This window comes from Periophthalmus magnuspinnatus, chromosome 8, assembly GCF_009829125.3.
Source record: "Periophthalmus magnuspinnatus isolate fPerMag1 chromosome 8, fPerMag1.2.pri, whole genome shotgun sequence".
NCBI classification, from domain to species: Eukaryota; Metazoa; Chordata; class Actinopteri; order Gobiiformes; family Gobiidae; genus Periophthalmus; species Periophthalmus magnuspinnatus.
In genome coordinates, this window is record NC_047133.1 from 12,595,630 (window position 1) to 12,883,987 (window position 288,358).

The window sequence follows — 288,358 nt, forward strand, 5'->3', positions numbered from 1 at the left end:
ATTTTTTAAGTAAATATTGATGTAAAAGGTCACTTCATCTCATGATTGACTGTAAGGATATTGATTTAGTTAACGTCGCCAGAGGCAGCAAGCAATTCAGATTTGCATCAGTAAACTAAGATATGATGAAAAAAAATATTTACATAGACAATATGTGGCCTTTAATGTTTGGTTGTAGTATTCCCATCACAGTTACAGTACGTAATTAATTAAAGAGCTTGCACCATAGACTGTATATATGCCCTAAGGTCGCTCCTGCTAGATTTATTAAGAGAAGGGCTTTCAGCAATCTCACTCCTAATTGGCTCTTTGGTTGCTATGATACCCATGCTCAGATTTCCAAATATGGTGCTCGGTTGCAGATTAATCGTTATAACTGCTAGTCTTGATGAGCCTCGTTTGCTTGCAACCGAATGTTATGGGTGATGTTACACTCACATAGTCCACTACTGTTATACAATCTATGGCTTGTGGAAAATTGTGTCTTGCCCCAGTACAGAGATATTATAAACCTACTGCCTAATTATAAAGTATTTTATTGTCATAGGAAAGCCATAGGAAAGATGCAAATATATTATTTATACTTTTTTAAACTATTATTATTATTATTATTATTATTATTATTATTATTAATTAATTTATTTATTTTTATGTGTGTATGTATATATGTATGCATATATAGGGATGTATGTGTGTATGTATATATACTTTTTTTCTGTTCCCGTGTTTACCCGGTGCCCAGGGGTGAGGATTGGGAGGGCTGTAAAATGTTAAAATGCAAGGAAAAATATGAATGACAGTGTTTTATTGTTATACAAGCATAACGTACACTGTTAGCATGCTAGTTGTTATCATCATTACCGTGATTGCAAAACAGCCTTTTAAAAGTTAGCTTATAAACTCATCACCGTGAATAATTAGGATGCTCTGAAAGCATTAGGTAATTGAGGAATAACTTTGAACCACTGCAAACCGTCTGAAATGAACTATTGCTGATTCCCACGTTTTTGAAACAGTAAAAAACATCTACAGCGGCTTTTAATATTGTCATTCTCCACATTCAAAGATCTTTCCTGTTAAAAGATCCTTGTTCATTCACCCATATTATGTTAGATTAAATCCACACTAGCAAAATCTGTGGTATTATGTTATCGCCATTGTATTTTCCATAAAAAAGTATTCCTCCTGGCTACGGATTCCTTTCCCTTTAGCGTTTCACATTACACGAGGTGAAAATGAAGTCTCCTACTCCCACCTCAGTAGGATGTATGTCTGTGTAACGTATTGATTCCCAATGCGTTGTCAATCTCTCCTATATGCAATTACATTATGTCCAACGGTATGCGGTATACACGACTCAAAAAATCAATCAAGGTTCTCACTTCAGCTGTTGTCGAATATATCCCCATGTCGATATAAGTAAATGTAATTCCATCTATGGGTTATGGCACATTTTCGGTAGTGTTGGCTTGCTGTTTGTTAGAAGGACAAATAAATATAAAAACAAAAACAAAAAAACAAGGGCATTGGAAAAGTACATGCAGCTATATATCTTGGTTGACATGTTTGAATGATGGGTCCAATCCTGCAAGTTTCAGGGAGGGAGTTGTGTTCTTGCTTGTATGAAAACAAGTTAAAGGGGATATAATCTGAGCTTTTAAATGTTATTTGTCAAAAACATACTGTACGTGGAGTTATATTTTGCTTGTCTGGCAAATCTAGAACGATATCTTTGTATTTTTTATACAGAGTGATATCAGTTTGGTCCCCAACAACCGTTGCTTCTGCGGAAATTCAGCAGATTTTTTAGCTTGTTACGATTTTTTTTTTTTTCCTTTATTTTTTCCAATACAGACAAACTGTGCTAATCCACTTGTCAATCACATCCCCACACCCATTTGAAAACAGAGAGTTAAGTATTGAGGAAGTGTGTATTCTGGATCCCAGGGAAGTAATTTGCTTCATTCACACTTGTTTTATTAATCCTGGTTATGAGGTCTTCTGTTAGCACTCAGTAATCACTTGAATTTTCCCCAGATTGTTGTGCCACAGCTAAATATCCAGTCATCTGTGGAGATTTTAAGTTCAAACTTCATCAGAATTGTTGTGACAGTCTGTCAATAATGTGTATTTGTATATAAAATATAGTCAAAACAAGGGGTATGGGTCAAAATAAATATATATTTACAAACCACACACTGCGAACAGGCGGGAATTGGCATTAGCTAATGCTAATGATTACGCATGATATATTTGATCCACAATTAAGTCAATAGCAGAATAAACCACACTTACCGATCAGGAACAGCATCCAGTCCATCAAATCATCAGGTCCTCTGCTCCTCAGTCCATCATGAGATCTTCACTCGGTTCCACGAACCGCTCCAGGTCCGAGATGCCTCTAGTTTAACTTGTACAAACATCCACAGTGTCCTCGGTCAAGTACTTCCTTTTGTTTTGTCCGTTTCGTCATGTTTAAAACGCAAAACTGCTGCAAAACAGTGCGTAACAGTGCGCCCGAGGACGGGCCGTCGGAACGTTAAGGGGATAAACACTTAGCGTCATTAGCATCATTAGCATCATTAGCATCATTAGCATCATTAGCATCATTAGCATCATTAGTGAGTTTTTACTCCACATCGGCTAAAACTCTGGTAGCGGCTCATGAGGACGCCTGTCAATGACGTAGATAAGCTGCGCAGATACGTCTGTGAATCACATAATTGTCTGGAGCAGCTCGTCCCCGGTCACACTCACTGACTCACATTGAAAAATAGCGCAGAATGAATCGTTGTGTGTTTATTTTATTTTCAACTCCGGTCCGATTTTTTTGTGCTCGGCACAGATTTTCTGTGCGCGGAGACGTGTCAGCAGTGCGCAATTGCGCACGCGCGCAGTTTAGAGGGAACAGTGGGTGCAGGACTTTTAAGTTAGAAAATGTGAAATACAAACGCCAAAGTGACCAAAAGCCTGTTCTTCTCATCTCTCATTGAACCATAAGTTGATGATTTAGTACTTACGGTGATGGACCAAATATTTCAATACTGACAAACTTCGATCAACAAAAGAAATGTGAATGAAATTAAATACAACTTGAATGTTTTTGATGAGGAACAGTGTTAATGTTAAAAGTTCAGAACAGAACAGTCAAACTCGCGTGCCTTGTAAGTTCCTCCCACAATCCTTTGGACTTCCAGGGTTTCTGACACTTGTTACACACACTTGGTGGAGGTTGCCATGGGAACACAGATAAGAAAAAGTCACAGTATATTGCTTGTGGAGTAGACAGGAGCCAGGGGACAGTAGCACTTTTGAACATTACACTGAAGGGGACGTGTGCAGTTCAGTTCAACAGTTCCAGAAATATGGACTGTTAAGTTTTGAAGAATAAATATTAGCTATAAAAATCACAGTAAAGTCAATTTAATTTTGAAGGATTTGCTTCAGGTGGAAATGTTACTTCTTCTATTACAACTACTGCAATAAAACAATATGGGGATAACAATATTGATCTTCCATTAAGTTGTTGGAATGAAATACTCGACTCACTGCATCTAAACTACAGGGTGAGCAGTTTTTTATGCAGAATAAGACAAGGTATGTGTTGTTATGGAGGAAATGATGGTACTTCAAAAACTGCAGCCTTTGAGATTTGTGTTCTCTCAAATTACATTTTTTATTCTATTTCAGTTAATCTTGCAGCTTTACTAAAGTGTAGTACTCAACTCACCTCGGTACCATTGAATGCCTCAACTACTACTACTACTACTACTACTACTACTACTACTACTACTACTACTACTACTACTACTACTACTACTACTACTACTACTACTACTACTACTACTACTACTACTACTACTACATTGATTGTGTGTAAATGAACAAATGGAGGAATCATGAAAATGCTGCAATTGATATCCAAAGAAGAGTTTGCAGTGTGTATAGAGAACAGAGATGATGCCGTACACGTTCTATGTACTTTACAGGCTTGTTGTCATTATTAATTCACTCCACTCTCGATGCCCTGGGGCAGACTGACAAAAGCGAGGCTGCCTGTCTGCTCTTTTGACCAGCACATTTGCACACACGACCTTCGGTTTGGTGGAAAAGTTTTCTAACCACTGAGGCACTGCTGTCCTTGGATGTAGTCGGTTGTAATGTGAAGAGTTGGAACCGGATCTTTTTTTTTTTAAATATAAGAATATAGGGATATCTTTTGTTCTGATTTCTATGCAGGGCCAGTCCTAGCTTTCAGTGGGCTCTAAGCCGAATTTGTCTCTGGGGCCCCCGACAGCAGATGCGTCCTGCTCAGCTATTGGTGATTCACATTTGACAACATTCTGACTCTGCTCCCATCACCTTGACCAGTTGTATTTGTATTTATATGACCAACATCAGACTGAAAACATCCAGAATGTCACAACTACAATAAGTTTTTTACAATTCTAGAGATTTTATCTTCGATTCTGGTGGATTTGAATGTGTTCCAGTTGGCAACAGTGTGCTTACATTTACATTATAAAGGGTCCTTGCACCAGTGTAAACACATAGCTGCCCTCACCTCTGCCCGATTCAAAAATAAATGTAGCAACAGCAGATATTTTGCTACTATGGGTATAAAACAAATGCAATTGTTTTAGAGGGATATTTAGGCTCCAGGAAACACACAAGCCCTGTGCCCAATAAAACTTGATATACTATATTATTTTCAATATAAATGTATGGGCTCTTGGGGGGCCCCTGGTTATACTGTTTTATGCTGAACCAAGAATCAGGACAGAAGCAGAGCAGGCGACACAAGTGAGAGCTTTGTGGAAAAAAGTAAGATTTTGCATTATAATAACAGTTAATAATAATAATAATAAAACTATTATTATTATTATTATTATTATTATTATTATTGTAGCGCAACGTTTTATTTAATTGTGCATCATTTCAAAGGGTAAACACACACTGACTTAGCCTTGGTCATTTCTCTCTGTGATTATTTGTTGTTAAAGTAGAGTTTTCTTATTGATTTGCCATATAAATAAATATTCAAAGAGCGAGTATTTTGAACAGCTCTTTGAAATGAATAATTCCAAAAAATGTGGATCCCGTAAAAAAAGCCAAAAGTCCCATCACTATCTGGATGACAGGCCAAGGTAAGTAAGTAAGTTAATACACTACTTACCTCACTGAGAATAAATCTGTGCTGCCAAACCTCTACTACTATTTTTATCTTATGGAGTGCACCTTTTACAACTGTGCAGGAGACTTGCAGGTTTCAAATCTATCAAAGTAACAATTGCTCTAAAGGGCCTGTTTCCCATGTATTTGAGCTAAATGTGTCTTGCCCCAGTACTTTAATATTGCAAAAGTAGCTCTTGAGGTCAAAATAAGTCTGCTGTGTGCTGTCTGCATCTAATTAGAAAACATTTTATTGTCCGATAATCAGGAAGTGTGTTAGCATCCTAGTTGTTAGCTTTACTGTCAGTGTTAAACTCCACTCCACTATAAATTGTGATGAATAATTCGGATGTTCAGAATGTATAAGGTAAGTGAGGAATAACTTTGGACAACTGCAAACTATTTAAAATGTAGTTCTAGTTCTGTTTTAAGTTTTAAAGAGAGTAAAAATCACATACAGCACAAGACAAATACAAGCTCAGTGGAGTGTTTGTTCACTGATCCGAAGGCTGGCGGTTCGAATCCCACTCTTGATATAAACATCATTGGTTGTGCTCTAGGGCAAGACACTTAACCCACCTCGCCCTTAGTGTTTGTGTACATTGGTGTATGAATGGGTGAGTGGTTCCTTGATGTAAAGCGCTTTGAGGGCCTTGACGGTGGAAAAGTACTATACAAAAATGTGACCAACCTTGTAAGCAGGATTACTGAAACAACCATGCATGAAAAACACAACTCTGGGTATGTTTTTCACGAGGGAACATTATAGATAAAAGCTCCAGAAAGGTCAATTTTGCATGACATGTTTCCTTTAAGTCCTTGTCCTTATGGTAAAGATTTCCTCTCACTTTATGTAGTGTGTGTTTTTAGTGCTGTATTGGATTTGTGCTTGGGAAGTGGCTCTCTGACCTATTGATTGGGGACTATTGTTTTAGCAGAGACTGTTGCGTCACAGCCTCTGCTCTGGTACTTTTATGAAATCAGACAAGACACAACAGAATGAAAAGAGCATCCTCGTCATGTTTGTGTCCTCCGGCTAAACATGTGCAATGTACAAAAGCAAAATCTGACTTTTATTTGTAACAGCCTCAAGGAAAAAAATACATTAAGAAAGGACTGAATGTATTGTACTGGTTATGAAGAAAATATATTAAAGAATGGATATTTCACTTACATGCCTTATTAACTGCAAACATAACATAACTGCATAACATATTTAGATCACTGTGTTGCGTTTTATTGTTTTGAACATGATATATTCACCAAAAACAACGTATTAACATGTTTCATTAGTTTCGCTGTTCATTCACTGCCCCTTCAAAGCACAATCCCAACATAATCAGTGTATATCCCGCTAATGAAATTACTGCATATAGCATCAGGATTGTTAAGTTGCTATGTACAGTTTTTGTATATTTATGGAGAACTGTTGTGTAGGAGCATGGAGGGTGTACGCTTGTGGGCGGAGCATTGGACAGAGTCATACAGCTAACCGTAATAAGGTTTGAATAGAGCCTGGGACTGATCGGTAAATGACTGTAAAATGGATAGATGACATATAAAATAACATGTTTTTTATGAGGAAACGAAATTGTAACATGGTAAAAAGCTCAAAAAAATCTATTTGCATTTTGCATAATACACCCTTGTTAATGAGAGTGGTTAAACAGAAAAAAAAGAACAATTTAAGATGTATTAAAAGTGACAATATCGTCTGCCCTCTCTCCATAACTGCTGCTGTCAGGCTCATCATTTTGGTCTTTAAATGTTTGTATTAACCCTCTACATCAGGGGTGTCCAAACCTTTCTCCTTAAGGGCCACATATAAAACAAAAACAAAGCTGAGGGCCGACTGAGGGCCATAGACTGGTCGTCAACACAGTGAATACTTCAAATCTGTGTTATTATTACAAGTTAGACTGAACCACTCGACCTTTATGCTTACATCCTCAATGGGACACATTAAATACTTGATATAGGCTTGTTAAAGTAGATTTTCAGAAATATACAGTAAAAAGTACTGTTAAGGTAATATGGGCCAATTCACCTGGAAGCTTGAGGGCCAAGAAAAATCGGTCTGAGGGCCGCATATCGCCCCTGGGCCACAGTTTGGACAGGCCTGCTCTACATGATCCTGGTATTTTTATTTTGTTATTTAGTTTGAACATTAATTACAGACCAGTGAGACACCTTCTGTCCCCTAGGTCACTCCCGCTAGCATTAGCAACAAGTTTGATTGACAGCGCTGCTAAGGAAGCCTCACTCCTGATTGGCTCTTTGGTTGCTATGATACTCACAGTCAGAATAACAAATATGGAACTCGGGTCCAAATCAGCCACTATAACTGGAGCCTTCACACACAGCATTCTCCTTAAATATACAAAAACATGATACAAAACTGTACACAGAAGCTTGACTAACCTGAAGTGATGTGCAGTAGTTTCATCAGTGGAATAGTGATCTGAGGGGTGACTTAGCACGGAGAGCAAAGAGAGGGGAGGCTCAGAGTATCAAAAACAAAAGTGATACAAAACATGTTAATATGTTATTTTCTGGGAATATAGCATTTTTAAAACAATAAAAGGTAACATGGTGATCTTAATATAGTTTGTGCTAGGAGTAAATACCCCATAGAAGTAAAATCCGCCCTCTTTAAAGACTAAACATACTTAAAATTACGATGTTTTCCCTCTTTCTCTCCTTTCAATACCACACACAAGCAACTGAGAGAGCTCTAGCCTCTTCTTTTCTACCACCCTGACAATACATTCTATGAACAACCTTGAGACTCCATCTTGCACCTGCCTTATCTGTTCTCTCCATGCACCTGCAGCAAGGTTACCTCCTCCCTGGGCGACTGTGTCCACCTGATACCTCCTCTCCTCCCCCCTCACTCCTCTCCTCTTCTCCCCTCTTATTCAACCCTCCAGGCTCACGCACATGATCATTACTACAACTAATATAGTAGGATAGGAAACAGTCCCATTGAATTACAGCAGATTTGGTTACATTCTGTTTAAATCTCCATGAAAAGACGGGAATCAGAAATATATGACGTCGACGATACAAACTATATGTGACTTTCCTGATGGAGGGTCTGCCACCTGCTTGTCTCCATGGAGATAGGATTGCTTTGCCTAGAAGCTGATGTCATCAATATTCCGAGCGGGGTGAAGCTAACTAAAGGCACGGCTCTGTCTGAAGCCCTCTTACTCAAGTTAGACTCTAATCTGAGCTTTGTTTTAAATCAGACCTATCATGCAAAATCAACTCTCCAGAGGTTTTAATCATGTTATAATTGGGTTGTGTTTGCGCGTCGTGTCGCCATGGTAAGACGATCACGTTTTTAATCATAGCGCACGTGCAGCAGAGGTCAGGCTGGAGGACAGTGGAGATACGAGTGGTTTCACAAATGCGCGGATTTGCATTTTAATGACTTCTCAAAGCGATCTGCTGCTATAATACCGTCCTCATATCTTGTTCTATTGGCCTGAATGAGTGCCATATTAAACGCATACACTCTTTATGGCGTCTAAGCAAACAGCGTGTCATTCTGTACAGTTTATGGGAGACCAGATGGTGAATGGGTTTAACATAGCAGTACAGGAGCGGGATGGGATTGGATGAATGATTTTTCTCTGTTTAAATGACCGATACATTTGATTACAGAACATGGATGGCAGGGTTGTCTCTCTGATCTGAATCATCACCTAAATCCAATCATTATTCAGTGCTAGTGCAGCCTCTACAGCTCAGTGAGTGAATTCTCGAAGTTCTGAGCTTTCACATGAGGCCTGTTTGTATACTGAGAATGAGAAAAAACTTGTATGTGTCCTCTGTCTGCAGGTTAAGGCTCTGGCAACCTTTTTTTACATTACATTCCTTCTTTTAATCCAAGAATATCGTGCATTTCAGAACATGTGTGTAGAGGTTTAAACTACAGGGACACTTAGTTCTAAACTCCAGGGATTTCCGTATGTTGTAATAATAATAATGTTTTACACTTTAATGTGTTTTACAGACTTACCAACACTTTTCAAAGCACTGTACTATAGTCATTATTCACTCACTACACACACAGTGCTGGTAACTACTATTGCAGCCACATCTGCCCTGGGGCGGGCTAAGATCGCCAATCTGTGCCACTGATTCAAGAAAACCGCCATCTTTACTTTTAAAAGCGCAATGTGTAACTTTTCTGGTGGAGGATCTGCTGCCTTCTTGTTTCCATGGAGATGTTTTTTGTTCCTCTATCTTTGTATTCATTCATTTGTTTAGGTGTTTCTATTGCTTGAAAAACATGCATTATTACTGTGAGTGGGGTTGCCTCGCCATAGACCTGATCTGTAACTAGGCCTGGTGATATTACTTGCTTGTCTCCATGGAGATAGATACGTATGCCATACTGTGGAACATTTAAGGCATGGAAAAAAAAAAACCAATAAACATCTTCATAGACAACCAGGGGGCCGATCCTCTTCCAGAAAAGTTACACAGTGCATTTTTAACTAAACTCTTTGATGGATACAGTGGAAAATGAAACAGCAGCTCATCTGTGTCAGACGAGGATAAACTGAAAAAAAATGAAAATGAGATTGAAATAGTGTTCTAAGAAGCCCAGCGTCTGAAGTGGCTCTTAAAGGGAATACTGTCTGCACATGAATAATAAACAACAACAAAAAAAAAGAAGTGTGCACATGTACCAAACTGCATGAGCAGGGCCACTCAGAAGGGTCATTTTAGTCCTGTTTTGTCACTTATTTCAGGTTACATCATATAAACCAGAGTAGACTAGACTAAACCAGATCAGAACCATGAAAGTATATTGACCCAGGTCTAAAACAGGTCTTAACACAGACAGAGGACTACGGTAATACAGACCTTTTTACTTCAACATGTCAAATTCAATGTTTTTTTCAATGGTTCAGTGGTGTCAGTCATTTGTGTCCTTAGGCGAGACACTTCACCCACATTGCGTAGTATGAATGTGGTGTGTGAGTGTTGGTGGTGATGCCTATGGCGCAGATTGGCAGCCTCGCTTTCTTCAGTCTGGCCCAGGGCAGCTGTGACTCAGAGTGTACAGTGAGTGAATAATACACAATTGTAAAGTGACTTGAGCGTCTGGAAAAGCACTATGGCCCCTGCTGACAACCTCTATCACACCTTGTTAGGAAAAAATTACCACATATGACACTGTTTTTGAAAATTAGATCTGACATTTTGCTGGAAAAAAATCCATTAATGGACCAAAAATAAATAAAATGTGTTTTATGTAATCAACCACCACAAACCCTACACACACTAGTGACAACCATTTACCTGTCTGCAAACACAAAATGAATGTGTTTATTTTGTGTCTTGTTAAAATTAATAGGATAGATTGTTAGCACCAGGCTGTGTGCGCAGATGCTCTGAACATGTCACTCCTGGAAGCATCACTTGTATGGCTGAACATGGACATTAGATAAAGGATAAATACAAAAAATAATCACAATATTACAAAAAATAGTATGTTATGATGTAGCTCCATGTCTTTCTATTGGCGCTATTGGTTTACTTTTTAGCGTTTGTAAGTTATTTCAATAAAACCAACAAATTAAATAGCGCTTTTCACAGTTGCTAAAAATAGATTGTGACGTCACATCGCAAAGCATTATGGGATAGCCCTTTCCATAAACAAAAGCAAAGCCGGTATATCCTCCTCCACCAAAACAACCTCCTCATTCTCCAACTCTAACATTCTGTAACATTAAATTCAACAGCTACAAAATGTCCCGTCCCCATTAGTTTGCATGAATGCTTGAATAAAATTTCACAGTACAAACATGGCCGCCGGAAGTGGACATCTGTTACTATAGGTTACCATGACAACGGTTCATCTACCTTTCTTAATGTGCTATTGAACTACTACCCCCTGTCACATCCTATTCTAACACTGTAACATCCTCACTTACCCCAGCTGCCCCCCATATATGCCCCCTCAGCCCCTCCCAGACACAACGACTGACCCGACAACCGTCCCGTCACCACCGGACCCTCCTCACCACCGGACCCTCCTCACCTCCAGAACCCCTCCTCCCCTCTGCTGTAAGAACCAGCCTGTTTTGTTCCAGCAGCTGTGACGCACAACTGTATGTAATGAACAAGGACAAGAGAGACAGGGAGGAGAGAGACGGGGAAAACGGAAGGATGGGGGAATGAGAGGGGAGAGAGAGAGAGGAGGGAGAGAGAAAATAAAAGAAAGGAAGAAAGGGAGAGAGAAATGGAGGGGGGTGATAAAGAGGAGAGACTCAGATGGTGAGAGAGGAAGAGTGATGAGAAGAGAGAAATCAATTGGAGAGAAGGGAGAAAGGGAGGGAAAACAGGCAGAAAAAAGGTGGGGAGATGAAGAGAGAGAGAGGAGAATGAGAGAAAGGATGAGAATGTGAAAAGGAAGAGAAAGAAAGACAGGAGACAGAGAAAAAGAGGAAAAGAGAAAGAGTGTAGAGAGAGAAGAGAGAAAGAGCAAGGTGAAGAGAGGGAGGCAGTGGAGAAATAGAGGAGAGCGGGAGGGAGAGACAGATGAGGAGAGAGGGAGAGACAGATGAAGAGAGAGGGGTAATAGACAGATGGAGGAGAGGGAAAGGAGCAAGAGGGATCAAAAAGAGAGAGAGAAGGAGAGAGAGAGAAGCAGGAAGACAGAGAGAAAGAGGAAGAGAGAGAGAGAGAAAAGGAGGGAGATGGAGCGAGAGAGAAGGGGGAAGAGAGAGAGAAAAGGAGGGAGAAGGAGAGGGAGAGAGAGAGAGAATGAGGAAGAGAGATAAGGAGGAAGGGAGAGAGAAAAAGAGGGAGAAAATGAAGCGCAAGCGAGGAGTGGAGAAGTAGGGATGCTGAGAGAGAACAAGGGAGGGAGGGAGGGAAGGTTCTTATGTCACCGTGACAACGCACAGTGGGACAAACAACACGTAACCCTCCATTACCTTCTAATACCGGTCCAGCTGCTCCTTTTAGAAATATGAGGAAAAGAGCAGAAATAGAAATAATCACAGAATATAATACAAATCGAAGAAGACAGACGAAGAAGAAGATATAAATAAATATTGAAGTAAATATTAATGTGAACTTGCATGTGAGGTCTGGAGAGATAAAGGAGCTGTTAGTACATTTAGTCCAGGTTAGATCACTTTGCTTTTTGTCTGATTGCGAGATAGGGTTGACTGCATCTGCTTTAAAGTGCTTTTGGTCCAAAGCTATTATGCATTATTTTAATCTACTTGTGTAGGTAATTACAGAGTTGGAATTTCATCGATTAACTTTAAAAATATGTATATAAAACAAGTCTAAGTATACAGAAGCTAAAGACATAGTGGCTGAAGTGTCTTGCTCAGTGAAATAGCAACACCTACTGACAACTGGAGCTGCTAATTGTATGTATGTGAGTCACCAGGCTGCTCTTCTTTGAAAATAAATAAATATATAACTCCAAACTAGTTTCACAGAATTAAAATCTAAATAGTTTATATTCATAGTGTATTTAAGGTTGTACACATTTGAAATTATATGAAATATGATTGGAATATGTTCATTAAAGGGGTCATATTACTCTGTTTTCTGGTCTATGTTCTAATGTTGTTTCTTCATCACAAACACACCTGGAGTTGTGTTTTGTTTCATTCGCACATGTTTAACACACAAACTCTGCATATTTAGGCTGAGTTCTTCTCTCCAACAGAAAACACTCTGTTCCACCTTGTGATGTCATCATGTGGTAATACAGGAAGTGCTCCACTGTGTTTTTAAACTCCATACACCTTCACTAGAATCATTTGGATTACTTCAACCCTGGAGCTTCCAAACTCTATGGAACAAAAGGTAAACGGAGCTGTTAACATGAAAACTACCACTTCATGACATCACAAGGTGGAACAGAGCATTTTGAGCTTTGGAGATGTCGACAGACTAATAATAAAGAGCTACTCAAACATGTGTGACTGAAACGAAACACAACTCCTGGTCTGTTTTTGAGAAGGTAACAACATTTTAGCATGGCTTAAAGCTCACCAGAGTCCTTTAAATGTGTGGATTTATTTCAGATCAATTTATTTTCAATCATTGAAACCTGAAAATCTTAGCTAACATTTTGTCAAATCATATAAGGCATTTTCAAAAACAAGACTTCACTATAAAATACAAAGGGGAACACCATGTACTAGATGATTACATAACAGCTGACTGTACTCACACTATATGGGTCTAAACCAGGACTAAGCCAGAGCAAAACCAAGACTAAACCAGGAATCAACCAGAGATAAACCAGGACTAAAGCAGAACTAAACCAGGACAAATCCAGAACTAAAACCAAAATTAAAACAGAACTAAAACAATCATTAAACCAGGACTAAACCAGGACTAAACCAGGACTAAAGTAGACCTAAACTAAGACTACTAAACCAGGACTAAACCAGCCTTAAACCAGAACTAAACCAGTGTCAAACCCGGACTAAACCAGGTGTAGCATCACATCCTGCACATCTCTACTCCTGCACTGCATTAAACACACTGAGTGATCCATATATGGTCGTCTCCCTGTCACCGGAAGCACACGTAGCTGCCTTATAGCATGTGCACCTTTTTTTCCCTTTTTAAAAAAAATGCAGAATCCCCTCGTGTCGTCAGCACGCTCTTTGTGTTTTGGTCTTGTCGTCAACCCACGCGCACATCCTTAAAAGGGGGAAGGAGGGGGAGGTGGACGGGGTTTATTATATGGGGGAGGGGGTTAGGGTGGGTGGGGGGGTTTGTGACGTAATTTTATGGAGATGATGCGAGCTGATCGTCAGTATGGGGAGGATGGAGAGATCTGTGGAGTCATAGTGCCAACTGCTGGACATGAGGAAAAGTATATTTGTTTAAAATCTATATATAGTAACAAAATAAATAGTTAGGCATAAAAATAATAGGTATAAATTGACTCTTGCGCTTTAAGCCATGTTATAATTATGTCACCTCCTCAAAAACATACCTAGAGTTGTGTTTTGTTTCATTCACAGATGTTTGAGTAACACTTTATTATTAGTCTGTCTACATCTCCAAAGCTCAAAATGCTCTGTTCCACGTTGTGATGTCATGAAGAGGTAGTTGTCAAGTTAGCAGCTCCTTTTTACCTTTAGTTCAGTAGAGATCGGCAATTCCAGGGCTGAAATCATCCAAATGATTCTAGTGAAGGTGTGTGGAGTTTAAAAACACAGTGGAGCACTTCCTGTATTATCACATGATGACATCACAAGGTGGAACAGAGAGTTAACATGTGTGAATGAAACAAAACACAAGTCCCGGTCTGTTTGTGATGAGGAAACAACATTAGAACACAGATCTGAAAATAGTGTTATATGGACCCTTTACAAAAAAATACATACAAAAATAATAAATAAATAAATATAAATAAATAAAAAATAATAAATAAATAAATAAAAAATAAAATTAATAAAAATAAAATACAATTAAAAAATAAAATTAATAATAATAATAATAATAATAATAATAATAATAATAAAAATATATAATAAAATAAATAAAGAAATAAAAATAAATAAAATAAATAAATAAATAAAATAAAAGCATGTTGTTTTGTTTTGTTAGTTTTGGTGGTTTTCATTGCACTGAAAAATATAGGAAAAAAATGCATTCTTACTGTGAGTGGGGCTAGCATCTCCACAAACCTGAGTCTCTTCCTGCTTGTTTCCATGGAAATTGTGCTCCTTTGGCTATAATATTCCACAGTACAGTATGAAACTTTCTGCCACCTACTGAAAGTTACACAGTGTACCTTTGAACAGAACATAATACAGATACATATTTAAAATAAACCAATGTATATGATGAAGTAACTCTTCTGTTATTCACTCTGTGCTGTCATATGGGGCTCATATTAGATTCTTTAAACTCAATGTCAGATTTTCTTGGGACTGTGCTTCTATGCAGTGAGGAACATGGCGATGTGAATGAGAGATGCATGTACTGGAGCTGGAACTATGCCTGAGTGAGTCTCCCTATGTGATGCTGCCATCTGGTGGTAACAAATCTCCTAAGACAACTTAGATCACATGGCATCAGTTTTGTAGAGTTTGTAGAGCAGGTCTTCTTTTTTCCCCTACCGATATACATTTCTATTTCACTTTGGCAACTGTTCCATACCAAGGCTTAACATGTTGTTTTTGGATTTTATCTTTGGGCTATTGTTTGTGAAATGTACATAATGAAATGGCCATAGTCACATTTTTTCACCTTTAAAACACTCAAAGCACTTTACATCAAGGAACCACTCACCCAATCACACACACACATTCATACACTGGAGTACGCAGACACTGGTGGAAGGAGGGTTGTTTTTGGCAAATCAATCTAAAACTGACAATCCCCAAATCAAGATTATGAATTAAACACATTTTAACCCCTATAGACATTCATTTTTGGCAGTGTTGTAGCTGGATGTATTATTCAAAAACATCATATTGTAATATCTTTATTTTTTTTTTTACCATTATTAACAATCATGTAAACGTATTGTTGGACTGTTTTGGTCAGAATCGTCTCCTGACATATGTTACGCATGTAGAAAGTTACATTCTGAACCAGACCGAGCCTGGCAACAAGGAAATAAATACTGGAATGGCAAAATTTTACAATAAAAACAAACAAAAACAGGAATTGTGGTTCAAAACATGGACAAAGGAAAAACTTGTAGCCATTTTGAGTCATGTTACAGGATATGCTAAGTTCATAAAGTGTCTGTACATCGATAAAAACATAATACGCTACGCTGCTCATTTTTGTAAAGAATCATTTGTGCTAAAAATAATTACAACCAAAAAGGTGTGATGCTAAAATTCCTTCTTTCAAATGATTCTCAGTAAACAAAAACACAGGGGCGTTTCTAACAAAAGGCTGGCTATGCGCACGGACCCCATTTTGAATTAGGGGGCCCCAAATTGAATAACATTGATAACATTGTCTGTGTATGGTCCAAATTATTTTTATATTGTTGTGATATTTACCACTTTATAACAGTTTGTCATCATCAAGCAGTAATACAAATGATCTTTCACATATTTGAGCGAAAAGTGTCTTGTTACAGTACAGATATTTTGAATAAGCAGCTCCTGAGGTCAAAATCTGTCTGCAGCTAATTATAAACCGTTTTATTGTCCGATAATCAAGAAGTGTGCGGTTAGCATGCAAGTTGTTGTCAGCCTTACAGCAGTTTTTTTTTTTTTTTTTTTTAGCTCTCCCTTTTGTATAGAGCAACTTAATATTTAACATTTTAATATCAGACATTAGCATGATTAGAAATATGTATTATCAATATCAAAGGTTAGCACAGTTTGGAATTATTATTTTTTACACCAGAAATGACACTGATTCTCATTGAATTTAAGCAAATGGAATTTTTGTGCATCATAAGTGGTTCGTAACACCTTAAATATTATCTTTGGCCCCCCAACCAGCATCTTGCACAGGGCCCCCAAATGCTAGAAACAGCCCTGCGACACATGGTTCTTCAAGTTATAAAACAAATACTGAAAACATGATTAAAATAAGTAATGCCAGATTTACAGTTTGAGTTGTCCTATGCTTTGGTTACAGGGCCGACGCGTGTTTAGTAACAAATAACATTAGCACACAGCAGTTAGCATACAATGCCACAGGTTTTGTTCAGAAAACTTCATGTAATTAAGTTTTAAAGTGCCAGTTAGTTTGTTTACAATAGACCAAGACTCACCTCAAAAAAAAAAAAAAAAAAAGTCATATTGAAGATTACTACATACAAATAAAAAATATAAAAGTAGCATATAGCATTTACGCTGCAAAAATAAATATTGAGTGGTTTAAATGACTTGGTAGTAGCTTAAGAAAAATTTTAAACTAGTCTAAAGGCCGTATCAAATTTTTCCCCATGTATTTTAGCTAAATGAGCCAGTACAGATATACTGCCCCAGTACAGATATACTGAGTTGAAATAAGTCAGATGTGTACTGTCTACATCTAAACGTAAAGCATTTTAGTGCCTGATAATCAGAAAGCACACGTTACCATGCTACTTGTTGTTGTTAGCATTAGCGTGACAGCAAAACTCATCTCCTAGAAGTTGTGAACAGTATAAAAACACATCGTGGTGAATAATTAAAATGTTCTGAAGGCATAAGGTAAGTGAGGAATAACTTTGGACCACTGCAAACCGTTTAAAATGAAGTACTTTTGCTTTCCACATATTTAAGAAAGTAAAAATCAGGTGCAGCACGTTTAATCATTTTTCATTTGAAAGAAAATTCCACTCTTGTTCTTGAAATAATGGAAAAGAAAACCATATTTTGTTGGCAGCAAATTTTGCCTTGAAAACAATATCCCAACAAAGTATTCCTCACTTACCTCACAACTTTTTTGCTTTCTTGGTAATGCTAACAACTACTAGCATGCTAAGCGCACATTTCCTGGCTAGCGGACAATAAACTGCTTCATAAATAGATGTAAACAGAACACGGCGGACTTATTTTGACCTCAAGAGCTGCTCATACAATACATCTGTACTGGGGCAAGACGTTTTTCTCAAATACATGTGAAAAAACGCAGTACTAAGTCGACATAAAATTTTAATTAAACTCAATAATTTTAAAGATACTTATTTTTGCAGTGTAGAGGCATCTTTAACCATTTGTTCGTGCAATATACTCTAATATATAAAAAAAACACATAATTATTCAGTCATATCAGGGTTGTCATGGCGATATAGTATGTAGTGGACACTTTAACCCCGGTCTGTGGAAACACACACATGTACGCTCACTTCAGGATTACAAATGTTTCGTTAGTGTGTAATACAAAATATAGCTCCTTTTTCTTTCTCAGGGTCCCTTCTTTTTACACATTTTCAAATTTTGCTTGCGTTTTTTTCATGAGTGCACCTGCTTTTTAACAAGCAACCTATAGCTTCATAAAATACACATACACCGTGAAAACATGAACATCGACATGAGTTAAAATGACTTGAATTCTTCAGTTTAGAATAGTTGATTTGATTTGAGTAGTTTTGACTAGATTTTCTTAAACATTTCTGACATAATCCATATTGCAAAAAATCTATTGCCAATTTACTTACAATCTGAATTTGAAAATATTCTGTAATGCTATAAATTAATTAAATGTATTATATTATATAAAAAAAGTAAAAACATCAAAATTTCTCAAATGCAGATTTTAAAAAACGTGATGAAATATGTAAATTAATGAAAACTTGTCAAAATAATTCAAATCTAGACGATTTTAAATTCATGAAATATTCTAGATCCAACAAGTAAATGAATAAAAACTTGTCAAAATCACAGATCTAGATTTTTTTTTTTTTTTCATCAAGTATCTTTAACTCATGTACAATTTTCATTTCTGCAGTGTACTTCTCCAAATAAAATCAAGGAATCAACTGTACAAAACTAAAAATATATCTTACAAAGTAGTGACTACACAGGCATTAGGGATAAAAGGAGGAGGGCTGAGACGGACATGCACGGGCAGGGTGGAGCGTTGGTAGTTCGTTGGGTGGAGTCAGAAAGAGAGAGAGCTGTATTGCTCATTGGCACGTGGTCAGTGGTGTGCGGATGTGACCTGCCACACGATCAGGTGACTGCGCTCGGACTTGGGAGGAACTGTCTGACCGGGACTCAAGTCTGAAACACCGTCCAGATCACTGCCCTCGTCACCTGCACAGAAAACGACAACAAATGCTCTAGAAGGAGAGGGAGACAAGATGGATGCATTTTAAAGGAGATATATTCTTCAAAATTAACTTTTACATGTTTAAAGGTCCTATATTACACAAAATTGACTCTGGTGAGCTTTAAGCCATGTTATAATGTTGTTACCTCCTCAAAAACGTACCCGGAGTTGTGTTTTGTTTCATTCGCACATGTTTGATTAATCCTTTATGATTAGTCTGTCTACATTTCCAAAACTCAAAATGCTCTGTTCCACTTTGTGATGTCCTGTAGAAGTAGTTTTCACATTAACAGCTACCTTTTATCTTTTCTTTAGGAGATATTGGCAATTCCAGAGCTGAAATTATCCAAATGATTCTAGTGAAGGTGTGTGGGGTTTAAAATCACAACGGAGCACTTCCTGTATTACCACGTGACATTACAAGGTGGAACAGAGTGTTTTCTGTTTGAGATAAAAATATGCAGTTTGTGTGTTAAACAAAACAAAAAACACAAGACAGGTTTTTGACGAGTGTGTGTAATTTTGCGTACGTCTCCTTTAAATATTTCAGGGAAAGTTAGTCACATTTGGTTGTTTCGTAGCTGACTTTTTAAGATGGATGCCCTTCCTGACACTACCAGCCACAAGCACTATAGTAACATAAGGTTAATCTTCTCGTGGTTAGAACATACCCATTCTGAAGTCGATGTAGCCCTCTCCTCCGCTCATCACCAGATATGTTTTAGGCTCAGAAGAGTTTGTGTCTGAGGACTCAGAGGGAGGGTCGTCTGATCCTGAGTCTGCACTGCCAGGAGGGGGCACTGCCTGACCTGGAAACACAACCAACGCAAGTAAGATGCCAACCAAAAACACCATCTGGTCAATACCATTTCATTTAGGGTTTTTTCCCAACAGTTTCTTATACCATCAAATACAAAGGACTTAAACATTACATAAACTCTGAATGAAATGTGAATGTAGAAAGTAAATCACAGACAATAAGGTTGTATATTATTGTGTTTACAAAATTGTGAATATAAAAACCTTAAATATTTTCGTGGACTTGAACAAAAATTGTAAGCTGGATCTATGCAATCTGTTACAAGATCCAAACAAGCTCAAAAGAAAAGTGTTACCGTCACACCGCAGGACATTTTTCTGTATTTTGCTCAAATAATAATACAAAAAAGGTTAACATCACTTCATTCTAAAACTGTGTGTAATTCAATGTACTCAAAATGTACTCTAATACTGTTTTGAGTACATTTGAGTAAAACATTTACTTACATAGAGCAGATACCATGAGATTTGGTAAAATGATATAGTTATACATTTAAGTAGTATGTGATTTTACCTGGCACGGTGACAAAGAACTTGACTGCGTCCCTGTGTCCATGGAAACAGAGTTGGGCGTGTGCCATGGAGCAGTACGGTACAGAGGTGCCAGGCCCCGCCCCGTCTGTGCCCTCCTCACTGTACACGCGCACGGCTGCTCCAGGACGGTTTGGCACTGATATGCTCTGGTTAGCTGAGAGGGAAGCAGAGGTGTAGTCAAGAAAATCATTTACTCATTTTAAGAGCTGACAGTCTGAAGAGAGCAAGTCACAACTCTACTCTGGGTCAATCACAAAGCTGCCAAGACGCCTGCATATTTTAAGGTTTCATTTTTTGGACTTGCTCCAGAGTGGCACTTTGATGTCATAAAAGAGGTGATTTAATTTTTCATTCCTGTTTCATATTAATAGACTCTAATGGCCGTACAGTCAATTGTAATGACAGAAATACACACTGTTAAAGTTTTAAAGTCATTAATGGTGTTAAATATTCTAATGATGAGGGCAACAGTAGCTCAGGTCGTAGTGTTTATTCACTGATCCAAAGGTTGTCAGTTTGAATCCTGCTCTCGACATAAACATCATTGGTCGACTGGTCAGATTCACTGACCCACAGGTTGGTGGTGCAAATCCAGCTCCCACAGATGAATACTATTGTTGTGTCCTTGGGCAAGACACTTAACGCACCTTGCCCCCCATGTCTGTGTACACTGGTGTATGAATGTGTGTGAAGGTAGAAAAGCGCTATATAAATATGTGGCCATTTACTATTTACCATAAAATAGTACCATTTAAATAGTTGCCTCTATTTTGGGCTTCTTTTTGTAGGGCTTGGGTCACTTGTTTTCAGGGTTTTTTTGGTGTTTTTTTTCAGAAGTTTAGTCGCTTGTTACTTTCTTAAAATCTGGCAACCCTGGTCCATTAAGGCTCGATGCATTTCAGAGCATGAGTTTACACTAAAGTTTAACAGCCAATGGCAATCTACTACTTAACACACTAATAATCACTTAATATTCATGTGGGTTTACACCTTTTCACACACAATTCACAGTGTTGAAAATAATGTTCCAGTCAGTACAACACGGCTGATTATTTAACTGAGTCTCAGCAGGTGACACATCAGACTCAGCTCTCTTGTTTCATTCAGAGGAGCTGCAAAGTTTTTCCCTTGCTTTGGGAAGTAAATGAGACCGAAACAAGGGATTAGAGACAAATAGATAATGATTGGCTAAAAAAAGACACTGGCCATAAAGACTTTCCTGGTGTTTCATTGGTTTAGCGCTGGCACATGGTCCAATACTCACTGTTTTTAACACACATGAGATTCTTGTGGATTGTATGGATAAACATTATTACTTGGTGACTCTTTGTGATGGGAGTACAAACAGACACGTGCAGCTGAGTTTACAGATCATTAAAATAATTAGTGATAGTGGACACGGGCCTCTGCTCGCGCTACTAATAACTGCAGCTAATCTAACATCTGTTTGATGGTTACACATGTATCAACGCTGTCATGTGGCGTGCACATGTTTGTAATGCTCTGTTATCTGTGCGTTTGGTAAATGCTGTGTCGGCCGTGTAAAGGGTATAGCGGTTTGTTCTGTGATGTTATGACTTTACAGTTGTTAGTCTGTTTTGGGGATTTTGAGCTCTGTGGTGAATAATATCTTATAATGATGGCTCTGGATGCATTTGGGAATTTGCAAGATAAATAACACTGAATATAACTTCTTTTACTGGTAAAAACTGCTGGATGTATTGAAGGATTGTTTTGTTTTTTTTTGTAAATAAATTGTTTATCTAGTAATTACCGTAAATTTCGGATTATAAGCCGCTACTTTTTTTCCACGCTTTGAACCCTGCGGCTTTTACAGCAGTGCGGCTTATATATGGAATTTTACTGGATAACGACCCCTGGGGGGCGCTCTCTAGCTGTAAACGTAAAAGTGAGACAGACGTGGGGAAAGATTCTGCTCTGAAGAATTCACTAGTTTTGATTTTGAACGATCATTTTGCGCATCATGAAATGGATATGATGCAGTTTTTAAGATAAAGAAACAGAAAGGAAACAGAGCAGGGGTCGGCCTTTAACACGCACGCAAAGAGCCATTTGGACCCACTTTCCACATAAAATAAAACACTGGGAGCCGCAAATACTTTTTGACATCTAAACTGAAGATAACACTGTATAATAACAATAATGTAACGGAATAATGTAGGTTTTACTTTCACGGACAAGCCTTCTACACGTGGCAGATAAATATGGCAAAAACAACTTAAGTGCATTAAAAAAATACAACTCACCAAACCGCTGCATCATGCATCGCGCTGATTATGTGATTATGTCTACTCTACTCCGCAGTTTCTTTAAAAAAACAACAACAAAAAAACTCGTAGCGTATCGTTTAATCCCAGGTGCTTATTCTCCATGTGCCAAAGCAGTTTTGAAGGTTTCATTGCCTTATTTGCTTTTCCCGTATGTTACGCAGAGCGGACTCTGTGCGTGAGTCACCTGTAGCGACAAACCCAGATTTTAAGTAGGCATTGTCTGTTAAATTTATCTTTCTTTTTCTTGGAGGTCGTAGTCTCTTCTTCTGGCTCCTCAGTTGTCCTTTTCCCCTTTGTTAAAAAGATCTCCAAAGACTTTTGTTTTGGCTCATTTTCACTCGCTTGTGGCTCTACTTTTGTGCGTCGTGTCTGATGTGTTATACGTGATACGTCACCGCGGAGACAAGAGCAGATAATATACTTGCTACTACATCAAATAGATTTCTGTGGCGATTTCCAGCAGGATTTTCATGATACATCTACGGACGAGCTTATTAGTGTGTCATTAGGGACGGGCCAAAGTTGCTCCTGACCCCTGTGCGCACAACGTCTCAAAATCAGGGCTCTTTACGCAGGACTGTGAGCTGTGTCTGTGTTAGTTCCCAAGCCACGCAGAGCCGCAGTATGAGGCGGAAAGAGGCGCATGCGGCTCCGGAGCCGCGAGTTGCCGACCCCTGAAATAGAGCCACTGCACGTAAGATCGACATCAATGAATCCAACTTGGTCAATGTAAAAAGACGACAAAAGTTTTCAGAGGAAATAAAAGCAGATTTTCCGTGTTGGTGCAGCTTTATTTTCTAAACCTGCAGATGTGTTCATCCCGTGTTGTTGTCGTGTTGGTGCCAATTTTCAGGCACAGTTTAAAAAAAAGCGTGTCGGTGCACCGTCTTTCTGTGTAAATATCTCATGTTACAATATGAAAACCTGCGGCTTTTATTCAGGTGCGGCTTATATATGTACAAAATTGATTTTCTCTTCAAATTTAGCTGGTGCGGCTTATATCAAGGTGCGCTCTGTAGTCCGAAATTTACGGTAGTTACTTTCACCACACAGTTACCAACGCAATTACTTTGGGGAAAAAGTAACAGGTAACCATAACTAATTACTTTTTTTGAAGGATCTTGCCCAACACTGACCTTTGCTCTAAAAAAGAAGTTGTGTGCCTCTGACATAATGACACTGAAGTAGATTTAACCCCACCCCCTTCCCCTAATATTGGTAATGAATACACTTAATGGGTCATAGAAATTAGTTATGAAGTACTCTACAGCTGAAATCTTACCATAATGCTGAAAAATAGCAAAACATTCTCCAGTAGTCTGAATAAAAAGTATTGATGAAAACTATTGCCCCCCAAAATGTATTGTTCCATCTATCACATATTGAAAGATAAATCATACAAACCTTACAAAGTGAAGTTTAACAGTGCGTACCTTCAGACAGAGGGATGGAGATGATGACTCCGTTTCCTGTGCCCACCCAGAGCCTGCTGCAGGAGACAACCAGAGCTGTGATCCTGACGAAGGAGAAGCCCAGTCTGCCCGTGCCTACAACACATATACACACACGCATACATCATTAAACCAAGGTAAATAACACAGTCAAACTAGTGCAGACCTGGTTAACCTTTAGCCCTGAATTAGACCTGGTTTAGTTTTACATTAGTCCAGTTCGCAGTGAGTGTTACTTGAGTAAAAGTATCACATGGAAAAAAACATAAGTATAAGATTTCAGTACTAATTTAAAATGTACTTAAAGAGTAAAAAGTTAAAGTATTTCACACATATTTTGAGATCTTAAGAAGCGTCAAATGTACAGATTTTGATACAGATTTGTGCTGAATTTTTTATCAACAGAAACAATTAAGTCAGTTGTTTTTTATGGCTGTTGTTATTTGTATATTTTTGTTTGCTCCAATTATTAACGCGTTAGAAATAAACCCTCAGCCTTTTCAGCAGGTCTCAAACAATAATGAAGAATATTTTGCTTTTCAGTCCTGATCAAAAATATAGTGGAGCAGAAAGAACAAATACCTGCTCTCCAATGTAGTGAAGTAAAAGTAAAAGGTATTCCACTTTAAAACCTAAAATTTGTACTTAAGTTCATTACTTTACTACTTTTACTTTATGTTTTGCTACTGCCAGTTTGTAACCCTAAAACTAGTAAAATGTAACCTTGTTTATGTGGAAAAAAAAAAAAATGTACATAATGTTACCAAATCAAAGTATGAGTTAAGAAATTTAGGTTATGTATTTTAGTTTTTTTGCAGTAGAAGCATAGTTATGGTTCAAAGTACAAGTACCTTTGCCCACCATTTCAGAACCAGGTATTCTAATTTCAGATCTAATTATCCACTCTGTTTTTCTTACCTAACATCTTGCTGACATAGGGCTCGATGTCCACGTCCTGCAGGTGCTGGTAGGTGTGTGCGTGGAACAGGCGCAGCGTGGAGTCCAGCCGGATGGAAACCCAGATGCCCTCCCCAACCCAGGCCAGCTGCCGCACCTGGCTCTCCTTTCGCGGGTGTGCGTCGAAACACTTCTACTCAGAACACAGAAGATTAAATATGTGATCTGAATTATAAATGAAGGGGCCTGGACTGTGGCTGTGTACTATGCAAATTTCTGGCTCGTCTCCATGGAGATGTTAGTGTGTTGCCTGGAATATTTCATAGTATGGCATTAAAAGTACTGCATTCTTACAGTGAGCAAGGTTGCTCTGACCAGTAGGTTTGTAGTGTCAGTTGCTTGTCTCCATGGTGATAGATGAGTTAAATGACATACCATGGAGCATTTCAGGCACAGAAGCATCTCCATGGAAACAAGCGGATGGCGGACTCTACAGCTGAAAAGTTGTATGCATTTATTCCAATAGAGGTTATGCACTGACAAAATTGTTCTTGAAAAATGCTCCTCCATATTTTGACTGAGGCACAAAATGTGTTTCTTTGCTTTTTTATCCTCATTTTTGTCCTGGAGCCATTTTTTTTTTAGGCAAAATTAGCTTTATATGGCAAAATGGCAATGAAGTACTTTCTCCATTGTTGCTGTGACTGTGCAGAGCTTAGCTAGTTTGTTAACCAACAATAGAGGGAGATAAAGGACACTTCCAACTTGCCCCACAACAATTAATCTCCTCAACACACGGACTCAGAAACATATTATTTAAGAAAAGAAAGGCTCATCTGCATAACCTCTATGTGGAGTTTTTTATGGGCCAATACCAATATTGATATTTGTCAGTATCGATATATTCATTATTTGTTATTAAACATATATATATGGTGGACCACACATTGCACCACATCACAAAGTTTTATGGTAAAGTTTTGTATTTCTCCTAAAACTGTGTAAAGAAATGCTTGTCAGTACCTCTATCCTCATGGCTTTGGGTTGGATGACGTAGATCTTGTTCCTGTATCCACACCACACTGCGTCATGCACCACACTGATGCAGCGGATGGAGTGATGAGGTCGGCCCAAGTCCAGAAGGTGGTAGTTAGTCAAGTCCCACTGACCGTCAGCTCAAATTTTCGAGAAGAAAATGGATATTAAAAATAAGAGTGTGGTAACAGGAGCAGTTATAATCTTATTACATCATCATGGAGTTTATAGTATTAAATAGGGTGTCACGGTGTACAATGCATTCCTTTGTTGCTCTGGCAGAAAACAATGCAAACTATACAGGCCAAAAACATCGTTGAAATTGTCATCAGTAAAATAATAGGATCTTGTTGTGTTTAATAGCTAACCCTGTAGTTTAGACCTGTGGCAAACGCTTCACAGAAAGTCACACCAACGAAAATATTTGGCTTTCAAGTATATAACAGTACTATTCCAGGTCTAATCCAGGGTTAAAAAACTTCAGTCCTAATCCTTTGAATAAATTACTGCTATTGAAACGCATTTAACAAAAATAATCATAATTTATACATTTTCCATGTCATGAGCTCAATATGTTAATTTGTGTGAAATATTGATAGAGCATTGCACAGTATTGTAGTATTAACGTTGAGTAAATAAAAGTACATACCAATGTTTCTGTGGAAAATGGCTAACGTCCCGTCAGCCAAAGCTACAAGCACTCGTCCTTTAACATGGCTGCAACAAGTTTTTTATGGTATTAAAAAAAATGCTGTAGAATATTTTGAAAACAGTTTGACCAAATACTCACACTATGCCAAGAATGGAGTCCTTTAGTTTGATGGCATGCAGACACTTCCTCCACCGCGCCACTGACGAATGCACGTATAGACTAAAGAGGATACGAAAGTCAGTATACAGCAATAAAGTATGTTTTTTTTAATATAAAATAAAACAAAATATTGTCGATTTTACAACTCAAGATCAGACCAATCATCTGTAAATAATCTCTGTTTCCCTCTTTGGGTGTGTTGGCACCAGTACACTCCATGTTATCCTTGTACTCACCATCCGTTCTGGGCGCCCAGCCACATGGTGGGCAGAGCACTGCTCATCCTCAGCCTCTCTGCATCAGGGGCCTCTGAGGGCTCTGGTAGAGATGTGACCTCTGACCCTGGCTCCCTGTGGAACATAAAGACATTCCAGTGTCATTTTAAGGTGATTCAGGGACTCAGTCTTATGTAATAGATGTGATATGTCTTGTCACCTGCACTCTATTTCTTCTGATTTACATATTTGCAGAATTTTTATTTCATTACGTTACTTGTACTTTTTGCACTGTGCATCTGTACCTTATTTGCCATCAACGCTAATTGTAATAATAATGATAATGAGCCAATTGCATCATTAAATAACTACCACCAGCTTAATTTCTTAATTTTAACTAGGCCTCTAATGATAAGCCCTCCGTCCCACACGAGAGCACACAGCCCCTCCTTCACCTGTGTTCTGGAGCAGTAGGAGCAGCCTCAGACTCCATGCCCAGAGGGTCAGTGAACACATGCTCAGTGTAGATGCCCGGCTGGCTCTGTTCTGCCCCCTGCTGGCCCTCCCCCTCCTCCTCGTCCACCCCCGCATTAGCCTCTGTGGCTTCTGTGGCCTCTTCTGCAGCGTCTTCTGTCGGACTGGTCTCCCTGGAGAGTTCCACTGGGAGGAAAAAATGAGAAACAAAGTGTGCATTCAATCAGGAGGATTAGATTATCGATCTTGTTCCTGCTTCCCGTTACCGTCGGCCAATCGCAGTGAGCTAACTTTGCCTCTGAACGAAACACTTCATACAGTGAGTATGAAGAGTAGTTGCACCTCGAGATGGATAAATCCAGCTATTTCAGTTCTGATACAAATAATTTGGCCAAATTAGTTAGTAATCCTGGTTTATTAGGCTGCCTACATCTCCAAAACTCAAAATGCTATGCTCCACCTTGTGATGTCATGAAGTGAGAAGAGTTTTTAACAGCAACCTTTTACCTTTAGTTCAGTAGAGATGGGCAATTCCAGGGCTGAAATCATCCAAATGAGTCTAGTTAAAGTGTAAGTTTAAAAAGCACGTCCTATATTACCACGACATTACAGGGTGAAAAAGTATTTAAGAACTTAGCCTAAATATGCAGGGTTTGTGTGTTAAACATGTGTGAATGAAACAAAACACCAGGTATGTTTTCAATGAGGAACATTATAGCATAAGTTTACAAATTATCTAAGACTATTCAACTATGACCCTTAAAAAGACTGAGAATTTCTATAATTAAACTGCACAAAAAATATGTATTTTTAGAACTCACCTGAAGCCGAGATGCCGCTGTGTTCTGTGGGCTGCTCGCTCCCCTTTGCCCCTGCTGTCTGTGGTACAGCTGTGGTTCCCTCCGCAGCCAGAGCACCGTCGCTACCTGTGGAGCCGACACTAGCCACGCTGCCCGCTAAGCTAACCCCGTCTCCAGCCTGAGTGCTGTCCACGTCCTGGGGAACCTCCTCTCCAGCAGGAAAGTCTGTCTCCAACACTCCTGGAAGAAACAAATGGGTGAATAAATCTAGTGAATAAAAATGCCTATACTCAATATTTCCCACATATCTAAGCAAAATTTGTCTTGCCCCCTACAGATATTTTGACCTCAAGTGCTCCACTATGTACTATTTTCTGTCTGATAATAAGCATGCTAGTTGTTTACTATGATGACTAAACTCAGCTATGGACTCTGAAAGTTGTGAAAAACAAAAAAAAAAACTCTCTGTGATGAATAACTTTGGACGATTTGCAGTGGTCCAAAGTTATTCCTCATTTTCCTAATACATTCCGAGCATCCTAATTTTCTTTGAAGATAGTGGGATACAGATGTTAGCCAAAGGAGTGGTTAGTGGTTAAGTAGGTGTCCAGACTATGGCTTAGGGACCCTCAGACCAATTTTGGTTGGCCCTCGGCATTCCTGGTGAATTGGCCGAAATGATCATGAATAATACATTTTACAGCAAATGACTGCATCTTAAGCTCAACAGCAATTATTTTGGTGTGAGACAGACCTGTTATTAAAGGTTGTATATTACACACAATGCTTTCTTGTGAGCTTGTGTTTTGTTTCATTCACACAATTTTGAGTAATCCTGGTTAATTAGTGTCTACATCTCCAAAGCTCAAAATTATTTGTTTTTGTGTCATATCAGCACTTTTCACAACTTTCAGAAGCCAGAGCAGAATTTTGTCGCCACGGTAATGTTAACAAAAACTAGCATGCTAATTTAACTAGATGCAGACTGTACACAATTGATCTATTTTGCCCTCAAGAGCTGCTTATACAATATATCTGTACTGGGGTGACACATTTTGTTCAAATAAAACATTTTGTTCAAATAAAACAGATACAGCCACTTTCTCAAACAATATTAACCTTCAACTATCTTCCTTACGATGTTGTTAAGCCTCTATTAACCACCAGGAAGAGCATTTTTGTTGTTTTACATTTTTACTGTGTGCTTAAAGTAGACTTTGCGGCTACTCTCCCCCCACTCTAAATGAACCATGACTTACCAGGCACACTGGCGATGCAGAGCACATGAGTGTTACAGGCGTAGAAGGAGTCCAGGATATCTGCAGGCTGTGTAGCATCCAGGACCATGACTTTGGTGGAGGAGTGAGTGCTAGTGCACACCCACACCCGACTCGACAGCTCATCCTGGGCCAGAAGATCCCTCTCAGCCTCCACCTTTTCTTGGTCCTACAGAGAGAACATCACATACGAAGGACAGGTATATGTTGTTAAAGACTGTGCATTGGTCCCATAAACATGCTTATATCCTTGGTGCTCACCTTGTCGTTGTCCAGCTGGTCTAAACTGCACTGAGAGCCCTTCTTCTGCCTCTGGAGCTCTGCCCTGCCCCCGGACATGTTGACCCCCGCTGCACACCACAACTGTAGAAAGAATAAAATCAATATTCACAGTTTTCAAGAATTCTCCACTTCTTTCAAGACCTCAACTGTTTTTAAAGTCCATACATATTCAGTAGAATAATTTGCAAGCTTTCATCCCTGAATTTGCCAATCTCTACTGAACTAAAGGTAAACGGTGACATGAAAACTAATACTACATAACATCACAAGGTGGAACAGAGCATTTTGTGCTTTGAGTAACCCTTTATTATTGGCTTGTCTACATCTCCAAACATTTACTCAGCGTGTGAATGAAAAAAACACAAGTCCAGGTATGTCTTTAACAGCATTATAACATGGCTTAAAGCTCATAAGAATTTATTTTGTGTAATATAGGACCATATATAAACATTAAAATAAGCACAGGACTAATACAGTATAGATGTAACTGTCCCAGTACCTTCATAGAGGTGTCCTTCTGTTCCAGAGGCCTCAGATAAACGGGGACAGGCAAGTTCATCTTATGCTCATTCTGTCCACCATTAATCTGAAAAAAATATTACAGAAACCATGACACTGACCATCTAAATTTTAAATTCTAACCTGAAAAAAACAAAATAAAATCCTGAGGACATCCCACCTTGCATTTTCCTGGGAGGCTCCAGCCATGGGCAGTGACCCGGCCGTCTTCCTTCTGCATGTGAGCCTTCACCTGTCGATACTGAGCTCTCTTCTGCTCTTTACGGGATGGGGAGCTGCATACCTCCTTCCTGAGGGAGCAGTCATAGTAGCATAAGTTTTAAATTAAAGCTGCTTTTTCAGTCATAAGTGCTTCATTGTGGTCATAATATTACAAAATAGGTTTTCATGTTGCTGGTGACAAGAAAATAAAATAAGAATGCAAAAGGACGGTGGTCATCTAATGGGAGACAAAAAGACATTGATGCAAAAATGTACATCCAACATCCAACATATTATATTTCACTAGGTTATACAAAGCCATATTCCAGAACATTCTCCATGGAGATAGATATGTATTATGCTATACTGTGGAAGATTATAGCCAAAGGAACAACATTTCCATGGAAACAAGCAGGAGGCCACCCTCAACCAGGCCAAATAAGTCAGGGTTGTGGGAATGCAAGCCCACTCACTGTAAGGACACATGTCTTTCAGTGTAATAAAAAATGTTTTTTTTTTGGCAGAACAACTGGTTCAACATTTAAAAAAATGTTGAATCAATCATTAGAAGTGCTATTTATCAGCGGGTAGAAGTGAATAAAGTCACAAACTAAAAATTTAAAACAGCTCACCTTTGGATATTTTCTCCTTTATAGTATTGTTAGACTTTTTGATTTACATAATTTCCTGTTATAGGCATCATTTTGAGGATGTTTAGACCATTAAAAATACTTTCATGACTGCTACAAGCCTATTGCAGACATAGACTCACTCTTCATTGAGGAAATCAAATGTTTTGGACTTCTCGGTTGGGAATTGGGAGAAGGTGCTGCTTCTCTTGACCAGGCTGCCCGGAGCGTTGTACTTGACGTTGGACTGGGTGTCGACCTTCTTGAGGGCGGGGCTACTGCTGCTGCTGCTGCTGGAGGAGGAGCTAAAAAGTCTGCTGAAGCTGCAGGGGTGGAATTATAGAGAAGCCAAAGAGGACAGGGTAAGGAGAGGAGGAGTGCAGGGAGAGAGAGGAGAGCAAGGCACGGGTCACCAACCAAACAAGACAACGTGGAGAATCAGAATGCATGCAGGGAATCAACATAAAATGAACTCACACTACTACCGCCTACGTAGAATTAAATGTTTTTGTAAATTATGTAGCTTGAATGACATTCCTGAAATGCATTTACATTGCAAGTTTGCTATTCCTTTCTTCAGTATAGTTCAACTGCTTTTTACCAGGTCTGTCCATAAAGCTGGTCTATTCAACTTGCACTCTGCCAAATCAGGCCTTCAAAAGATATTAAGATAAAGGATATTTAGTCATGGCTTAGTCCTGATTTAGACCTGGTTGATACTACTCTAGTTTAACTCTGGTTTAGTATTGGTTGACAGAGCAATGTTCGTAAAGCCTTGTATATTTTATGAGAAAAAAGAAAAAAAAAAAAAAAAACAAAAACTTTAAATTATACCACATTTTAGCATAAACAACATTATACACAACTGGTCCATTCTCTCTGCTGGAATGGAATTTCTTTACTACAAAAATGTTATTGCTATCTCAAATAAATCAATACAAATCTATCATCCAGTTTCAATTTCCCCATTAAATTAAACTATTAAAATGCACAATGCAGGTGAAGTCAGGAGAAGCCCAGGAGAATAGAGTTAGACTTGGAAGTTCTACAGTCTACTGCACAGTGTGCTGGGGTCACGGATCATAGGGCCATTTCAGAAATTAAAATATTTTACCTAATACTGATGTTTCATTAGCAGAAAGAGAGATAACAGAAATACTTTGTTTATATATTCAGGTGAATTTGATTGGGATAAAAGTAAAATAACAAAGTTTACAGTAAATGACAGTCAAATATAGATAAACGTACAGTTAAATAAGGTCAAATGTGGAAGTACTTACAACTGCCAGATGCTGGATTTCTTCTTCTCAGTTAAGGTTGGGTTTTCTCTTGAGGCCCTGAAATACACAATCAACAAATCAAGTAGTTTCATTTGGGAAAACTACTACTTACGTAAGAGTGATTTATTAAAATAACGTTAAGGAGACACCTGCTTGTCTCTGTGGTGATCAACGAGCTTAATACCATAATGTTAAATATTCCAGGAAAAGTAATAACATCTCCATAGAGACAAGGAGGTGGCTGACCTTCCACCAGAAAATTTACAGTGTTGTTGACTAAGATTTTTTCACTTTTCTACTTCATCCCTTGAGCCAGTAGTTGTGTACCTGATCATCTCTGTCCAGCGCACGGCTTCCTGCAGCTCCATCAGCCTCTCCTTGTACTGGTTCCTCTCCATGAGCACCCGGGCCATCTCCACCCGGGTGAAGCGCTTCTTCTGGGCCACAGGGATGTCGCTCTGTCATAGCCAAAAATATAGACATAGCAACACAGACCAATCAGAGCTGTCACTGTTTAAATATTAGCGTAGCATTTATGATACTCAAACTCACGTCTTCTTCATCTTGGGTTTTCTGTTTGATCTCCTCCACTTCTTGTCGCACTCTGAAAGACAAAAATATAGCATTTCGTTTTGTTTTTTTTGTCAAAATCTACATATTTAGCTGGATCTTAGTCATTTTTAATCATTCAAATTTTAATAATCAAAGCATTTTAGCATAAATGTGTTATCTCATTAATTCTATAATATATACAATTTTAAAATACAAAAAAAAAGCTCTGGACATGACAAAAATATCTTAAAGTGTACTGTGTAATTTAAAATAGAAAACTTTAACGCTATAATGTGAAACTTTCCAGGCATCACCATGGAGACGAGCAGGTAGAAAAGTTATTAAGTGTACCTTTGAAATGATAATCGCCATTTGTTAGCCTCCATGGAGCTGTTATTGCTTTGCTTGGAATGTTCCACAGTATGTCATTACATTTAGCCGTCTTGCATTTTTTTTTTTTTTAAATACAGGTGTTTTTATTGCTAAACTAAGCTTGAAAAACACGGATTCTTTCTGTGAGTGGGGCTATCTCTCCACAGATCTGACCTGTAACTTGGCCTTGCACAATCAGTTGGGAGATCAAGTTAATGCCGCACTGTGAGACCATCCACTTAAAGCAACACTATATCCCCGTTTCCACCAGCCCTACTTGGCGTGGTTGCGTTACCATTACTCTGTAGAACGTGTATCCATGGAAACTGCTCACAACAAACCAGTATCCACGGAAACTCTGGTGACAATGGATTCGCCAGCCTTCTGACAAACCAGTGATTGCTTGGCCTGGTTCAAACTTGGGTCGAGCAGGTGCAACACAAATCCACGGTGGCGGGTAAGAAGGGCTCGTGGAAACGCTCCAAATTGTGGTAGAGTGGAGTAGGGCCAAGTAGGGCTGGTGGAAACATGCCACATCTCCTTGGGGGCAAGCAAGTGACGCTCCACCAGAAAAGTTACATAGTGCACCTTTTTTATAACAGTGATTTTTAGATTTCCATACTTTTTGAGTTCTTCCTCCAGATCTTTGTTCTTCTCCTCCAGTTTGGTTTTGGCCTGGACCACTGCCTCCAGCTCACCCTGCAGGACCTCCTTCTCACACGTCAGCTCATCCACTTTCAGAATCAAGTCCTTGTTCACTACATTGAGAGCGTTCCTGGAAATAAGTTAAATCGACAAAAGCATGAGTTTAACAGTGTTAAATCACATTATATACTAGTGTGGAGGTTATACAAGATGGTCATTCTTACTTTGTTTCAAGTAGCTGTGAATTTTCCTGAATGAGATTTTCCACTTCACGGCCCATTCCTTTTACCCGAGAGAAAAACACACCATTAGCACAATCATAATATACAGGGAGACGAATGGTTAATCAATCAGGCATAACATTATGACCACTAACAGGACAATTCAGAGAAGAACACACAGGATTTACTTTTTTATACGCATTTGCCAGAATTATTTAATATAATAACTAATGTCTTATTTTGGTCATTCTCTGTACAAAAATCTGCTCGTATAGACTGTATACGCCACTGTATCTGGTCTAGACTAGGCTCTTCACACGGGGATAACAGATCTACACAGGAGCTGTACCTGTATCAGTTTGAAAACAGGCTAAACACTCAAGTCACTGTGGGTTTATTGACGGCTGACGGCTTTAAATTGTTATTAAGTGTCAAGTGATGATATTTTCTTCTGTAAAAGCTCAAAACACATCTAAAATGTGTAAGAGCTGCCACAGTTTAATAACAAATATAAAAGTCTACAGCTCTGCTAAATATTTACTTGGCTCCATTTCACTTTCTATTGAGAAACTGTTGCTCCTCTCTCCATAACTGCTGCTGTCAGACTTGTCATTTTGGTCTTAAAATGTTCATATTAACACGCTCTACATCATCCTGTTATTTTTATTTCACTATTGTATCAAATTTCAAATATAGAAGTCAGCTCCAAAGTTGTCTCTATAACTGCCAACGTCGATGACCTCCATTCAGCTGGAGCCAAACGCTATGGGTGACGTCACATTCCCTTTGTCCACTTCTTTACAGTCTATGGTGCTTTATCTCCCCCTATTGTTAGTTAACAAGCTAGCTAAACTCTACAGCTTAGCTACAGCTATAGTCACAGCAACAATGGAGAAACTACTTTCAGTTTCCATCCATGCATTTTCTTCTACTTATCCGGGGCCGGGTCGTGGGGGCAGCAGTCTAAGCAGGGACTCCCAGACTTCCCTCACCCCAGACAAATCCTCCAGCTCCTCTGGTGGGACTGCAAGGCATTCGCAGGCCAGCCGAGAAACAGTTCCTCCAGCTGTCCTGGGTCTTCCCCGGGGTCTCCTCCCTGTGGGACATGCCCGGAACACCTCCCTAGAGAGGCGTCCAGGAGGTGACCTGAACAGATGCCCGAGCCACCTCAGCTGGCTCCTCTCGTGTAGGAGCAGCGGCTCTACTCCGAGCTCCTCCCATGTGATTGAGCTCTTCACCCTATCTCTAAGGGTGCGCCCGGTCACCCTGCAGAGGAAACCCATTTTGGCCACTTGTATCCACAAGTCCTTGTCCTTTCGGTCATTACCCAGAGCTCATGACCATAGGTGAGGGTGGGAACGTAGATTGACCGGTAAATCGAAAACTTTGACTTTCAGTTTCCATTTTACCATATAAACCTATTTTGAGCTATAACAAAAAAAAAAGGTCCATGGACATAAATTAGGCCGAACAAAGCAAAGAAACACATTTGTCTCTTACGCTACATTCTGTCACTCGCAGGTTACCCCATCAACATTGAAAAAAACGGTCAAATACAGAGGATAGCATGAATAAAGTTATACAATATGAAATACAATCACTGAGTTGTCCATAGGTTGATTATTAACGCTCATATTGTTATGCCTGATTCACGTCAAGTACTAAATCCGCATGCATCTACAGGTGACTACAAACGACTACTAAAAACATCTACAGAGGAAACAGAGCACTGGTGACAGAAGGATGGTAAAGAGGGAGAAGTCTTACCAATCAAACTAAGGTCTGATAAACCATGCAGTAATCCATGTCAGGCAGGAGAACAAAGAGAGAGAGAGAGAGAAGTGTGCAGACAGTTTAGGTGAAATGAACAATTATGAAGGAGCCAGGGTCAGAGCGGAGTCTGGAGAGCCATGAGACATTATCACTGAAATCTACAGACAGAACTTAATAATAGTTTCAATTCCTTTGGTGTATTCTAAATTGAACCAATCACAGCCAGGGGTTTAGCAACACAGACTATACCATTGTTCGCCGTTACCAAATTGTCAGTTTCTTTTTCTAGATATAGTTAAAGATTTAGAATATTTAAAAGTAAATATTAGCCACAGACAGATGTATTAGACAGATGATCAGGTTTGTTTTTAGAAGAAATAATGAGTAGATATAGCTTCCCTCTCCTTTGAATGAACAAGCACTTTTGTTGCGTTACAAAATTAAAATAATGATCAACTTGTGTCCTTCTGGGAAAAAAAGTCAGTTAATATTCAGATAAACTGCTAAGGCTACTAAGGATAAGCTACTATTATGAGAATCACTCATAAAACATTAGCAGTAGCATGTGGCTAGTAACTCCCAGTGAGGCAAATAAACTATAGGCTACATCATTCTCTAAAAAGGTTTAATCTATAGTTGTTAATCCCACATTGTAATGCCATTCAAACACTCAAAAGTGCCATATTATTTTAGGCTAGTCTATTTACTCTATAGACTACAATGAGCATGTGATATGGCTAACCAGGCTATCAAAACTGACCACTGACTCCATTAGCAAAGAGAAACAGGTGTGGCTTGGCTTTCTAGTTATCACTGTTAAACCACAGCAGTGTAAAGAAAAACAGCAGAAAACAGTCTCGCTGTGAAAAGAAGAGTTAGGCAGTCCTAAGATTAGGGCTGAATGATTCTTCAAAATTAAATATAAATCACTATTTCAAAAGGTACGATTATTTAGGAGAACCAAATGTCCCTTTGTCTTCATGTCCCTCAAGTACTAAGTGCTACTAACTACAAATGCATGCGATTCTTGGATTAGTTTTGTAGTTGCCTTAAATGAAGTTTTTAGGATCTCCTTGAAAATGACATGGGAAATTTCAAGGGGCATTCCATGAACAAAAAAATCTCTCAAACAAACAAACAAACAAACAAACAAATAAATAAGTAAATGAATAAATAAATAAATACATACATACATAAAATAGAATTTTATTTGGAATTATAAAGAACTCTATATTGAAAAAAAAATAAAAAATTAATCATTCAGCCCAACCTGAGAAACCGTATTGAATAACCTATGCATGCACAAACTTGAAAAATTGTTGTAGCCATAAAAAGGTCATTCTGGTGCTGCAACAGAAGCTAATAAAGAAGCTATGATTTTGAATGACGATGTGAATGGCATAATGGACAGAGAGAAGAGGAGACGGTTCAGATAATGTAAGTTATACACACCAGAATACTCCACTGCAATGATGGACAGAAGCAGATGATGAGGAGAGAAAGGGAGGGAGAGGGGGAGAGAGAGGTGATGTTAACATGGCGAGATGGTTCAGTAAAACAGGTGAATCGAGAAATAACAACAAACAATTATTCGGGAGACATATTATGCAAATATGGGATATGTGGGCCGGCCTGCACCAACCGAGCTTAAAAGGAACAGTATACATGAGTTTAAATTCTGTAAACAAGACCAATCCATCTCCCCAGACACGAGGCAAACGTGTTCAAATCAAATTACAAACTAATTTTCCAGCGGAGGATCCACCACCTGCTCGTCTCCATGGGGATGTTATTGCTTCCACAGTATTGCATTAAACTTATCTATTTTGGATATATTCAATTGCAATTGTTTTTATTGCTCAAGAACACCTAGAAAAACACATAAATTGTTTATAGGAGCAGGGTCATCAGCTTTGCCAGGTATTATCGGCAAATTGTCATGGATAGATTAAAATATTGTGGAATATTCGAGGTACAGCAATAACATCTTCATGGAGATGTTGATCCTTCCACCAGAAAAATCACATAGTACACCTATAATTTTGTTTAACTTCAGTCTAAGTCATCAAAACATACCTGGAATAATAATTAGTATTTCATATTTAGTTTATGTAAGAGAATTTGCTTAAGATTAATTGTGCTTTGTCTGTTTGGTCACTATTGCCAACAGAGGGCGTCATACACTTCACAGATTATTCTTCATTTCATTTCAATATTGTAAAGCGTGACTTTCCAATGCAAATATTTATCTGTTTTTATTTACCATTGAACTCATAATATGTGTAACATGAATAGAATACTTTCACCTGTGTAAATACTCACCCAGCAGGTCAGCCCCCTCGTCCACATCACCTATGAGCCCTGTGCCAGCAGACGACAGCTCCTCAAACAGAGAGTCCGTGTTCCGGTCAAACGCCTTGTTCTCGATGCCCTTTGTGGGAGTACTGGAAGGATAAAGGAAGAGCGGTCGTCAATTTGTCATAGAAATGTAAAGATTAGCGCAGAACTAAACGAGGATTATGTCCATGTTAACTGTGAGGACTAAATCAGGAGTAAAACAGAGGTCAACAGCAACAAAAGCAGGAATGCTCCAGGCTAAAAACAGACCAGAACTAAAACATATCGAGCACTCCCTAGGTTCAACTCTTGGTTAAGAGGTGACTTTATGCTTTATCATCATTTCATTTTGTTATACATTTTACAAAATTTAAAAGTTAATTTGTAAACTTAACCACAACTAGGATTGTCAAAAGTATCACAAATTGGATGCCAGTTTATACTAAAATCACTATTATTTAAAGCTGAAAATTGCATTTTACTGTCTAAATAAAGAGTGTTTTTTTACTGGCATCATGGCATCAGAATTGGTATGAAGTATCGAGCATATTCCTTAGTATCGAAATAGAGTTTCAAATTTTAGTATCGTGACAACACTAACCAGAACTTTAGCTCAATTTGTTACCTGCCTTGACATGGATGATAAAACATTGATTTTGGCAGTAGCACAAATATGAAATATTGTAAAACTCTGTACTGAACCATCCCTTCACCAGCCCAGTTCAAACCAGGCCTAAACCAACTAAACATAGAGTAATAATGACTACAAGCTGTCTAAACAAGGATTAAGAATGGTAAACCAGAATCAAAAGTGACTTTATCTGACTCATACCTGCAGGGTCTGTAGCCGATGAGGTCCATGTCCAACTCTGGTGTGGACTCGATGATGTCCTGTACGTCTGAGCTCTCCTCATTCTCACCTAAACCTGCACAAACAAAGTCCATGTGTGAGACTATTACCAGCAATACAAAAATATTAAAGCTAGGCAGGGATTTTGATTTTAACACCATTTTTTTTTCTATGTATTTGAGCAAAACTTGTTAACTCAAGTACAGATTTATTGAAAAAGCAGCTCTTGGGGTCAAAATGAGACCACTGTGTACTGTCTGCTGTATAATTATAAAGTGTTTTTATTTTACAAGTGCACTTCACATGTTAGTTAGCACATGAATGTTTGTTAGCATTACCAGGATGACAAAACTACTCTCTCGAAAGTGGTGAAATGTGCTTATAAACTCATCACTGTGAATAATTATCTCAGAATACGAGGAATAACCTTGGACCACTGCAGTTTAAAATGTATCGTTTAAGTTTCTCAGACAGTAAAATGAGCTAGAGCGCCTTGAAGATTGGAAAAGCAGTAGCAAACTCATTTGTGTAGAATGTAAAAGTAAAGCGACACATGGTTTTAGTGTTTAATGTAAAGTGTGGGCTTAGAAGTGGATTATTATGAGTGAAATGTGCGGCTTGTCCATACCCACTGATTTGGAGCTGGTTCCGGGAGCAGCTTGCACCTCCGTACTCCTGGTCCCGTCCTCTTTGCGTGGGGTGGACTGTGAACCAGGCAGGTCTGATAATTCGTCCTATAATAACAAAACGCAGGCATTTAAATCATTATTACTCTGACCTATTAAACCGCATATTCTCAGGGGGGATCTGCTGGGAAAAAATAAAGCTAAAATTTAAAACATCAAAACACAGAGCAACGCAGATCAAGTGCTTCCCAACTATTAGTCTTGCAAAGCTAAAAGCAGAAATGTTTACTGGTTTCACAAAATAAAAAAAATAAATAAAATAATAACCATAATAATAATAATAACTCAAGGCTATATTTTCTTCAGTTTTGTAGATATATTATATAAGTTCATTAACATATAATTCAACAAGATTAAAATGCTTAAAACTAAATTTGGCTTTGTAATAAGTTCTGAATTATTTCACATAGAGGTAAGTAGAGTAGGCAAAAACTCTACTCAAGTACGAGTAATGTTACTTACAAGTACTCAAGTATAAGTACAAAGTAGTGGTCTAAGAAATTACTCAATTAAACGTAAAAAAAAGTATTTGGGAAAACTAAGAGTAAAAGTCTGGTATTTTCAAAGGATACACAAAAATCAGAAAAAACTAATTCATAACACCAAAACTTTTACTCAAGTACTTACTGTTACATTTGCAAATATATTACTCAAGTAGGAGTAAAAGTATGCTACTACAAAAGTATTTGGTGACTCAAGTCAATGTTAATGAGAGTACGACCCATCTCCGCATACACCTAGAGGTCTATGCACCCCAGGTTGGGAAACACTGCATTAATATTGCAAATAAAAATCAGATAATGACACAGCACATTACATGCTTACTATTAGACTAACCTAAACAGAGACATGTGAACTACCAGATGGGTTAGAAAGACTGAACAAGTGTTAAATGCAAAAAGAGATACACATTACAGAAGGCACACTGCAAAAATATACTGAAATCAAATCAATTCAACTGATTAAAAGTGCGAGATAATACTGCGGCATTCATGTAGACACACATCATCAGCTAAACAGATAAGAAATAATGACCACAATTTCAACTGAACAGCACAGATATACTACAAAACACAAGAAAGCTAACACAGACACCAGCTATTTTAAACAAGAGTGGAAAAAACTAAAATGATATTTATGACAAGTGGTGGACCAGAAGGCAGATGTGAGTTCACAAGTATGAAGCAAATATCAACATGAGCTAATGTAATGCTACGTGCAAGAATGTAAAATATGAAGAGTGCTGGATGCAACCATGTTTTTTTTGTTTTTGTTTTGTTTTTTTAACAGAATCATTATGAATTTATAGAACTGACATCCGGATTTTTGGTTTTACAATTGTCAATGAAGACATCACAATATGATTTCACAGCCAAAAATGCACTAAAATAAATAATACTTTGGTGCTACAAATGCACACTAGTAATCTGGTGACAAACATTTATACTCACAGCTGCACCTGCTTTAATATTTTAAATGGACTGAGTCCTCTCATTTTGTTCTCCCTGTATAAAAATAGATGGAGATTTTATATATATATATATATATATATATATATATATATATATATATATATATATATATATATATATATATATATATATATATATATATATATATATATATATATATATATATATATATATATATATATATATGGAGAGGAGAGAGATAAAGATATAGATAAATAGAGCTACAGAAATATATAGCGATAGCTATAGATAGAGATAGATATAGATGTAGATAGAGATATTGATAGACAGACTGACACACACACAAAGTTTGAAATCGTGCAGCAAAATAAAATAAAAAATATATTATTTGTTTGTTTCTTTTTTTATCAATTTTTTTTTTTTCTTAAAAATGTTTACCCAATATCTGACAGTCAATACTTGGGCTGTGTTTATGGGTTTGCTATAAAATAAATTCCATTTTACAGTGCAGAGTTCAACTGCATTGTTTTTAGAGTGGCAGTCTCTGAAAGGTCAAGGACAATGTGAACGAAAAACAGATTTGATTTAATTTTAGTCATGATGTCAGTAATTATGACAATTGTAAAACCTTGCAAAATAATGTTAAAATATTTATACCCCAATACGGTTGCATGAAGCCTGGCCCTGGTTGTGAACACCACAGACCCAGTATACAGCCATGGTGAATAGTGACAGTCTATGAGAGCACAGAATGACACAGCAGCAGTGCGTTTGAACAGAAAAACCAGCACAGTGAATGAGTCTACAGTACACACAGACACCACAGTGCCCGCTACAGGCCACACAGAGGTACTACCCCCTTTCACCTTGCAGGCGTCAGTCAGAGAAGAGCCCCAGGAGGTGGAGTCCTGCGCTGGCTTACCCTCCCTGTCCCTGGGGAGCTCCGTGAAGTCCAGCTGTGCGGAGAGGAGGTAAGGGGAGAGGGACAGTGAGGAAGCCGAGTGAGCACAGGCAGAGATGAGAAGCAGCGCGTGTTATTGGAATGGATGGAGTACAGAAAATATATCGTCATACATAAGTGTTATAGAGGAAAAGGGCTTGTTCTTGAAGCTGTTGGAAATAAGAAAAACAGTCTGTTAAAGGTCCTCTATAAGCTCATCAGAGTCAATTTTGTGTAATAATATTGTTACCTCCTCAAAAACATACCCAGAGTTGTGTTTTGTTTATTGTCCGTCTACATCTCCAAACCAAAATACTCTGTTCCACCTTGTGATGTCATGAAGCAGTAGTTTTTAAGTTAACAGCTTCCTTTTGCCTATTGTTCAGTACCGATGGGCAATTCCAGGGCTGAAATGATCCAAATGATTCTAGTGAAGGTGTATGGAATCTAAAAACACAGTGGAGCACTTCCTGTATTACCACATGACATCACAAAGTGGAACAGAGTGCTTTCTGATAGAGAGACGAACTACGATTTGTGCTAAACATGTGTGAATGAAACAAAACTCAACACAACTCCGGGTATGTTTTGATGATATGTTATGATGAGGAAAACATTATAAACATAGATCAGAACATAGCGTGAAACGGGCCCTTTAATTCTGTTAAATAGATGCTTACTGAATCCTCGTTTAGTCTGGAAATGGGGACAGTCAAACCAGTAGCAGTTCAAGCGCGTAAGACATCTCTTCTTGAAAATTCTCGTATTTTACACAAACAGACCGTGCGATTTCTGACAGCTGGGACTGATTAACTAAACTGAAATCAGGGAGCCAGGATACAGAAGTTCTAGACCCACACGTCTTGAAATAACAGAATGCAACACTTAAGTAGTTAGTTTGAGTCTAAAATGAGTCATGAGTAAAGTTCATAATTCAAATGTCGACAGCTTAAATCTTACCGTAATACCTAAAAATAACCAAAAATCTCCCAATAGTGCAAAGAAAAAAATGCTCATGAGAAACCCTAACAACACTAAGGACTGTACTTTCAAGTTTTGGGGGAATACCTTGATTAAAATTTAACTTTGTCGTGTCAGATATATTATAATCCAGGGATGTTTTTCTTAAATAGACATGATTCATAAAAGTAACATGCATCAAAGTCACTCATCCACTCTGGCCACGACCCTCACTCTATGGCCATGGTGGCAATGATGACGTAAGTACCAATCAAAAAGCAGCTGTCTCTCCTCTGGCCTCTAGCCATACAGCGACTCATCTCCCACAATGCACTGCACCACCGCAAGCCTCTGTCCCAGTTTCAGCATAGAGAAAGAAGAGATAGAGGCATAGAATAATGTGGCATGACCCTTAACGGATTATTTACACACAAAGCAATGTTGAGAAAATAATTGAAGCATATAGTGTTGAAGAATAGTGTCTTCAGTATGGAAATCTACTCAGTGTTTGATGTTTGGGTTAGGAGAAAAAATATATATTAAGATATTTGTTTTGACAATTGAATTCTTGCTTTTTGAAGAGTTTAAAAGCACGAAAGGAGGATAAATAGCTAGGCATAACTATTGGAAAAACTGAAAAAAAAAAATCTAGATACATTTTATTAGGGCTACGCCAATATAGATTTTAATTTTAGACGATATGAGATCAGATATTTTGGCCGATAACTGACAATATTTAGCTTTTAAAATCAATTGCAAGGCCCAGAAATGTACCTGAAGTATAAGTCAAGATCACAAATAAATGTCACTGTAAAATGAATAACTAAATTATTATTTTTTTTCATATATATATGTTTAACCAGTCATGCAGCAAATTATTTTATGTTCCAGGTAGTCATTTAATGCTCTTCTATTTCCATTGTTACTCAAAGAAATATTGGTATTGACTTTAGTTTATTTAATATTAGTCGATACCAACAGACACACACAGAAAAAAACAATACTGATACTGGAACTGACATATTGCCTCCCTATATCCCTATTTTAGAGTCTCGCAAACTATATTTTGGCAAGCTAAAATCCCTTATAATTTGAATTTTTCAGAAAGTCTATGAGGGAAATAAGTGAAAATTTTACTATATTATCATTATCATCATCAAAAATAATCTTGCGTCGATACCATTTCTGCGTTCCTCTGAATCAGTCCCACATCAGTTGTTTTGTGTTGTTTGAGCACATATACTCGGTTTGTAAGGTCACTGCTCATGTATCTTGAGGCTAGCTGCTGCACCTGTCTCTGCGATGGGTACAGGGAGGAGACAGAGACAAAGATGGCCCTGTCAGATCTGCGATAAAACGAGCCTGAGCTCATCCTGGCTTCATCAAAGACGCTATTTTTACAAGCACCGAACACAAACCTGCTTCTGTTACAGCGCCAGGAGGAACTGTCACAGAATAAGACCAAATAACTGCAAGATTTGTTCATTTCAAACCACGGCAGATTGTAACGATTTAAAGTATGCTAACATGTACGTGGCTTTTGTTGATTTTTTGGACCATTAATCATCACTTACTATATATGGCATAATTTGGAAAACCTTACAAAATAGAACATTTCAGCTACAGCTCCATTAAAATCCCACCTTTTTACTGTCTTAATGGGGAAATTGAAAGGAGGCCTTTAAGTTGAGCACAATTTGCTTGCCCCAGGACAGATGTATTGTCTAAGCAGCTCTTGAGGTCAAAATAAGTCCCCTGTGTACTGTCTGTGTCTAATTATGAAGCGTTTTAATGTAATGAGTATCAGGAAGTGCATGTTAGTTGTTGTTAGCAAGACTGTGATGACAAAACTTCGCACTGGTTTCAGAAAGTTGTAAAAAGAGCTTATAAATTCTTCATGGTGATTAATGGTGAATAATGAATAATCCACATAGCTGCAGTCTGATTATGTGCAAGCTTTGGCCTCACAGAAGAAAACCAGAGAACACAGATGAGCCAGAAGGCTGACAATCAAACCTGTTGCTAACGCTAGCGAGAGTGAGCTCGGGGAGAGAACTTTTTAAGGTCAGAATGACAACTTAACAGTAGCAGTTATGGAGAGAGGAGCGAGTGTTTCAATACAAAGTGAATTGAAGTCGATGGAGCCAGAAGCGCGCCCATGCTCACTTCATATTTGGAACCTTGCAGCTAGCAGGTTAGCTATGTACAGTCAATAAATTAGATGCAGACAGCACACAGCAATTTCATTTTGACCCTAACAGCTGCTTTTACAATAGATCTGTATTAGGGCAAGTATATTTTCTTAATTACATGGCAAAAAAATCAGGGACAGGTGTATTTAAACATTGTAGTTAATCAAAAAGCTTATTATTTTAATGTCCTATATTAGGCTAAATAGGCTTTATCAATGTTAGAATTTCCTAATCCATTTAAATACACATTCATCTGACTAATTCGGATCATCAGTGCTAATATTGTCCTCACTAACCCAAAAGTTTCACTCCACAGTGCACCAGCAGATAAAATCCATGCGCCCTCTGCTGAAATTTGGTACAGTAGTTAGCTAGCTACACCACAATCAAACCACGAAATACTCAATAAACATTAGTTATTGTGTTTTGTTTCCCCTTTTCAGTTTTAAACATTATGGACCATATAAAAAAACAAAAAAATGTATTTCATTTTGTGCTCATACCTTGAGGCTGGTGTCGGAGCGGTTATGGGTGCGGTCAGTGAACCTCCAGCCCTCTGTGGCCGGAGTCTCCGCTCTGGCCTTGGTGTCCGGGATGATCAAAGAGGAGCCCCCAGATGACGGGAAGATGCCCAAGGATAGTGGTCGTTCACTGGACACGACAGATGGAGCAAGATCAATATGTAAAAGTACACTTAGCTTAAGAGGGCCGTGCTATGTTGAATTGACTTTTTGTATGCGCCATTTTGCTAGCCATATCAGCTCTGGAGCAGACGGACAGATGTGGTTGCATATGTAGGCATGAGTCCTGAACAAAGACACAACAGCAGTATGAACTAACTAGAAGAAGCAGGATTTGAACCATCAGCCGCCTGGTTATGGGGATGATCACTTTACCAACCAAGCCAGTGTCACCTCAAACCGAAAGCCCAGAAGCTAACGCAAGGACATATTTTCAATTGTTGTGAAAATGAACCTATTAAAACAACGTATTAACATGTTTCATACATTTAATTTTCATTTCTGAGACTCCCCTCTCCTTGCTCTCCACTCCAAGTCACTCCCCCTGCAGAGCGCTATCACCACACAGTCAACATGCTAATGATTGCACATCGCATCAGGTTTGTGACGTTATAGTGTATTGTTTTGTATCATGCTCCTCTATATTCATATGGGAGCATGGGTGATGCAGGCTTGTGGGCTGAACACTGGACAGAATTGTACAGGCAGGTTTGAATAAAGAGACATCACAAGATTATTCAAACATGCATGGATGACATCTAAAACCTCTTCAGGCATGTTTTTGATGAGGGAACAACATTATATCATGGTAATAGAAGTCAGAAATCAGTTGTTACCGGACTCTTGGCACAGCACTGTTTTCGGAGGTCTCGCTGACCTGCTGCAGTTTGACCCTCTCCACGTGCTCCATGTAGTTGTGGATCATCTGTAACACAAAGATAGTTATGAAATATTACGGATATTACAAGAAAAAGTCAAATGTCTGCTTTATTTTACCTCTGTGTGTCTCTGATGGAGGGAGCTGTATTCCTTTTTTAGCTCCAGCTCTCGCTCTTCTAACCTGCTGACTAAAAACAACCAAGAGAGTAATTACATTCGTTTATATGATATACTACAAAATTATAATTCTTGCTATTATCATTCTCTGCAATCTGTCTGTTTAATGAAAATTACCCCATAACAATTAACACAGACAAGTTACCTTCTATTTTTTTATTTTATTTTTTTATTTTTTCCCATTTAAAAGGACTTTCTAACTTATAACGTTTCCTCATCACAAACAGACCTGGAGTTGTGTTTGTTTCATTCACACATGTTTAACACACAAAGCATATTTAGGCCGAGCTCTTCTCTCAGAAAACGCTCTGTTCCACCTTGTGATGTCATGAGGTAATACAGGAAGTGCTCCACTGCGTTTTTAAACTCCACACACCTTCACTAGAATCATTTGAATAATTTCAGCCCTGGAATTGCCGATCTCTACGGAACAAACGTAAAAGTTAGCTGTTGAAAACTACCGCTTCATGACGTCACAGTAGACTAATTATGCAGCGTTACTCAAACATGTGTGAATGAAACAAAAGACAACATGGCTTAAAGCTCACAAGAATCTATTTTGCATTACATAGGACCTTTAAACTAAAACTACACTGAAACAGTAAAAATAATTATTAGACTAAAATCTGAACAAATTTGCTACAGGTCAAATTAAAATTGACTTTCAAACTTTCTTTTAAAACTTTCAGATTGTTTAGTTAAGTAGTTAAGTTTCATTGTAGCTGTCTTTTTAAATGCTGAATGTGGAGTAAGCAGCTTTGGACTCTGTTCTGAACTATGTCAGGTTTTATGAATGATTGACCGACTGGTGTCATGTGCCACGGCTGACACAGGTACAACTGAAAAAACTGTTACTTTAGCAACATTTGTGTTTATTTGAATGGGGAAATATGTGGGAAAAAAATGTTCCTCTATCACTATGTCATAATTTTTTTTTTTTTTTTAATTTGTACCAAAATGACAACATAAAACCTACACCTATCACCGATTAAGACAGAAAACTGAAGTGGGCGTATGCCGGTGAAAGCAGGGATTGATTGACAATATAGAGTCTTGAAAGTATGCTATTAAAGAGAACTTCAAGAGGGTAAATGAGAAAGGGAAAAAACTATAACATGGCTAAAAGCTCTGAAAAGTCGTTTTGCAGAATAGGTCTGATTTTAAGCAACACCATGTAACTTTCTGGAGGTGTTATTTCACCTGCATGATTCCATGGAAATAAAAAGTTAAAACCATACTTTCTCATTCTTCATTCTCTATGGAGATTAATGCCATACTGTGGAAGAGTATAGCCAAAGGAACGACATTGCCATGGAAACAAGCAGGAGGTCCTACTCCAGGCCAAATAAAAGTCAGGTCTGTGGAGATGCAAGCCCACTCTCAATAAGGACACTTTTTTTTCTGATTTTCAGTGCAACAAAAACATCCAAAATAACATGTGGCCAATGTTCATCAGAAAACTAGCATCATTTACCATTACACTGGATTTTGTCATTCCACTCCCACTCAAAAAGCTAAGCAGAAACAAAATGATTACTCATGTTTTTAGCATCTGCAGAGCTAAACAGTCAGTGAGTGTGTACATTTACATGGATAATAAAAATCAGATAACTAGCATGATCATATAACCCAATAATTAGATCTGTTTTTTTGGTTTGTGTTTACAGCACAAGAGAAATGTGGTTATCAAAACACCTGATGACATGTGTAACAGACTTAAAACTGTGAAAAACTAGTTAATTTTAAATAATTTGCAGTAGTCTAAAGTTATTTCTCACTTACCTTATGCATTCAGAGCATCCTAATTATTCACCGCATTGAGTTTATAAGTGCTTTTCATAACTTTCAGAGATCAGAGTGGAGTTTTGCTGTGACGCTGAAGCTGACATCCATTACCATGCTAACACGCACTTCCTGATTATTGTAATTGGAAGCAGATTTATTTTGACCTCAAGAGCCATTTATACAATATCCTTGTACTAGGGAAGCCCAAATACATGGTGAAGGGCCTGTACCTGAATTCTTTCCACTTTCTTTTTTGTCTTTGCTAAATCAGTTTAGCCTTTTTGCATAATTCTTCTTGTCAAAACTTACACAGGCGAGAACTATCAAATAAATCAGATTATTCCCATCAGATGTAATATGTTTACATTTCTATAATCTGATAACTCCAGAAATCAGACAATGGTATGATTTGTGGTGTAAACAAAGCCAGTGTTACAATCCAACTCACTACAAGTTATAAACATTTGTGAATATATATTTTTTCCCACATGTATCAGCCAATGACAGTTGATTTCCTAATCCACCAATAAGAAGGCGGTGGGCTTTGTCGCATTAAAGGGATGGGTTTAACCAAAAGCCTTTAATCCCATTACTGTAACACAAAACTCATCCAAGTATGTCATATGAAGATGACACTGTAGCCCCATTAAACGCACAATTTAGTTAGGACGAACGGGATACAATTAAAATTCTGTCATGATTCATGAGCAACTGGGAGTTTTTAATTGATTTTAAGTAAAAGTAAAGCTTTTGGGATGACAGGGGAAACTGGAGAGGCTGATTTATGCTGACTTAACCCTTTAAGGACTGAGCACACTATAGATCAGTATAGCCTAGACTTTTATACTGTTTTTAGCCATAAATATCATGTTAAAGGAAGTATCAGAATGTACTGCATTTTTTCACACAACTACCTCTATTTTACATATCCATCAGTAGTTTTTCTTTGACGCATTGAATAAGTGACTGGGACAATCCCCGCAGCACCTGTGCTCTGATTAGTCATCTTTGAGGAACAATGGAGGCAGATTACCGTAATGACAGTAAAATATTTAAAGAGCTTTGAGATGCCGTTTGAATTTACATGACAGCACATTTGTTTATGGAGTTACGGTAAAGGAAAGTCCGCAACCACGCTCTATTGGCAATGAAAGCATCCGCCACAATAGGGTTAATGTGAAATGCAGAACTACTTCACATTTAAAGCAGACCTACAATGCTAAATCGACTTTTCACAGCTTTTAACCATGTTATATTTGTTTCCCCTTCTCATTTACCCTCTCAGAGCTGTATTTGGAGTGGTTTATGCATGTCTGAGCAATGTTTAATCGCTTATTTTCAAGACGCCATATTGCAGGTCAACTCTCCTTTTCACAGCCACAGGTGCAGGCCGCTGCTCTGTGCTTACTTTGTTCAATTTTATTTTCTTAATCAGTGATACGAGTAGAATTCAGCAGTGTTAATGTGCAAATTATAATGACATAATGATCCATCGGTGTCATAGATTATACAAGCACAATACGTCTTCTTTAACTGTTTATAGTGGTCCAAAGTTATTCCTCTGTTTTCTAATGGAGTTGTTTGCATTTAAATTATTCATTATAGTATTATCAGCACTTTTCACAACTCTCAAAGACTAGAGTGGAGATTTTCCTTTGTGACAATGCTAACAACAACTAACATGCTAACCACGCACCAACCTCACTTCCTGGTTCATGGAAGACAAAAACATTTTATAATTAGACGTGGTCAACCCACAGTACTTTCATTTTGAGCTGATTTAGTCATTAACTGGAGAAATGACAAAATAGAATGTACTTTATTACATGAACTAAATCTTTATATTATTATTGCCTAAAAAATGTATTTAAAAAAGTGTATTTTTGCCCCTCATCCCTACTTTTTAAACTCATCATGGTGAATAATTAGGATGCTAGGAATGCGTTAGAGGGAGTAAGTTTGGATCACTGCAAACCCTTTAAAATGAGTTCCTTCTGTTTAGCGTGTTTTTAGTCGAGGCTGGTTGGTATGAAGCTCCAGGTTTTGACATTGTGAGCGTATCCTTACTCTGGTCGTTGTAGTTCTTGATCTTGAGCTCGAGCTGGCGTGAGTGGGACTCCATGCGGTCCACGTGGGTCTGCATGTCCTTCTTCTCCTGCTCATGGACATCTTCAAACTCAATGAACTTCTGCTCCACACAAAGACAAGAGAAGACAGTATGTTACAGAGATACACACGAAATGCCAAGTGAGAAGTGAAGGTTGGCAGTTCGAATCCCGCTCTCGTCATGAACATTGGTTGAGCGGTTCAGCTGGAAGTGGTCCAGCTCCCACAGATGAATGCTGTCATTGTGTCCTTGGGCAAGACACTTAACCCACCCTTGTGTCCGCCTACACTGGTGTATGAATGTGTGTGTGGAAAGTGCTTTGAGTGCCTTAAAATGTGGAAAAACGCTATATAAAACATGATAATTTACCAAAAGGCTGATTTAACTGTCCAGTCTAAAAACTCCAGATAACTCACACTCAGGCCTGTCAACATAATTACTATAAAGACTTTTAAATCTGAAACTGGAGACATAAGCTGTTTACAGTTTCAGTGTACTTAGCTCCTCCCTTCAAACAGATATAAGGCAGTGTTCACCAGCAATCTGACCAGAACTGAAGAAGCAGCTTGGATGAGCAACAAAATGTCTTCACTTCCACAACTTTTTGTCCAGTTGACAGATTTAAATTTTGTCGTTTGCTATACACACTTCAGTAAATAATCGATGGAACAATATTTTTCGGGAGTTAATATTCGGTGTGGGTACTTTTTCTTTGTAGTCTAGAACTTCTTGTTATTTTTTTGTATTTCAACAAGAATTGAGCTGCAGACGGAATAAATAACTTCTATGACTCATTATAGCTGCAAATTAAGTATTAAGTATTAAGTGTTTCATTCGGCTATTCATTTTTTGTAGCTTTTGTTTGTAACTATATTGTACGTTTAGAACTGAAAATCCTGCTTTAAAATTGTTGTGTCAGAAGCATAAATTAATTCATATATTATCATTATTGTCACTATTTGCTCTTGTTTAGGAGATTATGCCGACTAGTATACATATATATCTAGCATATGTCCGAAACAACAATTTAGAATATTTAGAATACAAGTCTAAATTGAAACTTCACAAAGATTAAGCCAGGACAAACAGCATCTTTTTTTTCTTTTCATATTGGGAGAGCAGATTTGCGATAACTATTATGTGATATTCTGTAATTGACTTGTTAAACAGGAAGTGCTTTTTTGGTCATGGGGAAACGCCTTTTGTGGGACGGGTGGGAAAGTATGTGTCCACTTCCTGTGCAGCTGAGTCAGACAGACACTCGGGATAGCGTTAGCCTTCTACAAGAAACATGTCTCTTGAAAAAATAAAATCAACCAAACATATTATTTCTGCATTTCTAATGTTAGAAAAAAAAAAAAAAAAAAAAAAAAGAACTATCTGAAGCTATTTTTTCCCTGTAAATCATTCAACCTCAAGTTGAAGTAGGTCTAGTAATGCATTTGGGTTTTTTTTCTCAAACAAATCAAAATTCAAGATGGGGGCTGTGTCTTCACCTGCTACTACTGCTCACACTGACAATAAGTCACATGACCTGAAAGTAATATCTGCCATTCACTCTTAAACATGGAAGTATAATAAGATCTGGAAGATGAACCAAAGATGGTGTTGTGTTGTTTTCAATGGCCTGTGCTCATTGCAACGAAATGCCCAAAAAGTTTTTTTCTTCCACTTTACTTCCTGAAAACTGGTCTAGCGCAGCCCACCGTGTGACAAAGTGATCAGTTCTGACCAATCAGAGTGATAACTACTAGAGCGGAGCTAGCGTGGGGTCAGAGTAGGGCTAAGCTAAATCTTACAAAGCTAACTTTTAGGCACTTTGTAGGAAATTAAACTGTGAAAATACAAAAAAATCCCTACAAAATCTGACCTTTGTGAAAGCTGTGGCCCTGTCAGCCGAACACGGGCGGTTTGATTTCTCCAGAAATGCATTGCACTCTATGGAAGAATTCTTTCTGGGCCGGCGCTCCCGGGAGTTGCAGTACCTATGGGGAGGTCACTAGTGGATCTCACATGGGCACAGTGGGATATCCAGTTCTTATTATAGACTCATGTTATTAAATCGTGACGTGTTCGTTTAAAAATGTTTTTGAAGCACAATATATCAGTATGGTTTCTAATGTTATAATACTAGCTATACAATATTCATACAGCTAAATAAACAAAATGTCTAAAATATCCTAAGTTAAGGCCTTCCATCTGATAGAAATTGACTGTTTTGTCTTTATGTGACTAAAGTTAATTAGTTATTCAATTCTCTGCATATTATGAAAATGAAGCAAACTTAAACTCTACAATGTGAGTTTAAAAAGGTACAGTCTGGAAATATAAAGCCAAAACTATAGAGATACACACTCACGTTACTCATGTTTTCAGTACAATAAACACAACCAGAATGAAAACCGCATGCTTTTACTTTATTACCTAAAAGATACAGTAGTTTTTAAATATTGAATTTTCCCAAATGCCAAATCCCATACTCTATTTTGTGGTCTAGTTTAGTTATGTTTTGGTTGTTATGTGAAAGATGCATAGTGGAGCTACTACAGCTTATATATCCATTATCAGTCATGCACGGTGCAGCTGTTACAAATGCCAAGGGCTACACAGTCACATATGTTTGTATTAACCCACAGTTTTAACTATTCACAAAAGTCACCAAATGAATTAAACGACCAGTTTTATTCCAGCCGTGTTTAAGACTTACAGTAAGATATTTATAGGTCTATACAGTCCTATTTTTAGTCCCTTTAGACTGTCATATGTGACACGTGTGTTACAGTGTTTGAAAAGGCTGAGTCACCACACGTCTTTCTTCTTTATGCACTAACCAAGAAATTCGTATAGTATAGCATAATCCTAGTATGTATAAAACTGTTAAATCAGTTTTGTAACATTAATTTGTTCCGTTCTGGGCTAGGAGGACAGGGGAATTGGTTTCATTTAGTTCCTGGTTTAGTCTTGTCCTGATTTAGGCTAATTTGACAATAATTTGGTACTAAACTCAAATCTAAACATGGACTAGGATTTAACCATGGCTATAGAACAGGATCAATCCATCTTTATAGGAACTTAACTGAACTTAAACCACCAAGCATAAAATCCTGGTTTAGCACAGATTTGCTCATGGTTTGCCCTATAGGCTTAGGTTCTGATTTAGTTGCTGGTTTAGTTTAGACCTGATTTAGTCCTGATTTAGGCTGATTTGACAAAAACTTGGTGCTGAACTCAAATCTAAACATGGGCTAGGATTTAACCATGGCTATAGCACACAATCAAGCCATCTTTATAGGAATTTAAACTGGACTTAAAGCGTAAAATCCTGGTTTAGCACAGATTTGTTAATGGTTTGCCCTAAGCTTAGGTTCTGATATAGTCCTAATTTAGTCATGATAAGCCCTGGTTTAACCGTGGTTTAGCACTGGTTAATACTGGTTTATTACTGGTGAATGCATTTACGGTGCATTCACAATTGCACATAAACCACATCAAACTGGGACTAAACTGGGAATATATTCAGCACTAGTAATCTTGAACTAGAACAGGACCAAATACCAAACAAAGTCTACATCTGGACTAAACTAGACCTGAAAAAGGACATGTATGAACTCACCTGAACCTTAGACTTGACTTAGTCCTGGTTAAATCCTGACCTAATCCTAGTTTAGTACTGGTTTAGCTCTGATTTAGCACTGATTCATAGTTTTATAGTCCTGTTCAGTCCTGATTCATATCCTGGTTAAGTCTTATGCCCCATAGAAAACCACAAATGCCCGGATAGGTCTAACAATGGTCCCTATCCGTACAAAGAGGGCCATGAGGGACTAGTCTGACGTGACGTGCCTGAGCCTACTGTTGTTTACATCCCGCTGAAGATGATGAAGTCGGGATGAAGGCACCCAAACCCACGTGTACAGCGAGTTAATCCACTAGTATAACCACGACGGAGCCTCCAATTACGCACAAGGACCCGCGGCCACGTCCCATATCCATCCTCCTCACCTCCTCGGCGTGCTTCCTGAGCGCCTTCTCCCGCTCGTACTGGGTGATGAGCTGCTCGTTGTCCTCCTTCAAAAGCTCCAGCTCCACCTCGTGCTCCTGGTTCTCCGCAAACACCGAGTCGAGGTTCTCCAGCACGGCCACCACCAGCGGCATCAGCTCTTTCACCACGTCCTCGTCGTACTTCCCGATGAGGCGCTCGAACTCCCGGTAAATGGAGCTGGCCAGGCCCGATACGCGCTCAGACATCATCGCGGACGTCCCCCCGGGGTCGTCCTGGTACACAACCCCGTCCTCCAGCTCCATCTTTTGCGGGCCGACTCCCTTGCGCCGAACGCGGGTGGATGTGGAGGTGTTCCGCGGGTACACAAGACACTCCTGGCCGGTCAGTGGGCGCGTAAAAGCGGGTGCATTTCGGGGGAAGGACCGCGGGACCGTTACGATGCTACGGTGGCTACGTGGTGGTGGATGTCTTCCTCCTTTCTCCCTTTTTTTTCCTTCGCTTGTCTCGTGGTGCGTTCAGGGGTTGCTCCACACAGTCGGTTTGTGCCTGTATTTAACGTTTATACTTTATTTCTAAATATATTGCGGTGCCTTTTGGGTATGGATGAACAGTCAGATAAAAACAATGAATATATATATACAAATATGCTTCACGGTGAATTAAAATGCGTTGAGAATTAATTCAAATCGCTTGTGATATGTTTTGTATCTCTCGTTTCCTTGTGTACAGTGAAGGCGTCATCAGAACAGCTGAGTTGTTGTTGATCGCACTACGTCATGACGCCAGGGAGCGACTTTACGCACGCCCACAGCCTATTTGTTTAGTTTTTATTTAAAACTTAAAACTAACTGCATTTAAAACTGCACTTTGTAAGTTTTCAAGGTGCATGTCTCAATGGGGATGTTAGAGTTTTTGGCTGGAATGTTCCACAATATGGCATTAAAGAAACTGCATGTAATATTTTGATTTGAAATTCCATTAACATTTGTAGCCTAAACACGTTCAAATCAAATATAGCTTTTACTGATAACAATCATAATAATGATTGATTGTTAATTACAAAAAACCCTCTAAAAAGACTCTCTCTGATCTGAATAGTCACTATTTAAACCCCAGCACCTGCAGCCAATAATGAATCAGTGCTAGTGCAGCCTTTGCAGCTCAGTGAGGGAATTCTGGAGGTTCTGAGCTTTCACATGAGGTCTGTCCATATACTGAGAATGAGAAAAACTTGTATGTGTCCACTATCTACAGGTGACTGGCACTGGCAATACAGGTTTAGTTATGATTGTAAATTTCTTTCTTTTTTTCTTTCTTTATTCTTTATTTGTCAGGGACATGTACAAATTCATTAATCTAAGAAAAGAAGAAGAAGAAGAAGAAGAATTGTACCAGATTTAGCTACTGCTACTTTCCATGTGCAGTCCCAGGGCAGGTGAACACACATTAAAATTTCAGTACTATATATATATAAAATTATTTTCTTTTACTGTACGAGTACAGTCTATATACAGTTCCTATAAACGTGTCCGTCCCCATGGAGACGCCACTAGACCCTGCTGTGGGGTGGGGTGGTTCACTGTAAGCATGCATGTTTTGGGGAATTTTTTGGCAATAAAAACAAAATTAATTGAACAAATGAAAGGAAGATATGTTTAATGTCATACTGTGGAACGTTCCACGGAGAGTAATAGCATCACATAAAAGGCAGGCTGGACCATCCACCATAAAAGCTACATATAGAACCCCTTTAAGACCAAGACAATGAACAGAGAAATTATGAAATTTCACCTAAACAATGTGCTGTCATGGCTAGTCATTTGACGCCATCTGCTGGTTTCTACTGACAACTGCAGACAAGTGATAGAGAAATACCCAGCTGCATATGAGGCTAATGGTGCCACAGAGAAGGTCCTTAGGAGTGTCTCCCTCACACCCAAAGACTGCAATTATTAAATTATTATTATTTAATAATTGCAGTCTTTGGGTCTTTAATAATTAATAATTATTATTAAATAAATAAGTAAGTAAATATTAATAATAAAAGTTGAAAGTGGCAATAGCAGCATTTGTGAACCTTGCCTCACCTCTGTCTATAGGCCCTCATCTGCAGTGGGAGAAGAAGTACTCAATTGTGTTACTTAGGTAAAAGTACAGATACCAAAGCCAAAAATAATCAAGTAAAAGTATCCCATGAAAAAGTCTACTTAAGTAAAAGTATTAAAGTATCCATTTAAAAATGTACTTAAAGAGTAAAAAGTAAAAGTATTTCACACAGAGTTTGAGTTCTAATAAAGCTCCCACATTCAGTGTGGAGCTGTGTTCACATTGCCGGCAGTAAGTCAGACCTGTTCCCAGTGCATGTTGGACTCCGCCAGGGCTGCCCTTTGTCACCGGTTCTGTTCATTATATTTATGGACAGAATTTCTAGGTGCAGTCGGGGGCCGGAGGGGGCCTGGTTTGGGAACCACAGGATTTCATCTCTGCTGTTTGCAGATGATGTTGTCCTGATGACTTCATTGAGCCAGGACCTGCAGCACTGGGGCGGTTTGCAGCTGAGTGTGAAGTGGCTGGGATGAGAGTCAGCTCCTCTAAATCCGAGGCCATGGTTCTCAATCAGAAAAAGGTGGTTTGCTCTCTCCGGGTGGGTGGTGAGTCTCTGCCTCAAGTGGAGGAGTTCAAGTGTCTTGGGGTCTTCTTCACGAGTGAGGGAAGGATGGAGCGTGAGATTGACAGGCGGATCAGTGCAGCATCTACAGTGATGCGGTCGCTGTATTGGACGGTTGTGGTAAAGAAGAAGCTGAGTCAAAAGGCAAAGCTCTCGATTTACCAGTCCATGTACGTTCCTACCCTCACCTATGGTCATGAGCTCTGGGTAATGACCGAAAGGACAAGATCGCGGGTTCAAGAGGCCGAAATGGGTTTCCTCCATAGGGTGGCCAGGTGCACCCTTAGAGATCGGGTGAGGAGCTCGGTCACACAGGAGGAGCTCAGAGTAGAGCCGCTGCTCCTACACATCGAGAGGAGCCAGCTGAGGTGGCTCGGGCATCTGTTCAGGTCATCTCCTGGACGCCTCCCTAGGGAAGTGTTGCGGGCATGTCTCACAGGGAAGAGGGCCCAGGGAAGACCCAGGACATGTTGGAGGGACTATGTGTCTTGGCTGGCCTGGGAACGCCTTGGGGTCCTTCTGGAAGAGCTGGAGGATGTGTCCTGGATGAGGGAAGTCTGGGAGTCCCTGCTTAGGCTGCTGCCTCCTATGAACATGATAATAAACCCTTCTGCCTTTTCAGCAGGTCTCGGACAATAATAATAATTAAAAGAAAATTTACTTTAGTGGACTAAAGCCCAGGACAACGTCCACTCTTCTTCGATTTGTGCCCGTCATGGTCTACTACAATTTAAAGTTTTACATAGACTGCATCTGTCAAAGGTGCGACTTTCCAAAATGTTTCCTGGAGTGGACACAACTTGTGAGCGCTGTGGGCAGGGTCAAGCCTCACTGGCTCATACTTTTTGGAGTTGTCCAGAAATGTCCCTCTATTGGACAAAAATATTCCGCATGATGTCTGACGTTTGTCAACTTCAGTTAGATCCTGACCCTGTGCTGGCATTGTTTGGTGTACCCTCAGCTGGTGCAAACCTCCGGAATGAACAAAAAATATTTGTCAAATTTGTGACATTATTGGCTAGGAGACTTATTCTGTTGAACTGGAAACAAAAAAACCCTCCAGCCTATACTAATCTGTTGTATGATATATTGAAACATGTCCAGCTAGAAAAAATTAAATTTGAACTTAGAGGGAAAGTGGACACTTTCCACCTGACATGGGATGGGTTTCTAGAGTACTGTGATAGACAGGATAGACAGGTGAATATGCAGGTATAGAATATGCTACCTGAACCCCGCCCCCTCCCCTGTTTTTATTTTATTATTTTATTATTTTTATTAATTATTTTACTTATTTAATTTTACATTTGTTGTCTCTTTTTATGTATTTACTTTGTACATTGCTTTTGTTTTACATTTGTTTTAAAGAAAAACTCAAATAAAAAGAACTGAAAAAAAAAAAAAAGAAAATTTACTTTTGTGTCCTGTTCAAAAACGTAGCGGAGTAGAAAGTACTGATACCTGCTCTCAAATATAGAAAAAAAAAAAAAAAAAAAGGAAAAATTATCAGTTGCTTTACTAATGCTCAGGGCTTATACCGGTAACAGTCTTTTACAGCACGATACCTTGGTGAGTTCAGCCCATGTTTTGGATTGTGGACGGTAAGAGCGCACTGGCAAGAGGATGTTTTTTTTTTTTTTTGTTTTTTTTTTTATTTATTTGATAGGGACAATGCACATTAATGAACATCTGTTGTAAACAAATGTAAATATGCCGGATTATAGCTACAGAGCTAATTTACATCCGCAGTCCCCAGGCAGGTAAAAAGTACAACAAATACATCACATGTGATGTCAATATACTCCACAAGGTGTCGCTGCTGCACTCTTCTTCTCGACCGTCGAGCGCAGGCTGTGGAACAGAGAGCGCGTAACAGGGGCTGATGGGACCCGCACCCCAAAGAGAGAGAGACAGAGAGGGAGAGAGAGAAAGAGGCGGACAGAGGTGAGGGCAGAGAGTGGACACAGCAGCGGAATACTTTGTCTCCTCACACACAGGACTCAGGCGCGTCAGAGCAGCGTCCTGGAACAGCCCTGGTTCAGTCCTGATTCAGTCCTGGTGCAGTCCCTAGACCAGATACCGGTGCAGTCTGGGAGTTTGACCCGGAGTTAGTGAACACTGAGCGGCCTGACAGGGGCACAGAGCGGAGACAGGTGAAGATGCAGCTGTGGTTAACCCTGCTCACGCTATGCGCGTGCAGCCGGCGCGCGCTCGGGGGCTACGGACTCAGCATGTTCGCGGCCCAGTCCTCTCCCCCGGACCCTTGCTACGATGAGAACGGCAACCCGCGGAGGTGCATCCCGGACTTTGTCAACGCGGCTTTTGGGAAAGATGTGCGCGTGTCCAGCACGTGCGGGAACCCCGTGGCGCGATACTGTGTGGTGAGCGAGAAGGGCGAGGAGCGCACGCGGGACTGCCACACGTGCGACGCCTCTGACCCCAAGAAGTCCCACCCGGCCGCGTACCTCACCGACCTGAACAACCCGCACAACCTGACGTGCTGGCGCTCCGAGACCTACATCCAATCTCCGCAGAACGTGACGCTCACGCTGTCTTTGGGGAAGAAGTTTGAGGTGACATACGTGAGTTTGCAGTTCTGCTCGCCCAGACCCGAGTCTATGGCCATCTACAAGTCCATGGACTACGGAAAGTCCTGGATGCCCTTCCAGTACTACTCCACCCAGTGTAAGAAGATGTACAACCGCCAGAACCGCGCTGTGATCACTAAACAGAACGAGCAGGAGGCGGTGTGCACGGACTCGCACACGGACATGCACCCGCTGAGCGGCGGCCTCATCGCCTTCAGCACTCTGGACGGACGACCCTCCGCGCACGACTTCGACAACTCCCCAGTGCTGCAGGATTGGGTCACGGCCACCGACATAAAGGTCATCTTCAGCCGGCTTCACACGTTTGGGGACGAGAACGAGGATGACTCGGAGCTGGCCCGGGACTCGTACGCGTACGCCGTGTCGGATCTGCAGGTGGGCGGCAGGTGCAAGTGCAACGGACACGCTTCAAAGTGCGTCAAAGACCGCGAGGGCAACCTGGTGTGCGAGTGCAAGCACAACACCGCGGGGCCCGAGTGTGACAGGTGCAAACCCTTCCACTACGACCGGCCCTGGCAGCGGGCCACGGCGCGCGAGGCCAACGAGTGCGTGGGTAAGTGCTCCGCTCCACGCGCACTGTCCATTGTGGGACAAGTGTGTGTCATGTTTTAGAACAAGTTTCACAGTTTCCCACTGACACCGGGGTTTACCGCCGCTTATGAAGCCGCTGGGAATAAAGAAGGAGATGTGCCAGATTAAACGGTGTTTTACGCATTACACTTTTGAGCAGAGACATAATATCTTCTCTGAACAAATGACAACAATGTGACAAGGCGCTGAGAAAGTGTTTAAGAAACGGTTCTGACACACGGATTCAATTTTAGACTTTAAAGGAAGAATCAACTTTGAGCTATAGCCCATGTACTGTATTATAAAAAACTGAACATTTTGGCAGAATTCAGCGAAATGAAAATGAAATGAAATCACTGATAAAACTCGCAGCATGGGTCTATTATTTCCAAGTTAGGATATACTCTATTAATGTTATAATTTACCAAGAAAATCGCCAATTATTCATTTAGCTTTCTCTCCGCACTGGCTTAAATTAGTTGTTTGTGGTGGGAAAAATAGCCTGGTTAAAAAAAAAGATCACAAGACTATGTGAATACATCTGTTCCGTGCGTAATTACGCTTGGCGCCGTTGGACCAAAATGTGAGCAGCAGTGTTCTACTGCACGTGCTTATTAGTAAAGTATTAAGTGTACAAAAATCATTGGAGAGTTTATAGACATTGGAGTCTATGAGAACAATATGCCTCAACTACAGGTCCTTCGTGGTGGATGTGGCGCGTTCATAGTCTTCTCCGCGCGCGCATAACAGACGTGGAGAAGCAACAAGTCCCGACATCTCCGTAAGGGACTGCCCATCCTCAGAACCAAGTGTCGGGGGTTTGAGGAGTCAAAGGCGGCCTGCTGGTGGTATTCATCAGGGTGTCAGTGGGGGGCCACTGGCTGTGGCGCGATTACGCACAAACTTAGACTGATAGGCAGTGATGGGAAGAATACTTTGAAATGTATTTTGGTTCAGAATACTGAATACCTGCATTATATTGTATAGTGTTGTGTATTCCGTTACATGGTCCGATTAGAGTACTGTACTCTGAATACTTAGATTACTTTCACATGAAGTTGCATTGTATTACAGTGTAAAAACTCTCCATAGAAATAGAACAGCTTGTGTTGGTTGTATTTATTTTATCGCTACTATGAGGAGGAAAAATCGTACGACACGCATCACATGAGCAGTGTCTTTATCTTTCTTATTAATACCTCGCAGTTTTAATCTCAAACAGCAGGATAGAATACCGCAATATATGCCTTTGAAAGTACTGTACTCTGATTATCACCAAGTGATAAAGTAACAGTACTTTACTCAAAATTAGTATTCTGAATCTATATTTTCAGTGCATTCAGTTACTTCCCAACACTGCTCACAGGACCGATGTGGACTTGATTACGATGCGCATTATGTTCACTCACTGAAGTTCATAACAAGCTGCTGTTTTTGTGTTGTTGCTGAGTAGAGAAGCTAAAAGTTACTGGTAAAAAAAAAATTATATTACAACAGTGACGGGGGAAAAGCGATCAAGTATGTGTAAGTGTTTATTTATTTATTTATTTATTTTCATAATGTTGTACTGATATAATTGGACAGAACCAAAATATTTCATAAAGGGTCCAATTCTCAACAAAACCATCTAAAAGTAAACTATAAAAATATTGCAAAAATAAAATTAACTATGTACCTCAAATAACATGAGCTGGAAAAAATATGGTGCAAATAAACCAAGGAAAAGGTGTTGGCTTTCAGAGTGATGAAAAATGTGCACAATTACCATAGCAATTAACGATTAAAGCCCCATGCAATGATAAAGGCCCTCGCCACCCGTTGAGACCGTGAGATACATGCTATTGTGAAGATCTTGCCTCTTGTCTCCACACTGCAGTCGCCTCTTCATCGTGACTGCCTCTTCGTCGCAACAGTCTCTTTATCGCGACCGCCCCATACATCGCGACCGCCCCTTTATCGTGACCACCCCTACATCATGACCGCCTGCATTACGAGGCCATAGTTTGTTTAGTCTAAAACATGAATTCTACAACAAAGTACATCTGTCTGAACCCCATGTATTTCAATGGTACATGTTTCACTGTGCCACGTTTCACTTTGCCATGTTTCACTTTGCCATGTTTCACTTTGCCATGTTTCACTTTGCCATGTTTCACTTTGCCATAGTGACATGGTTGCAGATAGAGGTATGTCCTCATTGGCTTTTTTGTTTGTAATGACAAGACAGATGACTGTACCAAATTTCAAATGTCTAGACCAAAGTAATGTTTTTGACCTCTTTTAAAAGTTCAAGGAGGCGACACATATGCGTAACTTGTATATCATTGCGTTCGGTATAAAATGTATATTAATGCCGGGCAATAGGACACTGCATGTCAGAGTTACACAAGATTTAATACTTTTAAAAACAGCCTTGTTTGTTGCAGTTTGGCCACACCCACATTTTAAGATTGATCAAAATTCAAAAAAGTAGTCTGGTCTGTAATTGCACATGGGTCTAGCTCATTTTGACCAATTTCCCAGCCTTTTGAATCCATAATGTAAAAATTAAAGCATGAGAGGTAAAATTTTTCACAAGTCCATGACAAAATAATAATAATAAAAAAAAACAACAACATTTTTAAGAGAGCTATTTTTAGATAGCTTCTTGATTTGTATATCATTGTTTTCAGGTGACCAATCTCCACACTCGCTTTTCCAAAAAAGAAAAAAAAATTGCATTTTTATTGAAATTTCAGATTTTTACGTTGATTTTTTTCTGGGTCAGGCTCACATTGGCGTCATGAAAATCAAACTTTGAGGTGGCACTTCTGAGTCGTCTTTTCTTTTTCTTTTTTTTTTCTCAGGATATTCGCACAAAATTATAGCTCATTAAGTTCTAAGTTTTGATACTGGTTACTGGCATTTTTTGGTCTTGTTTACTACTTGATTTTGGCGATTTTTTGTTTTTAATTAGTCCCTCAGGCCTAATTAAAAGCTAAATATTATAAATGATGAAAAGTGCTTAACATGGTGCCTGGAAAATAATACAATCAGAAGGAAAAAAAATCAGAAAGTTTTAAATTTAAAAGTTAAATTTGAATTGTAATTTGAATTTTTTTTTATTTATTTACTTTTTATTTTAGAATGTTTGTAATTTTCTTTTTCATTATTCTCAAAAAAAAAATAAAATAAAAAAAAATCATTACTTTTCTTTAAGCATTTGAATTTTTATGCAAAATGAAACACCTCACAGAGCTCACTTCTATTTCTACACGCAGACATCATGGCCCAATTTGTGCAAATGAAAAACAATAGTAGGAAGTGATCAAATGTACAGCCTTGTGGACTCAATTTGAAATGTTGGAATCCGAACTCCCTCGTGCTTCCTCTCGACAGGCTCACAAAACCCTCTGGAGACATTTCATCATTCAAATTTGACACATTTTTCTTACTGCTGTCATAACATCTGCTGTCCAGTAATGATTTATTTTTTAAAAAGTGCTCGCAAAGTCCCACTAAGCCGGTAAATGTAAGTACAAAAGTCAAAATATTGAACAATTTACACATACATAAGTACATTTTACACTGGATACTTTTTACTTTTACTTCACTACATTTGAAAGCAGGTATTTTCTACTCAATTTCTTTAAAACGTGGACTGAAAAGTAGTTTTTCTTTATAAAACCTGAGGAAATGGCTGAGGGGTTATTGTTGAGCAGATTCATGGTGACACCCTGCCTGAAGGTTTTAAGTTCAAGTCCTGGCTTTGAGCTTATAAAGTAATTGAGTCTTTCCAGTTGATCAAAAATCAGCACCAGTCTTCGTCAAGTTCATTACATTTGACTGATATTTTCAAAGTCTGTGTGAAATACTTGGGTACTTTACTACTTACTTAAACTTGGGGTAGCTGATTTCACATTGCAGAAGTAGGAACTGGATGTAAATGGCTTAACTCACCCATTTAACTTTTACAAACCCTTTACTACATCTTCAGTATCAACAATCATTTTTTTCAGACAGTAAAGTGAAACTGGGATGGACCAAGCCAAGTGTAGCCAATGAGAGCACTGCTTTTGGCTCCTACTTCAGATTAGACAAAGAATTCAAATACTTTATTGTCACGGATGGGCGATACATCACTTCCAGTATCAGTATCGGTATCGGTCCATGTGATCTGTTTGAATAGACTAATGAGTAAAAATGGAAATGGAAGAGTAAGTTCATTTGTGATCTTTACATCAATTACATCAAGATCGTTTTTGGCTTTACTATGAATTTTAAAAGGTATATTATATTGACATTGGTAAATATCGCTTGTTGGCTACATCAGTAGGACAAATATCGGATATCGGTATCGGCAAAAATAACTAAATAATACAAATCCTTATTATTAGGTGCAGACAGAATGCCATGGTCTCAAAAATGAGGCTTTTTCATTATAATCTTTGGGGAAAATACAACATTTATTCAGTTTTAAGCGCACACACACACACACGCACACACCCACACACACACACCGACACACACACACAAAAACAGGTTTAAAAGTGTTATGTATTTACTTTATTTACTTTTTTCTCCCCCTGTATCTACACATTTATATATGTGTGTATGGGAATCACTGTTGTTAGTCATGCTGGTATTTGGAGTCTGATTATTATTAATTGACTTTAAAAACACAGTGGAGCACTTCCTGGATCGCCGCCTGATGACATCATGAGGTGGGCCAGAGCATTTTGAGCTTTGGGCGGGGGGGAAACACAACTGTAGGTGGATTATTCACAAAAGGTGCGCTACGGAACGTTTCTAGTGGGAGGTTTGCCGTCTGCTTGGACTTTTTTAAATTGCATTTATTAAATTACAGTTGTTTCTATTGGTATAACTTTACAAACATGGATTTACTTACTCTGAGTGGTGTCGCCTCTCCATAGATCTGACCTGTAACTTTGCCAGTTTGGGTCACCTTCTTGTCTTCATGGTGATATATATGTTTAATTAATGACTTTAATTACCTTTTGTTCAGCAGAGACTTAATTCAAGAGCTGAAATCATCCAAATGATTCTGGTGAAGGTGTATGGAGTTTAAAAACACAGTGGAGCACTTCCTGTATTACCACTTGATGACATCACAAGGTGGAACAGAGTGTTTTCAGCCTGAGAAAATTACCTAAATACTCATGGTTTGTGTGTTAAACATGTGTGAATGAAACAAAACCCAACTCCAGGTGTGTTTTTGTTGAGTAAACAACATTATACCAAAGATCAGAAAATGGCGTAATATCGGCCCTTTAAGTAAGAGTAACGCTACTTCAAAACAATATTACTCGAGTACATTTTTTGCTACTCTACACCTCTGAATCCAGTTTCAATTATTGTCTTTTTTAGATCCCACAAACCATAGTCACATACCGTAAAGTTAAACTCAGCAATAAAAAAACAATATAACACATGTGGTGAATGATTTTAGCAGCACACCGTAGCGCCCCTTTAACCAATGGTCCTTGAACGCAACTGTGGGAAACCAATCCCTGCCAACTGGCTCTCCAAAACGTGTCATTTTGCACTTGTCCGATTGGAAATATATTTGTGCTGTCAGCTAGCCATATCTTCTGTTTTATATGTTAGCATGTGGTTTTCCTTTTAGCTAATATGGCAATTTTATATAAGCTTGATAATATCTGGAATTATATACACACTGGGATAAGATCAGAAGGTAAATGTTATAGGACCAAGCTTTCCTGTCATGTGCGAAAGGTTAGGATGAAAAATATTTGGATGGTTTTTATTAAGTGTAATTGTTTCTGTATTGGAGCCAGTATGTTTCAAATGGGGTACTGTAGACACGATCGATTTAGAGTTGGGAGAGAGCCCAGTCAATGCAATATGTAATGCATTTGATGAGTAGTGATTTACGGGTGTAGTACATGGAGGTACTTTTAAAGAGGAGGACGTAAAGTAGCCAGACTTTGTACTTAAAGAGTGGGTATTATGCAAAGTGGACTGTTTGGAGCTTTCTACCATGTTATGTCTTTGTTCCTCTCCCAGACAGTATTCAAACCCCCTTATGGTCAGCAGTACAATTCTGTCCAAAGCACAGCCCATGAGCCTATGTCACCTACCAAAGCCTACAAAACAATGCACTACAACTTCACAAACCTGATGTGTTGTGATAGTGCTCTGAATGAGGAGTGACTTAGTGCGGAGAGCAAAGGGAGGGGTACTGATTCACACCAGTGAGACCTTTTTATGGTGATTATTCATGTACTTTATTATTATTATTATTATTTTTTATTTTTTTTGTATTATGATTTTAATGTTTTTCTTAGGTCGTTTTCACACATGTTAGTGGCTCTGTGGAGTGAACCCAGTGCACACTAGATTTAGTTCTGTTTACTTTATTTTGGGTCAGTCTTGTTCACACACACGTTCATCATTCATGCACCATGAGCCACGTGAGAGTCCATCAGCTGATCAAAGAACTTATTTCTATGACAACGAGCTTCAAGTGGACAGAGCCCCATGAATACGCACTCACGCACTCACTTCCTCTATACGTGGTGGTCTTTTCTTTCGCTTAAATACACTGTGAGAACTGTACATGCTGGTGGAGGAAGAGAAAAAGCTTTTGGAATGACACACAGACAGACCTAGGGTCATCTGCACAGACAGAGGCAGGAGGAGACGTGTCACTGATTGATCCAAATTGATCCAAATTTCCTCGTCAGACGAAGATGTCAAACAGCAGCTCTGCTGTGCCCATTCATACAAATAAATGTGATCCGAGCACTTTTTTCCCCAATTTCAAGCACTTTTACTGTCACAGCAGACTGTGGAGGTCGGCCTGAAATCAACCACGTTCACACCACACTCGCCCCGCTCTCACCCCAGTCCAGAGTGTGGGTGGAGCCGCTCCAAGACAACCTGTTTGGAGCCATTTACTGCGCTCCAGAGTGTGCCTGTTGGGTTTACACTGGCCCAAGCACACGAACGATCAAACACAACAGACTCACAACAACAGAAACAAAAACTTCATCGCAAAACACTCATACAATCTTGTATGTCCAGCTGTGATAACCCAACCTGTAAGAAAACATTCCAGAAAGCCCTCCGCAACCTCAAGTCCACTGAATGACAGTGTAAAGTGCTAAGTCTATACCACTGCCCCCTACAGCTCTTAACTACTCACTACACTTGCACACTCCAACCTACACTGACTTGAACATAACTGAGAAGAGAACACACTCACTTTCATAATCCTGTTCACCATCTGGGTTGTTGTAGAAGGAGGACCTCATGAAGCCAGTGAATTTCTCTTGTGCTGGTGAGCGCCGGGCAGAACTAACAAACTTTGAAAGCCCATTCTGCTGCCCCCTACAGCTCCTAACTAGTCACTGCACTGTGCCTCTCCAACAACAACCCCTAGCACGAGGATGCTCTTCAAAACAAAAGCACCATCCAAACCTCTGGTGGTGTGGCCAAAACTGAGGGTACATTTCCATTTTGGGGTCACTTTCAGTGTCAGTTTCTGTTTGTCTCTCGCTGTATTAACTTTCCCCTGTTTGCAGTTCCTCTGTGTCCTTGTCACTAAGCGGCTCACACTGTGACTCCTTCTCCTTGAGTTTTTCAGAGTTTTTCGGCTAACTCAGAGTCCAGTCAACTACAGTGTCATAAAAGTGATCATGACTTTGGAGTAACATTTTCAAGTATTCTCCTTCTACCATTGGCTCTGCTCCTGCTCCATTTCATCGGCATTTTCCTCATCCTTATTTAGCCACTGGTCTTTTTCTCGCTCTCCCCTGCAGCTCATCGTAGTTTTCTTGACACAGGTCTACCTCTCATCTCTCCTCCTCCAGGCACTTGGTGGTTTGACTTGCAACTTTCTTCCACTTGAGCAACAACAAATTCCTTCCAGCGCATCTGGAAGTCTTTCTCCCTCTGCATTACCTCTAAAATCTTAGAATACAGTCCATACCAACCTACTCTCCTGAAATTGAATTCTACGCCTATTGTCCTCCCCCTGTGGTAACAGACCTCTTTCTGAATCCACTGCGTCCTTGGGGTGTCCGAGTGCCTCTGCCTCTCATTAAAATGGCACAGCTCCTTCACCTGTCACTTGAAGGAATCCTCCTTCTCAAACCAAACCTCCTGACTCTCTGCCCACTCGCAGGCGGCAACTTCATCATTCAAATGTTCCATTTCACTGGAGAGCCAGAGCTGCTGTTTCTCCAGTGGCCTCATGCTCCTTTTCAGCAACCTGTCACCTCTCCAGTAAAACTCATATTTTATAGTTTTGCATTCATCCATTTTATTGTTTTCCATTTTTATGTCAATTGACAAACAACAAGTGTCTGCTGTGGAAGCTTACTCTGTGTTCACATCAGATATGTTGACCTGGTTTATTGTCTATAATTTTTTTTTTTTTTTCACAATATATTTTTTTTTTTTTTTTTTTTTGTCTACTTTATCTCTAACAACATAGGTTAATCTTTCCACTCTTCCAGTCTCCAACTACTGTTTACTCTAGGACTGTTATCCATGAATCTAAAGAGGGTGTTTGGGTAACTATCCATGACTTTGTTATCTGTTTAATGGCAGTTTATCTTAATATATTGATTTGTGATTTATCAACATTGCTTATTTTCTTTCAAGTTTATACCCAGTGTATTTTCTGGTTCCAGGTTACCTCCAATATAATAATATAATATTATAAGTAATAAGCTCAGGTCCTCTACCAGAGGCCTGGGAGCTTGAGGGTTCTGCGCAGTATCTTTGCTGTTCCTAGTACTGCACTTTTCTAGACTGAGATGTCTGATGTTTTTCCTAGGATCTGTAGATGTTGTAGTCACTCCTCCAGTTTGGGGGTCACTGCCCCGAGTGCTCCGATGACCACGGGCACCACTGATACCTTCACCTTCCAGGTCTTCTCCAGCTCTTCTTTGAGCCCCTGTATTTCTCTAGTTTCTCATGTTCCTTTTTTCTGATCGTCCCATCACTGTGGCTTTGCTCTGGTGTTTGTCCATCATCACGATGTCTGGATTTCTTGATATCAGTCACCTCAGTTATGTTCCAGTGGTATATTCCATGTAGGAGTTTGTCCTCCCATGATGGTACCTCCAGCACCTCTTCCTCTGCACTCCACTGTCTGAGACAGTGGCGGCAGCCTATGTCCTCCACTGTCAGGCTTGTTTAATGTGACACGGGAGAGATGGCAGAAGGGTGCGCTGGCGAAGGAACAGCTGCACACCTTTCTTTCTTACATCTCTCTTGCCTGGCACAAACTGGCTCTCCTGCAGCTCTTTGAGGAACTGTCAGGGCCTGACCTTCCCATTTCTTCCTGCTTTGTTTCGTTATTTATTATTCATAAATAAAACCTTCTGATTTGATGAACTGCAGAATAGGCCTTGTTGTGAATAAGTTGTAAAATGACAATACACTAACTCTCATTTTTAGGTGTAATTTAACCATTGAATTGAACATTTTAATTGAATAATAATAATAATATAATAATAAATTTTTATTTATATAGCGCTTTTCAGGACACTCAAAGTCGCTTCACAGTGGATACAATAATAAAATATCACAAAAATTTACAACATAAAATCAAGCATTAAAAGCGATTTTGAACAGATGAGTTTTGAGTTCTTTCTTGAAGGTGGGGAGGTCAGAGCAGTCACGGAGGGGTTTAGGTAGTGAGTTCCAGAGGGGTTCCATTAATTGAAATAAATGATTGAACATAACAGTTGTATATTGGTTCATGCATAGTTTTAAACATATAGAACGAGATGAGCCCATTATTATTGACAAAAAAACTAAAATGCAGCAGAATACAGGAATTTATGTTTTGTTTTTGTTTTTTACAAAGTTGTCCTTGGAGGAGAAACACCCCAAACCCCCTTACACATTTGAGTGATTTATTGAGGCTATTTTTATGTTCTTGTTTTTTTTTTTTTTACAGTCACGCTAGAAACAGTGGTGGCTGAACTGGTGATAGGCCACTGCATTGCAAATGCTGCAGTAGATTCCAGAGCCTTACTCTGCCCCTGGTGTGAGACATTCGCTGAGCACATCACCTGTTGGGGCCTTGTCCCTGATGCCCTGAAGTACTTACGGGTCTTGGATGTTTCATCCTGGACAGTGGCTCTCACACTCACTAGTCCTCGGCCTCCTTCCTTACGGCTCGCGTACAGCCTCAGGATGCTAGATTTGGGATGGTCAGGAGCTTTTGTGTCTTGACATCGGTGGATTGTATCTCCTCCTTTGGCCAATGTATGCTTCCTGCTGGATACCTGATTATTGGCAGGCTGTATTTGTTTATTACACAGTTCTTGTTATTGCCATTGAGCTGACTGAAAAACGCCTCTCTTTATAACTGCTGCCATCAGACCTGTCATTCTGACCTTAACATGTTTCTCTTAACCTGCTCTACACGATCCTGGCATTTTTATTTGGCTATTTTGTCCATAAATCAAGATATAAACATTCATAACAGAAAAATCTGTTGCCTTCATTCTCCAGGGCTGCTCCCACTGGTGCTAGCAACAGGTTTGATTGACAGCGTTGTTAAGTACCCGATTCCTGCTAAACCACTGGAGCCAGCGGGAAGGGGCGTTACCTTCAACTAGCCTCGATGGGCTTCATTTGACTGGAGCTAAACGCTATTGGTGACGTCACACTCACTTAGTGCACTTCTTTATACAAACATGTTTACTTCGTTTCTGGGGACATAAATAGATCATGTTCAAAAATAATTAATCCAAAATCTTGCATACAGCTCCTTGAATTGAGAGGAGTTAAGGTTACGGTATTGATTAAGTAGCTAGTGGTATTAATTAGTTCATTATCAACTAAAGGTAATTAAGGTGTATAGTCATTACCGAAACATGCTGTGTACCTGACTTCAAATCCGAGCAAATTAATACAATTATAATACCTTACTAATCCCATAGGTTGCCAGATTGAGTTGCCAGGTTGAGCAGGTTTCTGGAGTAGACCTGTTCCACATCTGTCTCTCATTTGGGCACATGACTTCTCTCCATCCCATGACGTCACCGAGCACTTGTAATGTTACTGGCAGGCTGCAGTCGTTTGGTTCTGCGTTCCAGAGTTAAGAGGGCACATTTTTTGCTTACAAATATTGCAATTGTGATAATGAAACAGAAATTTAAGGGCCTTTATCCGATTTTCTTTGACGTATTTGAGCAAAATCTGTCTTGTCCCAGTACAGATATATTCTATAAGGTCAAAACAAAGTTAGCAGCATCTAATCATTTTATTGTCTGAGAACCAGGAAGTGAGCAGTTAGCATGCTAGTTGTTTTTAACATTACCGTGATGGCAAAACTCTGATCTGGTCTCTGAAAGTTGTGAAAAGCACTTTTAAAACTCATCAAGATGCATGAGGAATACCAGTGCCATTATGACTGATTTCATGGTGTGCATTTTAAAGATGCATTATGCTGGTCTCTATAGAAATGTTATTGCTTTGCCTGCAATGTTCCACAGCATGGCATTAAACTTAAACTCTTGATTGTGACAGTGACGCCAGCAGGCAAAGGTACAGGTCAGATCTGTGTAAAGGTGATCCCGCTTTCAGTAAGAATGAATGTCAATGTATTTTTTGAGTAAAAATACCTGTACTTGAATAAATACAAAATAAATGTAATGCAATAGTGTGAAACCTTTCAGGTAAAGCAATAACATCTCCATAGAGAAAATATTTGGAAAGAAGATGATTTGAAAGAAGACTTGAAAAGAAATTGGTCAAATAATGATGTTAGTTAGTTACAATATTAGCAAGAAAGTGGCCATGTTCAATGCTGTAATCTGATTATTGTCTGATTTCTGGACCTTTAAGATTATGTAAAAGACATAACCTTTAAAGAGTCACACCACCAACCTGTGGATCAGTGGACAAACGCTCCACCAACTAAGCTACTGTCGCCCAAAAAAAAAATCAATTAAAAAAAAACTAAAATAAAAATAATAATCTTATAACCACAGCCAGTGATTCAAACAAGCAGTTACCTGATATCAGTCAGTCTATATATTAATGTTTTGTAAAATTTGAGTGATTTTGTCTACTATCACCATATGCAATATTTGTTACAAGAATGGTTGTGCATTTTTATATAAGTGTATGTTATATTAAAGATGCACTATGTAACTTTTCTGATCGATGGTCCATCACCTGCTTGTCTCCATGGAGATGTGATTTCATTGCTTGTATTGTCCTGCAGTTTGGTATTAAACTGATATTCAAATTATTCAATCAGATGTGTTTATTGCGCTCCACAGATCTGACCTTGCCCAGTAACATCACCTTGTATCCATGGAGGTAGAGATGTTTAATACCATACTGTGGAATATTCCAGACAGCAGGTGATGGTAATTTCCATATACTCAAGTCAAATGTGTCTTGCCCCAGTACAGATATATTGTATAAGCAGCTCTTGTGGTCAAAATCAGTCCGCTGTGCACTGTCTGCATCAAAAATGAAAGCATTTTATTGTCCGATAATCAGGAAGTGTGCATTAGCATGTTAGTTGTTGTTGCTTTACAGTCATAGCAAAACTCTGCTTTGGATTCTGAAAGTTTTAAATAGCATAGAGCATTTGTCCACTGATTTGAACATTTGCGGTTCGTATCCTGCTCTCGACATAAACATCATTGGCAGAGCAGGCAGATCACAGGTTGGCAGCGCAATTCCAGCTCCCACAGATGAATGCTGCTGTTGTGTCCTTGGGCAAGACACTTAACCCATTGCTACATCTACATTAGTGTATGAATGTGTGTGTGAATTTTTGAGTGGTTCCTTGATGCAAAGTGCCTTGAAGGTGGAAAAATGCTATATACAAATTTGACCATTTTTAAACCATTTTTAAACAATTTTTCATGGTAAATAAATAGGATGCTCATAATATTTACAGTAAATGAGGAATAACTTAGAACCAATGCAAACGGTCTAAAATGAACTATAATGGGTGTTTTGTTTTGTGTCTTTTTTTACCCAAACTGTATTAAACCAAACTAGAATATTGCTAAGGTCTTATTTAATCCCGTCTCCAGCATGACTTCACCTGCTTTAAACCCCTTACACAGTGGCCAGTTCAGCGTGTCCCCTGCATATTATGTGGGACCGTTGGTATGCTCCGGTAGCCGCTAATCATTTCTGCACCATTTGCGGCAAATTGCAGCCAATCCCTTTTTCATTGTGTCATTTCCCTCCATAAATCTCCCTCCATATTAAAACCCGGGTCTAACATCAACTTAATGGCTGGATAATTGTATTTACAGTAAATCTCATGATTAAATGTCGCTAATTCTGCCAAACCAACTTTTAAATTGTTTTTAGCCGTGTTACAAAGTTGTTTCCTTAATAAAATATAGCAGGAGTTATGTACAACGTTTTTTCAAGTATTTACATAGCAACAGAAACAAGAAGCGCTCCTCCATGTTTTTAAAATCCTTTCATCTTGATAAACTCGATGTTCGTTTTTGCGCTTATGGCCTTCATCACAAAGCGTCTTTCTCTTAGCATTGTGTCAGTAATTAGCCTGGTTCGCTATACCTATTGTTTGCCAGAAGAGGGCATCATGTTAACCTAATCCAGGTGGAAGGTCGAAGGAAAAGTGAAAGACAGATTTTCTTCATTAACAGAGATCGTGATTGTTTCATCAGATTTTCAGTTAGTCCAATGGTAAACCAATGGAGATTTTTGGAGAACAGTAACCCAGTTGGTAGCGTTTGTCCTACCAACTCATCCAAAGGTTACTGGTTCAAATCCCACCTTTCTGCAACAATCGTGCTAGTCCGAGGTTTTTAAGTGGAGCAGGTATGTATTGGGTTCTCCAGATGTATTACTGCAGGGGTGTCCAATCTATGGCCCGGGGACCAAATGCGGCCCAGACAAGTTTTTATTGGTCCTCAGGCCTCCTACTGAACCAGCCCAATTGATCATAAGCAGTACTTTTAACAACAAATTAAACTATTTCTACCACTATAGCCTCAAACATCATATTGCATTGTGATACAGACCTAAAATTAATGTGTTTTAAGCCTTATTAATTCACAGTGACTCCGTCAAATTGTGTATAAAGTACCGTTCTGCATTGATCATCAGTCTGTGGCCCTCCGCTTTGAATATGTTTTGTGATGTGGCCCTTGATAAAAAAAAGTTTGGGCACCTCTGCATTACTAGGAACTACCTCAGTCCTACTTCTCAGGTTTAGATATATCTAGACAAATTCGTTTAAATTGGACTAGGCCAGTTATCTTGTATTCTTGGCTTGCATGTAAATGTAGTGAATGCTTTAAAATGTCAAAATAGCATGTAATGGTATTTTGATAGTGCCCCCTAATGAGCAAAGGTGATTTTTTTTAGCACTTCGCCTTGTGTGCTCAGGGGTCTGGGCTAAGGGCCAGGTTGTAAATCATAAAAGCACAGTGACAAACCATCACTTATTGTGCTTTCTTCACTTTCCTCTAAGGGCCAATTTATAACAGCTACAAGCCATGTCAAAGCAGAGCGTACTGTATGTTTTCTGAGCTAGCTAACGATGGTACGCTACACGTGGTTCACCCCTTTAAATCATCCCAGACATTCTTAAATTAGCATGTAAAAATCTAATAATGTGTTAGTCTTATGTTGCGCTTTTCCAGACGCTCAAAGTAGAGTTATAATGTATTCATTCACAAAACTGCATCCATGGCTGCCTATGGGTTGACTGACAGAAGTGAGGCTGACAATATGCACCGTTGGCTCCTTCAACCTCCACCAATCACTCACGTACTACATTTATACTAGGCATGTCGGGTGGAGTGTCTTGCCAAAGGACACAGAAGTAAGACGAGATCACATTATAGCACAAATTAAATATGCATGAAAAATGGATTCTTAATAAGAGAAGCATTTAAGTGCATAAAACAAGATTAGACTACTCATTTCATTAGAACATATTTAACATAAAAAGATAAAAATAGACAAATTAAATTAAGTTCATGTTTTCCTTCCTGGTTGGACATGAGCAGCTGATGGGATATAAGTAATTCCATAACTGTTACCTAGCAACCATTTTGACACGGGTTAAAAGTTGTTTAAATTACACAATAGTTGTCATTGGAAAAATAAAATTAAATGACACATTTATTTTGTTAAATTCTTGTTTCATTTATCAGAAAAATATCTTCCTTGTGCATAAACTGTCCCTGCAATTTGGATGGAATTTTCAGTCTTGACGACACATGTAGATTCTGTTTTAGAATTTACCTCTACTTCCTGTGTTTATGTACTTTCTTCTCAGCTTTTCTTCTCTACATAAACTGCCATTTAACTGATGTAAAACTATGATGAATATTTACCACAGGAACTATCCTACCAAACCATTTAAAAGAGAAAACCCTTACAATGTTGTGATTTCAGTGTTGCAACCTCAAAGTACAAGAACATTGTGGCTTAACAATATAAAAAACAGACTCTAAATTTGTACATGTGCCTAAAAAGGGGGTATTCCACAATTATTATTATTTTTTACCTTGTTATAATGTTGGTTAGCAACTTGACAAACCGAATGCAATGTACAGTAGTTTCATTAGTAGCGCTCTGAAGGGGGAGTGACTTAACACAGCAAGCAAAGGGAAGGGAGTTTCAGAGTCAACAACAAAGCTGAAACTTATAAAACATGTTAATATGTTGTTTTCAGCGAATATAGGCTTTGGAAAATGATAAAAGTTAACATGGTGGTCTAAATATGTTATGTGTTAGCCGTTAATACCAGATAGAAATAAAATAGCCCCTCTTTAAACATTAAATTAAAATTGTGCTTGCAACAGTTGAAGCAGCTCAACTCAATCTATATGTAAAGTAGTTTGTGTTTATGTCATATGCACTTTGATAATAAACACTTCTCTAATCTAAGAATCCATCCTCAGTTTGTGCTAAAATGTGATAAACTATACTTGCCAATGTCTTATCTCGTCTAAAGTCAGAAAGTTTGAATTCATAAAGGTAGTCACATACTAGAGGAACGTGATCTACAATGATTTTACTGTTGTTTGGGTTATCATAAATAATTCTAATCATAACATTAAAATCAATAATCACAATAATTTAAAGGTACAGTGCGTATATTTCTGGAGGCAGCACGTCACCAGCCTGATTCCATGGAAAAAGAAACTTAAAACCGCACTTTGAAGCATTCTCCATAGAGATAAATACGTTTTACGCCATACTGTGGAAAACTGTAACCAAAGGAACAACATTTCCATGGAAACAAACAAGCGGAGGTCAAATACGAGTCAGGTTTGTGGAGGTGCAAGCCTGCTCACAGTAAGAACCCGTGTGTCTGCGTACACTGGTGAGTGGTTTCTTGATGTAATTCGGAAAGTTTGATTTCATAAAGCTGATCACATACTAGAGGAATGTGATCAACAATGAAAAGTAAAAGCAAATAATGAAAAGTAAAAGCAATAATGAAAAGTAAAAGCAAAACCAAATCAAATAATCATGAAACGAAAATGTAATACTGTGACATTACTAGCGTTCGTGCCTGTTTTGGAGAGCTCCATAGATTCAAATTGTAATAGTTAGCATGTCCAGAGGAAGGGAGAGGTCAGTCGCTGAAAGGTGAGGGCCAGTCAAGTGGAAAAGCTGCTCCTGTGAGTGTTGTGTGCTGTGGTCATTGCATTGAGTCTGATTGGTTGCGCATGTGTCATTGTAATGGGTATAATGTGTGGGGTAGTTAGGTGGCATCAGGACACTGGAGCAGGCTCTGAGTGAGGAGGAAAAGGCAGGGCACTTCCTGGAACACTACAGGAACCTGCCGAGTTACACCGGGCATAGCTGTTGGAGATACAATAGGATATGTACAACTGTTAGTCTAAGATGTGAGGAGGGATGCCAAGGCCTTTTATGAATGATTTAAGTTACAATATAATATTTCCTGATTGTCTCATACAAATTTTAAAGTAAAGTTTCATAATTTTGTAGGAAAGCGTTCAGATTTAAGGGAACACGCCAAATTTCTAGGCAGTAACCCGCATCAAAACAAGAGCAAAACAACAGCGGTCTCAACTCCTACAGCCAGTCTCCAAAACAGACCGGTAACTTACGAATAAAAGCTTCACGTTGACTTCAGGTCGGCATAGCAACTAAGTGTCACATACAAACGCAGTTATATTAACAACAACAACAACGCATAAACAGTTACAAGAACAGCAAAAGGTGTCAACTCTGAACCAAACACGAAACAGATAATTACACTATGTTAGGTTATAATTTGGGTTTTATGGCATTATGGGGAACGTTTTTGGCAAAGCAGGATCTTCTTGGAAAATAAACCGCTTTGGACTCGCTAAACCAGTAAAAAAAAATTAAGTGCACTTGTAAGTCATTTTAATTCAAACAGTACTGCGACAAACTATACCGAAATATAAAGTGTGTTTTATCTGTGTGGAGTATTACACTTTTATGACATATTAATTGCTAACGTGTAATATATTTATTCACTTTGTTACCTGTTATTGTTTAGAAAATGTTATATTCGCCAATAACAACACACATTAACATGTTTAATAAATTTCAGTTTCGTTTTTGACACTCCCTTTACTCCCTATGCTACGTGAATCCCGCTAATGACACTACTGCACATCGCGTCAGGTTTGTGAAGTTGTAGTGTATTGTTTTGTACCCTCCTCTTGTATATTTATGGAGAATTGCCGTGAGGAAGCATGGGTGATGTAGGCTTGTGGGCGGAGTTTTAGACAGGATCGTACTGCTAACCATAAGGAGTGTTGGAAAAGAGCCCGAGAGAGATCGCTAGATTCCTCAAACACGCATAGATGGACATTACAAACCTCTTCAGACATATTTTTGATGAGGGAATAACATTGTAAAGCTTTGCACAATACCACCTCTTTAACTAGACAATATGAATGAATGAAAACAAAGGATTTACCTGTAGTTTGGTCACAGTATCCATAATAGTGTATAATTGTAAAAATCATGGTGTTCCTTAGATAGATTTGACTGTTTCACTTCCGTATGAGTTATGAGAAGACATCACTCTCTTGTACCCACCTCGATGCCTCTCGCTGCCCTGTGGAAGGAAGCGAGCGCGAGGCCGAACAGTAGCTCACGACCTGGTCAACCCATGTGCAGCAGATATGAAGATTGCCTCTCTTTGTCTTTCCATGCGGATGAGTCATAGAACACAACAGTGACTCACAAATATCAGCTGGAATGTTTGAGGAGGAGGACCAGGCGATAGATGGATCCCCAAATCCCGAGCAGCTGTGGAAGTTTGGGATATTTACAGCCATGTCGGGATCACTGTCTGGATCTGTGTGCTTCCCTCCTCTATCCGTCCTGCTGAATATCAAAAAGTGCTCCTGTATTTGATCAAAAATATGGGCTGGATTGGCAAGAATATACAATGTAAGGTTGTTTAAAAATTGACAGAGATACTCCATTTAATCTTCCCAAAATAAAAAAACTAACAAAACTTGAAAACAGGAAGCGCTCCTGTGTTTTTAAGGATACGGTGAAGTTACACATTCTTGTCCCTATAGGGAAATTTATCCTCTGCATTTGGCCCATCCTTCAATCCCCTGGAGCAGTCCCATTTCCAGATCTTGAGCTGGTCTTGGTCAGGGCTACTTTTGCTGGAGGATTTTACCTATTGTGCATTCAGACACAGAGTGAAACATGCAAACACTACACAGAGGTCAAACACACAACCATCTTGCTTGATTACTTGCTTTAACTACACAACATCATGACGTGTAGTGAACATGTTTCTTGTAATGTCTCATCAGAATGCCTGGTTAGTGCTTGGATGGGAGACCACTGGAAATACCTGGTGCTGCACTGAGGTGACAGCGGCTCTAGAGGAAACTGTTATTGTGTTCTTAGGCAAGACACATGAATTTGGTGGTACTAGGAGAGCATCACTAAAGCATCACTGTCCAAAAAACACACTAGACTTTATAAATCCAATGCATTTTTAAAAATTACACATATATTCCCTCATTTGTTCCATCCATTTTTATAAAGCTCTTTCTGATTGATTCTGACTGAGCTATCAAGACATAACAACATCTAAATATGATGCACAAAACTAAACAATTTCCCAAGTATGTGTCTGACAAGGAAAGCTGCTTTTTGCCATGAAACATCCAACAGTTATTTTTGCATTGGGCCTTTCTATCGCTTGTTCAAATGAGCTTTAGCAGCATGTTGGAGGTCTAAGGCTAAGCTAAGAAACACGCCCCTTCTCCTTCTTCCATGCCCGGTAATCTCTCCCAGCTTGGCCCGCTCCTCTGCCCCACTCCGGAGCCTCTGAAGGGGCTGGATGCGCTCGCTGTAGGTGGTCCCAGTGGCACCATGGAGGTCCTGTCTGGTTCGCGTCATGCACAAAAGGAGGACCTGCCTGATCCGCGTCGGGCACAATGGGAGGGGTGTTCACATATGGGCCAACATGTGTGGCTGGTGTACGCCCCACTGGTTTACAACGCTCCCAGGGTAGTGCCAGTACAAAGTGTGCCCTCATCTAGCCCCCAAGAACCAAACAGTGTAAATCTGATTGGATGTTTTAGGCAAATTATACCAAAACATACATATTTAGATGTTAAATTTCAGCAGTTTACAATTGTATACTTATTCTTAAAGATGGGATACTACGCTATTGGGTATTAACTGCTAACACATAACATATTTAGGTCACCATGTCACCTTTAATTATTGCATCACATCAGGTTTGTGAAGTTGTAGTGTATTGTTTTGTATCATGTTTTTGTATATTTATCAAAAATTGTTGTGGATGACATAGTCTTGTGGACTGAGCATTGGACAGAATCCCAAAAGAATCACTGTACAAGAAAAATAAAATTGGAGAACATAGTCTGCATGTAGCAGTGGCCGTGTATGGGGGGATAGGGGGGAAATGGGATTTTTCTCAGCAGTGGCACAAAGAATACTCAAACATGAATGAGTCACTCTAAATACAACTTCAGACGTGTACATTAGAGTAAACATAATATTGTTAAAATCTCTTAAAAGTCAATTTTACATATGTCTCATTTAAAGGTGTCTTATAAACGTGAAAAACAGAACTACTTCACTTTAAACAGTTTGCAGTGGTCCAAAGTTATTCCTCACTTACTTTATATATTTGGAGCATCCTAATTATTGGCCAGGATGACTTTATAAGCATTCACAAGTTCAACTAGACTGGAGGAGTTTTGCCATCACAGTAAAGCTAACAACAACTAGCATGCTAACAGTGCACTTCTTGATTACTGGGCAATAAAACACTTACTAATTAGATGCAAACAGTACACAGTAGACTTATTTTGACCTCAAGAGCTGCTTATACAATAAATCTGTACTGGAGAAAAAATCAGGCTCTTTTTTACATAGTATAAATTTAAATCACTAATATTGTTGCTTTTCAAATGCTGGCTGTTATGTTTTAAGACTTCTTGCTGTTATATTGAGACATAATTCATCACAGTCATTACTGATAAATCCATTAATGCTGGCATTCCTGTACACAATATGTCTTTATTAGCTTACTGCACAAGATAATATCAAATAACCGCTACTCACGAAAGATATAGCTGACGCAGATCCGGTAGAGTCACCCTTTGGTCACAGAGCCATGACAGCAGGATGTCTGACGGTTATAGTGTGAGGTTTTAGGCCTGCTGGTTTCCTATGTGCAATCTGAGGAAGTCCACTTTGACAAATCTGCTCCTGTAGAATTTGGCAGTGAGTAGTGGTCAAAACCCCATGGGACACAAGAGGAAGTGAAGGCTTTTTACAACACAGGGAGGGTCAGGTGTGAGAAAAATGAATTTGTAGTGAAGTGGCCATAATATGTAATATGTGAGAGGTCCTATAAATTTTAATAAATCGACCTTTTCAATGCTATATTCTACTGATATTCAACAAGCGCTGGGGGATACTAGTATGACTTGAGGTGTGGTCAAGTGTGTTGAAAAAAAAAAAAAAAATTGCTATTAATTACTAAGTAACAACCTTAGTAAGAACCTTATTACATGTCTTTGTCTTTTTGTCTTTTTTAACCAAGTCCCTGTCATAGTTAAACATCTAGCTTTGGGGAGTTTGAAGCCGTCGGGTCCCTCTGCTGTCTCCATATCACAGAAAAAAAGTAATGGACAGGGTTTTTTTGATGTCACCCATACCACTCAACTCCAGCCAAATGAAGCCAATCGAGACTAGCAGTTATAACGACTAATTTGGAGCTGAGTTCTATGTTTGGAATTTGTGTATCATAGCAACCAAAGATCCAATCAGGAGTGAGGGTGTTGAAGGTAACGCCCTTTCTCTCCTACACTGCTTGTTTGGCATGGGGCAAATGCTTAGCAATGCTGTCAATCAAATCTGTTGCTAACGGGTAACGGCTGGGTTAATACAAATATTTTAAGATCAAAATGACAAGGCTGACAGCAGCAGTTACGGAGAGAGGTTCGACGGTTTTTCAATAGAAAGTGAATTGGAGCCAGCATCGATGGAGCCAATTTGCACCCATGTTAACTTTAGGTAGTGACGATTCAGATCAGAGAGTCCTTTTAGGTTTAAACCAACTGGAGTTTATCAGTAAAAGCTATATTTGAATTTGCATGTTTACCTCATATCTGGGGACACAGATACAGTAGGTCATGTTTATGAATTTAATTTGGTTATTTTTGGGGTCCTGGCTGGTAAATTTTGCGAACTCTTGATCTGAAATGTACTCTTTACACTGAACTTTCATTTTGGCTTCTAACTATCCAGGTTCTTCTCCACCTAAGTCCCATATTACTTGCTACTAAAAACGATGAAATTCCCCAACTCTATACTCACAAAGACTTGCATTCCAGTTAAAGTCCAACCCTGGAACATTCCCAAACTCTGAAACCAAAGGAGCGCTGGTCACTGTGCATTGTCTTCGTGAGAGGGGCGTGTTGTGGTTGGCTCTGGGGTAGGCGTCTGTTCAGAAAAAGACATTAACGCTTGTGCAATTATAGAAGTCTACAGATATCTTTTTCTCATTTGACTTAAGAGGCTGTGTCAGGCTGAAAAACTGCTAATGGCTGGTTCTGTTAGCTACGAAAATGATGTCACTACTCTGAAACTTAAAAAATGTTGCTAAATTGTCTTTTTATGCTAAGCCAAAGTCTTAAGCAATTGAAACACAGCGCTACTTCATTTAAAAAAGTTTGCAGTGGTCCAAAGTTTCTGTTTATTTATATGGGGTCTATGAGTGTCAGTACTAATCCCAGTGTTCAGTATTTTGTAGCGTATTCCATCAAGACTATACATGGCCACGCAGGCTACATTTAAAGGCTACATTAAAAACTAACAAAAGAAAGAAAAAAAAAGCCTGATGAATAGCTTAACTTGTTCATAACTTGTTTATTTAAAAATGTTTGCAGTCATCCAAATGTCTTCCCAACATTCCTAAAGAATACGTAGCATCCAAGTTTATATGCACTTTTCACTTTTCTGCCGTAATGTTAAAGCTAACAACAACTAGCATGCTAACAGAGCTTTCCCGATTCATCAATGATAAAAAAAACAAAACATTTATATCTAGATTTTGGCCTTAACAGCTGCTTTTACAATGTATCTGGACTGGGGATGGACAAAATATGCTTTAGTTGGCTACATGTAAAAATGAGTCATGTAATATTTCGGATAGCATTTTGTCCAAATTTGTAATAATGATTTGCGCTTGTAACACAGTTTTCAGGTTTAATGAAGTCTGTCAAAGTGTCACAAATCTGTCAGTATCCTGGTTTAAGATAGCTACTAATTTTTAGCCAGTATCTGAATGACAATTGCTTACAGCTTTTCTGATCCTAAACTAACTCTCTAGATGTGTGTGTTGTGCTTGGGTTGTATCACGTATCGTCTGAGAAAATGAATAGTAATAGCGGACTGGAGTTGCTTGTGTCATTATAGTTTATACCGTAGCTCAATTGGTGTAATTCCGTTGGTAAAGTAGCTTAGATCCGCTGACCCATAGGTTGGCTGACCCACCTCACTCCTAGGGTCTGCGTGCACTAGTGTATAACTGGGTGTGTGAATGGGTGAGTGTTCCTTAATATAAAGTATTTTGAAGGTGGAAAAGTGTTATATAAAAATATGACTGTTTACCATATATAATGTCTATTCTATGTGATGAGAATGTTCTTATGCAGTACTTCTTTATATGTGCAGTGGCCAGTTTAAAGGACTAATTTCATATTATCACTAGTTTTAAAACAAACAGATTCCAATTACACATATATTGTAAAGTATAAGCAGCTCTTGAAGTAAAAATAAGACTACTGTGTATTGTCTGCATCTAATAATAAAGCGCTTTCTAGTCTGTTAATTAAGTGACGGCAAACCTCCACTCTGGTCTCTGAAAGTTGTGAAAAGAGCATAACAGTCAATAATTAGGATAACTTTGCCACTGTTGTTCGGTTTTTCATGTTTTTAAGACAGTAAAACTAAGGTTGTCTACAGTGGGAAGAGTGCCAAAACAAGAGTTACTTTGCGAAATATATTACTCAAGTAGGTGTAAAAGTATTGAGTCAAACTACACAGAAGTGCAATTTCATCAAAAGGTACTCAAGTAAATGCAAATGAGTACTACCCACCTGTGAAATCGCCCTACATCTTCTGTAGCGAGTAACATTCAGTGAATACACAGTAGTTGTCAGACTGACCAGTGAGACCCATTCCTCTGGCCACATGTTTAGCAGCTAATCTTAAGCGGTAATGCTAAGAGCGTGTAGCGTGAGCTGATGTCAGAGCACATGACTTAATAGCTCCTACTTAACTTTAGCGAGAAACTGCGCCATGCTAGCTCTCCATTCTGGCTCGGGGCTGTTTATGTTGCTTTGGTGCATTCCCCACTCTCCAGGCAACGGGCGTGTTTTATGACCTGCCCGCTGTACAAAGAGCTGGGAAGGCCGATTGCTCCGCTAATTGATCTCCACCGCAGATCAGACGGTGAGCGGCGCCCATAAAGAAAGCAAACGCGCCCATGACATCATGACATGGACTACAAACACATGGGTAAGAAGAGAGTGAATGGATTCTATTAGGGCACTACTACGCTACAGGAGAGAGGGGTACAGAATGTCCTCATTAGACCTTTAGTGTTGGGGAAACGTGACAAAACAGAACAAGCTAATGGTGCTAATGCTAAACAGTGATAGTCGGCCATTTTGTAAATAAGTTTATTGACTGAAAAGTGACTTGGGGTGGAAAAACTGCTGCAAAAACAGGTCTAGCATTTGCAACTAAAACACCAAAAATATTTACTGCACCTGCTTGTCTCCTTGGAGATGTTAGAATATTGTCTGAAATGTTCCATAGTAAATGTTTCTCTCTCTATGGAGACAAGCAGAGGTCATCACCAGATACAGTTCAGGTTTATGGAAAGGCAACCCCGTTCAGAGTAAGAGATCGTGTTTGTTTATATAAAGGTGCACTATGGGATTTCTCTGATGGAGGATGCACCATGTGCTTGTCTCCATGGAGATAGATAAGTTTAATGCCATACTGTGGAACATTTTAGGCAAAGCAATAACCTTTTCATACAGACAAGCAGGTGGCAGACCCTCCATCAGAAAAAAGGTACATATTGTGCCTTTAAATACCCTGTACATGATTTTTATCCCATCTATTTGAGCAAAATGCGTCAAAATGCCCCAGTACAGATATATTTTATAAGCAGCTCTTGAGGTTAAAATAAATCCGCTGTGTGCCGTCTGCATCAAATTATGAAGTGCTTTATTTTTCAAGAAGCAGGAAGAACGTGTTATCATGCTAGTTGTTGTTAGCTCTTGTCTCTGAAAGGTATGAAAAGCACATATAAACCCATCATGGTGAATAATTAGGATGCTCAAAATGCTTAAGGTAAATGTTTAACTGTTTAAATGTCACTGGTTTTCATGTTTTAACTGTATAAATCAGGTACAGTGTCTTTAATGTTTTTTTTTGTTTTTTTTGTGTTTACATTTCAATAAAATTTAGTAAAAGCAAGATAAATAGGTTAATTCAATTTCAATTTCAAAGCAATAACATCTCCATGGAGACAATCATTGGCACAACCCTACCAGACAAGTTACATAGGGCACCTTTAGCTCCAACTTGGTTTCTATATCAACAAGAATTCCTACATAAAACCACAAGTCATATAAGTGTGTTGACTGTCTAACCCTATATTAGCCTGTCACGTAGCACTCATTCACGACGCTAGGAAACTCGTCGAGGGTCAATTTCGGTCCACAGACACAAGAGGGTGCTTAGGCAACCTGAGAGGAGCCTTATGGGGCCGATAACCTTTTCGCTCTCAGGACGTGTAGCATCATTAGGGCCATGCTTAGCCCCTCTCCTCTTATCTGTGAGGGGAGGTGGGACCTGGGGGGGAGAAGAGGGGGGGGCGGCGTGGTAGGTCCTACAGGTGAGAGGTGAAATGGCTGATGGGAGTTGGAGCATCTGTCGTCACAAAGGGAGTGCTGCTGAACTGCTCGTGAAGGCTTCAGAAAGGCTAATTCTGGGATAGTTGTGGTAGTGGAGTGAGAGGTTGGTTCAGATTGGTTTAAAACAAAACAAAAAATTTATCTCATATTGATCGATCCTCATTTTTTAAATTTAACATTCATTTTATCTCTTTAAAACAAATAAAAATGGCTTTCAACGTTAAATAACTGTATTGAATCTTGGTATTGATTAAAATGTGATGAATTGCACAGTCCTAAATGCAAACAAGGCAAGTTCACTATGTATTTGAACTCTCTCTTAGACCTCTAAAATCTACAGAAGAGCTCTTCTGTGTTTTTAAAGTTCACTCATCTTCTCTAGACTCATTCTGATCCAATTCAATCCATGCCATTTAAGCCTAATTTAAGCGGTTTCACTAATCAGTAAGAATAGTTTTTTTTTTTTTTTTTTTTTTTTTTTTTTTTTTTTTTTTTTTAATCTACATTTCTGGTTGATGTAAGGTGGAATATGCTTATTTATTTATTTATTTTTATTTAATTAATTAATTAATTTTTATTTTTATTTATTTATTTATTTTATTTTAATTTTTGTATTTATTTATTTTATCCGTTAGTACAGAACTGTGGGTGTAGGGAGTAAATGAAAACACAAATTTTGTGAGCCTCCGATGCAGGACAATACAAGATTACTCAAACATGCATTAATATATCAAAAATACAGTACTGTTCTAACACTAAACTCTATTAATCTGAGATGAGAGAAATGTAACTTTGTTCAAAATGGCGGCTGATCATTTCACATTTGTCAGTGAAATAAGGAAATCTGATTGCACATCTGTGTTTGAAGCGCAACAGAGGAAGGAGTGATTAAAATACATAATACTACATCTATGGTGTGAAAATCAGATACCCCAGCTTTAACATGTTAATATTTTATCAGGGAAAAATTAAATGAAGATCACAACCAGAGATGGAATGGGCGCCTCTAAACTCCATTTGGCTGCGTTTGAGATCTCAGCCATAACTGTCAGCGTCTCTGTTCTGTGGCCAGTGCACTGCTGCTTTATGTGAGTCCAGCCCTGCGTTCAGCTGAACTCTCAAATATCACCAGCTCTACTTCAGCACAGAAGGACTTTACTGCATGCATCAAAGCTCCACTCCAAATCTTTACTTTCTCACAATATGGCAAATGTGTAGGAGCCCTCGCAGCTCGCCCACGTATTAAACTAACCTTATGTAAGAAGCATTGTATAACTTCTGTTCTGAGGTGTTGAGTTACATTTACTTGAGTAACTTTTTAAAGAAATTGTACTTTTTGGAGTAGTTTTCTGGCAGCATACTTTTACTTACACTTGAGTAATATATGTATTTTTTATTGAAGTACAGTAACAGTACTCTTATTGGTTCCTCTTCCCACTGTTAGTAAGTCTGCAAGTGACAAAAGCTGTATGTTGACAAAATGAAATGATTTGAATGTTTGTGTTTCTTGCGCTGCTCCTTTAGATATAATATTTGTTGCATTTTTGTGTCTATCCATTGAAAATTCCAAATTGTGTGCATTACTTCACATTTAAGTGAACCTTACTAGTACTACTGTATACCTAAATACTTTTTTACTGTTACTTGAGTCATTTCTTGGATAACTACTTTGTACTTCTGGTTAAGTAATATTATTTTGAAGTAACAATACTCAACAATACACTTTCTACCTCTGCTTCTGTTCAAGAGTTGCACCGACGCAACACTTTTTAAGAGCGTTTTGCAGACAAAGTTGATTATTTTCATTTTGAAGTGAGGCCGTACAAACAGGGGTATCACTTTCTGGTTAGCTCACTCTTTGGCAAGCAGTGGTCTTTTTAACGTCGCGTAAGATCAGAGTATATGTCGGGAACGGCTAATTCGCATGGACGTGCATATTGTGCGGTGTGTGGTTAAAGGTCCCATTGCACACAGCCTCAGTAAGATGCTACCCGCTACTTTTCACTTTTCACTAGAGCTGCTAAACTGGGTAGTACCTGTGGACTAAAGAAGAGAGTTGGTGGGGTCTGGAGTTATAAGAAGAGTGTGATTTGTCTTACAGGTATTCGCACTTCAAACTCCGCCCCTTCAGCCAGGTGTTTGTAGTCAGAAACACCTGGCTCTAATCAGGGCAGTGGATTTAGAGTTTAGTTCCACTTTAAACCGTTGAGAGAGCTAAAACATGCAACGTAGGCAAAGTTATTCAAAACACAAATACAGCTGTTTGCAAATATTCTGGCCGTATTACTGGGACACCATCTGCTAGTCTCTATGTGGATGCTTTTGCTTTTGCCTAGAATGTTCAACAGTATAGCGAAGTTTAAAGAACAACTAGTATGTATTACTCGTATTGCTATGGGCCTTTAAACATGGCCTTAAGTACGTTAGCTTTGGGAGTTCATGATTTAACACTTGAAATAATGCCTAATTGAAAAAGAAAAAAAGAAAAAACACATCATTTCACAGCCTGAGTGCACGATATACTCTCTACTGGCAGCAAGGGGAATTACCACAGTGAAAGCAAGTAATATAAGTAATAAGAAACATGCTCGGACATAGTAATGAATACGGTTTAATGGCAAAAATGTTTAAAACAACTCTGGTGATGATTTATACAGCCATGTTTAAATGTATTCCTTCTGTTTGTTAATATAGTAGCTACACCAAAAATATTTACCGAGGAGATTTTTTTTTTTTTTTTTTTTAACCAAACTTTAAAAGTCCTGTACCATTTTTTTTTTTCATGTATTTGAGTTAAATTTGACTTGCCTCTTGACAGCTGCGTCATCTCTACGACAAATTATACAAAAAAAAAAGCAAAACAAAACTGTCTAGTAAAATGGAAAATGTGCCTAGAAATGTTGCCTCTTTTTTTTTTTTTTTTTTCCCTCTACCAATTTTTTTTAAAACAACTCTGGTGATGATTTATAGACTTAAAAACTGAGCAAAGCTGCGATCTGACATCACAATTTCAACAGTTTTTTGTGAGGCTTACAGGCCAATACAACTCTGCATATGTTTTTAATGAGAGAGCAATATCCAAAGATGGTTAAAAGCTCAAACACTAACCACACCAGGTCAAGTTACAGTTCTAATTTATGGGGTGACTCCAATCAAAGTTAAAATCCATGTTTTTCTAGGGTATTTCCAGCAATAAGAACACCTGTATTTAAAATGATGCATGTGTAAGTGCACCTTTGTTATGTATTGATCAATTTGGCCAATATTGTCAATACAGATTTATACCGTCAAGTTTTCTATAATCCTCAAAAAGTCTCCAATAAGTCTACAATAGTACAACATTTCCTACCTGGTGAGAGAGGACTTTTTCCACTCTTTGCACATCAAACATTCTTGATGCTTGTACAAAAACTCCAAACACTTCCCCGCCAAACCAACCCAAGGAGATGTCCTTATCCTGTGGTGACAGACCAACTTTGTGTTACATTTGCCTGGATTATGCACGCTAAGTTTAAAAGGAACCCTAAATAAACAACAATCACCCACAAAGCCTCTCACGGCCGACATCTGAAGAATCTGCACATTCCTCGACATGACGATCATAGGTTACATTAAAAGGCCTGTCATGATAATTAGTATATCAAGTTCAATATATGTTAGATGGGATAGTAATTTTTGAGGGTCAGTGTTTATTGTGGTACTTTTTCGTTGTACTAGTGGGGAGATTTTTATTTTTTGTACTATGATAAGGTTTAATAAATAACTTATGATGACTTATGGTAACAGTAGCTTAGTTAGTGTTTGTCCACTGATCCGAGTAACACCCTAGGGGGGTGCTCCGGGCATGTCCCACTGGGAGGAGGCCCCGGGGAAGACCCAAGACACGCTGGATGGACTATGTTTCTTGGATGGCTTGGGAACGCCTTGGGGCCCCACCAGAGGAGTTGGAGGACATGTCTGGGGTGAGGGAAGTCTGGGAGTCCCTGCTTAGACTGCTGCCCTCGCAACCCAGCCCTGGATAAGCGTAAGAAAATGGATGGATTTTTAAAAATTGCCAAAATTGCACTGCACTTGGGATATATGAATCTGAAAGATGAATAAAGCCATGTTTAAATGTATGGCTTCTATTTGTTGATGAAGTAGCTACACCAAAAATATGTAGATTTTTTTTTATTTTTATTTTGACTAAACTAAACCCCTTGCTGAAAATGTGCCTAAAAATGTTACCTTTTTTTAGCCAAACTTTAAAAGTCCTGTACCAATTTATTTTTATTTTTTTGTATTTAAGTTAAATTTGACTTGTCTCTGAGAGATCTGAAAAGCGCTCAGAAACTCATCACCTTGAATAATTAGGATTCTCAGAGTGCGTACATGAGAAATAACTTTGGACCACTGCAAACTGTTTAACTGTTTTTCACGTTTTTTAAGACAACAATATCCTTTTGTATGACTCCTCAAAATCTAGATAAATATTAGACTGGTAAGTTTGGTGTATGTTGGTGGTACTTTAAGGTGCACTCCTATAGTTTCTAAGGGAGGTTTCTATGAGAACGTTACAATGTCCCATATAGATCTATAAATGAAAGTTGATTAAATGAAATAATAAAACATATCCAAGTGCAGATTGGACAATGTGTATTATGTTAAGAATATAAAAAATGAAGAAAGGGTTTTACCTGTTGTATCTTGACTTAAACTTGTTAACAGCACTGCACTTAAAACCGTAGCCAATCACATTCCATCAGTCTTGATCATGTACAGGCACTGGATGAAAGGTAAAGTGCATTCGAACCGAGTAGGATGTGTCATTTGGATGCACCAGGCTCACCGCTGCAGCCTGGGAGCCTGCTTAGGGGAACACTTCAACTGAAATAGATTGGAAAAGCTGAGCGGCAAGAGGGTTCTTGAAAATAAATGAAAGTACAAAAGCGAGACATCCATACGGCAAAAAGCGCACTAGAGTTAACGTGTTTGCTAAAGTATTATTCAAATGGTATGCTTATGTAGTTTACCGTGGATAAGCAGGGTTGATGGGCAAATGAAATTGCTTAAAAGTATATGCTAAGACGGAGAAAGCTATGCAGATGAAAATTGAAAGTGATTTTAGCGTGGATATTCAAGACTGTTATTTGTCCCTGAAAGATTGCCTGTCAAAGTTCAATTTCAGTTGTGGTCGGAAGCGAGCGTGAAGCAATTTTGAGGCAGCATTCAAATAGATGACTAATAATAGTTGTTAGAATAATGCAGTTTTATTTTCGATGTTTTCTAACTAATGATTGCGGACATGTAAATTTGTCATATACGTAGTCACTTTGCATTAGCGTTGTCACGACACTAAAATTTGAAACCTCATTTTGATACTAAGGAACACACTCCATTCTCAATTCTGATAACACAATAGAATGTAAGTTTCAACATTAAATAATAGTAGTTTTTTATATTACCATGTGACTTTATATCTGTGTAATCCCTCAGTGGTCCAGGTAGGTTCCATAGTGGTCAGTCTAAAGCTATTCAGGAAGGTTCATTTCTGTCCTGTGACTTTTTTATTATCTAGTTTCTATACTACACTGCCTGGCCAGAAAAAAGTTGCCACCTGGATTTAACTAAGCAAATAGGTTGGGGCTGCTGCAGTTGGTCAGGTCTAGGTTCAGCAACAGTCTGTGCTCAAAGAATGAGGTCAGCTGACACCTGAATACACTGAATGACCAGGTTATTCCATCGATGGATTTTTTCTTCCCTGATGGCACGGGCATATTCCAAGATGACAATGACAGGATTCATCGGGCTTAAATTGTGAAAGAGTGGTTCAGGAGCATGAGAGATCACTTTCACACATGGATTGTCCACCACAGAGTCCAGACCTTAACCCCATTAAGAATCTTTGGGATGTGCTGGAGAAGGCTTTGTGCAGCGGTCAGACTCGACCATCATCAATGCAACATCTTGGTGAAAAATGAATGCAACACTGGATGGAAATAAATCTTGTGACATTGCAGAAGCATATTGAAACAATGCCACAGCGAGCAAGGCGGTCCAATAGTTTGTCACCTTTTTTTTGGTGGTGACTTTTATTTTGCCCAGGCAGTGTAGTTTTGTATTGATTAGCATCTGATTTTCGATTCTTTTGACAATTTCTGGCGTTAAACATTTTGCATTTATTCAATTACAGGTGTTTTATGGCTCAAAAAATTGTGAAAAACATTAACTTGCCTTTCAACAGATTTGACCTGTAACAGCCTAGTGGCGCCAAATGCTTGTCTTCATGGTTATAGCTATGATTAGTTCCATACTACAAAACATTCCAGACATCTGCCTCGAGTCCAGTATGTGGCAAACCCGACACTAGAAAAGTTATGTAGTACCCTTATAAAGACTTCCACAGTCCAACCCTTATGTTCACCATCAGTCACACGATCAAACTGTATTAGAAGTGTCTTGCCCACTGATACAACAACGTAATGGATCAAACTATTTTTAAGTTAGTAGGAAAACATCTCCATGCACTGAACTGTACAACTTGATCTACATTATTGGCTTATAATATACTGCAATGTTGGTTAACCGCATATATTTTCTGTAGTATGTCTATAGATACTTGGCATAATTTCTGAGGCATGTACCCCGAGTGTTCAAGATTTTATCAGCTCAAGAGCTTTTGTCACTGCAGCGTGTTGAGTTGGAATGAGATAGGCCCAAGAGTGTTATAAGGACATGGAGACACATAGAAAGTGTCTGTTCAGATACAGATAAATCAAAACTGTTACAGACCTGTTTGGAAATTACACTATAACTTGTAAAAACATCTTTAAATATTTTGCCTTCAGAGTACCACTAGACCTAAACCAGGTCAATACAATAACTTTTCCTGGACTAAATTAGGGCTAAGGTTTGAATAGGAAGCAAACATGTAAGTAATTCTGGAACTGACTCATATTAAAATAAGTGCTGGACATGCAGAGAGATTTGTGTGATAACCAATACTATATAACATGATTAAAAAATATAAAAAACAAAACAAAAACAAATAAACTGTTTCGTACATTATGTCCCCTTAGCAATTTATTAAACACTCAGATCAAAAGAAAAACTTGGCACTGTTATTCTTCACTTACCTTATGTATTCCAAGCATCCTAATTATTCACTATTAGTACTTTTTTTTTCAGTGCACACACTCTAATATTTCGTTGGACGCCTTTAGCTTTGATTACGTACGTTACGCATTCGCTGTGGCATTGTTTCGATTTCGCTTCTGCAATGTCACAAGATTTATTTCCATCCAGTGTTGCATTAATTTTTCACCCAGATGTTGCATTGATGATGTCCGAGTCTGACGCTGCACAAAGTCGTCTCCAGCACATCCCAAAGATTCTCAATGGGGTAAAGGTCTGGACTCTGTGGTGGACAATCCATGTGTGAAAATGATGTCTCATGCTCCTGAACCACTCTTTCACAATTTGAGCCCGATGAATTCTTGCATTGTCATCTTGGAATATGTCCGTGCCATCAGGGAAGAAAAAATTAATTGATGGAATAACCTGGTCATTCAGTATATTCAGGTGTCCGCTGACCTCATTCTTTGAGCACAGACTGTTGCTGAGCCTAGACCTGACCACCTGCAGCAACCCCCAACCTCTTTGCTTAGTGAAATCCAGGCGGCGACTTTTTTTTTTTTTTGACAGGCAGTGTACAATATATCTGCTGAAGAAACACATTTCTGACAAAATACATGAAAAAAGAAGTGCATGGCCTTTAATCTTTTTGAAATTAAATATCTACTGTTGCAAGTATTCCTCGTGAACTACATATTCTGCAGATAACTGTGTACTACCAGCATTCGCCAAGAGCACATTCCATCAACTTCCTACTCATGAAAAGCCCCTATAGTTACTTTTTCCCTCATGCTTCCCATCAGTGGAGATAACATCTGGGCGAAGACATATAGAGGCCAATGGTAGTACTGGATTCGTGCTGTTGGGGAGGTAGATAAGCTCTGTTTAATGTGCGTGTATGGGAGGGTTATACAAAGAGTGTGGGACCCGGGGGGCACACCTGTCGCGTACCCCGGAGAGCGCAGGCTGCCAGGTGTGTGGGAGCCTTTTGTGTGTACGTGATTTGGAGCGCTGCTTATGCTAACGGCCGTGAACATGTGGCCGTCTTATCGTGCCGTAAAAACATAAAGATGCAGAGATTAGTGAAATGTGAGCGACTGAGAGGTTTGGTAAAGAAGTAAGAAAGTAAGGCGACTGAAGAAATACAAGTGATGAAACGTTTTTGAAAGAAGAAATATTGTGCTTTCTTGTAGGTCTTTTAATGTCTTTGGACACATTTGCAGTGATAGTTTACGTTTTAGAAATCATAATCTTAAATATGTGTGAAAATATTGTTCTGTTAGCACTTGGCTTTCAGTTTTGCAAAGACTTGGATTATTTGCCAGTTGTACTCTTTCAGTTGGATGGTGATTCATGTTAAAATATTAAAAAGCAACACATCTATTAGTAACATTATTCAGGTTAGTGTAAACCGAATGCTATTGAGGATGCCCTGTTGAAAATCTAACTTTTCTGGAGGAGGGTCTGCCACCTGATTGTCTCCATGGAGATGGAATTGTTGCCTGAAAAGTTCCACAGTGCGGAATTAAGCTTAACTGTTACCATCGAGACAAGCAGAACACAGGCCAAGTAACAGTTAAAATCAGTCAAGAGGCGACCCCGCTGACTGTAAGAATGTATGTTATTTAAAGTATGTTAGCGCCATAAAATCACAAATCCCCACCAGAAAAGTTACATAGTGCACCTTTAATGTATTTAATATTTGGAAATTACACTCTATATATTGAGAAAACACTATTTTGATAAAAGGTAGTCTAAGTTGACAGGCAAAATTATATTCCATTTAAAGCCTATTACAGCAAATCTTCTCATTTAAATGTAATATTTTTGTCAATAAATTTGTATCAGTAAAGATGTCTGCAGCTGTAACTTTCCTCTGGCTTTCCCCTGTTGCTTAAGAGGAATACAACTTTGGGTCACTATTAACAAGAGAAAACAGCAGAGCCTATAAATCACAAACTGAGCCATTAGCTGCAAGTGCGGGGTAACGGAAGAGCGTTTTCCTACTGACATCACCGAAGGTCAAAGGTTAAACACACTAGCAGGTGCTGGGACAAGCTGGGTCTCCATATGTTATAATGCATAGTTTTATAGATTTGGGAAACTTAACTATAACTCTAGCACAGTGGAGGAATCAAATTGAAATCATAGTTTGAATGACCCTGGGTGTAATTACCTTTTGTCCCATAACGTTGTCTGCAGAGAGAAAAAATATGCCTGGCTACATGGGGTCATGCAATGTGTAAAATTTGTTAAGCCTTTAGTTTAAATTAGTTTAGCTGTTCATTCAGAGTTGTACTGTACCTGATTTTGCCTGTCTTAAAACATAAAAAAAAATAATAATAATAAATGACACCCTACTTATTCAGTGATGAGTACAAAAGCACTTTTTACAACTTTTAGATGCCAGAGCGGAGCTTGACTAGGACTAGGACAGGACTATTTTAGATGTAAAACTGGACTAAACCACGGCCAACCACAGCCAAAGTACTTGTATCTTGTATTAAAACCATAAAGGTGCATTAAGTCACTTTTCTTGTGTGGGGGGTCAGCCTCTTGCTTGTCTCGGAAGCGTTATTACTCCCGCGTTATGATTTTAAACTTATCTGTCTTGCATTTATTCACTTACAAGAGTTTCTATTGCTCAGAGATACCTTAAATCTGACCTGTTATTTGCGACAATATTCACCTCACCCCAGACATTGCCGGGTGCCGCCATCGTCCTTCAGGTTATATTACTTAAATCATCCTGCCAATTTTCATAGAATCATATAAGCCGCATAAAGGCTCATGAGAGGTGACTTGAGCAACATCAGTCCCAAGACAAGCAGAGATTTTACTTTCTCTTTTGCTCATTTTAGTACTATAAACAATGAAGCCAAAAAAAAAAAAAAAGAATAATCCTTTCAGTTCAGTTACACTAATTTACTGCTCCAAATGTTGTGCTAGAGGCCAATAAATGTAAATGTGACATAAACATTTAAGTTAGTAATAAAGATATTTAAACTAACAAAACATAAGTAGCAGAAAACTATTGTTACCACTGATTTCAGTCGTCATCATTCATAAATGATTTGATTACATGTAAATTCCTTTTGATGGATTAACTGTTGAAGTGTGTTTAAGTGTGGTATTCTTAGGATAAAAATTCCAAACCAACACTATTGTATAAAAGATATATTCAGGGTGTGTTGATATAAAATAATATGTTAAAAAGTTAGTGAAACATGCCTCTTGGTGGAGCTCTAATTGCATTGATTCTTATGGGAGAATGCCTCAACATGGCAGCCATCACGTTGACATGTGCCCCGTAGCCTTAGAAAACTGTTGTGGCTTCCATGATTTCTATGGTCCATCATTTAGAGGCAAAAGTGGGAAGTGCGGAATAAGGTCAATAACATAATATAACATTTTCCTTCACTATAAATGTTACATAGTGCAACTTTAAATAGGACTAAACCAGGTCTAAACCAAAATGAGGGTTAGTGCTTTGTCCTCAGAATAAGCTAGCAGCATCCCAGGTTGTTGTTGTTATTATTGTACCATTTTTCAAACAATAGGAGTACATTCTGCAGCTACTTATTTCCCTGTTTAAAAGATGCACTGTACCAAATCTTGATTAAAAACAGTACTACTAGTCAAAAGCAATTGCAATTTTATTTAGTATTTTATTTTATTTATTTATTTATTTTTACAAATAAACTCCATCCTGGCATTGAACATATTTAAAAATGAAGTACACACTTTTTCTTTTCTTGGCTTTTTACACTATTACCAAACAATGTGGTTGGAGGATATAAAATGTAACAGAACGTGATCAAATTACAAAATTGTCATATTTTTGAAAAGTGGTGAAAAGGAGTTGTGGTTTTGGGCCTTGGAGGACTGCGACCAATGCAACTTGAGGGAAACCGTCAGCATTTTGAAACAATAGCATGTATTGCTCCATTCGAGTGAAATTAGATCTAGCTCTATGGAGGCATGGCTGTGGTCACTGTAGCATTGTGTCACACCAACTTAGCCATGGTTACGCTACAGGAATGAATTGGTTATGGCAGTGTAAGTTTGAGTTACGTGTCCTGCTAAATGTCCTTACTTTGTGTTGAGTAACCAAAATTGCAATAATAAAAATTTTCATAGAGGTTTTAAACAACTAATGTATGTATATTATTATTATCCACAGATAGTGAAATCAACATAATTTATTTAATGGTAACTATGACTATACAGATATCTGTGTAATCGTTCAGTCCAGCAAAAGAAAATATATAATATGTCAACTGGACAAAAAGTTGTAGGAGTGAAGTTGTTTCAGTTCTGGTCAGATTACTGGTGGACACTGCCTTATATCTGTCTGAAGGGAGGAGCTAACTACACTGAAACTCAAAACACCTATTGTTTTCTGTTTGTGGCTCGGTCTATTGTGCTACCCTAAGTGTGCACTGTGCCTTAGTCCTACTTAACGTAGTCATTCAGGCCCCTAATGAGTGATTTCACACCTATTACCATTCTGGCTAGCCCTATTGTTTTTTTTTTTTGTTTTTTTGGTTTTTTTCCTTGGGTCTGAGGATGGAGTTTTACTGTAGATAGGAGATAAACGATGTCTGACGCCCCATTCCTGTTCAAGGAAGGTTTGTCTTTCCTAACAAAAATTTCTTCTTGAACTCCCCTCTCAAACCATTTCAGAACTTCAGAAGAAAAAGTTGCCATTAAACTTATTGACATATGTTCAATTGCACAGTGAAAATTAGTTTGACACCCCTGATTTACAATATCCTGCACTGTACCTGTCTTAATCAATAACTCATTCCTTGTGTGTTTTCTTGCAGCCTGTCACTGTAACCTCCATGCCCGCCGCTGCCGCTTTAACATGGAGCTGTACAAACTGTCCGGCCGCCGCAGTGGAGGAGTCTGCCTCAACTGTCGCCATAACACGGCCGGGCGCCACTGCCACTACTGCAAAGAGGGATACTACAGAGACATGACCAAATCCATCTCCCACAGACGAGCATGCAAAGGTACGTAACACGCTAGCTAACGTTTGGAGATATAACTAAGTCCATCCCCCATAGATGAACGTGCAAAGTTACATAACACGCTCGCTACCAGGCAAATAATAATATAGACACACAACCATAGACTGTATATAGAAGTGGACTGAGGAAGCACGACGTCACCCATAGTGCTCAGCTTCAGCCAATGAAGCCAATCGAGGGTAGCAGTTACAGTAGCTAATTTGGAGTCAAGATTCATATTTAGAAATCTGAGCATGCGTATCATAACAACGGAAGAGGCAATCAGGTACAAGTATGTTGAAGGTAGCATGCTTCCTGCTGGTTTAGGAGGGGGCAGGGGCTTTGCAATGCTGTCAGTCAAACCTGTTGCAACACTACCGGGAGCGACCCTGGGCAAAGAAGATACCTTATTGGTCTGTTATTAATGTTTATATCTTTATTTATACAAAAAATAGCGAAATTAAAAAAGGCCATGCAGCCGTACTGCACCCGTGCTCACTTCCTACTTAGCTATTGTCCATTTATTTAATACAGTTTATGGAAATGACCAAATACATCTCCCATAGACAACGATACGAAGGTAGGCAACACACAAATGTTTAAACAAGTCTGAAGAAGAACTGTAATAAGACAAAACCATGTCTAAAATCTAATCTAAACTAGGGTTAAGTAAAGTCTAAACCAATGCATAACACATACTCAATCAGATCTTAACACCCGCTCTAAACCAGATCCAAAACAGATTAGTATTACTGCGCTAAATATCATTATACTATGGTCAAAACATGTTACCTCATCATTACTTTGAGCAGACAGTCTTTGCAGATGTGGTATTAGGACTCGTACCAGCGTCAAACCTCAAATGGCCGTGTTCCACCCAAACACTCATTAGCACGGGAGTAAATATCTTTATGTATAATTTTGAAGATGTTTTTTTTCCCTCTAGATTAACCTCAATTTGAATGACCATAATTACAAAATCGGAAAGGCTGCAATTATTTAGGTAATATAAATAAAACATTCCACAAACAACAAAATATTGTCGCCATAGAGACATATTCTTTCTTTAGTTGCCAACAGTTTAGACCTCTTCAAACATCTTCTGAAATGCAATACAAAAAGTAGCTAAGGTGTTTCAGTGAGTCAGATAGAGGGATGTAGGACACAGGTGCTGTTCAAGGATGGAGGCCACTTACGGAGGAACAGAGGTTTAGCTTAGTAGATACTGATGTAAAAAATGTGAATGGTAGTAGAGCTGAAAGAATCAAAACATTAAAAGTTTTCATTTTTCTACACAAGAGTGCCTTGGATTGTTTCAGCTTCACTACCACATTCGACTTTTTTTTTTTTTACGTCGGTCTGTGCTAAGCTAAATCTCTCCTCCTCCATGTTCCAAAATGCACTGGATTCTTGTATTAGTTTATCAATTTGCGTTTCAGGCTTCACTCAAATGTTAACTCTCCTCGATGTTTTACTAAACTAATAATTAATTAATCTAATCCCAATAGAAAAACAGCAATAACATATTTAAAATTGTCCAACCCTGTTTTGTAACTTACTCACATTAAAATGACATCTTTGCAGGTGCACTATATAGTCTTTCTGATTACAATCTGCCTCTATAGAGATGTAATCACTTGACCTGAAATGTTTCACCATATAGCACTGAACTTATCAATATCTACCCTATTTATCTATAGAAGATTTTGTTCATCAAGGGTATTTTTGAGCGAGGTCTCCTCTCTACAGATCTGACCTGTAACTTGGCCTTGACCAGCTTGTCCCAATGAAGATAGGTCATTTTAAAGTCATACTGTGGGATATTATTGGCAATAACATCCGGGTGGACATAATAAGATGGCAGACCATAGTGGACATAGAGTATCTTAAAGTATTGACTTACACTGAAATAAGTTTGTCAATGAGCATTATTATTCCACTCTCTAAAATCAGAATCCAGCGCAGTGACCAGGTGACACAGTGGTCCATGTGGAGCTGGGGCTGAGACACACTGAGGCTGTCACTGTCACAGACGAACAGCAACATGTATAAAGTGTTAAACCAAATAGATAATTCTCTACAAAACTCCTCATAAATGTTATTGTATCACAAATCATTAAATATATATATGTTCCTTGCATTTATGCTGGAATTAGATTTTTGTTGCATTACTAGAGTAATAATATTCTAAAACTAAAACAGATTTTTTCTGATTACAAGTGCTCCTGACTGGACGTAGGATTTGTTCTTCCAGAAGAACATTTTCAGTTAAGAAAAGATTGTGTGAATGTTTGTGAAAAGTCCTTAAGTACAAATGTGTTTGTAAGAACACTTCATGAATGAGGCCCATTGTTTTTCACAAGTATTCTCCCTGCGTTTCATTGTCCGTCCTTATTCAGTGTGCATTTGAGATTGAATTTCAAATGTAAAGCTCCTGAACAAACCCAGGCTGAATAATGTAGTGTTAAGTGTGGTGTGGGCTGCTCTTAAAGCCTTGTTGAAGCTGTTAGCACGAGGATGTTCTATGCTAAATCGGACAAATTAGCTTTGTTCTGCATGAACGCTTTGCCAAACAATTACCATAAAGCCACAGTTGAAAACTGAAAACTTCAAATGGTCAGCGGGTTCCTTTTATATTCAGTTTTTCAATTTTATTCATTAAATGCTTAGTATGCTTTTTGAAATTCTGATGTCGATCATGAAGTATGTAACACAAATGTAAACAGATTTGTTGAGGATGTCTAGTTTAGTACACATTATGATGTGCTATAGTGACAAATTAAATTGATATGCCAAAGAAAAAACAGGATTACTCAAACATGTTACTCAAACATGTGTGAATCAAACAAAACACAACCCCAGGTATGTTTTTGAAGAAGTAATATGGCTAAAAGCTCACAGGAGACAATTTTGCGTAATATAGGACCACCTGTGAATATCAAAAGCAAAATCATCAACCTGTCCATTTTCTAATTTAAAGAACAGACACTCATCAAAAACACCTGGAGATGTATTTCGTTTCATTAAACCTTGCTTCATTAACCCATTAATCCAAAGTTATCTCCTCTGAGTACTCAAAAACTCTGAAAAACAATACTCTGAACTACTACACAGTTTGCAAATCATGCCCACAACAGACTCATGGCTCTATTGGCATAAGATTTCTTTTAGTTTGCCATTGTCCATTCCTGTGCCCCGTTCATGTTTAAAAAGGAATTAAAGTCACGTGAATGCATAATATGTGCTCTTTGAAGGGGACATTTTTATTTCAACAGTACTCTAATGGGTTTCCTCATTATGAGCTCATTCAAAGTTGTCCATTGATTGATTCATGCATGTTTGAGTAATCCTATATTGCCTTGCTTGTGTGAATTGTCTTGAGTGCTCTGGAATACCCCCTATCCCTGCCCATATCCTGATATATATATTTAAAAAAAAACGAGTACCAGAAAAATTATTTCTGATTTTAAACCAATTAAGTATATTCATCACAATACTCAAGTCTTAAAGCAAAGTCGACTTTTTTAGAGCTTTTAACCATGTTATAGTTGTTTCCCCTAAACATTTATCCACCCGAAGTTATTTTTTAACTGATTTGTGCATTTTTGAACAATCTTTAATTGCTTATTTTTATTGTTGCCCCATATCAGTTTTATATTTCTCTTTTACTATGGATCAGACCTGGATGACTGAGGGATTACACAGCTTTCTCCAATTTTATTTTCTTAATTGGTGATACAAGTAGAATTGGGAAGAGTCATGTAGTCATTTTGGTACAAATGAAAAAAAAAAACAACAACAAAAAAACCGCTCACTAATGTGATCTACAGTTATTCATTGGAGGTGCCAAGTGTTTGTTGTGATGACGTTTATGGCGACATCAGCTGACATTGTGCACTGCAGTTTTCTAACGAAGAAATCAGCAGATTTGTTTCTTTCAAGTTGCTTTAGACGTATATTGCGAGTTAAAACTTGAAAATGAACATAACATAATGATCCACAGGCGTCATAAGTTATAGTTATATAGCTGACACAAACACAAAATGTCTTCTTTAGCCTGTTGGGGTTTATGCAGCAAACTTTATGATTCTGTTAACTATTTTTTCATAAATGAATCATGTCAGGGTTCTTGCACTTATCCATATTAGTGAACATTTTGAGTGACCGGTGGAAGAATGAACCTAAATGTGGCTTGGCTAAGTTGACTATTTCCTGTCTGAAAACAGCACATTGCAAAGTTTGGCCTGTTTAATAATTATGCTCATTTAAAAGTGGTCATTTCATTTCAGTTTAAGAGCAAGCTTAACAGGTGCTCTTGTCTTAAAAAGGAGACACATGCAGGAAATTAAAAGGCAATTACTAGTTTATAGACTGGATAAACTTTGGCGCTAAGACTCTGGCGGTAGAGACGTCAGTGACTGTGTTTATTTGATTACCAAACATCTCATCTGATTACTGAAGTTATCAGATTATTGCAATTTGATCTAAAACAGTGAGAAATCTAAGTGAGAAATCTAATTCTAGTTTCTAATTTCACACCTGTGCAGGTTTTGAAAAGAACAATTATGCAGAAAAAGGTCAAACTAATGTGGCAATGACAAAAATGAACGAGAAAATGTTAAAGATTAAAACAGTTATCTTAAAGTGGGACCAAACACCGAAAACTCCATCCACAGCCACAACTAAGAAGAGGGTGAAGCGGGAGGAGGAGGGGCGGAGTCTGGGCGTAGAAGGAACAGTTTGATTGGTCTAACGGGTATCGCCACTCCAAACTCCGCCCCTGCAATCAGGTGTTTGTAATCAGAAACCTCTGGCTTTAATCAGGGCAGTCGCAGTCATGTGTGATGTCACGTAGTGCTTGAAACTGCAGACGCCACTAACTTAGATTTAGACCAGAAAGCGGCAAATTTACATAGTTTGCGCTAAAGTTGGCCAAAAAAAATGATAATAAAACACCATATACCCAGTTTAGTGGCAAAATTGTGGACTTAGTGTTTAGTTTCACTTTCAGATGTTACAAATACAAAATAGTTTCTCTAAAAATCCACTGATTAACTGACATGTCACCAAGGTTTTTATAAATATATTTTGTGGTTGCACTGAGTTCTTTTCTGGCCATGTAGAGGTACACAATGATGGAATAGAGGTATAAAATGGAGGTGAGGAGGAGGAGATGAAGAGGCTGAGAAGGCTGATGGCTCTGCTGCTGCGGTGGATATGAGGTGGTGGAGGGTCAAGGCACATAATATACAGTGGACTAAACGTGTTGTAAATTGACGTGCAATTTATTCATCTCCTTCTGAATAAACCAAAAACTTGACAAAAAATACAGTCCATACAGTTAAAGATATACTATGTAACCTTTTTGGTGAAAGGACTGGCCCCTGCTTGTCTCCTTGGAGATGGCATTTAACCTTGGAGACAAACAGGTGACAGCACTAGGGCAAGTTACATTTCTGATCTGTGGAGAAGCGGATTTTTAACAATGAAAAAAATCACCTGTGATCGAATTCTTGCAAGGCGGACAAGTTTAATGCCATTCTGCAGAACATTCCAGGCAAAACTATAACATTTCCATGGAGACAAGCAGATGGCAGGTCTCACACTAGAAAAGTTACGTACGTGCACCTATAAAGTTCCTCTCCACTGGCTCTTGTGAACCCGTCAGATCTGTCCTGGGGGCTGGTTTGTCATTATAAGTGCTTCTCATCTATCAGGCTGGGATGTAGCCAACAGGTCGCTAACATACTCTAACTAACCTGCTAGCATACATCAAGGGCATCAAGGGCAGTAGAAGGCTTGAGGGACGTGACTTTGTTTGCATTTCATGAGCGTCTGTTTATGCTAGCACCGAGATGGAAATATCACATAGCTCTTTTCTGGGGCCACCGGAGAATTAGGTTGTGGACCCTGTGCCAATCAGAACATAACATTCGAACATTGAATAAGACAAATTATGTAACGTCAATCGTGCTTTTTCTCCTACCATCCATACATGTACTTATTATCTTTCTTTACGATACACGTAGGATTCACCAGTGTTGCATAGCCATTTTGGGATAAAGAGCAAAAAAATCTACTGCTTGTTGTTAGCGGGAGCAACCTCAGGGAAACGATGCACCTGATTGGTCTGTTATTAATGTTCATATCTTGATTTAGAGACAAAATAGCAAAATAAAAATACCAGGCTGTCCATTCTCACTTTCTATTTGGATTGCGGCGGCTACTGGATTAGCTTTGTCCATTTATCTATACAGTCTATGCTTACAACACAGCTGAAGAATGATGTTTTCTCCCCTCACCTTTAGCACACCTGAGGCAGTCCCACCTGTGCAGAGGAGAAAGCCTCTCCTCCCTGCATGTGCCCCTGTTGTTTGGGTTGTCTGTCAGGGAGAGGATCCACCACACCCCCACAGCTTCATGGATCACTTCACTGACAATGGGAGAGGAGAGCGCTGAAAGGACTGCACCAACAACCTCACTGTTTGAACATGAATCCTGAACACTCACACAAACTGAGGAGGGATTTTTCCAAGCAGATTTTCCTTGTTGGAATTCCATACATTTTCAACAATTTGCAGTCTTGTCTTGGTTTAGACCTCGTTTAGTCCGGTTTTAGACCTGGCATGTTCCTAATAAGGCTCAGTTCTGCTTTAGTCTTGGTTTATACAAAGTCATCCTGGTGTAGTCCTGTTTGCTTTAACTTTATTCCAATCCAAATATTTTCTGTTTTTGGTTGAAATGTGTGTGTAACATAAATGTCCTCTGATATTTGGTGTTATTTTGGGGGTTACACATTCAGAAATGCCCTGCTGGCCCTAACGTTAAAACTGACCAATCAGATTGTCCCTTTGCAGTTTATTGACAGTCAGCCACAAGCACTGGTGCATTGGCTTAGTCTGGCCCAGGCCTGTGTGCCCAGCACATGTGTCATGTGTCATGTCATGACTGGAGAGGCCACCAGTTGGTGCCAGATTGTTTGTTTGACTAGCACTAGCTTAGTCTGTTTCACTTTTGGCGGGGTTTGAAAGAGAAAGATGGAATATGTTTTCATTTGGAGCGGCTGTGAGTGAGATGCTAGTGTTTTCATAGAGTCTGTGTGCAGTAACGTACATCATAGCCTAATGAGAAAAAAAGTTGTTGACGGTGATGTGCGTGCTTGTTCTGACTTGGCGTGTGCACTCGTGTGGTCGTATAAGTCAGCTGATGCATGATGTGATGGCTATTATGTGTATTTAAGCAGTAATGTGAACAGAAATATGGAGACCTGTGTAGGTGTGTAGTCCCACTTTAAACCTATAACATAACTTGTATTTTGTTTGTCTCCACAGCTTGTGACTGCCACCCGGTGGGCGCAGCGGGTAAGACGTGTAACCAGACCACAGGCCAGTGCCCGTGTAAGGACGGGGTCACGGGCATCACCTGCAACCGCTGTGCTAAAGGCTACCAGCAGAGCCGCTCGCCCATCGCCCCCTGCATCAGTAAGAACACACACATACTAAAACTAGAAGCAAAACTAGATACTCAATCATTGTGCAGGTATCAAAACTAAAAAAGTCACATTCACTGGACAGGATTCTGAATAGCTTTAGAATGATCTTGAGCTGTATCAGAACAATTATAAGACCACATAGACGAGGATACGTCCATGGACCACTACCTGGACCACTGAGGGATTACACAGATATAAGGACACATGGGAATATTACAGAAAGTAGTACGATTTAATTTTTCTATTGTCTAAAGAAAGAATGTTTATTATCATAGTTGCATCGGAAACAGTAATACACACACACAGACTCCTCTATATAAATGCACACATTATATACCTCAGGCTTCCTGTTGAATTGGCTACATGAACAAAAGTAGTACTTTTAAAGAAAAATAGGACAATTGACTAGCAGATATTATATATTTTGAATTGTTTATGAAAGTCCTCAAAATGTTGCATACAAGATAAAGCTGAAACCCATGAATATAACATGTTCAAAGCTCATTCTAACCTATATCAAACTCAGCATCTTTCAATAGGCAGCCCTCTGTAAACACTATTTATTCAATTACATGTGTTTTATTGCTCAAAAATACCTTAAAAAACATGCATTCTTACTGTGAAGAGGGTTATCTCTCCACAGATGTAACTTGTACCATTATACATTATGTTATATTGGTGGTTTTCAGGTTTTAGAATGTGATGATACTCCAGGATGGGGCCAAGAGCCAGATTTCCCAATTGATTATATTGTGCTTTACCATGAACTATCCAAGATCATTTATTTTAGTGACAGACACTAGACAAAAAACTTAATTTGAACAATAAAAAACAAAACTCATTTTCGCTGCCCCCAACTGTGTTAAACATTGGCCTATAGAATGTTATGATGTCATCTGAAACCCAGCAATTTCAGTCATCGCAGAGTTTTTTTTTACATTACTTCTATTATAACAAGAAAGTGCCAAGCCATAAGTGAAGTCTATGAAAATAAACACGTAGAAATTGCTATGTAGAAGCGAGCTTGCCAATATCCCTTAACCTCAACTTTACCACTTTGTGCAAGCTTTATGTTAGTCACTGAAAGTGTGTTTTCATAACATATTCGACCCTCCACGTGGACACCATTTTCTCTGACAGACATAAATTCAGCGCTCCCTTTAATCTGCTGTCCTCTCACACCTCTGTCCCATTCTAAGGAGACGTACGAGTGCAAGAAGTGTAAACAAACCGCCGCCTTTCCCGACATGGCGTCCGAACACAGTCATGTCACTATAAATCTGCGCTAGCTCAAAGCCGCCCGCCATGTTTACTCGTCCTATCAGCGACTACCAGCATTCTGTAAGAGACATCAGAGTCATGTACAAACAGCTGACCTGGAACGATAAAGTTTAATTAGACCTGGGACAATACACCCATACCATGTTTAAATCTTACTGTGCAATAATGTAATGAAATCAAACCGTTGCCAATGGTGATGAGATCTCCCGTCCCTTTACTCTCTGTGCTAAGCCACTTTCCCTTCAGAGCGCTATCACAACACAATCTACACGCATCTCACTAATGAAACTACTTCACATCGCATCAAGTTGCTGTGTACAGATTTGTATCATGTTTTTATATCGGCCTTTTTACGGAGAATTATCGAATACGGCCTGGGAGAGATCACTAGATTACTCAAACATGTATGGATGACATCTAAAACGTCTTCAGGCATGTGTTTGATAAGGAAACAATGCATTTTCACACCTTTATGTTTTATAAAAGTGCATTTATCACAGCGTTTTATGTCAAATTGGTCGCTCTCGATGAAAACTGATATTGTTATTCAGCTGTTGATAGCAAAAAATCGGATGAACATAGAACACATCAAATTTTTACCGTCTTAAAAACGTAAAACGGTTTGTAGTGGTCAAGGGTTATTCCTCACTTACCTTATACAATCCAAGCATCCTAATTATTCACTGCGATGAGTTTATAAGCTCTTTTCACAGCTTTCAGAAGCCAGAGCGGAGTTTGCTGTCACGCTAAATTTAACAGCAACTAGCATGGTAACCACACACTTCTCGATATTATTAAAAAGCTTGATCATTTTAACCTCAAAAGCTGCTTATAAAATATATCTGTACTGGCGCAAGACAGATTATTCTCAAATACACTGATTAAAATTGAATACAGGCCTTTTAAAGTAGAAACTTGGAGAGTTCCTTTGGTGCACACATTTACATTTTACTGTAGCAGCATTTTTTTTTTTTTTTTTTTCCCTGTGGGATAGCAAAGGAAAAAAGGAGAGGTTGCTTGTACGAAAAGGGATGGACATGAAAGACGCAGTGAACGTGAGATTTTTTAGTAAACTTCTTGACAGAGCATATTTGCAGTTCTACAGTGCGAAGTTTAAAGTCAGAAACAGAGCATTTTATTAGAAAACCACCTTAATTATTTAATTTAAAATACTTGGATTAATTATTATTCTGTTTGTTTGTTGTTTTTTACAGAGATCCCAATTGCATCACCAACAGCTAGCAGTTACAACAGCTACGAGGACCCTTCAGGTAACACTTTCATACTGCTATTAGAACAACAAAACTAACAAAACAAGAAACATGTCATTTGATTGTATATGTTTGAGCCTTATTAGTTGGTTAGTACTAAGTTAAGTATTGCCAAAAATACTTTTATCGCATAATAACATGTGAAATTATTAATATAGGCTTCAAATAGCAGTTAAACAAAAATCTAGTCTTCTGTTAAATGTTAAAGCTTTAGAAAAATAAGAATTAGCTCATATAGTCGCAGTCTTAACACAATTTAATTTATAGATATGTTAAAAGTGCTGTACCTGATTTTTACTGTCTTAAAAACCTGAAAAACAGAACAAGTTCATTTTAAATAGTTTGCAGAGGTCCAAAGTTATTCCTCACTGACTTTATGCAGTCTGACTATCCTAATTATTCACCATGATGAGTTTATAAGTGCTTTTCACAACAAATCACAGTAATGCTAACAACTACAAGCTTATTAACAGTGCACTTCCTGTTTCTTGGACTATAAAACAGTTCATAATTAAATAGAGACAGCACGCAGCGATCTTATTTTTACCTTAGATACACTATATCTCACACACTTTGCTCAAATACATGGACAACAACACTTGCTGCAGACATTTTAAATTATTAGAACTTTGGGGCCCATAAAACCAGTAGTACCAGTCCTGATGTGGTCGACAGATATTTAGTTTAGCCCCCTCCTTGCCCCATCTCCATGGCCCAGTACTCTTACCCTCCTGTAGGCTGTGTACTCCCTGTTGGGATGACTGCAGTCTGGAACTCCAGGCTATAATCAGATTACACGCTTCATTTGCACCAGTGTGAGTCTGAATCCAGGGCTGCTGCAGGGGCCGGGCCGCTCAGCTGGGGCCCTTTGTCCCACTATGTAAGGGACATGAGCCGCCATGTTGGCCCCTGGCATGGGACCAAATGGACTGTTAGTGCCACAAGTCTGAAAATGTTGACTCAAACTGAAGATACTTTAAAGTCTTACTCCTTTTAGAACAGCATTGTGTATTTATCAATCTGAAGAAATGTCAAAGTTAATTAAGACATTTTAAAGGCGACAGAAATCTGTTTTCACCAACCCCCTATAGCCCCGCCCACTACTGTGTACTTACTTGCAATTATTTTTTAAATCAGACTCCAGGTCATATATATGTGGTTAGAAACTGCCACATAGCCATTTTATAACAATTAAAAACAAGTAAATGAAAATCTGCCTCCCCTATGAAGAGATGGGATTTGTTGGTTCCACAGTTTTTAACAGGAAGACAATAGACCTGCTTCTATTGTTAATCCTTTTTAGATCGATTTTGCAGTGTACAATGAACAAAATGATAAACATGCAGGCATAGATTTTTAGATTATACTGAAAAAAGTAGGAAAAAATATCAATTTATTATGTGCAAGTGGACATTTAAGTCTTCAGGGTCGTAAGTGAGACAAAATCAATCTCAGTATTCCAATATAGTAGCAAAAAGACTAAAATGACAAAAAAATGAGTCACATAATTTGGTATTATTAGCATTAATAAAAAGAAATAGTGGGCAAAATAGACAAAAAAGTTCACAGGGAAGAGCTGAGAGTTAAATATGTTCCAATCCAGAAGTCAAAAAAGTCCAATCCCAAAGTTGTACTATGGTTATATATATAGCCTTAGTGCATGTTTGCTTTCAAATATATAAAACTTAATGCTATATTAGGGCTGCATGGACCATATCATATCACTGGTGACATATTTTGAACTACAACGATGGAGAAGATTTGTTTTAATGATATAATTATACATGCACTGCAGCTGATTTTGCTCCAGATGCAAAGGGGGGTAGAAAGAGACTCTCGCTAAAGCCTAGAGTAAAAACTAATATTCAAAGAGATAAGACTTGAGGAGTGGAAACACATTTTACACTTGTAACTTAAGTAGCCCAAAACAAGTACAACTATAAAAGCCACTTTAAAGCAGCCGTGGCTCTATTCTCATTCTCATTCTCTATTCTCGCTATTGCACATTTTCTCTTTTACATGGTGATAAAAATTGTAGACCATATCGCTCTACCCCATCTATTACATCTTGGATCCTATTTGATAGATTTGATGATTATCCGCCAGCCTTTAGCGCATTAGCCACTACACCCCCAGCTTTCATTAGGCCCATGTCTCGCTGTGAGGACAAACGCCCCTTTTGTGTGGCCCCCGGGGGACAGGCTCATTGTGGGGGCCCCTCGGGACCAGCACCCCGCTCTAATCTAGAGGGAGGGCTCTGACAGCAAGGGCCATATCCAACCTCAGGCCTGTGCCAAGGAGGAAATGAGAGTCTGAGTGAAGTCATGGGGCTATTCTCATCAGCACACAGCACACTTGCCCACCGGGAGAGTCATACACAACTTCTAAAGATTTTTTTTTTTTTTATTTAATACAATTTTAAAAAATATGTGCAACCAGAAATATGTTTTTGAATTATTTTTATTACCTTGTTAGAGTATATGTACGAAGAAAGCTTTTTTTTTAAATGTTTTTTTTTGTGCTTTTTTGTGCTTTTTTTTTTTTTTATGATGATGAGAAAGTGGTCTTAGTCATGTTTTTTAATAACTTTAAAGAGAGCACTTTTATTTGGCCCTAACACCTCCTGCTAAAATGGCCCAAATGATCATATGCAGCAATTTTTTCTGCAAATTAAAGTAATTCTACCACTATAAATTATGTAACACTGCAGGGTGATAAACCTTAAAAATAATGTTCTGAGTTTTATTAAAGTACGGTGGCTCAGGCAAATCTGATGATCGCCCGTCTGTGGCCCCTACAACTCAAATATAGAACCCTGGGAAAACAGTCCTGACACCCTGTCCTAATGACATCATCATAAAGAAGGCGCTCTGAAGAGGGTGACAGCCTAAATATGCCAGAGTGCACAGTAAATGGCTCGAAGTAAGATTATACATCATATATACATTCTCAGTTCAATCATTTTAAATTACATATTGCTTTTGTGAACTGTGTATGAGAATAAATATGTGAAGAAACTATTAACTATTTTATATTGTCAAAGTTTAACCAAAATCAACCTGAATATAAATAATTAACTCAACCCCCCAAGTTTGGGCTTATACAACTAATGCCAACTAATAAAGCTCAGACCATTCTCGCCTTCACTTCACTTCTAATGAAATAGACCCAAATATCCCATTAAAAAGGTCTCCTCCACTTCCCAGAATCTGAGAGTGAAAAGTCAAAGCCCGCTAATGTAAACACGCCAATATCCAGTCAATTCACTTACTTTTTAGTATGTGGGTTTAGTGCCAAAAACCTACATACTAACACCACTTTGCATCTTTCCTTTTTTCTCTCTTTTTGGCGTTTTTTTGTCCCTCCCATCATCGCCCGGGCAACCTCATTCACTCGCAGTATAATGGTAAAGAAAAGGGGAGGACGGGACACAGAGAGGCGAGAGGTAATCAAGTCTGAGATCCAGTCTCTCTCAACTGGGGCCTATGTTCCCACCCCCATGACAAAAAATGACAAACTGCTCAAAGAATAGAATGAAATTAAAGAAGATGTGTTATGCAAATTTGACTTTAGCCGTGTTATAACATTGCTCCTTCATCAAAAACATGTCTGGAATTGTATTTTGTTTTATTCGATCTTGTTTGATGAATCTTGTGAAGTAAATCTGCTCCCCTTGCGCCGTCACCAAACACTTGATTTGAATTTTCCCAGGATTGTTGCGTCACAGATTTTGTCATTCCATAAATCCTTCTCAGACTTGTTCTAAGCATTTCTGCCATCAAATTGTGCTCATTTAAACTGCATGGTTGTATTTAGATTTATATTTAATTTCAATTTAGCTCCTTCTTCACCACAATAGTCCGATACAGCGACTGCATCATTGCAGATGCTGCACTGATCCCCCTGTCAATCTCACGCTTAATCTCTCTCAACTGGGGCTCTCTCACTCATGAACAAAAACCTGAGCTGAACTTGAATACTTGAACTTAAAATCCTGTGGTCCCCAAACTTGATCCTGGAAGAGACCCCACCGGGGAGGTGTGGTCTATTCTGTTCTGAGGAGTGTGATTCCCCTGTAGTTAGAATACACCCTTCAGTCCTGGTCTGCCAGTCCAGAGGTTCTGCCCCAGGCCATCCCACAACATCCAGAGTTAAGATGTCTAGGGCGGATCCCATCCATCCCCAAACCCTCGCCACCGAGGAGCTTCCTAGCCAACTCAGTGACTTCAGCCAAGGAGATGGACAAGTCCACCTCTGAGCCCCCAGCCTCTACTTCCTCCTTGGAACAGGTGGGATTGAGGAGCTACTTAAAGTATTTCTTTCAGCATCTGACAACGTCTCCTTTCGAGGTCAGCAGCTTTCTAGCCACACTGTAAACAATGTTGTTAGGGCACTGCTTCCCCAGCCTGAGTCGTTGGACAGTTTGCCAGAATTTTTTTTGAGGCTGACCAATAGTCCTCCTCCATGTTGTCCCTGAACAAGTCCAAGTTTTTGCCTCTGCAACCGCAAGAGCTGCGGCACGCTTGGCCCGCTGGTACCCATCAGCAGCCTCAAGAGTCCCACAAGTCCTTCAGCTTGACGGCATCCTTTACTTCTGGCATCCACCACTGGGTTTGGGGATGACTCGGACTCAGGCATATAGTTCGTTGGCAGTCGAAGGTCAGATGACCCAACATCGATCATCAACCTCTGGCCTAGGGTGTCCTGGTGCCATGTGCACTTTGTGGTTGAACATGGTGTTCGTTATGGACAGCAATAACAGAAAACTGCTCAGGTTCAGATCAGGGAGGCCATTGTCCAATCACCCCTCTCCAGGTGTCACTGTTGTTGTCCAGGTGGGCGTTGAAGTTCCAAAGTTGAACAACAGAGCCCCAGTCAGTGCACTGTCCAGTACCACTCCCACGGTCTCCAAAAATATCAGGTACTCTGCACTGCTGTTTGACTCGTAGGCCGACACAACAGTAAGAGACCTGTCCCTGACTCAAAGGTGCAGAGACACAACCCTCTCATTCACTAACACGCTAGCTACTATGGATTTGCTTATTGCCCGAGAGCTCAGCTGCCTCTCCCCACGGCAACACCGGAGAAGTGAAATGTCCAACCCCTCTCAAGGAGCTGGGCTCCAGAGCCCAAGCTGTGCATGGAGGCTGATTATATCTAGTCATAGTGTAAAAAAAAATAAAAATTAAAGTGGTCAAAAATACAAAATAGACTAACTAGTCATTTAAGCTCATTCTTATTTCTTGTACAATTATCTACCAATGAAAAAATTACTGTTTCTTTCATTCAAGCAACATAGATTTAGTTTCTTTTTTTTTTGTGCAAAGAGTTGTTTTTTCTACAGGATGAATATTTAATTTTAATTTTATTATATTTTTTTGTAGTTTTGTATCATGTTTTTGTACATTTATGGAGATTTGTCATGCAGGAGCATTGGTGACAGCCTTGTGGGCTGAGCATTGGACAAATCTTACAGCTAACCTTAAGGGGGTTGGAATAGGGCCCAGGAGATATCGCTAAAATGCTCAAACTTGCATGGATGAAATCTAAAACCTCTTCAGGCATGTTTCTAATGAAGGAACAAAGATATAACATGGTGAAAACTCCCCAAAAAAAATCAATTTTTCATAATACCCCCTCTAAGTACAAAAAGGTTTGTTCTGTAGATCATTTTACATGTCACATGAAATTTACTCAAATCAAGATAAGATTTTCATTTCAGGTCATTTTAACTTGGCAAGACTGTACTTTTTGCAGTGTAGTAAAAGTAGGGGGTAACACTGCGATGATCTGGTTCCCATTTGTGTCAGTCACACGCAGAACAAATGCTTTCCATTCGGTCCCTGCTCCGGTGAGGCTGTGCGATGGAGGGGGCTGGCAGAGGGAGAGGGCTAGCATAGCCTGGTGTTAAGCGCTTTAGCACGTACACATGCACTTAGCGCCACACACTCACTACATTAATCATATAGGCTCTGGAGTCAATAGACTGAATTTTCTCATGAGTAAAGGGCCATTGTAAAAACACTTTTGGAAGGCGATATGTTTTATTCTAGCTTTTTAAGGCAAGATATTCCAAACTATTCTACAAGCTAAGGATGTTTTACCTATTTACTGTATCAACTTTAATCTGTGACAGTGAAAGTTATGGGCATGACTGTTCACCATTCAAAAGACAGGATTTTTGTTCGTTTTGTTTGTTTTTTAATTGTTAATTGCTATGGCAGCTGTCCTAATTTATCATCATTCTTTAAGCCTTGGACTCTACAACTAAAGATGTTTGGTTTAGTTGTTTGCTGTATTAACTTTCATCCTTATATTGTTATGGGAAAAAGGAAGTTTATGTTCAAGGCAACATTTTCAGGACTTTTTGTCATTCAAAATGGGATATTTGTTAATTGCTATGGCAACAGTTCAAATTTTTATCCCTCTAAAAAACTTGTATAGCCAATTTTTTTTACACTTATTTATATTATTATGGGACGTTTCTGTTATTGTCATGATGTCAGTTTCCCTGTCCTCCCGTGCTCTCTCCCCCTCCCCTACCTGTGTGTCTGGAGCTGGGTGGAGTGCCTGACTCCTCCCGTGCACACCTGGGGTGCATCAGCCTAATCACCACCACCTGCTGCTGAGTACAAGAAGGCTTGGCAGTCTACACTCGGTGCCAGACCGTCCGCGTGTAAAACGTGAATGTTTCTTGCTAAGCTTTGTTATATGGTACTTTCCGGCAAATGCTCATTTGGATTTATGCACCCTCCAGATTCCTGCCTCTACTCGCCCAGCTCCTGCCGCCACGTTCCAGTCCCGGTATCGCTTCCAGCTCGTCTTGTCTCCTGCTCGTCTCGTCTCCTGCTCGTCTCGTCTCCTGCTCGTCTCGTCTCCTGCTCGTCTCGTCTCCTGTCCGGTCCTGGTCTCTGGTTTGTCACCCGCTCCCCGCTCTGGTCTTCGTCTGATCCGCCTGCCCTGGTACCGCACCTGCTTCTATCCCCGTCCTGGTCCTGTCCTGCCCGCCTCTACCTGCACCGCACCCGCCTGACCCGTCTCCCGCTCCCCGGTTCCTGTACCTGCTCTTGTGACCTGTTTAAAGACTGCATTTTCACCGCTGTAAATAAACACTGTTAAAACTGCTCTGGTCTGCATCCTTTGGTCCTATCCGCACCGTTACGACAGTTATAGGCTGCATTTTGAGAACTTTTCACCATTTAAAAGACAGGGTTTTTGTATTTTAAATTGTTAATTGCTATGGCAACGGTTCTAATTTTTATCAATCCGAAATTCTTGGAAAGCCAATGTACTTTGGTGTTTTTCATTTATCAGGTACAAATATGGTTGGTCAATTAGGCAAAAGAATACTTAATAGTTGTGTATTGTAATCATACCTAAAATAATATGCTAAATTGACAGTAGAAATTGGATATATATATATATATATATATATATATATAATGTTTTCTGATCAGTAGTATACCTGGAAGTTGACTGATAAGAGGATAGGGTTGGGAAATATCCACTGCATGTATCTAAGGATCTCCACAGCAGCAGCAGAATCATCAGCCTCTTCATTATCTCATCTGTATGCTATTTTTTTCCCTGACAAATGTCTTTTATTCACTTCCCTTGCGTCTGTACCTGGCGCCTGGCTGAGGTCTAAACACCAACATTTATCATCTATCCACCATCATTTTTTAGTTTCTGTCCTGTCCAAAAGTAAACATATTCATTCCAAAATATCTCATTGTCATGCATTGCTGTATTACATCAGACGTCTTAAGTCAAGTCTCTTGCGTCAGCTGATATCACACAAAATGCTTTTAGTGTCTTCTCAGCCTCAGACATCACCATGTAACCCGTAATTATGCCCGAAAAGGTCACAGCTAATGCCCTCCTCTGTATCCTCCTAATGTGCTGTGGTTGTCCTCCCTCCGTGCCCTCCTTGTGCGAGGGGGCGGCTGACCTTTGACCCTGGAGCCTGCTCAGTGCATGCCAGCACACTGACGAGCGGCTGCACAGGACATAGACAAGACAGTTCAGTCTGTGTCATCATCATGTCATGGGTGTAACAAACATCCGCTGGTACATAGGTCACTGTGTATCACGAGCTCATTTGCATAATACTGTATCAGGTAATGTGAGTCTTTTACAGCACTATTTCAGATGCTCAAAGTCATTTTACAATTTCATGCATTATTCATTCACTCCCCATTAGGAGGGTGGTGACAAGCTTCTATTGTAGTCACAGCTGCTCTGGGGCAGACTGACAGACGTGAGGCTGCCAATCTTTTTAACCACCACCAACACTCACACATACACAACTTTCACACCAGCAGTCTCCCATCCAAGTTCTAACCCGGCCCAGCCCTGCTTACCTTCTGAGACATGGGTTTGACATGGTTTGGCTACACGTTCCCAAATTTCACGCATAACCATATTGTTTACCTAACTAAAGCCAGATTTATGTAACTATGATGTCAATACAATGTTTGTTGACTGGCGTTTCAAGAACACAGTCAGCTGAATTACACTTGCAGACTTTACATGCTCTGAAATGTTTAGTTGTTATCCTTGTATTAGTTTAGCAGTTCACATTTGCACAGTTTTTTATCAAAAAAATCTTTCAGCCTTAAACAGTAAAATTATGTATATGTGTGCACAGCACTAGCCACAGAGCTGGCGGTGAGCACTGAGTCTGTTTTGACAAACCACTGGAGACCTGCTTTCATCAGTTAGCCTCAGCGCCCTGAATGTATTTGACAGTTGAGCTGAGAACTTGTTGACATGTTAGACAAATCTGGAAGCTGCCTCCTTCTCCTAACCCTGTATGTGTTCTGTTCTGTATGTGTGTGACCCTTTCCTCCTGTGTGTCTGCAGACTGTGACTCCCACTGTAAGGCGTCCAAAGGCAAGATGAAGATCACTATGAAGAAGTACTGCAAGAAGGACTACGGTAAGTGGGCCAAAAGTTCACATGTCCCTGTTAATAATAATGCATTAGTCTTACATAGCAGTTTTCCAGATGCTCTTCACAATTTCATGCAATTTGTCAGTGGTGGTAAGCTACTACTGTAGACTGACGTAAGCAAGGCTGCCAATCTGTGCCATCCACCACCACCAATGCACTCGTGCACATACCATTTTCATACTGGCATTGTGAATGTAGTGTCTTGCCTAAGGGCACAGTTTTTTCCCACTGGCACTTAGTTTCTGAGATCTGATGAGATCAAGCTTTGACAAACCGGTGTGGCCATAAGGAGCAGCTGGCAGTAGAGCCGCTTCTCCTCTAAAACAAGAGGAGCCATTTAAGATGGCTCGCTCATGTGTTCATGGACACCTCTCAGGGGCAGGATCAACTGGGAGGAGACTTGGGACGTGCTGGAGCGACTAGTGTCTCCGTGGCCTTAGAACTCCTTAAAATCCTCCTCAAACCTGACCAAATTTGTTCTTTGTAGGCTGTGGTCACACTGTGTCCTGGGTTTGTTTAATCCTGATATAGACTTAGTTTGGCACTGTTTTCCTGGTCAATGAAGGAAAAATCACAACTGTACTCATTCCACAACACAACAACTAATTTTGTTCCTAATATTGTGTGATATGAAACTGTATACTTCAATGTATTCCTTTGACTTTGATTTCAGGAAAGTAACTGAATACCACCAATTAAAAAGTAGCACTACCAGAATACAGTTACTCAAAATGAGTATTTCATATGTGTATTTTAGGTACATGTATTTACTGGTCACTTCCCAACACTGTATGTTCAAGTGTAAGTATTCTTAAATTCCATGTAGTGCCAGTTTGATCGCATGCTGAAGAAATTGTATTATTTATAATACCACGAGAGGATAAATTACTGAGACAAGTTTAGCAGAAAATCCTCCAGCTAAGGTGGTCCTGACCAGAAGCCCTTCCTCTCCCTGGCTGCATATGTCTTCATCGCTCATACCCGTGCAACAGTGTGCCGGTGGAGCGTCACTAAAGCCCTGACAGTCAAGCACTGTGTGAAATCTGCTCGAGGGCAGCTGACCCACAGCTGACCACATCACCACAACATCAGGAGACAGAAGCAAAATCATGTCCAAACTTCTAAGTGCAATGCTGCCCCTAATACAAACAACCGCACAAAAGTCTGCAAAAGTTCAGTGTAACTTTTCTGGTAACTTTTAGTGCTAAAAACATTTTTACTAAGTGGGGTCACTTCTCTACAGATCTGACCTGTAATTTGGCTTGCAGGGGCCATCTGCTTATCTCCATGGAGATAGATAAGGTTAATGCCTGAATGTGGAACATTCCAGGTAACACAAGAACATCTCCATGGAGACAAGCAGGTAGTGGACACTTCACCATAAAAGTTACTTAGTACGTTGCATAATTTCTTCTTGAAGAAATTATAATTTTAGTAGTTCAATTATTTTTATTATTTAGTTTGGCAGTAGAAAAAAAAACTTTGGGTCATTTATAAATCTATAGAAAAGAAAAAAAAAAGTGGGCAGCACTTTTTTAAAATGTCTATAGATTTATAAAGATAAAGAGCATTATGTTAGCATACATGTTCGGCTGTTACCTTTAACCCTTCATTTTAGCACTCTCTTCAAATTCACTGCTAGTAAAACTCCAAATTGCTGTAATTACCTCCTTTTCACAGAGCTAATATTATTTTAAACTTGGAGAGGGTTTGACACGTTTAGCTGCCCTGGACAGCACCTCCGCTCTCCTCCACTGCCTCCATCCCTCTGCAACTCCTCTGCTGCACTCTGATTCATTTCTCAGGCCTGTCCCGGCTCCTTTGTGGACCTTTAGTGCCTGTGTGCTGTGGGGGCTCCGGAGCGGCCCCCGGGGGTCACGGGAAGGGGCCCTCTGTTTAAACACAGTTGCCTGCACCGAGCATTCCACAGGCCACAAACAGGTGCTAAACTAGACAGACGGTGACGGATTGCCACCACCAGAGAAAGAAATATGTTTTGTTGATTCGATTTTTGTTTTTCATCACCGCCGTCACCACGGAGACAGCCCACACAAAGGGATTATGCTCAGGCCTGACACCCTCCTCTGCACACACGGCCACCAGCAGGACAATGAATCAAAGGGCTGCGTGTTTACCCAGGCAGGGAGGGCTCCTCTGGGGTAACAGGTCCCGGATCACTCTCAGGGCCGATAACCCGACAGGACGGGGCCTCACAGCGCTAATTAAGCACACTAATTTCATTAGACTCGCCTGAGGGTGGCAGAGGGGGGTCGAGCCCCGCGCACGGCCCACAGACGAGCTGCACAGTGGGGAGGCTGGCTCTGAGCGAGGCCTGGAGCTGAGGGCTTAGGCTGGTTCACAAGTCCAGACCAACATTAACAGACTGGGTTAAAGGGCGTACTCAGTTTGAGTAAATATCTCTGTCTAGCTTGTACTGTATTATTCACAACGATAAGTTTATAAGTACTTTCAGAGCCGAGAGCAGAGGTTACTGTGACTGTAACATTGGCAAGTTAACAATTAGTATGCTAACAGTGCACTTCCTGATTATCAGACAGGAATAAAACGCTTTATAATTAGATGCAGAGAGAGCATGGCAGCCTTTTTTGACCTCAAGAGCTGCTTATACAGTACGGTACTGGGATGAGACACATTTTGCTCAAGTACATGGGAAAAAATTTAGTACAGGGCCTTTAACCGTACACTGTAGACATAATGACCTAACACATGAATTCATTGTAATGGAATTCTTTCAGTCCTGTGTAAATCAGAGTCAGACAAGATTTATTGCCAATTAAGTTGGAATTTACTTATATGGTGCAACATAAGAACATTAAACTATGAAACTATGAAACCTGGAGTGCTTATCATACACATTATCTACTTCTGTATGGTATGTCAAACACATTCATAAAACAAGGCAAGTGTTTTGGCCAAGGCACAAAAGCCAGTAGCAGCGATCAAACCATCAACTTTTGGATAATACTGTACATAGACGGGTGTGTGTTGACTAACTGAGCTACTGCCACTTTTAATATTTTTTTCTTTCCCAAGTAGCAAAAGAAAGTTGAATTCTGTCTGGGCAAAGGTTTTGGAGTAAAGTCGAGCTGACAGTGTACAGTTTTGTTTTGTTATGGAACTTAGGGATTACACAGCCATCATTTTACCCCAGTGTTACATTCTGCTCCTATTGATCAAACAGTTTGCGAGTCCATGCCCATAACTAAGACATAACATCCCACCCTGCCTCTCCCTTTAGCTCGTCTCTTTAGCTCAGCCCAGAAGCCAAAGGTGTGTGTGTGTTTAGCTACACGGTCTGAGGAGAGCGTACTCGAGCCAGTGAAGAGACGCTGGCAAACCCGCAGCCATCTAGAGCTTATTGGCCCCTCTCTCGGCCCGGGGCTCTCAGGCCGGTTCTCACGCTGCTGTTGGAACGCGCTCTGGGAAGGCGAGCGGACATCTCATGAGGTCGGAACACATCGCCATCCTTCGGGAAGTTGTTGGGAAGACAAATACTGCCCCCCCAAACACCCCCTCAACCATCCCCCCCGCCCGGGTCTCTCCTTTTATATGCGGTGTTGAAGGAGAGGGCGCTTTGAATGGCAGGGCTGTGAGAGCTCGGGCCACTCAAAACAACAGACTTTTCTTGGCGGGCTGGGTGTCGTTTGCTCAGTGCGGTTAGAGGCGCACACTCCGACAGCTCGGTGTGGGGTTCAGCGAGCTCAAGATGGCCGCCTGACTGATGACCGGGAAACTGATCATGTAAAGACACAGCCCCGAGACAAGTTTGTTGAATAATAAAAGTTTAATTGTGTGCAGGTAATTTAATCTGGCCATTTCAGCTCAAGATGTGTCAAGTGGGATATTTCTTACTCCCCATCTTCAAAACAGATGCCCGAGCTACAATAATATGAGGTGTACCATATTTTCAAATGTTATAGACATGATCAGATCTTTTTTCAGGTCAATAATAAAGATCTGACATTAAGGTACTGCATGTGGCCTGAACTCTTAACTGGAAGGAATCAAGTGCCTTAACCTGCAGATAGAGGACAAAAACAAGTTTTTCTCATTCTCAGTATATGGACAGGCCTCATGTGAAAGCTCAGAACCTCCAGAATTCACTCACTGAGCTACTCTCAATGAGTACGAGCAGCAGATCTACTCCAAGCTCCTCCCGTGTGTCTGAGCTCCTCGCCCTATGTGTAACTCATTTCGACCGCTTGTATGGCGCTCATCTTGTCCTTTCAGTCATTCCCCAAAGCTCATGACCATAAGTGAGAGTAGGAACCTTGATTGCCACGTAAATGGAGAACTCAACAACAACTGGTTTACTGCGGGGGTGTCAAACTCAATTTCACCGAGGGCCGCATCAGCAAAATGGTTCCTCTCAAATTTGCAAAGATATAAAGAATATGTCTGTCTAACTGCGTAACTCCTGAAAAACTGCCATTTTAAGACAGTCATACATTAAAATTTACCTTGTTGCGGGCTACATAAAATGACATGGCGGGCCGCATTTGGCCCCCAGGCCGTGAGTTTGACACATGTGGTTTACTGCAAAAGACACACCATCCAAATAAAATAATCAAAATAAACAAAATGAGCATTAGTCACTCAGTTTGCTCTGTCTGAACAACTGCTATTTATTCTTTTTTTTTTTTTTTTTACACTTACAACAAACAAAATCACATACGATATCCTCCATAACATAACATTCAGCATAAAATTACATTCAGCAATTAACAGTTCACTAGTTCAATCCCAACAACACATTATTTACTTTGCTGGGTTTCAGTGGGACAGTGTAACAATGTAAATGTTCCCGAATCTGCCAAAAGTCTCCATGCCAGATGGCAATAGACTAGTTCCAAAGTTCATATAAAAGTCTATTGGTGTAAAATGCATACATCAGTGTTGAAATACACAGTCATCATCAGGAAATAAATAGAAAAAAAAACTTTACTGCTCACATTTTTGCAAATCAATAAATCTTTCCAATGCTAACCGTCACGCTCACCCTTTCTCTCCCTGTTTGAGATTGACACTTGCTAGCACTGTGAGGTTAATTGCACATTCCTAGCTTAAGTCATATAGCTAGGCACTTAACTCTGGGAACACATCATGCCAGTATTTTTGACTTGTTTGCCTCTTGGCGCTGTCTGAATAGCAAACAGATATTTGGCGTGTTGGCAGGATTCAGATGTGAGCTAAACTGGACACAAGAAAGTTTGGAACAAGTGTTTTTCACTTGTTTGCAGATGTGGAAGTAGACGGATGTTTCAAGAGCAATTAGTTGTGATGGTAGATATGGCAGTGGCTTTAAAACAGAGCGTGGCTGAGAGAGGAAGGGCACCTGGTCTAAAAATCTGGCAAATGATCATCTAACGCAAAGGTGCCCAAACTTTTTTTTTATCAAGGGCCACATCTCAAAACATATTCAAAGTGGTGTATTAATAAGACTTGAAACACATTTATTTTAGGTTTGTATCACAATGCACTGTGATGTTTGAGGTTGTAGTGGTAGAAATAGTTTAATTTGCTGTTAAAAGTACTGCTTATGATCAATTGGGCCAGTTCACCAGGAGGCCTGAGGGCCGATAAAAACTGGTCTGAGGGCCGCATTTGGGGCCCGGGCCATAGTTTGGACACCCCTGATCTAAGGCATCACTGACAAGAAAAGTTGCCAAATAGGGAAAAATACTTCAAGAATCAGCAAAATCTAAACTCTATACTCAAACTTAAAGAAACGTTTTGCATCACACAAGAAAGCATATTTTAAAAAGAAAAAATGCACTTTTTTTTTTTTATGGGGTAATATATGAAAGCTATACTGTGTAACTTTTATCCAAAAAAATTGACTTAAGATAAGATTTTTTAATTTTTTTTAATGTTTTTATTACATTGAATAACATACAAGTGCAATGCATTCTTACTGTGAGTGGGCTTGCACCTCCACAAACCTGACTCTTACTTAACCTGGAGGCGGGCCGTCACCTGCTTGTTTCCATGGAAATGTCAATTCTTTGCCTATAATCTTCCGCAGTATGGCATGAAACGGATCTTATATGGTTTGACCTTTCTATTTCCATGGAACTTTCTGTTTTTATGGAATCATGCAAGGGACATGCCTCCTCTAGAAAGTTACGCAGTTTTACTTTAAATATGGTGAAACTAAGTGGATTTCAGTGGTTCACTTTTTAAAGATTTACAATGAATTATGACTCCTTCCACATTATTGCAAATCATTCTTAACCTTTTTCTAACCGTCTTTGTCTTCCGCAGCTGTCCAAGTCCACGTCCTGAAGGGAGACAAGGCGGGTGAGTGGTGGAAGTTTACCGTCAACATCATCTCGGTGTACAAGCAGGGCGAGCACCGCATCCGCCGCGGGGACCAGCTCCTTTGGGTGCGGGCCAAAGACGTCGCCTGCAAGTGCCCCAAGATTAAACCCGGCCGCAAGTACCTCCTCCTGGGCACAGATGACGACTCTCCCGGCCAGAGCGGGGTGGTGGCGGACAAGGGAAGCCTCCTCATTCCCTGGAAAGACCTGTGGGGGCGCCGTCTCCGGAAGTTCCAGCAGCGTGACAAGAGGGGCAAGTGCTAGAGTTAGCAAAAGAGAGAAAGAACTGGAACTAAAAAAAGATGGGTGGAGGAACTTAGAGGTATAGACTGAAGAAGAGACTGCTGCTGCTCGGAAGTACCTGATGTTTGTAGGAACTATGGTGAAAGAAGTTCGCTCGACAGCTGGTCCGTTTGTGTTGTTTTGTAATTGCAGAGTTTGCACCGAATGTTACAGTTAGGGGTGGGCAATATGGCGGAGAAATTAAAAAAAAAAAAAAAAAAAAACATTGCATGGTTTTCTCAGTCTGGTCAGTACTTTCAGTCACAATTCAAGAAGTAACTTAGCTTCTTCCAAGACGTCGGACTAGGGCTGCAACTATCGATTATTCATTTTGTGAAAGTTATTAAACCTGCTAATACATTGTTCTTCGTCGAATTTAGCATGTTCAAAACAATAAAAGGTAACACGGCGATCTAAATATGTTATATGTTAGCAGTTAATACCCCATGGAAGTAAAACACCCTCTCTTTAAATAAATTATCAACCAAATAATAGTCAAAATATGGTGACTGAACGCTTCTAGATAGAGGATATTTATGGATAAAGTGTAGTATTGATGAAATTGAGGAATAGTTTTTGACATTTAATTCAATAACGCCACATATTTGCTATCGAGAGGTCTCTACGCATGTGGTTTCAAGTCAAAATACGACTAAGATTTTTTTACAGTCGACTAGTCACGATTAGTTGATTAGTTGATTAATCGTTGCAGCCCTAGTTCTCACTTCTCTCTGATCGATTAAATGAGTCGATCAGAGCATGATGGAAGCTAACAAATAGAAGGTGTGGACAGGGAAATGTAGATGTCCAATGTTTTTACGCATAGAAATCCATTTGCAAATTGATATATCTGGATTTGTCATAGTATCGTCATACTACCCACCCCTAGTTACAGATTTGCCACATATGTCTATTGTATGCCATCCTGGGAAGTCCTGGTGATTTTATGGGACATTACATCTACTGTATTGACTTTGGTTTTGCAGTTGCATGGATTTCTCATAACATGCTCTAACAATGTATTTGTATGGTTTGGTAATGTTAATGTTCAATGTTTGATGACTCCGAAACCTCAAGAACCACTGGTGTCTTACAAAGTGCCATTACATTGCTCTTATAGTAAACTGTGTCCCATTCATAATTAAAAAATCTGTGGACGTTTGAGAAGAAGGTTAAAAAAAAAAAAAACAACCCTTTCTTTGGACAAATACATATTTTACTGCCAAATCAATGAGCAGTCAGATTTGTCAAATTCTTGGAAAATTCACTTAATGAAGCTACCACCGATCACTTTCTGACACTAAACCAATCACTTTCTGACACTAAACCCAGAACATGGCACCCAAAAGGGATTTCGTGTGAACGGCAGGTAGGTTTTGGATTAGTATGTTATATTAAAGCTGCTCATTTAAAGACACTCTCATTGAAAGTTTAAACCTTACTTATTCCATGTTAAACTAATGAATCCATGGTTGTCAATGGAATTCTTCAGCCTGATAAAGAATATGGGAGACTCAAACACTTTATCATCAGCCGTGTGCTGTCCTGGTGACCTCTGCCCTGTAAATGTGTGCATACAGTGTTATAGTAGATGACACCATAGAGTTGCTAAATGTAGAATAGACATGTCAACCATGCACTTATTTTGATTTAGTTTGTGAACATATAAGATATGTTATACAGTGACATCCAAAAAGCACCATGTACCTGGACTCTACTCTGGTAAAATGATACGATAGAACTGACACGCTACAGACATCTTAGGGCTGCTCTGAGGACCTAGTTGCATGACTTATATTGCATTTATACTTAGGTCTAATGCAGGGTGCGGCACGTACTTTGAGAGGTTGACGCTGTTTCACCAACTATGGCGTAAAGTGGTGCGTATTTGACCAAGGCAGCGTGGTTTCACATGGGTTCATGAGATAACACATGTCTCAATACACCTGATATACTGCTGCAGGAAGAATAGACTCTATGGATTCCTTCCACAGACCCTTTTCATGTCACAACATATCTGATATGCTCCGGGTTTCGCGTCTTGATCAAGGACTACTGTACTCATCTGACATCTCAATATAATCATACAAACCACTGCCACATGCCTGCGGACTGTAGCGCACTGATGCTAACATTATAAACACACTTTTAATGTATAAATGTTTGGATAAATAACCTGTGGAGTGGCCAGGGTGGGTCACAAATGTTTATTGTTGAAACGTATTGTCCCTTTTTAGGACTGGAAAACCTGTGTACTGGTACTGGACACAAGGGTGGCACATTTCTTCCATGTTAGCTGAATTTTACTGAATAATTTTCTATATCAATAATTCTGGAGGTTTAATAAAGGGAATAACCACAGACAAATGTCCATTCAGTCAGCTTATCCATAGACCAGAGACCTCATGTTGGACCAGTTCAAACTCTCGGGCTTATCGCTGTGAATAGATCAGCTTGTAAATGTTGTTTAGTAGAGTCAGTTGCAAATGTCTTGTAATACTAATATATGATGTTTATCTCAAATGAATATATTTAATGACACGTGAAATCTTGTGGCTTTTGTGGTTTTTACGTTTCGTTTCTTTTCTTTTTTTTCTTTTTTTCTTTTTTTTTTTTTTTTACATGGGTTGTATTTGCATTGATCTGTAGATAATAAAAGTATGAACCATTTGTACCCTGTTTGGCTCCTAAGTGACCAGCTAGAAGTGAATATTAATTCTATCTGAAAATAAAGATGTGTTTTAAAAAATGTCACCCCAGCTCCATTTATTGGCGTTTTTCTTCACAATATAATAGGAAGGATGGATGAAGTGTCTTGCCCAGGGACACAACAATACTATGCACACACACTTAAAAGAAAATTTGGTCTAACGCAATAAATCAACCACAAACTGAATAAACTGAAAAAAATTAACTCTAAAAATAATCTTGTTCATTTTGTTAGGTTTTCATTTTTTATTTCTTTATTTTTTTGTTATTTTATTTTGTTTTTAGTTTTTTATTTATTTATTTTTGTTAAGTTTTATGTTTTAATAAAAGTTAGCATTAGCACTGAGACACACCATAGTAAACAAAGAAATAAAAGAGTCCTCTGGCTTGTTCTCACATCACCTCATTCTTGAAGTGTTTAATGTTGTGTCGGTATTTTCTGATTTAGTGCGACTCCGCAAAAACCTCATAGAAACAGAATTGGAGTGGAAATGACTCTGATTATCACTCTGGTTGACTGGACCTAGTCAGGTGGAGTTCTGCACAGAGCCTATTGATCTATTGATTTTTATTTTTTTATTTTTTTATGTAAATACCTAGAAAATGAGTCCACTGCACACTGGGACACATTTGAAGTTTGCAGATTAACCAGCCAAAACCAGAAGGCGTGTTATTGATGAAAAGACATTACAACATGATTGATAGCTCAAAATTTCAGATTATAACGTAACCACATTTTAAAGACCAATTCCGAGTAAGGCTTCACTCACAACATCCTGGTGCTATTGTGCAATTGGCCAGCACAAACCAACTATTAGCTGTCCTTTCTCCCTCCAGCAGATTCAGTGTTTTTACTGGCTGTCATCTTGATGGTTTTTTAATATGGCAAACACGCACTTAACCTCTGAGCTGGGGCAGTTTAGAGCGGCCATGGCCCTTGAAACTCAGCTTGCCCCAGAACGAAACCCGGTTTACGATTTGGCTAGAACAAGTCTAGATCAGGATGAAACCATGATTAAACCGGGACAAGCGTGGTTGAATAAAAGTTTGAATTTAAGACTTTCATAGGGGTGATTCTACATCCTTGTCTTTATCCCTGAACCAACACTTGATATAATTCAATGTATCTTAAAGTGCACATGGGAATCTTTCATTTCTTTTTTTTGAATAATTCCTTGGCTTGGTGGGAGAGTACTGGGTAAATATCATAGTTTTACACCAGTCTGACTGAAGAATACAAGCTGAGAAGGAAAGTACAAAAATACAGGAAATAATGCTAAGTTATAAAACAGAATACCTCTACCAAAATGTAAGAACAATTTATATTTAAGTGTGCCCTTGTTAACATTATGGTTACTAGGAAACAGTTGGGATTATCTCAAGGTATGTCACATCTGCTGCCCATGTACAACCAGGAAGTATAATATTAAAGGTCACGGCAAGGTCAAGACTTTTAGTAAAATCTTAAATATAGTCGTGTTAAACATCTTTAGTGAAATAATAATGATTTTACAGACAAAAAGGGCAGATCATAGACACAAGGAGAATCAGATGAGATTTAAAAGTGCAAAAAGATGGCAAAGAAGAGACCATACACTACAAGCTTAAAAAAAAAAACAGACTAACTAAGGTATAACTCCTTGTGTCGGCTGGTTCCTGTCTACAGTAAAACTACTCGCTTTGAGACTTTAAGTGTTCAGAATATTAGAGCACTGCATTCAAGTTTAGATGAAAGATCAGAGTATTGCATTCATTCAGCTGTATTACTATTTGTGAGATGTGGTGCAATAGCTCAGAGTCGCACTGACGCCACAAACACGAGGAGCGCAGCAGATTCAAAATCGCAAACAAAGTTCCAAAGTCGGATCACGCCTCCCCAAAGCCGGGTGGAAGAAAATCACCTCTTAAATCGGGAAAATTATCCTGTAGTGTGTGGCGGGCTTACCCTGTCATATGCACTTTAAATGAATGGCCAAATTATTATAAAACATTCAAAAATAAGGATTTACAACATCCTGACGCTATTGTGCAATTGGCTAGCCTAACCCCGCTATTAGCTGACCTTTCTCCCTCAAGAAGACTTATTGTTTTTACTGGCTGTCATCTTGATGGCTCTCTAATATGGCAAACACCGCTTAACCTCTGAACAGGGGCAGCAGAACAGTCCCAGCCCCTAAGGAAGCTTCCACACTGGGCACTGTAGGGGCCATATATCACTGCCACGTCCACAGTCCAGCACACACGGGACACCTCTGTAGAGCACTGGGGCCCCCACTGATGCCAGACCCTCCTGGCTAAGACAATAACATATGTGCTTTGGATCAGAGGCAAAGGTGATATCACTGTTTAGTAATGGGAGTGCATTTAACAATCGTACATGCGGTGCTTATTAGGCGTGAAGTAGATGTCGGTGTAGGAGCCAGTACAAATGATCATGTATGCACTAGGACAGGCTGATCTTCCAGTGCTGAAAATGTGTTTTTTGAATCACACAAAAACACATCACAATTTGAACTTATGTGAAACTAAACTAGAACAGTACCAAAACTAGTAGATCAGGACTGAACCATGATCAAACCAGGACACATAAGGTTTGTGGTTCAAGCTACCTTTAAGAGTTTTATTGGAGAGATGGGGCATCCCTATTTTTATCCCTGAAAAACACATAATAGAATGAATTGTATAATTATGAAAGTACAAGCTTGGAACTAGTTCTTACATTTAACTTACATAAGTACACATAAATTATGTGATAATATCCATATTTAGTAAGATATAAGCCACTGATTTAAAAAGATGGCATTAAAACTAGGCTGAGGTCACTTTACCTTCCATCATTTTGAAACCCTTCAGAACACAGAACTGAGAGGAATATTATTACTTTTTTTTTCTCTTCTTTCTTCCCATCTATTTTCTCTATACCTTCCTTTCTCACTTACAAATGACTAGACTAGCACTCTCCTGTCCCATCTCCACCTTACCCCCTTCCAAAATCATGGAAATGTCACACACACAGGTACACGCACAGACACACAGGTACACCCCCACACACACACGCTACATACAGAAGTGTATATTGTATGTGTATGGTCACTATGTTTGTATGTCTTGCATTAAATAAATAAATGAATAAATAAATGAATAATAAATAAATAAATAAATAAATAAATAAATAAATAAATAAATAAATAAATAAATAAATAAATAAATAAATAAATAAATAAATAAATAAATAAATAAATAAATAAATAAATAAATAAATAAATAAATAGAGAGTGCCTATAGTTTAAACAAAGCTGGGGGACAGGTCTAGGATTGAGTGAGATTGCAGATTTTTCGACCTGGTTCATGGCTAATATCTCTGTCATTACTGGGCCTAGCCACATGAAACAAAATGTGGCACAAGGTTTGATCTTTTCTCTGTCAACACAATTACACAAACATATGTACCTTTTATTTATTTTTTTTATTTTTCACAACTTTCAGAAAGTGATGCCATTATTCAACCCCATAGACATGAAAGGACTTAAAACCATATGATTACTATTACAATCCCAAATAACAACAATTTGTGAATCTTACATTTGGATATTTTTTCCAAAGCAGTGAATCTTCCAACAAATCTGTCTGAAAATATGACATCTTCAAATTTCAGAACAAATTTCCCATGTACACATCTGCTCCTCAGTGTGTGCTGTTTGCCCAGGGTGCGATGAAACCATGTGTGATGAGACGAGCGTGGAACAAAGATGAGGATGGAACAACAAACAGTAGCCTCAGAGTTCCGGGGGACACCCTTTGATGGTGCACACAGCAGAGTGCTTGGACAGTCGGGTTTCCACGCTCCATGGAACTTTCCACTTGGCCAGCCCCTGGTCCTGATGGTTACTCCTCGGAAAACCACACAGTTGTGGAGATGGAACGTGGTGCAGTGAATGTGACTCGAATTCAGGAAATAGTTGGATGTTTTCTCAGTAGTTTTTTTTTTTTTTTTTGTCAAAATGTACATACTGTTTCTGGCCACACATTGAGAATTCTATGGTTTTATTCATGGTTAATATGGAGATGGTTTGACCTACTTTGGTTAATATGTGAGAAATCATTGTGTCTATTCTTTTTGTTACCTTGTCTAGAGATATTATCCATGACAACAATGTGTAGTGGATTTTGTCAATAAGGGCAGAAAAATACATTTAGCTTTTGAAAGTCTTGAGAATAAACTACAAGCCTCCTGTGACTTTTTCAAATAGCACTTTTGCAAATTAACTCTTCAAATACTACTAGAAAGTTCAATATATTCCTGTTTTCAGAAATGAACAATGCGGTAACACCATTACTATAGAGTCAGTGTTGGTATCATTTAAACACACAAAAGACAAATAAAAAGATTGACCCAAACAAACAAACATTATCCACTTCATTTGGATTTTTGGATTTGCATAAATCATTTCAAAATTATTCCTTGGAATCATTAATGCCCTTTACAAACTTGGATGCTGCACTTGGGTGCCGTCCCCACTGGTCCCACTGTGTAGAAACAGTCTAGTGCTCCTTATCTGAGCAGGCTGAAGTCTGTCTGAACGTGTATGATTGTAAATGGCTTCAGGAAGTTTCCTTCCCCTGTATCTGAGATGTCCAATTCAAAGTCCTTGTAGGTTGTGTTTCATTATTTATGTGCTTTTTCAGTAACTCGCTGCTTAGTGGTTTGTACTGTAGACTCACAGCAAGACTGAGGTTTCCCTCATCAACTCAAAATATGCACACGCTGAAGGATGGGTCAAATGCAAGACAAATCTATAAACCCTACACTGTACACCTGAACAATTAAGCAGTAATTTAAAAATCTGAGGTAAATGGTTGCCTTAGTGTTTTAACTTTATAGTCCTAATTTTTAAATTAAGTATAAAACAAAATCTGATTTTTTATTTGTTTAACAAATGAGTACATTTAATAATTATTACTGATTAATAAAAAAAAAACCCTTAGTTAAATATTTTAAGAAATGTGATTTATTATTATTATTATTATTATTATTATTATTATTATTATTATTATTATTATTATTTGATACTAAAGTGATATTTGCACTTTTTTATACACAGTGATAAGAAAATAATAATAATAGGATTATAAACTTTTAAAAAGTTAGGCAACCATTTACCTATTTTTTAAATGATATGTGAATTTAGTTCTTACAATATGCATTTACTTTTCTTAATAAAAAGTGAAGAAAAAAATGCTTTACATTTCTTTTTTTAAATTCTTCAGAATAGTCTAAAAGTAGCACCGACAGTACTTTTTTTTTCTCCACATTTAGTAGTTAATAGTTCAAAGGTTAAAGGTGTGTTTCCTAACACTTACTGAAATCTTAACCTTATTAAATATAAAAATAATACAATTAAATTAAAATAAGGACAACTTAATTTGCATGTTTATGAATTAATAAACTGTGGCATCATTGTAGCAGTAAATGTGCATTAAAATTTGTTGAACTAAGTTGAAGTTTGTCTTTTCTAGGACACAGTGTAATAACAGGATTAACGTTACACCACCAACTCATTTTTAAAGACTGCCTGGTCTTTAAAGTCTGGAGGAAAGCCATCGCCAAGTGCCAGAAGTACTTTCTACATGAACTCCAAGGTATGGTTCAGATGTTTAGGACAGCTAAGGTATAATGCATACAGCCCAAACATTAGCAGAAATGCTTGAGGGAAGTTTCCTAATGTGATGACTTCTTGTCTCTCCAATACGATGGAGACTTGGTTCCCATAATTGACTGGGCGGTTGTCTGCTCCACTGAAGAGCCACAGGGGCACGGGATAGATCCGGCTCCTCCGTGTCTTCCTGTAACAATTGCATCAATATTAAGGATAAAGCCACGTTGAGAAGTTTTTTTTCTTCTTCTGGCCAGAATATCATGGTTCTACAATTACAACATAAAAGGTGAACACAAACACACCAGGGGCAATAAAGGGTATCTTAACCTTGCCTTAACCTCCTTACCACTTGGACTTTTGAATACGTATCGTACCAGGGACTACAGGTGGAATTTAGCATTAGCGCTGCAACCTGATACAATGGCACATATTATACTATTTTCTGATCTATGTTATAATGTTGTTTTCTCATCAAAAACAGACCTGTGTTTTGTTTCATTCACACATTTTGACATGCAAACCCTGCATATTTAGAGTTTTTCTCTTAAACAGAAAACACTCCGTTCCACCTTGTGATGTCATGTGGTAATACAGGTTAATAAAGTGTTTTTAGATTCCATACACTTTCACTAGAATCATTTGGATGATTTCAGCCCTTGAACTGCCAGTCTATTTTTTATATATATTAGATACAATCCAAACAATAAAATACATTAAATATTTTGACTTGAGGGAAGAGTGGGTGCAGACATCCAGGTTTAAAGGAGATGGTGAGACAGTAAGAATGACTTCTGTTCTTCTTATATGGGAGTGTAAGTGTGTGCACGTGTGTGTATGTATGCTTGTGTGTGCATGCGTATGTGAGCATGTGTGTGTGCGTGTGTAGGTGTGCTTTTGTATGTGTGTGTGTGTTTATGTATGTGTGCATGTATGTGTGCGTGTGTAGGTCTGCTTCTGTGTGTGCATGCGTGTGTATGCATGTGTATATATGTGTGTGTGCATGTGTGCATATGTGTGTGCGCTTCTGTGTGTGCACGTCTACATGGGTGTGTGTGTGCGTGTGTATATATGTGTGTGCGCATATGTACATGTGTGAATAAAATAGAAAAACAAAATAAGACAAAAAATAAGAAAGAAGAGAAAAAAAATATTGAGTGAGAGATTCCAATTTTTTGCTTTCATTTCCTTCCATTTTTTTTGTTGCCAATTGCCAATCTCTACTGAACTAAAGTTAAAAGGTAGCTGTTAACTTAAAAACTACCACTTCATTACATCACAAGGTGGAACAGAGCATTTTGAGCTTTGATGATGTAGACAGACTAATAACGCAGCATTACTCAAACGTGTGAATGAAACAAAACACAACTCCAGGTATGTTTTTGATGAGGTAACAGCATTAGAACATGACTTCACACGAGTCAGTTTTGTGTAATATAGGACCTTTAATGTATTTTCCGCAATGTGTATGCTTTATTGGATAGATTCTACATCCCCTCAGTCTGTACGTTAATACATGTAGGTTTAGTCCCATGTAAGTTGGCAGAGGCCCCCACTCCTCATGACTCCAATCAGACTCGCTCCTATACACTCATGTCCATTAGAACGCCCTGGCTTATTAACCAACGTCTTTAACTCCATCCTACAGAATGCATCCAAAAGCCAAGTGCCCTAATCCTGTATGGAAATGTTAATGAGAAAAAGAGGACTATACGCACAGATTTAGGCCTCTCTAGTGGGCGCTTTGTGTTTCGATCCCGTAAGCCAGAAATACAGCTTTTGAACTGGAGAGAGTGAATGAGTGAGAGAGGAGGGAGAGGAGGGGGTTCTGAGCACTTTGGAGGTGTTAGTGTCAAATGCAGAGTCGGTAATGCATCGTACTGGTCGGACCATATCAAGTGGCTCCTTAAGCTAAAGGTGTCCGGGCTTTGTGAGTTTCGCGCTCTGAATGAAGGCGGCTAAGTGGAGGGGGTTTCAATGCAGCATTTGGGAGAGCATGTTAAACAGAGGGGATGTATAGAAATGACCTAGATGTTTAAGGTCTCAAAAGAATGAAAAACGTAATTAGTTTCCTAAGGCATCCCTCCTAGCAGATATAATTATTAACCGCAATGAGTTTCTAAGCACATTTCATAACTTTCAGAGGCCAGAGTGCTGTTATGTCATCCCGGTAACGCTGGGTAAATGCAATTAGAAAATGTACCAGCCTCATTTCCGTCCCTAATGCCAGATTTATGCTTACAGGGCAAGCGCGGCACGTACTTTGAGCTGGTTACTTTAAGACTGCCTGTTACACCAACTACAGTGTACTGTGGTGAGTATTTGAACAAGGCAGCTTGAGGCCACAGAGGTCAGTGTATCAGGCCATCTTGAATCAATGGTTAGATGTACCTCCACCACCATCTACCTAGTGATGTGACGTTTGTGAACAAGTCGGCTCTTTTGGACGATTTATTAACGTGAACAGCTGGAAATGGATCTTGGTTTTTAAAAGAATCAAGTCTTTTTCTTTCTCATTTGGATGAATTTTTACACTGATTAACGGTGAACCAATACTAGAATCAGTAAAGTCTATATACAGTCTATATACAGACTGTATATAGACTTTATACAGGCTGTGGTACAGAAACAGAGCGGGCGACACAAGTGAAAGCTTGTGCACAAGAAATGTAATAGCTTTTAGATTTTTGTTTTATTATTATTATTATAAGGCCCGAGCCTGGGACTACGTCCTGGCGAGGGACTCATTAAAACCGCGTCCGGAGCATGGAAAATGGCAAAAATCAAGTAGTAAACACGCCCCGACATGGCAGTGAGTGATGTCAAAAATTAGAACTCGACGAGCTCTAATTGTCACAAAAGACCCCGAGAAAAAATAACGAAAGACGACTCTGTAGCGCCCCCTCAAACTTTGATTTTCATGGGGCCAATGGGAGCCCGACTCGGAAAAAAGTCAACATAAAAATCCGAAACTCACATAAAAAAATAGAACATGTCAGGACATGACAAAAATTACATTATGGCTCCACCCTAAAATGTACAGGAAGTCGGCCATATTGGATCAAACCTGGGAATGACAAAAGTGCACACCCTCGCATTCAAGACATTGCCTCGCACAGTTTTAATCACAAACACTTCAAATTTGGCCAAATCCCTCTAAACCCATGTGTGATTAAAGATTAACAATTACATTTTGATTATGACTTTGGGTGTGGTCAGGGTGAATTTTCAACAAAATTGCAATTTTTGGAAAATTTCAATAAAATATTTCTCTTTCACACATTTTTTGTTGGGAAAACGCTAATACAGCGTTTATGCACATTTGTGAGCTGAACGCAATGATATGCAAATCAAGGCACTCTCTCACAAAATGGCTCTCTAGCGCCCTCTTCAAATTTCATTTTCAAAAATTCATAGAAGACAATTCATTTGTCGTGGACTTCAGAAAAAATTCACAGGAGCCTTATTTGTGATGGGGCACAATGTGAGAAAGTCACATGACTGTAGCTGTTATGGTTTAGGAGAAAAGTAATGGGTGGAAAAAAAAATTCCATTATTATTATTTATTATTTTTGACCCCCTGAACATTAACGAAAAGTCAATTTTATTGAACCCAACATTTAAGTTTGGTGAAAAATTTATTATTTTGGTGTGCAAAAAAATTTATGTTTCAAAATGACTCAATAGCGTCACCTCAAAATTTGAAATACATTGCGGCAATGAGAGACCTTTTTCATCATAGACAAATGAAATTTGGTACAAACATAGAACATGTCAAGACAAGTAAAAAATTATATTATGACCCCACCCTAAACCCTACAGGAAGTCGGCCATTGTGGGCGGAACCCCATTTTTTCAAAATTTTACCTCTCACATCTGAATTTTTTATGCCTCGGATTTTCTTTCAAGAAACTTGCAAATTGGTCAAAATGAACTACACGCATGTGGGATTATAAGCAACTCTTTTGGAATTTTCTAAGTTATAAAATGTGGGTGTGGCCAGCCTGCAAAGAAAAAAGCTATTTTTTAAAGTTTTAATTGCGTGTAACTCACACAGTTAGTGTCCTATTTCCCGGCATGAATATACTTTTTTTTTTCAAAATGTTGATCTGAACACATAGATATACAATTTACAAAGGTCAGACATTATATTGCTGCACAGCGGCCCCCCTTTTAATTGTATGCAAAAAATTACTTTGTCACAAACATTTGAAATTTGGCATGGACATCCCTATTGACATACTGAACAAAAAAGCCAATAACAATATACCTCTATTTTCAAAGGTGTTGCCATGGCAACGTCTGACATTTCTCATTGAAACACATGGGTTTTGGTTAACTGAGATGAAAAACATTTACTAATATTCCTCTCATCATACTGAACAAAAAAGCCAATAAAGACATACCTCGATTTCCAACCGTTCAGGTGTGACAATGTGATAAATGGTCTCATTGGAATGAATGGAGTAGTATTACTGAGACACTGATTTTGGGGGGAAGGGCGATGTAAGTGGGAACGAAACGCAGGATGTTCACGATAGCGTGTACCCCGCGGTCGCAAGGGGTGGCGAGGGCCTTTATCACGGCTTGCAGTTTTAATTATTATTATTATTATTATTAGTGTGTGCAACATTTTATTTAGAATATGCATAATTCCAATGGGTAAACACTCTCCCACTTAGGCCTTATTAGCAGTCTAAGTAGCTGCTTAGGGCCCCGCAGCCACCAGAGGGTCCCCAGGGGACCATACATTTATATTGAAAATAATGTTTTTTTTTCTGAACACTAAACGGCGCTGGGGTGTTTATACTAATCTACATATCCTTCTTAAACGATCAGATGTGGTTATTTACAGTAGCTAAATATATGCTACCTACATTTGTTTTTGAGTCAGGCAGTGGTGTGGACAGCTACGTATTTACACCGGTGCGAAGGACCCCTCCCCTCCAGGTTCACTCTGGATGCACTGAGGCAGCAGAGGGACGTATGAATGGGATGATCGTTTTGGAGACAGGACTTCTTTACACCAGTGGACCTGCAGATTAAACAGTGAGGCTGGACGTGTATAATTGTGCAGACAGGACACACCTCAGAGGACAGAGGACAGCAGGTGAGTCCGTTTATTACACTGGCTGTTTGTGGTTCTGTCTGATACTTTTGTCTCTAAACATCAGATGATGTGAGTTTAGTTAAAGCGTCACTGCTCCTGTGTCACATTAACAACGTTGATTATGACAGAAACCTCTGTTACATCTGCTGAACGAAAGAACGACCTGTGAACGACTCCTGAATGTGAATGCTCATGTAGGGACGCACCCGTTCACCCGTATACCGCGTTTTGCAAAACGAGTACGAGTACTTAATTTTGAGTGCTAGCCGATACCGAGTAAAGATGCCGATACAAGACATAATTTTTTACTGGTGTTTGATTATACTAGTAAATCTAATTAATTTCGATTTCTATAATATAGACAACTTTTTCATCTTGGAATACTTATCTTATCTGCTGAAGTCACTGTAGTTAGGCAGACTGCGCCCTGAGCTAACTGCTAACACGCTAACTGCTAACGAGCCACTGTTAGCATAACAGTGACTTGTGTTAATTTTACCACGGTCACACTTTGTCCAATATGGACATGCTGTACCTCTTTCAAAAGCTCTGAACCCGCTCTGTTCAGTCGCCAAATGTGTTTTTCAATTATAATAGGTTACAATGCAGCACAAGCAAATAATCGCCAGCGCCATTTAGTAACATTAGCACGCTACTATTGTAAACACAAGCACTGACCTGGTGTCCTCTGTGAACCATAAAAACCTTTAGAGTCCTAAATATTTGTTTATTTCATGTGACAGTCACATATGATTACAGCGGTGCTTAATGTGCAGAACAGTGAATCAGTGCCCTGAGTTCACTGCTCTGTGGAGAGATGAGCTGTGAGTCAAACAAGAGGCAGCACAGCTACAGTGGTATCGGCTCTTGGTATCGGCAGCCCATTGACTAGTACGAGTAATGGCACCCAATACTGGTATCAGTATCTGTGCATCCTACTCATTAATATGTGCATTACTCCAGCATCCAAAACCTGACAATAAACATAAAAATTATGTGATCCTAAAATCCTCTTTTATTTAATTTTCAGTCCAAATGATCTGATGATTATAAATCTGATGTTATGTCCAGGCTGTTTTTCTTATGCAACTCTTAACTTGGAGCACTAATTTGTACTTCTTGACTGATATGATTTTGAAGTAAATGTACCCTTGCTGAAGTACATCGTTTGGCTACTCTATCCAATTCTGCATTTATGGCATAAAGAACTGAGAAATGTAAGCCCACTGTAGTCAACTGGAACACATTAAAATACACCAGAATTACACTTTACATGTTTTTATACTGTCATACTTGTGACTATTGTTGTTGTGATCATCTAGAATTTTCAGTCTTTTAACAACTGGTTGTGATGATGTCTTAATGTTGTCAAATATGAATGTGTGGCACTGAAGTGGAGAGGGCCCCCGAGGGCAAATTCAGTTTAGGCCCCCCTAAAGGCTAGGACCGGCCCTGCTCCCACTCTCAGTTTGAACCATTTTAAACACATCTGAGCCTTGGTCAATTCTCTCTGATTAGTTTGTAGTTCTCACATTGACTTTTGGCACATAAATAAAGAGTCAGTCTTTGGAACAGCTCTTTGAAATGAACAGATCCAAAAGATTTGGATCCCATAAAAGAGCCGAAAGTCCCATCACTACCCCCACCTCAAAGTGACTGTATATAAACTTTCTGGAAGTAGACTCCATAATAAAAAGTTAAAACCATACTTGGGATCATTCTCCATGGAGAAAGATTTGCCATACTGTGGAATATGATAGCCAAGGGAACAGCATTTCCATGGAAACAAGCAGGAGGGGGCCAAATATGAGTCAGGTTTGTGGGGATGCAAGCCCACTCACAATAAGGACGCATGTGTTTGCTTTGTTTTATTGAGTGCAATAAATACATCCATAATGAAAAACATATATATATATATATATGTATGTATTTTAGAGTACTTTTCACCCAAGAAGTTGCACAGGGGGCTTTAATTATATTTACGTAAGTATATGTGATAATATGGTTCCTCATATTAAAATAGTGTTGACATGATTTCATTTGCTAGCACATCGTAACCTGCCTTGTTGTGTGGCGTCCAGGTCCCGACGGAACAGTAAAGGTGCAAAGTGCCTGAAGTGATGATGTTTCAGTATTGCAGACAGTCTCGATAGTCTCGTAACCATCTCTGCTTCTGCTAGTCAGCCCAAACCAGGGGCAAAAACAACACGGAAATAACTGTAAATCTTTATCCTTTAGAGGCTGTTACTATGCTCAATTTTTTTGCTTTTTACGTCCTATTCCCTCATGACAAACATACCTGGAGATGTGTTGTGTTTCTATATGTCTGAGCAATCTTCCATAATCCGTCTCACAAAGCTCCACACTAACTACCCACGGGGACGCGCACTCCCCACGGGGACGCGCACTCCCCACGGGGACACGCACTCCCCACGGGGACGCGCACTATGGGCAGAACAAGCCCAGAGCTAAACGCAGCTTTGGGTAAACAACAGGGTTTTTTTTCACGACACCGGTGAAAAAGTCACACAACGCAACCGAGATTTATTTAAAAATATGTAAGCTTATTTTTCTTTAACATTACATAATTGATAACTTTATGAAACATGGTGCAATGTATATTATTTATGTTTTGTTAAAAAGGTTTGTCAATGGATAGTGAAAATGGGACACTTTTCCTATGAGATGTAGTGATGTAAGTGTCATCTGGAAATTTAACAATTACTAAGATTAGTAAAGTTAAAGTGCTGAATACTGATATCTGTTTCCCTCCTTGCTCATTGTTGATAATTATTTTGAGAAATCATTAATGTGATCAGTTTCTTGCAACATGATCAGTGTGTTCACATAGATGATTATCATTTATCATTATTAATAATGTATAACTAAATGCAAACTGAGAAAATGTGTTATTTCAGAAGAGCGTGTCAAACTGGTAGCCCTTCGTATGACTCAGTGCCCATAAAGTAACTCTCAGGTTAAAAAAGGTTGGTGACCCCTGCTCTAAAAAGTAAATTTTGCATAATAGATCTGTAATAGACCTTTTTATTATGCCAAGGTTTGTTTTTGTGTTTAGTGGCTCTTTCTTCATTAACACTGAGAAGTGTTTGTCCACTGATCCAAAGGTTGGCGGTTTGAATCCCAACTTTGACATAAACATCACTGTTAGAGCAATCAGATCCACAGACCAACAGGGTGGAGGTGCGATTCCAGCTCCCACAAATGAATGATGAATGGCACTTGAGTTATCGCATAGTTGAGAATGTTCCATGGCATTAAAATTGCTCTAATTTGCAATTTCTTGTAAATTAGGGCAAAAAAAACCCAAAAAAAACTTAAAATGCTTACCCTGAGTGGACTTACCTCTCTCTAGATCGGACCTGTAACTTGGCCTGTTGGTGTCACCTGTGAAAATAGACACGTTAAATGCCATATTATGGAACATCCCAAGCAAATCTATACTACTACTACAGCCTAAAAAGTAATAGAAGAACTTCAAAGATTAAGCTTTGTGCAGTACAATTAAAACTACAACCTATTCATGGGTTTCACTGACATTTTGAGAACTTTTCACCATTCAAAAGCAAGAGGATATTTTTTTTTTCAAATTGTCAATTTCTATGGCAACGATTTACATTTTTCTTCATACTGAAACCCATGCATATAATACCAATTCAAACGTGACCAAACATGTTTACTACGCCAGACTATACATGCCCTTTAATTTAGCACCGCTCATCTGTATTGTGATTTAATTAGCTGCTAGCATTGTACAATTTGACAGACATCACAAAGACACTAAGAAATGTCTTTTACTCCTCTACTCTCCTCTTTCTCTCCATCCCCCTCTTTCACCCGGGGCCCCTCTCCGTCATCCCAACCAAACACATTCATATCTGGAACTCCTGGCCTCAACAAAGTGCAAAGTTACTCGGGCCATGGGATCTTCAAATAAAGCCCCGGCTGGCTGTCATGGCGACCAGGAAGTGGAATTAAGAGCCATATTAGCTGACCTTCCTTCTTCTTGTTTGTCCCCAACATGGCCGCCCTGTAACCACGGTCTCATTGCGCCAAACAATGCGGGCCCTGGTTTTCCCTTGCCGAAAAACCACCACGTTTTTTTTTTGCTTTTTGTTTACTTAGCAAACACAAGCCTAGCCAACCACTCAGCGCTCTCACATGGCGCAATCACTTATTCTATAGCTATTTTTCTTTCTGGTTTTCGTGCCAGAGTTTCCAAGGTTCAAGCGTGAATTTCTTAGAAGGTATCGGACAGTTCTAGGTCGACTGAAATGTAGGAGGCCCGAGTAAAAGTCCGGGGAAGAGTTAGCATTAGCGATGTTTTCTAATGGGCAGGATTAGCTGGAAGGTTCATAGATTGGTGGACTGTTTTTTATTTATTTTAAAAGGATTTTTTGTGTGTGTGTCTACATTTAGAAAGGGTATATATAAATATAACTGGACTGTAGTCATTTCACTCTTAAATTGTCCAAGCTTGTTGACAAGAACAATACATCTAATATGGCTTTTAAAGGCCCTACATTGCACTATTTTTTTAGTCTATGTTATAACGTAGCCTCATCAAAAACATAACTGGAGTTTTGATTTGTTTCATTCACAAATATTTAACACCGAAATCCTGCCTATTCAAACTGCTTATTCTTTTCTCAAACTGAAAACAGTCTGTGCCTCCTTGTGATGTCATTAAGTGGTAATATAGGCAATGTTCCACCGTGTTTTTAACTCCATACACCTTCACTATAATCATTTTGATCATTTCAGCCCTGGGTTTACCAAACTTTGACATTACGGCTATTGTTTTAGCCTCATTGAAACTCATTCATCTGCGCACACACAGATATTACAGACTTTCTATTGACAATCTTCACCATGAAAGGTGTTCTTCATGAACACATTTCATGGTGTAAAGGGCAAAACAAAGTGTAGTGAACTCTTCAGAAGTTGACAAAAATATGCAAGAATGACATCAAAATGATATAAGTAAATAAATAAGAAATAAAACAATTAAAAAAAAACATAATTTGGGAACTTCAACACCAGTAGTAAAAACAAAACATCAAGGTATAGCTAAGATTCATGCTAGCTGCCCAAACTCCCAAAGTCCAAATGAATCAAAAATTTCCAAACACAATTATACTGACCATAAATCATCATTAAGCTGCTTATGTCCTGTGACTAGGTTTGTTTGATCATGTGGATTTTGTCTCTGTTTTAGTCATTACTCAAAGTGTTTTTCGGTCCAGCTCAATGAGACTTGAAAGCTTTGTGGAGCTAAGTGGTCCGGAGGTGCTAGTAAACCCAGACTGCTCCTCACGCACAGACATACAGGAAGAACTAATCCAATCAGACAAGTGCAGTCACAAAAAAACTTGGTAATTGTCTTTCCTGGGAGCCTAAAAAAGGACAATGTTGTGACTGGATCTAGAAAAAATATGTAAAATGATTGTATAAATTATGCGGCAAAATAACAATTATTATTGCTAAATCATTTGTAAGGTTTACATGTAAAGTCTATGCGTGTCCACCACTTAGTGCAATTTATGTGTTTGACAGGACTCAAATCTAGTGTTGTGAGCTTTACCCCTCGCTCAGACTGTACACTGTGGCAGGAGTTGCACCAGTTAATAACCAATCAGGAGCTTCCTCCAGATGCGATGTGGAGATCATGAAGCAGCCGGAGACCTAAACACTTGTGGTAGACTACCTTTATCCTGTTTATAAAGTCACAGAGCATCAGAACACAAAACTACAACACTGCATGAGAGGAGCCACAAGAGACAGGGCATTCCCATCGATGGAAGCTACCGCTATCTCTATTCAATTTATGCTAGTGAAAACAAGAAACTAGATGATGATGTTATCATTATTGTTGTTATCAATGAAACAGTAGTCATTTCTCAGGATGATATCCACACAAGATATAGACTTGAATATGACCACACTTTGTTCAGATGCACATTAAATGCACTCAAATCAATAGCTGTCCAACTAGAGGTTTATCCCTCAACTACTCTAAGCAGGGTTTGATGGAAATTAACTATCCACTACACAATTCCTTCTGTTCCAGCATTTGTAGCCTTTCTAAAACAACTTGATTGGTTTATGAAACCAATAAATGTAGCCTTTTTTTGTACTTTTCTGCACCCCAAAAAATACTTGATAAATTTGAGAACAAACCAAAGGAGACTTATTAAATGTTGGCGTACAGCTTTGTAAGCCTCTATTTCTTTAACTGTAAAGGCCTGTACGGTTCAAAGATATCTGCTGAACATGGTCACCTGTTTGTGTCTGAGTCTCTGTGGGGGGGTCCGATTCAATCTCGTGCTCCATCAAAGTGCTCTACCTTCAAAAGACCAGCAGGATCAGATGACCTCAGACGGACCAATCATCTACACAGTCACCAAGGCAACGGGGGTCACCAATCCCATCACATCACCCCACCCTTACCCACAGTCGCCGAGGCAACGGGGGTCACCAATCCCATCACAACAACCCACCCTTACCCACAGTCCCCAAGACAACAGGGGTCACCAATCCCATCACAACACCCCACCGTGCAATGACCTCCAGTCTGACCCTGCTCCTCCACCTGTTGCAGTCCAGGGATGCTTTCAATCTACAAGCAGTGTAATGGTGTTCCTAACACATTACCCAGTTCATGCCAGTTTAAACCACTGACTTTAATTCTCTTTTACACAGCAAAATTAATAGCTGCATGTATCAACCAATACACTGGACCAATCAGACCAATGACGAGGCTGAACTGTTCTTTTGCACAAAACTTTTTCTACAAATGTCAGTGGAACTTTTCTGTTTAAATAAAGAAATATATATTTTAAAGTGACATTTTGCAAAAATGTCCTGGTCCATGCCAGTGCATGATCAGACCTTCATTCCTCGTCCTCTGGGTCGTCTTATCCAAAGGGTCCACAGAGAGAGAGGACTTACCACGAACTTTGCCAGAGTCCGAACCCAGCCCAAGCTTGTCTCAAATTCAGGCCGGGGCCGAGCCCAGATTTCCCCACTGTGTTGTTGGATCTAGTTTCTCCCAAGACAAGATGTCTAGCTCCTAAGCTCCAACGTGGTCAACATGAGGGGAGAAGTGACATGAATGAAAGTGCTGGAAGATACACAGAATGAGGAGAGGAGCTGAAGAGATGAAGACAAAGATGCAGATGTCCTCCCTGAAAGAGCAACAGCCAACAGCAAGAAGTGTGGGAGAGAGATAATGTGGGCTAGTGACCATGGACAAGTGTTTCTGGTGCCCTTTTCTGTGAGCCGGGAACACAGACCCTGCAGCTGTGAGTGGAACTCAGCTCACCCATGTCTCTTCCTCCCGAGCCCATCTGGACAGCAGCCTCTTTTTCCACCCTCCGAAGCGGACAACACGCCTGGAAAATGTACTCTTTTTCCGGCCAAACAAGCAAACATGTATCCTAAAGGTTACTCACATAGGTACAGGTACTGTTACTTTTAATGTATAGTAGTTATGCGTAACCTACATAAGAGGTCAATATATCTGACAAATCTTGCTCCGACCAGTGCATCCTGTCTTTACCTATGTTTATATCAATCAAACTTTATTTGTATAGTGCTTTACAAGAGTAAAAACAGAACCAAAATCCTTTCCACATTTATTTATTTGAATGTAATTAATGAACAGCAAGTGCCGTAAATAACCCGGATTTAGATCAGAGCTAGTTTCCATCCGTAGACCCAAAGATCAACAGTACAAAGCGTACACACAGTTAAAGAGGGGGGTTATGCAAAATTTATTCTTTGGCGCTTTCTACTGTGTTATAACTTTGTTCCCTCATCAAAAACATGCCTGAAGAAGTTTTATATGTCACTCATGCATGTTGGAGTGATCTAGTGATCTCTCCCAGGCCCTATTCGACCCTCCTTATCGTTAGCAGTACAATGTAGCCCCCGTCACCCATGCTCTCCACCAATATAAAAAAAGCCATGATACAAAACAATACATTACAACTTCACAAACCTGATGCGATGTGCAGTAGTTTCATTAGTGAAATGCACGGCAGTTGTGTTGTGATAGCACTCTGAAGGGGGAGTGACTACGCGCAGAGAGGGGAAGCAAGAGGAAGGTGGGATTGAGAACGTCAAAAACAAAAGTGAAACTTGCTAAACATGTTAATATGTTGTTTTCGGTGAATATAGCATTTTCAAAGCAACAAAAGGTAACATGATCTAAATATGTTATGAGTTAGGCTAGAAGTGTAATATTCCCTCTTTAAAGACAGGGTATTTTACTTTTACTATTTGGTATTACCTGTTAACACATAAAATTGGAGAGAATCTTACAGGTAACTGTAAGGAGGGCTCAAATAGTGCTAGGGACAGACTGCTAAATTACTCAAACTTGCATGGATGGCATATAAAACCTCATGTTTTTAATGAATGAACAACGTTATAATATGGTAGAAAGCTAAAAAAAAATACATGATACAAAACAGTACATAGAATCACAAAAAGATACATGAAGATAAAGTGATTTGGTTCAAATATAACCAACAGTAGAGTAGTGATATTTGTCAAATGTACATGTCTGGAGAGTACTTAAGGTGCAGTTAGGCTTTATTACAAATCTCCTACACCGGACCCTCCCTCTCTGTGCAACCGTTCATACTGTGCACTGCTGCTTTTGTTATGTTTAAACAATAGACGTTCCATACAGGTTTGCTCTCCATGCTCGTCCCTGGCTGATGGTGCTGATGGCCGGAGGGCTTCCACAGACACGCAGCCTTTTGCGGGGTGTGTCGGTGCATCTCATCTCAGCCCCACGGAGGAGCCATAAATCTGTCACCACGGTAATGAGACAGCGTGTGATCCTGCAAACAGCACAATTATCAGGACATGGCAGTAAATACACAGGCGCTTTATGTCCTCATAGAAGAGGCTCTGGGAAAGGTAAAGACTAACCTAACTTTTAAGTATGTGTGTTCATGTCACTTAGATTTATGAGTAAATACGTTTCAGAAGTTGCTTGTTTCCCAAAGCAGGATATTAATTGACCTAAAATGTGTCACTTTTTTGCAATCTAGTTCCCGTCTCTCAGACTTGAACGAATGACTAACAGTGTGTTCAGACCGCAGTGTCAGAGGCGTCGGACAAAATCTACAGGGGATGTGCATTTGGGCTCGTCCAACGCTTGCACGCCACATTTCAAGCTTTTCAACACGGCGTTCACCCAACACATTTGAGCGTTTATTGAACATAGCATTACTGAATTGGATACCTAGAGCAGGGGTGTCAAACACATTTTCACCGAGGGCCACATCAGCAAAACAGCTGCCGTCAAAGGGCCATAAATAAATAAATAAATGTAACTTCTTTTTAAACTTGTTAATTAACTGTTTCTGTATTTAATACTTATTCAAGTTACAAATATTGATATGCGTTTGCAGTGATGTAAAAATATGGCTGTGTAACTGCGTATCTCCTGATAAAGCAACATTTTAAGACCATCATACATTTTAATTTACCCTGTTGAGGGCCACATAAAATGATGTGGAGGGCCACATTTGGCCCGCGGGCCTTGAGTTTGATGCATGTGACCTAGAGCATGGTCACCTCTCCATAGATCTGACCCGTAACTTTGCCAGCTTGTTTCCATAGAAATTTAGATTTAATACCACACTGCAGCAGTTACAGAGAGAGAGGCCACAGTTTTTCAATCTAAAGTGAGCCAGAGCCGGAAGCGTGCCCATTCTCACTTCCTATTTGGAACTGGCAGGCTAGCTGTGTCCATTTATATATAGACTCTAAAGCAGGGGTGATAAACTCATTTTCACCGAGGGCCACATCAGCAAAATGGCTGCCATCAAGGGCCAGATGTAACTGTGGGGCAGGATAAATGTCACTAAATGTAAACAAATATAACTAATTAAACTAAACTACTAAACTTGTAAAATAACTGTTTATGTATTTATTACTTATTCAATTTGCAAATATTACATGTCTGTGTAACTCCGTGTAACTGTGTATTTCCTGATAAACTGACATTTTTAAAAGTGTGTATCTGGTCAGAGCACACCTTCAGCTCTGCTTCAAAAACAGTTTTTTAATTATTGGACAATTTGTTGTTTTTCTTGAAGGCTAACTTTTGCATACTTAGCTCCGTGTTTGGTGTCAAAATGTCGACGTAGATTGTACTGACCCCGTCTCATAACACAAAAAACATACAGATTTTCTCCTTAAAGCACAAACTTGTATTCACCTTTAGCACCTTTCTTGAAACTGCCTTCCAACAATTTGGGATGATAATTTGCAAATATTTCTCAGTGTTACTTGTTGGGAAAATCTCATTAGTTTATTGTCGATGCACACATTAAAGCAGTATAGACTAAAGCAGTATAGACAGTATAGGTTTATTTTAAGTCAAGTCTTGATTTACCTTCTCATGGGCCACATAAAATGACGTGGCGGGCTGCATTTGGCCCCCGAGCCTTGAGTTTGATACATGTGCTATATATGTACATGATATCTAGGCAAAGAAACAACGTCTCCATGAAATCAAGTAGGTGGTGGACAAAAACGTTTCATAATGGATCTTTAAAGTTTCAACTGGCTTTAGGAGATCTTATGAATAACAGCGTTTCTACTTTTCTGTGACATCCAAAGTTTAAATTATAGTATTTATGGGTTTGGGTGTGAAAGCTGCAACACGCTGAAAGGTGGTAACGGTTAAGTGTGTGAAATAAGACGTCCGAGCCACGGACAGCAGCCTCTACGTGACTTTATCTGGGGAGGCCTCTTCACATGAAACAGAGGAAAGTGAGCACAGTCCACATACAAAACTATTTCAGCTTTTGAGAAGTGAGGAATACCTGGTTGATATGTAGACTCTATATTAAGTTTGGCAGCTTGGAAAGGGGCTTCAGACTGTATATTTTGTATATTCAGTTAGAATCTATTTTTATTTTAACATTTTATTTAATGTGTGCTTTTATTAGTTCATATTTTAATATTTCACAATTATCATTTACTCTTTTTTTTTTTTTCTTTTTTTTTTTTTTTTTTGTATTTGAGCGAAAATGTCCTTGCCCCAGTAAATATGTCTGCTGTGTACTGTCTGCATCTAATTACAAAGCATTTAATTTTATGATAATAAGGAAGTGTGTTAGCATGCTAGTTGTTGTTAGCTTTACTGTGATGGCAAAACTCTACTCTGGTGTCTGAAGGTGGTGAAAAGCGCTGATAAACTCATAACAGAAAAAAAAAATTAGGATGCTGGAAATGCGTAAGTAAGGAATAACAAAACAAAAACAAACAAAAAAAACCCTACATAGATCTAAAATGTCTAAAATAATTTGTAACTACTTCATAACAATTTGGTGACTAACATGTTTTTATCCAGGTTCTGTCTCCCCGGTGCATGTCTAGTCTACGCCCAGATCGTTGTGCTCTTTCTGGGGGAGGAGAACCTTGGAGGTCTCTCTTTCTTACACATCTGGCTCTTAGAAGTGTCTGCGCACACATGGATCCATTAGTTCCAGCACCAGGTGGAGTCCCCAACCGGCCCCGCGCCCATGTGATCTGGATCAGGGACCAGGCCAGCACCTCCCAGGGGGCCCCTAACCACCCAGGCACCAGAACACACAGAGCAAGACGGCTTTATGGCAGGTGAGTCCACAAGCATGCAGACACTTCAAACCAGACTTACAGTGAGAAAGGGTGTTATGTTTGTGTTTATTTGGAATTTATTTACATCTTATGTACAAAGAAGAACATTAAAGATGCAGTTATTAACTTTTTGTACTTGCCGTCACCTTGTAGATGCCATTACTTTGTCTGGAATGTTTCATGTCACGAAATGAAGTGATTGAAGTACAAGTTGTAAAGTACTGTACTTAAGTAGAATTGTTAGGTATCTGTACTTTAAAGTAAATTTTACAGTGAGTACATTTTACTTCAATCCATTTGAGAGCAGTATCTGTACTCCATTACATTTTTGAACAGGACTAAATAGTAAAAAGTACTTTGAGGGGTTATTTTTACCATGTTTGTGGTAACATCCTGACAAGTTTTTGAGTTTAGTCACATTGGAGGAACTCAGAGTAGAGCCACTGCTCCTCCACATCAAGAGGAGCCAGCTGAGGTGACGTGGGCATCTGTTCAAGATGCTCGCTGGACGCCTTCCTGGCGAGGGGTTCCGGACTGGCCTGGAAACACCTTAGGTACCACCAGAGGAGCTGGAGGACGTGTCTGAAATGAAGGAAGTCTGGGAATTCTGGGAAGAAAATGGATGGGTGGATGATCCTGACGAGGCACAGCTGTGAAGTGAAACCATTTCAGGAGACTTCATCAAGAAGCTCATTGGGAGAAGGCCAAGGGTTTACAGCTCTGTCGACAAAGCAAAGGCCATTATTTCACATATTTGTTCTTTGATAAATATTTCCATATGTTTTGCTTTATATATTTGATGTCTTGCATGTATACAAAATGTATAAAAAAAGAAACATAAAGAAAAAAACGCACTGAATGGGAAGGTATGTCCAAACTCGTCACACTGGTAGTGTACATTTATATAATACAATGGAACATTCCAGGCAAAGCAAAAACATCTCCATGGAGACAAGCATGTGACAAACCCACCACCAGAAAAGTCATTTTAGTTCTGTTCAAATTGGAGAAATGCGGTTCCCTAGTGTACATATAAACGTATAAATGGCTTAAATGCTGATGGCCATTTAGCTATTGTCTTTGACCTGATTTAAACTGTCACTTTTCCTATTTTAGGAGTGAATTACTCCAAAGTTGTTCAAACATTGCACGGGAGTGAATACAAATTCTCTCCTTACCACCCAGACATCAGCTCACATACATAGCTCAAACATAACGTCTTTATGGCAGTGGATTCCTTTGTCCTGTTTCCAAAGGACCCACTTCAAAGTCTTACCCGCTCATCATTGTCGTCTTTAACCTGCCACACCTCCCCTGTCTCGTCTCAGGGCAGATCGGTCACGGCGGTCACAGGAACAGAGGGGGGTGTTTGAAGCTCCGAGCTGTCAGGGAGACTACACACTGTATGATATGAAAGGTGGTTTTACTGTGTTGAGATGTTACGAGTGCACATGGTGGGGCTGCTTTAAAACTGGAATGTTCTTGATTTTTGAATCAACTGCTCTGTAGGTCATCATAGGAGTGAAACATTGGAAAATATGTAATTACACGAGACAATTATACAAAATCGACCTTTAAGAGCTTTAACCATATTAAGTTTACTCATTCAGAGTTATAGTGATTTATGCATGTTTCAGTAATCTGTGGGTGACAGTAGTTGAGACAGTATTCGTCCACTGATCCAAAGGTTGGTGGTTCAAATCCCGCTCTCAACATAACCATTATTGTTTGAACAGGTTGGTGGTGCGATTCCAGCTCTCACAGATGAATCCTACTGTTGCGTCCTTGGGCAAGACCCTTAACCCATCTCACTCCCTAGTGTCTTTGTATGAATGCGTGTGAATAGATCAGTGGTTCCTTGATGTAAAGCATGGTTTTAATGCAATATTGTGGAATCTTCCAGGTATAGCAATAGCATCTGTACAGATACATGTTTTGTTTTTTTTTATTTTTTTTATTTTTTTTTATATCAAATCAAATACAGCAGTACAATTTTTTTTTTTCATATGTTCCATTTTGCTTCATGTTATGGCGTCTACCCAAAGCGTTCATAAAAACATCATCAGTTCTCCATCTTCAAACTTCTCAAGGCCTGATTAATTTTAGCGTCACCATATTAGCATGACGGTATTAGCGTAAACCAAATTTCAAAAAACAGCAGGAAGAGAGTGAATTTATGTGCTCACTTCTTGCATTAAAACCTCTTTGAATCGACCAAACATTGGCTATGGGAAAATGTTTCGCGGAAGCCTTCAAATGAGTGATTGAGTTGGGTTTTTTTTTGCATTTAATGGAGGTGAACGGGATGACATCATTGGCTGGGGCTGCGTTGCCAGATACTCTTGGCAAAAGGAGCATTCTTTTATTGCTGTTTACCTCTGCCAGGCTTTGTGGAAGGCACTGATGAATGGGGCGGTCCTTACAGTAGACTTTTTCAGGTTTTCATGGCGAGAGCGGCTTTGTGTCGATTGTACTGGAGTATAAAGCCTTCTATGGGAGGTGTGATTCGTTAGGCAGCGTCAACACAAGCTTTAATTATTTTGACACAACGGAGAGGAAGGGTGTGGAGACACTGAGTTCAGGGGTGGCCTATGATTCTTTTAAGTCAACTGAAAGAGTTTAAAAAATAACTCTATAAATATGAATGAAATTGCTGTAAATTGTATTGAAAGGCTTTAACGATTCAAAATAATACTTATATGGTAAGCTTCTTCTGTTAAAGTAGTGTCCTGTCTTTTAGTCAACTTGTTCAAGCCACTACAGGACATCGATTCAGAGATGGGAACTTTGACTCGAGTCACTATGTTGATGACTCAGAGACTCAGTTTGCTTAAATGCATTAAGACTTGGGACTCGACTTGGACTTGAAGATTGGCAAAAAAAACAAAAAAAAACTATTAACAAAAGAAACAAAGGGGAGGGAAGGCAGGAAAAGAGAAAGTGCATTTAAAAAAAAGAAAAAAGGAAATTAAAAGTTAAAAAGTGGAACGCTAAATTATTTTTCTCTTCTGTCTAAATATTCTGCCCTTTCCCTCTTATTTCTTTAGTTTTCTTTTTCTGTTTTATTACTTACACACTGGATGTATGCACCCCCTCTTCCCTTAGAATGTTTAATGTAGTTTTTTGTTTCTATTGTTTCTAATCTCCAAAAGAAAAAAAAAAAACTAACTTCAAGGTCAGAGACTCGGGACATGACTTAGACTTGAGCTCTGTGACTTGAGATGATTTGATGACTCAATAATATAAATGTTCTCTGCTTAATTTTAAAGAAATAATCTTGAACATATTCCTGCGGCTTCTCTATTTGCGTCTTCTCTATTTGTGACAAGGAACATGGACCGACACAAAAATCAATTGCAAAAATATGAGCTGTGTTTGGTAGTTCAGTTTAAAGACTCGAAATGACTTGACGCTGAAAGACTCGACTTGGACTTGGGAGCCACTAACTCAGGACTTGACTTGGATTTGCTTGTCTTTGACTTGGGACCTGACTCAGAGTTGAGGCAAAAGACATAAGACTTACTTAAGATTTGCAAAAGCGAGAATTGATCCCAAGTCTGTATCAAGTAAATCTTATAGTCGGACATATATAAAATTGACTTGTATGAGCTTTTAATAATGACGTCCCTGGTTCAAAAGCTTGATCACAGTTGTGTTCCAATTGATTCATGCACGTTTGAGTACAGATTTAGGTTTAGTTGTCATCTTAGATAAAAAAAAATAAAAAAATCACATTACAAAACATGCAAACGGCTCAAAGTGCACCATAAAAACATTAAACACCAGACATACTGACACTGTAAAATCTGTAAAACAAATATTCTGAATTTGAGACTTAAAAAAAATCTGTTTCTCCCTACCCCTTATGTCCACCCACCTCTCTGTAGTTACCTGCAATTACTCAACACATTCAGAGTCCTGGTGACACTATGAAATCATCAGTTCTGCAGTGAAGAACAGGAGGTTAATGGGGCTGTTTCTATTACTAAGCCATTTTAGAACAATATTGTGATTTATAGTAGGGGCGTAGAAACTAGTCAAGTAACGCATTCCCTCGCTGCTCCTCTGTTCTCTTGCCCGACCTCTGTTCCACATAGCTTCTTGCGGTGTTTCATTTAGTATCACAAAGCTGTTGTTCAGTCTTGCGGTTTACTGCTTACGTTTACGATATCTTCTCACGATATGTTTTGAATTTTCTACTTTGTGCGAGCAGAATTAAAACATTTTATAATGCCGGGCGGGGTACATCATGACCTGAACACATATACCCCAATAGTGCTGCATTAGCGACTGAGGTGATAAACCATGGGTGTCCAAGCGTTTTTTACTGAGGCCCGCATCTTGAAACATATTTGAAGCAGAGGGCCACACTCAATACTCTGAGTTCTGTTGGGTGCATTTGACATAGTTTTGACGCCACCACCATACCTTTTAATAAAGCTTGGAACGCTGATTTTATGTCTGTTTCACAATTAAATTTGATATTATTGGGGTTATAGTACTAGAAATTCTTAAATTGCTGAGAAAACATCTATATGATCAATTGAGCATTTTATATGTCATCCATGAATGTTTGAGTATTTTAGGAATCTCTCCCAGGCTCTGTTCAAACGCTCCTTACAGTTAGCCGTCATCGTTTTGTACAATGCTCACTCCTCGAGCATACAACATCCATGCTCCTACAAGACAATTCTTCATAAATACACAAAAACATGATTCAAAACTGTACACAGCAACCTGACAAACCTGATGTGATGTGCAGTAGTTTCATTAATGGAATTAAACTGATTGTGTTATGATAGTGCTCTGAAATGGTGGGGACTTAGCAGGGAGAGAAAAGAGAGACGGAGACTCAGACTCAGCATGCTGGTCTCAATATGTAATGTGTTAGCAATTAATACCCCGCAGAAGTAAAATACCCTCTCTTTAAGATATACATTTGGATTCAGTAAGGGACATTCAACGCATGCACAATGTGTATGGGCGTACTCCTACAGGCGCCACTGGTTTACTGTAAACACATGTTATAGTTTAAAGGGTTTATATTACGCTAATTTTTGAACTATGTTTCTTCATTAAAAACATACCTGGAGTTTTGTTTTGTTTCATTCACACATGTTTAACTCAGAAACCCTGCAGAAAACACTCTGTTCCACCTTGTGATGTCATGTCATAATACAGGAAGTCCCCCACTGTGTTTTTACTCTGTACACCTTCACTAAAATCATTTGGATAATGTTTTTGCGGAGGTAACAACTATATAACATGGCTCAAAACTCACAAGAATCAGTTATGTGTATGTAGGACCTTTATTTCTTTTTGAACAGTTTGTATTTAGAATTACTTTCCAATCAATGTAATTACCTTTGCCACTTCTGACTATTCTATTGGAACTACTGAGAACTCTGGTCTCTTCATGCTGACACGTACAAGGAAGAGCCTGCCTATTTCCTGTGCTCCTGTCCCATTTCCTGGTTAAATATCTCCACAAACATTATGCCTGGACGTGGCTGTGGTTTGTCCCGCTGAAGTGTGCGTTGCCAGCCCCTGTGTTTCCTCAGCTGTACGGGGGGACCTCTGGAACCTCCTCTGCTACTGCACATCTGTCACTGCCTCTCCATGGTCCAGTGCTGTTCTGTGTAACAGGCTATGGCAAGAATTTAAACTACTGAACTTAAGTGTGACATGAGGAAAATGAAACGGGCTGGGCTGGATTTTTTTTTTTTTTTCATGTAATAAAGTAGAGTTTGTTTTGTCTCAGAGCAGCTTTTACACTAAATCTGTACTAAGGGTCAAAATGAGACAGTGATAGTGAGTGTTTTTATCCCGGAAGTGTGCTGTTAGCATGTTTATCATTACAGCGCTCTTGTAAAATTATCAGGTTGAAGGAAAGTCAGAATGCGTTAGGTAAATTAGGAATAAGTTTGGATCATAGACTGTATATATAAATGGACAAAGCTAACCTGCTGTTCCAAACAGGAAGTGAGAATGGGCACACTTCCAGCTCTATTGAATCTGGCTCCAATTCACTTTACATTGAAAAACTGTCACCTCTCTCTCCGTCACTGCTGTCAGCTCATCATTTTGGTCTTAAAATGTTCGTTTAACCCGCTCTACTTGATCCTGGTATTGTTATTTCACTATTGTGCCCTTAAATCAAGATATGAATATGAAGGTATGAATTAATTACAAATCAGGCACTTTTTTTCCGTGACGTTGCTCCCGCCAGCGCTAGCAACAGGATTGATTGACAGCATTGCTATAACTGCGAGCCTTGTTGAACTGTACACTATTGGTGACGTCACACTCCTTTTGTCTATTCCCTTATACAGTCTATGGTTTGGACCACTGCAAAAAGTTTAAAATGAACCATCCTAAACTAAATAGCAATTGTGAGAAGTTTTGGAAGTTCCTAAGTTGTCCGGTAAGTTCAGAATGATATATCTCTGTATTTTTTTATACAGAGGGATATCAGTTTGGTCACCACACTCTCAAACTAGCAGATGTTCGTGCCATCAGATTTTTTTTTTTTTTCATTGGCAGATTTGAAACAAGGAAGCTTATTGGTCACCCATCAATTTGAATAAAAAGTGACATTTCTCTCCCCTGCTTTCCTTACTTTTTCCTCGTAAGCAGCCATATTTGTTTTGATACAGATGGACCACGCGTGTCGCTTATTGGCTAATTCACCTGTCAATCATGGCCATCTGAACTCAGAGAAAGTGTGTGTTCTGGATCCTCGGTTAACCTAATAAACACTCCCAGATGCTGAAAAATATGCTGCTTGTTGAATTTATTTTTTTTTGTTTTGTGCGACAAATGGAGAAGTCAGTTTTGGGATCAGAATATCTCATGAGGAGGCTGATGATTTTGCTGCTGCATTGAACATGGATTATGTTGACTGGAGGCTGGATTATGGATGGAACAGGAAGTGCATTTATATTTAAGAGATGTGATTTAAGAGATGTCAGTCATTAGCTGACCATAACCGACAGAATACACATCAGCTTCACCAAAACTTTTATTTTTATCTTTCTGGAATTTTTTTTTGCAATATTTTCAAGATTTACCGTTTGTGTCTGGTGAAAAGATAAATCTGTAAAACCCAAACGGTACTTATCCCGTGGAGGACAGTCAGGCTTCTGTAAATATGTACGTTTCAGCAGAAGAGAGAGTCCAATGGGTCCACAGAGAGAGAGGCTTAGCGCAGAACCACAGCCCATAAATCGTGCACTGGGACAGGCAGCCCGGGTCACTGATTTATGGGTCAGTCTAACCTCTGGAGCTCAAGAATAACAGGGCTAAATCTGCTCTGGGACAGACACCTCCGCAGCACAGGAGAAGAACTGCAGGTGGGGGAGAGACAAAGAGGGATGGTGATACGAGCAATCACAATACTTTTTGATTCGATACTAAAGAAAAGATTCAATACTCTACCGATTCCAATACTTTGATGATTATTTAGACAACAGAATTTTCAACATTAAATGGTAGTATTTTCTATATATATCTATGTAATTCCTCAGTCGTCCAGGTCGGTTTCATAGTGGTCCATGAGCGTAGAGAAATTGTGTCTTATACTTTTTCTGATACAGCTCTATTCAGGAAAAGTTCATGTGATTTTTAAATTTATTTTTTTTATTTTTTAGTATTGATACCTGCTCAAATGAGTATCTAGTTTCGATACTAGTTTTAATATTGTTCAATAGATTGATGGTATCAGATTTTCGATACTTTTGAAAAACTAATTCGAAGACAAGAAAATAAAAGAAAAGGAAATAAATGTATGAGTTGACATCAGTTGATTTTTATTCATTCATTTTGTTTGTCAAGATTCAGGAGTAGATTGTATTATTTTTATTTTAACTTCGACTGAGACCCAGAATCTTTTTTTACAAGGACTGTTAGTTTAAGGTTCTCTTAATATTTGTGTAAATCCATCTTAAAAATGTCCCACAGATGCATTTGGGCTCAAGCCACCAGTGGATCGGAGACTGGACCAATCACAGAGCAGCACTGTGGTTTGTGCGGAAACCAAAGGTGAATCGACCAATCAAACACGGTGACACAGACGGATGTTCTTCTGGGAGTTTTAGCATAAATATGGACTGTTGTGGAACTCATGCAGATCATTTTTGTGCATTTGTGGACAAAAGTGATGTCTGTACTTTTCTCTCAACTGGATTTAACAAAATTTAGTTTCTCAGCTGGCTGCACTTCAACCAAACAGCTTGAAATATTTGTTAGAATGTTTCAGGTTAGTACTCCTAACCGTGAATCAAGAACCAGAGGTAGGTCCTCAGTCAGGTGCTGCACTGCGGTCGCCCACACTGCTCCTGACAGCAGCGTTGAAGAATGGGTTAAATGCAGATGTCAAATTTCTCTATGGGGACAACAAACGTATTTATTTACATATAGTAGGACCTATTCTAAAAACAAAAAAGTAAAAACATGAGATTACTCAAATAAAAACCCATCACAATACAGTACACCAACACTGGCCAATACGGTGATGAAAATCAAACCGAGATCTCATATGGTCACATCCTGATTCTCTCATTTTCTTTCAAATGCAGCTCTATGCTAAAAAAAGACGCTTGGTCAGCCTCAGTCATGTGATAGGTGCATTTAACCTCGGCGTGTCCAAACTTTTCTCATTAAGGGCCACATATAAAAACACAGACAAAACTGAGGGCCGATTGAGGGCCATAGACTGGTCACCAATACAGTGAATACTTCTGTGTTATTATTACAAGTTAGACTGAAACACTAGACCTTTATTCATGCTTACATCCTCATTGAGACACATTAAATATGTGATAAGGGCTTCTTAAAGTAGATTTTCAGAAATGTACAGTAAAAAGTACTGTTTAAGGCAATATGGGCAAATCAATCTAGAAGCTTGAGGGCCAAGAAAAATTGGTCTGAGGGTTTTGCCCCCGGGCCACAGTTTGGGCATGCCTGATTTAACCAATTGCGAGTGTTAAATATCAGAAAAAGCAGCTGACTTTAGTTACTTCTTGAACGCAATATAAACTTAAGAGTACATGAATCCTGATTAAAAATGAAATAGTGATCTGGCTCCAGAGAAAATCGTGTCATACATTTTTTTGGCACATCCCCACGATTTTCACTTTCTCCCAGTAAAGAATGTCCTCTGACCGCGTTCTACCCCTTTGTCTTTGCTCCAGCACCTGCCGACAGGAGCGGGGACAGGAGCAGAGGGCCCGTAACTCACCGCTCCTCCCGGGCTCACTCAGGCTCCTCAGGGGGACCGGGTTTAATGGAGTGCAAAGTTCCTTTTCATATTTCTACAGGTGTCACAGCAGCACGCACTGGGACAGATGTAACGAAGCATTCCAGAGCAGGAGGTTTATAAGGCTGCAGATATGAGAGAAGAGGGAGAAAGACAGAGAGAAAGAAACAAAAGAACAAAAACAAGAGAGAGAAAGACAGTCTACTTAGAGGCGCTACATCAATTTTATGCAATTTCAATTTTTTCATGTACTAAAGTAGAACGTGTCTTGCCCCAGTACAGATACATTGTAAAAGCAGCTCTTAATGGTCAGAATGAGATTGCTGTGTGCTGTCTGTATTAAAAGCGTTTTATCTGTGAACCAGGAATTAAGGCTGGTGCGCTGTTAGCATGTTAGTTGTTGTTGCTATTAGCGTGACAGAAAAACTCCACGCTGGTCTTGGAAAGTTGTGAAAAGTGCTTATAAACTCATCGTGGTGAATAATGAGGATGTTCGGAATGCATAAGGTAAATAAGTTTAGACCGTTTAAAGTGAACTAGCGCAGCAGAGGGCGCAACAAGAACTTAAATGATTCATATTACTCTATTTTCTGAGCTATGTTATAATGTTTCCTCATCACAAACAGACCTGGAGTTGTTTTATTTAATTTGCACATCTTTGACACACAAAACCTGTATATTTAGACTGAGTTCTTGCTAACAGAAAACACTCTGATCCACCTTGTGATGTCACGTGGTAATACAGGAAGTGCTCTACTGTGTTTTTAAATTCTACACACCTTCACTAGAATCATTTTGATAATTTCTAAGCCTGAATTTTCCAATCTCTACTGAATTAAAGGTAAAAGGAGCTGTTAACTTGAAAACTACCACTTCATGACATCACGAGGTGGAACAGACCATTTTGAGCTTGAGATGTGGACAGACTAATAATAAAGTTTTACTCAAGCATACGTTTTTGAGGTGGAAACAACATTGTAACATGGCTTAAAGCTCGCAAGAGTCACTTTTACATTATATATGGCCTTTTAACTGCTGGTGCAGAGAAGTGAAAAATTGAGGGATTTTATGTAATGAGTAAAAAGATGAAAACCCTTTATCACCACTGCCATTTTAAATAATTGATTCACTTACTTTTATATAACGTTAACATTTGCGAGTTGTATTATTGTAATTGTCATTTGCAAACATGATCAGGAGGCCCAAATAAATGTGAATAGAATAAAGAGAAAAAGACGCCAGATTTTTTTTTTTTTTTTTTCAATTTTTACTTTCAGGCATATTGTAGCTAATACCAAGATCAAGTACCTTTAATGGCATTTTAATATCATCTAATATCACGTTGCTAGAGCCATATTGCTTGTCTGATTGGTTTACGCCGTGCTGATACAAAAACAAAAAAAAAAGTATTGTTTAAGTATGTTCTATCACTTCATTAGCCTCCATTCCCTATAAACCATGCTAATTTGGATGCTGCTACCTGCTAACTCACTCCTCCACCAGCTGTTCTCCATGCGGTTTACCCAGATGCCCTCCCTGCGAGCCTTCAGTGTGGAGTGTGTGTGGTGTTTACAGCCACAGAGGAGCAGGCTAAGCACATCCAGCTGTCAGCAGATTCCGACCACACGGTGTAAATGAGATCTGAACAGCCCTCTGCTCTAGACGGCCCTGCAGCAACGATTTAGCAAGACACCATTTACACTGGGGTCTAGTGTCATATTTATTCATTTGTCCAACTGGATAATTATGAGCAGAACTCTAGTTGAATTGAACAAATTTTCTTTCTTGTATTCAGTCAAAGTCGCTGCTCCAACTTCTGATTCAAGGTTATGGGTTTGACGCCCAGATCCTCCGGTTTCACCCATCAAGCCAAAACATGCACAGTATGTACAAACCTCCAGCTAAGGCGCTCACTGCTCCTGTCAAGTCCCACCCAACGGCACAGAAGGGCGGGTCAAATGCAGAGGATAAATCTGTATCTATTCAGTTGTTGTGTTCTTCAGACTTCATGCACTTCGCCAATGGGAGCCACTTTTCCATCATGTAGTTCCAGGGCCAATATATCATCAGTACACATGATCATTTTACAGTTGCCATATCTCTAAAACATGTTTTCAGAACCAAAAGGGTGGAAGTTAAATTGCAACTATTTTGAAAACTATCTCTTACATTCACAGCAACGGAATTTATGTATAATTGTTGTGCCATATGTGTAAATTTTTCAGAAAAGACTCATCCTTGGGTCTCTGCACTGGCTCCTGTGGCTCCCAAAAGTCCCTCCATGGTCTAACACCAAAGTACATCCCCGATATATTAGTGCCATATGAACCATCTCACACTCTGAGGACTTCAGGGACCGGCCTCCTGCTGGTGCCCAGAGTTAGGACTAAACCAGGACTAAACCAGGGCTAAACCAAGACTGAACCAGGACTAAACCAAGACTAAATCAGGGCTAAACCAGGACTAAACCAGGGCTAAACCAAGACTGAACCAGGACTAAACCAAGACTAAATCAGGGCTAAACCAGGACTAAACCAAGACTAAATCAGGGCTAAACCAGGACTAAACCAAGACTGAACCAGGACTAAACCAAGACTAAATCAGGACTAAACCAGGACTGAACCAAGACTAAATCAGGGCTAAACCAGGACTAAACCAAGACTAAACCAAGACTAAATCAGGGCTAAACCAGGACTAAACCAAGACTGAACCAGGACTAAACCAAGACTAAATCAGGGCTAAACCAGGACTAAACCAAGACTAAATCAGGGCTAAACCAAGACTAAATCAGGGCTAAACCAGGACTAAATCAGGACTAAACCAAGACTAAATCAGGGCTAAACCAGGACTAAACCAAGACTAAATCAGGGCTAAACCAGGACTAAACCAAGACTAAATCAGGGATAAACCAGGACTAAACCAAGACTAAATCAGGGCTAAACCAGGACTAAACCAAGACTAAATCAGGGCTAAACCATGACTGAACCAGGACTAAACCAGGACAAAATCAGGGCTAAACCAAGACTAAATCAGGGCTAAACCAGGACTAAACCAAGACTAAATCAGGGCTAAACCATGACTGAACCAGGACTAAACCAGGACTAAATCAGGGCTAAACCAAGACTAAATCAGGGCTAAACCATGACTGAACCAGGACTAAACCAAGACTAAATCAGGACTAAACCAAGACTAATTTTTAAGGTTATTTATGTTTTGATTTGTTTGCATTGTGATTTTAATGTCTTTCTTATTCTGTAAAACACTTTGAATTACTTTATGTATGAATTGTGCTATACAAATAAACTTGACTTGCTTTTACTTTGCAAACTTTGCTGAAGCCAGAGTAAAGGCCTTAGAGCTTCGATATTCTGCCTGATATGGGCATGTAAAAGTAAAGTTACATAGCAGATCTGTTTTATGGTCTGTAATGGAATGGCATTGAAGTTGGGTTAATATTTTAAAACCATGTGACAGCCCAAATACACTATTAAATACCATATTTTTAATTCTGACTTTGGATACTCATTTACAGATAATTTCAGCCCTTGAATTGCCAATTTCTACTGAACAAAAGGTAAAAGGAGCTGTTAACTGGACAACTACAACTAAATGGCATCACAAGGTGGAGCATTTTGAGCTTTGGGGATGTAAACAGACTAATCATAAAGAGCTACTCAAACGTGTGAATGAAACAAAACAAAACTTCTGGTATATTTTTAACTTTATAATACCGCTCACCTTAATATGTCATGTTTCCACTGTTGTTCTGATGCTGTTGTATAAGTTTTTCGATTATAACAGCTATATTTCTACTTTTTTATATTATTATTATTCAGTGTTTTTATGTTGCACTTTATCACCAAAGCAAGTTCCTAGTTTGTGAGTTTTGTTCACTGAAAATGGCAATAAAAGTCTCCTGATTTTGATTCTAGCATGGCTTAAATCTCACAAGAGTCAATTTTGCTTAATATAGAACCTTTAAAGTCCATATACATTCACCTGACTCATGCAGATCCTCTCAAATTACCTGAACTGAATCGCTTCACTTTTAAGTTTAAAGTAATATGTTAAAGACACACTGCGTAAATTTCCTGGTACAGTCCATCACATGCTTGAATTAGCTAAAATGTTATTATATCTGGAATGTTTCACACTACAGCATTGTTTATCTATTATAATTTGTTTCATTATCGGTGTCTTAATTGCATAAAAATACCTAAAAGTGCAATGTTGCTGTGAACGGAGTCACCTCTTCATAGATCTGACCTGTAACCTGTGACCTGCAGATAGATTTTAGATTCGGGAAAGTTTAATGTAATATAGTACTGGGACATTCTAGGCAAAGCAATAACGTATCCATATAGAGAGCAGGGAGCATATGTTGTACCAGAAAAGTTACATAGTACAGCTTTATAGGTACAAACAGAACTGAAGAAGCTACTGGTAAAAAACTGATTTTTTGTTGTTGTTTTTTTTTTGTGTTTTTTCTTACAATGCAGTCATGGAAAGCCCACCTACTGTTGCAATACAGCTTTACCTGAAATGTTGCACAGTATGGCATTAAACATACGGTGAATGAAGAAATATTCATTCTACTTATTGCAAATCAATTAATGACATTATGTTAACGATTTAAAGGGTGCATCATAATTAACAGTTTCGTCTGTCAGTAATTCAATTTCCACAGTTAAAATTTGTCATATTTTACTTCCACCCATTTCATTTTTTTGACAGACAAGTTGGTAACATCAGCTCGTTCGTTGTTATGACGTACCCAGCCGTATCATCTGTGTAAAACATGTACACAGTATTACAAATGTCCCGTGCTGGTGTATATCTACTGCACTATGACTCATAATGTTTGGACAATCTGAGTGCAGATGTAGATCAACAGTCTTATACGTCTCTGCTGGGTTTGCCTCATAAACATGTCTGTGTTCTGTCAGGGATTACAACTAAAGTTTGTGTATTACTTGAAATGATTTGAGTTATGGATATTTATTATCAATATTTAGACAAACTACTTAGAATTACTGATAACTATAGCGGTGTGTGCAGTTGTTTTCGTTCCATATTGGTTCAAGACCAAAGGGAACGTGCATTAACTGCCCAAATATTAGTATTAAACCAATTCTTAGGGGGAAAAAAAATCACCTCTCTGGCATTAGATTAATAGCCGTCTTTTCTTGTCGAAGTCTGTAAAATTCCATATAAAACCGCCTGATAGAAACAATATGGCGCTGATATCCATGTGTAATCTGCAAAAAGACATGTGAACTGTATGTAGCCTTCCTCTTTCTGTTTTAAAAAAGTTATTTCAATCACAACTGAATCTGAGTTTCCAGAGCCTTAACCTGCAGATAGAGACATACAAGTTTTTTCTCATTCTCAGTTTATGGACAGGCCTCATGTGAAAACTCAGAACCTCCAGAATTCCATCACTGAGCCACAGAGGCTGCTGATTCATGACTGGCTGTAGGTGCTGGGGTTTAGGTAGAGACCATTCAAGTACTTTACAACCACAGTGTAAACAAAGGCTTTTCAAATGTACACAACAGTGCTTGGGCCTGACAGTGTGATGCTCCTCTGTCCTCTTTTTCTCTCCTGCAGTGAAGAATCTTGGCCTGATTGTAGATTCTTTATTCAAGCTGGACAGGCACACTATCTCTGTCATAAAGTCCAGCCTCTTTCAATTGAGATTTGCTCCTAAACGTGAACCTTCCTCTGGCAGATGTTGAAAAATCTATCCACGCATTGGTAACGTTGCACTGGAATTGTATTGTTATTGTAATTCTAACTGGGGATCTCTGCAGCGTTTACAAAATGTCCAGAACGTTTCAGAACACATCATGCTGGTTCGTGTTTCATATCGGGTGCAATTCAAAATATTACTGATGGTGTTTAAATGTGTGCGCTCTATGGGTCCACTTTATTTGAGGGAGTTACTGCAGCTTTATACTCTATTTTCTGCCTCCCTCTGCTTGACAAATCCTCTCAGTTAAATGCTAGACTGAAAACCCACCTCTTCTCCCTGGCATTTAATACAAGCTAGACAGGATATGTTGGTGTTTTATTGTTCTATGTTACCTGTATATTTGGTTTTTTTACTTGTATGTGAAGCACTTTGGTCATCTGAAGTTGTTTTAAATGTGCTATAGAAATAAGCTTGAGCTGAATTGAAAAAATAAAATAAAAATGTGAATGAATAGATAATTTTTTTAGAACTCAGCACTACTTCCTGCATTTTTTTTTTCTTTTTTCAAACTATGGCTTGAGAGATGTAAAACTATAAGTATTTACCACAGATATTATCCAACCAAGTAACAAGTAACAATTATAAAAAAAACATGCAGTCGGGTCATACGCACTTACATCTGCATCTAAAAGAAAATCAGTTTAGCGCAATGTACGGCTCGTGTAACTATTGTTTTATCAGTGCAGATGGAGCGTAGACATCAGTGAGGAGGAGGCTCGGAGCTGATCATGTGCAAAGCTTCATAAACAGCTTCAGATTCAGTTACATACCAAAGTTTTCCTCAGTCAGACCTGCGTTTCATCCCGATCTCAAGAGCCGTGTCAGAGAGTCAGAAAGAGTGATCGTGTTAGGGTCAAGTTATGCAATCAATCTTATGTTTTGAATGACCGCATTACACGAGAAGCTTACCACCCCCCGAATGCTACTGCACTCACGCAAAAACGTTAAGGCTGTTTCACTTTTAAAAAAATACTCACTATGATTCTGTTTTAAATGTGATTTTTACAGAGGCTTATGGTAGAAATAAAATGTTTTCTTGATGAATATTGCAATTATTATTTTCATTAAGAGCAAAGGTGCTATTCTCACTTGAGTTCTTGACATTTTCCATATTTTTTTGCTATATATTTGAGCACAATTTGTCTTGCCCCAGTACAGATATATTGTATAAGCAGCTCTTGATGTCAAAATAAGTCCACTGTCCGATTGCTATTGTCCGAGAATCAGGATGTGCTTGCTAAGAATGCTAGTTGTTTTAGCGTTAGTGTCATATATAAACTCTGGACTGGCCTCTGAAAGTTGTGAAAAGTGCTTATAAACTCATCATGGTGAATAATTAGAATGCTCACAATGCATAAAGTAAGTCAGGAATAACTTTGGACCACTGCAAACTGTTCAAAATGAATTAGTTCTGTTTTTCACTTCTTTAAGACAGTAAAAATCAGGTACAGGTAAGGTATTAAAATATCAAGAATGTATTTATAATAAAGAGCTATAGTTATAATCAGTAAATCAATTTATGTTTTAAATTACAAGTGCAGAAGCGTCCTTATTGTGAGCTGTAATAACATCTTAATTAAGACAAGATCCCCCTAGAGGAAGAGTTACACTGTGTTTTTATGTTTTTTTCTGATTATGACTGTGTTTGGTGGGGCAGTACCTGTGGTAAAGATTTATTATATTTTTACATCAGTTAAGTTGAAGTTTGTGGGGAAAAAAGTTGAGAAGAAAAGTAAAAAAGTGGAGCAGGAAGTGGACAGAAGCATGTCATTTAGCTCAGACTCAGTCCATAAATACTTACTCAAAGCTGTTGGAATATAAGTGGATAAGTAGATTATACGTAACATCTGTTAAACTAAACCGTTTTAATCCCAGTATAACAGACACGTGCCTGGAATGTAAAGACCAAAATAGTACTCTGTTTCATTGTATGTGGGAATGTCCTTGAACATCGGTAGTAGAATTGTGGTTAAGGAGGTCCCAATTAATCTTAATCCTAAAATGTGTCTGTTGAATATTTATTCCGTAGATTTTCCTAAAAATATGGTATCTTTGCTGAATATTTGTTTTCTGGAAGCCAAACGTTGTATAGCGACATCGTGGAAATCAGAAATTCCTTGTACTACTTCTCAATGGTTAAAAGGCATGAATCTCTATCTGGCATCGGAAAAGATAAGCTACAAGTTTGGGGAAATATGGACAATATTCTACAATTTTCTTGTGAATAACAGCAGTGTTGATGGCTAGGTCAATGATACTGTTTAACTACTTTGTATTATTTATATATTGAATTATTTTTTGGTCTGACCTCCTCTTCCTTATTGTCTTTTATTTATATTTTACTACTTTTGTCATTATTTTATCTACTGATATCACCTTTATTATCATTATGTCTCTGTGCCTTGCTTGTTCTTTATTCATATTGTTAAATGGAAATGAAAAATCTTAATGAACACATGTTAGAAAAAAAATTAAATAAAAAATATCCCAGAAGTGGCAATGATTTCTAAAACAGAATCCTTCTACCTCTGACTATTTACACACAGGCTTTTATATGGCAATTTAAACCTTAATGTAACAAAATTAAGTTAGTGTAATTTATTTGTATCAGTCAAATAATAATTTGTGTAAATTTGGCCATTGTTTACATTATGGTTGCTAGGTAACTGTTATGAAACTGTTACTTTACTTAAGCACATTTTACAGTGGGTACTTTTTACTTTTACTTCACTACATTTAAGAGCAGGTATTTGAACTTTGTACTCAAACACATTATTTTTTAACTGGCTGGAACAGTTTTTCAAGTTCACGCTTCGACTTTCAGCAAAAAAACAAACAAAAAAAACCCCCATAAAATTAACAACACTCTTGAAATACTGTTACTTTTTACACTTAAAGTACATGTTTAAATGCGCACTTAACTTAATGGATGATTTACGTAAGTTGATTTTTTCATGTGATTCTTTTACTTGAGTTTCTTTTTACCTCTGTATATGTATTTTTACTTAAATAACAATATACACCCACCTTCATCCAGCACTGCCTCTCCTATGTCATATATGTCAGCCATGTCCAACCAGGAAGTCAAATTGTAATCATAATTTCCAAATATAGAAAGAAAATAGGCAATGATGTTCCACACTTGAGCACATCTGTAAAAAATAACAAAATCCTCAACTTTACAACCAATCCTATCATTCCCCAGCCCATTCCTATTTCAACACCGCCACCTGCTGGACAGAAAACACAACTACACTCCTGACAGCCCCTCTGGACAGCTCTACTTTCTTTTAATCTGATTTATTGCACATTAGTCACGGTAAATTCTTTCATGTTAGACATATCTCTCCGCGCTGGCATGCCTCTCCACAGAGCTGCCTTGTCTCCTCCGGCCTCGTGTGTAGAATTATGACTTCTACTTTTTCCACATTAAAAGTCAATGCGTGGGATTGTGCACAGGCTCCATAGGTTTTCTTGTAAGGGGCATCTGTGGGTGGGTGGTCTGTGGCGGTGACCCCATTGGAAAGCGCCTCTTAGTGTTCAGGGGTCAAAGGTCAATGCACCGCCCTGTCTGTGGGAGCCAGAATGGGGTGGGGATTTATACATTTGTTATACATTGTTATACATGAGATTCTGAAAAGCACAATATAGATCTATCAAAATGGCGGTTGTAAAATAAAGAATTGATTATGGTTTTGTGATCTATGGCACATATATGAACCAATAATTTACACTTTGGACATTTAATAATCGCAATATTGATTTAAAACAAGTTTATAATAGATTTCCGACTGTCTCTTTACTGTGTGGCTTTGTTGACCTGGAGTTGTGTTTTGTTTCATTCACACATGTTTGGTTATGCCTTTATTATTAGTCTGTCTACATCTCCAAAGCTCAAAATGCTCTTTTCCACCTTGTGATGTCATGAAGTGGTAGTTTTCAAGTTAACAGCTCCTTTTATCCTTTTGTTCAGTAAAGACTGGTAATTCCTTAGCCAAAATGTGCCAACAGTGTATGGAGTTTAAAAACACAGTGGAGCACTTCCTGTATTACCACATGACATCACAGAGTGGAACAGGGTGTTTTCTGAAGGGTTTGTGTGTTAAACATGTGTGAATGAAACAAAACAAAAAATCTTCAGGCCAGTTTTTTGATGAGGAAACATAACAAAAACATAAATCAGAAAACAGTGTAACATGGGCCTTTAAAGAAGATACCGGGATATTTTTTTTTTTTTTTTTTTGTGGAAACAGTTCTATTGTGACACCAAAATATCAATATTTAAATTCTATACTTACATTTTTAGCATTTTCAAGCACAGACCAATATTTAATTCATTACAAACACATTTAGACTGATCCAGACTTAGTATTTACTTAATGAAGGAGTCAGGGGTTTGAAGTTACAAAACCTCAATCAGTCTCAACAAACCATTTATTCATTATGAATTCTTTACATACTAATTAAACTGTAGTTATTATAAAGTGTTGGCTAATTTTCTCAAAAAAATTTATAGACTTCATGTATGTATGTGTGTGGATGTAAGTACTCTGCAGTGGATGTAAGTACTCTGCAGTGGATGTAAGTACTCCGCAGTGGATGTAAGTACTCCGCAGTGGATGTAAGTACTCCGCAGTGGATGTAAGTACTCCGCAGTGGATGTAAGTACTCTGCAGTGTGAATACAGGGCTGGTACCTCAGATACAAGACAACACAAGATTACTCAAACAACCATGAATACTCAAAATACAACTCTGATGCAAAACCGTCATAACATGGTTAAAAGTGTTAAAGCTTTAAGCAGTGGGGGATGAAGTACATAGTTAATTTTGTTACTTAAGTAAAAGTATCACATGAAAAAATCCACTTAAGTAAAAGTATTTTTAAAAAAGTTTTTAAGTTTAAAAATGTACTTTATGAGTAAAAAGTGAAAGTATCTCACTCAAGTGTTAGTAAAAGCCAAAGTTAAATTTGTCAACTGGACAAAAAAAATGTACTTTTCAGTACAGTTAAAAAATGTAGTGAAGTAGAAAGTACAGAGACTTGCTCTCATATATAGCGACGTAAAAGAGAAAAAATATCCACTGTAAATTTGACTTAAGTAAAGTACAGATATATAGCAAAAGAGAAATAAAATATGTCAACTGGACAAAACATTGTAGGAGTTAAAAACGTTTTGCTGCTCGTCCAAGCCGCTTTTCAGTTCTGGTCAGATTACTGCAGGACACTGCCTTATATCTGTCTGAAGGGAGGGGCTAAATACATTGAAACTCAAAACACCTATTGTATACAGTTTCTGTTTGTAGGCCAGGTCTATTGTGCTACCCTAAGCGTGAACTGTGCCGGAGTCCTACTTAGCATAGTCATTCAAGGTCCTATTGAGTGATTTCACACCTATAAGCATCATGTCTAGACCTATTGTTTTCTTTGTTCTCTTTTTTTAGCTGTTATGGATCAGACTTGGACAACTGATATGAAGTACAATACCTTCTACCACTGCCTTTAAGTAGAGTTTACTGAGAAAAAAAACAAAAAAACCTAAGACTTTAACTTTTGTGGAGAGCATTGAGACGGCTGATCAAACCATTGGTCAACATTAATATCTAGCCTACATTTTTCACTATTGGGTAAAACTACATTGTGCCACACTAGGATTAAAACTACAAACCATTACACACTTATAATTTTAAGTTACAACTGCATTGAAACTGGAAGCTGTTGCACGCTGCTCTTACGTCCAGCAGAGGGCACCACGCACCAGCTTGTACATCCCCAGCAGACATGATCGTGATGGACAGGGTTATTGACAGATCCACAGCGGGCCTTTGTTTATTAGTGACAGAACGCTCCATCTCCCCCGGACAATATCTGTCAATCAAACACAACCAGCCACTATTTTAGACCGAGGACAAAAACAACTGCTCCACAATCTATTACAAAGAGCCTTCTACATCACAATATTTAGTCTGGGCAGAGAGTTGTACTACACTATTCTTTTACTCCTTCTTGAGGGATGTATTTGACAGCGTAACAGTACTCTCACTTGAGTAAAAGCGTTGGTTACAGCCTCCACTATGAGTAAGTGACGAAAGCTTTATGTTAACAGTAGGAAATAGGAGGGCCATTAAAGGTTGAATAGGGTCGTTAAGGCTGAAACTGAAGACAATAGCTGTTTACAGTTTCAGTAAAGCACAGGAAGTAACCCCTCCCTTTAGACCTGGACGACTGATGGATTATACAAAGAACAGTATAAAATGATGAGAACGTTTGCGATTCTTGTCTGGGTTAAAGGTTAAACTTGGATTTACATCGTGCACTTAGGAATTACAAGTCGATTTCCATGCCTTATTCATATGTTTACACCAGCCACGGGAGAATGACAGGAGACTGCTCAGACTGACAGCAACTGCCAACACATCCAGTAAATAAATAAATAAAAATACAAAATGTGCCACACGAACAGACCTTCTCTCAAATGAAGCGTTCAACACCGACGTTATGATGATGACAGCTTTGAATAGGATTTGTGCTGGTTCAAGTACTGGTTTAGTCTGGTTTGGTTGAAGTGAAAGTAGCCCAGTACTGTACTTAAGTAAAAGTACAGTTGCTTTAAATCACATTCCTCAAGTGAAAGTACAAAATTGTGATCACTTCTAGTAAGAATGCATGTTTTTCAAGCTATTTTTTGAGCAATAAAAACATGAAGATAAGCAGGTAGCGAACAATCCACCAGAAAAGTTAGCATCTTTAAACCTGGTGTAGTCTCGTTTAGTCCTCTTTCTTTTAATTTGGACTTTTAAGGTTATGTATTATACAGAAAACTGACTATTGTGAGCTTTAAGTCATGTTATTATCCTGGAGTTGTGTTTTGTTTCATTCTCCAAAGCTGTGTGAACGAGCTGATGTTACCTGTCTGTCAAAAAGTGAAATGGATGAAATAAAATATGACAAATTTTAACTAAAAAAGTGAATTACTGACAGACGAAACTGTTAATTATGAGGAACCCTTTAAATGGTTAACAAAATGTAATTCATTTTATTTGCCATAAGTAGAACAAATATTTCTTCATCCACCTTATGTTTAATGCCATACTGTATAACATTTCAGGCAAAGCTGTAACGTCGCTATAGAAACAGTCAGTTTTTCTATTGCAACAGTAGGTGGGGTTTCCATGACTGCATTGTAAGAAAAAACAACAACAAAAATCGAGTTTTTCACCAGTGACTTCTTTAGTTCTGTACGCACCTACCTATAAAGCTGTACTATGTAACTTTTCAGGTAGAACGTATGCTCCCTGCTCTTTATATGGATACGTTATTGCTTTGCCTAGAATGTCCCAGTGTTACATCAAACTGTAATCTAAAATCTATCTCCAGATTACAGGTCAGATCTATGAAGAGGTGACTTCATTTACACATGTTTGAGTAACACTTTATTATTAGTCTGTCTACATCCCCAAAGCTCAAAATGCTCTGTTCCACCTTGTGATGTCATGAAGTGGTAGTTTTCAAGTTAACAGCTACTTTTACCTTTAATTCAGTACAAATTGGTAGTTCTAAAGCTGATTTTAGTGAAGGTGTGTGGAGTTTAAAAACGCAATGAAGCACTTCCTGTATGACCACATGATGACATCACAAGGTGGAACAGAGTGTTTTCTGTGTGATAGAAAAAGAACTATGCAGGATTTGTGCATTAAACATGTGCGAATGAAACAAAACACAATTCCAAGTCTGTTTTTGATGAGGTAACACTATTCTAACATGAGTAAATTTTGCGTAATAGAGGATCTTTAAAGGAGACTTGTCGGTGTTTACAAAGACGCGCACTAAAGAGACAGGCGGAAATCTATTATAAACATGTTTTAGATCAATATTGGGATTTAGAAATGTCCAAAGTGTGAATTAATGGTTCAGATTATGGCATGTAAACACGTAAACCATAATCAGTTCTTTATGTGCGTGATGAGGAAACAACATTATAATATAGATCAGAAAATAGAGTAATACGAGCCCTTTAAAAGTCGTTTTTTTTAGTCGCGGCTTACTGTTGTCGTCGTGGTTTAGATCTCGTGCAGTCTGTGCGGTTTAGACCTGGTTTAAAGCGGCATCTTGCTCGGGTGCGGTGGAAGTGTGTCAGGCTGATGATAACACAGATGAGTGAAAATAGCTCTGGCCATTGAAATAGGACATGATTAGAAATAGCAGAGATCCAGAGGGAGCAGCCGTGTTAGAGTTTTTCTGCTGAAGCGAGGAGGTCGGACCCGTGTGCACGCTCAGGACAAACTAGGACTGTTCACTATCAACATGTCGGGACGAGTGGAAGTCGGACAATGATCAGATTTAGTAACTAGACAGGTGAATATGCAGTGGTGGAAGAGGTACTCAATTATGTTAGTAAATTGGAGATATCGGGACAAAAATATACTCGGGTAAAAGTAAAAAGCATTGAAGTACCAGTGTAAAAACGTAAAAATATACCACACAGATTTTGAGGTCTTGTAAAGCTTCAGATATAGTGATTTTATTTGTATATTTTCATTTGCTCAAGCAGTAAACGTGATGAAAGTAACCCAGCAGGTCTCAGACAATAATGAAAAATACTTTTACTTTTCAGTCTCGTTCAAAAATGTAGTGGAGTAGAAAGTACAGGTACTTGCTCTCAAATATAGTGAAGGAAAAGTAAAAAGTACCCACTGTAAAATGTACCAATTTAGCAGACACCTAAAGTACTTTACTACTTTTACTTCATCACGCTCCACTGAAAATATGTTTCATTGCCTCTTAAAATGATCATGAAACTGTAACCTCTCCTCTCCCGTGAATCTTTATGGCACCTGAGATCATTCAGATGGAGAATTGCAGCGTAGTCTATGGTAATCTATCTAGCAGTCTGAATTTAAAGCAACACTGTGTAACTTTGTGAAGGTGGCATGTCACGTATATGATTCCATGGAAACAGAAAATTAAAACCAAACTTTAGAACATACAGATAGTTGAGTTTTATGCCCTACTGATTATTAGAGTCAAAGAAACAACATTTCCATTGAAACAAGAGTCAGACATGTTTTATTTTAGTCTATTTTGTGGCTAAAAAGTGACGTAATAGGCTTTAAAGCAGATGTATATCGTGCTTGTGTCTGTGGTATAGTTATAATCTATGACACCTGTGGATCATTATGTTATAATTTGGACATTTTAAATCACAATATTCATCTAAAATAAGAAACAACAATAGTATTAGCCTGAGTATAGGGCAGAAATGAACTGGGGAAGGTTATCTGATCATTCATTCAAAGAAAAAGGAAAAAGGAAGAAGGGAAAAACAAAAAAGGGAAAGGAAAAAAAGAGGAGAAATGGAAAAGAAAAGAAAAAAAGAAGGGGGAAAGGAAAGAAGGGGAAAAAAGAGAAAAAAGGAAGGGGAGAAAGGAAAAGAGGGAAAAAAGAAGGAAGGAAAGGAAGGAAAAAAGGAAAGAAAGGAAAAGGAAAAAATAAATAAAAGAGAATGGAGACCCTCAAATTGAAACTGAATGTCAAAACTAGTTTTAAGTCCGTAACTATACTCACTCATTCATTCATTTTACCTGCTCAATAATAAAACATTAGCTGTGATTGTAAATAAATACATAAATAAAATAAATAAATAAAAAATTAACAAAACAACTAATAAAAAATACAATAAAATAAAAAATTAAATGTAATTAAATTTTAAAAAGGCAAAAAAAAAAAAAGAAAAAAACAACTCCGCTGACTTCTGCATTAGAAAACGTCGGCCCCCAATGGGAGCTGACGTCACTGTAAACGTCATCACAACAAAGAGTGCTGAAGTTGTCCACTCCTCTTATGGATAGCTGCACATCACACTAGTAAGTAACAGATTTTTTTCATTTGTACCAAAATGACCACACAACTCTGCCAAATCATATGCGTATGACTGGGAAAATAAAATTGGAAAAAGCAGTAAATACATCACAGTGGCCGTATGCTGGTGGCGGTGAAAAAGGGCTGAATGGCAATATGGCGTCTTGAAAATAAGCGTTTAAACATTGCTCAAACATGCACGAATCAACCCAAATGCAAATTCGAGAGGGTGAATGAGAAGGGGAAACAACTACGACATGGTTAAAAGCTCTGAAAATTACTGCAGATGCAAATACTGTCATGAAATATGTTTAACTGCCTCTTAAAATGATAATAAAACTGTAGTGACCAAGACCAGCTCAATCTCTGGAAATGGGTCCCCAGGCGCTGCCCTAACGACATGGAAGGACGGGTCAAATGCAGAGGACCACATTATCTATGGAGACAATAATCTGTACCTTAACCTGAATTACAGAAGATAAGTTGTTCCATGTACCTGTACTGAATTATGGAGGTCTAATCTACATGCAGACTTCAGCCTCTACTTTGAACCTTTAGATACACTCTTTCACTCTGCCCTTCGTTTCATAACAGGTGATGAATTGAAAACCTATCACTGTACACTCTATGAAAAAGTAGGTTGGCCATCACTGTCTGTCAGATGAGACCAACAGTATATAAAATGCATTTACAAGACTTTTGGCTGCTTTGCTTCCCAACAGTGGAATATATTTCAAGGACAAGCAAAACTGGATACTTCGGTGCCACATATGCGCTTTAATAATCTGGTGATAAACATTTATACTCACACCTGCTCCTGTTTTAATGTTTTAAATAGACTTATGTGTTTTGTTTCATTTTGTATTTTTCTATATTTGAACAGGGCGCTCATGAAAAGGAGAGTCTGAGTCCTCCCTAACATCTCCCACATGTTAGTGCCATATGAACCATCTCACACTCTGAGGACCTCAGAGACCGGCCTCCTGCTGGTGCCCAGAGTCAGGACTAAACATGGACTAATCCAGGGCAAAACCAAAGCAAAACCAGGACGAGACCAGGGCTAAACCGGGGCTAAACCAGGACTAAACCAAGACTAAACCAAGACTAAACCAGGGCTAAACCAGGGCTAAACCAGCGCTAAACCAGGGCTAAACTAGGACTAAACCAGGACTAAACCAGGACTAAACTAGGACTAAACCGGAGCTAAACCAGGACTAAACCAGAACTAAACCAAGACTAAACCAGGGCTAAACCAGGGCTAAACCAAAGCAAAACCAGGACGAGACCAGGGCTAAACCGGGGCTAAACCAGAACTAAACCAAGACTAAACCAAGACTAAACAAGGGCTAAACCAGGGCTAAACTAGGACTAAACCGGGGCTAAACCAGGACTAAACCAGGACTAAACCAGGACTAAACTAGGACTAAACCAGGGCTAAACCAGGGCTAAACCAGGACTAAACTAGGACTAAACCGGGGCTAAACCAGGACTAAACCAGGACTAAACCAAGACTAAACCAGGGCTAAACCAGCGCTAAACCAGGACTAAACTAGGACTAAACCGGGGCTAAACCAGGACTAAACCAGGACTAAACCAGGACTAAACCAGGACTAAACTAGGACTAAACCGGAGCTAAACCAAGACTAAACCAGGACTAAACCAGGACTAAACCAGGACTAAACCAAGATTAAACCAAGACTAAACCAGGGCTAAACCAGTACTAAACCAGAACTAAACCAAGTCTAAACCAAGACTAAACCAGGGCTAAACCAGGACTAAACCAACGCTAAACCAGGGCTAAACTAGGACTAAACCGGGGTTAAACCAGGACTAAATCAGGACTAAATCAGGACTAAACCGGGGCTAAACCAGGACTAAACTAGGACTAAACCAGGGCTAAACCAGGACTAAACTAGGACTAAATCAGGACTAAACTGGGGCTAAACCAGGATTAAACTAGGACTAAACCAGGGCTAAACCAGGACTAAACCAAGATTAAACCAGAACTAAACCAGGACTAAACCAGGACTAAACCAGGGCTAAACCAGGACTAAACCAAGATTAAACCAGGACTAAACCAGGACTAAACCGGGGCTAAACCAGGACTAAACTAGGACTAAACCAGGACTAAACAGGACTAAACTAGGACTAAACTGGGGCTAAACCAGGACTACACCGGGGCTAAACCGGGGCTAAACCAGGACTAAACTAGGACTAAACCAGGGCTAAACCAGGACTAAACCAGGGCTAAACCAGGACTAAACCAGGACTAAACCAAGATTAAACCAGAACTAAACCAGGACTAAACCAGGGCTAAACCAGGACTAAACCAAGATTAAACCAGAACTAAACCAGGACTAAACCAGGACTAAACCGGGGCTAAACCAGGACTAAACCAGGACTAAACCAGGACTAAACTAGGACTAAACTGGGGCTAAACCAAGACTACACCGGGGCTAAACCAGGACTAAACTAGGACTAAACCGGGGCTAAACCAGGACTAAACTAGGACTAAACCAGGGCTAAACCAGGACTAAACTAGGACTAAACTGGGACTAAACTGGGGCTAAACCAGGGCTTTTATGCAGCTAAAACCTGGAACATTCTTCCTGAAGATGTGAGACAGGCCTCGACTTTGACAATGTTTAAATCCAGGCTCAAAACTGTTCTGTTTAGCTGTGCATATGACTGAAAGGTTTTTATTCTGCATTTTTCTCCTTTAATATTCATTCCATGATGATTATTTGGGGTTATTTATGTTTTGATTTGTTGTATTGTGATTTTAATGTCTTTCTTATTGTGTAAAGTATTTTGAATTACTGTAGGTATGAATTGTGCTATACAAATGAGCTTGCCTTGCCTCTTATTGGGTTCTCCCTGTATAAATAAATGAATAAATAAATAAATAAAACTTTATGTTGAATCTCAGAAAATACTTGGTCATGTCCCCCTTTATCCACTTGAGTCCGGCTTTGTCCTGCCCTCACCAGCACACACTGTAAAAGAACATGCAGTCGTATTGATTTCCATGGAAGAAGCAGTTTGCACACTCGACCTGTGTGTGTGTGTGGGGGTGTGTGTGTGTGTGTGTGTGTCTGTGCATCTGTATGTGTATGTGTGTGCGTGTGAGTGCGTGCGCCCGTATGCGTGTGTGGACATTTTGTGAGGAGTCGAATGGCACGCGATCGCACGCATCAGCATTGTCCACACTTCACTTTGGTCCCAGAGAGCAGACTTTACTGGAAACAAGGAAAGAAACTGCAGTTTTTAATCAAATATATCCATCAAATATAAACAGAGATGCTACAAAAATACCAATGTTGTCTTTAAGTTTAAATATGTTCACTTGTACAAACTGAGGGGGTGACACTGGAGTATACTGCACACTCAGAATTCACAAATGTTGAACTTTTTCTGCTGAAAGTTTGAAGCTTTGTGTATTTTTGTTTTGTCATTACACAGATATTAAAAAATCTGACAACATTTAAAGAGGAGGTATTACACTTTTATGGGCCATGTTACTTTTAATTGTTCTGAAAATGGTCTGCAGGTCCACATACTACTGCATGATCTATATGTTCTATGTGCTTGTGTCTGCCATATAATGTAGGACTCCCGTGAATCATTTTGTTAAATTGTGTAGATTTAAATAGCAATATTGATTTAATAAAAAATGACTATGCAAAGCTGCCAAATCCTACGTGTATCACCGATTGAGAAAATAAAATTGGAGAATGAATAAGCACAGAGCAGTGGGCACGTACCGGTGGTGGTGAAAAAGAGGGTAGAACAGAGCAATGACGTGTTAAATCCAGGAGTATAAAGATTTCTCAGACGCGCATGAATCACTCTGAATATGATAAATGGATAAATGAGAATAGGACACAACTTGCCTGAAATCCAGAATCATATCTGCATTTTTTTTCAGACTGATTGTGATGCGTGTGTGTTTTTTTGGGGGGGATCAGAATCAGAAGACTTTTTATTGCCATTGTCAGTGAACACACCTCTCAAACTAGGAGCTCTCTTTGGTGATAAAGTGCAACATAAAAACACTGAAGAAGTACAAATAAAGGCATCAATAAAGTTAAAAAAGATATGCTTAAAAATAAAATAAAATACTTAGGCGGTAGATATATACAACAACATCATAACAGCAGTGCAAACATGGCTTATTAAGGGGACCGATATTGTAAAGTGCCCAGTTTAGGACGGACCATCCACGTCCCTGATTGGCTAATCCACTTGAGAATCAAAAACTGGATGATTCACCTGTGACCAGACTCACATCTTTGCAAAGTATTGAAAAAGTGTGTGTTCTAGATCCTAGACAAGGACACAACTACAACATGGTTAAAAGCTCTAAAAAGTGGATTTTGTAGAATAGGTCTCTTTGTGTATATGTCTCCTTTCAATAATGCATCATTTCTAAACACTGTCATACTTCCCTTCTCATGCTCTGTGTTTTTGATGCACTGTTGTTCCCAGTCGCTCCTGTTCCTGGGGCCGGCCCACCATGAGTCAGGCCCAGATGGTCCGAGCAGCCGTCCCAGATCTGGAGCTGGAGAGGAGAGCTTACTCAAATCTCTGATCCGAAGAATATCTCGCCTTTTTTTTTTTTATGGGAACTGTTTTATTATTAGTAAGTGTAAAACAGCAACACTCGAGTATTTGTGGCACAAGGACAGATCTCACTTAAAGGTGCACTATGTAACTTTAATGTGGAGGGTCTGCCATTTGCTTGTCTCCACAGAGAAGGTTTTCTTTTGCTTGGAATGTTCTACAGCACATATGACAAACTCAAGCCCGGGGGCAAAATCTGGCACGCAGCGTAATTACATTTGGCCTGTGAGATCATATCAAATGTGCATTAGATCTGACCCGCCGGTATATAACACATGACCAATAATATGACAAATCCCAGAATGCTTTCTAGTGCGCTTGTGTGCAGGTCAGTCCTTTTAGCAACCAAGCTACTAGTCACCTCAGCCAAATTAAATCCCCTACTCCACAAAAAAATGACCAAACAAAAGATAGAAAAAAGGAGCTTTCAAGACAGGTGGGAGGCAGAGTTATGTACAAAACCCCCAAAAGTATTTATTTGAATTTGAATTTGTCTCAGTTTTTAATTTTGGCCCCTGTGAATTTGAGTTTGACACCCCTGTTCTACAGTGTGGCATAAAGCCTAAATATCTAGATATTAATTCAATTACTAGAAAAACATGCATTCTTACTTTGAGCAGGGTTGTCCTCGGCACAGATCTGACTTTTCACCTGCTTTCCAATGCCATACTGTGGAACATTCAAGGCTAATTAATAACACATGTAGTCAGTAGTCATTATTCATTGACTCCATACTCGTTGGTGGTAAGCTACCCTGGGACAGACTGATGGAGCCGAGGCTGCCAATCTGCACCATCGCCCCTCTAACCACCACCAACACTCAGGCACCACTTTCATACTGCGTAATGTGGGTGAAGTGCCTTGCTCAAGGACACAACTATACAACTTGGTCAGCAGCAAGTACGGTAAAGAGTTAGTTGTAGATGTTTGTTGTTTTTCATATAAATACGCTGCTTGTACATTTCCACAGTTGATTTTGCATGAGCTCCTGTGTCCTTCTTCTCTTGTGAGTCCAGTTTTGACCAGATACACGGTCAAATTCTACAAATATTTAATAGTTTTGCAGTATTTACCACTACTCCTGCTGTTTGGCAATCGATCAGCAATCAGCCAAGTATTTCGTCAGTCAAGTACAGCCCTTCAGCTCTATGTCCAACCTGCGAGCTCGTGGACAGGTGCTCAAACCGCTCAGCCATGTGATCTGTGCTTGATTTGAATTGACATCCCCATGGAGACAAGCATATGGCACACCCTCCACTAGAAAAGCTTCACAGTGCACTTTAAAATTCATTTGAAGTATTATTCCTGTTTTGGTGCGTACGGTGTGCCTTCGCCTGTGCTCTGGGAGGACATGTGGGCGAGAGGTACTTGGCTCCTCTGTATTTTCAGGTTGCATTAGCCGGCTCCTCCATTACTCTGGTGTGTTTGTTTCTTCCACAGAGCTGCAGTTTGGGGGATTTGGAGATTCAGTTGTGTACACTCTGGTCCCTGGCACTGTTCCTCACGTACCACAGAGACGGGGACAGCTTCAGGTCAGACAAGACTGGGAATAAAATACATTTGCTAAGGAGATAAATAGTAGTAGTAGTAGTAGTGTAGGTGTAGTGATTTTGGCCAGGAACCAGAGGGCATAAGGTTCAATTCCCATTCTCAAATCCTCCATGTAAGTCGCTTTGGCCTGTGTGCCATTTCTACTACTAATACAGCGCTTGGTTGTTTTGAATACTAGTAAGTAATGATGGTGTGTGTAGTTGTCCCCAGACAGCAACATTTGTCATGTTCTGATTTCATGTAGCTCACATAGTAGTCGTAGTACTAATAGAAGGAGGTAATGGTGTGGTCTTAATGATGGTAGTAGCAGTAGCTGTAGCAGGAGCAGTAACAGCAGCTGTAGTAGTTTATTAGTTTATTTGAAGGGACAGTGTGCAAAAAACATTAATAGATGCTTTGTACCAGATTATAGCCGAAGCTAGTTTCCGTCTGTAGTCCCTGAAGGGTAGTGGTGTGTCTTGATGATGGTAGTAGTAGCAGTAGTACTAATAGTACTAATAGTAGTAGTAGTAGTAGTAGTAGTAGTAGTAGTAGTAGTAGTAGTAGTAGTAGTAGTAGTAGTAGTAGTAGTAGTCGTAGTAGTCGTAGTAGTAGTCGTAGTAGTCGTAGTCGTAGGAGTAGTAGTAGTCGTAGGAGTAGTATCAGTCAAGGAGGGGGTAGTGGTGTGTCTTGATGATGGTAGTAGCAGTAGCAGTAGCAATAGCAGTACTAGTAGCAATAGTAGTAGTAGTAGTAGTAGTAGTAGTAGTAGTAATAGTAGTAGTAGTAGTAGTAATAGCAATAGTAGTCTAGTAGTAGCAGTAGCATAGTAACAGTAGTAGTAGCAGTAGTAATAGTACTAATAGTAATAGTAGTAGTAGTAGTAGTCTAGTAGTAGCAGTAGCTGTAGCAGTAGCAGCAGTTGTACTAAAAGTAATAGGGGGGTAGTGGTGTGTCTTGATGATAGTAGTAGTATTAGTAGTAGTAAAAGCATACTAGTACTACTAATACTAGTAGCAGTAGTACTAATAGTAATAGTAGTGGTAGTAGTCTAGTAGTAGCAGTAGCAAAGTAACAGTAGTACTAATAGTAATAGTAATAGTAGTAGTATTAGTAGTCTGGTAGTAGCAGTAGCAGTAACCGTAAAAGTAGTGGACTAGAAAATAAAAATAAATTATTTTAAAAGCTCAGAAACGTTTGATTTAATCTTTTACTCAATCCTATTACCAGAACACTAACCATTTTACATGATTAAACCTTTTTTTTTTTTTTTTTTACTCTTAATTCTCCTTACATACTACCCCACCAACTTACTAATAGCCTATATATTTCAACAATCCTTTACGATCTTGGCTCCTCTCCCCCAGCGCTTTGATTTGTAGCCACTCTGGAATAAAACACTGGACTGTCCCGTGCAGTGCGTAACGAGCGTCAGTGGAGCGTTGGTGCTGAGCTGTGAAGTGGGAGGGGCAGGCAGAGCGCGAGGCACCCGGAGGAGAGCGCGCTGTTCTCCGGGGTCTTATACCGGGACAGAGCTGCTCCTGTGTGGACTGGAGCCGGCTCTGACATACCCACGCACGCACACATACACACACACACACACACACGCAGAGACGTCACGCCGCGCGCTCCCTCGTGCGCACATGACAACGCACCGTGATCTCGCGCTTTGACCAAGAAGAAAGTGCAAACCAGGACGGACACAACCGGGACTGGACGGAACAAAACAGTCTGGTCCGTTGTTTTTGTTGTTGTTTACGTTTTTCATCCCGGTTTCGCCATGTCACCACTTCTAAACCGCTGTGACGCGCGCTGGCACCCGAAAAGTCGCCAAAATTGACAAGCTCGTGAGACTGTCAGCGAAATCCAACACCATGGATAAGCAAAACGAAGCGAGGAGCGATCTGACGCCGACTAAAGACGACAAGTGCAAAGATAAAAAGGCGAAACCGGGTAAGATTTTCCGTAAGAAACCTCTCAAATCCGTCGGGAATTTTATGAACCGGGTTTTTAAGAGTTTGGGCACTTTTGGACACTTTTCTGACTCGCAAGACGCAGAGGATGACGATGGAGGATTTCGGAACGGTACCAAATGCACCCTCAACGCGAGCGTGGCCAAAACCGACGCGCAGGTGCCGTGGGGAGCGAGGAACACGCCGAGTACGTCTTCGTCGATTTGCACGGGACGGGAAAAGCTGTTGTTTCAGTACGGAGATAAGACCCCCGGGGTGCTGGGGCTTAAAAACCACGGGAACACTTGCTTCATGAACGCGGTGGTGCAGTGTTTGAGTAACACGGATCTGCTGGCAGAGTATTTGGGTTTGGAGAGGTACAAGTTGGATCTGACGCGAGTTAACGGGATGGGGAGTACCGGGCAGTCCGCGAGGAAGGGGGAGGTGACGGAGCAGTTGGCGGCGCTGGTTCGGGCGCTGTGGACGTTGGAGTATACGCCGCAGCTGTCCGTGGATTTTAAGGTACGTGGGTGTTCTACAGGTGGGTTAGATAGGACAGGGGTTCTCAAACAAGCTCTGTGTAACTTTTTAGTGAGGTTTCTCCTTGGAGATATTGCTGCTTTGGCTGGAATATTTCACACAGTCTGGCATAGGGAAGGAGCTCGGAGTAGAGCCGCTGTTCCTCCATTTCGCGGGGAGCAAGCTGAAGTGGCTCAGGTTCCAAATGCCTCCTGGACGTTTTCCTAGGGAGCTGTTCCGGGTATGTCCCACCGGGAAGAGGCCCCAGGACAAGCTCAAGGGACTATGTCTCTCAGCTGGCCTGGGAACACCTTGAGGTCCCACCGGAGGAGCTGGAGGACACGTCTGGGGTGTGGGAAGTCTGGGAGTCCCTGCTTAGACTGCTGCCCCCGCGACCCCGCCCCGAATAAGCAGCAGAAAATGGATGAACAGTCTGGCATTAAACGTAATGAATCTATCTCCACGACAAGCAGGCGACGTCACCCGGCCAAGTGACAGGTCAGATCTGTGGAGAGGCGACCCCGCTCACAGTGTTTTCAAGACATTTTTAAGCAATAACACTCAAACCGAATACATGCAAGATAGAGATAGATAGTTTAATGCCATACTGTGAAATAATTCAGCAAAAGCAATAATAATATCTCCATGGAGACAAGCAGGTGACATAGAACCTACACATCAACAAGTAATAATCCATGATGCTCCTCCATGTTTTCAAAAGTCCAAACACCTGCTTGTTTCCATAGAGATGTTTTTTTGCCTGGAATGTTCCACGGCATGGCATTAAACATCTTCATGGAGACGCCACCAGGCCAAGTTTAAGGTTAGATCTGCAAGATGAGAATCAGTTTGTTTTCTTTTTTTTAATAACAATCATACACAATTGAATAAATGTAAGAGAGGTAATCTTAATGCCATACTGTGGGACATTCCAGATGAGGTACACTGCACATTTAGTTTGTACCATGTGAAATATCAAGACCAAACTAGTTAAAATAAATTGGAGCCATGCATCACTGATTACTCTTTTGACTTTATAATTACAGTCCTGTTTTGCTGGTTCCTCAGAGTGACTTTAAGTTGCTCCTTTTGTTGAATCAGATCACACATAATCACATGTTATTTAGTCATTTGGCCATAATCACCAGTGTGTAATGCGTTTAGCGGTCCTCTGACATTTAGGGAGTATAGTCGTGTATTTTAAAGGCTCTTTACAGGCCACACACGGAACCAAAACAAGCCTGGACCTTTTCGGCGCATTTTATCAACTTCATTTAACTCGTAAACATTCGTAGATTTGATCCAACAGCGCAAAAGAACTTAGCTAAAGATACACTTCATAACTTTTTTGGTGTCCCCCAGCTACTTGTCTCCATGCAGATGTTATTGCTTTGCCTGGAATGTTCCACAGTACAGCGTTTTTATAATTACAGGTGTTTTTTTTGTTGTGTGAATCTGTGTGATAAAACATCATTTGATATATTGCTGAAGTAAATTATACATGATAAACGATAATATTGAAATAAATGCATGCCACTGACACGAAAAAGCAGACCCAAGAGCAGATTTAAACCACGCAAACTATTATAAATCTACAGTATTGGTAAAAAATCATGAGCTGCAATAAATAAAACAGCAGAATGAAACATGTTAGTAGTTAGTCTGCATCTGTAATGAGTCATAGAAGATATTTATTCAACCTTTTATGGCTTAAATGTTAGCCAAAAAATACCACAAATTTTCCAGTAGTGCAAATAATTTATACACCCGATGACAACTGAACCCAAAAAAATACTGTTCCAGCTTCATATATTAAACGATAAGTCGATATAGTCATTACTGTGACAGGTCTAGTAATAGTTATTCACTTTATTCCATAAGTTGCCGTGTGCGCCGCCATCGTCATTTGGGTTGTATTAGTTTGCATGGGCAGCAAATAAGTCTGTAAATAAGACTGTAAAGCTGTTTCAACGCCTCCAGAGAATCGGCACATTGTTGATTTGTTGGTTACATGAACGTTGTTGGTTACATGAATGTTTTACACAGATCAACACTGCTTTATATCAGATTTTAGCAGCAACACTTTTCTCAAATTCTCCATAGAAATTAATGAAAGTAAGTGCAGTGTAGTAGCATTTAGAGGCAAAGTGGGAGCGGTGGAATAAGATCAGTAGGAAAGATATAGTGACATATGTTTTTTGTGATATTTAGTATTAATATATATAGAGAGCAGTAACCACCCAACCTGAAGGCCGGAGGATTGATTCCTGCTCGAAATAAGTTCTTTTGTTGTGTCCTTAGGCAAGACACATTACCCATCTTTCCTAGTATGAATATGGTGTCGGGTGGGGCTGATGGCTCAGATTGGCAGCCTCGATTCTGTCAGTCTGCCCCAGGACAGCTGTGGTTACAATTGTAGCTTATCACCACTGAGTGTGAATAATTAGTAGTGTAGTAGTGTTTAAGTATGTGATGAGGGAACACTGTTATAACATAAAAAGCTTGTAAAAAGTAGATTTTACCTGATATATGTCTGATTTTTACAGTCTTAAAAGGTTAAAGTCTTAAAGTTAAAAATGTGAACAACAGGACTAGTTCATTTTAAAATGTTAGGAGAGCGGTCCAAAGTTATTCCTCACTTACCTTTATGCATTTAGAGCTTCCTAATTATTCACCATGATGAGTTTGTAAGTGCTTTTCACAACTTTCAGAGGCCAGAGAATAGGTTCAGCAACAACTAGGATGCTACCCATGCACTTCCTGTTTCGGGGAGAGTAAAATGTTTTGTAATTTGATGCAGACAGCAGACATTTATCTCATTTTTACCCTAAGAGCTGCATTAGCAATATATCTGTACTATGGCAAAACAGTATTTACCTGATTACATGAGAAAAAAAAATGGATACAGACTCTTTAACTTTCTTTTCTTGTAATTTTCATAAAAAATCTGTTACACAATCATCACTAACAAGTGCAGTGGTGTTAGCATTGTGGAGTTGATTTGTTTGGACAGAGGAGATTCAGTGGACGTGTCCCGGCAGAGGAACAACAGAGAAAGAGGAGGAGAGGCGGAGGAAGAAGAGGCAGAGGAGAGGGCAGTGTACCAGAGAGCGAGCCCGGTCAGAAGTCCCTCAGGCTGGGCACATGCACGGCTCTAGCGCACACACTGTTTATCTGCTGCGGAAGTGAGAATGGGGTGAGACGGGCTAACATGAAGCAGGGGAAACTGACTGCACACAATGGAGTAAGGGCCCATGTCACACTGTGTTCTGATCTATGTTATAATGTTGTTTCCTCATCACAAACATAGAGTTGTGTTTTGCTTCATTCACACATCTTTAACACACAAACCCTGCAGATTTAGGCTCTAGGTATGTTTTTGAGGAGGTAACAGCATTATAACACGACTCACAGCTCACAATATTCAGTTTTGTGTATAATGTGTAACCTTAAAAGTCCAAATTACTGTTTTTATTGCTCAAAAGTACCTTGAAAAACATGCATTATTACTAGAAATGGAACCCAGGATTTTTCAAATGGGTGAATAAAAAACAAAACACAACTCTAGGTATGTTTTTTGAAGAGGTTACTGCATTATAACATGGCTTAAAGTCACAAGAATCCCTTTTGTGTAATATAGCCCCTTTAAAGAGTGAGTACTACACGTTATGGAGTAATATTTGCCAACACGTATTCAGATCACCATATTAACTTTTATTGTTTTGAAATGGTGTAATCGCCAAACGCAACGTATTAAAATGTTTAATACATTTAATTTTTGATGCTCTGAGTCCCACCTTTCCTTTGCTCTCCATGCTAAGCCACTCCCCCTTCAGAACGCTATCACAACACAATCAGCATGTCGCAGATTGTCTCGTGTGCTAATTAAACTACTGGCTGTACTGTTGCAAGATTAGTCAAGCATGCATGGATGACAGATAAAACCACAAGCATTTTTCTGATGAGGGACCGTTATAACAGGACAGACAGCTCCAAAAAGTTACAGCGAACAACTACTGGCATGCTAACCACGCTATTCCTCCTGATGATCAACAATAAACTCTTTTTAATTAGATGCAGACAGTACAAATCAGACTTATTTTGTTCTCAAGAGCTGCTCGTGCAATATATCTGCACAAATACAAGGGAAGACATTGGGAAGACATTACAAAGCAGATTGACCAAACATTGCACATTGGAGTTAGCATGTAGTGCGACTTGTTTGTGGTGTCGGACGCGCACTCAGACTTTGTGATCACACAGGGATCAAAGGTCATCTGTGTGTTCCTCTGTGGAGGGAATTGCATGTTGAGTAATAGTGTGCGCAGCTGCTCTGGTGGAGGGACCGTGGAATAATCTTCAGCTTTAGCGTCAAGAACCAAACAGGAAATCAGAAGGCTGTACTCGGAACAGTGCAAAGATTAGCCAGCAAAAGATCACACTGGATCAGTTTAAATGCACAATATTCATCGATTTGTAGTTGAGAAATATTTCACTGATTAAAGGTGCACTGTACAACTTCTGTGGTGAGTGTCTGCTACCTGCTTGTCTCCATGGAGATGTGATTTCTTTTACTAGAAGGTTCCCCTATATGGCATTAAACTAATCCCGCTAAGAGTCAGAAGCCTGGAGTTAAATAAACGCTAGTCAGTTAAGTTTACACTGCGCTCCAAATTACTATGCAAATGATATTTTTGTTGGATTTTGCGAAATTGTCAATATGAATGACAGTCATCATTATTTTCAAGTCGTCAACCTTTAGAGAATAATTCGAATGTCACTGACCTCCCGATGATAACAGAATTTTATCAAAAATAAAAAGTTAAAATGCTCTGTTACAAATGATTATGCACAACAGAGTTTCAAACCATGTTATTGTTGCAAAGAACTGAAAATGGTAATCTGTTCATTTTTCAATTAGACATAGCACATTACTGAAATCAAAAGCTATTTCAATCAAAACATCTTAACAGGTCAAGTTACATTTTATCATAGAACCTCTTATTTGATAGGATTCACAATTCTTGCATCCATAGGACTTGTGAGTTTGTGGAGAGTTTCTGCTTGAATTTCTTCACAGGATGTCAGAATAGCCTCCCAGAGCTGCTGTTTAGATGTGAACTGCCTCCTGCCTTCATAGATATTTCGCCTGAGGATGCTCCAGAGGTTCTCAATAGGGTTGAGGTCAGGGGAGGATGGGGCCACACCATGAGTTTTTCTTCTTTTATGCCTATAGCAGCCAGTGATGCAGAGGTATTCCTTGCAGCATGAGATGGTGCATTGTCATGAATGAAGATGATTTTGCTACGGAAAGCACGGTTCTTCTTTTTATACCATGAAAGAATGTGGTCAGTCAGAAACTCCACATACTTACAAAGGGGCTGAACAGCTCTCTCCCCATGATTCCGATCCAAAACATGACTCCGCCACTTCCTTGTTGATGACCACTCCATCCAGCTGTCCATCCAGGGTTGCACAGCACTCATCAGTGAACAAAACTTTGAAAATTAGTCTTCATGTAGCTGTTTCTGCTTGTGAGAATTGGTTAAGGGCGGCCAAATAGAAGGTTTCTGCATAACTGCAAGCCTCTGGAGGATCCTACACCTTGATGTTCGGGGGACTCCAGAGGCACCAGCAGCTTCAAATACCTGTTTGCTGCTTTGTAATGGCATTTTAGCAGCTACTCTCTTAATCTGATGTATTTGTCTGGCAGATACTTTCCTCATTGTGCCTTGATCTGCACAAATCCATGTGTGCTCCAGATCAGCTACAAATCTCATAATAGTACAGTGATCACGCTTATGTTTTTGTGAAATATCTATGGTTTTCATACCTTATCCAAGGTATTCAACAATTTCAAGCTTTTCGGCAATAGAGAAATCGTTTTTCTTTCCCATATTGCTTGAAAATGATGGTCTGCTTAATAATGTGGAATGTCCTCAGTAGTTTTTCTTTAATTGGACTTACCTGGTAGACTAATCGGCACATGTGTCTGAGATTGATTTCACTGACCCAAAGAGCCCTGAGACACAATACCATCCATGAGTTTCACTGGAAAACAAAATAATTACCTTTATGACCCCTAAACAGAATTATTCATAATAGTCTGGAACGTGGTGTAATGCCATACTGACACTGACAAAACAGGTTGAACTATAATTTCCAGAGACAAGCAAGCAGCAGATTCCTCACCCAAAAAGTTACATAGCACGCCTTTTAAAAATAATCTGAAAGTATTGTTTACTGATTAGTTTTATTTGTATTTTTTCCATTTTTCCATAGCAATATCAGCTGTCAGTGAAGTAAGAAAGGTGTTCTTGGTAGAGCTGGTTAGATCCACTGATCCACAGGTTGGCGGTGAGATTTGAGCTCCCACAGATGAATGATGTTGTTGTGTCCTTAGGCAAGACACTTAATCTCCCTCTCCTCCAGTCTCTGTGTACACTGGCGTATGAATGTGTGTGTGGGTGGGTGAGTGTTTCCTTGATGTAGAGTGTTTTGAGGGCCTTGAAGGTGGAAAAAAATGTGTGTATTTACCATTTAAAGGGCTGGTACCTGATTCATGGTTTTGAGCCAAATGTGCACAGCTAGCAAGCAAGTTGTTGTTAGCGTTACTATGATGTCAAAATTTCACTCTGGTTTCTGAAAGTTGTTAAAAGCGCTTACAAACTCATCATGGTGAATTATTAGGATTCTCAAAATTGGAGTAAAGTGAGGAATAACTTTGGACCCCTGCAAACTGTTTAAACTAGTTCTGTTTTTAAGGCAGTAAAAATCTGGTATATAGGTTGTTTTTTTTCTTTTTCAATGAAGTAATTGTGGTTAGTTACTGGTGCCAGGACGCTTGTCAGAGCAGCCTGTAGTCTGAACACTGCAGCTTTCACACAAGATGACTGATGAAAAGATGTGATGAAAGGCCAAACTAGCAATTATTTCAATGGGTCAACAATACTTGAACTGTGCAAACTCATGGAAATGACCTAAAAACAATATTTTCTTAGTACCTGCAGTTGTTTTTTGTGTCATTTAAGTGATGCTGAGTATTCCTATCCCCCATCTTGTGATATCATTAGGGGGTAGTTAAGAAAGTACTCCTCTGTGTTTTTAAAGTCCACACTCATTCTACGTTGACCTCAAATAGCCTTTACTACAATACATTTCAGGCAAATAACTTACTGGAGAGTCATTGTTTTTAACTTCATTTAAACATTTCAGAATTCACAGTATTGAGAGTAGATAGTGTCCTTGGAGAGACTTTTAGAATAGTTGTGCACGCAGCCATTTTGATTCCATTAATTATGAGGAAGCTAGTAGGATTTGTGATGAAATTAAACTAAAATGTCGCTGTTTTGGCTCTATTTGCTTCGTCAATAAACTACGCAAAACGGTGCTAAAAGCTGTAAGCTCTGTTACTCACATGAGGTCAAGCAGATGTCAGTTGCTTGACATTGGATTTTTGAATGTTTACAATGTTTGGAGGATAACGCTAGCTGCCCCATTGAAAATACATTACAGTTAACGTTCCATCTGGTACCGGCATTTAGAAACACGGCTTTCTGGATCCGTCCTACTTTTACATCATTCTGAAACGCGTTGAATACAAATCTGTTCAGCATATCATATCATATCATAGGATCATGTGAGCTGTGAGGGATCAGCGTGTCCTTCGTCCTCAGGTCAGATGATTGAATGCAGAACAAACAAATCCTGCTGGATTCTTGGCACCGGGTCACATTCCTGCACCACCTGTGGCTCGTGGACTGGAGTGTAGCAAGGACAACATAAACTATCAGATTTACTGTTAAATTTGCTTTTTTAAACAATCAAATTGAACTGGAATTGGCCTCACTGTGCGTAGTTGTGTTACCATGACTGAACTCAACGGAGCGACTACAGGTGTACGTTAGAAGTGTTCTGTTCTGGTGAATGTTTATTTTACCCCCTGAGTAGCTAGCTGCCTGCAGACAAGTACTAAGAATTAAGTTACACAATACGTGGGGGGAAAAATGTGAGAATATTATGCAAAATCATGTTTTTGGAGCTTTTTACTGTGCTATAACGTTGTTCCCTCATCAAAAACCTGCTTGAAGAGGTTTTAGATGTCATTCATGCATGTTTGAGTAATCTAGGGATCTTTCCTGGATGCAATTAATACCTTATTGAAGTGTAATACCTCCTCTTTAACCAAGACTCAACCAAGGTCAAAACCATGATTAAGGAGGATTTATTTGGGGCTATATATCGCCTAAAACAAAACCTTTTCAAACCGTCATATTTCAGATCAGAACGCATTTAATTTGAATTTCTTGCGCCTGCATGTGGTGGAGATATTATTGCTTTGTTTAGAATGTCCCCCAGTATGGCTTTAAACCTAGCTACCTTCATAGAGTCAAGCAGGTGATTCCACTTCGCCCCGTTACAGCTCAGATCTCTCAGTAAGAATACATGTTTTTCAAGATTTTTAAAGCTATACTGTGAAACATTCAGGTCAAAGCAAGTGTGACTTCATTATAATATTTCTAAAGTAAAAATAAAAAGAATTATGTGGTGAAACTACCAGCACAATTATCCAAAAAGTTTACTTGAGTAACATTCTATTGAAATTTAACATTTCTAGTACACTTTTACTCCTACTTGGGTAATATTTTAAAGTGACAGTACTCTTCCTTGAGTAAAAGTTGCGGTGACAAAAGCTTTATGTCGACTATATAAAAGAATTTGAGGATTAATGAATTATAAATCAGATGTCACGTCCCGGCACTACTACTTTGTACTTCTACTTGAGTAATATTATTTTGAAGTAACGTTACTCCTACTTGAGTAACTACTGGCTACTCTACCCACCCCTGACTATAATTTCATGATCGTGCGTGCAACTTTTTCACTGTTTAGTTGTAGTCTCGTTGTAGCATTACTATCACCTTGGCGACAGTAGACCTCACTAGCTGGTACTGAGTCAATATTTACCCGGTCTCTGCTGGTTCTTAATGGTTAACCACTCTGCCGCTATGGTTCACGTCTTTTCCCATACAAAAGTGCATACGCTGACGTCACTTGTGAGAAACAGTTAGCTAATCACCATTGCGCGGAGACGGCAATAACTAAAGCGGGGCCAGACGTTGGGTGCTTAGGATAATGGTAGTTATTATGGTGGTAATGATGGGATGGAGTAGCTCTGGGTCAGTGTGGATCTTTGCAGGATAAATAAACATTATAAGTGGTGTTTATGAGATCAGGTGGGAGAGGTAATGACAAGTCTCAAGAGGAGAGGAGGATTACGTCGGCTGCAGCGGGGAAGGTGCAACGCGCTGCTGCTGCTGCCTGTGAGAAGTTTACAAAGAGAAAGCACATTTAAGCCTATGAATATGGGTATGTTTGATAAACGCGAGCAAGGAAAATAATACACAATAGGATATTTTGGATTACATTTTTATTTATTTTTTATTTTTTTATGTACATAAAAAAGAAGAAAAAAAAACATGAAAGGGCCCATTAAAGGACTCAAAATACAAGCCCTGCATATTTAGGCTTTGTTCTTCTCTTAAACTGAAAAAACTCCACCTTGTGATGTCATGTGGAAATACAGGAAGTGCTCCACTGTTCACTAGAATCATTTGGATGATTTCAGCCCTGGAATTACCAATCTACTGAATTAAAGGTAAAAGAAGGAGGTGTTAACTTGAAAACTACCACTTCATGACATCACAAGGTGGAACACAGCTTTTTGAGCTTTGGAAATGTAGACAGACTAATAATGCAGAGATACTCAAATGTGTGAATGAAACAAAACACAATTCCACGTATGCTTTACAGGAGATAACAACATTAAAACATGACTTAAAGCTCACAAGAACCAATTCTGAGTAATATAAAAGTATATTTAGGACAAATATTGTGGGGTACTGGGCCAGACACAGCCTGCTGACTATGTAACTCTGTATGTTTCTGGTGGAGGTGTTTATCCCCTGCCCGCCTTTCTCCACAGAGATGTTATTGCTGTGTTTAAAATGTTCCACAGTATGGTATTAAACTTATCCATCACCATGAAGACAAGTTGATGATGCTACCAGGCCAAGTTACAAGTTAGATCTGTGGGAAAAATGTATGTTATATATTTATATTATATTTCAGGTATTATTGAGGTACAATAAGAACATCTGTAGTTTAATACATGCACATTACCTTAATACCATAGAGTATTCCACAGAAAGCAACAACAAGCATGTGACAGACCCTCCAACAGTACAGTCACCTCTCTACAGATCTCACTGGAGATGTATACATTTAATACCATACTGTGGAGCATTTCAGGCACAGCAATAGTATCTCTACAGAGACAAGCAGGTTTCAGACTTTCTTTCTCCATCAAAAGCTTTAAAATCACTGTAACCATTTCTGTTTTCCAGCGTTAAGCAAAATGTGTCTTGTTTGTCTTTTACAGATATATTGTATAAGCAGCTCTTGAGGTCAAAATAAGTCTGCTGTGTACTGTGTGCATCTAATTATAAAGTGTATAAGTGTTTTTATCCGAGAATCAAAATGTGGAAAAAATGTGTTGTTAGCATTACCGTGACAGCAAAACTCTGCTCTGGTCTCTAAAAGTTGTGAAAAGTGCTTATAAATATACTGTAGTGGATAATTAGGATGCTCAGAATACATAAGGTAAGTGAGGAATAACTTTGCACCACTGCAGACAATTTAAAATTAATTAGTTCTGTTTTTTCACATTTTTTAAGACAGTAATAACCGCTACAGCATGAACCAGGATTGTACCTTGTGTTTTTCAGACGATAGTGTCCAAGTACGGAGCCCAGTTCAGGGGAAACGCTCAGCACGACGCCCTCGAGTTTCTGCTGTGGCTGATGGACCGTGTTCATGAAGACGTGACACTGGCATCACACAACAACAACAACATCACTGCTCCCGCTCAGGTACGGAAAACAAACGTACCCTCATACAACAACCACAACATCACTGCTCCCGCTCAGGTATGGAAAACAAACGTACCCTCACACAACAACCACAACATCACTGGTCTTGCTCGGGGAAAGAAATCAAACGCACCCTTACACAACAAAAACATCACTGCTAATGCTCAGGAACAAAAACAAACATACCCTCATACAACAACAACTTCACACAACAGCGTCACAGGCATGGAAAACTAATGCACCCTCACACAACAACATCACTGCTCATGCTCAGGTACAGAAAACAAGTGTACCCTTAGACAACCACTACAACATCATTGGTCTTGCTCGGGTAAGGAAATCAAACGTACCCTCACATAACAACAATGTAATTGCTCCTGGTTGTGTACAGGAAACAAACGCACCTTCACACAGCAACAACATCACTGCTCCTGCTCAGGCACGGAATACAAACGTACCCTCACAGGACCACTGTAACGTCATTGGTCTTGCTCGGATAAAAAAATCGAATTTACCTTCACACAACAATAATATTATTGCTCCTGGTCAGGTACAGAAAACAAATGCACCCTTACACAACAACAACATCACTGCTCATGTTCAGGTACGAAAAACAAACGTACCCTCACACAACAACAACATTACTGCATCACAGTTGTGGAAAACCAATGCACCCTCACACAACAACATCACTGCTCATGCTCAGGTACAGAAAACAAGCGTACCCTTAGACAACCACTACAACATCATTGGTCTTGCTCGGGTAAAGAAATCAAACGTACCCTCACATAACAACAACGTAATTGCTCCTGGTTGTGTACAGGAAACAAACGCACCTTCACACAACAACAACATCACTGCTCATGTTCAGGTACGAAAAACAAACGTACCCTCACACAACAACAACATTACTGCATCACAGTTGTGGAAAACCAATGCACCCTCACACAACAACATCACTGCTCATGCTCAGGTACGGAAACAAACATACCCTCACACAACCTCTACAATATCACTGGTCTTGCTCGGGTAAAGAAATCAAACGTACCCTCACACAAGCACAATATCATTGCTCCTGCTCAGGTAGAGAAAACAAATGCACTCTTACACAACAACAACAACAACAACATCATCACCGCTCATGTTCAGGTATGAAAAACTACTGGACCCTCAGACAACAAGAACAATATCACAGCATCACAGGTGTGGAAAACAAACGCACCCTTGCACAACAACAATACTGCTCATGCTCAGGTACAGAAAACAAATGCACTCGCAAAAAACAGCAACACTGCCACATCACGGGTACAAAAGCAGCCTCCTTCACACTAACAGGATAAACCTCCACTATTTAACATGTACTTATGGTGTTTTGACAAAATTGCTCAGTTAAATTAGAATTTTTGTAAGATTTTTGTAAGTAAGGTTGATTTAATTAAAAATGATTAAAAAGATAAAACCAAAATAACTATATTCTTCTTTTTTTATTATTTAGTTGTGATGTAAAAGAGCAGTTTGACAGTGGCTGTGTTCACATTCACACCACAATCTGATCATGATCTGATTTCTGGAGTTATCAGATTATTGAAATGTTAACATGTAAACAGCTCCATCTGATCTGAGTAATCTGATTTCTCTGATGATCACACCTGTGCAGGTTTTGACTAGAAAAATGCAAAAAGAATAAACATGAAAGAGACGATTTGAAATGCTACAAATACAACAGTTACCCCCGAAAACAGATATCACTCTTGGATTATCTGATTATTCTAGTTATGTGATTTATACGAGCCATGTTGAAGCACACACTGACTTGTTGGTGGATTCTAGATGCTCACAGTCCCTCCATTGTCTGTTCACATGAATCAGCTGCAGTAGTACAGGGGCTGTGCCAGGGTCCGTGCACCAAACAAATGCTCTGTATCGGTAACCATGGCGACGTGTTGTTTTCAGCATGAGTCGCCTCCACCGTAGGCCTCTTTAAAGGGCCACAGTGGAGCCAGTCGCTGTACGCTGGGCATTTCAAACAGGCTCTGCTAAAGTTCAATAGTTTAATCTAAGCTCATTTACATACATGGATTATATAACCTAGTACTTCATTCACACTGTTGGTCCACTTGCTCTGCAGTGTTGTCATTACATTTTCTATTATTTGGTAAAGCTTAGATTAATTACTTTCTTTTATATTCCCATGTGGCCTTATATCTGTGTAATCCCTCAGTGGTCCAGGTACATAGTGGTCCATAGGTCTATACTAGTCTGTGTGGTCTTATACTTTTATACAGCTCAGGATCATTCTAAAGCAGCCAGTAGTTCTCCGCCCCTTTCCAAGTAGCTCACCAAGGGATTTCTGAATTATACGTATTATGCTGAATAACTCAAATTTGATGAATTAAATACTCATTACCATTGTAAATGTGTAATTTTGAAGCCTGACTTTGTACACTAATAAATGTATAATGCTTTATGTTTTATAAGCAGCTAAATGTGACTTTTTAGCATCGATACTTGTTCAAATCTAGTTTCGTACTAGTTTTAGAATCGATTAGTATCTGATTTTTGATACTTTCGACAACCCGACAATGTTGTTAAAAATACCTGACTTCTGTGCAGTGTATTGTAATATTTATTTTGTGCACCCATGGTTTAGTTTAATCTGGTCAGCCAAGACTAAACTGCACTTTTTTATCAGCACAACTTCTGATGATGATTGACAGGACAATTAACCAATCATAGGTCACTTGAGGCCTGTGCTACCAGGGGTTAGCAAAGTCATTTCAGGGTTAATGGATCACTGTCCATCAGGGTGGATCTCCATAATAACGTATCTTATTTCCCAATAAGATATGAAGATGACTTTTTGACCAATAAGAGATGGGAATCCAGCAGCTGTGAACAATTAGAGAATCAAATCTAGCTGCTGTGAGCAAATCATATTTTAAAACTAGGGAAGGTATGATATAGATTTTTTGAAGCAATATCATTTTTTTAAGCAAATAGTACAGACTAAAGGGCCCATACGCTGTTTTCTGATCTATGTTATAATGGAGTTGCTTTTTGTTTCATTTACACATGTTTAACACACAAATCCTGCATTAGACTGAGTTCTTCTCTCAAATAGAAAACACTCACACACCTTGTGATGTCATCATGTGGCTCCACTGTGTTTTTAAACTCCACACACCTTCACTAGAATCATTTGGATGATTTCATTTCCTGGAATTGCCAATCTCTACTGAACTAAAGGTAAAAAGAGTTGTGAACTTGAAAACTACCGCTTCATGACATCACAAGGTGGAACAGAGCATTTTGAGGTTTGGAGATGTAGACAGACTAATAATAAAGGTGTGTGAATGAAACAAATCACAACTCCAGGTCTGTTTTTGATGAGATAAAACATTATAACATGGCTTAAAGCTCAAGAGTCAATTTAGCATAATATAGGATCTTTAAATTGTAGTGACGTTTACAAATGAACTTTTTGCTTTTGTAGAGATAATAACACAATTTAGTTACTGGGATATAAATTCATATTTTCATAGTTTGTTCAAAAACAAATCTGATGCACTGAGGACAAACTGGGAATAACACATTGGCACACAGAGACTTGGCCAGTATCGGTGCCAAATATCGGCTACATTTTCAATATTGGACCGATATCTGGGGAAATCCTCCGATATCACCAATATTGTAAACTGATATACCATCTCTATTTAGAACATTTAGCTTATATATGTTATGCCCAGATTGAACGTACCCACTGTTTAGTCACTCTGTATTATAGTAAATACTTGTGAATAAGTAAGTACTCCTGTCCTCCATGTTTTCTTTTATATCAGTGCGGACAAAATTTGTATAGATGAATCCATTTGTGAATGTTTGAGTAATCTAGCGATCTCACCCAGGCACTACTCGAATCCTCTATAAAGGTAGCAGTACGAGCATGTACAAGACTCAGCCCACAATCCTACATCACCCATGCTCCTGCGCCGCAATTTTTCATAAATATACAAAAGCATGTTACCAAACTGTACACAACTTAACAAACCTCATGTGATGCGCAGTACCTATTGTTGTGATAGCGCTCTGAAGGGGGAGCGACTTAGCACGGAGAGGAAAGGAAGGCAGTACTCAAAAACAAACCTGAAACTAACTACACATTTTACTACGTTGTTTTAGCATTTTCAAAACCATAAAAAGTAACATGGCGATCTAAATAAATTATGTGTTAACTATTTTATACGTTTATAGAGAAAGCTCGTGCAGGTTATGTCCAGATGGAACAGACCCACAGTTTAATCACGTTGTATTAGAGTGAGTAGTTGTGCACCTCCTTTGTAGTACTTCTTATCCAGAGTCGTACTGTCATTTATCCCAGTGGGAGGTATCACATATGGAGTTGTATATTCTGTTGTTATGGCCCTGTGAGTGTGTGTGTTTCAAGTGTGTCAAATACAGTGGAATAGGAGCAGCAGAGGCAGAGGAGACAGTTATTTTAAACTACAAGGAGAATCCATATTGTACTCTGCAAGACCTGTCACTATAATTACTATATCGACTTATCTTTCAATATATGAAGCTGGAACAATACATTTTGTGTACATTTTCTTGGTAAAGTGGGGAGATTTGGGAGATTTTTCTTCTATGGCTAATTATTGCTTCATTCTGCTATTTGTGTGTTGCAGCTCAGTCCTTAATGATACTGTCTATTTAACAATGGTTTACTGGGACTATCCTGCTTTGTTGCTATTGTGCTACTTAAACCTTTAGGGTATATACTACTGAAACCTTTAGGTTGTGTACTACTTAAACCTTTGGGGTGTGCACTACTTAAACCTTTAGGTTGTTTAGGATGGGTTTAGGAGGGTGTGTGCTACTTAAACTTTTAGGGTGTATGCTACTGAATCCTTTACGGTGTGTGCTACTTAAATGTTTAGGTTGTGTGCTACTTAAATCTTTAGGGTGTGTGCTACTTAAACCTTTAGGGCATGTACTATTTAAACCTTTATGCTGTGTACTACTTAAACCTTTAGGCTGTGTACTAATTAAACCTTTAGGGTATGTACTACTTAAACCTTTAGGCTGTGTACTACTTAAAGATAGACAGTTTGTCAACTCAAAAACTGCATTTTTTCCTACACAAAACTTTTGATGTACTCAGTTTCATAATTTTTTTTGAGTAGTCCTAACTTGTTGGTTGTTACAGTGTAAAAGTGGATGACCAGTGTTCAAATCAGCCAAAACGCAGATCTAGTGAAGTTAATTTAGAAGCCCAGACATCGTTACTGCTTTAACAGTTAATAAAGCCGTGTTTGAGAGTGAATTTCTGCTTTTGCTGACTTTAACTCTGTGTACAGGTTAGCAACATTAGCATAATGTTAGCATAACTGTTTAGGAGCAGGTTCACAGGCAGCGGGTGGACACTGGACAGTAGGGAGCAACTAAAGGGAAAATCACATAGTATAATCCCCACCAAATGCAGGGATCGTGAGGCATTCCAGATTTTAAGTCGGAACTCGGAAAATCGGACCTGAAGCACGCCATAAAACGAAGAACTCACACGAGACTAAGATATATCTACTCCACCAGGACCCGAGATCGTATCTGATAGTGGAATCATATTTTGCATAAATGTAATAAATTAATATGATGAAAGCAGTCAGAAATACCATGAAATAGTAATAATCTGGACCCGTAAAATCACAAAACGACTCAAATCAAGATTAATATTCCGAGTTCAAGTCAAGTTTCAATGGCAAGCGCCCATTCCGTGCCTGTAAACTGTGAAATTCGTTCAATAAAATAAAACGGCTTGACAATATGACAAAAAAAATTACAAATCATGATTTTTTTCCCTCATATTGATTTTTAAATTTCATCTAACCTTATTTATCCAGATCGATTGAGACCCAATCTACGACGACTTGGTCAAGAGGCAGCAGCACAAGAAGTACACTAAGAGCAGAACAGTGAATACAATACAGTATAAACACACAAATAAAACATCAAATCTTTTACACATAAGACTGTCAACGATATTAAAAAATATTGATTTCCGAGAGACAGACTGTTAATCATTGACATTTAAAAGCACTGTTGGCAGATTTTTACTGTCTTAAACGTGAAAAACAGAACTAGTTCATTTTAAACAGTTTGCAGTGGTCCAGAGTTATTTCCAGTGGTGGAGGGTAATGAAGTAAAAGTAGTATTAATTTTTAGGTGTCTGTACTTTACTTAAGTCCATTTTATAGTGGATATTTTTTATTTTCTCTTCACTACATTTGACAGCCGGTATAAGTACTTTCTACTCCACTACATTTTTGAAGTGGACTGAAAAGTAAAAAGTACTTTTCATATGATTTGAGGAGTTATTTTTATATATTCGTGGTAACATCCTGACTAACATTGCGATTTCAGGCTTTGGCTTTGAGCAAACAAAAATAAAACCACAAATTTCATAAGAAAAATTAAGAAATGGATACGTATAGTTACTGTTGACCAAAATCTGTACAATTTTTTATCAATATCACTACATTTAACACTAACAAATTAACAACACTTGAGTGAAATACTTTTACTTTTTACTCTGAACATGCATTTTTACACGGGTACTTAAATACTTTTACTTAAGTTGATTTTTTTCATATGATACTTTTTACCTCTGTATCTGCACTTTTACTTAAGTAACAAAACTTTATGCATTCTGAGTTTTGCTAATGGTAATGCTAAGAAAAACTATCTTAGACAAGAAAACACTTAAGAATTCGATGCAGACAGTTGACAGCAGACTTATTTGATCTCAAGAGCTGCTTATACAACATATCTGTACTGGGGCAAGACTCATTTTGCTCTAATATATAGGGGGGAAAAAAATCAAACCACTATAATACAATGAACAGTGAACAACATGCTTTTACTGACAGAGGATTGGCTGTAGACCTCTCCACTAAACAGACCCAAGCTGAGCATTAATTAACCGGCCAATTAATTCAATTTGAATCCAGATAAGATGAGATTCAGTCGTTTAACATGAGTAGGATTGGATTCATATAAAAAAGTACTTTAAAGTCAATGTTTTTTGTCCCATTTCCTCCCACGCTGGACAGTTTGTTTTGGTTAGCGCCTCTTCTGTCTGCTCCTCTGCTCCATGTGGCACCAGACTCTATGTGGAAACAGAAGCACGTGCAGACAGTAACAGAGACATTAAATTAAGCTGTTTTTAAATCTATTTTGGGTGTAAACTGTCTAAAGGTGAATAGACTAACTGTGTGTGGCCATGACTGCATATAGACATTGTCTCATCTTCCCCATTTGAATTAAGAATGAACTGGAGTTATTTTAATACTTCAATTTCAAAGTGGATTTTGCCTCAGTACAGATGCATTGTAAAAGCAGCTCTTGAGACCGAGATCCACTGTCTGCATCTAATTATAGAGTTTTATTCATAGCGAAACAGGAAGTGTGCTGTTAGGATGCTCATTTTTGGTAACTTTATTGTGACACTCGACTCTGGCCTCTGAAAGTTGTGAAAAGTGCTTATAAACTCATCACAGTGAATAATTAGGATGTTCAGAATGCATAAGGTAACTGAGGAATATCTTTAAACAACTGCAAGCCGATTTTTGCTTTATTAAGACAGAAAAATCTGGTACACCTTTAAGGAAAGAAAAAAAATATACCTGCTCAAATCAAGTTTTCATGCTACTTTTAGTATTGTTGTGCTGTCTGTGTGTTGTGCTGCCTATCAAGTCATCCTTTTTTGGGTGAATCTAAGTGTATTCGCAACTATTTATGTGTATGCTTCTTCTTATCTGTATAAAGTTCCAGACAGAAACAGACAGTACAAGTTCGAGATGTCTATAAATTTAATGTGTCCGTACTAATTAGCCTACTAAACAATCGTTAACATTTACAAAGCTTTAGCACTACTGCCAAATTCCTCAAGCCCATGAAAGTAAGTAAGGAGTGGTGTGACCAGCTCTCCAGACAAATCGGACTATAATCAGACATTGGGCGTAATCAGAGTACTGTGTGCATATAAAGAGAATCAGTCGAGTCATCCAGGGCATGTAGTGCACAAAAATGTTCAGGTGGGTATTGTAAAGCTGGTATTGTGATTCCAGACTCTGTGAATAGGGCTGATTTTGAAAAAATAAAAACTTGCAATTTATCTGACAAACAGTTTGAGTTATGTTTGTATATGATTTTAGTATTTAAAGGTACAATATGTAACTTTCTGAAGGGGGCACATTACTTGCATAATTCCATGGAAACCATACTTGGGAAGATTCTCCATGGGGATAAATACATTTTATGCCATACTGTGGAAGATTATAGGCAAAGAAACAACATTTCCATGGAAACAAGCAGGAGAAAGCCCTCCTCCAGGCCAAATAAAAGTCTGGTTTGTGGAGATGCAAGTGCGCTCAGAGTAAACACCGTCTTTCTTAGGTTTCTTGGGTAAAATGTTACTTACTGTGACTTTACTATTGCTCAAAACTATGAAAAACATGTCTTATTACTGTGAGCGGGGTCAACTCTTCACAGATCTGGCCTGTAACATGGTCTGGTTCAGTGTTTTGAGGAAGAAATGTGTCTATTTTTTACATTAAATGGCACTGTATATATACTAAAAGTGATTTAATTTTGTTTTTGAAAAGAAAAAAAATATATCAGATTGATTAATATGAGAAAAAAAATGTCATATCCCACATCCCTTTTCTGATATAATCTTGCAGCCAAAGTATTGAACACATTTCAACAGCCTTACTGTCTTTCCCACCATTCTGTAATTACACTATAATGAGGAACTAGATTGAAAACCATTGTCTTAAGTCCTTGAATCCAACTTAATCAACTCCAAATTCGCTCTTGTTTGCTTTGTCACACCCTGAGACACTGCGCATTCTGCTCGTCTTGTTTGTACAGAGCAAAGAGCTGGAGAAACAGACCAGTTCTCCTTCATTACCCAGTCTAAAACAGTTGGCGGAACAGAGTTTGTCTTGAGAGCGGAGATCCGGACTAGGGTGTCAGTCGGACGAGAGGGTTGGAGATGGGGGGGTACGATGATGGAAGGGCTTGATAGGAATCACTTACAGAGATACGTGAATGCAATGCCTCTTTGACTCATTCTAATTGGATTTGCCGGCGAAGACGGGAAAGATCTGAAAAAGATAGGAGCAATTGTCAGTCCAATACTCCCAAACGTATCACAAAAGGCAAAAGGTCCAGTAATTTACTTTAAAAATACATGTAGACATGCTCTTTTAGAAAGAAACTGCAATCACAACTGAGTCTGGGTTGTCAGTGTCTTAAAGCAGACCTATTCTGCAAAATTGTCCTTTTTAGAGATTTTAACCATGTTATAGTTGCTTCCCCTTCTCATTTACCCTCTTGAAACGGTATTTAGAGTTATTCATTCATGTTTGAGTAAAGTTTATACTATACTTCACCGCCACTTACTAGAAAATACACTTTCTTTTTGATACACGTAGAATTTGGCAGGATCGCATAGTCATTTGGTACAAATGAAAAAAAAAAAAAAATTCTGCTTGCTAGTGTGATGTACAGCTATCCATCAGTTGTAGTTATGACTTTTACAGCGTCATCTCCACAATTTTCTAACGTGGAAGTCAGCAGGCTTGTTTCTTTTATTAAGTCATTTTATACCAATATTGCTTCTTAAAATGTCCAAATTATAACTTAATGATCCATGGGAGGCAGAGATTATAACTATATCGCAGACTCAAGCACAGTATATCTTCTTTAGCCTGCAGATAGACACAAACTAGTTTTTGTCATTCTCAGTATATGAACAGGCCTCATGTTAAAACTCAGAACCTCCAGAATTCAGTCCCTGAGCTGCAGAGGCTGCACTAGCACTGAGTCATAACTGGCTGCAAGTGCTGAGGTTTTGGAAGAGACGATTCAGATCAGAGAGAGGGTTATATGAGCTGGATTACAAATGAGAGACTCATGTGAGGCTCATTCTGTTTTCTGATTACATAACAATTTGTTTTTGTTGCAAACGCACAGGTTCTGTTTTAGTATTGCTATTTCCCTGTTAATGTCATAAAGGATTTATAAACTGAGGTACCCAACTTTAATCTGGCATATTATATAGTATAAACACATTAAAAAATGCATATATACAGTATATCTTAGGAAATAGACCAAATTTGTGGCAATGCTCCAACACACAGGAAAGTAAAGTAAAAGTTCAAAAGTCTTTCCAGCATATTATGGGCCATTAAAGGTGCTGAAGACTCTCCTCACTTTCCTAATGCATCCTAGGATCCTAATTATTCACCATGATGAGTTTATAAGCATTTTTCACAACTTTCAGAGACCAGAGTGAAGTTTTACAGATGATAAAATGCTTTAGAATTAAATGCAGACACTACATAGACTTATTATAAATACAATATAATTATATATATAATACAATATATCTGTACTGGGCCAAGACACATTTTGCTCAAATACATGGACAAAAATCGGTTACACATGATTTTGAAAAGCTAAAGTTTAGCTATAATGAACTCATCTTCAAACACAATTGAATGCCCTTCCTTCATCTTGATGCCAGTGCAGTTTTGTACAGCAGAGCAGGCAGAAAACTCGTCAGAAGTCCCGCCTTTCGTCATTAGAATTAAGCTCCTCTTTTACAGCTTGGATAAATCTCCGTAAGTGAACTTTTACAAAGATGTGTTAATTGATCAAATGGCCCATCAATGTGAAGCCTTCTAATGAGATTGTGCTTTAGTCTCGTCGCTTTGATAGCTCTGCAACTTTAAGCTTTCATTGCACGTTTGAAGGATGGGGTATTCATTATATTGAGTATGGGATTAAAGGGGCACTATGGAACTTTTCTGATGGAGGATCTGCCACTTTCTTGTCTCATGAAAGTGCTACGATGTAAATGTCTGTAGCTGTCTTTCATTTATTTCATTTTTATTGACAAAAAACACTTTTTTATGGAGTAACCTGCTTGTATCCATGGAGATTTCTAAGTTTTTGGCCATTTGTGGAACATTCCTGGAAGGTGACGAACAACAACAATAATATCTTCATGTAGAAAGGTTTGGATCATCCTCTTAAAAATGATCATTGACAAGAAAATGATTCAGGGTTTCTACCTGTGACACAACAATCCTGGAAATATTCAAACTATGTATTTTCTGAGGGAATTCTTTTGTTCCTCTTTGTTCTTTTCTGAGTGTTTTTTTTTCTTTTTTGTTCTTTTCTGAGTGAATCCAGTTTTTTTCTGAGTGATTCTTTTGCTCTAGTTTGGACTTTTCTGAGTGATTTTTTTTGTTCCTTTTTGTTCTTTTCTGAGTGTTTTTTTGTTCTTTTCTGAGTGACTCTTGTGTTTTTTTCTGAGAGATTATTTTGCTCTATTTTGGACACTTCTGAGTGACTCTTTTGTTCCTTTTTGTTCTTTTCTGAGTGTTTTTTTTGTTGTTGTTGTTCTTTTCTGAGTGACTCTTGTGGTTTTTTTTCCTGAGAGATTATTTTGCTCTATTTTGGACATTTCTGAGTGATTCTTTTGTTCTTTTTGGACTTTACTGAGTGATTCTTTTGTTCTTTTTCATATTTTCTGAGTGATTCTTTTGTTCTTTTTCATATTTTCTGAGTGATTCTTTTGTTCTTTTTGGACTTTAATGTGATTCTTTTGTTCTTTTTTCATCTTTTCTGAGTGATTCTTTTGTTCTTTTTGGACTTTGCGGTGATTCTTTTGTTCTTTTTTCATCTTTTCTGAGTGATTCTTTTGTTCTTTTTTGGACTGAGTGTTTTTTTTTTGTTCTTTTTTTCTGAGTGATTCTTTTGTTCCTTTTTGTTCTTTTCTGAGTGATTCTTTTGTTCTTTGATTTAATTGTAACTTCATTTAGAGAGTGCGAGTGTCATGAGTGACCAGGGTTAACCAAGGCCACCAGAACAATGGATTTCTTTGTCAATAAGTTGCCATTTTCTTTCAGTTTATAAACTTAGGAAAGAAGTGGGCAGAGCATCCACAGATTTCATCATTTCATCAAATGCTGTCATATGTTAACAGTGTCAGTGCAGTCATTATGTTAAACACCTAAAACTTTTACAACTTGTATTTTAATCCATCAGAGGCCTTCAGGATTTTTCTTGCCACATATTTTTTTATTCAATTTTACTTAAAAAATTCCAATGCTAAGGTTAAGAACCCCAAATTATGGTATGATGTGCCTGAAACCAAGATGTCCGGGATCATTGCGTGGGCGGAGCTTGCGTGTTTCTCCCCGTGCCTGTGTAGGTTTCCTTCAGGCACTCCGGCTTCCTCCATCCATCCAGTTTCTTCTGATTTATCCCTCTCCCCACACACATCCTATAACTCCTCTGGGGGAGAAGCCAGAGGTGTTCGAAAAGGGCCCAGGAGAGATTGCTAAACGTACTTAAACATGCATGGATGACATCTAAAACCTCCTCGGGCATGTTTTTGATGATGGAACAACATTATAACCATAGACTGTATAAAGAAGTGGACTAAGGGAGTGTGACGTCACCCATAGCATTCGGCTATAATCAAATGAAGCTCAGAGGAAGAGCAGAGGCTAGCAGTTATAGGGACGAATTTGGATCCAAGTTGCATATTAGGAATTTCGACTGCGATTTATTATAGCAACTAAAGAGCTAATCCGGAGCGAGGCTGTTGAAGATAACGCCCCTTCCCACCCGCACTGCTGGTTTAGCAGGGAACGGGTGCTTAGCAATGCTGTCAATCAAACCTGTTGCTAATGCTAACGGAAAAAAGGAAAAGAAAGCTCCTCATTTATCTGTTATTAATGTTCATATCTTGAGTTATGGACACATTTTAAGAGTAAAATGTCAATGGAGGCCTTGTATTTGGAATGCGGTGGGTAGCAGGTTAGCTATGTCCATTTATATATGCAGTTTGTCATTATAACACGGGGCACTTTTCATGTGTATTAGGCTATATTGACCTTTAGCTTTTACTTGTTTCTCCAGTCCATGCTCTGAAACCCAGCACTCCTCCTCTCCACAGTGAGGGCCCACACAAAGCAGTGGACAGGGCACACACTATTTATAGCTCCTTGTACAACAGCCAGTTCAGCATCAGAAGCTCGGAAGCCCACGTCTATTATTCATCCGTGTCCGAGTGCTATGCTTTGATTTTCCCATTCATGTGTTTACTACTGAATGCTCACAAGACCCTCTCCAAGACCATGGCAATACGCTCGAGTCAGTCATCTGTTTTACTGGAACTCAGAGTACGGCTACACAATGTATCACAAATGAAAGGTAATTTAAAGTGCATATGACAGGAATGTTTTGTCTAATGTCTAATTATGACTTGGTTCAATGGGATAGTAACTGCAGTAAATATGTCTCACAGTTTTACATTAGTTAAGTAGGAGTTTGTGGACAAAAGGTTTAGAAGTGTCGGAACGGTGCGGATAGGACCAAAAGATGCAGACCAGAGCAGTTTTAACAGTGTTTATTTACAGCGGTGAAAATGCAGTCTTTAAACAGGTCACAAGAGCAGGTACAGGAACCGGGGAGCGGGAGACGGGTCAGGCGGGTGCGGTGCAGGTAGAGGCGGGCAGGACAGGACCAGGACGGGGATAGAAGCAGGTGCGGTACCAGGGCAGGCGGATCAGACGAAGACCAGAGCGGGGAGCGGGTGACAAACCAGAGACCAGGACCGGACAGGAGACGAGACGAGCAGGAGACGAGACGAGCAGGAGACGAGACGAGCAGGAGACGAGACGAGCTGGAGACGAGACGAGCAGGAGACGAGACGAGCAGGAGACAAGACGAGCTGGAAGCGATACCGGGACTGGAACGTGGCGGCAGGAGCTGGGCGAGTAGAGGCAGGAATCTGGAGGGTGCATAAATCCAAATGAGCATTTGCAGGAAAGTACCATATAACAAAGCTTAGCAAGAAACATTCACGTTTTACACGCGGACGGTCTGGCACCGAGTGTAGACTGCCAAGCCTTCTTGTACTCAGCAGCAGGTGGTGGTGATTAGGCTGATGCACCCCAGGTGTGCACGGGAGGAGTCAGGCACTCCACCCAGCTCCAGACACACAGGTAGGGGAGGGGGAGAGAGCACGGGAGGACAGGGAAAACTGACATCATGACAGTACCCCCCCCCTAAGGTCCACCTCCTGGTGGACCCCCAGGCTTGTCAGGATGAGCGCGGTGGAAGTCTCTCACCATGTCGGGATCCAGAATGCGTGCCCTGGGCACCCAGGATCGCTCCTCCGGACCGTAACCCTCCCAATCGACGAGGTACTGGAGGCCCCTACCACGGCGACGAACGTCAATCAGGCGGCGGACGGTGAACGCCGGGTGGCCGTCAATGACTCGGGCGGGCGGTGGGGGATCGGCCGGAGGGCACAGGTCGCTGGTCCGGACTGGTTTAACCTGGGAGACGTGAAAGGTCGGATGAATCCGGAGAGACGGGGGTAACTGGAGGCGCACCGCCGATGGATTTATGATCCTCATGATCTTAAACGGTCCCAGGAATCGGGGGGACAGCTTACGGGAGTCCGTCTTCAGCGGGATCGTCTTGGCGGAGAGCCAAACCATCTGGCCAGGTTGGTATACGGGCGCCGGGACACGGTGGCGATCGGCCGTCGCCTTAGTGCGCGCTCCAGCCCGAAGAAGGGCCGCCCTGGCCTTCTTCCAGATCCGGCGACAGCGCTGGAGATGGCGCTGAACAGACGGGACGGCGAGGTCCCTCTCCTCCGTGGGGAAGAGAGGGGGTTGGTATCCCAGCGATGCCTCGAAGGGGGACATACCAGTGGCGGAACTCACGAGGGAGTTGTGAGCGTACTCTATCCAGGGCAGGTGAGTACTCCAGGTCGCGGGGTTGGCGGAGGCTGTGCACCGTAGAGCCGACTCCAGGTCTTGGTTGGCCCGCTCCGTCTGCCCATTAGATTGTGGGTGGAACCCGGACGTGAGGCTGACCGTGGCCCCCAAACTGTCGCAGAAAGACCGCCATACCTGAGAGGTGAATTGGGTCCCTCTGTCGGACACGATGTCCACCGGGATGCCGTGGAGTCGGAAGACATGACTGGTCAGCTGGTCGGCAGTTTCTTTGGCTGTGGGGAGCTTAGGCAGGGCAACGAAATGGGCGGCCTTGGAGAAGCGGTCCACAATGGTGAGAACCACCGTGTTCCCCTGGGAAGGGGGAAGGCCCGTCACGAAGTCCAAGGCGATGTGGGACCAAGGGCGACGAGGAACTGGGAGAGGATGCAAGAGACCAGAGGGGGGTGAGTGGGAGGCCTTGGCCCGAGCACATACCTGGCAGGCGGCGACATAAGCCCGGGTGTCTGTGTCCATCGTGGGCCACCAGAAGCGTCTCCTGAGGAGGGAGAGAGAGCGACCGGCACCAGGATGGCAGGCGAAACGGGAGGCATGGACCCACTGGAGCACCTGAGACCGGACAGAATCGGGAACAAACAGTTTATCTGGAGGGCCGTTACCTGGGTCGGGGTCGTTGGTCTGGGCCTCTCGGACGGTGTCCTCGATTTCCCAATGGACCGCGGCCACCACACACGAGGAGGGGATAATTGTTTCTGCGGTGACCGGGCTATCCTCCAGGGCGAACTGGCGGGAGAGGGCATCTGGTTTGACGTTCCGAGATCCGGGGCGGTAGGTGAGGAGAAAGTTGAAGCGGCTGAAGAAGAGGGACCAACGAGCTTGACGGGGATTGAGGCGCCTGGCGGACTGGATGTACTCCAAGTTTTTATGGTCGGTCCAGACGATGAATGGTTGCTCCGCCCCTTCGAGCCAGTGGCGCCACTCCTCCAAGGCCAGCTTTACGGCAAGGAGCTCCCGATCCCCCACGTCATAATTGACCTCGGCCGAGGACAATCGCCGGGAAAAGAAGGCGCAGGGACAGAGGCGGTTGTGGGGGTCGAACCTCTGCGAAAGCACGGCCCCCACTCCCGAGTCGGAGGCGTCGACCTCCACGATGAATTGCCGTGAAGGGTCGGGCTGGTGCAGGATGGGAGCGGAGGTAAATAGTCTCTTAAGCTTCTCGAAGGCTGTCTGCGCCTCAGGGGACCAGGCAAACTGCAAAGCAGGAGAGGTGAGTTTAGTTAAGGGCGAGATAACCCTACTAAAATCCCGGATGAAACGTCTATAAAAATTGGCAAAGCCGATAAATCTCTGGAGCTGTCTCCGGTTGGTAGGAATGGGCCACTCAGTGACAGCCTGGATCTTTTCAGGATCAGCTCTTACTTGGCCCCGCCCCACAATGAAGCCCAAAAAGCTGACCTCCTCTGCGTGAAACTCGCATTTCTCAGCTTTCACGAACAGTTTATTCTCGAGGAGGCGCTGGAGAACCTGGCGAACGTGCTGGTGATGCTCCTGGAGGGACCGCGAGAAAATCAAGATGTCATCCAAGTAAACAAAGATGAATCGGTTAAGGAAATCACGGAGCACATCGTTGATGAGGGCTTGGAATACGGCAGGGGCGTTGGTGAGACCGAAGGGCATAACCAAGTATTCGAAATGTCCCAGGGGTGTCTTGAAGGCCGTCTTCCATTCGTCTCCCTCCCTGATGCGCACCAGGTGGTACGCATTCCGCAAATCCAACTTGGAAAAGATGGTCGCACCGTGGAGGGGCGTAAATGCCGAGTCCAGTAGGGGTAGCGGGTATTTATTCTTTACAGTTATATTGTTCAGACCCCGATAATCAATGCAAGGCCGCAGGGATTTGTCCTTCTTGGCCACAAAGAAGAACCCCGCTCCCACGGGTGAAGTGGACGGGCGGATGATTCCGGCAGCAAGGGACCCACGGATATAGTCCTCCATTGACTCGCGTTCAGGTTTAGACAGGTTATATAGCCTGCTAGATGGTAGTGGGGCACCCGGCAGGAGGTCAATGGCGCAGTCATATGGGCGGTGGGGCGGTAAAGAGAGGGCCTTGCTCTTGCTAAAAACCTCCCCCAGGTCGTGATATTCAGCAGGCACCGAGGACAGATTGGGGGTGTCTGGGGACGGATCGGCGACAGGAACGGACCTCCCGGCCGGAGGGAGGGCGGACCGAAGGCACTTGGCGTGGCAATCGGGACTCCAGCCCGAAACTCCGCCCCTGGCCCAATCGAAAACAGGGTTGTGGGCGCGTAGCCAGGGGTAACCAAGGACCAGAGGAGAAGCGGAGGAGGACAGGACATGAAACTGACGGTTCTCTTGGTGGTTGCCGGACAGAATCACGGTGACAGGTTCTGTGATGTGGGTGATGTGCCCCAGAAAACGTCCATTGAGCCCCTGGGCATTTAAGGGGCGTTCGAGGGGCTCCAGGTAGACCCCGAGCTGCTCCGCGACTTGGGCATCAATAAAGTCCTTCTCAGCCCCGGAGTCGATAAGGGCGGAAACGCATAAAGTCTCTGTGCGAACGCACAGGGTGGCGCTGAGCCGCAGTCTATTAGTAGAGTCCAGGATGTGTTGCTCGCCCACCAGTACTCCCAGCGCTACTGGTGGGCCCCCCCTTTTGGCCGAACTGGGCAAGTGACCACATAATGTCCGCGCTCACCGCAGTAGAGGCAAGCCCCGGCCAGGCGACGCCTCCGTTGACGCTCCTCGGCCGACACAAGGGTCCTGTCGAGTTGCATGGGCTCATCTGGCGGGGGCGGGGCAGCGCGTGGCTCCGGCGGGACCGGTGACCGGCGTCTCTCTCGGCGACGAGCCCGTAGCCGGTTGTCAATACGGTGAGTGAGGGAGATGAGGCTCCGCAGGTCGGGGGGTTCGTCCCGGGAAACCAATTCATCTTTCAAAGTCTCGTTCAGGCCCCGCACAAACACAGCCCGCAGCGCGCTGTCCGTCCAGTCCAGCTCCGCCGCATGTGTCCAGAATTCAATGGAATAATCCGCTACCGTCCTGGAGCCCTGGCTGAGAGTCAATAACCGGGAGGCAGCATTGTCCTGGTAGTGCGGGTGGTCAAACACCAGCTTAAACGTGGACACAAATTCATTAAAATCCAGGCTATCCACAGACGTCTTCATTAGGCGCGCCTCTGCCCACTGGAGAGCTCTGCCCCGGAGTAATCCACATATATACCGGATCTTGGTGGCCCCCGAGCTGAAACGAGAAGGGCATTGCTGGAACATGAACTCGCACTGGAACAGGAATCCGCGACAGAGGTGAGGTTGTCCAGCATACGGCTCCGGATCCGTGCCTCTCGGCTCCGGGAGGCGTGGCGGCGCTCCAGCTGCAGCAGGCGGGGTGACGAGGAGCGCGGCCACCTGGTGGTTAAGCTGTGCCACCTGCTGGGACAATGTCTGATTTAGCTCCAATAGAGTTCGAATGGATTGTTCATGCTGACCCAGCACCGCCTCGGGGTGAGAGTGCGTGAGGCGGCGCGTCTGGTCCGGGTCTGAGCCTGCTTGGTCCATAGTGGCCAGACCGTTCTGTCGGAACGGTGCGGATAGGACCAAAAGATGCAGACCAGAGCAGTTTTAACAGTGTTTATTTACAGCGGTGAAAATGCAGTCTTTAAACAGGTCACAAGAGCAGGTACAGGAACCGGGGAGCGGGAGACGGGTCAGGCGGGTGCGGTGCAGGTAGAGGCGGGCAGGACAGGACCAGGACGGGGATAGAAGCAGGTGCGGTACCAGGGCAGGCGGATCAGACGAAGACCAGAGCGGGGAGCGGGTGACAAACCAGAGACCAGGACCGGACAGGAGACGAGACGAGCAGGAGACGAGACGAGCAGGAGACGAGACGAGCAGGAGACGAGACGAGCTGGAGACGAGACGAGCAGGAGACGAGACGAGCAGGAGACAAGACGAGCTGGAAGCGATACCGGGACTGGAACGTGGCGGCAGGAGCTGGGCGAGTAGAGGCAGGAATCTGGAGGGTGCATAAATCCAAATGAGCATTTGCAGGAAAGTACCATATAACAAAGCTTAGCAAGAAACATTCACGTTTTACACGCGGACGGTCTGGCACCGAGTGTAGACTGCCAAGCCTTCTTGTACTCAGCAGCAGGTGGTGGTGATTAGGCTGATGCACCCCAGGTGTGCACGGGAGGAGTCAGGCACTCCACCCAGCTCCAGACACACAGGTAGGGGAGGGGGAGAGAGCACGGGAGGACAGGGAAAACTGACATCATGACAAGAAGAAAGGTACAAAAATACAGGAAGTAGCACTAGTTCTAAAATATGTCTACCTATGTCATCAACACTGAAAGTTCCATCCAAAATGCAGGGACAATTTTCATACTAGGAAGGCATTTTTCTGACAGTTGAAATTTTCATTTAACAAAATAACGATGTTGTCATTTATTTGTGCTATTTATAACTAATACCCTTGTTTACAGTGTAGTTGCTAGGTAACAGTTACAGAATTTCTTCCAACCAATAAGCGCAATTACAAACTTTGCCAAAATTTAAAAAGCTGGAAAAAGATTGGCCAAGAAATGTATCCATCCATCCATTTTCTTCCGCTTATCCGGAGCCGGGTCGCGGGGGCAGCAGTCTCAGCAGGGACTCCCAAACTTCCCTCACCCGAGACACATCCTCCAGCTCCTCCGGTGGGATCCCAAGGCATTCCCAGGCCAGCCGAGAGACATAGTCCCTCCAGCGTGTCCTGGGTCTTCCCCGGGGCCTCCTCCCGGTGGGACATGCCCAGAACACCTCCCTAGCGAGGCATCCAGGAGGCATCCTGAGCAGATGCCCGAGCCACCTCAGCTGGATCCTCAACGTGTAGGAGCAGTGGCTCTACTCCGAGCTCCTCCCATGTGACTGAGCTCCTCACCCTATCCCTAAGGGTGCGCCTAGCCACTCTGCAGAGGAAACCCATTTCGGCCGCTTGTATCCGTGATCTTGTCTTTTCGGTCATTACCCAGAGCTCATGACCATAGGTGAGGGTAGGAACGTAGATTGACCGGTAAATCGAGAGCTTCACCTTCTGGCTCAGCTCCTTCACCACAACGGACCGATACAGCAACCGCATCACTGCAGACACTGCACCGATCCGCCTGTCAATCTCACGCTCCATCCTTCCCTCACTCGTGAACAAGACCCCGAGATACTTGAACTCCTCCACTTGAGGCAGACACTCACCACCCACCCAGAGAGAGCAAACCACCTTTTTCTGATTGAGAACCATGGCCTCGGATTTAGAGGAGCTGATTCTCATCCCAGCCGCTTCACACTCGGCTGCAAACCGCCCCAGTGCCTGCTGCAGGTCCTGGCTCAATGAAGCCATCAGGACCACATCATCTGCAAACAGCAGAGATGAAATCCTGTGGTTCCCGAACCAGGCCCCCTCCGGCCCCTGGTTGCGCTTAGAAATTCTGTCCATAAATATAATGAACAGAACCGGTGACAAAGGGCAGCCCTGGCGGAGTCCAACATGCACCGGGAACAGGTCTGACTTACTGCCGGCAATGCGAACACAGCTCCTGCTCCGGTCATACAGGGACCGAACAGCCCTTAGCAAAGAGCCCCGGACCCCATACTCCCAGAGCACCCCCCAAAGGACACCACGAGGGACACGGTCAAATGCCTTCTCCAGATCCACAAAACACATGTGGACACATTTGGTTGGGCAAACTCCCATGAGCCCTCGAGGACCCGATGGAGAGTATAAAGCTGGTCCAGTGACCAAGAAATGTAGTAAAATCTTAAATATAATTACGTTAAATATATGTTTTAGTGAAATTAGTAAGCTAACCTGCCTCATGCACTTTATACCTGTAATAAATTTAAAGCCTCACTTTGGAACATTTCAGGGAATGCAATGAGAGACGACCATCAGAATAGTCACATAGTGCACCATAATGTTCTCTGCAAACTACAAAATATCCATGCGGCTAACTCTTGCTCAGACCTCGACCTCCTCTGAAATGAAAGGGAGCACAATATATTCTGTAGAGCTTGAGATTGTTTCGTAACAGCTCATAGAATTTAAACAAGAAGCAGGAGCACATTAAGATAGAGCGCTGGTGAAATAAAGGGCACTAACCTGAAGTCAGTGAGAGCTGAGCAGTTTTGGAAAAAAAAAAAACAGGTAACACTTTATAATAACTAGACATTTTATATAAAACTTAATTCCTAATGAGTGAATAATTTATTAAAATGATTCAGGCCTTTTAACTTTAACTTTAAGTGACACCATTTAACTTTGTGGAGGTGGCACATCACCTGCATGATTCCATGGAGATATAAACTTTAAACAATACCTTGGTGCTAGACTGTGAAATGTTATAGCTAAAGGATTTTATATATATATATATATATATATATATATATATATATATATATATATATATATATATATATATATATATAATTTTTATTTTTTTATATATATATAATATATATATATATATATATATATATATATATATATATATATATATATATATAATATATAATTATTAATATTAGCTGTTTTTTGTTACGTACTTTATGTAAATTAATACCCTTACTTTATAGCACCTAACCTTAATCCTTAATTACATAGTTACTAAGCCTGAATGATTCTTAATAAATATTTTTATAACACATCTGATAACTTAAAATAATGTCTGCATTTAGAAAACACATTTATAAATGTCACCTTCATTTTCAATGGGGTATTTGGGAGTTGGAGCTCCCTCTGCTGTCAGCAAAAGGAATGAACATTTAAAAAAGCAAGACCTTATCCCACATGAAGGCTATACTAATAGAGCCAGCTGTTCATTGTGAACACAATTTGACCACAAAACAAGTCCAGTTATGGTTTATGGACTTAAAAACTGCACAGTAAAATTCGAGATTTTGATCTGTGATGCAACAATCCTGGCAAAATGCAAAAGGAGCATTTTTTTTTAATTTTTTTTATGGTGAGAGCAACAATATAATACAGACTGACTCAATTGTTATTTATAATGAATTAAGTCTTAATTCATGCTTTATCAAGGCTAATTAAAGTATAGTTATTATAATGTTTTACCCAACATGTTTCTTAAACTTCTCATGACTTCCCTGACTTCTGCTTAGTGCTCTTTTCTTGTCAGCACTATCTCTATCTTAGTGCATTCCTCCATGCTTAAATTATTCACACGGGGCCATTACTGGGAATCCTGGCCCCCTTTAGTGTCCATCCCTCTATCCCTGGGACGCTATCCGGAGCTGGCAGGTGGTCTACAAGAATGGCCGATTTCTGTTATTCTAATGGCACTAGTATAGAGGGAGAGTTTAAGCTTAATTATTGATAAGCTTCCAATGGGTGTCATGCCAAGTTCAGATGTCTGTACACTGCAAAAAGGCCATACCAACAAGTTAGCGGTGCAATGCGTAACTTTTCTGGGAGAGGGTCTGCCAGAAGATGCTGTTGCTCTCCCTGCAGTGTTACATAGTGTGACGTTAAATGTATGAATATGAATGCATTATTACTCTGAGCATTGCCACGTCTCCACAGATCTGGTGTCTCCACTGATCTTGTTTGGTTGTACCTAGGCCTGTCACGATAACACATTTTGAAGTGCATTATATTTCTACAGGAATATAACAAGATATACAGGAGTCGTAAGTGCCAACCACCACGCCATGGCCCCGAACACCGCCCAGAGCAGGCCGTGGTGGAAAATATAATATAATGGGGCAAAAAAAGGTATCACTATTTGAGACTGTCTTGTATTAAATCATTACTAAATTGTCTGTCGCTGCTGTGCTTTCTTCTGTTTTCTCCGCTCAACCTTTTACTTAAGAAAAACATGGAGCCAAATTAACATGCTACCTAGCAAAAATGAGTAAAAAAACAACAGTGGATAGCTTTTTTGGCGAGTGGAGATCCAATGATGAAGCAAGAGAAGACAATAAAACTGCCCTCCGAAAAGACAGCAGCGTTTTATAGAAAATTCCTTCATTTAACAGGTGAGTCACCCGCCCCTAACCCGCTTTGTGTTGTACGTGGTGAGAGACTTTCCAGCAAAGCTGTGAAACAAAACACCCAGGACTCAAAGATATGAATTTTTAAAAAGAAAAAGACATGAATATGAAGGACAGACACATCTAATGAAAGCCTGCGTCTACTTCAGAATCAGTAAAGAGCTAATCTTGCCTGCTGTGAAAGACATTTGTCATGAACTATTTGGGGGCCACTGTTCAGAAGATCTCACAAGACCCACTCAGTCACAACAGTAACCAGACAAATAGACCAGATGACACGGGACATTGAGGACAATCAGCCGTGGTATGAAATACATGTTATCGAGTCAACAGATGTAAACAACAGAGCTACAAGCTTGTTTTTGGACCATAATTTTAATTTCAAGAGGATGTACACGAGGGCATGCTGTACTCTGTTTTATTGCCAACTAAACAACGACTTCGGAGATATTTAAGGCTTCAAATGACTGTTGGGTTGAGTGGACATTTTGTGTTGGCATATATGTACAGATAGAGAAACTGTGATGACAAGGCAGCTGTCAGGCTTCACTACGTAAGTCAAGGAGGCTGCACCTGAATACGATTCTACACACTGTGTGATCCACAGAGAAATACAGGCTAGAAGAAAACTGCCCTCTAGACCGAACCGCATTATGACAGATGTCACATATATTTGAGCAGCTTTGTGAAGATGTGGACACGGACCACAAGCACCTTCTCTCATACACAGAGGTGCCTTTCCAAAGGAGTGTTTGTTACGAGGGCCCCTGGAGATATTTCCTACAGACATTTTTAACCTACTCAATGAACTGAAATTGTCACTTCAAGAGAAAATAACTACAATTTTCAAGTCTGTAGATAAAGTGGCCACATTCAAGGTGAACTTGGACACGTGGGGGCGGTGGTGGACGTGGGAGATTTTGACTTGTTTCCATCACTGTCAGGGATTTTGAGACAGACACAGCCAGTGCCCTCCTTGTGCCAGTTTGTCCGCAACCACCTGTCTCAACTTTTGTGTGATTTTTTTCCTGCCACAAAAGACCCAAGAACTGGAAAGGACTGGATCCAGGACCGACCAAGAAATGTATCTTTTTACGGAGAAGAGCAACTCCTAGAGATTGGCAATGGCAATGGTGAAATTAAAACTGATATGACTTCAAATCTTACAACATTCTGTATTAAAGCCAAAGTAGATTATCCAGTGATTAACACAAAAGCACTAAAAACTCTTCTCACTTTTCCAACATCATATCATTGCAAAGCTGGATTTTCTGCTGTTTCTGTAACCAAGACCAAATTAGCAGCAGACATTAGGAGTACACTTCGAGTTTCACTTTCTACCATAACTCCAAGAAGCGACTATCTTGTTGCAGGAAAACAAGCCCTAGAAAAAAAACTCTCTTTGGTGAATCAAGAACAGTAATTTTACAATTTTTGCTGAGAAATAGGCTTGTTACAGCTTTGTTTGGATGCTTTGTATGTGCGTTGCAGTCCCAGTCTGTGAAAAATTCTAACATTAAATACTGGTCCGCAGGAGAAAAAAGGTCGGGAGCTGTTGTCATAGATTATAGCTGTATAGCAGACACAAGCACAATAGAGAAACATGGTTGAAAGGCTCAGGATTCAAGTCAATTCTACGTGATTTATCCACTTTAATGCATCAGTTAAATAAATCTTAATATCTTCCACGAATAAATACATTAAAACCAAGCAGAAATAGAAAGAAAAACTAGAACAACTCACTAAATAAATGTAAGTTGGTTAATATCCTAAATTTTTTCCCATTTTTGCAGTGCATTGAGCTGTGGAGACAGTGCCACTTATGCGGGCTTTTGTCGTGTGCCATGAAATGAATGAAGAGAGAATTCTGTGCTATTTCCAAAGCTGCCAAATGACTTTTTAATACAGTTCCTCTCACAGTAGGAAAGAGCCTGGGGATAAAGATGGAGATTTCTGGTGGATAATGACGTGTTAGTTTTCAGAGCCATAATTGCATCAGGACAGATAGATGAGTACATGGTTTCTGTTGTGATTTATTTTTTTTTTTTTCATCTTTTTGTTATTTAACACATATACATACCTCATACCTGGACCTATCTAACCAGGATTTAGCTTAGGAGGATCAAAATGGGGTTTGGTCCAGATTTTAGCCTACATTATGTCACGAGTATCACTGAGGGTTTGGTATTTCGCATGATTGATGGGTGACCAGCAAAGCAAAGTCTGTCTTGTTTATGTTCAGATAATTAAAGCTACCATCTGCACGTTTATTAGCTTTTTTTCACCAGCAGATGACAGATGTGATACCTGCTCCCTCTTCCCATCTCCTGGCCCCTCCTTCTTCACCTAGGCACTTCCTCCTTCCTTTTCCTATGCACTAATTCTCATATATTGTGCGTTCTCGAAAAGGAACTGACTTAACAGGTGTGCGTAACCGGGGAAAGCACCTTGGTGTGAAGGACGCACCAATAGCTTTATGTTTATTTAGACACCCTAACACCCTTTTATTATTGCTTATTATGTATTTAAATATTAAATGGAAAACTGTGCTGAGATAAAAAAATAAATAAAAATAATAATAAAGTAAAAAAAATTAGCCTTTGTTCACGCACACCTATGCTCTCTGGTCTTCTTCTGTCACACTGTCAGACTGTAATAACATAGACAGCCTCTAGTGGTGACTTGTGAGAATACAACAGAGGTGATTCGGCCAGTCTAAATACAAATTGCGACCGTGTAACTTGTTAGCGTAAAAAATAGACTCAAATCGTGTTTATTTCTTAGCTATATCACCCAGTACTAGTATGTTTTAATAAGGAAACAATATTAAAAGCTTCTTGTTTTGCATAATTCACCACCTTTTAAGAAAAAAATGATCAACATAATTGAGAAAACCATTACACTATACATCTGTACCACACAGAATCAGCCTGTACTCCTTGTAGTCAGCTAGTCCCCCATTCAGATCTGCAGCTGTGTTCACTTCTCTCCGCTTCCTCTTCTCTCCCCCCTCCTCCTTCTCTCTCCTTTCCCTCCTCTACATCTTTATCCCTCTCTCACTCTCCGCCTGCCCCTCTCCTCTCCTCTTCTGCCTCTTCATCCTCGTCTCCATCACCTCTTCCCCCTCTATCCTCCTCTTCCCTTGTACTTCTCCCTCATCCTCTCCCTCTCATCTCCTCTTCCCCCCCTCACATCCTCCCCTCCTCTGGCCTGACAGAGTGCAGACAGTGGGAGGAGCCTCGCCGTGTCTGTGCTGTTTATCTGAATGCTTCATATTGGTGAGAGTGTGTGAGATACCGTATAGAGGAGACTGCACTTTCTGCTCTCACACAATCAGGTGTGTGTGTCAGTCAGTCACTGTTCGGAGTCAGCTGAATGTTATAATTAAATGATTTTGTAAATTACCTGTACATCCTGAAAACATGAAAAACTCAACTAATGCAATTTAAATGGTTTTCAGCTGTCCAAACTTATTCACATTCCTAACTATTGACTGCAAATTTTGTCATAACAGTAATGCTAATAACAACTAGCATGCTAACAGTACATGTCCTAGTTAGTGGAACATAAAAGTTTTGGATCATTCAAGCTAATCAGTTCAGTTATGTTGTGGGAATTCCGAAATTGAATTAGCATTTATTTATATACTAGGGCAATTAACAATTACTCTAAGCTCATATGCAAACATGTATGTGCCAAATGTTAGCTGTTAGAGGCTGTTTTTGATCGGTAGTCAATATAATCTTTATGGATCAACCAATCAGAGCACAGCAAGCATTCTGATTGGCTCTCAGGTCAATCACAGGGCCTTCTTATTGGCTGTCAGGTGCGTCACAGAGCTTTGTGATTGGCTGTCAGGTGCATAACAGAGCTGTCTGCATCACCAAGCTTTCTGATTGGCTGTCTTGTGTGTCACGGAGCTTTCTGATTGGCTGTCAAGTGCATAACAGAGCTGTCTTATTGGTTGTCAGATGCATCACCAAGCTTTCTGATTGGCTGTCTTGTATGTCACAGAGTTTTCTAATTGGCTGTCAGGTGCATAATAGAGCTTTTTGATTGTCTGTCGGGTGCATAACAGATATTTTTGATTGGCTGTCAGGTGCGTCACAAAGCTTTCTGATTAGCTGTCACTCACCTCTGCTGGAACGCTCTATCCCACTATCAGCCATGGCCCTTCCCGCTCCCTCTCTCTGCTTTGTTTTATTGTGGGGCTTGTTTCACCATAAAGTCCCATCTTTTAAAAAAAAATCATCTAAAATCTTAAGGTTATCTGATAGACAGCTAAATAATTTGTATGGTGCTTTCAAGATAAAGGCTCCATTGTTAAGCATCTGCAGACAGGGCTTTATTGTGGAAAAAGTTCAACAATGAGGCAACGCACTAACTCTGCTTCAATCACGGAAGGCTGAGCTGAGCAGAGTCACTGTGGTCACAGCAGATTAAGGAAAAATGCAATGTTATTTGAGAGTAAATAGAAGCAGAGGGGTTCAAAATTAGTGCAGATGCTCCAGGCTGTTAAGAATTGTTAAAAATCTCCCCTACACAACATTATGAATCCTGCACTATCCGAGAAAGTTCTGGGTTCACTTCCCGGGCTTTATTTTCTGGGTGGTTTCTTCCTTGCACTCTTGCTTCCCTCCTCCCCCCTATGTACAATAGGTCAAATCATCCAGCTAAGGTAGTCCTGACCAAGACCAGCTGAAGATCTGGACATGTGTCCTTGGGTGCTGCATTGTGGTTTCCACTGCTCCTGACAGGTTGCCCCAGTGGCACTGAAGGATGGGTCAAATGCAGAGGACGCATTTCTGTGCTGGGACAATAAAATGTATCTTAACCTGTTACAGATTTGTGACAATAATATATGTGAGAGAATTGACCACTGAACAGGTATACAAGGATAACCTTTGCATTTTAAAATAGATATTTTTCATCTAAAAATAGGTTCTTCTGTGTTATATCTTGTATAGCTCCAGCTATCAGTCCGGAGGTGACATGATTTTGTTGGCAGCCAATTTCCCAGATAACATCTCACTTTCACATAGCTGTCGCTGTGTCACTCCCCTGGATACTGATCCTATCCCCTCACCCTCTCACTGATCGCCTGCAAATCTGGAATGATCTTTCTGTATTGGTCACCCATTATTTAGCAACAAAGTGAAATTACCTCAGATTAAGAGAGTTTAATGCTTCACTCAGTGATTTTACAGAAATCTGCAAAGTGTTTTTTTGTTTTGTTTTTTAGCATAGCTAGCATTCTTGCCTCACAGGAAGAACTTTCCCAGTTTAATTCCTCGGTACTGGTTTCCCCCATCAACCCAAAGCATCCACAACAGGTCAAATACTCAAGCTAAGGTAGTCCTGACCAAGACTCTTGACAGGTTACCCCAGCAGCATTGAAAGATGGGTCAAATGCAGCCAGGTCTAAATCAGGACTAAGATATGTCTAAAACAGAACTAAGCTAAATCTAAACCAGGACTAAACCAGGTCAAAACCAAGACGAAATCAGGTCTATACCCAGACTAAACCAGATCTAAACTAGGTCTAAAGTAGGTCTTGACCAGGTCTAAACTATGACTAAACAAGGACTAAATCAGGGCTAAACCAGGACTAAGCCAGGACTAAGCCAGGACTAAGCCAGGACTAAGCCAGGACTAAGCCAGGACTGAACTAGTCCCCAGGGGAAGGTCCAGGTCACGCTGGAGGGACTGTGTCTCTTGGTTGCCCTGGGAACAAAATGTCTAGAGTGAGAGAAGTCTAGGGGTGCATGCTTAGACTGCTGCCGCCGCGACTCAGCCCAGGTGAATAGAAGGACTAAAAGGGTCTAAACTAGGATTTAACGTGGACTAAGCCAGAGCTAAAATGTCTAAACCAGAACTAAGCTGAGTCAAGGTCTAAATCAAGTCTAAATCGGGACCAAACTAGGACTAAGCTATGTCTAGCCAGGACTAAGCCAAATTTAACAAGGCAAGGCAAGTTTATTTGTATATCACCAGGTCTAAAACAGGTTGTAACCAAGACTAAACTCAATACAATATATTTCAGTATTAAAATCCTCCATACAACTCTGGTTAGCTCACAGTCTAAGATAAGCCTACATGTTTGCACTGTGAAATACTCCCACCTTATCTCCGCTTTCAGATAGCTGTGGAATCCATGACATGTCTGTGATGGGAATTCTCAAGGGGAACTGCGTCATATAGTTTCCACATACTGCACGATGTACCTAGATGATGACACTGTTATAAAATAGAAGGTGGAAAAAATACCTGAGGCAGAATTTGATAGTAGTAAAGAAATGAAAGCTGAGAAGACGGATATAATTTGAACATACGGATACATTTTTTTAGCACTGTAAATGTTTTAACTTTCCCATCTAAAAGAAACTTGGGGTTGTGTTTTCTTTCATTGATGCATGTTTGTATATTCAGACAGAATTTTTTTTTACACCTACGTCCTATCTCTACTCCCAACTGTTTTAACTTGTGATTACCACCTAAATACCTTGGAAAACATGCATTCTTGCTGTGACTGTGATCGCCTCTCCACAGATACTTGTCTCCATGGAGATAGATACATTTAGTAACATTTTGTTTTGTCGTGCAGATATGTGACGGTGAGAAGGACCTCCCTGACCACTGCTCCGTCCACCCGTCCAAAGTCCAGCACAGCTTCGTCCAGGAGCACTTCCAGGCCCAGTACAAGTGAGTAATCTTCACCCAACTCCATTCTCCATCTGCAGGATTTGCGTTACTTCTACTAGTTTGTATTTTAAAAGTGCATTTTGTAACTTTTCTATTGTTGTAGAAGTTACGTCCATGTAGACGTTATGGTTTTGCCTGTAATATTCCATAGTGTGGTGTCATTAAAATGATCTATCGCCATGGAAACAAACAGGTGACGCCCCCCAGACCAGGTTATTGTAAGAAAACATATATGGAATAATGGAATTTTTTGTGAAATGTCTGGTGATGAAGAGGAAGAGATGGAGAAGCTGGGGAGGCTGATGATTCTGCTGCTGTAGTGGAATTGAACAAAAATCTATATAAATTGTTTAAAGCCAAGTGTCTACTGCATGATTTTGCCGTTCTGTGATGAAAAATTTACGATAAAAATCTTGAGGTTGTAGGTCTCAGAGTGCGACCGGGACAAAGATCAAAGTTAGAACAGTCGTACGACCAAAGACGAGCTGCAGCTGATATCAAGACTGTATTTTTGGATCTTGGTCTCAGAGTGAGCCGTCCTCTCACTGCGTCTGCGATTAATCTTTGTAGCCAACAGTAAACACAGTAACAGCCGAAGAGCTCCACCATGAACAGGAACATCACTCCTCAATTTCCTTTTATTTTCTAACTAACGCAGAAACACCACTACCATGCAGCTCTAGTCTCAGCTAATGACCATTACGAGACGTTACCATATCGAGCCTGGAGCCTGTTATTCGCTGTATTGTTTTGTTATTTATTACATCAGCTTTGGATATACGAGTCTTAACGCTGCAGAAGTCAGGGTTAAGGGCGAGAATAAATTCCTTTCATTCCTAACATATAAACTCGTTGTATAGCCATGTAACACTCATCTGCTAGACTAAATATATGAAATGTATACTTCACATAAACGCGTGAGTTATACTTAGGATGTACTTGTAGTGGTCCTTCTCACTGCAGTGCTACTTCTGTCAGTATGTGGGTCCAGGTGGAAAGGTGTCAGGAGGGTGTCACAGAGGTACACAGAGTTTTTCCATAGTTCTATATTTAAAAAAAGATTTAATGTAGCACCATACGTAACTTTCCTCCATGAATATATTTTTGCTTTGCTTGGAATATTCCAGACTTTGGCGTTAAAGTGGACCTATTATGTTAAATCGACTTTTTAGAGCTTTTAACCATTTACCCGAAGGCGTACTTGGAGTGATTCATGCATGTTTGAGCAATTTTTATTCTCCTGTATTCAAGACATCATTGCGTCGATTTAGCCCTTTTTTTCACCACCACCAGCGTACGCCCTCTGCTCTGTACTGACAACATTTTTTTCTTAATCGGTGATACTTGAAAGTTTCAGCAGCATCATGTACCTGCTTGTCTCCATAGAGATGTCATTACTTTGCCAGGAATATTCTACAGATTTGTATTAAACATATCTAGCTCCATGGAATCAAGCGGGGGGTGTTCCCATGTGTTTAGATGCCATACTGTGGAACATTCCAAAAAAAGCAATAACATCTCCATGGAGACAACCAGGTAACTTACTAGCTTGGTTGAACATACTTTTACTTCTACTTGAGAAATATAGTTTATCAGCCCACCCACTCAGCTACGGAGCAGTCAGCGGGGGGAGGGGCATTTTAAGAGGATCACGGGAGTTGTAGTGTTGTGAAAAATGCTGGTGTGAGGAGGTGCAACAGTAAACAACAAAAAGTAGTTACAGCAGCCATAAAACACCTATATAAGGTAATCTATGGGATCTTCAGGGATCAATATAACACTTGATAATGGTTTAGACTTTTCCTCAGGTTTATGTGATCATAATATTTAACAACATGAGCAAAAATATAAAAATGTAATTGTGGCCTGACCTTTTATTCAGCCTGTAAACTTTATTTCACAAAACGGGTGAAATGCTTAAATCAGGCTAAAAACAATAGCTGCTCGATTGAAAGCAGAGCTGTTGTTAATAGGACTTTTCAACATGAGTAAAGGTGCATGGACCTGCATTAATGAAGATGGACCTGCAGATAATGACATCACTTACATGGGGTATTAACTGGGCTGTCACATGATTACAATTTTGAATTGTGATTAATCACATGATTTCCCTGAGTTAACTCACAATTAATCACATTTAATTTCACTTTTTAAAAATGTATATTTTATTGTTACATAACATATTTAGCATTTTTTTTCTTATTGCAAACTTAATGTGTGCAATAGGCTCGAAATAAAAAAAATAAAATTAAAATCAAGCATTTATTTGTAGGCATTAATACTAGAAATGTTCTTTTGAAAAAAAAATAAAAAAATCTTATATACACTACCAGTCAAATTTGGAGATACTTTTCCCTTTATTTTTCCTCTTTATTTCCATGATTATCTACATTGTAGATTCTCATTGAAATCATCAAAACTATGAATGCAGATGTGTGGAATGTAGTAAAAGTGCCACCCCTTGCTTTGATCTTTGCTTTGCATTGTTGGCATTTCTTGACCCTCACAGGCCACACAGGGTCAGCAAGAAGCTCATTGAACGAAGGCCAAGGGTTTTCAGCTGTGTCAACACAGTAAAAAGTGGCTACTTTGAGGAAATGAATATAAAATATAAACATATTTTGTTGAGTTATTAAACTTTTTCTTTTCTTTACTACATAATTCCATATATCTTGCATCATTTGATGTGTTCTGTATGTATCTAAAATGTATAAAGCAGTAAACATAAAGAAAAAACATTGAATGAGAAGTTGTGTCCCCATTGACACTAGTGTAGACCTGACGCCCTAAACCAGACATGGGCATAGGCTGTGGATGGATTAATAAACTCGGGGGCCACACACGGCCCTTTGGGTTTATTAATCCATTTTATTAATCTGCTATTTATTTAACTGAAATTTAATTAGTAATTGAATTAATGTATTTGGAAATATATTTGTATTTGTAATATATATATATATATATATATATATATATATATATATATATATATATATGTGTGTGTGTGTGTATGTATATATATATATATATATATATATATATATATATATATATATATATATATATATATATATACATTATGTGTAATTATGTACATTATGTGTATATATATATATATATATATACACATATACATTTTAGAACCCACTGTGGCCATGTGTCAAAAAGTTTGCCCACCCCTGGCCTAAGCAGTAATGTTATCGTCAGCATCCAGTCACTTAAACACCATTTAATATGTTCAGCATTAAAATGCTAATGCATTAAAATGAAACTCCTTTACTATAAAGTATTGCACCTTGGCGTCATTATCTTTGTTCCACCACAGTCTGAACTTGAAAAATTAAAGATTTTTTTCTATGGGATATTAACTGGTACCACATCACATATTTAGAGCACCATGTTACCTTTTATTGTTTTAAAAATGCTATATTTGCCAACTTTTGTTTTTGATGCTTCAAGTCTCCCCACATTAAGTCACTCCCCTGTCAGAGCACAGTCAGCACACATTACACTAATGTAACTACTGCATATAGCATCAGGTTTGTCAAGTAACTGTGTACGGTTTTGTATCATGTTTTTGTATTTTTATGGAGAATTATCATGTGAGAGCATGGGTGATGTGGGGAAGGCCCTACAACACCTCTACTAACTGAGGAAACTGAGGCGCGTCAGCATCCTCAGACCACTGACAGTGAACTTCTACAACTGTACCATCAGTACTGTTCTGGCAAATGGATTTTTAGTATGGTTCTCCAGCTGCACTAAGGCCGACCAGCAGGTACTCCAGCGGGTGGTGAAAACAGCAGGAAAATCATGGGATGACTCTCCCAGAGATCATACCATCTACACCACTCTGTCTCAACAGAGTGCACAACATCCTGCATGAGGAGCATCACCCTGTTCATCACCTGCTCCACCTGCTGCCCTCAGGTAGAAAGTACAGGTCCATACAGAACAACCAGACTGACCAACAGTCTGTACCCTCAGGTTGAGGCTGCAGTGCCCCCTCCCATGGACAATAACCACATCCACCAATACAATAGCACTGAACTGGACTTTGCATAATGGCATAAAATCTCCACATATCTGACTGTATGTCAATGAAATGTTGACTCTTGAATGTTGAGTCTTGAAGGAGGGTTCGAATAGAGCCTGGGAGAGATTGCAAAAATATTCAGCATGCATGGATGACATCTAAAACGTCTTCTGACATGTTTTTGCTGAGGGATTAACATATTAACATGGTTGAAAGCTCAAAAAAATCTATTTTACATAATACCCCCTATTTAAATATATGTGCAGATAAACAACGCCTTTGAAAAATTAATAAAATAACTATAAAAACTTTGTTCAGCTGTCCTTATCAACCTTTACTGAATTACATAACGTAGCCTATTTGACCTAAAGGCTTATTGTTCTTCTGTAATTCAAAGGGGGAACATACAATAGGCCAAGTGTGTCTTTAAATCATTTCTAAACCAACTACAAATCCATCAGTCTGCTTATCTCTAGAACAGTATTTAGGGGTAACATCGCAGAGTCAGACAAAGCTAAGGGGGTACAGGAGACAATGCGACAGAGAGGACTGTTAGAGCCTGGTTTATCTTTGTGTGTATTTGGGAGTCCCAGGCCGCAGCGGAGAGACCGGTGAAGTGTGTGCCTGCTGTCACATAGAGTTATTATGGAGCAAGCAGTGAGCAGGGCACATTTTACTACATCTGCCTCTGCGTAACAAGACATTATCAGAGACATAAAGCAGCTGTTACACTTACACCACTGTTGTTTATATCTGTATTAACTAGGGCTTAAAAAAAATCAAAACACATCTAGTAATCAATTCTAAAAGTACTACAGATTCTCATTTGAAGAAAGACAAATGCATAAATAAACAGAATTGCGTCGCATGTTGTGATGTGGACTATAAAACCCATTGAGCTGATCTGGGCTATCATTTGTATGCATGTGGAGTAGTTAGCGTAGCTGTTTCCTCCTGCGTGCTTCATTGGAGGGCCGTTCTAAAGGGATAAACAGCTGATGAACTTGGTTTGAAATTATAATAATAATGTTTTAGTCTTACGTAGCATTTTTCCAGACACTCAAAGTCGCTTTTACAATTTTACGCATTATTCATTCACTTCATGTTCGGTGGGTCAAGCTTTATAGTGAAATGCTGTAGAAAAATATAAGAAAATACATCAAGAAACTGAATCTTATGGTGATTTAATTAAGAAAATAAATTGTCAAGTCAAATCTTCTCAAAGTAAAATGTTCTTAATTTTTTTTTTTTTTTTTTTTTTTTTTTTTTTTTTTTTAACTTATATTTTATTGTTTTCAAAAGACATAACATCAGAACAATGAACATTTGGTCAGCTGTCATTTAAATACAATTTCCATTTTTCCTAGTGTTCTTCATATTTTTTCATTTTGTAACCTTAGAATATATGTAAGTCTCTCCATAACACAAATTTCCTCCACGATGTCCTTCCAGTTGCAAAGCGTAGGGGGCGTCTTCCTTATGCCATTTGTGTGTAATGGCTTTTTTTGATGCTACTGATTAAATAATAGTCCTTTTTTGAGATGTGTGAGTTAGTGGTTAGCCCAAAATACTTCATTATGCATGTTCTTGGTAGTGTGTAGCCAAATATTTTACCCTTTTCTTTGCCTAAGGTATCCCAAAATTATGACACTTTGTTGCACTGCCAAAACACATGTTCATGCCCCATATTATAGTCTCCACATTGTCTCCAATATGGTTGATTCACAGATAATGATACTTTTTAAAATTTTTGGTGTGATGAAAAATCTGATTATGTTCTTCCAGCAGAAGTTGAATAATTTACGTAGTTTTAACTGACCTAGGTAATTATTTACATTTATGTACAACAAACAACTCTGGGTTAGCTTTTTTGCACTGTGTATTTTTCTGATTACAGCACATCACGTGCTTGTCTCCATGGAGATAGTAAATGGTAAATGGTCACATATAGTTATTTGTCTAGCATTTTTCCACTTTCAAGACACTCAAGAAAATTATTTCATTCAAGGAACCACTGACCCATTCGCACAAACATTCATACATCAGTGAATGAGGTGGGTTAAGTGTCTTGCCCAAGGACACAATCGCAGCATTTATTTGTGGGAGCTAGAATTGTGACGCTGACCTGTGAATCAGTGGATCTGACCCCTCTACCAATGATGTTTTATGTCGAGAGTGGGACGAACTGAGCTACTGTCTCCCCGTGTACCTCAGTCGGTTGTTATTGCTTTGCGTATAATGGTCCACAGTGCGCCGTTTAACACATTTGCCTCATAGAGAAAGGTGGTAGGTGGCGCTATCAGGCTAAGTTAGACAGTTACAGGCCAGATCTGTGGAAACCTGACCCAGCTCACAGTAAAAATATATAAATAAAAGCTTCATACATACATTTAATGCCATACTGTGGAGCATTCAAAGAAAATCACTAATGTTTCACGGAGACAAACACTTGGCAGAACTCCAGAAAAGTTACTCAGTTAATCTTTAAACAAATTCTGCATAATTTAGTGGCTATTACAAAAAAGTTTCTCGTAAGCACCTTCATTCATCTGCGCTCCATTCGATAAAATAGGACAGAACAGAAGCGTGGGTTGAGGGTTTAATTTCCCAAGGCAGTGTGTAAAATCTGCCCTTATGTGGACTTGGGGAGTTAGGCGGTGGCGGAGCTAATTCAAAGGACAGTATTCCTCGCAACTGTCACCGGATGTTTTATGTTTGGTCTCGATGCGAGTTTAAAAACGTAGGATTGAAATATTTGATACTTTTTTTTCCGCAGTGGATCTATCCTCAAAGTTGTAGTTTGATTTAGCCATTTGTGTGTAACTGTTAATCAAAAATGTCAATGATAAAAAGTTATGCCTGTCGCGTGCCTCGTAAAGGAAATAAAAGTGTACGCTCCGTTTTGTGATCTTGCGGTGGCAACTGAAAACCAGGAAACAACTGCACAAAAAGGTCCTATACTCCTGTTTGTCCATCAATTAATCGCTTTTAATTTGACTATTAAAGCTAACACATTTAGCCTTTTAGTGTGTCTGTCACAATAACACATTTTACAGTGAATACTTCAAATCTGTGTGTTTATTATAAATTAGACTGAACCACTAGACCTTTATTCATGCTCACATCCTCAGTGGGACACCTTGAATATTTGATATGGACTTGTTAAAGTAGATTTTCAGAAATATACAGTAAAAAGTACTCTTTAAAGTAATATGGACCAATTCAACTGTAAGTTTGAGGGCCAAGAAAAACTGGTCTGAGGGCCGCATCTAGCCTCAGGGCCACAGTTTGGGCATGCCTGACCTTGACGATAAACAGTAATATTGAAACCAAACCATAAAGCAAAATTACTCGCAAAACTGTTCTAAATGTACAATAAAAAAAACATGAGCTGAAATAACTCAATAGCAGAATGCAAAACTTAAGTAATTATTCAGTTTATTAATTAAGTTTGTATCTGCAATGAGTCATAAAAATTATCATATTGCCAAAAAAAAAAAAAAAAAACAAAGAAAAAAAAAAATTATAAAAAATATCTCACTACTGCAAAGAAAAAGTAGCCACGAAAAATATTGCCCCCATAAAATAGTTTTCCACATATCATGTATTGAACAATAAATTGATATATTAATTATCGTCAATTATCATTACTTTGCATCTTTTTCCTTTCTTATTGCTTTATTTACTAATTATTAAGCCTAAATAGTCTGGAAATGTGTTTTGGAAATAAGTCTGTCTTAACTGTAATAATATGAAGCAGTGACATTATGATCATTGATTTGTCTTATTCGTTATCATCATCAGTATTCATTCATTTAAACACTGCTGTGGCTCTACTCTCAGTGTTCAACAATAATGTGCTCTGTCGCTGTCTGACACTTTCAGACAGTGCGACTATACAGCGACTAGGCCTGTACAACAGCTGGAACTATATATTTTGGTGCTCAGTGTTTATCATGTGTATAGTTTCTTTGCAAAAGTGGGGAGATTTTTGCCATTTTTTATGCAAGAAGTTCAGATGTGAGTTGTAGAGCGTAGAATAAATAACCTATATGGCTGATTATTAGTTGATTCTGATATTAATTTGTTGCAGCTCAGGTCTTCTATATTTAAAAAAATGGTTTACTGGGACTATCCTGCTTTGTGTCAGTGGCATAAAGTATTTTAATATAATGCTTCAAAATGTGTTTCCGTGACAGGTCTAACGAGGGATTTTATTGTGTAAAGCGGTGTGTATTCTAGCGGAGCCTTGACATTTTAGACAGTGGAATTTGTAGAAGTCATTGTACTTTTGGAAGGCTCTTGTTATTGTTATTTTCAACGACATAAGAGGACAGGCTACGCATTTTGGTAACGCACACACACACACAGTAGGAGAGGACCAAAACCTGCAGAATCAAAGGAAGCAGCTGAAGTTGGAGTGGGCTGATGGCCAAAATTAACTTTTGATTAATTTGCATTAAAAAAAAAAGGTTGCCATTAAAATGACTTTTGCGTTTTACACCATAAGCTAAATTTGTCTCGCCCCAGTACAGATATATTGCATCAGCAGCTCTTGAGGTCCACTGTGTACTGCATCTAAGCGTTTTACTCTCTGATAATTAGGAAGTGTCTCGTTAGCAGGCTCGTTGTAGCTTTACTGTCATGACAAATCTCCGCTCAGGTCTCTGAAAGTTGTGGAAAGTGCTTATAAACTCATCACAGTGAATAATTAGGATGCTCAGGATTCGTAAGGTGAGTGCAGAATAACTTGGGACCAATGCAAATTAACTAGTTCTGTTTTTCACGTTTTAAATATTAGGTACAGTGCCTTTAAAGGTGCTTTGTGTAACTTTTCTGGTGAAACGTACACATCCTGCCTGTCTCCATGGGGATATTATTGCGTAGAATGCTGCACAATATGGCATTACTCTTGTCTGCTCATAGTAAGAATGTATGTTTTTCAAAGGTTTCAGAGCAATAGACACAACATCCTTAATGAAAAAAAGTGAGACGCTTTTAATGCAACTTTGTGGAACATTGCAAAACAAGCAAAACAGTAACATCTCCGTGGAGACAAAGATGTAGCCGCGGTACCAGAAAAGGTATGCAGTGCACCTTTAAAAATATTTAGTGTATTTTTTGATTATTTTACTGAATACTGTTCTGATTTTGTCTCTTATCCCTGGGTCTCAGGGTGACAAAAAATGGACCATTGTCATAGCCATTAACAAACAACAAACATTCAAAACAAATGAATTCAATATTTTGAATGGCCAAAAGTCTATATATCGCCTATAGACAGAAACTTGAAACCCATGAATAAGTCCCTATAGGTTGAATAGCAAATGACAGTCGCATCGAAATATGTTTTCCTTGGACTGGTTTGGGCCTTTTATTTTCTTTTATGTTCCCAAACTGTTGCGGTTCAACATTAGAGTGACAGAGGGGACTAAGTGGGTGGGGTTAACATTAACAGCGAGGCTCAAAATTGGGTATAGGCCCTTAAAGCTTCCAATAGTCTATGGCTTGTATCAAATTTGTCAAATCATAGCTCGTAGTCTCTAACTCCTTTACCTTTGGAGGTACGTCACGAGGTCAACCATGGAAAATCCAACTGTTCTAACCAGCAGCAGATATATCAATATGCCCCCCATGCACAACACAAAATATTCTCTAGGCTCACCTTCAGCTGCACAGTCTCTGCTCTGTCCTCTGTCCCAACAAATATCCCATCAAATCCCACACTTTAGTCCGTCTGCACCGGAGCATAGAGCGGAGTTTATGTGCCGAAAAGCTTTATTTCCACTCTGGTATAAAGTTGTATTATCCAGATAGTTGATTTGTATAATGTCTGAGGCAATAAAACTTTTACTGCATTACAAACTCTTCGTGCAGAGATCGGGCGTGTTCAGAAACCTTCAGGGGATGCCTCATAGCTCCTTTCCGCTGGTTAGGAAGCTCCAGAGGTTCCTATGCTAAAGGAGCTATGAAAGGAAGCAAGGAACGCTCCGTTTCCTAACTCCTTCTTGACTCAGCGTTCCATTTGGACAGTCCTTATCATGGCAGACTTTGACGCAAATCCATCCACATTTTGGCTTAAGGAGCTACGAGCTTTGTGGCCAATTTGATGAATTTGGAACTCGCCCCAGTCTAATGAATTGATACATTTTCGCAAATTAAGAATTGTTATGCATTCAGCATTCCCTTTTTACAGTGCACTTTTTCATATTTCACAAAATGCATGTTTGGTCGAGTAGTCAAACCATTTTTTCTATTGTACATTGAGGTCAACCAACTAATAGTTATATCTCCATGTGTTTTTTTTATGATGATTATACTTTTTTTTGACATATTTAATGTGCAATGTTAATGTTGTTCCCTCATCAAAACATGCCAGAAGAGGAAAAAGATGTCATCCATGCACGTCTGAGTAATCTAGCAATCTCTCCCAGGCCCTATTTGACCCCTACTCACATTTTCTCGCAGTTTTCATCACAAGTTAGCAGTTAGAGTCTGTTTAATGCTCATCTCACAAGCCACATCACCCATGCTCCCACTTGACAATTCTCCATAAATACACAAAAACTTGATACAAAACTGTACACGACAACTTGTCAAACCTGATGTAATGTGCTGTAGTTTAATTAACGGGATGCATGCTGATTGTGTTGTGATAGCGCTCTGAAGGAGGAGTGGAGCGTGGAGACCGAAGAGAAGGGAGATTCTTAGCATCAAAAACTAAAGTGAAACTTATAAAACATGTTAATACGTTGTTTTCGGCAAATATAGCCTTTTCAAAACCATGAAAGATCAAAATAAGGATAAAAGATGTTATGTGTTAGCAGTTGAAGTGTAATGTCCTCTCTTTAATAATGCCTTTTTCTTTGTTATTTAAGAGTTTTAGAGTCTGAGTCCAGATAACAAGTACAATTATTAAAAGAAGTCACTGTTATTTTGCAGCAACCCTATTTTGTATATTTCCTTTGTGCATATTGGTTGAGTATTTGCTTGTAAAATTGACTAAATCAGAAGTGTGCAGTCCTTCCATTCTATCTCCCCCAGTGTCATCTCCTCTATTTGAGCTCTCTCGGGTGCGGAGAGACTGATGCAATGCACGGAAAACTATTTTAGCTCACCCTGGGAACCGCCACCTCCGCTTTGCCCGTTCCTCCTTCTGTCACACACTCCTAATCTCAAAGATGTGTCATTCTGAGGGGTTATTTTGGCTGATTTTTGTGATTTCCGTGCAATTTCAGATCTTCCCTGACGTGTCCTCACTGTCTGAAGCAGAGTAATACGTTTGACCCGTTCCTGTGTATTTCACTGCCCATCCCTCTGTGCCAGACCAGGTGAGCTTTGCTGGTTAGCATGTGTTAGCTAATGGGCTGTTTTTTTTAAAGAACACATACTATGCATTATTTGTATTGTTGTTATTGGCCTTTAAACATGTCATGATGCCTTTAAAAACTGTGAGAAAAACAAAGCTAGCTTGTCCCAACACGCTGATATACACATTCCATTATAATGAACAAAATTTGAGCATAGAAATCTGGTGATGATTTGGGTACTTGAAAACAGAGCAGGAGAGCTTCGGTGACCTATGACGTCACAAATCAAGCAAAATTGAAATAGGGTGATTTCTGAAGCTCGGAGTCAAACCAACTCATAAATAGACTGATGGAACAAACAGGAATTAAGTAAAATACATCTAGAGTCCGCAACTATGAAGATATTATTCCTTTGCCTGGTAAGTTCCACAGTATAGCATTAAACTATCTATCGTGCATTTATTAATGTGCATGTGTTTTTATTGCTCCATGGTGTGGCCATGTGATTGTTTCCATGGAAATAGTAGGTTTAATGTGATACTGTGGAGCATTCCAGGCAAATTCTACGTAAATATATTTTACAAACAATTTTTTTTTAATGTTTACTCCAATATTTACTCCAAGCACATCACAAACACGGCTGCTACTCTGTGTCTTCTTTATAAAAGCTCCCTTTCAACCCTAAAATAGCCCCGTGTCCGTGTGCTGCCTTTGATTCTCTGATATCCAAAGAGTCCATTATTCCAGTGGATAACTCCCACACCTTTGGCTTTCCCTACTTTAAAAATTAAGCAGGAATTCCATTATTTCCCACATAAAGCGGGTCTAATGGTGACTTATTCATGCTAAAGTGCATTGGTTTATTCATATTCAGTGACAGGAAGAATACTTAAACTGTACTTTGTATTCTGTATTCTGATTCATGGGCTAATCAAAGTACTGTATTCTGAGTACTCTGAATACTTTTTGCATGATATTATAGTGTAAAAAACATGATCTATAATTACAAACAGCTTTGTTTTTGTTACACTGTTTGTTCTGCATTTATTTATGCCCCAATTAGAGATGAAAAATCACACATGCACACACTGAAAGAGCTGTGTTTTCCTTTTTTTCTAACAAATACCGTGCAGTTCAAAGCCAAATTGCTTGATGAAGTACCTCCATGTATTCCTTTTAATTTAGGAAAGTAACTGTATTCAGAACACCATCAAATGAAAGAGTAACTGTACCAGAGTATAGGTACTCAACATTAGTATTCAGAATACGTACTTTCAGTGCCTGTATTCAGTTACTTTCCAACACTGTTCACAGGTGATTTATGGAGGTGGTGAGTTGTTATGTGTTTCTGTGGTGGCAGGTCTCTCTGCGTAGTCTTGGTGTTCAGCTCCAAAGGCCAGAGGTACCTGCGGGTGGCGCTGTCTGTGCCTCTGTTTGGATCTGTGAGCTGTTTGAGGAGGATGGTGGCAGACGAGGGCAACTTGTCTCCAGACCAGGTAAAAGCACAAGAGCATGCAATGCATAGACTGTATATATAAATAGAGATAGCTAGACCGTTAGCTCCATTCCAGATAGAAAGTGAGGACGGATGCAAAATGGTTCCATCTGAGACTGGCTCCCACTAGCCTAAGTGAACCAGCACGGATAGCCCCTAAAGCCTGGTACGTTTGTCCAATGTGAGCGCAAACGAACTGTGACCAGACACAGCATGTTTCAGACTCTGCCGCGTTTGGAGGAGATGGCACAGTTGCTCATGTACGTGCACATGTATCATTTATGTTTGCAAGTGTGGAAAGTATAGAGGATAAGAAGGAAAAGAATTAACTCTGCCTGAAAAACTGAATTTGCTCACACTATTACTGCTACCTCACTATTTAAGAGATATTTCATGTCGCTGGACTTATTTTCTCCACTAAAGTGATAGCAAACAGTGCCGTGTGATGAGCGGGCCATGTTCTGCTGGTGTGAGTGTGAGCCATAGCACCCAACGCAATTGTACTGTAGCATGGCACGGTTCAAAATACCTGTTGTGAGTGCATCCTAAATCTATTGTAAAATACTGTACTTCTTTTTTAACATAATGAAGTTTAAATTTGTGTGTACTTAAGGTGATCCTGACAGAGGTGTACTCCAGTGGGTTCCAGCGGTCCTTCTTTGATGAAGAGGACCTGTCGAGCATCGCAGAGAACGACGTCATCTACGCCTTCCAAGCCCCGCCCCTTTACATCAGGGGCGGGTCGACTCGAATCTCAGGTAAACACGTGATTCTGCCCATTTACACTTTTTTTATCTCCACATACAGTGTCTTTATTGTTCAGCCCTAGATCAAACCACTTATCTTACTTTTATTTTTTGCTCAAATGAAGTTGTGCAGTCAGTTTTTGGAGAGCCCTCATAGATTGTGGGGCCCGGTTCATACATTTCTATACACAGCTCTTTCCACATCTTCAATAAACTCCTCTAAATGTGAAACTATTTTTACTCCAAACAAAGCAATCCTTAAATTTACTGTTGTTAATGGCTCCAAGAGAGGATCCATCTTTCTACAGGGAGCCATGGTAGGCTACATTAGCAGATCTATGCCTCTGAATCACACTACCCCCCTGGGCTGCTGTTGTCTTCTCGTCTGGCCCGCTTTTGTCCTTCTTAAAAAACTATGGCAGTACTCGGGTAATCCCTTTAGTGTTGGAATTAATGTGCAGCACAGACCTCTGGCCCCACCTCACTGTCTGGTTGCCACGGACACGACTTCAACGTAGTGCTGTATTCGGGGACTGTCGGACACGAGGGCAAAGCGATTTATTTGAGAGGAAGAATGTATGCAAAAGTTAAGTTAGGTCATACATTGGTAAATATTAATCTAAAAAGAATATGAGTGTTTGTAGGCACTGTTTTTGGCAAATATTTCTTTATACAAGGAGAGATTGATGAGAGTACCAGACTCTTTTTCATGGACGCCCTGTTTAGACAATACTAACAAAACAAATACCTGCATAAGTCCATTTAAAACAGGTGCAGGTGTGATTATAAATGTTTATCACCAGATTATTAAAATGCACCAGCATATTCAGTTTTGCATGTCCTTGAAATGTATTCCATTCTTGGGAATCAAAATAACCAAAAGCTTTTTATCCCCATTTCAGTTCTAGTGCAGCTTGTTTTTAGATGTAGAAAATCATGAGAACTTGTATTAAAAGCTTCCGTATCACAGTTCAACAAACAAGTGAGATATTCAAGCAGTCTATCAAGTAAACCTTATAAATAATACAGCATTCAAAATGATAAACCATAACATGGTGATCAATATATGTTATGTCTTAGCAATTAATATCCCATAGAAGTAAAATACCCCTCTTTAAATAAGTGTAGGCAAGGCAAGTTTATTTGTATAGCGCAATTACTACACAAGGTAATTCAAAGTGCTTTACAGAATAACAAAGACATTAAAACCACAATGCAACAAATCAAAACATACATAATCATCATAAAATGAACACTGAGAAAAGTGGAGAACAAAAACCTTTCAGTCACATGCACAGCTAAACAGAACTGTTTTGAGCCTGGATTTTAAAATGGTAAAAGTAGAGGCCTGTCTCACATCTTCAGGAAGACTGTTCCAGGTTTCAGCTAAAGTTAAATCTGAAATGGTGATTTCCCATGTTTAGTACTTACTCTTCCCCATGTTTAGTCCTGACTCCTGAGCAGGAGGCCAGTGCCTGAGGTCCTCAGAGTGTGAAATGGCTCATATGGCACTAACATGTTAGAGATGTACTTTGGTGCTGGTCCATGGAGAAACTTGTTCACAAGCAGAGCTGCTTTAAAGTCTATTCTCTAAGCCACAGGAGCCAGTGCAGAGACCTGAGCACAGGACTTATGTGCTCATACTTCCTGGTTCTAGTCAGGCCCCAAGCAGCTGTGTTCTGGATGTTCTGCAGCTGTGTTAAGGCTCATGTGGGGAGGCCAGTGAGCAGGCTGTTACAGTAGTCTAACCTACTGGAGACAAATGCATGGATAAGTCTCTCTAAGTCTGGTTTTGACAGTAAACCTTTGATTTTTACAGTTTTTTTAGATGGTAAAAAGCTGCAGATGTTATTGATTTGATGTGGGTGTTAAAGTTCAAGTCTGAGTCCAGTATTACCCCTAGATTTCTTGCCTGATTTGAAGGTTTTAAAAAGAGAGACTGGAGGTGACTGCTGACCCTTTCTCTATGTTCCTGTGGACCTAAGATGATGACTTCAGTCTTGTCTAAGTTTAGCTGGAGAAAGTAGTTTGCATCCAAGTGTAGTCAAAACCAGGAAGCACTTCTGTACAGTGCAGTCTGTACATTTTCACAAAATTCAATCTGATAAATTTCTGATAATCTGTGAATTATCTGTTAGCATTATTAGCATTATATTGCTAATTGTCAGTAGTCATGTGCTCATCTTTAGCATATAATAAAAATACTACTACTACTACTACTACTACTACTACTACTACTAATAATAATAATAATAATAATAATAATAATAATAATAATAATAATAAATTGTATTTATTAAGTGCCTTTTTAGACACTCAAGGTCACTTTGCAACAATTAACAAAGACAATGCGTCACTCCCCACTATTGCCAGCAGGAGGCATTGGTCAGTGCTATTCACATATTATAATTTTATTCATTAAATACATATTATTTTCAAATTTAAACTGTGAGCGAGCAATGTGTTTCAACAACAGCTCTTTACACATGTCGCACACAAAAACATGCCTAAAATGGACAAAAAATAATGTTTCTATCAGTTGTTTCAATAAGGTTCTCATCCACTAAAATGCCATTCATAATGCATTACAGATAGTTTTCAGTCTTGTTTTGTTTTCTAAATTGTTGCTTTAAAAACTCACTACATGGAGTAAGCTGTATTTTCCTGAACTGATTAAAACTCAGGAACAGTCCATTTAACATGTCACCTTTAAGTTAACAAAAGATTTAAATGAGGTGAGGAGTAGCCTATCAAGTTTTTTAAATACATATATTTGCATAACATTTCATGACCTTTCCCGTCATAATTCTATCTGTCTGACCTATAGTTGTTACTATAGCTGTGTACTGCCTTAGACAGTGCGGCTCCACTTGCTAATGTGATTCTCTCTCAGCCCGATCTAACTGCTCTGACTCTGGAGACCTTTAATAAATTATCCATAAACACAAAGAGGCTGTGGGTTAGCTGCATTTATGGACTCACACCAGGGGAACGCTCAGAGCAGATATTATTATTTGAGTACTATGGTGTTAAGATAATTTAGTAATCGGTGATCAATGTCCATACAAATGCTTTTACACAGGTAGGTTCAAAGTTTATTTGTATAGCACAATTCATACACAAACTACTCAAAGTGTGTTACAGAATAAGAAATCACAATACAACAAATCAAAACATAAATGATCACAAATAATCATCCTAAAATGAACATTAAAACAGAAAACCTTTCAGTCATATGCACAACTAAACAGAATGGAGCCTGGATTTAAACATTGCCAAAGCAGAGGCCTGTCTCACAGCTTCAGGAAGACTGTTCTAGGTTTTAGCTGCATAAAACTGAAATGCTCATTCAGTCCTGACTCTGGGCACCAGCAGGAGGCCGGTCCCTGAAGTCCTCATAGTGTGAGATGGTTCATATGGCACTAACATGTGGGAGATGTACTTTGCGGCTGGTCCATGGAGAGACTTGTTCACGAACAGAGCTGCTTTAAAGTCTATTCTCTGAGCCATAGGAGCAAGTGCAGAGACCTGAGCACAGGACTTAGTAGTAGTAATAGTAGGAGTCAACTGTGAGGCACAGCTTATTTTGTCAGTCAAGTGTACAAGTCTAGCCTTTGTGCATAATGGGACAATAAGCACTCAGAATGTCCTGTTTGCATTATATGTCACAGCTTAAGTCATTATCATCATTTCATGTCAGAAAATGTGAACCTTAACCCAATGTGAGCAAAACCATGTTTAAAAGGGAATTAAATCAACAAGAACACATGGCATCTGTTCTTTAAATATTTTGAGCTCTGGAAGGAGATTTTTTTAAACATTTGTCTCTAAAATTGTTTTTTACTATGACACTACATTATATAACAAACTCAACAAAGCCAGTTTTCACATAATATAGTCCCTTTAACAAAAACTTTGCCTCCTGATTTTTGTCTCACTTGTGTTGGTGGAAGTCTCCCGAGGGTGGAGGTGTTTGATTGTCTTGGAGATGAGTTTGGATGGTGGTGGCTCTACAGAGACGTCCTCGGTCTTCTCCGCTTCCTGTGGCGTGTCTGATTTAGTCTGAGCTCGAGCAGCTGATAACCAGGGACCATGGACCCAGGAGTGAGTGGGCTAAACAAGGCTACTGTTATCTCTGGGCATGTGTGGGCTACGCTAGTACAGAGCTAAAAGTTTTGTTTTTAAGAGGAGTTGGTATAGCGTGATGTAAGGCTGGAGATGGTACTTTGGTCGAGTTCACTTAGAATAAATTGTTTTTGCAAAGATATAATATGTCACCTTTAAGGTCACAAAAAGTTGAGTTATGGAGTAGCTTTTTGCCTTTTTATTAATACTTTGCAGTGACATCATGTTGGGGTGTTCTATGGTAGATTGTTCAGCAGTTTCCATGGTGACAGAATGCACACATTAGCAAAGACTGAAAAAAGGTTTAAGATAATCTGAAAACACAAGGAAAAAATACAAAATGGATTTATACAATACGTTTTCAGAAGCCTGTGATCAATACAAGTGCTCATTGTCCTGTTTGATTTTCAACAAAAAATGTGAACTGAAAGTGTTGGCTAATGCTAGCTAGCTTGTCACAGTAATTATATGTGAGAGAGACTTGTTTAAAAGCATAAATTAGCTTACTTGTTGTAGCTCCCACTAAGTCAGTTCTTTCTGGTGAAATGGTGTTGAAACAAAACCCAGATTAAGTGCCTCTAGTTAGCGTCACACCCCCAGGGATGACATCAGCTGCAAAGTATAATAATATTGTGCAAAACTGTTTTACATAGTTTGTGTTAGTTAAAAGTGCACTATGTCATTTTTCTGGTACAGGGAACTACACCTGGTTGTCTCCATGGAGATGTTATGCTTTGTCTGAGTTGTTCTTGCCTGGAAAGAACACACACTTCTTCAATACTTTAAGAAGATGTGGATTTGGTCACTGGTGAATCTCAAAGCTTTCAAATGAGCATGATTGACAGGTGGATCAGCCAATCGTGAACATGCATAGCCTGTCCGTAATGGAAAAAATATAGGAAAAAAACAAAAATGTAAAGTCCCCTGTGAAAAAAAACAGGTCTGAAAAGCATTTTGAATTTCTGCAGAATCAATGAGTGAAGCACTAAACTCATCTGAGGTGAGATAAATGAGATTTTATTTATAAATCATTGGTGACCAATGAGCTCCTTCATATCACGTGTCACTGGAAAAAAAAAAAAAAAAAAAAAAGATTGCATGATCATGTTTGACTGGGCTTGAGATGCAGCAGAGGAAATGGGGACCAGACTGATATCAATCTGTATACAAAAAAAAAAAAAAAATACAGAGAGATATTGTTCTAGATTTGATAGGCAAACCAGATAAAAACAATCATTTCAAATAGACAATGAGTCTTTTGAGTCTTTTTAAAGGAGAAGTCTACAGTCCATTGTCTGTCAATAAAAGCATGTGGTTTAAAGCAGATATAAGAGCTATAAGAGGAAGAAAACTGGACTATTCAAATCCAGTCTGAAATTAATATTGAAAGCCATTTTATGTTTCTAATAAGGAACAAAAAAATCTGAAATTAAAATCAGTGTTTTTTGCCATATGGCCCAACCATATAGTTAACATTATTTCTTAGGATTTTTTTTTTTTTTTGGAAAGTAGTTTATTCCTTACATTAGTACTGTACAGCAAACTCTTGAAGTACACTGAAATATACCTATATTTTTAACAGTATCCATCAAACAATTCTGTACAAGTGTATGTGGGATTCAGAGGAGCAGAACAGAACTAAAATGTCTATACTTCTGCTTGGATCTTTAACATGCTCCATAGAATTCTAAAAGGGACCATAAATCATTGTGTCACACCTCTCCTATCAAATATGATCACTTTATTAAACCAGGCTAATGAAGAGATAATGGGACGTTAGGTGGGGAGTAGTAGAGAGTATATTGTCGAACACTGACCATGTTGTAATGTTGTTTCCTCATCATAAACATACTGTAGCTGTGTTTTGTGTCACTGTTGTTTGACTGGCTGCGTTCATGTGCTAGAATTTTATTAATTTGATGAGATCATGATTTCATATGGAGGGCAAAAGTCTGTGTCTATGGGAAATTTACAGTTTTTGAAAGAAATATCCAAAACGTCATTCAATTGAGATTCGAAACCATAAACTTGTCATATTAATCTTATGGCTTAAAGTCCCAATCACATATTTCTGAAGCTATTATGAAAAAATAATTCTCTTTTGTTTGTTTATAGTGACAGAGAAGACATTGAACTTTGTGCCAGTTTTTGTTCCATGTGGATAGGCCCAGTAATTACAGAGATATTAGGTTCTATGCACAACAGCACCCGCCAACCTAACATGTTTGCGTCTCAGTGCTAACGCTAATGCTAATTTTGAGGCATTATACGTATCAAAACAACACCACAAACTGAAGTATTCTACACCCAGTTATAAAAAATAAAGTTAAATAAAAAATAGGTTGTTTATTGTTTGTTTTCCGATTTTAATAAAAGTGACCGTTCGTAGCTGAAATGGCGAAATGGTTTGTTTTTATGAATGACAAATGAGATGATTGTGTGAGAGTCAAAGGGTGACACGTTGTGATTGACTGACCCTAACATACAAAATGGAAAATCTTGTTCCTGATTGTACTGACACTTCACCTTGTTTTCCAGGGTACCACCACAGCCTCCCGTCCTCCCCGTACAGCTCGGGCTCCGGGGGTCAAAGGTTAACAGCGTCGGGGGCACTGTCCACAGAGTTCCTGCCCCAGACTGTACCACTGAAGATCCTGCTGCTGGTCTGCAACGCAGCGGGGTCCGGTCAGCAAGTGGTCAGGTGAGAAGGAGGGATTGTGTCATAGTGTTAACTTTATACTAATATTAATTCATTCATATGTTTTTGTCACATTAAATTGGCAAATGTGGGTAGGTTTTCATTTTCAATAATATAAACATATAAAAATATTGCAACATTCTATGGACCAACAATGTTTGAGGGCAGCTGAAATTAATTTAGCTAAAACAGCAAGTTCCAAGGTCTTTAGTCACGAACATAAATGATCGTGTTCAACATTTATGAATTCACCTTTTAGATATTTTGTTCTGAGAATACGATGTAATCAATAGTGAAAAGTGTCTCTTACCCCCATCTGACATCATAACATCACCAAAAAAAAAAGACCAATTCACTGTAGTGCAAAAAGAGACTCAGTTTTAATTTGAATTAAAAATAATAAATACATAAACATAAATGAATGAATAAATAGAATTAAATAAATACAATTAAATGAATGAATGAAGGAAGGAAAGAAGGAAGAAAGGAAGAGTTTAGGTTTACTTTGGTTTAGGTTTACTTAGGTTTAGGTTTACTTACTTAGTTAGGCTTAGTCAGTTTTCTACAGTTGTGTATCCTGGCACAGCAAACAGGATCCCTGCAGCCACTAGGGGGGGCTCTAACCTGGATGCCCATTAAGAGATAATACTTTATTGTCAAATGTTAGATCTGAAATTTGTTTTGCAATGAAACAGCAGCTCCGTCACATAGACACAATGTGAGGACATAAACACACAACACATTGCTTACCCTTCTCCTTGGGACAATTCATTGACTGATATTACACCACTACCTCAACAAATTTATGTCATTTTGGTGACAAATAAATACTGTTAAAGCAGACATATCGTGCTTGTGTCTGCTATAAAGTTATAATATATGACAACCGTGGATTATTAACTTATAATTTAGACATTTGAAATTGAAATATTGTAATGACTTAATAAAAAAACGAGCCTGATTTTTTGCTACCGAATCCTACACGTATCACCGATTAAGCAAATAAAATTGCCGAAGTGGGTGTAAACATGAACGAATCACTCCAGATACAACTTCAGGCGAGTAAATGGTGAAACGAAACAACTAAAATATGGCTAAAAGCTGTGAAAAGTCAATTTTGCATAATAGGTCATAAAAACTCAAAATAAATAAGATGTATCTGTTTAATTAAAAAAAAAAAAAAAAAAAAGTAATACAATTTCTGAGAACAAATATTTGCTAGTGATTTCCAGAACGGTAGTTATAAAATGATCAGTATTTTAGTTGTCGGTCTGGAAAACAGAGTGAAACATAATAACACACTTTCATTACTTTCATATATTGCTGGTCAAAGTGTATTTAATTACCCCTGAACTGAAATATTTCTCTGTCATTATCATTGTACAATAACAGCAATATTTATCATAGTACTTTTTAAATTACCAATAGTAAAAAAAAAAACAGGCACTGAATGCATTTTTGCCTTTATTATTCCAGTGTTAACAGTACTTTATTTTACAATTATTTTTCATAAATAGAAATGATTTTGCAATTACAACTTCCATTAAACATATCATTAAAAATACGCGATGTCATCCATTACACAGTGGTCCTGCATTGTCCCATTGTCCTGCAGTATCAATTCTGCCGTTAACTGGATTCTCATCAAAAATAATTAGCTGGGATAATAGTGTGGGGTAGGTGCATGTGTAAGGAGAGGATATGAGTCTGATATGAAGTATATTTAATTTCCTGCGCCTCTGTCTAAGGTTTGGACCTCCATTCTTGATGAGGGAGGATCGGTCTATTTCCTGGGACCAGCTGCAGCAGAGCATCCTCAGTAAACTCTACTACCTGATGGTCAACGGAGCGCAGGCACAGGTACGCTCTGGGTTAGATTTAGCAGAGATAGCACTATTTAGCCGTTGTTTACTTCTATTTTAGACCCTAGTTGACAATAGTTTTAGATCTTGTGGCACTATTAGGTGGTACCTATTAGTGGTAGACAATTCACAGTATTTGCACTATGGGCCCACTGTAGAGCCTTTTCGGTGGCCCAGACTAGGGAACGGCGCCCTCTGCCTGTCAGATCCTCTCAGACTTTAACGCAATTTAAGACTAGACTGAAAACTCACCTCTTCTCCCTGGCATTTAATACTACCTTAGCAGGATATCTTGGTGTTTTATTGTTGTTTTCCTCTGTGTCATGCTATCTGTATATTTGTTTTTTGTGGACTTTTATGCGAATACAATATATATAAAATATTGAATTGAATATGAAGATTTAAAAGAGGGGATATTACATTTCTGTGGGTTTTTAACTGCGCTTCATTCTATAATACTAATAATACTTATTTTTTTTAATCTACGAGGGTTTGAACTTTGACTGTTTAAACGAGAGAGAAGTATGAGAAAATGTTAATGCCTGTCTGAGAAAAGTGTATAAAGTGTGTGGTGAGGGGTTTTACAGCCTTAAAACGTATATAACAATTGTAAAAAATAAAGCTGACTACTTTGTGGATTTCGCCTATTGCCGGTTATTTTTCGAACGGAACCCCTATGATAAACGAGGGACCACTGTATTCCCCGAAAAGCACGTATTAAAAGATACTCCCCCTTCAGTGCGGTATCTGAACATAATCGATGTGCATCCTTCTAATGAAACTACAGCACATCGCATCAGGTTTGTGAAGTTGTAGTGTTGTGCTTTTTTTTATATTTGGCCGTGCGGGAGCATGGGTGACATAGGCTTGTGAGCTTAACATTGTACAGGATAATCGCAAGGAGGGTTTGGATTGTACAGGAGAGATTGCTAGATTACGCAAACATGTATGAATAACATAAATCCTCTGTTTTTGATGACGTTTTAAGACACAATATACCCCCACAAGATATATAATAAGTTCAATACAAATATTTTATGAGTCTATATCATGCTATTCATTGGATTCAGACAAAAAAAAAATCCTGCCTGGTTTGATAACTTTGTGAGGACCCATAGAAGAACTTTCCCCATTCAAAAGATATAGCCTATTATTTTGATTTGAATTGCTTAATTGCTATGACAACGGTTGCCATAACTTGAAACCCATAAATTTGTAAATTATGTTATACCACATGATATCAACAGTCGATGTGCTTTGTAGTCTTTACCCTGCACTATGTGGGGTCACCACCAGGAGGCAGTGAACATACAGGTGCACTATTGGAAACTCAGCTGGACATATGTGCCGGTGTGCGCCCCCCGCTGTTTGTCTTTGTATTAAGCCCCTGCTGGTACTGGATAATGACTGTTCACTAGCAGCAAACAACCCCATGCGCTGACAGCACAACGATCCATCTGACACAATCTTCACGAGTGGGGCTCTCTTTTCAGGCTAATTTTAGACGAGAGGAGCGGGAGAGGAAAAAAACAAAATGTCTGACAGCTCGGCTCCCATCTTCTGACGCGGCGTGACATTTTAATCTGAGTGCTTCAAAAGGCTCGCCAAAGCAGTGCTGGTAAACCGCAGTGTTAACCTATGCCCCAAGAAGATTACTAACTGGTGGCAGAGGAAAAGTCTCTTCAGATGCAATTGGATTTTTATTAAGGTGTTAGCATTTATTTGTGAAAAAAAAAAGACATATTATGCTTTTTTCACGTTTAAAACAAGGTACTAAACTAGTGCCGATTCAGACCATAGAGCGTAATTTTAGGTTTAATGTCCTTATGATGAGTTTTCATGTGGGATAGTACCTGTGGTAAATATTTATCTCATTTACATCAGTCAAGTGGCAGTTTGTGAAGAAAAGTGGGAAAATAAATATGGAAATTACGAGAGGTAGCACTGCGTTCTCAAACAGAATCCCTCTATGTCATCATTACACCAAACTCCTTCAAAAGGCAGCAAGAATTTATGCCTCAGGAACACAATTTTCTTTTAATAAAACAAAAATGTAGTTGTATTGTGCAATTTAGATGAGCTTTTCCCTTGTTTACAGCTTGGTTGCTAGGTAACAGTTATGCAGTTACCTCTGTGCATGTCATATCTCTAACCAAGAAGTAAAATCATAAACTAGGTAAGATTATTAGTCATGTTTTTTTTTTATTTTTATATATATAGTCATGTTATCTATGTCTTAATGAGAAGTGTGAAGTAGATTTAGACACTGGCGACTCAAATGAGAGACTCCTGTGAGGTTCATTCTACTTTCTGATTGGATCGTCTTGAGAACCAAAACACCAAATTATAACAAATATAATAATTTGGTGATGAATAATAATAATAATAATGAATAAATCAACATTGTAAGTTGCGCAGTTCCTTTAATAGCTCAAAAAGTCTAGCAGAATATGAGCCCTTTAAAACAACACATTAATAAGAATTAGCTTTGAAATTATCAGTCTATGCATTTAAACTTAAAGCTGCACTATGTAACTTTTCTGGTGTAGGGTTGTCTCCATGCAGATGTTTTTGCTTTGCCTAGGCTAAGTTATAGGTCAGATCTGTGGTGACTCACAGGAAGAACGCTTTTTTTCCAAGGTATTTTTGAGGAAGAAAAACACCTGTAATTGTATAAGTGCGAGACAGAAACGTGCCATACTGTGAAACATTTCTGGCAAAGCAAAAACATATTTACTGAGACAAACGGAAAACTTATATAGTGCACCTTTAATATGTTCTTCTCCTCCCAGAATCAGTGAAATCCCCCAGCAGGACGTAACCCAGGGAGCCAGGCTTTGACAGGCAGCTGCAGAAAACACGCGGCCAGTCCACACTCGCCTGTCATTCTCACTCCCCCGGTGATAATTTCATACATCTCATAATATTTGATGTGTTAAAGTCCACCATACATGCCCAAAGTGTCAAATACACGCACACTAATTCAAAAATACGCACATAAATTTCAAAATACACATGCACACTAGTTTGAATGCACGCACACAAAACAAGCACAAATTTCAAAACAGACAAACTAATTAAAAAACCCACACACTCATTTTTTATTTTCTTTGGGGTACAGATTTGTGGGTGCAGACTTCAGCGTGCAGTCTGCTCTCTCTGCTTTTGGGACGGGTGGACTTTATGACGTCACAGGAAAAAAACTCGTGTGGGTGCTCGCTAAACGCAACAAAGGATCTCATAATACTTAACAAGAAAAGACAACACCACTTTAATTTAAAATATAACAACATTATTATTATTATTATTATTATTATTATTATTATTATTATCATCTACCCCATACTTTGGGGGTATATGGTCCAGTTGTGCCCATACTTTTCTTCCTACGTAATGCACAGAGGGATAAACCTGTTCATGTTTTCCTTTAAGAAAAATCAGTCTACAAACATATGTTTATTGAATTGTCTTCGGTTATTGTACTTTTTAAACAGAGACTGACTTTTCGATGCGTTTCAAGCAATAATTGAATAAATGCAATAAGTTTAAAGCCATACTGTGGAGCATTCTAGGCAAAGCAATAACGAGCAGATGGCACATTAGAAAGAGATATTTTCAGTTGCAGCCAATGATAATATTAGCTTTGGAAGCACTTGCTAATGGTTAACATCTCCAAAGGCAAACACATTCCACTGGGTTCATGTGTTCAAAACATCAATATGTTTCCAGGAAGGTGCAGTCTGCTGAGGGGGTCCGCTCATCCCAACAGCCCCAGCCCTGGTACTCTGTGTGGGCTCATGTCAGTGTGCTACTGCCCTGTTCCTGGAACTCTATTTTATATTTGCAGAACGCTTAATCACAACCAGAGTGTGTACTACAAAGCAGTGGGAGGAGAGGTTACAAAATGTGACAAAAATATTGTAATTCCACTAAGTAAAAGGCAGGTTAGGACTAGACCAAAAACATCTTGTTTTGTGATGTTTGCACATTTTACAATGTGAAAATTAAATATGAATAAAAAATATATATATATGGAGGTGTTGTTGACTCCATGTAGACAAGCAGATGGGCATCCAGGTGAGATTGTTGGTCAGATCAGTGGAGAGGCAAGCCCACACACAATATGAATGCATGCAATTTTTGAGCAATGAAAACATCTAGAACAAATACAAGATCTCTCTCTCTCTCCCTTCAGAGCCCTGTCCTAACACAATCAGCGTGCATCCTGCTAACAAAACTACTGCACATCACATCAAGTTTATTTAGATGTGTACAGTTTTGTATCATGCTTTTTCATATTTCTGGAGAATGGCCATGTGGGAGCGTGGGTCACACAGGCTTGTGGGCTGTAGCGTTGCATAGGCGTGCACTGCTGACCTTAAAGAGAGCTCAAATAGGGCCTTTAACATGGATGACATCTGAAACCTCTTTGTATTTGATGAGGGAACAGCGTTATAACAGAGTACAAAGCTCAAAAAGAATCCCAAGTTTAGAAGTGCTTAAACAGGTCAGCACTCCTGAACAGCTGTGGGTGGAAGCCTGAGTCATGCCCGGGATCTCTCACGACTACCAGGAATATACACAGAGTACAGGTGTTAAAGGGACACTGTCATTTTTCTGATTTAGGGGTGATGGCTGTTTCTATTGGGAATGGGAATACCTTGAAAAACATACATTGTTACTGTGAGCGGGCTTGCCTCTTCACAGACCTGACCTGTGACTTGTCTAAATGGTGGAAAGAAATGTTTAATGCCGTACTGTGCGATATTCCAGTCCAGACAGAGCAATAAAAGACTGAATTCCACAACAGGACAAAATCTTAAAATTAGAGGTATCAATTTGAAACTTAAACTGTGATTTACTTAAACAAATGTAAAAAGGAAAAAAAAAAGTATGACAAGTTTTTGCTCACTATAACTGGTCAATAAATAGCGGAGTGAGTAATCGGGCTTTGGTAACAGCGATCCATTAGTGGCCATTTATCTGTTATACAAACAAAATTCAACCAATCAGAACACACACGCACTTTTTTCCTCACAGTGTTACCCGGCAGATGACTGGAGGCTGAATATAGTAAAGTAATGAACGTTTCTGACAGGGCCATCAGACTGACAGGTGCTGTGCTTACCTGGAGGAGCTCAGCCTGTGGGCATCTGGGACACGTACGTGGTTATTACAGTGAAAGTGACAGAATCTTTGCACCTGTCGAAATGTTCAGAATGCTGTGGCTGTATCAAAACTTTGCCTCACTCAAATACCAGAATGATAAAAGTCCTGCACCACTTTTATTAAATCGAGTTCAAGCGTGTCCATTTTATTTAGCGTTTTTGTCCCCATAGAGAAATTTGCCCTCTGTGTTTTGTCCCCATCTCCAGGACTAACTTGATGCGTGGGTAGATGCGGGGACGCGAGGGGAAACAAACTTCATATTGATACTTTGCAGCAGAACATATACATTCCCTGTGGATGTGATGCTAACTAAAGGCACTGCTCTGTCAGAAGCTCTATTAAGCTTTAATCTGAGCTTTATTTAAACACAATCTGAGGAGAAACAGCTGACTGAGTTGGGACAAGAGGTGAAATGATTTGTGCTCTGAAACAAGTCTATCACCCATACGATTACAGTCACAAGCTAGCGAGCGTTAGCCACTCTCACCTTTTTGTTGAAAATCAAACATCAAAACAGAGGCATGGACACCGGGTTGATCACAGGCTCCTGAAATGTGTTGTTTAAATCAATTTTGTATTTTTTCTTGAGTTTTCAGACTATTTTAAAACTTTTTTGGCAATGTTTGTTAATGTGTGAACTGTGTCGCCGTGGTAACTGATGAATATTCCACTGTAGAGATATATCTATAAAACACCCTCCAGCGTGATGTCCTTGCAAAGTGTTAATAGGAAGGCCCTGGGATCAAACTCTGTAATAAATAAAAAATGTGTCCTACTTTGAGTTATCCACCAACAATGATCTGAAATGGTTTGATAATAAAATGTTGTTGTTTTTTTGTTTTGTTTTTTTGTGAAAAGCAGAAATGGGTGTCACTTGGCAAATGCAATTCGATAAAACAACTTTATTTTACAGAATGTTAATGTTTTCTTGTCTCCGCAGAATGCCCGAGTTTTGTTCAACATCCGAGTGGTGGGAGGATCCGCCTTCTACAGCTACCTGTCACCTCAAGATGGCCGACCACTCTGCCACCCAGCTGTGGAGAGGTGAGTACCATCTGAACACCTGAAAGTACTACCTAGCTGTGGAGAGGTGAGTACCATCTGAGCACCTGAAAGTACTACCCAGTTGTGGAGAGGTCAGTGCAGTCTGAACACCTGAAAGTACCACCCAGCTGTGGAGAGGTGAGTACTGTCTGAATCTGTAAACCTGTGTCTACCTCTCAGCTTGTGGATAATCATTTAGAAATCAAGTATTCTTGTTTATGTACCTCCACACTACTCTGGTGTCAAACCTGTGATATTTTGTTGTGCTCACTGTAGTTACAACTATGACAAATAATGGGACAACCTTTTACTTGTCAAATAAGCAACAAACATAGAGACAGGAATTAAAGCAGAAGTCAATGTTAAGCTACAAACTTAAGTGACTTCTACTAGAGTACTATTTTTAAGTAATTCAACAATAACACACACAATAAACACTTTCGGTTGTACAGGACTCAAGAGTAGTTTTTCTTGTAGTTGTTGTTTTTTGCTGTCTAGACTGAATATGCCATGAAAAATTAAACAAAAAATTATTGAATTTCATAATTATTTTGTATTTGTTCTTGCCTGGCAAATTCAGAATGATAGTTTTGTTATATTTTTTTTATACCGAGAGATATCAGTCTGGTTCCCACACTTGCACCTTGAGCCAGAACCAAACATGATCGTCCAATCAGATTTGTTTATTTCAGTGACACATGTGAAATTAAGGAGCTCATTTGTCACTTATCATTTAAAAACAAAATCTAATTCCTCAAGTTTTTAGTGATAGTTTTGTGATATTTTTTCCCCTGTCTTTTTTCCTCATAAACAACCAAACTGAGCTCAAATACATGGGAAAAAATCAGGTACCGGGCCTTTCTGATTGGTTAATCCACCTGTCAATCACTCCCATCTGAAAACATAAAGATTCACAAATGACCAGACTCACATGTTTGTAAAGTGTTGAAGAACTGTGTATTTCGGGATCCTAGGCAATATTTGTCCAATTACGCTTAAACAATTCAGCATCTACATCCAATTTTAACTTTTTTATTTTAATTTTGACCAGTCATCTGAGTAATTATTTGGATTACTGTTAATACTGATAATGTACAGTCACGGTACTCTTACAAAACCCTGTATAACACCCCACGTACACGCTTATCCCTTGTTTTAAATACTGGTCAAACCCCTCACTTTACTGTTTCCTCTGAGCTGTGTTTCTGAGAGCACGCTTTGGCTGCTCCCTAAAAGCCCTGCGTCCTGGAGCGGTTCAGAGCACCTCTTTTAGGCTCTGGATGTTGCCGCTGATAGGCTAAAATGCTCTGGGGGTCTTTTGAAATGCTAATCACACGCAGCACACCGCTTCATACAAATCAATGCAGCGGCAGTGTTCGCAAATCCACTCCTGCCCGGTCCTCAAATGAACCCTAAGTATAGGAATGTACTGCTCTATATATACACCTGGCTTACTTTTATTATAGCAGTAGCTTGCGGTCAGGGCAATCAAGGAAAGGAAAGGAGTGCTTGTTCAGTAAAATCGAAATCATTGCGTGTCAAAGTATAATGAAATAGTTTCCAATTATATCCAGATAATTCCGTTTTCCCTCCGTGTCTGTCTCTTTGAAGCATGGTTTACTGGACGCTGAGCAGGCTACATGAATCGTGGTTTCCTGTGTCTTTAAGTTGAGTTGTGTTGTTCTCCTGTGCTACCGAGGCCATGCCGTGCCACACTCTCTACCTGTGCTTTTACAGTCGGAGACGCCAGCTGGTTGTTTTAGTGCGCATGTGCTGCAGGATACGACAACAGCAGCGGCAACTTTCAGAACAAGTGTCGAAAATAAGTCGCTTTTAGCTTCATGTTTCGAGTGATGAGATGTTAGTCACGAATACAGAGAGTCATTTAATCAAACAGTGAGCTAGTTTCAGGGTTAATTTGTGTGAAATGAAGGATCCGGACAGAGCAGTGGAGTGACAGCGGCTGGAGAGGAGCCCATCTGTTTAAGAAGCAGCAGCATTAAAGGAATAACAGGACTATTACACATGTGGAGGAACATGTGGCTGTTCTGGACCTGCTCTACTTCAGGGAAATGCAGGATGTTTCTTCCTATATGCACCTGTCTGACCAGTTGTTAGCGTTTATTCATGAATGTATGTTTTGTGGAGTACTTTATGTGTGGAGCTGCCATTTGATTTCTAGATGCGTTATAATAATTACAGTACTGAAGGTAGTACTTAAGGTTCAGCTGCAAAAACTGAAGTGTAGGACAAATCTGTCAAATACAGTCCAATATATATATATGTACAACTAAACTAAATTATAAACTATGTAGGTCTAGGTTTCTCTAATTTGACTCCAACATGTCTCAGTATATACGTGCATTTAATCAGTCAGTAAAAACAAATTTACAAATTTGCAATGTAGTTTGTATAAAAAGTGATGTTATTAAATATCGGCTGTCGACTAAATATTGATGTCCACCTCACATCTGTTTGCCTACTCATAAAAGTCACTACATGCTACTGTATTATAGCTACGTTTCATAGGAATGTGTACTAAGTTGTGTTATTGCATTCACTGTGAGTTGACTTATATGGGTCTGTCATCTGCTCCATATCTCCATAGAGACTGGAAGTTATTGTTTTGCCAGGAATGTTCCACAGTATGGCATAAAACGTATCTATTGTGCATTTATTGTAATAGGTGTTTTGTTGCTATAAGAAATACCTTGAAAAACATGAGTTTTACTGTGAGTGGGTTAGTCTTTTCACAGATCTGACCTGTAAGTTTGCCTAGTAGGGCATTGCTTGTCTCCATGGAGATAGAAGTTTAACACCTTACTGTGGATCGCTCCAGTGTTTTTGATTTTGTTTTTGTTTTTTTAGTTTTTTTTTTTAGATGCATTCAGTAAGACAAGATTGCATTATTGTTGTGGTCCAGTGTATTTAAATATTCAAAGTTCTCATTGAATAGTTACAAATCTTAAGTTTAATTAACATGTAAATTGTATGTTTTGTGGAATTAAAAATATTGAATTCATTCAGTTCAATTAGATTTAATACAGCTACGATTTCCTTCATGCTTCATGCTAAGTACAACTCTGCCATCTGTTGGCTCAGAAACCTCACTACAAGTGAAAGCAGTAATAGTTTATGTCAAACACACTAACATATTCATAAAGATCATGTAGGTGAAATGCACAAGGACACAGCGTCAATGTGCAATAAGAGTGGTGAAGATTGCACTACCTTCATCTGACTTAGTGGATTAACCAATCAATCTTTATTCATAGAGTCCTTTACTAGACTCTGAAACAATACAAACATTTATATCTTAACACATTTTACAAATTCATAATACAAAATACAAGTAATCTAAGTGTTCATGTTTGTGTTTTCTGTAAGCATAGTCCCCTGTCCATAGATCTGACCTGTGTCTTGACCTTATGGCATCACCTTCTTGTCTCCATGGAGATGTGTACTGTAACCTACATCAAATAGCCCCACTTCTGGTTTCACCTTTATTATAACTTCCTTTAATAATAATAATAATAATAATAATAATAATAATAATAATAATAATATGAAGAAGAAGAAACATATTTATTAATATTCTGTATTTCTCTAATATACAAATAAGAATACTTAAGCTCAAATATATTCAATACAAATATTTTTGAATCAAATTTCTGTTCACACACTTTGGCTCCCTGTCGTTCTTACTCCTGGTCGCCCCCTAGGCTGGAGTCAGTGCACTAGCCCCTAGTGCATTACAATATGTTTAATGCTATACTGTGGAACATTCTCAGCAAAACAATGTCATCTCCATGGAGAGACGCAGATGATGTTCCCTCGACCAGTTAAAAGTGATTCAGTCTCATGTTTGTTTTTGTCTGTTTTGCAGAGCTCTGAAGATGTGTGGATCGGGTGGACCTCCTCATGTGAAGCTCATCGTTGAGTGGGAGCATCGCATTAAAGACTGGTCAGATTTTTATTGTAATATCTGATGTTTGAAGCAATCTATCTATCAATCTATTAGGGATGGGACAAGATCTCGTTCCACAACATCCCATGGGACAAAATTGCCTCAAGATGCTGCACACATGAGAAAAACCTTTATTTTATCCAATTTGGATTATACAAAAAAATAAAAATAAATAAGCGCTGCTGAGTTGCACCTCTCAAGAAGCTGTAGTTCATAGTCTTTATATATAAACTGACATGGCTAATCTGCTGGTGCTCCACATAAAGAGTGAGCATGGGTGTGCTTCTGGCTCCAATTCATTTCAAACTGTCACCCCTCTCTCTGTACTGCTGTCAGGCCCATAATTTTTTGGTCTTACAATGTTTGTATCAATCCACGCTACATGATCTTGGTGGTTTTATTTATCTATTTTGTCCATAATTCAAGATATGAATATTAATAGCAAACCAATGAGGTGCCTTCTTTCCCTGAGATCGCTCTCACTGCTTTTTGCAACTGGTTTGATTGACAGCAGTACTAAGAGCCCACTCCGTGCTAAATCAGTGATGTGGGCGGGAAGGGGCGTTACTCGCGGTCAGAATTACAAATATAGAACTTGGCTCCAAATTTCACCGTACAACTGCAATCTTGTTTTTTGTGTCTCATCACACCCCTACAATCAATCAATTCTATCTATCTATCTACCTACCTACCTATCGCGCTTAACCAGTCTTATAGAGAAAGAACATTTCTCTCCACAGACCTGACTTGTACATTGGCCTGGTGGAGCATATCCCATGGGGTGGACTACAGATGGCATGCCCACCAATAGAATGTTATAATGTTGTTACGAGGTTGGGCTTTACAGATTTGTGATTATGGTGTTTGTAATTATGTAATTTGCTGTTATTTAAGGAATCATACACACGATTTAATACACACGATAAATTCTATAAACATGACCTAGCTGTATTCCCTAAAAACTAGACATATTTGTAAAACATCTTGCTCCAAAGTCTGAACTCTGCTCCAAATTACGTGTTTTTACCAACAGAACATTGGCTATTATTTATGTGTTTTTAAACTGTAGTACTCCTTGAAGTAAAATTTGATTTTAATATGTTGATGAACTTATCTATTCAGTGTATTACATCAATCTAGTGGCCCCCAAACTGTTCTGGTCGGATCCCCTGGCCTGGTCTTTGGTCTGGTCTGGTTTGTGATGAGTTGTACTTTGTGTTGCAGTCTGTTTGGGAACATCCAGGAGGAGGTGGTGAAGGAGGCGGACAGCGTAAGGGCCCAGCAGAACCAGAGCCACACCTGTACTCTGGACCAGTGCTTCCAGCTCTATACCAAAGAGGAGCAGGTAACACACACACAACACACACATCTTAGAGCATATGTTTTTTTTTTTCCGGTTTAAGGTTAATGAGGGGGAATTATGCAAAACCGACCTTTTGGAGCTTTCTACCATGTTATAACATTTCCCATCAAACCCTGTCTGAACGGGTTTAGATGTCACCCATGCATGTTTGAGTAATATACAAAAGCATCATTCAAATATACTATGACTTCACAAACCTGATTCGATATGCAGTAGTTTAATTAGAGGACTGCACACTGATTGTGTAGCGATAGCGCTCTGAAGGAGGAGTGCCTTAGCATGGGAAGCAAAGGGAGGGGGGAACAAAACTGAAATTAATTAAACCTTTGAATTTGTTATTTTTTTGTTATTTAAAGCATTTTCAAAACAATAACCATAACATGATGGTCTAAATATGTTATGTGTTAGCAATTAATACCCCATAGAAGTGTAATATCCCGTCTTTAAAAGAAAAAGCTATGAAAATGTACCTATTTTAGCTATTTTAATGTTTTTGCTTCATTCATGCTTCTTTCAGTAATCCTGTACACTAGCTCATCCCTCTGTGAGTGCTCATAAATCACTCACTTTCAATTTTCCCTAGATAGTTACGTCACAGAAAATAACCTATGCAAGTTTTGTTTTGTTTCTTTTTTGTTCCATGAAACTTAACCAGACTCGTTCTTAGTTTAGGAGCTCTAACCTAAATCTAATGGCTTGGATACAGGCCTCTTGCAAAGTGTGTTTAGCCATTATTTAAACTACTGAAACATAAAATACATATGCCAAAAATATGTTTAGCATCTAGTAAAGGCCCAAAAAATCCATCTGAGGAAGAAAATGTTAGTATTTGCGGATGGTATTTGCAGCTGTTTCCGTAGCACTTTCCAGCACACTCATATTTGCATTATGTATTCACTACATCTGCTCTGAGCCTTGCTGAAGGAGACATGACTGCTAATCTACGCCTAAGGTTTCTCTGAACACCCCCCCCCCCCCCCCACACACACACACATTAAAGCATGATTAAACACTCCGTACCTGAGTTTTACGGTCTTAAAAACATGACAGTTTGCAGTTTAGTCCAAAATGATCCCTCACCTATCTTATGCATTCAGAACATCCTAATTATTCACCAAGATGACTTTAAAAGCACTTTTCCCAGCTGTAAGGGTGCAGCTAACAGCAACTAGCATGCTAACCGTGCATTTCTTGATTATCAGACCTGAAAATGTTATGTAATTAGATCCAAACAGCACGCAGCAAACTTATTTTAACCTAAAGATCTGCTAATACAATATATCTGTAATGGGAAAAAAAAAAGTATAATTCTGCCCAAATATATGTACAGGGCCTTTAACAAAGTGTCTGTGTTGCTCAAGGATGAATTAACAATAAGCACTAGTTCACATCTGCGATTGAACTGCCAACCTCCAAGTTAAGACCATCACTCTGCCATTTTACTGCATGTTTGTAACTATAAAAATACTCAATCTGTGTTAAAATTGAATTACAACCTTTGCATTTGACTGGAATTCACAATAGTCAGAAAAATATACAGTATTTTCCTTGCTATGATTCATTTCACTAATAATCAAGCAAATTCTAAAGACATTCTCCAGAGTTTGCTTTTCCAGTCAACAATCCTATCGTTTTCCTTGTTGTCTCCAGCAGAGGGCACCAAAGCTCTACTGTTCAATAGACAATCAACTATCTTTTTAATTGCACTGCACAGATGTTGAGGACTTTATCACCCACATATTCGAGAAGTAAACTGTATTATTGGTGCTCAGTGAATTCTATACATTTTACAGGATGTCACTTTTTAAAATGGCATTTGTGTTAATATCATACAAAATGTTCTGTAGGATTATTCATGTCTCAAATCTTAGCCCATGCCACATGATAAAACTATGGCATGAAAAATTAATCACATGAAAAGGTGCTGTATCCAATTTTTTCATGTATCAAAGTAAAATTTGATCTCCCCCAGTACAAGTATATGGTATAAGTAGCTTTTAGGGTCAAAATGAAACAGCTGCGCACACTTTACATCTAATTATAGTGTTTTTTATAGTCTATGAACCAGGAAGTGTGCTGTTAGCGTGTTACTAATTGTTATTAATTGTTGTTAGGATTACAAAACTCTACGCTGGCCTCTGAAAGTTTTGAAATGAAAGATATAAAACTCACTGTGGCGAATAAATGGAATGACTCAGTGGTTCCAGCACTCCTACGCGAAGATCGGAGGATTGATTCCCCCAAGTTCTGCTCTTGTGTTTAGTGAGGAATAAGTTTGGACCTGTGCAAAGTAGCTAGTTTTTTTTTTTACTGCATGAATCAGGTACACCGTCTTTAAGGTTCAGATCATATCATGCATGTATAGATTTTAGCCAGAGGTGAATAGAGTAGCTGAAATTGTAGTTGCTTCAAAATAATGTTAATGTGAAGGACAAAGTAATGGTCCAAGAAATTGCTCAAGTAAGAGTAACTTAAAGACCAACTGTGAAGACGTGACATTTGATTTACAATTTAAAGTTCATGTAATAGGAAGGACAAAACATAAATATTGTACAGAATCTGATATTTTCAAAAGATAGACACACAAATTAGACAAGACACACATGCTCAAATCATTTCAGATAGTCAACATAAAGCCTTTGTCACTTGTAGACTTACTCACAGCAGGAAGAAGAACCACAGCAATAAAAATATGACTCAAGTTCTTTAAAAAGTTACTTAAGTAAATGTAACTGTAACTGGGTGGTCAAACTTCCTTGTCAAAGCCTGATCGTCAGACCTCGTCACATCTCAGAAACTAAGCAAAGCTGAGTTTGGTTATACTTGGATGGGAGACCACTGGGAATATCAGGTGCTACAGTGGGCTGCTAGTGGCAAAGACTGACATTGTGTCCTTAGGCAAGACACTTTACCCACATTGCCTAGTGTAAAAGTTGTAAGTGCATAAGTGCTGGTGGTGGTTGGAGGAGTTGGTAAAAGGACACTCAATGATACAGCATGAAGTCCTAGTCTAGACGCTGTCACCAGACTGTCTAATCAGGACACTGGGCTGGACAATGTTTCTGCAGAGCGTTTGAAAGTGTGAGGTTTACTGCGCTTCTTTCCATCTGTCTCTGTTCATAGATTTTTACCTGACTCTTTGTTAACTGTATTGCTAGTCTCTCTCATTAAAGATGAAACTGGGAAAGTTGGCAGTTCTGACAATTATAAACGAGCATAGTGTCAAAATAATTGAATTAATCCTGCTGGACGAGATCTCACAATTAATTAAATCTACAGACAACCAGTTTGGGATTAAGGCTCTGCTGGACATGTGTGTGGAAGAGATTATGTACAAATACAAGAGAACGCATCAGTTTTGATCATAAACTGTATGTGACTGTGGCATCACCCATCACATTCGGCTCCAGTCAAATCAAACTCATCGAGGCGAGCAGTTATAGTGGCAAATATGGAGCTGAGTTACGTATTAGCTATTCCGACCTCAAGTATCATAGTAAACAAAGAGCCAATCCGGAGCAGGACTGTTGAAGGTAACATCCCAACCCACCCACACAGGGAGCAGGCGCTTAGCAACACTGACAGTCAAACCGGTTGCTAACGCTAATGGGAGCGACCTCGGGGAAAGAAGGCAATAGATTTGTCTCTTATCAATATTCATACCTTGAGTTACAGACACAATAGTGTAATAAAAACAGAATCATGCAGAACTGCTTAATATGAACATTTTAAGACAAAGAATGACGAGTCTGACGGCAGCAGTTACAGAGAGAGGGACGACAGTTTTCCAATGTAAAGTGAATTAGAGTGGATGGATCCTGTTTGGAACGAAGTGACTAGCAGTTTAGCTATGTCCATTTACAGTCTATGGCTTGTATGTGTTTTTTTAGATGTATTCAAAGCATTCAAAAGCGTGAATCACTGGAAATTATTTATGAAGTTGAATCAAGTGTACCCAAATATGTTGTGCTTATTTGAATTTATTATTATGTAGATTTAGTGGGGAAACACTGTGTCTGCCCCATTTAGAGTCTACAGTGGGGGTCAGACGGGGGATATTGTTCTCAATTTGATTTCATTTTATCTATATGAACAGTCAAAAAAGCTCAAAACATGTAAATCTGGCTGAGTGACATAAGTGCAAAGCCAGGATATCAGTAAGACCTTAATAAAGTTTGTATTTCCGAGGAGATAAGTGTGAAGTATTCATCCTCATCTTTAATTCTGTCCCTAAAGCGTGCACTAACAGCCCTCTCTGTGGACTACTCATTAAGCAAATGACTTAACAAGGAAAAGCTTAAGCCTTTGTTTGGGTTCTTTGGTAATAACTTTTGCCAGATTGTCTCCGAGGTAGTTTTAGCTGAAGTAAAACAACTATAATGAAGTCACAAGCACGATGGTAAATGAGGTCAGCACTCACGCCCCACGGCAAGATGGTCTCATATTCATCCTGATTTTGTGAGGTCCCAGTAGAATTTGTTTAATTGAGCAACAGTTTGTTTTGGCAGCAACTGTGCAACTGTGCAAAAGTGCTCAAAAGGAGGAGGAAGATATGATAACCTATGTAACAATAGCCACAATATCATGATATCACACTGACAAAAATCTCACAAATTGAATTAATAGCAGTGTTTTGTTGTCTTTTGTTTGATATCAGTGCAGACCATATGAAGAAATAACTGTTATAAAGATCTATCTTAAGTCTTTGGTGCAACATTACTGTCATATTCCAAAGTATTGTCAATGTTTTTTAAAAGCAAAATGCTGCATTTCTTCTATTGTGCATCTCCACAAAGCTACAATAAATATCATAACATTAAGTGAATGTCATGACATCGTAAAAGCTAAACATTTTCTAACAAGGCATTGATGTTACTCGCATGAGGTAGAGTTTGCCTGGAAAGTCCAGACTGATATCTCTCTGTATTTTTTATACAGTCTCTGGTCACCACTTTCTCCGTCTCACCTTGAGCCGGAATCAAACACGGCCATCCAATCAGATTTGCTTATTTCAATGACGCATGTAAAATGAATGAGCTCATTGGTCACCCATTTCTCTCAGCTCAAATTTGTGCTTCGTTCAGTATTCTGCAGACATTTGCAAAGTACCCCATAAGCAGCCGTATTTGTTTTGATACAGACGGACCATGTGTGTCACTGATTGGCTAATCCACCTGTCAATCACACATTTGAACTTGGGGAGATTCACCTGAGACCAGACTGACATCTTTGTAAAGTATTAAAGTGTGGATTCTGGATCTGAAGCAAGAGATTCACTGTTTTGGAACAATGACCAAGTTCCTCTCAACTGACAACAATCATGTCTTTGAGGTTGAATAATGACGCTTTCATACGCAGTTTTTTTTTTTTTTTTTTTTTTAATCTCAAACATATTCAAGCATAAAAACTCATGTCAAGTGTTTAGTTTTAAAATATGCTGAGTTTAAAAGGACCTGGATGATTGTCTCAATGGCACTGCAAGGACATATTTCTGTCTGAGTGTATGAGGGTCTTAAACTTCTATGGGGTATTAACTGCTAAGACATTTTTACATAATATTCACATGTTTTAAAAGTTTCAGTTTCGTTTTTGCCCCTCCTTTTACTCTTTGTCACTCTCCCTTCAGAGCGTAAGGATGGCTTTAATAGGATCCGGGAGAGAACCCTAGATTAATCAAACATGCATGGGTGACATATAAAACCTCAGGCATGTTTTTGATGAGGGAACACCTTTATAACATGGTAGAAAGTGCCAAAAAGAAAATGTTGCATAATACATCTTTAAGGCTTGAATTTACAAACATGCCATTTTCATCCTCCAGAATCCTCCTCCATCCTCCCATCCAGAATCATGTCTCTGAGGTTGAATAATTCACACTTTGACAAGCTGTTAGCAGGGAGTCCACAGTCTCATCTCAAACATAACTACATTTCCAAGCATAAAAACACAGAAAACTCAAGCGTTCCAACTTTATTTTTCAAATGTAGTCTGTTAAAAATGCTGGTTTGCTTGGACATATTTGTACTGGAGTGTGTGATGAATAATATTCATTTGAAGACAGACACTTGCACTTGAGTGTGCACTCTGGTCATACAAAACTTGCTTGTTAAAAATGAGAGAGCTCGTTTACTTGTTGTTTTACTTTTTATTTATCGTCTTTTACCTGTTTTTTACTTGTTAATGGGCAAGAAAATAGGGCCATTATAAAGAGTTCATTATAAAGTTTCTGTCGACTTCCACACAACCAAACACCTGCATAACAACTCCCCCTTATTCTAAACACCTGCAATATTTATACATTTTATAACCATGTGTCAAACTAATGCTCCTTTATTCATCTCATATAACATATTATACGGACTTAAACTGTATTTATAAGTATAAGTTATAAGTATAAGTCCATATTTATACTGGTACTTTGCTATATTTATTTATTTGATTCCTTTTTTGTGACTATAACTGTAAGATAATTTTTTTTTTGATATTTTTTTAGCAATGTAAAACACCTTGAATTTAATGCCATACTGTGGAACATTCTAGACAATAACATTGTAACATGGAGATAAGCAGGTGGTGGGACTTTCACCGGAAGTTACATAATGCACAAACGTAATAAGCCCAACAAACGGGTCTTTCATGCTCTTTATGCTCGACTGCTTCAAAAACGAGCAGTGAGGGTCAAATTAGGACACGGCACAGTTACAGTGGTATCGGCTCTTGGTATCGGCTGCACATTGACGAGTACGAGTACTGGCACCTGGTATCGGACTGATACTTGATACTTTCTGGTAGGGAATCCGCCGCCTGCTTGTGTCCATGGAGATGATATTGCTTCAAGTTTCACACAGTAAGGCATTAAACTGATCTAGCATTAATTTAATAGTTGTTCATTGCTCAAAAATATAATAGCATAATAGGGCACCTCTCCACAGAACTGACCTTTTACTTGGCATAACCTACTTTACATTACCCCAAGTGAGCATTGTGTGTATTTCATTATTGCAGCAAATGTTTTGGCAACGTGTAAAAAATGCTGATTTAGTGAGTTCCTCTATAAAACAAGGGGCATTTAGCAGTATTTTTTGTATTTTTTGCAAATATGATTTTTCAGACACTTTAAAACAAGACAGAGACTGTTGCTTTACTGTTATTGAGTAGATTTTTGAACTTGTACATACAATTGAGTGGAGTTCTAGCCGTGCAGTTATTATTAGATGTAAGTACAGCACAAGTCCTAATTATCCCAATCCCTGTCTGTCTCACTACTGTCTCTGCTCCTACAAACACACAGTACTGCATCATCTGTTCTGTTCTGATTGGCCAGAGTTCAGAGAATATAGTTAGCCCCACAAATGTAATAATCTTCATTCTACATTGTCATTGCGGATTTGTTGCCTATAACTGGTCATATTTCGTTGTAAAAGGGAATTCAGGCTTGATGTTTCTCCCACAGTTTTAGAAGCACATGGCTCTAAACCAGATTTCACTTGCACTTAGAAAAATGTCAGTGTCCACTCGTTACCGCATTCATAACATCACATTCATTTGTACATTTACATTTTTAAGTTCACAGTCAAACACTTCATTAAAACCAAGCTTTTTTTAACAAGCTGAATAATTTCTCATTTCTTGTAAATGAAGAAAGATCTCGATTCTTCTTTTGAATAACACATTTTCTGTTCTCTCCTGTTCTGTTCTGACGCTGAGGTTAGAATTATAAGATTGCTTTTGAGACCAAGAATAATGTAAAATGTAAAAGTTAAAAGACAGTTTCAGTGTGAGTGTCAGCCTGTCCTGTGTTGTGCATTAATAGTTTTTTAGGATTTGGCAAAACCAGTTGTTCAGAGGGTAAACTGTTAGGCTACTGCAGGAAAATATTACTTAACAGAGCTGTTTTATTTCTTTTTTTTTTTTTGCTGATTAACCAAGACATTCTAAATAATACATTTAAATACATGATAAGATTACATTAAAAAAATTGAAATGTTTTGTAAAAAAAAAAACCAAAACAAAACATAAAAATAGTAATAACAGTAATACATATTTATAATGGTCTATAATATATTAAAATTGTTAACCACTGTTTCTTTATTCTCCAATAAACATTATGTTACATTTGCGGGACAACATTTTTGCCCTCACAGATGTAACAGGTAGTATGTGTGTGGGAAATGGTTACATTTGTGGGCTTATTACATTGAGTTTTATTACATTTGTAGGGATTATTACATGGGGATTTTATGGGGCTTATTATGTTTGTGGGGGGTACATGCACCTCTAATATGAGATGAAAATGTGGTGCCAGATGAGTGCCACTACTGCATTGGTGCTGCTAGAGTATTTTAATAATCTGGGGATAGACTTTTATTGTCACAGTTACACCTGTTTTTTGTTTAGTTTGTATTGTCTAAACAGGACACTTATAAAAAAAAGAGTCTCTCATTGGGCTCTCCCTGTATAAATAATGATCTGTGGTATGTAGTTTGATCTCCATTCCATACTGCTGTTGTGTCCTTGAACAAAACACTTGGATACACAGTTTTCAGACCTTTATCTTGTTCCTATCTCTCTTAAACTCTTCGGGGTTCGGCGCCTCAAGGTCAGATGTGCGTGACTGACAGGTGGGTGAGACTATCTGGGAATTGCATGGTCGAGAGAAGAGTTAAACTCTGTGGCCGTGTCTCATTTCACTTTCCTCGCTTGATTCTCCTTGATCTTTCTCCTTGATCCTCCATTTTTCAGCTGTCAATCCAATGTACCATTTTAAGTAGTGTCCCAAAGCGCAAAGGACACAAAGGAAGGAAAGCACGGAGGAAACATCAGAGAGGGTTCAGGAGGCAGACACCAGATCAAATAATATAACTCTACACGTCTCACAGTGAGGAGTTTACTTTTGCAGAAAGAGCAGGGGCTGCAGGAAAGGATGTTGCATAATCCTGAATTTGACATTAAAACTAATAAAACGCAAGTTCAAAAACAGTGATCTGAAAGCAAAGACACTGGTCTGACTTGATTTGAAAAGCCCTGGAATAATAATATAAAAAAGCCTCAATATAGTCCTCACTACAGGGTCATTTTAGACAGAACGAGAAAGACCATTCAGCCTCAGCCCATGCTCCTCTCTCCTCTGCTCCTCCTCTCCTCTGCCTCTCTGTCGTCTGCTCTTCTCTCCTCCTCTCCTCTGCTCCTCCTCTCTTCTGCCCCTCCCTCCTCTGCTCCTCTCTTCTCTGCTCCTCTTTCCTTCTCTTCTCTGCTCCTTTCTCCTTTGTTCCTCTCTTCTCCACTACTTTCTCCTCTGCCACTTTCTCCTCTGCTCTTCTTTTCTCTGCCCCTCTCTCCTCTGCTTCTCTCTTCTCTGCTCCTCTTTCCTCCTCTTCTCTGCTCCTTTCTGCTTTGCTCCTCTGTCCTCTCCTCTCACCTGCTCCTCTACTCTTCTGCTCCTCTACTTCTCTGCTCCTCTGTCCTCTGCTCCTTTGCTCCTTTACTTCTCTGCTCCTCTCTCCTCTGCTCCTCTCTCCTATGCTCCTATGCTCCTTTACTTCTCTGCTCCTCTGTCCTCTGCTCCTCTCTCCTATGCTCCTATGCTCCTTTACTTCTCTGCTCCTCTCTCCTATGCTCCTCTGCTCCTTTACTTCTCTGCTCCTCTGTCCTCTGCTCCTCCGTGACCGGGACGTCCTAACCCATTCCCTCCAGAATCAAAGAGAGGACTGAAGGAGGTGACTTGTTAATCTGCGGTGAGAGGAGTCAGACTTTCTTTGCAAATAACAGATGACCAATGAGCTTTTTTGTTTCACCTTATCACCGAAATAAACAAATCTGATTGGACGATTGATGGTGTTTGGTTCTGGTGTGAGACGTGACGGGGGAGTTTTTTAGTTGCTCTATTTAATTTGATTATATTGTCTTATTTTATTGTTCTATATTTTCGTGAAAGACCATTTAAAAAGTTTATTGAGTGAAGATGTGAAGAAGCAGCTTGGATGACAGATATATTTTAGTATTTATGTTTTGTTTCTGTTTTTAATAATGACTGGTGGAGGTGAATAAAGAACCCTGTTTTATGTGAACTTCTGTGCAGCACTTTGAACACCACTGTAAAAAATGTCCTCCATAAATAAAGCAGATGTACTTGAGAATGGGACAGCGTTTGCCCACTGCTGTTGGTGACATTCATCTTGTCTTCGATTGGTTTTCTTTTAGGCAGACAACTTTGTTAAAGAAAAGTACTTCCCTTGACATGTTTTGGCTGGCAGCGGCGAGTTCTGGAGTTGGCCCGGAGCCAGCAGTCAAAACAAGTCGAGGTAAATATCGCTGAAACAAAGATGTCTGTCTAAACGAAAAACAAATATGCCTCTGATGTAAAGGTTGGCGGTTTTATCATCGCATGTAGCTGAGAGTTTAGCGAATTTAAGTGTAACTTTTCCGGTGGGCTGCTACATGATTATCTCCATGGTCATGACCTGGAATATTTGACAGCCAATGACTCTATCCTTGGAGAAAAGCTGGTGTGTCTCAGTAAGACAAAGGCTTGAAAAATAGCTGTATAAAACAACAGCTGGTGAGCGCTGAGCAGAACTTGGCATGTCGAATTAATTTGCATTCACGTCTGCAGCTCCTCCAGTAAGGATTAATCAAATGAATCTGTTTTTATTAATCAGCATCATGAAAAATGAAATCGAGGTTTATTTTGAGACAAGTTTAGTCCCATCTGTACATAAAAGAACTGAAAGAAATACTAAGTTAAATAATGGCAATGTACAAAACTAAACATGACAGTCTACAGTTTCTTACGTTTGGTCTGAAATAAATGTAATGAGCTTCTCCCATTTGAGAGAGCAGCGGTCATGTCACGCAGGTAGTAACTGGACTCACATGCAACACAAAAAACACAGCCAAACTTCTTGTCTCGGTGAACACATCAGGTTTATTTGCAATACAGAGCCTGTGTGTCTTCTAAATGAACAAAAAGAAATGAACAAACAACAATCGAGCGACACAAACTGAACACAGGAAGAACATATAGGCTACACAGTCATGAACGTCAGGTGTGGGAAAAACAGGAAGGCAGCAAAGAAAAGACTGGGACAGGCTGGGAAATGAAGCTGGACTGGGGATAAACAAGGAAACCGGCAGAACTGTGACAGGTCACTCCTGACTCTGATTAAAACTGATACAATCGTTATCATCTTGAATGCGCAAAACACATTTTATTTTTGACCATATCATCTAGCCCGAGCTACTTTATAACTTGCATGTATGAATGGCAGACTCAAAATGCCACATGTGCATTGACTATTTCTGCCACTCTTTATAATTGTCTATACAAAAAAAATTACAAGTTTTGTCATCTTATATATGTGCACAACTCTTTCAGAATCAATTGAGTTTGTACAGCTTATAAATCCTCCGTCTACACAATCACTCCATCACTGAGAGCATTTTGTGTGTGATCTTGATTTAATCCCATCATTTGCCACACAATCCGTGAAAAACTACAACCTTTTTTCCAAATGAATCATAGATTTTTACCTCCTTTGTGTCGTGAGTGTAAGTGCAGACTTCTGATAACACTCAATGAATCATGAGTGAGTGGATGTGCCGTTACAAAGGCACTTTTACCTGATAAATAACTACTGAGGGAAAGTGCAAATAGGATTGTTACCCTTGTTATTGTTAAACTGGTGTGATTTATCTGTATTTTGTCGGGGGTTAAGCATTCACCCACGAACAGCTGGGATCTAAACTTGCAGAACGATTGAACTCACTTCAAACAGTGTGCAAATGGCTGGTTACAAGATGGGCATCCAATGGAAAAATATGAACAATAATAAGCTGGATTTATTTAAAGAGCGGGCACTATGCTAAATTGATTACGTTTTTTAGCTTTCTTCCTTGTTGAAATGTTCCCTTCATTCAAGTCAGTCAGCAATTCCCCATAAATATACAAAAACATGATACAAAACTGTGCACAACAACTTGACAAACCTGATGTGATGTGCAGTAGTTTCATGCTCTGAAGGGGGAGTGACTCAGCACAGAGAGCAAAGGGAAGTGGGGCTCAGAACATCAACAAACAAAAGTGAGACTTGTAAAATATGTTAATATGTTGTTTTCAGCGAATACAGCACTTTCAAAATAATAAAAGGTAACATGGTGATCTAAATATGTTACGTGTTAGCAGGTAGTACCTTATAGAAATATATTACTTTCTCTTTCATGTTTTGGAGACTTTCAAAGTGCTTTATACAGCATTATTTATTCATTCCCTCAGTGAAATTCAGAAGCATGTAGGGTGAGCTCTCTTGCCAAAATCCAATATTAAACTTTAATATACTAAGTAGATCATTATTTTACGTTTTGTTAATTTTAAACTGTGATATTGATCTAAAACGGCTTAATAATGGAAATAGGACCTTTGGCTTCAAAACTGCTGAATTCATAAACCCGCCTCTTCGTAATGCCATTTCACGGAAGAACTGCTTTATTTTTGAAAAGCAGCTATGTGAGATTTCACGCAGAGTCTTACTTTCTCAAACTATTATAGCTAAGTAGAGGGCTGTGGGTGGAGATAGAATATGAATGAATGAAGCACACAAGCCTCCAACTAAAGACAATACAGGATTACTCAAACATGTGTGAATCAAATCAATCAAATTACAAATCTGAGCAAGTTAATGACGAGGGAATACTTATAGAGAAATATTATCTCATGGTTAAAAGCCCATTTATTTTCAATATGTCACAACAGTTAAATAAAGTTATATTGAATGATTATATCGTGCAACTTTAATATTAATGGTTGTAGCCTGATACTTGATTTGACACTTTTTGTGCCTCTTATTTGATTAAAGATCATTTTGACTGACAGATATTTCATACAGTGCATATGACAAGCTCTAATTATGACTTAGTTTGGTTGGAGTCCAGTCAAGTAACAGTTAAGAAATAGAAGAAGTAGCAGAGATTTTTAGAGTTCTCAAATGTAATGCCTCCAAATCAATGCCAAAAATGTAATCTAACCTGCAAGGACAAGTGACACACACGAGGAACACATTTAATCCTCCATTTAACAAAAGAAAGGTGTTATCATTTTTATTTTTTTTAGTTTTGTGCAACTTGTAAACACTCTTGTACTAGGCAACAATTACGGAATTACCTCTACATATGTCATATCTGCATCTATCTCAAGTCCAGGAAGTAAAATCATGAACTTTGTCAAACTGGCAAAGAAGAAAAAAACAGCACAACCTTTTAATAAAATCTTAAAGTGGGACTGAACACGTAAACTTCACCCATAAGCGCATTTGAAGTAGAGCTGCTAAACTGGGAGGTACCTGTGGACTATAGAAGAGAGTGAAGGAGGAGGAGGGGCGGGGTCTGGAGGTATAAGGAACAGTGTCGGGTTCAAACTCCGCCCCTGCAGCCAGGTGTTTCTAATTACAAACACCTGGCTACTGGCTGTAATCAAAGCAGTCGTGGGTAATGTCACCAACTGCTGGAAATTGCAGAGGCCACTGAAGTCAGCACACACTTTGACCAGAAAGCAGTAAAGTTGCCAAAACTTACTAGGAACAGACGATAAGGCTCTTAAAACACCATATACCCAGTTTGGTAGTGAAAAAAGTGGATTTAGTTTTTAGTTCTGCTGAATATAAATGTATGTGTAATGATAAATGTAATGATATTAATAATGTTTTTTTTAAGATATATACGTTATGTGTTCTGTTGCCCCTCTCAGCTGGCCCCAGATGACGCGTGGAAGTGCCCCCACTGTAAGCAGCTGCAGCAGGGCACGGTCCAGATGAGCCTGTGGACCCTGCCGGACATACTCATCCTCCACCTCAAGCGCTTCAGGCAGGTGGGCGAAAGGAGGAACAAGCTCACCACCCTGGTACACTTCCCCCTGAGCGGACTGGACATGACCCCCCACGTGGTCCCCCAGCACCGCCAGCACCCGCCCAAGCACCCGGTCCACAACCAGCACCACGTCACGCCGGGCTGGAAGCAGGGCGCCAGGAGGACCCCAGGATCTGCCCCCCCGGAGTTTCTGTACGACCTGTACGCGGTGTGCAACCACCATGGAGGCATGCACGGAGGACATTACACGGGTACAGTCACATGTGCTAAGAACTAAAAGAAATTGTTGTTGCTGTGCAGGCTTTTTCTCGTGTTCTGATAACAACAATAGGTATTCAGTTGCTAGTATTTGTGGTTTGATGGAACTATGTGTAGCTTTTGCACTTACAGTATAAAAAAAAATATTATACAACCACGACTGAACCTGGGTTGCTCGTTGCCCTTAACCTGCAGAGAGAAGACACATACAGGTTTTTCTTATTCTCAGTATATGGACAGATCGTGCCTCATGCGGGTTTCAGCCTTGGAACTGGCACGAACCTATTCTGCTTTCAAAGGTAGCGCAAAAAATGTATCCATAACAAATATTGGGCCCAAAAAAGATTGCAAATCTCATTTATTGAACAGTTGTTAATTGGAATTGTTGATTTGGAGATATGCAAGATATGGAGATAGAATTAAAAAAAATAAAAAGTTTATTGTTTAAACAATTAAAAATAACCTAAAAATAAGCAGAAATTTGCTGAGAAATTTGCTTTTTTTAGGTCATTTTCTCCAGCAAGGATATAAAGCAGGGGTGTCAAACTCAATTTCACTGAGGGCCACATCAGCAAAATGGGCCAGATGTAACTGTAAAACCTTATAAATGTAACTGAATGTAATGTAAAATAAATTGTACTGCTTTTTTAACTTATTACTTGACTACAAACATTGCATATGCGTTTAGATGTAAAAAAATATGACTGTAACTGCGTATCTCCTGATAAACTGACATTACATGACAAGGTCATTTTAATTGACCTTGTCGCGGGCCACATAAAATGACGTGGCGTTCCGCATTTAGCCCCCAGGCCTTGAGTTTGACACATGTCATATAAAGCAATGTTTCTGCAATGATATGATTAATTTTACATTCCATTCATGTTTTGTGCTCGACTTGAACCTTAACATTTACAGGCACATTTTAGCATGTTCTTGATGCATTATTGTCTCACTATAATGCACTCAAATATCAAGATCAAGATTTTTGTCAATATCCACTTGTCTCCATCAGTGATTAATGTGCTATAAATCAGTGTTTTACAATCGTTTTTGAGTTGCGGCACAGCATTGTTGGTTAAAACCTTCTATAGCACACTCTCATTATCAAATTATACACACTGGTTGAAAATCAGTGCTAAAAATATCCTTGTATGCAGCCTGCCTTTTCAAAAACACACCCTTTATATTATATTTACTGTCGCTTGTTACTGTCATGGGGACATTGTTACCTTGAAAACCACAAAGTCCCACCCGCTGACGACCGCGTGCTCTTGTTCCTCAGCCTATTGTCGGAACTCGGTGGACGGCCAGTGGTACAGTTTTGACGACAGCAGCGTGGAGAGTGTGACGGAAGGGGAGGTGTGCACACGTTGGGCCTACCTTCTGTTCTACCAGCGCAGGGACTCCATACCGGTGTGGTCAGCCAGCTCCTCTGTCAGCGGTAGGTACATTATAGAGACAGTATGAGTCAGAGGCACTTCACTTCCAATGGACGCAGTCTGATTCTGTTACATCCAAAGCTACATAGGCGTTACTTTTTCCCCTGATCACAACAATACAAGGCAAAAAAGTGGACTAGAGAGTCAGATGTGAATTTTTTTGTGCAGCATAGACCACTGCAGTTACACCAATAAGGCATTTGATCATTTAAAACACATTTTATTTTATTTATAAAGTTAAATTAACAACTTTTAATAATAATAATAATAATACAAAGTTAAGATGCAGGAAGTTTGTTTTTGCTCCTTGACCTGCAAGAGCAAATATTTGGCTCAGTATTTTTATGCGAAGGACAGCAGACAAACTTCTTTAAAACTTTAATACAGTTCATGTAATTAAACACAAAAAATAATTGAAAAAGTTGATCTGCACAGTAGTTGGACAGGAGCTATCAATTTGACAAAACTTTACAATGACGTGGGTTTGGAGCCATATCCTCTCCCTGATTCTGGCTACTTATGAGTAACAAAGGGGGAAAAAAATAACAGAGAACTCAGAAATAGCATAGATTTCATCAGAATCAACAATCAAAGACGCATCTTATACAGGCTATTATGGTTATAAGGCCCACACAGCTCTCTATTCATGTCTTAAAAGCTTTTTTGTTTAGCTTTCTGCCATGTTATAATGTTGTTCCCTCATCAAAAATACATCTGAAGAGGTTTTAAATGTCATCTAAGCCATTTCTCCCAGGCGCTGTTCGAACCCTCCTTAAGGTTAGCCATAAGACTCCGCCCACAAGTCTACGTCATCCATGCTTCCACACGACAATTTTCTATAAATATACAGAAACATGATGCAAAACTGTACACAACAACTTCAGAGACCTGATGCAATGCGCTTTACGTAGTTTCATTGGCGGGATGCACAATGGGGGGAGGGCACGGAGAGAAAAGTGAGAGGAGACTCAAAAACGAAAGCGAAAACAATGTCAATACTAATAATGTAACATTTTCAAAACAATAAAAGGTAACATGTTAGCGAGTCAATACCCCATAGAGGTAAAAGTGAAGACTTGGATTTCTTAAGTTCACAAGCGATTTCTGAAAAAACATATGAAACACAGGATCGTGCTCTGAGGTTGTCCTTGACGTTTCTTATTTTTTTCATCCCGATGCCTGTAGGTATACTGACATACTGATGAAACATTTGAACCCGCTGTTCCTGTGCAGCCTTTTATCTCGTTTTTGTGCACTTGTCTCCTACAGTCACCACCTCCTTCTGTCAGTTTTGTGGTTGGCCGAGTTGCACCTCTTCAGAAAAGCAGTGCACAAATAGTGTATACATGCATTTCTGTTTTTTAGTATAACAAGTAATGGTTGACGGGACATCAGAGAGTCTTTGTTTTAGGGTAGGCCTTCGTGAAGTAAGTCCATTACTATACGCACATTTTCATGCTGATGACAGAAATACTTGTTTATCACAAGGCTTGGGCTCAGTGATATGCTCCGGCCTATACTTATACACAAATTGTCAGTTTTAGGCGATAAAGACCAAGCACTGATTAAATTCAATGTGAAGCTCCAGCAAGGATTTACTGAGAATGTGGTGTTGAATTTTACAGATCTGTCGTAATGATTGGTGGATCAAAAGGTGCAGACATGTAACTCGGAAATTTTACATGGTTTATTTGAAAGAAAATGCAAAGGCTGGGTGTTGGGAGTTGGGTCGGAGGCTGACGTGATCAGTGGGTCCAAAAAACGGGATCTCGGGAGGATAAACGGACAATCTAGCAGCGTGTGGAGAAATGAGCAGAGTCATTGTAGTCCAGAGGTTGAAGCTTGATTGGTGATGGGCTGCAGGTGAATAGTGGGTGATGAAATTGGTGAGGGTGATGCCAGAATCTCCACCCAGCTCCAAGCACACAGACACAGACGGGAGGGGGGAAACAGCACAAAAAGGTGGTAGCAAGAGCATAGACTCATTACGTTTACATGCACAGAGAAATAAGAGTGCGTGAAACAACCAAATTCACATCGCTTTTGCCGGAAAATCTAACAGACCACTCTTGTCCCAGTCACCAGCAGGTCAAAGAACTGAATATGTGCGAGCAAGGGGCTATGGGATGTTCAGGTGCTTGTTAGTTAAGTTAGTTGTTAGTTAAGTTAGTGTGAGGACTAAACTTTGTATCTGTAGTTACTAATCAAAACAAGTATCATACATATAATATAGCTTAGTTTATTGATTTTAACAGGGGCCATGTGCAAACATATTAATCTCATAACAGCAGAGATGGTTTATACCAGATTTAGCTGCAGTTAACTTCCATAGTCCCTGCATCTGGAAAATTAACCAGAAGAGTAGTTTTTTAATAGCCTGTGCTCATTGGTGTGAAATGTCAAAATTCTTCCATATAGCTAACTTTTAGGCACTTTGAGGATTTAAAAAAATTTAAAAAGTTCATGTTGTCAGCCGAACAAGGGCAGGTTGAGTTCCCAAAAAATGCATTGTGCTCTATGGGACGATTCTTTCTGGGCGCTGCAGTACCTAAGGAGCTGCCACTAGTCGATCTCACATGGGGACAGGGGAAAGTGTCTGTCGGTTCTTATTATAGATCAATGACCAAAACCAAAGCAACATGTGCTCGGTGGGTGCATTGGTGGAGAGGCCATGTTTTGTCATCACTGCTGATCTAATCCAAGTGAGTAAACGTCCAAACACATGTCTAATATTTTCTTGGCTGTTTCTTCCACTGTTATGTTCATACATTTAGAAAAATTTGGTTTACATTGGATAAGGCCAGTTTCTCGATTTTCCCGGCGTGCTTGTATACGCAGTGACTGAATCCTTGTCCACAGCTTGCAGCGGGGTTGTTTTCATAGTTTAGATCCCAGAGTCTGTGTCTTCTTCCTTAGGCAAATGGCACTTGGGGACTGTGACAGAAGGGATGAACTGACTTTTTTGTGAGCTCCTCAAATAGAACCAAAACAGTCATTGCTCTTTCCCAAAAGGCCCAGTAGAGAGCTGTTAGTGTAGGAGGCAGGTCATAGTCAACAGCATAGGCACAGAAGGCACATTTTTGTTTCTATCGTCTCTAAATCATGTAATGGTAGCTGATCACATTTTTATATACTGCCTTTCCACCTTCAAGTGCTTTACATCAAGACATTCACCCATTCACACACATATTCATACACCGGTGTACGCAGACATGAGGAGGGTTAAGTGTCTTGCTCAAGGACACAATGATAGCCTGTAGTCTGTTGGAGCTGGAATTGCACCGCCAACATCTTAGTCAATGGATATGACCACAGCACCAATGATGAAATGATTTAACTGTGTTGCAAATGGTCTACCAGACAGAAAATCAAATGCTTTCCACTACGGACAGCAGTTGTGAACCTAAAATATTACATTACAGTCCCCTGTCTGTAGAGTCAGTTTTACTATACTCCCTGTATTTCTTGTATTTTTTTCTGAGCTGTGCAAACTCAACATGTTGATCCACATTGCAGATGCTTAACTTCATTGTACTGTATTTTGCCAGCTTGCTTTACTTGAAACTTTGCTTTTGCATATATTACATAATGTAAACACAAACTACTCGTGTTTGACTGACAGTGCACAAAGCTTTCACGATGTTTGGATTTTGTTTTTGTTTTTTTGCCTATATTCAGATCATAAAATAGTTGAGATGGGCCTAAATAAAAAACATCTGAGGATGAGAAACAAAGGGCTTCAAGCAGACAGGAGGCGCGTGAACTTGTTATTAAAATATAAAGACTTGAGAATGCTTTGCTGTGAGTCTTTTGGAACACAGTCTTGGAAAGAGTTCACGCTGTAAGCAAATTGTAACAGAAGGTTGCATCAGATCTGGTTTCAGCTTTGGGTTTAATATGTTCTCTGAATCCGTTTGTATTAAATATCTGTGAAGTGCGTTCAGTCGCCGCAACAGCTCTGCACCCATTTGCACTCTAAAGCATAAGAGCCAGAGGCTCATGTGGACAATATATAAATGTATTATTGCTTGCTTTCTTATAATGGTGAAAAACGTTCTGTTGGCCATGCAGCAGCAGCCATATATCACCCCACTCTGGGTATTATAGACTGATACAATCACATTGTTCGACTTCCTGATCCAATCACATTGTTCGATTGTGCTTTAAATTTCTTATCTATAGAATGTTAACTCCCACAGTGAGAGTGATATAAAACATTGGTGCAAGCTCACCTTCTTTAGACTCTGTTAGACCCTGGTTCAATCTCACCATTTTTAACCCGACAGTACTGCTGTAACCGACAATAAAGATATACACACACCTAAAAAGGTTTTTAAGAAACTTGATTTTCTTGATGATAGGCAAATCAACAAGCACTTTATAACAGAGACAGGGAACTTACTAAAGATTGTGCTAATACTTTGGATTTCTTTCAAAACTAGGAAAACATCAAATGATGGAATTACACAAAAATTACCGCTGTGGTCTTGTAAAAACTTGTGCAGTTTTGTTTTTTTTTAATTTTGTCATGAACTATACTTAATTTTCCCTAATGTAGTCTTTACTCCTTCTCTGAACTAACAATAAAAAGTAGAGTAAGGAACACAATGGGTGAACAAAGACTGAACTATGTCATAGTTCTACCTGTTTGCTTGTTTTCTTTCCTCAGTCCGGCTCCATTTTTCAGCCTGTTCCGGCCCTTCTTTTGTTACCTCCCTGGTTTCCCAGCAGCTGCCTCTCATTGTGCTAATCAGCTCAGGGGAGCCTATATATACTGCTTCTGTTCAGTTAGTTCTTGCTAGATTGTTGACTAGACAAGAGCAACTTTCAAGCTCCTCTGATATATTCTGTTGTTTGCATTTCTGCAATTCTGTGCCTGCATTTATATCTGTTGGAGTTACCTGTTCCTGAGTTTATTGGTCCAGCCCATTTCCCCATTTGAATCCCCAGTGTGGAAGAGCTTTTCGTTGACATTAAATAAGACTTTATTCCTCAGTTGTTTAGTCCCTGATTTAGCATATTCTGAATTACCTGCTTAAAGGACACTTTCTGTTGTAGTTTGAAACATTTGACGGTTCACTTCGTGTTGCATTTGAGTCCAGTTTACCGGTGTGACAAACTATCTGACTACAATGTCTTAAGAATATGATTTGGCTCAACAGAAAGGCTTTGCAGACATGATTAAGGACTTTGCCTGCCAAAAAAGCAGATGTATTTTTCACTAATTGGAGAAAATGTGTACAGTCTATTAATGACTTTAGCACCCAACAAAACAGTTCAGTATTATTTTGTAGCCTATAACAGTGTCTAAAGAAGGGTTTGGATTTTACTTGCTTTAAAACTACAGAGCCTCAAAACAGTAGCAGTGGGTGGCACAGAGTACCGATGGGGTGGAGGGGGTATATTTGACCTATTCCAGTACCACGTGTTTCTAAATTTTTCATACCTTTGCTCTCTCTCCCTCACCTGATTAAATCTAGCATTTTGGATTTCAATTTCACACAGTCAGCAGTCACTTTAGTTCTCGTTTCCTCCTGTCGTTTCCTCTCCTGAAGCCAGTCATTGGCTTGTACTAACTTTGGCAGGTACTCATTCTCTTCTCCAGCTTCTGTCTGGCCACTTTTTTCAAAGAGCAAATGTGTGGGAAACCGCAACTGTGACCGCCCCTTTGGCAGTTGACAACACAGAGTCTGCCGAAACACGCTGCTAATAGGTCATCGGGTATTACACTTCTATGGGGTGTTAATTACTAACATACAGCATTTTCAGATCATTATGTTACCTTTTTATTGTTTTGATAATTCGACAAAAACAATGTATTTTCATGTTTCCCCTCCCTTTTTCCTGTGCATTTCGCTAATGAAAGTACTGCACATCAGGCTTGTGAAGTTGTAGTGTATTGTTTTGCATCCTGCTTTTGTATATTTATGAAAAAATGGCTTGTGGGCTGAGAAAAGGACAGAATAATACTGCTTAGCCATAAGAAGGGTTCGAAAGGGGCCCGGGAGAGATCACTAGATTACTGAAACATGCATGGATGACATAAAAAAAAAACCCTCTTCAGGCCTGGTTTTGATGAGGGAACAACTTTATAACATGGTAGAAAGCTCTGAAAAGTCAATTTTGCATAATACCTTCTTAAACACAAACTATGTTATTTTTGGTATGTGTTGCTCGTCTAATGCTATGATCTTCACTAATCTTCACTAATGATTAAAAATAGCATTCGCATTTTTACAATGGCCTTATGAAATGTATAGAACTTGGATTTTTAGTTAGCCTTTTTTAAATCAATGGATATTTTCACATGTTGAATACTAAACTAAGTACTGCTCTGGTACAGTATGGTAAAAGTATCCGGGCACTATAATGGGATAAACATGCCAATACCATTTTTACCCACCTCTGACGCAAGTGACTCATTCAAGGAAAATTTCTAAAAATAAAAGCTTTTGTGTGTTTTCCTCATTTGCACGAACTCATCAGCTGCTCGGTATTCAACAAGTGCACAGTTATGCCATGAATTTAAAGTAAAAGGCAAATGCACTGGCGAATTTGAACGATGTTTGTAGTTGGACTCTGCTTTTGGTTTCTCCAAAACGAATCTATTTCTGTCAGGCTCTAGCAAATGGCTGTTTCCCTGCACTTCCAAGCCCTGTACTTGATTTTTACTGTATTAAAACATGAAAAACTGAACTAGTTCACTTTAAACAGTTTGAAGTTATTCTTCACTTACCTTATGCATTCTGAGCATCCTAATTATTCACCATGATGAGTTAATAAGCAATTTTTACACTCTCGGAGCTGCTACCATGCTAACATTCACTTCCTGATTTTGGGGCATTAAAATGTTTTGCAATTGGAATCGGACAGCATTTTGACCTCAAGAGCTGTTTATACAATACATCTGTTTTTGGGTAAGAGTAATGCATGAAAAACATTGGAACATGCCAGATATTTGATCACTTTGAGCCATGAAAATGTGTTATGTATTTAAAGGTTCCACCAGCTCGTCGGCGTCTGACCACTGGCTGATTCGGCTGACAGGGGGCAGTAGTGAGAGGGACAGTGTGGGGTCTGGAGGGGCACTGTCCGGGGGACCCCAGGGCAGTACCGCAGCACCAGAGTCCCCCGAGCTACCAGTATTTGGCGACGAACCTTACAAGTCAGAAGACACCAGTAAGTATGGGAATAGTTTGGGAGTGCATTAAAACTGCAACTTAATTTAACAAAAAAGTTGGGATGCTGTAAATGTAAAAGAAAAGGGTTTGTGGTTAAAATAAGTACTACATAGCAAGACTGTGTATAAAGTATTTAATTGGTATATATTTCTCTTTAGATAATTATTTTACTATCTATTTATTTCAAATTTTATCAGCTGAATAACATGTATTTATATATTGAATATTAGTTGGTGTAATCTTTTTTTTTTCCATTTTCATTTGATGGAACTGGTCTGACACTATGGTCTGATGTGATATAGTTAGATCACTTTGTTGCCTTTTAGATAGATTTAAAGGCAGTGGCCACCAGCATTCTGACCAGAACTGAAGAAGCGGCTTGGATGATCAGCGAAACGTCTTCACTCCTACAAGATTTGTCCAGTTGACAGATTTAACTTTGTTTGCTATGGATCAGACCTGGACGACTGAGGGTCTACACAGCCATCTTTGTTGCCTTTTATTGTTTTGATGCTATAGTTTTTTGTGTGCAGTTTTGTATCACGCTTTTGTATATGTATGGAGAATTTTCGTGTGGGAGCATGGAGGGGGAGTGCTTGATTACTGAAATGTGCATGGATGACATTTTCAGGCATTGATTTTTTTTTTGATGAGGGAATGTTATGACATGGTAGAAAGCCCCAAAAAATCACTTTTGCATAATGACCCATGTTAACGAAGGGGAGAAGAGTTGATTTGAAAATGTACAGTCCAATGTGCAATTTGTAGTACAAATATAGTGTCAGACCGGTATCATCAAATTGAAAATAACTTCTGGATAGGAGACAAAACGTACTATTTGATACCATTTTCCAATTATGAAACCTTTCTACCCTATGATCATTTGTCCTCTGATTGGCCCTCTGTACCGTTGGAAGTAAAACATCATAAAATATCTTTGTGTTAATTAGATTTTACAGCATCCCATTTTTATATTTACGCTCATATCACAGTCATCACTAAACAAAATGCTTTAACTGCTCTATTACTTGCTGCTTTAGAACCCTTGTACTTAACACATGCTCTTTAACACAGTGCAGTGTGTAGGATTAGAGAACAACCATGGAAAACCAAATAATCTGAGTCGAGACCTCATTAGCTTAGTACAATTTTGATGCATGAAACTTACAATGACATAGCCCTAGTAACTGCAACTAATGCAAGAGCTGATCCTTACCAGCAGCACTCAAATGTATGTAAATTATTCTCCCTCAGGTTACACATACTCGACATGTTGATAATGCAAATGTATGAGTGTGTTCAAAGGCTGGAGGATTAGCAGGCACATGTGGATCTTCTACCAGTTCCCACCATAGATTTATAATAAGAGGAGTGAAGTGAGGCCCCCTCTATCCTGAAGAAATCTCCCTTTTTGGTGACTTCAAACTGCTTGTATTTCGCTAACAGGACGGCTGCAGCTTTCACAAAGGTTGGATTTTTTGGTGTGGGTTTTCTCTCTATTTACTCATGAAGTTGAATTTTGAACTGGGAGCCCGAGCATTGATTGGTCAGAACTGATCACGCATTGCACGATGGAAAATTCAGGAGTTATTTTACACTGGGGAGGGTACTGTATCATTAAGGATTTATTGATAGTTCTCGTCTTATCGATACTGCGTCTCAATCCGGTCTTTTAACGTACTCTTGGGCCTCTCTCAGACTGCACCCAGTTCATCCGTAACTCCAGCATGTCATTGTGAGTTTCTGTGTATCTTTAAATTTTCTCTCATTTTGTCTCGAAATCTTACACACTGCTCATTCAGGCTGTAGTTGTAGTAATGCCTTTGTCTAATGCTGTTTTTAGATGGCTTTGACACCAAGCCTTTCGTCCGTGGAACAAACGGCCGAAGTGTAAGTATGCGCTCCCCCACTAAGTCCAAGGATCCGCTCAGCAGGGTCCTCCCACTCCGCTGGTCTTTGGCATCCAAAGACCGCCTCAAGACCCGCCCCCAGACCCCACCTCCACCTCCCCAGCCCGGTGAGCTCGTGGAGTATCTCGAATCTGGACGGAGACCACGATGCACACAAGAGCCCATTGTATCACTGGTGACTACCCCTCCTTTAAGAACTGCCCATGGAAGAATGTTGCAGTCAGGGCTCAATTCTCTGAACAGTAGCAATGTTAGCGCGAGTATGGAGTCGCCACGGATTCCAGAAGGAGAGAGGAGAACTTGCATTGAGAACGCGCTGAGATGTTCCAAAAGGCTTGACCACGGAAGGACTTTAGACTTCGCCTTCCCAAAACAAGTTATGTTAGACAACGCTTTCAGCCAGAGTGCCCCAGCGAGCCGCGATTCTACTCTTAGAAGAACCCGAATTCAAAATGGCGTCTCTAACAAGATGCAAAAAGACTTGTTACACATGGTTCTAGATCCTGAGGAAAAGAGCGGATTTAGCGTCCATGACAGAAACAGCCATGAAAATCTTTTGTCATTTTTCAAACCAGGATTTAGAAAGAAAGACATCCCTGGGTCTCCATTTCACAGTCGATTAAACGGTAAACCAGCTTCTACGGATTTGTCAAAGCTATCTTATTCCAACGGGATGATATACGCAGACGATCGGAAGTTAAATGGCGTTCCAAACGGGAGGTTGGTGAATGGAAGGGCAGCGCTGGACACCGGGGATCTAGCCCATGCTCACAGCTCCTCGAACCTGCTTTCTGGGTACGGAAGGTGCACGTCTCTGCAGAGGAACGGAGGGACCATAGGGGGCGCTCTGGCACAACGCGCCACCCTTACAGACAAGCCCGGATACAGCACCCTCCAGTGGGCGAGATACAGCAGCACGTCCTTGGGTATGCCTCAAAGGACAGGACACAAAACGATGGGGGGAATGTCAACACTCGCATTATGAATTATGAATGAGTATACACACAGAAAACATTATTCATATGCATATCACAGTAATGATAGAAGTACGTACAGAAGGTCCCATATTATGCAAATCTGAGGTTTTCTAAGAACTTCAAAATAAAATTCTTCAAACCATCATTAAAAGATCATTTCAAATAACAGTTGGCTACTATTGATTCCCAGCACTCAATGTGACCTTTCCATGTGTGACTTTGGCCTTGTCAGCATCCAAAAAACAGGAAATAAAATGATCAATTTGTTTGGCGTGACAATTTAAATCCAGCTAAAATGATATCAACGCAGCAGTGCACAGCCGCACATTTAGATCTGTATCGATTCTGTGTAGCAAATGACAATATTTTAATGTACTGCATGTAGCCTGTGCTCGTACTGTTTTTAAAAAGGTATTATAATCACAACTGAACCTGAGTTGCCAGAGCCTTAACCTGCAGATGGAGGACACAGACAAGTTTTTCTGACTCAGTATATGGACAGACTTCATTTGAAAGCTCACATTCAGTCTTTCAAGTGGATAATCATTGAGATACCAAATAAACAGAATATGATGCTCGCCCAAGGTTGTTTTTTTTTAGTATTATTACAATCAGCTTTAGAACTGTTATGAGTAAACGCTATATTTGATTTGAACATGTTTACCTTGTATCTCAGGACACAGAAAGGTCACATTTATTATCAAAATCTTATATACAGCTTGAACTTGAAGATTACATTGGAGGCTAGTAATAGTAATAATTGACAATATACTACTAAGATCTTTTTACCTAGTACCCAAGATAGGGGGTACTGGAAATGTGAAACTAAGGAAAAAGGTTTGGAGAAGACGGATCTAAATTATGCATCTTTTCCAGCCCTAGTACATTGTGTGATGCAGCACGCGGAGTACCAGGCTCATTTAAACCCAGTGAACAAATTTAAATGGCTGACTCTAGGGAAGAGCATGTAATATGTGTACAGCTATACACTGAATGAGTAATGCATTTTTAAGTGCTTAGGTTTTCTCAAAAGGCACTATATAAATCCAGTGCTTTATTCTTATGATTACCTTGAAAACCTAATATTGCAAAGAGAGGGTAAGCAAAACCTTATAAAATCAACATAGTACTAGTTAGTGATGGTTATTAAAGTGAATAGTCCTTGCAAAACTAAAAGACAAAAGTCATTTAGGTAATCTGCAGTGTCCTTCACAAAGAACTACCTGTCCCTGTGACTTCATGGAATGTTGTGAACATGTTCTGAAAGCAAAAACTGAACTTTATTAAAAAGTCAAGATTCTCTCAAAGTTTCTGGTTAAAAGTGTGTCATTCATTCATAAACCTATTTCTGAATAAGTCAATTGTTTGGAGCTGCACGTAAGCTATAAGGCCTGTGCATGATTTTAATTAATTTTTACCAAGATAAATGCTTAGTAAAATACCTGGACGATTGAGGTATTACACAAGGTAAAGCTCTTTACATCAAGCACTGTATGGCAAAAGCTGCTGAACAAGAATCAAATTGAGACTGAAATACAGTCTAGTCATTTTACTGAGCATTTTCTCAGGAAGTAACTAATACAGAGTTCAACTTTTTCACCAGGTTTCATCAGGTACATTGTTGCTAAGAATCATGGGAAACCAATTGCCTGATACTATCCTAAAAATGTCATTCTATCATGTGTTTTCAAGAAAGACAAAAAAAAAAAAAAAAAAAAAAAACTACCCCTGACAGTTGTTCCCGTGTCATGGTGCGATATCACAGCGGCAGACAGGACTAAGTGGGCGGGGCTAAAAGTTTAAACTAAAACATACTCCTGACTCATGGCTTGAAATTAGGTACAGGTACTTTAATTAAATTTTCCATAACTTACGACATATTCCCGAAAATGTCCAAAACCTCAATTGCCATACATTTTCACAATATAAATCACTATGGGATTTTACTGTTGCGTGTTTCTTTTTACAGTAAACAGGGTGGATTCAGGGCAGGATTAGCATACCTTTTGTTTGAAGTGTATGCTAATATAATTAGTGCTGAATCTTAGCCAAAGGACTCTAGGGTCTGGATCAACAATCAGTTACCCTGTGTCAATGCATGGGGTGTGTGGCTGGCATAAAAAGGGGAGAAATAAGAAGTCAAATGACACAATTTGTGTTATTTTACGATAAGTGTAAAAATGTGAAGTTACCATAAACTCATTTTACTATTAGGTATGATGGAACTGAGCACTAGAATGAACACATTTTGTTTTGTTTTGTTTTTTACACTTAAAATTACATAAAACGTTTGATTCAAATTACATGGCTGGCAAATCCAGAATTAAATCTTTCAGTACTATTTACACAGGGGGATATCAGTCTGGTTCCCACGCTCAAGCCCAAACCAATCATCATGCAAACAGATTTCTTTGTTGTTTTTTTTCAGTGTGAAATGAAGGAGCTCATCCGTATTTTATCAAATTTCTCTCACTTCAAAGTTTAGTACTTTGTTCATTGATTCTGCAGAAATCCCTGATCACATGCTGGCTTATTTTAGGGATGAGACACCAATCACAAATTATTTTTTTATTTTAAAGGACAGAGAGTAACACCGTGGCCATGCAGTTAGTCTAATGATGTTTTGAAGTGCAATAACACTGACTTATTTCCTCTTGGCTTTAGCGCAAACAGGCTACTAAATGTATGGCTAAAGTGCTAACAAGCTAACACTAACAGCTTTTTACTTGCTAGGATTTAATTGAGTTTGTGTTCAGCAACTTAGCGTATTGGAGCCTAAATTCTTGTTTTGTTTACTGATGATTTCTCTGTAGTTACAGACAGTGGACATAGGGGACACTAGTGAGCACTGTGGCTGCATGATCTGCGGGGAAATGTCTACTGCCCATGAGCAAATATATGTCAAAATGTCAGTTAAAATGCAGTTAAGACTACAGAATAAACTTTTATATTGGTAATAAAGGTATTTAAAACTATTATCACCATTGATTTCAGTCTTAAATTATTTGAGTAAATCCATTTTGTGGCATACGGTTGTGGCCACTTATATTTAAAATGGTGCTAGAAAAACCATAACATAAAACATCCAAACCACCTCATATGGTCCAAACTGGAGCGGCTTCTATGATTTCTACGGTGCAGTCACAGCCCGCTCTTTTACTGTCTCGTTGCTATGGTGATGCTTTCAGTTTACAAGAAAATTATACAAACATTTCCTACCGGATTATAATTTGAAATAATTGACGCCTACTAGCAACATGCTGTGGTATAACTATATTCCCAGTTTGTTACATTTCTTAAAAACATCATGAACTTCGACACGCAAAACGCACACATGCACCGGTGATTGTTCTCGCAGATCGTGCAGCCACAAGCATACATAACTAAATCTGTTCAGAGATGGGGTTTTTTCCATACAAATCTAGCTTGCAAATATATTAGTATCCCACATGTGGTGCAGGGGGCGCAATGCATAGCGTGAAAGTGAGCTGCATGAATGAGGCCCCTGAACTGAAGAAGCCACTTGGATGAATGTCAAAATGTATTTACTACAAAACTTTTGTCCAGTTGACAGAATTAAATTTTCTTTTGCTCTGGAACCTACTTGGACACCTGAGGAATTAGCTTTTGTCACTTGTATTCTCACAGGGGGAAGAAGTACCCACAACTTTGACTGAAATGCTGCTAATTGATGACCAGTTGCTCAGATAGTTTACTTGATAATGTGACTGAGTACTCCACACCTCTGTACAGCAGTCCCCACTTTCTCCTAGAAACGCTCTTTACATATTTTAGTCTACCTTCCAATTTGCAACTTTTTTCAGTCAAACTGCACAATCACCTGGTGACAGTGGAGTGTGGAACCATTTAAATTAGGCTAACAATGGCAGTTATTAGTAAGGCGGAATTATAGTGGTGACAATATGAGCCCTGAGCCACAAGTTACATGAAGCATGCAGTTTCGAAGAATAATTTGGACTTTTCGGGGCAAGGAGTTGTCTAAATATGCAGAAGTATTAGTTTGAATGAAACCAAAATACAACTACGGGCATGTTTTTTGATTACTGGAGCATGTTGTTACATTATGCTGAAGCTGAAATGGCTCACTTTGCATAATATGAGACCAAGAAAAACTAAAATTTCCAATTCAAGTTTTGCATTAGCCAAGTGGTTGACCATTTCCTCCTCATTAAAACGTACCTGATGAAGCCACATACTCGTCTCCATGGATGAGTTATTGCTTTGCCTGTTGTTCCACATTTGGCATTAAACTTTTCTATCTCTATGGAGACGAAGTTTTAGATCCATGGAGAGAAAAGCCCGTTCACGGTAACGATGCATGTGATAAGATTTTCATGAGCAATAAAAACATCTGTAAATGCAAAATAGATGTGTTTAATGCCGTACTGCGTAGTGTTGTGACCGTACAGAAATATAAAACCCTATTTAGACATTGATATAGAGGAAAAGACTTGATACCAGCGCAGGATTGAGGTTTGGGAGTAAGCTAAAGATGAAGCGCCAAAACAAAACAAACATGGTGACACCGACAGACTACTTTCTTTGTGAAAAATGTGCAGAAGGTAAGAGCTTTGTGCATTTGTGGACAAGATGTTTGTGCTTTTCTGTCAACTGAATTTAATAGAAGTTCAGCTGTTGTGAGGCTTCGACCAATCAAATTTGAGTATTCGCCGTGACATCCCGCCTTTTCCCAAGTGATTCAGAGTCATCCCAGATCAAAAAAGCTCAATTCATAGTACTTTACATATCAGTCTGACATGAGCCAAGGCAAAGCAATAACATAAAGACAAGTAGGTGGTGGATCCATACCAAAAAAGTTACATAGAACACCTTTAAATGACACAGATGTACAGAAACTGGGGAAAAAATACTCATAGCTACTAAAAAATGCTTACACTTTGTTACTGACCTTCTCATGACCATCCGCATAACAGGATTTAAAATGTCCCCTCAAACCTGTTACATGTGACTAATTCTCTACTTGTGTCTTCGTCCTCAGTGCCCACGTGAGCCAAGAGAAGCCTGGGAGCAGCTCAATGACTGGACCTGAGTGGAGAGCTCCCCCTATGGGCGTATTATGGAAGTCATACCCACGTGTCTTGTATATTATCTATGCAGACCTCCTTAAACAAGGACAGATTCTGCTCTCATTGTCTCCTTTGGGCAGGCTACTGACTGTTGACGTTGTAATGTTTTTGCAGATGGTGGAAAAGAGGAAGATGTTTGTGTTTTATGCCTAGAAAATTGCTAAACTATTTATTAATATGCAAGAAGTATACAATTGGGATATGTTTAGAGTATACTCTGACAATGGGCATTAGAATATATTTTACAGGACAAGCAGTTTATCAAGTGTTGAAAACAAGCCATCCACCTGTAATGTTTGATGTGGATATGTAAAAGTTCAGTTTTTTTTTTTTTTATTTAAAGGGAGTATTACACTTGCGGGGTAGTAACTGCTAACACATTACATATATAGATCACCATGTTACTTTTTATTGTTTTAAAAATGCTATATTAGAAAAAAAAAGGTGCAGTATGTGACTTTTCTAGCAACATTTCAAGCAGTGCAACAACATCACCATGGAGACAAGCAATCCCCAGCTTGTCTCCATGGTGATGTTGTTGCTCTGCTTGGAATATTCAACACTATGGCATTAAACGTAGCTCTTAAATTTATTCAAAAAACTCCTGTGTAGTGCGGAAGAAAGAAGGACATGCATTCTAATCGTGACTGGGCTCGCCCCTCCACATATCTGATCTGTTACGTGGACTATTGGTGTCACCTGCTTGTCTCCATGACGATACATATATGTAGTGCCATAATGT

General features: G+C 39.3%; 3 protein-coding genes across 4 annotated transcripts; 2 read left to right on the forward strand and 1 right to left on the reverse strand.

Moving 5' to 3' along the window:
• Window positions 1–18,555: 18,555 nt before the first annotated feature.
• Window positions 18,556–55,374, reverse strand: spag9a (sperm associated antigen 9a). Of its 2 annotated transcripts, XM_055223726.1 has the most exons (31): window positions 54,863–55,374; window positions 50,821–50,941; window positions 46,909–46,979; window positions 46,749–46,837; window positions 45,895–46,042; window positions 42,166–42,255; window positions 39,809–39,914; window positions 39,163–39,256; window positions 38,316–38,437; window positions 37,446–37,457; window positions 34,224–34,281; window positions 33,977–34,129; window positions 32,983–33,034; window positions 32,758–32,888; window positions 32,431–32,487; window positions 31,294–31,473; window positions 30,481–30,610; window positions 30,301–30,387; window positions 29,781–29,882; window positions 29,502–29,688; window positions 28,264–28,482; window positions 27,424–27,628; window positions 26,990–27,103; window positions 26,733–26,813; window positions 26,592–26,659; window positions 25,931–26,082; window positions 24,929–25,100; window positions 23,993–24,106; window positions 20,249–20,422; window positions 19,587–19,724; window positions 18,556–18,899 (listed from the first exon to the last, which is right to left on the reverse strand). In XM_055223726.1, the coding sequence occupies exons 1-31, from the start codon at window positions 55,163–55,165 to the stop codon at window positions 18,784–18,786; spliced, it is 3,846 nt and encodes a 1,281-aa protein (XP_055079701.1). In that variant the 5' UTR covers window positions 55,166–55,374; the 3' UTR covers window positions 18,556–18,783. The 2 variants fall into 2 exon arrangements, with proteins under 2 accessions (XP_055079701.1, XP_055079702.1); XM_055223727.1 differs by lacking the exon at window positions 37,446–37,457 and having other exon boundaries at window positions 18,562–18,899.
• Window positions 55,375–59,456: 4,082 nt separating this feature from the next.
• On the forward strand, window positions 59,457–124,126 carry LOC117375549 (netrin-1-like). The gene is made up of 6 exons (XM_033971871.2): window positions 59,457–60,693; window positions 98,113–98,301; window positions 105,630–105,779; window positions 108,286–108,342; window positions 117,208–117,282; window positions 123,583–124,126. Exons 1-6 carry the CDS (start codon window positions 59,691–59,693, stop codon window positions 123,900–123,902), a joined length of 1,794 nt encoding a protein of 597 aa, XP_033827762.1. The 5' UTR covers window positions 59,457–59,690; the 3' UTR covers window positions 123,903–124,126.
• Window positions 124,127–181,953: 57,827 nt separating this feature from the next.
• LOC117375315 (ubiquitin carboxyl-terminal hydrolase 43-like) lies at window positions 181,954–287,858 on the forward strand. Its single transcript, XM_055223784.1, has 16 exons — window positions 181,954–182,553; window positions 193,338–193,481; window positions 222,971–223,068; window positions 234,343–234,435; window positions 235,775–235,910; window positions 236,523–236,667; window positions 243,319–243,481; window positions 245,227–245,338; window positions 251,450–251,553; window positions 255,440–255,517; window positions 256,745–256,865; window positions 270,622–270,991; window positions 272,284–272,442; window positions 279,440–279,619; window positions 281,465–282,457; window positions 287,529–287,858. The coding sequence occupies exons 1-16, from the start codon at window positions 181,954–181,956 to the stop codon at window positions 287,537–287,539; spliced, it is 3,507 nt and encodes a 1,168-aa protein (XP_055079759.1). The 3' UTR covers window positions 287,540–287,858.
• The last annotated feature ends 500 nt before the right edge of the window (window positions 287,859–288,358 follow it).

Bases quoted from the DNA above. Each gene is read 5' to 3' on its own strand.
- spag9a (XM_055223726.1), bottom strand. From the start codon at position 55,165: ATGGAGCTGGAGGACGGGGTTGTGTACCAGGACGACCCCGGGGGGACG. The intron at 46,838-46,908 runs GTAAAATAAAGC...TTTGTGTTACAG, and splicing joins TCCATCAGAGACACACAGAG to ATGATCCACAACTACATGGA. The intron at 39,257-39,808 runs GTATGGACAAGC...TTGTTTGTGCAG, and splicing joins AACCAGCTCCAAATCAGTGG to GTTTAGGTGAGAATGAGGAG.
- LOC117375549 (XM_033971871.2), top strand. From the start codon at position 59,691: ATGCAGCTGTGGTTAACCCTGCTCACGCTATGCGCGTGCAGCCGGCGC. The intron at 98,302-105,629 runs GTACGTAACACG...TTGTCTCCACAG, and splicing joins CCACAGACGAGCATGCAAAG to CTTGTGACTGCCACCCGGTG. The intron at 108,343-117,207 runs GTAACACTTTCA...GTGTGTCTGCAG, and splicing joins CAGCTACGAGGACCCTTCAG to ACTGTGACTCCCACTGTAAG.
- LOC117375315 (XM_055223784.1), top strand. From the start codon at position 181,954: ATGGATAAGCAAAACGAAGCGAGGAGCGATCTGACGCCGACTAAAGAC. The intron at 193,482-222,970 runs GTACGGAAAACA...TTTGTCGTGCAG, and splicing joins ACATCACTGCTCCCGCTCAG to ATATGTGACGGTGAGAAGGA. The intron at 236,668-243,318 runs GTAAACACGTGA...CTTGTTTTCCAG, and splicing joins CGGGTCGACTCGAATCTCAG to GGTACCACCACAGCCTCCCG.